The sequence below is a fragment of the Corapipo altera genome, unplaced genomic scaffold, assembly GCF_003945725.1.
Source record: "Corapipo altera isolate COAL_440 unplaced genomic scaffold, ASM394572v1 230, whole genome shotgun sequence".
Taxonomy (NCBI): domain Eukaryota; kingdom Metazoa; phylum Chordata; class Aves; order Passeriformes; family Pipridae; genus Corapipo; species Corapipo altera.
In genome coordinates, this window is record NW_020885002.1 from 893,350 (window position 1) to 1,132,236 (window position 238,887).

At 44.0% G+C, this 238,887-nt stretch overlaps 8 protein-coding genes, 1 long non-coding RNA gene and 1 other non-coding gene across 29 annotated transcripts; 6 read left to right on the forward strand and 4 right to left on the reverse strand.

The window, feature by feature from the left end:
* The first annotated feature begins 4,707 nt into the window (after positions 1-4,707).
* RNF103 (ring finger protein 103) lies at positions 4,708-20,867 on the forward strand. Of its 2 annotated transcripts, none has more exons than XM_027667195.1 (4): positions 4,708-5,032; positions 7,150-7,289; positions 10,685-10,740; positions 11,152-11,254. In XM_027667195.1, the coding sequence occupies exons 1-4, from the start codon at positions 4,807-4,809 to the stop codon at positions 11,237-11,239; spliced, it is 510 nt and encodes a 169-aa protein (XP_027522996.1). In that variant the 5' UTR covers positions 4,708-4,806; the 3' UTR covers positions 11,240-11,254. The 2 variants fall into 2 exon arrangements, with proteins under 2 accessions (XP_027522996.1, XP_027522995.1); XM_027667194.1 differs by lacking the exons at positions 10,685-10,740; positions 11,152-11,254 and adding exons at positions 16,913-17,028; positions 18,722-20,867 and having other exon boundaries at positions 4,710-5,032.
* A 1,176-nt stretch (positions 20,868-22,043) lies between these two features.
* On the forward strand, positions 22,044-37,237 carry CHMP3 (charged multivesicular body protein 3). Of its 3 annotated transcripts, none has more exons than XM_027667198.1 (6): positions 22,044-22,066; positions 28,468-28,528; positions 32,545-32,724; positions 34,774-34,895; positions 35,687-35,801; positions 36,696-36,904. In XM_027667198.1, the coding sequence occupies exons 2-6, from the start codon at positions 28,501-28,503 to the stop codon at positions 36,827-36,829; spliced, it is 579 nt and encodes a 192-aa protein (XP_027522999.1). In that variant the 5' UTR covers positions 22,044-22,066; positions 28,468-28,500; the 3' UTR covers positions 36,830-36,904. The 3 variants fall into 3 exon arrangements, with proteins under 3 accessions (XP_027522999.1, XP_027522997.1, XP_027522998.1); XM_027667196.1 differs by lacking the exon at positions 22,044-22,066 and adding an exon at positions 24,223-24,346 and having other exon boundaries at positions 36,696-37,237; XM_027667197.1 differs by lacking the exon at positions 22,044-22,066 and adding an exon at positions 24,297-24,402.
* Positions 37,238-39,140: 1,903 nt separating this feature from the next.
* Positions 39,141-70,101, reverse strand: KDM3A (lysine demethylase 3A). Of its 3 annotated transcripts, none has more exons than XM_027667192.1 (26): positions 69,907-70,101; positions 69,019-69,207; positions 66,371-66,520; positions 64,141-64,251; positions 62,561-62,663; positions 61,570-61,694; positions 61,032-61,104; positions 60,859-60,947; positions 58,509-58,660; positions 56,928-57,499; positions 55,519-55,720; positions 53,068-53,282; positions 49,868-50,020; positions 49,551-49,646; positions 49,094-49,221; positions 47,238-47,424; positions 46,573-46,742; positions 45,535-45,771; positions 44,958-45,129; positions 44,361-44,451; positions 43,658-43,788; positions 42,750-42,869; positions 42,522-42,661; positions 40,604-40,780; positions 40,367-40,501; positions 39,141-39,885 (listed from the first exon to the last, which is right to left on the reverse strand). In XM_027667192.1, the coding sequence occupies exons 2-26, from the start codon at positions 69,187-69,189 to the stop codon at positions 39,805-39,807; spliced, it is 3,981 nt and encodes a 1,326-aa protein (XP_027522993.1). In that variant the 5' UTR covers positions 69,190-69,207; positions 69,907-70,101; the 3' UTR covers positions 39,141-39,804. The 3 variants fall into 3 exon arrangements, with proteins under 3 accessions (XP_027522993.1, XP_027522994.1, XP_027522992.1); XM_027667193.1 differs by lacking the exon at positions 69,907-70,101 and adding an exon at positions 69,731-69,755; XM_027667191.1 differs by lacking the exon at positions 69,907-70,101 and adding an exon at positions 69,591-69,693.
* A 15,788-nt stretch (positions 70,102-85,889) lies between these two features.
* REEP1 (receptor accessory protein 1) lies at positions 85,890-153,759 on the forward strand. 11 transcript variants are annotated; one of them, XM_027667145.1, is made up of 10 exons: positions 85,896-86,016; positions 112,896-112,968; positions 115,818-115,894; positions 117,703-117,823; positions 119,412-119,525; positions 126,376-126,426; positions 131,992-132,160; positions 140,635-140,670; positions 148,379-148,518; positions 149,934-153,759. In XM_027667145.1, the coding sequence occupies exons 1-10, from the start codon at positions 85,985-85,987 to the stop codon at positions 150,003-150,005; spliced, it is 885 nt and encodes a 294-aa protein (XP_027522946.1). In that variant the 5' UTR covers positions 85,896-85,984; the 3' UTR covers positions 150,006-153,759. The 11 variants fall into 11 exon arrangements, with proteins under 11 accessions (XP_027522957.1, XP_027522947.1, XP_027522946.1 ...); XM_027667153.1 differs by lacking the exons at positions 148,379-148,518; positions 149,934-153,759 and adding exons at positions 144,274-144,282; positions 144,595-144,643 and having other exon boundaries at positions 85,897-86,016; XM_027667146.1 differs by lacking the exon at positions 126,376-126,426 and having other exon boundaries at positions 85,895-86,016; positions 119,412-119,531.
* A 799-nt stretch (positions 153,760-154,558) lies between these two features.
* On the reverse strand, positions 154,559-158,046 carry MRPL35 (mitochondrial ribosomal protein L35). 2 transcript variants are annotated; one of them, XM_027667161.1, is made up of 5 exons: positions 157,994-158,046; positions 157,545-157,612; positions 156,946-157,110; positions 155,173-155,317; positions 154,559-154,927 (listed from the first exon to the last, which is right to left on the reverse strand). In XM_027667161.1, the coding sequence occupies exons 1-5, from the start codon at positions 158,006-158,008 to the stop codon at positions 154,739-154,741; spliced, it is 582 nt and encodes a 193-aa protein (XP_027522962.1). In that variant the 5' UTR covers positions 158,009-158,046; the 3' UTR covers positions 154,559-154,738. The 2 variants fall into 2 exon arrangements, with proteins under 2 accessions (XP_027522962.1, XP_027522963.1); XM_027667162.1 differs by lacking the exons at positions 157,545-157,612; positions 157,994-158,046 and adding an exon at positions 157,189-157,231 and having other exon boundaries at positions 156,946-157,108.
* Positions 158,047-158,133: 87 nt separating this feature from the next.
* IMMT (inner membrane mitochondrial protein) lies at positions 158,134-179,007 on the forward strand. 3 transcript variants are annotated; one of them, XM_027667139.1, is made up of 15 exons: positions 158,134-158,227; positions 163,453-163,529; positions 163,635-163,824; positions 164,288-164,408; positions 167,050-167,127; positions 168,179-168,280; positions 168,828-168,964; positions 170,117-170,220; positions 172,085-172,220; positions 172,753-172,882; positions 174,704-174,718; positions 175,760-175,983; positions 177,249-177,380; positions 177,593-177,722; positions 178,047-179,007. In XM_027667139.1, exons 1-15 carry the CDS (start codon positions 158,183-158,185, stop codon positions 178,670-178,672), a joined length of 2,247 nt encoding a protein of 748 aa, XP_027522940.1. In that variant the 5' UTR covers positions 158,134-158,182; the 3' UTR covers positions 178,673-179,007. The 3 variants fall into 3 exon arrangements, with proteins under 3 accessions (XP_027522940.1, XP_027522941.1, XP_027522939.1); XM_027667138.1 differs by having other exon boundaries at positions 158,183-158,227; positions 167,047-167,127; XM_027667140.1 differs by lacking the exon at positions 167,050-167,127.
* Positions 172,890-174,695, forward strand: LOC113958678. The gene is made up of 2 exons (XR_003531574.1): positions 172,890-174,478; positions 174,581-174,695. It is a non-coding gene; the product is annotated as an uncharacterized LOC113958678 (long non-coding RNA).
* An 814-nt stretch (positions 179,008-179,821) lies between the features above and the next one.
* Positions 179,822-196,632, reverse strand: PTCD3 (pentatricopeptide repeat domain 3). Of its 2 annotated transcripts, none has more exons than XM_027667141.1 (24): positions 196,538-196,632; positions 195,120-195,169; positions 194,414-194,453; positions 193,711-193,756; positions 192,942-193,010; positions 192,393-192,497; positions 191,874-191,997; positions 191,079-191,197; positions 190,260-190,333; positions 189,868-189,955; positions 189,699-189,759; positions 189,331-189,413; positions 188,509-188,653; positions 187,848-187,898; positions 186,916-186,999; positions 186,100-186,128; positions 185,701-185,804; positions 184,928-185,006; positions 184,744-184,834; positions 183,996-184,081; positions 183,175-183,323; positions 182,278-182,319; positions 181,221-181,379; positions 179,822-180,504 (listed from the first exon to the last, which is right to left on the reverse strand). In XM_027667141.1, exons 1-24 carry the CDS (start codon positions 196,627-196,629, stop codon positions 180,426-180,428), a joined length of 2,049 nt encoding a protein of 682 aa, XP_027522942.1. In that variant the 5' UTR covers positions 196,630-196,632; the 3' UTR covers positions 179,822-180,425. The 2 variants fall into 2 exon arrangements, with proteins under 2 accessions (XP_027522942.1, XP_027522943.1); XM_027667142.1 differs by lacking the exon at positions 196,538-196,632 and adding an exon at positions 195,377-195,456.
* Positions 189,485-189,626, reverse strand: LOC113958708. The gene has a single exon (XR_003531578.1). It is a non-coding gene; the product is annotated as a small nucleolar RNA SNORD94 (small nucleolar RNA).
* A 105-nt stretch (positions 196,633-196,737) lies between the features above and the next one.
* On the forward strand, positions 196,738-229,255 carry POLR1A (RNA polymerase I subunit A). Its single transcript, XM_027667179.1, has 34 exons — positions 196,738-196,913; positions 197,548-197,752; positions 199,404-199,553; positions 199,641-199,748; positions 200,678-200,763; positions 200,873-200,982; positions 202,566-202,652; positions 203,303-203,405; positions 203,845-204,004; positions 205,208-205,381; positions 205,575-205,697; positions 206,406-206,633; positions 208,565-208,819; positions 209,166-209,357; positions 210,109-210,252; positions 210,720-210,903; positions 212,096-212,178; positions 212,287-212,445; positions 212,775-212,873; positions 213,771-213,923; positions 214,116-214,198; positions 214,956-215,121; positions 215,637-215,858; positions 217,070-217,284; positions 217,924-218,091; positions 218,763-218,898; positions 219,861-220,018; positions 220,977-221,091; positions 221,687-221,803; positions 222,507-222,788; positions 223,390-223,590; positions 224,332-224,449; positions 225,627-225,791; positions 228,255-229,255. The coding sequence occupies exons 1-34, from the start codon at positions 196,837-196,839 to the stop codon at positions 228,353-228,355; spliced, it is 5,127 nt and encodes a 1,708-aa protein (XP_027522980.1). The 5' UTR covers positions 196,738-196,836; the 3' UTR covers positions 228,356-229,255.
* Positions 229,256-238,887: the final 9,632 nt, after the last annotated feature.

The window sequence follows — 238,887 nt, forward strand, 5'->3', positions numbered from 1 at the left end:
CGTCGGGTTGTTAATTGGTCGGTAAACTTCCGGACAGTAAAGGTTTTGTGTTGAGTTAAAGGCTGAAGTCGCGTATCGGACTGATGGCGGCTTGTGAAAAAATGTGCTCAAGGAGATGTCTGAGCTCGGACTCCACCTGGTGAGCGCCAGCTCCAGAGGATGCCACCAAGTTGATTGGAAGGATCCTCCTATGAGGAAAGGCTGAGGGAACTGGGATTGTCCAGCCTGGAAACGAGAAGGCTCCAGAGAAAAATGTCACCCTTCCAGCACCTGAAGGGAACTTACAGCTAAAGATGGGGAAAGACTATTTACAAGGGCATGTAATGACAGGACAGGGAGCAATGGCTTCAAACTGAAAGGAGGTTTAGATTAGATATTAGGAAGGAATTCTTTCCTGTGAGGGTGGTGAGGCCCTGGCACAGGCTGCCCAGAGAAGCTATGCCTGCCCCATCCCTGGAAGTGTTGGTTAGAAGGCCAGGTTGGATGGAGCTTTGAGCAACCTGGGATAGTGGAAGGTGACCCTGCCCATGGCAGGGAGTTGGAACTGGATGGTTTTTAATCACAAATTATGTTTAAACACATCACGTGTCTTCTGGTTTCATAGGTCAGCACAGTGGTTTAGTTTGTGAAGTTCTGTGGGCTCCTTGTTCATCTCAGTACACTCAAGCAAGGTCTCCTTGTTTATTTATTTGTTAACATTAAACAGAGCTTTATATTCTCCAGGAGGCAACAAATCGTTTTTCCCTGTTACAAAAATAGAAAATTTCAACTGCCTGGGGAAAAAAATAAAAGTGTCTTTATTTGAAGCTTTAATTAATCTATTCTGCTCCTGAAAGTTGGTTAATCTGTGCAGTTAATCACTCCGTGTTTATGGGCAAATCAAATTGCCACAAGGGGTGACCACGAGGTGCAGCTGCGACTGTAAAAAGCCCCTGAGCACCTTCTCTGGTGTCGAAGCTGACCCTGAGCGAGGGGTTGGGCTTCAGAACCTCCCCGAATTCCTGCGTGAAGCACCGCCAGGTCCCCGGGATCGCCTCACCCCAGTGGCAGGGGTGGGTGGGCGTTAAGGTCCCGCCCAACCTTGATAAAGTCCCGCCCAACCCAAACTGCTCCATGATTGAACATCCAGCGCCTTGGGTGAGGTGTCGGTGCTGGTCACTGTGTCACAGAGTCACCCTCTGTGTTAAATCTGCTTCCCTTTGGCCACTTGTACATAGTAGGAAACATCTGATTTAAAATTCCTCTGCCTACAACACAGTAGTGTCTGGGCTGCTGCTGTCTTGCTTGGAGACTCTCACATAGGCTCGTTGGTTTATTTAATACCAGGCAATGACAGGGAGTCCCAGTTTCATATCACACATAAAAACGTGTTGGGATGTGCCCATGCTGATCAAGAGGCACCTCAAGAGATTCTGTGTCAGTGAGCTCCTATAAATTCATAGAATCAGGGTATCCTGAGTTGGAAGGGACCCACCAGGATCATCGATGTGCAAACCTTATCATTGAAGTAAACTGTATTTACAGAGTTGGCTCTTAGGAAAACTGGGTTTCAGGTCGTTTAAATGTTAGTTTGCTGAACTACATCTCGATAAACTCAAAAAAATTAAGACAAAAGGTATAATATTTTAACGTGGTAAAGGATTAAATTAATATTTTAAATCCTTGGTTTTACTGACTTCAAAATGTTCCCTATGGAATCTGGAAAGTAGATTATTGTCTGTATTCCCAGGCTGCACAGTCAGCAACTGCTCTTAGGAGAGGGTGGGGGAGGAGAGGGAATCCTTGCCATTTATCAAGGGGCAGCAGATAAAAAGACTACAGGTTTGGCTGTCTGACAAGGGAAGGTGGCTGTCCCAGTTCTCAGGATTTGGGCTCGTTTGCTTGTCATCACAGTAAAAATGCTTTTGCTGCCAAAACTATTTAAAACCAGATCCCTGTTTTGGGTTTTTGTTTAAAGGTGGAATTCATGTTCCACATTTGTAACATTTGCTCTGTGATCATAGAACTGACAGACTGATGACTGTTTAATGCTGTTAATTAGTAGTGTTAACCCTGGGGTCTTTAAAAATGTCACTGTGTGTCATCTTTGTGTTCAGCCCAAATGAATTTTAAGTCACTGTTAAAATATTTAGATTTTCCAGATAATTAAAACTCCCTGAAAGATTGTTTGCAGGTGACACGTCAAAGACGTTCTGAGTTGCAACTGGAAACTAAATGACAGGTATATCTAGAAAACAGCACATTTTCTGGTAGGGTCAGCTTAGAGCATCAGAGATGGAAAGGTGAGGAGGGAAAAGAGCACCAGACCACCTGGGAGAGGCACTGGATCCGTTTGGCTTTGCTCTGCCACACCTTTGGTGAACTCATCTGCAATTCTTGCTCCTCCTTTGCAGCTCTGCTCTGGCCCATCCTGTCACCCGGGTGCTTCTCTGTTGGCAGCTGCTTTGTTTTGGGTGGTTCTGGGGGGTTTCGAGTAGTGGCCTGAAACATCATTTTTACTTTCCTGAAACGACTCCAGGGTTTTGAGTTCTGGCAGATGATTGGCTTGGTGTCTGCAGGGGCCTCGTCAGCAGTTACCACTGGGGAATGTTGCTGATGGATTTAGCTCAGCCCGTGAGCGCTGGGAAGTGACACACCGGTGACAGCCTCCCCAGCAGGCGGTGCTGCAAATAGATCAGCTGTAATTGTTGTGAGGTACGTTCTTCCTGCCGGGGGAAGCGAGAGCATCCCCGAAGGACTTACAGCGGAGAGAAACACAGGGATCGGGTGGAGACGGGTCTGTGGGGCTCTTGAGAAACAAACCAACAAACGATGTTTTCTAACTAAAGTATACAAAGCTCCTTTTCAAATATGCAACTCCCACCCATCATTCACACGGGTGGGAGCCACTTTCCACTCGAGCCGCTCACTTGAAACAAAAGGTAGAGAAATCAGGCAACTTCTTGAAGGTGTGAGCAAAGCAATGGGCCTTCACAAAGCTTTTGAAAAAGAACCGTGTTCCTGGAGCAGCTCAGGGCTCAGAGCCTGCCTGGGTGTGTGGTTTTATGACTGTGCCCCGGCTCCACCAGCTGCAGGGACAAAGCCACTCCCTTGTGTTTTGCCACGAGGGAAGGATTCATCTTATTGATGCTTTGCCACCTGCTCAGCAGGGAATGGGCCCTGGATTTTGCAGGGAGAGCTTCTCAAAGCTGCAGTGGCTGTGGAGGAGAGAGCAGCACCTCACCTGGACTTGCCTCCAGTACCTTCCCTCCCAGCTGGACCTGCCACTTGAGGCTCGCTGCAACCCCAGCAGAGCTGCTGAAATCCCTTTGCATTTGCTCGAGCAGCGCCAGCAGGGACAGGGTTTGCAGCCCGCTTTTATCTTTTCCACATAAAAATGGTGAACAATGAAGTTGTATGTGACTCCCGGTGTGAGGCACAGCATTTACCAGCCCATAAGGGCTGTTTGTGAGGAACTATGTCTGCAATCCTTCCACTCTTCCCCTTTCAGGAGCCAAAATGAGCCCATTCCTGAAGAACATACAGTCGTGATTTTTCTTCTTGAAGACGCCGTGGTGGCTCCCTGACAAAACAGGCTAAAACTGGGTTGGGTTTTTTTTTTTTCCTTTTTAAATCACATCAGCACGATGAGAACCCTGTAAATGTGTTTTAAAGGCTCTGAGGGGCACAGTGGTTTAAATGCTTTTTCCAGATCAATATTAGTGTGCCTTTCTGAAAATTGATAGTACAGAATTACAGCGCGTACACTCTGGAGGGTTTGTCAGTATTTTTAAAATTAAGCTGTGCTATTTCTGCGCTCATCTCTATGAGCTGCCAATTTTCATGCAAATTATGGATTCTTAAAATAACTAAACATACAAAAGCAATGTTGAGTTTCCTTCAGAGGAGAGCCTTCATGTCAACGCAGCAGCTTGATTTTAGTATGCTTTTTGTAGCAGGCTAAATTGTATCTTTGCAGCCCAACGCTCCATGTACAGCCTGGGATGGTTCTTTCTGGATCCACTTAAACGGGGATCCAGACTGTGCCCAAAACGCTTCCGATGTGAGCACAGACCCAACTTAGAGACGTGTCAGAAGTCGCAGTGGTGCTCGCAGGTTGCATCTGGCTTTGGCACAAGTTCCCAGCGCCAATGCAAAGCTGCGGAGTCCGAGTTCCGACCCGTGCAGATGGAGCTCGCTGTGGAATTTGGTTTCGCGCCAGCCAAGGGCTGGGAGCAGGGCTGGGAGCAAGGCTAGCCTGCGGGAATGAGGAGTGGAGGGATCATCCCTACACCCAGCAGCCCGAATCCAAATAAACTGTGTCCACTAAGCTGTCCTAAAACTACCCGAACGAATCGTCCCCGTTCTGGCTCCGTAAATATTTTTCTTCTCGTGAGCCGCGTGGGTCGGGGTCGGATCCTGCCCCCTCCCTCCCCGATATCCGAGGTGTTTCTATATTATTTTCCTCGCAGGAGGCGCAGCCGCAGGGTCCAAAGTTGCCGCGGGGGGCAGGGACGCTGCCGCCCCCCGAGCGCGGCGATGCGGGGTCGGGCCGCGGTGCTGAATCACGGCGGGGGGGAGGAAGGGGAAGGGGAAAAGGGAAGAAGAGGAAGAAGGGGAAGGGGGAAAAAGGGGAAGGGGGAGAAGGGGAAGGGGGCGGTGCCGGCCGCTCACGTCATTGTTATGTCTCCGCGGCTCCGCCGGGGCGGGGACAGCGACAGCGGCGGGCTGGAGGCGGGGGGGCCGCGGCCCCGCTCCCCTGACAGCCCCCGCTCCCCTCCCTCCCTCCCTGCCCGGCCCGGCCTCCGGCTCGGCGCTCCCGGGAAGATGTGGGTGAAGCTGTGCTGTTTGCTTCTCTACTTCCTGGCGCTCTTCGTGCTCGCCCGGGTGTTCGAGGCCGTGGCGTGGTACGAGAGCGGCTTCCTCGCCACGCAGCTGGTGGACCCGGTGGCGCTGAGCTTCAGGAAGCTGCGGACCATCCTGGAGTGCCGCGGGCTGGGGCACTCGGGGCTGCCCGAGAAGAAGGATGTGCGGGAGCTGGTGGAGAAGTCAGGTACGCGAGGCTCCCCCGTGACCCGGAGGGACGGACGGAGGTCGGTCCCCGGCCACCCCCGCGGGGCTCGGGGCGCCCTTGGGATGGAGACCCGGGCGCTGCTTCCCTTCGCAGGGCGGGTATGGGGAGCGAGCTGGACCCCCCAGCTCGGGGATTAGTGGAGGGAGGCCGGGGAGCTCGGGGGGGGACGGTCAGACCCCGTTGGCGTTGTGAGCCCGGGCGGGCTGAGCGGAGGGAAAGGCCTGCGCTGGACGGGGCACCAGCAGTGGCCCTTCCCTTCCCTTCCCTTCCCTTCCCTTCCCTTCCCTTCCCTTCCCTTCCCTTCCCTTCCCTTCGGGTTCCGCTGCGGGCGGTCGGGTCACCGGGGGTGGCACAGATGGGAGCGAATGTCGCCTGCCGCGAAAAACGGAGGAAAGAACCCAAATAGCTGCAGTGGATCACTGTTTACAGCTGGGGCCACGTCCCTTCCCTGTATTCCTGCCCGATTCCTGGGGTTATTACAGGTACGGCTGTCAAGATGGGCCCCGAGGAAAGCGGTGGTTTCATAGATGAGGAGCAGAAGGGTTGGCTACCCAGGGATGAGGTGTTTTTATACAGGGGGAGCAGAACTAGATCTTACGTATAAAAAATAGCCTGGAAAAAAAAAAAAAGCAGGGAGGCGTTTCGGGAAGTAGGGAAAACCAGGTGAAGGAGGTGGACTTCGGGGGGGGGGGGTGAACAGCGGAGTGTGAAAAGCAGTGGAGATGCAAGGAATGGCAGAAGTGTCCTGAAAGTAAGGGTGCTGCCTGGAGCAGGGGGGAACTGGCCCCGAGGACTGGGAGATGGGGCTGATGTAATAGCTGTAGTGCCAGCCAAGCAGGAAAATGTGAGTAGCTGCTTTTAAATCAATGATCGAAGGGCTGCTGATCCAGAAGAGAGAGAAATCCCAGCAATCAGGGTAGGCAGTGAGGGTCTCTTAATGACTGGACAGAAGGGGAGAAGGATTTGGACGGATACAGTGAGTCCCATTTAACTTTAAAAACGCTAGTTTAAATAATTGATAATAATCCTGGGCATTTAAGTCCAGTTTGCTGTTATTGTTCATTGTTTATTTATGTTTTTATGTTGTTTACTGGCTTTGCTGCTACAACGGTAAAAAGCAAAAGTAAAAAAAAGCGGTAGGTGTTTCCAATCCCTTTCACTCCTTGGCTGTCAGGTACTTTCATGATGTTTGGGTTGCTTATGCTGCAGGGAAGTGTTTAACTCCAAACAAACTGTATTAACCAACTTCTTCAAATGTCATGGAGACACTTCTCATACCAGCAGGCTTTGCAGCATTTTTCCGTGGTTTTTTTTTTTCTTTCCTCTTTTGGAAGCCCCTCAAGGGTTTCAGCTGTTACACTTATTTTTATATTTTGAAAGAAACAGCATTTTTGGACAAGACTTCGTTTCTTAAAGCTTAATAGATTAGTTACTAGAATGCTGGTTGTCATTAACAGCGTTTGTAATGATTGTGAAACGAGACATGAGAAGGAAATGAGATTATGAAGGAAACATTATCAGATAATTTTACTGTGAGCTCTTTAGGTCGCTGCAATTGGAGTTCATGGGAACTTTTCCCAACTGTGCAAACAGAAGCCAACAGCTAAATTATTCTGCCTGAGATTCTTAATTGCAATAGGACGAGCAACACCGAGTTTTGGTACAAAATTATTGATTAAAATTTTGGAAGTCTGAACTATCGGTGTAGCTTGCTTCAAAACTGCTATCCAGTGAAACATAAGTGAAGATGCATCAACCTGAATTGCTCTCAGCCACTGAACGTTGTTATTTGCAGAGAACAAGGCTTAGAAAATGTTCTTTTATTCCTTTGTGTGCTCAGTTGCATGTGTGGTACCTCTGTGTAATCAGAAGCACAGCATTCGTGTCTTCTGCAGTCTGACAGATGAAGTCAGATTGTTCATAGTCATATCACTAGAGATGGAATTATAATAACTTTAAAGTTTAGCTGCCTTTGTACTGAAAAGGCTCTCTGAGCAACCACGCAAATACAGTTAGTTAAACTGTTACTAGAATTTATGAAATGATCTTTCTCGAGTGGCATTTTAACCAAATTTCTCCAATTGTCTCTTTTTCAGGAGACCTCATGGAAGGAGAGCTTTATTCAGCTCTCAAGGAGGAAGAGGCCTCTGAATCGGTTTCCAGTACAAACTTTAGTGGTGAAATGCACTTCTATGAGCTTGTAGAAGACACAAAAGATGGGATCTGGCTCGTACAGGTATAGAAATTTGATCGTTTCTTTTTATATGTTTATCACAATCCAAATGTGTTTCAAAGGAGGAGTTTATGAGGGTAGTTAACTAGCTGTAAAATTGTATAACAGAGAGATCTGGTGACAAAGATAAATTATATCCGGGAGATAAGGAACAGAGGAATAAATCTGTTTTAAAAAAACCTCAGGAGAGGCTGGAAGTGCCAGAATTCCTATACAATCAGGAAGAAAAATAAAACCTGTTATTCTGTGGATTGCTTTTTGAGAAGCAGGCACTTCAGAACCAGAAAACAAGCAAAGCAGCACACACTTAAGTACACAGAGTATGCAAGTCCTTGGCCCTGGTATTCTGAAAGCCTGTGTGATGTGAAGTAGGTGCATTAGCACAGATGCTCCCAGCTGGCACAGGAGAGGTGCTTCTGGTGCTGCTCTTCCTTTTGGCTGCCTGACACGCTCAGACCCAACCAGTTTAAGTTTCTGTTTATCTAAGGGGCTTAGAGCACTTGTAAAATCTCTTGTTGGCTTTTCACAAAGGCAAGAGCTCAGTGTGCTACTTCCCAGGCTTAGCAGGCTGCTTCTACAACATGCTCTAGGGGCTTAAAGTTAACCTTCTCCCAAACCTGGTGGGCTCACCAGTTATGGAGTGTGCTCCCCCAGGGCTGCATGAGAATAAGAGATCAATTAGTAAAAGAAAGAAAGACTTTTGCAGATAGGATTCTGAAACAATTCATCATCACTCCTGAGAACATAAGTAAACCAGACCAAAACGTAGAATTATTTTCTGCATCTACTTTTCTGTTAGTAAGAGGTTTGTTTTTTTTAAGGCATAAGTTTCCTGCTAACAGTCACATCAGGCAATCAGAATTTCCCACCAGGCAATTAATTGTTCAGTTGATAGCTCCCACCTGGTTTTTCTGGTCTCGCTTCATGTTTTCTACGTAACAGGAAGTCATTAAATCTTGATAATCCATTTATTAGACCTGCACTGTCACCACATCAGATCTCACTCCAAAATAGACAGTGAGAGGACAGATTACCTTCAGACTAGAAATGGCAGTTGTGTTTTGGAAAAGATGTATTTGCAGTTTATTGAATCCAAGCTTGAGGTTGAAATCATGCAGAAGGGCATTCTTGAAGCAGAGGGAGAGTGCTGAAAGGAAGTTTACATGTCTCCAAGCTAGTTGATAAGTACAGGCATGAATATGCTATGAAAAACCTTCCCTTCTCCCCATGGACCTCAAAAGGGTGAAATATGGTAGTTCTCTGTTGTCTGTTGCTTGCAGAATTTTACTTGTAATATATTTTCCACTGGCTTCCTAATAGCAGATCAGATAGGCTGTGCTTTGATATCTCTAGGGTGATGAATGTTGTCATCATTCTGGGAATATTTGCACAGCTATTCAGTTGGTCACAATAGCTGTGGAAAAAAAAATTAGTGGAATTTACTGAATAATTTACTGAACACTATTTGTCTGTTTCTCTACAATAAAAACCACAAGACATTTCAAATTCCTATTTTTCATTCTTGCTTTTCGAGTTTTCGTCACTTCTGAGTTTTCATTTGCTCCATTCCCCACCGTAACTCCTGTCTGGATAACTCCCATGCTGGGTTTCTTCATGTTCTTCCACGGGTTTTTTCCTTGCTTTTTCTTAACCCTTATCCCTGCAGAGCCAGTTTTTACCATCTCTTCCCTGTTCTAACCCTTGCCCATCCTCCTTTACCGTTAGGCATCCTGTGGAAACTTCACAGCTAATTAACCAGCTCGATGATTTAGGCAGGGAACAGTGGAGAGTGAGGATGTCTCGTGGATGGGCTTGGCAAGCACAGGCAAGGTCAGAGATTCCCCTGCTTTGTTGCTACTGGCTGGGAAGCAGAAGGGATCTCCAGATCCTTTTCAGGATCTGTGTCCCATGGGGGCTGCTGGAAGGGAGCAGAGGGAGAGGAGCAGTTCTGGCTCAGCTGGCATAGTGGCTGTTGGTTGAGTTGGTTTTGAACACTTCATAACTCTGTATGGGAGGACTGGGACTCTGAAGATGATTTTTATTTTGTAAATGAGATGTCTGGTGTGGCACAGGCTGGCAGTGTGATAGCCGTCACTGTCTGCAGAGAACCAAAGGGAAAAGAGGAAACAATTTCTACTTCTTGATGTGTTTGACACAAATTGAGATGTGAATTTGTCATCTAGAGTCAGCGAGATGAATTCCTTGAAGAAAGTCGAAGTCAGTACACAAGGAATCAGTGTTTGTGGGTTTGTTTCTTTATTTTCTGGAAATCCACATGCAAAGCATCCCCATTCAGTGGTAATTTGTTTACCAGTGTAGCTGTTCACAGCTCCTGTGTGGCGCTTCCGTAGAGCCACAGACAGCAGCATGTTCTTTCTCCTATTAGCTCATGATCTCATCACCTTTCCCTTTATGCCGTTCTTCTTGCTTGCCAGCTGCTGCTGTGCACTGCCCTGGCTGGCAGGGAGGGTGAGTGGTAGTTTGTGGAGCTGCTTCTCTTGTTGGTAGAGGAGTAACACGGAGTGTTCTTACTTTTCCAGACTCTGGTATGGCTCATGCTCTCTCATTAGTCTCTAGAAACCTGTCACATCCAACAGTATCATAGCCATTGTGACTTTTTAAAAACCTACAGTAAGTGATCTGCAAATAAAAATCCTCTTTGAATGAAGTTAAAATCTAAGTTAATGTATATTTTTATTTTAAAAGTCCCTACTGTAACGTAGTGGTAGAGAGAAGTAAAGGGAACTTTCTTCCTGGCATTGAATTACGGGAACAAACATTTTGATTGTGTCTAGTAGAAGCAAAAAGACCATTATTATGGATATAAAATGCTGCAGGCTATTCTGCATCTCAGCTCCTGGTTCAGGTGGTGTAGTCACAGAGCAAGGGATGTGCCTACAGCACTTTGGTAGTGGTGATCTGTTCGTTCTCTCTTTTGCTTGCAATTGTTATATTTGCCTTTTGGATTTTGCCAGGTGATCAGCAGTTCTTGCTAAAAGGAAATGAAGTAGAAACACTCTATTCATTTAAAAATACATCATTCAATATTTCTGTCTTTTCCAATAGCCCTTCAGGATCATTTACCACAGGATACCTGATTTTTAGCTTTCAGTTTCCTTCTTGAGAGGCTTCACATCCAGCCAAGGGTGCAGAATACCATCAGCTGGAATGTAATAGTTCTCATGCTGCCTGTTAATTCATTACAGAAGCTCATTTACTCTCAGCCTCTGACTTAACTGACAGCTTAACTGACCTGTTCAGATCAGGTGCATAGATCACCCCACCTCCCTTGAGAAACTCCACATAATTTTGAGGTGGTTAATTGTTGTGTGCTGTGATGGATGTCATCCTTTGTCTTTGCCTATTTTGATCTGATTTCTCAAAATCTCTTTTCTCAGAAAAGCAAGAGATATCCAGATATCTTCAATCCATATGGGTGGATTCTGAACCAGTTGTGAGTTCTTAGGAAAGAGCAACTATGCAGAAATTCAGTTCCATCAGCACAATGAAAGATAATAAACAGAGAGTGAGATGTCTCAGAGTTAATAAAAGTGCAGACAGTCATGTAGAAACTCATTGACATTCCCTGGAATAAGTGAGCTCTTTTCCAGGCTTTTAATAAGTAACTCACCAGTCCATTTATAATTAATTGTATTCCGAATGAGAATTTTCCAAGAACTTTTACTTCTCTTTTATCTACGGGAGCGCAGTTGGCAACATAGCTGTTGATCAGAAAGGGCTCTATGAAAAGCACATGAGAATTAATTAATTAATAGACTAGAGTTTTTGAATCTTTATGGAGCCCTAAAAATCTTCCAGTGTGTGCAGTGATATTGGGCTTTCTCTGCTCATTTACCCTCCGCAGGCACGAGGAGTTCGTGGGTGTCTCAAACTGGAAACCACTGAGCCAGACTGACAGTTCTCACGTACATACAACCTTACCTGTTCATTAAATCAGTTAGAAATCGGTTTTTTGACTTTGGCAAAGCCATAGTTTTTTTCCAATTCAAATGTCTGTATTGCTTCGTGCTGAGAGTGACTTGCTGAGGCTGGGTGAGGACTCACTGCGTCTGGGAGAACCCTCTGTGTGTGTGTGTGTGTGTGTGTGTGTGCAGCAGGGAATGGTGTCTCTTACTTCATAGGTTTTGTTCTTCCTGAAAGTTTAAAGCCTGTCACAGTGCCCTAGTGCCCAGAGTTGAGGAGCACTTGGAGTTGTTGTCTTTGTGGCTAAGCTGTAAACCCACATTTTGGCTAATCATGTGTATTCAAAATTGTGTGCTCTTGGTATGAGCAGGTGTTCCTGACACCTGGTATCTCAGCTAGAATTGGTTAAAATAATGAGAGCTGGAATACCATGAAGAGCTTGTTCTACATTTGCCCATCTCTGACTCATTCTCATGCTTTGTGATATTTTAGAATTTTTAGTTGTGAGGGAGGTTCAAAACTTACTGAGACCAAATCTTGTTACTGTGACCTGTTTTGAGTTCTCTGCATACCTGCCTGAAAGAGATTGAACAAGATCTGATTTAAGTGCACAGAAAGCAGCAGAATGCTCAAGTGAGGTCACTATCATGTCATGCTGAAGTCCTTCAGGGGTACCTGAAGAGGAGTCTGTCTTTGCATTTTGCATTGTTACAGCAAACTCTTAACGTAAGCTCTGTTTCCTTGAGCCAATTTCAGTCATATTTTTACTTTTATTTTAAAAATGTATGTTTCATAAAATAATCTTTAAAAATGCTTAATGATAACTGCAAATTAAGGAGCAGCTGGATTGGTGATGGTTCTGAAGTAGCTGTTGCAATACCGACGCACCTACACAATACACTTTGGTTTTAGATTAGGCAAGAGAGGCAGAGTGCCTTGCTGACTTTGTCCTATTTTTCCAAGTGTTTGTATTTTTCTGTGTCTAGGGTATTTGCTCTTCAAGTCTGTTTGCTTCTTTAAGGTCATAACTATGACTGCTTTAACATATAGATCAAAACGATTCTATTCATTACTTAATTAATGTCTTTTGGGATAATTCTGTGTAATTAAATGTCAGGAGAACTCTTCCAGTGCAAAAGCTCCCTATTCAAATGTCTGTTGAAATCAGGATTTCAGCAATTGCAGTATTCTATGTCCCTAGTCAAATTCTATTTGCATTTTGTTTTCTGTGGCACCTGGAAGCCATCTTCTTTGGGATTTGTGGAAGCTAAACAAGAAATCTCAATCAGAACATGTAGAAATAAAGGAGATTTCCAAACCCCCACCTTTCCATTTTTACTTTGCACATCTTAGTGGCATAACTTAGCCTGCAGAATTTCATAGCCATTGGTTGAGAATCTCCTGAGCTCTTGGGATATGGTGTGGTCCTCCCAAATTCACAGATGGAGTATGAAGAAACTCGTGTTTGAGACTTCAGAGGAAGTTTGTGGGTGGATGCTCAGTGAGAGCCTGTCCTTCTCTCCAGCATCTTCTTCTACTAAAGAAGTGAGGAATTCAAATACAGAGATGGGAGTTCAAACCCTGCAGTCAGAGCCAGTCCTCTGGCCTGTTTTAGGTGTAGTTTCAGGAGCAGATCTGTTCTGTTATGTCAAGTTGTTAAATGGCAGGGTTACTGTGATCCTGTTGGATTCTCTTAGCCCATTAAGATGATTAATGGATTAATTGAGTTACCCTCATTGTCTTACCTGTCACTCTGACATGTGATACGTTACAGATTGTGAGCATAGCTAATAATAAGAAAAGCTGGAAGGGTTTGGGTTTGTGTTCCTCCAGACGTGGTGTTTGTTTCCCAGCTGTGCTAGCCTGCTCCCATGAGCTTGGGCTTTATTTCTGTAACATTAAATAGTGTGTATGATTGAAAGGGACCTTGACGAGCTAGTTCAGCTCTCTGCTAGACTGTGGAATATGTACTGTCTCTCTTACATTGTAAGTTGTCCAAATACTCCTATCGACTGTTCTTTTCCTGGGAATGTGTGTCTGACTTCTGGCTTGGGTGTATTCATGGCTAATTTGTTCCTATCGGGCATAAATTGACATTGCCCTTTAGTTTCACTGACTCCTGATGTCAGCCTCACTCCTCCCATATGTGCAGTCAGTCAACCAGTGTGTTTTGTCGGGTATAATATATCCTGGGCTTTGCTTATTTTGCAGCCAGTTAATATTGATGGCTCATGTTTTCTTGTGGAGCAACTGATAGCCCCAGGCTTTTCCTCCCATCGCTGTTCCTGAGTGATGAACTCCCCAAGTGTCCTGTTCATTACTGAACTCAATTTCATGTGTGACACTCTGCATTACAAGATTTGTGCAGCTCTTCCTGCACGGTGTTATAATCCTCTTTCCTACACAGATGTGCCTTCCCAGTTTTATGTCGTGTACAAATGGCTTTGGGAGACTTCAGGCTCCCGCAGGAAGGGCATTAGTAGGAATATCTGCTGAACTGAGCTCTAAGGTAAATCTGTTAAGAAGCCTGTTAGCACCTTGCTGGCACTTTGATGTCTTCTTGCCATAGCCAATTTCTTGCTCACTTTAAAGCTTTTTTTTTTTTTTTTTTTTACTCAGTATAGAAGTTTATCTCTAGTTCTCATGTAAATTTTCCATGTGGCATAATTCATGATACTCTACCAAATAGGGTACCACATTTTCTTACACTTGAAATTTCTCCAGGAAAAGAGGGATGTTTAGCTCTCAGTCAGGAATGATACATCTTCAGTAATTGCATACTGGAATGGGGTGGAAAATGCAACCATCTCTGCAGCTTTAAAATTTGTTCTGTAGTTTTCCATCCTACTGAGATCAAACTGGTGGGATTTTTTTTTTTTCATTTGTTCTTAAATATAGCTACTAACTTGTTGTTCTGCTGTCAAAATGTGAATTAGCCTGACAGGGGGTTATAAAAAATCTTCACAGGTTCTCGTGTGATTTTGTGTGCTTGTGTTACAGTTCTGGGATGGAGGTTTCCTGCTTACTCTGGTGTGTTATTTGAGTTTTGTTTCCACCTTTGGGTGATAGTCTCTTCCCACGAAGTTGCTAACTGGTCCATGGCCAGCCATCTCCTCTTCATTGAAAGCTGAGTCACAGCAATAATTTAACTTTAAAAAGAAAATTATCTTACATTCCTGTCCTGTCTTCATTGTATGGTGATCCTGCTGCTTTTCCCCCAGGTCTGTTCCTATTCATATGACTGAAGAACCTTCTGGTACAGCTTGTAATAGTCTTTGTACAGTCTAACTTGAATTGCTCATTTCTCCTTACTCTTTTTTTCTTGCATATCTTGCTTTGATAGCTCTTCCTTTTGACCTTTTCTTTAAATCCTTGTAGATTGTCACACTACTTCTAACATCTCTTTGGAAGTGATTGCTAGGAAGAGGTACAGGACTTGACAACCCTTCTTTTTTTCCCCCTTATTTGAAACATAAAATCCTCATAGCTTTAACACCATGGACTTGAAGAACTTCCAGGCCTCTTCCACATTCAAATTCCCGGACTCCTCAGTCACAGCTTTTTAAGCTACATTTCTTTCTTATAAAAATTCACACTTCTTAAATAAAATCTGTTACAAGTGTCTGCAGGTTATTTTTAATTTAAACTGAATTGCATTGTGATTGCTTAACCTGCAGTATTTTCTTGGACTCCTTCATCCACAGAGGTGATGACTGCTTTCCAAAATTCCAAACCCTTGCCTCCATGTGGTGAACTCCCAGTGCTGTAAGTGGGTGTTGCCTGCGAGGAGCAGCTGTAGTGGATATGTTTATTTGGATTTTTTTTCCATAATGATATAAAAAAGCATGAGCCCAAGGAATTTTACAAAGCTTCAGTGTGCAAAACCCACAGTAGGGTTCCTCTGTGTAGTTACAAAATACAGACTGCTGGTTCTGTCATTGTCCTTCAGCATAAATAACTTTCTCCAGAAGGAAAGACTTTTTCTTAGAAAAGGAATTAAACTGGTGCTAAAAAATTCACCAGTAGAAACAGCCAGATGACAGTAAAACATAGTGATGACTCTATTTGCAATAAATCTCCTTCTCTTGACACTTTAAGGGAATATTTTAGTGTCAGACAGAAGAAACAGTGAGCAGGATCTGTCTTCCTGTACATAACATTAAAATGCTCTCAGTAGTAGCTCTGAGGATATTCTGGCTTTAAGGTGTCTTTATGAATTTGTTCTCTTTTAATTGAAGTGTATGAAAGGAAGAAGTTTAAAATATACGAAGTAATTGCTTCAGTTACATTGGGTGATGTAAAGAAGCCTCAGTAATACAACAGATTTCCCAGTTGGTTGTCTTGGTGCTTGAAGGTTACATTTAGCTAATCAAAAAGGCTTTTCTATGTGATATGTGTGTTTTGAGAATAACTTGAAGGATTCTTACCTAGATGTTCACCTCTGGTTTTATTTAAACATTCTGGGCTCAGTGGAATGGGAGTGTAATGTGTGACTTCGGTTTGTTTCCCTTTGTGAAGCGTTCTGCTTGGTGAATTATTTTAAGTTTCTGAGAGGATGTTACTTACCACAAAGCAGATAATATTTCTGAGTCTCAAAGGCCAGGCACACTTTCCAGGTCTGTACACAGAGAACTGTTAATCATGGTGACAGACGAACTTCCTGGGGGCAAGCTGACATTTGAGGTTATTAAGTCAGAAGACGACTGGGATAAGTTTAATGGCGGGTAAACAAATATCTAACAAATGGAACTTTCAAAATTTAATTTAAAAATATATTTTAAGTGGTTGCCATTAAGCCTGCAGAGGCATGTGAGGCGCTTCTAAAATAGATAACTCTACGGCTGATGGAATAGTGCGTGATCAGTCATGTCATTCAAAATTACCTGCCAACTGCAGGCACAGGCAGGGTTTTCTTTTTCTTGTGGGATTTTTTTTTTCCCTTCCCTGTGCAGTTATAGGTCGGAGGATGAGCGCTGCTTCTTTATCATCTGTGTCAGCAGAAGCTCGTGGCGAGGTAACCTGAAGTACGACTTTAATATACTGGGTTAGAACAAATTAAACCTTGGGATGTATCACGGCGAATTATCATCATGAAATGGCCAGATGGGGCACTGGAGTTGGTGGAACAGTCATATAAAGTTACAGAGTGACTCACTGGCAAAGCTGGAAGGAGTCAAGATTTTTAGGCATTATCTGGGAGTTTAATCACTGTTTTCCACCACTCAGGAGTGGCTGTTGGCAGTTTAATCTGGTACCAGGTACATGCATTATCCAACTCATTTAGTTGCTCTGAGACAACATTTCTTTGGTTGTAACTTTTGATGGAGAATTATAATAAAATTACGGTCTTTTTTATTGCAAAGAAGAGGAACTTGCTGCACCCTCTTCCTTTCTCACCTCCTATGAACTGGTTAATGATAGTTTTGTTATTTTCACAAGGTTTTTAGTAACTACCACTCCTTTTAAGTACTTAATATTTTGATGCACTTCTGTCTTTCTGCAGAAACTGCATTTCTGTCTTAGAGCTTCACTCTCCTAAGACATTTAGGGTGATTCCCAGTTGTACACATCTGTTCTATGTCCTGAGAGAAGGGGAAAGCAGTATCAAGTGTGACTAGCTCTCTTGTTTTCACTGAATTTGCTTTTTATTTCAGGAAGCAAACTGACTGTGATACTAAACTAATATTTCCTTTTGGCAACAGGTCATAGCAAACGACAGAAGCCCACTGGTGGGTAAAGTCCATTGGGAGAAAATGGTGAAGAAAGTATCAAGATTCGGAATACGTACCGGCACTTTTAACTGTTCCAGTGACCCCAGGTATATCCTTAAAGGATTATCTGAATCCCAAGAATATCTTAAGGCTCAGTTGTGCTCCCTTGTTGTTACAGCAAGGGCTCGCTGTGTTGTGAAAGTACCTGTGACAGAAGGTGGCTTTATTCATGTTTTTATCTCTACTAAAATCTGCTCAGAATTCTCCATTACATTATTTATCAGCCTCATAAACACAGCTCTGCAGCTTCCTAAAGCATCGTGTGGGAAATGCATGATTAGACCATGGAGAGCGTGACACAGCAATGGAAAAGAATGAACAGGAGAGTTTGGCCTTACAGTCCAGGCATTCAGGGACAGGAACTGTGCTTGCTCAGGACAAAGGGGAATATATCAGTTGTAGAGTTGTTGTATCACCATCTGGAAAGGGGGAGACACAGGTTAGCGTGAACCTTGCAAACAGTGCCTGCTTCCCAGAATTACTGACAAATCCTGTTCCCTGACAAATGTATGTTTATATGTAAACTGGCACACACCCTTGGACAACATACAGTGTGCTGTGCAGGAGTCACTGTGTTTACATGTGATTTCGAACAAGGAAGAAGAGCAAAGCCAGAGAAGCTATTAATAAATCTCTGCTGCTGTAAAAATAGGCTTTTTTTAAACATTTTGCTGGAGGCATTTGCTTTACATGACAGGAGACTTTGTCTAGAATTCCAGTGGCATGTATGGATACGCACATCTTACACAGCTTAAGTCCTAGATGTTTACAGAAATCTCAAAGTTAATCATAAGAGGAAATTCTTAGGCTTTGTAGTGCTTATGCAAAATAATCTTGTCTAATCAAAACGCTGGTATTTGAACATCTTAAAAATTTGGCAGTGTTTCTCTTTGCACAGCTTGTAAGTAGTCTTAATGTTCTGATCAAATACTATGTTTTAAATGAATTAGATTTTTTTTTAATACAAGAAGCGTTTTGCTGAGTAAACCCTCGTGAATAGTTTTAACCAGGTTGGAGCTGAAATTCAGCAGAACACTGCACACTGCAGTAGGCAGGATACCTTCATTAGCAGGGTAATATCTTACATCTCTTTCTAAAAATGTTACATTCAGATTCCTGAGGTGAGGAGTTGTAATTGTCTAAACACATGTTGACAGACCAAAACCAGAGAGGGTGTAGGTAAGATGGATGGTGAATGAGGCTGGTGGTTCCTATTTCCATGTGCAGGGTTCTCGGAACAGTCTGGGTGCCTGTTGGCTCTGTCACGCTTTGATTGTTGAAACTTGCCAGGCATTTCCTAAAAGGAGGACTACGTAAATTGGGTGTAGTGATCCTGGTAGGAGAGAAGGGATCTTCTGAGTAATCAGGTTCATCTCATAGTTAGGGAGGTCTGGACCATGACTTGGGGTTCAGCCGTGAAGATCCTCTTCTCTTAGGTGTGGATTTGGGGTTCATCCATCTGCCTTCCAGACAGTGTGGATATTCTTTTAGGCCAAATAATCCAGCAGAATGTGTCTGCTTCCTGCTATGCTGGTTTTGTGGCGAGCTCCCTCGCCCTTTAGCCTGTGTGCATCCTGCCAAAATGCCCCAGTAGGAAGTGGACATGTGTCAGCTTCATTAAAGCAACTGCAAACAGACCAGGTGCTCAGCAGGTCTCATTTTTGGGCTCAGAACACAGATTCAAGGACTCAGCTCCAGGCCTGTGAAACTCTGTGGTCTAACCTGCCGTTTTCTTTGTAGATACTGCAAGAGGAGGGGTTGGCTGAAATCCACCCTCATCATGTCGGTTCCACAAACCAGTACCTCCAAGGGAAAAGTCATGCTTAAGGAGTACAGCGGGCGCAGGATCGAAGTGGAGCACATTTTCAAGTGGATCACGGCCCACGCCGCTTCTCGGATCAAAACCATCTACAACTCCGAGCACTTGAAAGAAGAATGGAACAAAAGTGACCAGTACCGGGTGAAAATATACCTGTTTGCCAACCTGGACCAGCCCCCGGCGTTCTTCTCTGCACTAAGTGTAAAGTTTACTGGGAGAGTAGAGTTTATTTTTGTGAACGTGGAAAACTGGGACAACAAAAGCTACATGGCAGAAATTGGTGTCTACAAGACGCCATCGTACATACTTAGGACTCCTGAGGGGATTTACAGGTATGGAAATAACACTGGTGAATTTATATCACTACGTGCCATGGATTCCTTTTTGCGCTCGCTACAACCAGAAGTTAACGATTTATTTGTTTTAAGCTTAGTTTTGGTTAATCTGATGGCTTGGATGGACCTGTTTATTACCCAAGGAGCCACTATAAAGCGTTTTGTGGTTCTCATAAGCACTTTAGGGACGTATAATTCACTATTAATTATTTCCTGGCTACCAGTGTTAGGTTTTTTGCAACTACCCTACCTAGACAGCTTTTATGAGTACAGTTTAAAACTCTTCAGGTACTCTAACACAACTACTTTGGCTTCTTGGGTAAGAGCCGATTGGATGTTCTACTCCTCACATCCAGCCCTCTTCCTCAGCACATACCTTGGTCATGGTTTACTAATCGATTACTTTGAGAAGAAGAGAAGACGCAATAACAACACCGATGAAGTAAATGCTAATAATCTGGAGTGGCTGTCGAGCCTGTGGGACTGGTACACCAGCTACTTGTTTCATCCTATTGCTTCTTTTCAACACTTCCCTTTCGACTCGGATTGGGATGAAGACCCGGATTTGTTCTTGGAGCGGTTGGCTTTCCCCGATCTCTGGCTTCACCCTCTGATACCAACCGATTACATAAAAAACTTACCCATGTGGAGGTTTAAATGCCTCGGCACCCATTCCGACGAGGAGATGGTGGAAACCTTTCCGGACAGCGAGAGTGACTCTGACAGTGAAAACAAAGAGGTCTTCAGCAGCGACAGGGAGGCCTCGGAGGACGATGAGCTGAGCACGTTTCACAGGTGCAGCGAAGCAGAGCATCGGTGCGGCGCTGGGCCCTGCCCGTGTGCCAACAAATATTGTCATCCTGAGCCGTGCGGACGGAAAGCGAGGTCCTACGGCTCGTGCAGCTCCACAGGCGACATGGAGCCAGACTGGTCGGCCTGGCCCCCCGAGATGTTGCACTGTACAGAGTGTGTGGTGTGTCTAGAGAATTTCGCGAGCGGCTGCCTGCTCATGGGCCTGCCGTGCGGCCACGTGTTCCACCAGAATTGCATCGTGATGTGGCTGGCGGGGGGGCGGCACTGCTGCCCCGTCTGCAGGTGGGCTTCCTACAAGAAAAAGCAGCCATACACACACCCTCAGCCTTTGTCGAGCGACCCCCCATCTTAGCTGTGTGTCCTGCGTAAGCTTTCGGGGTATTACTGCTTGCCTTTTAAATGTTAGTCACTTAAGAGATTACGTGGTTTGAAGTTTTTAGTTTAAATGTTAGTGCAGTGAACTAAAATATACATGATGCTAACGTTAACGACAGAATCATTTGGTTGCCTTGTATGTTGAACTGAATGCAAACTTGCCGTACAATAACTTGTTCTTTTCAACATCTGGAAACTTGATGCTGTTTTTTTGTAAGCACAAAAAAAATCAAGCCTACAACAGAAGTGTATTCCAGCAAACGTTTACAAGTTTAGGATGTAGGTGAAATCAAAATTCTAATCGGAGACAATTGCTTAATTTAAGTGTTTCTTATTTTAGAGTCTGTTCAGCACATCTTCGTTGAATAATGTATGTTGTAAGACAGTACCATTTAAAAAAGAAATCAGTGAAATAAATTATTTTAAAAGGAGATTTGTAATGTTAATTGTTTTGATAAATATTTTGTGTGTATGGTTACGGATGTCTTGCTGGCCTGATTTATCTGTGAAGATAATAAAAATATAACACAACTTTTGTGACTAATAAATGGTCTCCTAGTGATACAGGAATTCATTGCTCCAGGGTTATCCACTGGCCAAGGAGAAGGCAATGGTGTTTCACTGGGAACTACTTCCTTCATGAGTCTGCTGCATTGAGGTGCTTCTCTGCTTGACCAGTGGTTTTCCAGTTGATTACAAACTGCTTTTCCACATGGAAACCTCTTCTACCAGCTGTCTCTGCAGCAGCCTCATTTGCAGATATGTAGGAAGCCTTTAGGGCAGCTCCTCTACAGCCTCAAAGTAGACTGTCGTGGGGGAGCAGAATATTGGCATACAGTGAGAAAAGTGGCTTGTAAAGGTAAAAATTTCCAGATTCCTACTGTGCTGGTATTTTGAAGTGATTTATGATTTCTTTGATAGTTCTTCGATGCCATAAAAAATTGACTCTGTTATTTTCTTTATACTTCAGCATGAAACTGTGGGTTTGATTGTACCTTTCAGAAATCATCTGGCTGAAAATAACAGAGGAAGTGTTGGTTGGAAAGAAAAATGTGTGGAAGGGAAGAGCAGATGATGATGTAAGCAGAGGAAAAGGCCCAACTAGAAAGGTGTTTTCAGTTGTTTCATTGTTTATTTCTTTCCTAGATCTTGCCCATGTGGTATGAAAGGAGGATAATGAAATAAAGATGATAACAGGAAATACAAGCACAGGTTCCTCTTGCAGTTACAACGCATCTCTCTGTGCCTTTTTAGAGTTGGGAAGGCTGTTCACAGAGCTGCTGGCACTGTTTTATCTGTCCAGGGTACCTGGGCTGTCTTGTTTTTATTAACAAATGTTTCGTGGCTCCTGTCACCAAGTGTGTTCCCCAAGAGGATATTCATGTAATGATCAGAAGAGCTGTTTTTAATTGTGAGTCCTTTTTCCTCTTCTTGTTTCCTTTTTCCCCGTGGCAGCACTGAAGGAGGGAGGTGGAAGGGGCATAATATCAGCAACTCTCCTGTGGTCCAGAAAGTCATTTTTATTCCACTTGAGGGCTGCCAGTACATGCCCTGTCTCTGTCATTACAGCCTTGGCACAGCATCGGAGAGGCATAATGAGGGCAAAGATCATTTCTGCTTCCAGTCTGTGCAGCAGTTTGGCGTATGTGCCTGTCATGAGTAGCTGAAATCCGCCTCGTTTCAGGACTGCTCTGAAACCTGCACTGAAATGAGGCCTTGCCAGGGGAAAGGGGGAGAAGTTCTGTGAGTATAAATAAATAAGGCTGCAGCCGAGGTGCTGACGAGCTGCTGTGTTACAGCCCTGCTGTAGCGTTTTGCTGGTATCTCGTCAATTTGCCAAACGCAGTGAGCGCAAGGCTCTGTCCTCGGGGCGCTGGGTGCTTGTGGAGTACAGCTCTGCTGCTGAAGGCTCCCCTCCTCACCCTCACACGCAGCCCCAGCAGCTCCACTCCTCTGCACAGGCTCAGCCTTGTTCGCAAACCTTCGTGCACACCTGCTTTTAGCTGAAGGCTTGTTTTAATGACCTCCGTTGCTTTACTCGCGAATTCTTTTGATGGATGACCCAAGCTGCTGTTTAATTAGCAGGAGAGCCACTGAGGGCACATCTGTACGAGCAGGTAATTATGACCATAGGTAGCTTTCGGTCCCCTTGTGTCTGGGTTATATAAATTGTTGTGATCCAGTTCATGGCGATGCATCTGTTTCAGAATCTACAGCAGCTGGTGTAGTGTATTGGGAGTCCCAGCAGGAAAGAAAAAGCAGTTGGATGTGTTTATTTTACGAAATGCTCATGTCAGTAGCAGCAGAAGCATCCAAGTAAGATTGTTTTCTACCGAGTGCAGGATCTCAGACGCCCCTCCCCAACAAGTTGACAGTTTCACATAAGGAGAAGGAAGCAAAGACTGTGCCTGTAACAAGGTCAGCACTTTCCCTGCTCGCCTGTTTTGTCTCGCAGGGCTGGGTTGTGCTGGTACTTGTGAAGAGTCTTAGAACTGAGATGCTAAACATTCCTGAAGTGGTGTTTTGTTCCCCGATGTCTCGTGCCTGGAAGCTGGAGACCAATTGTAAACAGAAAATGTCAGATGACTGAGATGAGGTTACCTATTTCAGAAGGTTTAATGAGGCTGATGGATGCTTTTGTGCTGCTGTTACAGAGGGTGGATTTAAATCATCTCTGAAGGTCTTTGCCAGTCTCAATTTCAGCAATTCCCGTTTTGTTAACACTGGCTTTCCCACTGATGGTGCCCAGCCTGAAACGAGAGCTCCCCTTTACAAAGCTTGTTTAGATCTTTGTTCTGCGTTAGACTTTTGGAAGGAAAAAAGGCAAAGGTGAGCTGTGCATTTTTGTAACTGTCATTAAAATATCGTTCTCTGGTAATTAAATTATGAGGGTTAGTATAATTGTGAGGTATCAAGAGTTATATTTAAGCTAATAGCACCTTTTTCTTCCTCAGCTTTTCCACTCAGTCTGTGCATCAGTGATTTATTTCTAGTCCTCTCTGCCTCAGCTTGTGCACCGGGGCGTGAGGAGATGGAATGACTCGCTGGAGCTCCAGCGGGGCGGCTCCAAGCTGTCCCTTCATTTCGGCCAGGTGACCCTGCGGAGTGGAGGGTGGAGATGAGCCAGGCCTGGCTGGTGGGATATCTCGGAAAGAGCAGCTGGGGGCGAGGTGGGCACTGGCTTCTGTGACCTTTCCCATCCGATCTCCCGTGGGACTGGAGCGTGGTGTGAGTGAGCCCTTGGACGAACAGGAGGTCACTGAGGTGCTGGAGCGAGTCCAGAGAGGGGCCATGGAGCTGGGGCGGGGTCTGGAGCCCGTGTGCTATCATGAGTGGCTGAGGGAGCTGGGGGTGTTTAGTCTGGAAAAAAGGAGGCTCAGGAGAGACCTTCTCGCTCTCTGCAACTCCCTGACAGGAGGTTGTGGCCAGGTGGGGGTCGGGCTCTGATCTCAGACAACCAGCGACAGGACGAGAGGACACAGCCTCAAAGCTGTGCCAAGGGAGGTTTAGATTAGTCAAGCTGCGCCAGGGGAGGTTCAGGTTGGACATTAAGAAGGCATTTCTTCACAGAAAGGGTGATCAGACATTGGAATGGGCTGCCCGGGGAGGGGCGGAGTCACTGCCCCCGGAGGTGTTAAGGAAAGACTGGACGTGGTGGTGTTGGGTTATAGGCTGGACTCGGTGATCTCAGAAGCCTTTTCCAACCGCACTGGTTCTGTGAATACGTTACAAATACCCTCAGCGTGCGAGGGGCCGACCCCGCTCTCTCAGCCCGTTCCCGCCCCTCACGCGCGGGGCGGGGCCGCGGGCACCGCCCCGTGATTGGACCGAGGGCACGCGGCAGTGGGTGGGGCGATGCCCTCCGGGCCCCGCCCCGCGTGCGGTGGAGGGGGCGGGGCCCTCAGTGGCTGCGGCGCAGGCGCAGTGCGGGGCCCCGCTCGTCAGCGGAACCCGGAAGCGCCGGGCGGGGCGGCCGCCATGGGGCTGTTCGGGAAGACCCCCGAGAAGCCGCCCAAGGAGCTGGTGAGGGACCGCACCCGCCCCGGGGGGATCGGAGGGGGCTGGGAGGTTGCCGGGAGGTGAGGCTTCGTGCGGAGGCCTGGGTGTGTGGCGTTGCCATGGCGGCGGGCGGGGGTGAAGAGCGGCCGGGCCCGGCCTAGGCCTGGGTACGCCCGGGGAGGCGGTGGGGGGAGACCGCACAGCACCGTCCAGTGTGTGAGGGGGCTCCAGGGGAGCCGGAGAGGGACTGTTCGTCGGGAACTGTAGTGACAGGACAAGGGGGAATGGGTGCAAATTGAAATAGGGGTAATTTAGGTTCGATATTAGGAAGAAATTCTTCCCTATGAGGGTGGTGAGGCCCTGGAACGGGTTATGCAGGGAAGCTGTGGCTGCCCCATCCCTGGAAGTGTTCGAAGCCAAGTTGGACAAGGCCTTGAGCAGCCTGGTCTGGTGGAAGGTGTCCCTGCCCATGGCAGAGGGTTGGAACTCGGTGGCCTTTCAGGTCCCTTCCAACCTCTTAACATCCCATGATTCTATAATTCTAGCTCCCCTTGCAGACACAATTAGGAACAGCTGCAGTATGGGGACTGCAGGGGGAAGGTGAGTCTGAAGACAAACTGAGTGAGCCTTGTTTCTGCCAACAGCTTTCTGATGTCACGGTGAGATGAAATAGTCAAGCCACGGATGGGTTTCATTGTTGCCTTTCATAAATCACTACTGATATGTTAATTTTAAAAAAATAGTGTGTTAATAAAAAAATGGTGTTAATAAAAAATGTCTGCTATAGGGTGAGGGGAAGATCACGTATGTTAGAGGTGCTGGAAAAGCAGCAGGATGGCAGGCACACGAGCTGAGGGCTCAGAAAAGCTGCAGTGTCACAGATCTTCCCTCGTCTCATTTCCCAGACCTCCCTGCTTTGCAGCAGCCAAGTCCCAGGAGAGCAGGTTGTGGTTGTTGCTTGTTGGGTGACAGAATTGGATGAGGAATGTTCCTTTGGGGATGTCTTTTCCCTTCCTCCCCTCCCTGTGTTGGAGCACCACATGGGCTGGGTCACAGTCTCCTCTGTTCCCGAGTGGTGGTACAAGATCCCACAGAGAGAGCTGGGGTTGGAGACTGATGTAACACATCACACAACCGAGCAGCCCACACCACGTGGTTGTGCTGCACTGATGAGTTCTTGGCTCAGGTCTGATGGCCACTCTTTTGCCTTTCCTGACTGATGAGCTTGTCGTGTTTCCCAGCAGCACAGCATGTCTGTGGGTCACCTTGGAGCTCTTGGAGGATGGTGCCAAACTCTTCTCAGTGGTGCCCAGTGACAGGATGAGGATTAGTGGCCGTAAACTAAAGCACGAGAAGTTCCACCTCAACATGAGGAAGAACTTCTTTACACTGAGGGTGGGAGCACTGGAACAGCTGCTAAGGGAGGTCTTACAGTTTCTCTCTTTGGAGATATTCCAAACCCACCTAGATGTGTTCCTGTGTCACCTGCTCTGGGTGACCCTGCCTTGGCAGAGGGCTTGGACTGGGTAATCTCCAGAGGTCCCTTCCAACCCTGACAATTCTGGGATTCTTTGCAGAAAACCCTGCAAAGGCACTGTGGGGCAGGTGTAGGGAGAGGTGACGTGGGTCCTCTTGCTGTCCTGAGCACTCCCTTGAGGTGCAGGCTGTGAGCACTTCACAGGCCCTAAGAGTGAGAGACCCATTAATAATAAGAAATGCCTTTCCTCCTGTGTGTAACAGCAGCTTTAGAAGGAAGAAGAAGTAGTTGTTTCTGCTCCCTAGCTGGTGGGGGAACAGCACCACTTACCTTGTGTCTGACTGCACAAGATGCAGTCCCTGGGTAGGGCTGGAGGGGGTGATCTGAGCACTGCAGGAGCTGGATGATGATGGGGAGGGGCTGAGATTTTTGGAGTGGCAGTGATTTGCCCTGGGTTCATTTGTGTGCCCACTCTGTTGAAGGGAGATAATTCGTTTAGGAACGATACAAGGCAAATGTCTTCATTCCTTGTGAGGGGCTGGTGCATTCTGGCCTGCCTAAAACTGGGGATCTACTATACAGTTAATGCCATGTTGGGATTGTTTGAGTATAAAGAGTGGTTTTCCCTCCACTGTAGTCCAAGTTGACTCTTTCCAGCCGAGTGTTCTGTTGGCTGACTCTGGTGTGGTGCAGTGCTGTGAGAATGATGGTTTTTTTTTAGGTCAGGAGTGGGAGCAGAACAGTGTCATCAGTGTGGAGTTGTGCTCAGGGCCCCTGTGTCCTGGGTGAGATGGGCAGTAATGGGTTTTTTACAGCTCAGCAAATTACTGTGTCTGATGTAATTGAAAGCATGGAGTAGCCTGGGTGAGAGACAATGGGATTTCCTCCTTCTCTTTCACACAAAACAGGAGATGAGTGTTGGGAGCACCAGGGAAGGCAAAAGCACCCAGCTCTGCCTTTAGGACAGTCGTGCCAAGCAGCTGATTGCTGGGCAGGGCTAGGAGTGAGCTGTCCAAGAGGTTTCTGCTGTCAGAGTCAGCAGGGATTGGTGACAGCACACAGCCAGTTGTGGTTTAATGGTGTCTTTGTGCTGGGTTGTGCATCCCAGAGACAGAGGCTGCGAGTCTTGCTGTGGTTCATGTGATTTGTATGTCAGACTTGCTGATTGTGCTCCTGCAGGAAGGCCTAATATGTGTTGGTTTGTTCTGGAATAAAAGTTGTAGAGCAAATCTCTGTTTTACCTCAGTCTCTTCCCCTTACTTTTTTCCTCCTTCATGTAGCCCATACTCAAAAGAAGGACCTTCTTAGCTTCCTGTCATGGTGAGGGATGACTCAACAGGACATTTTCTCCTCTGTTCTGAAGAACAAGAGGGGAGGCTGCAGGTGGTCCTGCAAGGGTTGGTTTTTTTGCCCCTGTAAAACCACAATTTAACTAAAAATGCAGGAGCTTTCTGAAACCCTTTGAAATTTCTGCACCTCTGTATATGCACAGAGCTCTGCAGGGCTTTGGGTTTGTTGAGTTTTTTTCCAGAAGATTTTGTGCTTGGGCACCTCAGATGGTGGTTGTTGTTCTGCAGTCAAAACATGGTCTCATTCATTGTGACCAAGAGCATTTCTGAGACTGGTAGAAGTCTAAATCTGTTGCCCTGCTGGGCTCATGCACTGAAGAGAACTTGTTTTACAGTTCTTTTGTACAGCTTATTCAGTTAGACAAAGCTTTTCATTTGAATTGAAAAAAAAATAATCACATAAAGATCAAGGTGGTTTTCGTAGGAAACTACTTATGCAGCCAACTAGACTGGTTGAGTGGCCTGGGCACAGGCAGGAACAGTGTGCCAGTGGATCCATCAGCTAGAGATCATTTAATACTTAAGGGGGTTGTTTAGATAATGGGCAAAATCTGTGCTGCAAAGAATAAAAGTAGCACCAAAGCTTCTACTCTGAAGGTCTAAAGCCTCTCAGTGCCTCCAGTGGGGTTGTAGTCAAGACAGAGAAGGTACTTCTGAGGTGTGCCCAGTGACAGGAGAGGGGCTACAGCCACAGGGGGCCAGAGGAGAATTTTGAATCAGACGTGAGGGAAGGTCTTCACTACAGGTGATATTCAGTGCTGGAACAGGTGCCCAGAGTGGCTGTGAAGTCTCTGCTCTCAAACAGTATCAAAACTCTGTGGAGGAGGCCCCAGACAGACAACCTTTCTGAACTTGATTGTGCTTTGAGGAGAGGGCTGGCTTGGAGACCTCCTGTGGATCCTCCTGACTGAAATAGGGAGTAGCACTCTTGGTGCTGTCAGGCTGTGCCAAAGTCTCTACCTTATGCTGAAATCCCCTGTGGCAAGTTCCCTCTGCACAGTGGCATGGGTGTGATGTGAGAAGTTAGCTTGGCAGGGAGTGTCTGATTCACAAATCACCTCATAGAATCATAGAAGCATTTCATTTGGAAGGGATCTATAAAGGGCCTCCTTAACTCCTTGTCTGAACATTCAAAGTGGTGCAGTCACTGGTGGTATCTCTGCAATGTTTTGGGGTTTTTTTATTTGAATAATGAAATCACTTAAAGCTTGGGCATTTTGAAGTACTGCTTTTGATACCAAATGTTTAGGTTACATGAAAGTATAAAAGCATAGTTTTAAAGCTGGAATTTCAAGTAACTCTCACTTTCTCTTTTTAAGGTCAATGAATGGTCCTTGAAGATAAGGAAAGAAATGAGAGTGATTGATAGACAGATCAGAGGTTTGTACTTGTGTCTCATTTTTTGGTTTTCCTCTCCTTGTCTGCCTCCAGGGTTTTGGGTTTTTTTTTTTTGCTTTAATTGGGGCAGGCTATGAAATTTAATAACCTGCTGTACTCTCTCTCGTCTGGAATAAAGATGACTGTGATCCTGGGACCAGGTTACCCTTGGTCTGGGTTACAAAATGGTGTCGCTGTGAGGTTCTCCAGGTAAAATTTTCAAAAGAACCTGAAACTGTATGCTCCCATTAAGACATAATGCTGTTAAATCCCTTTGGATAACATGAATCAGACTTATTGTCCAGAATTTCACCCACCTTGATTTAATGAGTAGTGTCAGTGTGGTATGTAATCCCACAGGTAGAAAGTTCCACTGCTATGTGCTGCTGTGAAGTGCACATGCCAAACAAAAGTAGCTTGCTGGCAGCTTGGGAAAATTACAAACAGAAGTGAGAGAGGGGAAAAAAGAGTATTTTCTCAGTGGGTGGGTGTTTTGCTCTTAAATTATGAGCATTGCACTGCTGAAGGTGTCCTGAAAAGCGGAGGAGTTGCTTATTATTACACTGCTGTTTGTTCAAAGTTTGTTCTCCCTTCTGCCTGCCTTTCCTGAACCTGAAAATGGGTTTGGGGCTAGGTTTTGTTTTCCCCTTTTTGTCTTCTACCCCACCTTCAGGCTTTGTCCATAGGATGTGCTGGTAAAGGATATTTTGTGTCAGCATCTGGTTACCAGGCACATGCCTGCTTTGAGGGACTCCTCAAGGAGTACATTCTCCCTTCCTAGTTCATCCCCAGCTGATGCCTCTGGAGTAGCCTGGCAGGGTTTGTGTCTTCCCCCACTTGTGGATTTATATGAATTGGTTGAAGAGAGATGCTTGTGCAGTACAAAGTCTGTCTTTTTCATCATCTGTAAAATGAGGAACAGAGTTTATGCCTTTTCCAGGAAAACCCGTGTACAGGGATGTTCATGATGCTTGTGAATTGTTTTCCATTCTCCAGGGCACTTTGTGTGGCTGTACCAGGCACAGAAGAACTGCAGAGTGGCTGATCTTATTAGCAAAATATGTTTCAGAAGTCACATCTTTCAAAGGAGCAAACTACCCACATGTTCACTATTGATGTTTTTTTAAATTTTGTTTTTTCTTAACTTTATCCATGCCATAATACTTGTAATGGCCCATATAGGTTTTGGGTTATGGGGTAATCTGTTATTTTGGTGTGGATGTAAATGTGATTATTGTAACAGCTTTAAACATGTCTGTATTTCAGAGTCTCACACTCAAAGAAATACAGTTCAGCACCAATCACCAACCACCTGCTCTTCTGATAATTCCCATTAAAGTACAGAACAGCTTTGTGCCAGGATTTCACATCTTACCAAGTGTCAGCTGTGGAAGTTTGTAGTTCTGCTGGACACTTCCCAGGCTAGCAGGCTGCTCCTGAAGGATGACAGGCACGTGCCACTGGAGGTTTTCTCAAAAATCACCCGCTGTAGTTGGATTCTGCTGTGCTTTGTCCTTTCAGCTGAGCCTTACACAGGAAATCCCTGCGGTCTTTGACTAAGGATGCTCAGCTGAGGCCTGTCTTAGTTTCCTTGGGGAAGGCTGTGCAAGATGTGTTTGGATATGGCAAAACTAGATCCACCTGGGATGAACTGAGTGGGCTTGGATCACTGGAGCACTTGGCTCGCCCAGTCAGCGCGGTTACTAAAATAGCAACACGATGCTTGAAACCATCTGTTGTTGGGCTCCTGTGTGTAGGCTGCTTTGGAGGGCTTAGAAGGTTTGGAGAAATGAAAGGTGTCCTTGTTACTTCAGAATGGAATTTTTTGAGTTGATGCAGTTGGAGTAGTGCAGGAACTTTGTGCTTTGCTGGGCTTGCAAGTCCCTCTGGCAGGTGCTTTGAGCTGCTTTGTCCCTCTGTGCTGCAGAGGGACTGGGGTGGTGACTTTGGCTCACTTGAGGGGCGTAGCTGGCATTGACCTTCAAAGATGGAGCTGATTGTTCTTACCTGCTTGTGCCTCTAATCTCATATTCAGCTGCTGGTCATGCCAGGGAAAGCACTCGAGTCTGGATGTAGTAACACAATACTTGTGGTCATTCTCAGCCTCACAGAGTGAATTTTGTAATTCCCCAGTACTGCTGGGGTTCTTCTGGTGCTTTCTGCTTCCTGCTGGGCCACTTCAGCTCTTTCCTACCTGCTCTGATGTTCTGGGACTTGGCTCAGTCCCGTGTCTGACATACAAATGTCATCAAGCTTGTGACATTACTGCAAATATTAGTGAGGAGGAAGCAAGGGTATGTTTTTCTAATTGTGATCCTACAGCTTTCTGCCAGTCCTTCAGGATAAAGGCCCCATTGATATGGAGAGAATGACTGGTCTTGAGTACAGGGTTCATTAACTCCAACATAAAAAGCTGCATCAAAGTCTCCAGGTTGGCCTGTGCCAAAAAGTGGGTGTTGATGCCTTTGTTTTTATAAAAGGGCAACTTCTGGTTCTTGCCAACGTGTAACTTGTCAGGCATAAACCAAGAAGACTCAAAACTAAATTTGAGCAGAGCCTTTTCTAGAAATAATTGTTCTTGTGGTCATTTCCATCAACTCTTTGCAGGAAGGTGAGCCTAACCCTTACTGTCTCAATTCTTTATTTACTCTGGGCTTTTTGGGCTACCTGGCTCCTGCTGTTCTCAGCCAGTGTTACCTGACAGGGCAGAATTGTGAACAGTCACATCAGATGTGCTAGAGAAACTGATGGTATTTAAGGAAGCCTATTTAGGGTCTAATAGTTCAAACCCACCTCTTTGGTGCTCATGCTTAGTTCAATATTCCTGCTCTAGCTCTCTCTTAAAAAAAGCTGTTGAACAAAGCTGGGTGCCAGGAGAATTTGAATAGGCTGTTTTGAATCAAATCTAATGATTCTCCAGCCAGACTAGTTTTTCCTGATAAATTATCCATAGCTTCAGCCCTGGCCAGCCTGTGATATGAGTGTGCCAGTTTATAGGAACACCTAATGCATGTGGGTTTAAAGTTTGAGCAGTAGAAACTCAGGACCTTGACTCCTTAAGTAGAGGTGTATTGGCTAGAATCCAGTTGGCTCAATAAGTTAGGCCTGACAGGGGAATAATTAAGTTTACCTGCAAGGATTAAGGCTTTTTTGGCAGTAATTAGCAAATCTGTGGTTCTAAGTAACTCCTGAATTTGTGGATACACCCTTATAAATTCACTATACAAGTGGTTATGCCTTATTTTTTTTTAAACCAGTGTATATGTAAAACTTTCTAGAGATCAGCCTCCTACAATCTTACTGAATGTGTGTGTTTTTTCAGAAAAACACGACTCAGGGATTTAGGAAAGTGTCAACAGTTTTGCCTACGACAGCCCTCACATTCACTTGAAGGTGGGCATGTGGGTGTGGGATTTGAATGTGGTCTGACATTTTTGCTAGTAAAATGCCTGTCTGTCTCCTGAGACTGATAGTTTGAACTCCTTGTGGCATCTTGGTTCCTTCCTGGTGAAGTGGGTTTATCTGTTGATGGACAGGGAAGAGAAAATCTTGTAAGCAGAAAATCAGTGCAGTGGTCTTAAACTGTGCATGTATATATTACATATGTGTGTATTGTTTTTATATATTTATATCAGACCAGTTTAGTAGTCAATAGGAAGTTATTTTGAAGTTGTAAGTCAAGTAGTCATCTCAGAGTGCTTTGTTCTTACTGGACCTTTTTTGCTTCTTAAGAATTCCTTTTAGTCAGCTAAGCATCATGCAGTAATATTCCCAGACAGTCCTTTAGGAAATTACAGAGCTGGATGTTCAGTAATGAGAATTTTCCTATTAATATTTGGTTGAATTCATCAGCTAACATGCAAATCAGCCTAGAACAAGGTCGTGGAGTAACAGAGAGAATCTGAAATCAAGCAGAAACAATTCTTTGTGGCGTTGAAAACACACCTCAACAAATGACTGATCTCTCTTCCAAATCCTTAGCAGTTTGTCACTACTTGCTGTGTTTTTCTGTGCTCCAGATATCCAGAGGGAAGAGGAGAAGGTGAAGAGGTCAGTAAAGGATGCTGCCAAAAAGGGTCAGAAGGACGTGTGTGTGATCTTGGCGAAGGAGCTGATCCGCTCCCGGAAGGCCGTAAGCAAACTCTATGCATCCAAAGCCCACATGAACTCTGTTCTCATGGGGATGAAGAACCAGCTGGGTAAGAACAAATTCTGAGCCCAAGCACAATGACTGTTTCAGTGTTAGGGGTGAGGTCTGAGGTTTCTGTGTTTAGGACTGAGGTCAAATGCAGGCAGAGGTAGTTCCCCTAAGGTTCGGTCACGTTCCTGTAATCCCCTTAAAATATCCATAATAAGTTTTTCCTGAGTCCAAACATGCTCTTTTCCTTTGCATCCCGTAATGAGTTGTGTATTCCCATAGGCAATAACCCCTGTCAGTTTGCAGGATGTTCTGGAGGCTGTTTCCCCACTCCCCTGCCTGGGTAGGTGTCCCACTCTGAAGTAGTCAGGGAGCTCCCAGTTCTAGTTTCCTGGGGTTTCTATCCCTCATTGTTCCCTAGATCCTTGCTGGCTCCCTGTTTCCTCTGATGAGCTGCTCAGCAGATCATCTCACACCTCTCCTCAGAGCCTGAGGGTCGCAGTGATGTGAGAATCACGTGCGCTGAAACTGAACTCCTTTACAATAATTTGGGGCACGTTTTTAGTGTGCATTCCTAAACAGTGTGAATGCATTCCTAATATTCCTTTATCCTTGTGGAGCCTGTGTCACTGATTTTGACAGAATCTGTAACAGGAGGTTAATTTACTTCCACAGAATTCCCTTTGTCTTGTTTCTCTAGCAAGAATCTGGGGACACTTGACACCTAAATGGAGATGGGTGAACAGTGTTTGATTTTCTTGGTGTGGATGAATCCATTTGCCCCTTACCTTAATACCTGTTCTCTGTAAACCCTCCTTGGTCCTCTGTGCACCTCCAGAACCATTGTATTTCCCTTATTCCTTACCCACATCAGAAATCTGTTGTAATAAGACTTCTTGCAGTGTTTTCCATAGTTGAAAACATTCCAGCCTGTAACAAGCAGAGCAGAAAGCTTTAAAGAGAGGGAAAGACTTGGTGGAGGTTAACATACAACTGAAATGTCTAAGTATTCTCCCACTCCAGCATTATGAAAGTAGATTTTAACACTGGATGAGTGATAAATCAGGAGTTGTAGCATGAACCTTCAGTGTAATCTTACAGTAGGTGAGATGTGACTCCCCATGTATTTCACTCAGGAAAGGGAAGCAGGACCATCCTTGCAGCTTTGAGGTGTCCCTTAAAGGGAAAATCTCAAAGCAGCCTCCTCCTTGTAACAACTGCCAGAATCTTCATCTTCCTGGAAATGTTCTGATACACTTAGAGAGGTAATAGGAAGGAATCTAGAATTCAGTCTGGGGTTTGTATTAACTTGGGAAATGACCACTCAAGGCAAAGTTTCTGTTAGTTTGTTAACATTACAAGTGTAAGGCTCTTAAAGACACTATTAAAATGAAAATAATATATGCTGTACCTTCATTTTGCTTTGTTAAGGAGTGACCATTTTGTATACAAACAGGTAAGTTCTCCATATCTAGGAAGCTGCAAAGTTAGGTGGCAGAATTAAAAAACCTCAAAGTTCCCTTAATTATTGCTTTTTGATCTTGGCATATCAACACATATGAGGAGATCCTATAAATTACATTATGAGAATAGCCTCTGGAAAGAGTATTGTTAAATTCAGTTTGAACTGCTTCAGTATTAATTTTCTAGCTTACTCCTTGCTGTGGAACTATTGCAGTAGAACTTCTGCCAGAGTTAGTTCCCAGTACCCAGTGTTGGGCAGGAGGTTCCAGCAGTCAAATGTGGGGCTGGACTGGAGCTCCAGTGGTGAAACCCTCAGCAAGGCCTCTGGCTGCTGAGGGGCCTGGGCAAGAGCAGCTTGGGGTTCTCTGTTTGAACTGGTGGGTTGAAATCTCTCTGCAGGTCATCTGGGTTGCTCCAGATAATCATACAGGACCAGCAGATTTGCTGTAAATGTGGCTTTTCCAGTGTGGGTACAAGCTGGGCTTTTCCAGGAAGATAGTGAAAAATGAAGAAGTGGGATGCCTGTTTCCTTTTTTAATGAAATTGGCTGAATGTAAACAAATTTCCATGCAGGAAGGATTGAAATTTCTCTGCTTTCAGCAGTGCAGAGGTTGTTTAAACTTTTTTCTATGCCTCTCCTTCACAGCTGTCCTCAGAGTAGCAGGTTCATTGCAGAAGAGCACAGAAGTCATGAAAGCTATGCAAAATCTAGTGAAAATCCCTGAAATCCAAGCAACGATGAGGGAGCTGTCCAAAGAGATGATGAAGGTGAGATCTAGCACATAAATCAGGCTTAGGGGAACAAGAGGTGGTCCCTTTCGGGTGGCCCCTTTGACAGAGGGCTTGTGTGAGCTCAGGGCATTCTGTGATTCTGTGGCCAGTCTGGGTTTAAAACATCTGGGTTTAAAACATCTACACATCAGTGTCTCCATGTGATGAAAGTGCTCCCATTTGAAAGGATACCAAGCCTCTGACATGACTGTTACATTTTCAGTTACCAAAATTGTTTTGCTTTTTCCCCTCTTACCACTGTAGACTGTTTAGTTCAAATCAGTTTATTTCTAAATAATTTCACCATTGTGCACCAGGCAGTTTGGCCAGCTCTGGGTTGCAGGCCCTGCAAAGGAATGTTTTCAAATGCAGATAGAAAAAAGGGTAAGCTGTGTCAAACAGCACTTTCACAGTGTGTTACACAGCTCATGCTGCATGACTGAGGTTTGCAGTTGTATTTCATATACTTGGAGAAAGCTGGTTGGTGGTGTTTGGATGTGCAATGACAATGAGGAACAGCTTGAGGGTTTCAAAGTGAGAACACATGTATTTAATCCTCAGTTTTCTTCCTGCTTTTCCTGTGCAGCAGTTGTAGAGATATGTGCTTACACTGAGGTGTGTTGGCCACCCTCCTGCAACAGGACAGCCTTGATCCAAAAAGCTGGAGGAGCGACCAGGGGGTTATGAAATACCTGGATAGGTGTAACTTGATCTCCAAAGCAGGAAGTGTGTCCTCTTACTATGATGTTTCTAAGGGCATCACATACTGCCTTGCTGTTTTCTGCTAGGCTGGAATTATAGAGGAAATGCTGGAGGACACCTTTGAAGGCCTGGAGGATCAGGAGGAGATGGAAGAGGAAGCTGAGATGGAAATCGACAAAATCCTTTTTGAAATTACAGCTGGTGAGTTTGGGGGTGTTGCTGAGAGCAGAGGCTCTGCTCTGTTCAGTAAGACACAGCAATTTAAATCTTCATCTGTTCTGCTCTCTCATCTCTGCCTTTGGTAATGGGCAGAGAGCTCTGACAAACTGGTTTCTCAGGGAATACTGGCTGAGGTGCCCTGTGAGGCTCAGTAAACCAGAACTAATATCCATCAGCTGCTGTCTGTGCTGTTCTGTAATTGAGGCTCTAACAGATCAGTGTTGGTTTGTGCAGTGAATCTTCTTAAGAAGGTGAAACTTGTATGATTGACTAGATACTGTTATTAATGAAGCCAAGAAATAAACTCAGCTGCACTGCCTTCAGCTGTAGGCTGTGGGGTGAGTCCTGGCAGTAAAATGCTGTGTCTTGAGTTGTTGGGGGAGAAAAAACAACAAAATAAACACACAAAAAAACCCTCCCAAAACCACACCTTCTGCCTTCCAGCCCATGAAGTAATGATCTGCTGGTTTAGTTATTTGACTTAGCTAATGCTTAGAATGCTGCTTACCCAAATTTCCTGTGACAAGCACAGGGCTGTGTTCAGCTGTACCACACTGAAGACGCAGCTCACCGGCTCTCGCCCTGCTGGCACCTCCTGCCCAGGGCCTGGCATGCTGCCCTCTCTTGTTTCTTGCATCCTCCTTTGCTTTTCCCACCCTGTTTCCTGGCTGGAGCAGCTCTCCTCTTGCTGGGCAGGCAGTGGGAGCTCCCAGGCAAGCAAGTGGGGCTGTGGGGGGAGCCGGGAGCGTCCTCCCGGCAGCTGTGGGAGCACAGAGGCTCCGAGGGCCTGGCAGGTCAGTGCTGCTGCTGTCCCTGAAAGCTGCTAATTATTAAATGGAGGTGTAGCACAACTAACAAGCCTCTTTGTTGTTGCAGGGGCCTTGGGTAAAGCACCCAGTAAAGTCACAGATGCTCTTCCAGAGCCTGAGCCCATGGGAGCAGCTGCTGCTGTGGATGAGGAGGAAGATATCGAAGCGATGCAGTCCCGGCTGGCCACACTCCGGAGTTAGGGACAGGAGGGATGTGTACAGCTGGCTTTGCCTGATTCTGTCCTACCCTCAAAATGCAAAACTTATGTGAGAATACTTTATGTAATATATTTTTTTTTTTTTTTCTTTCTGGGGATTGTGTTCTCCAAGAAACTACTGTAATATACTTCTTGGGGAGTGCAGTCTGTGAGATTTGCTTCCCATTTTCTGTTCAGCCCGTGTTCCCGGGAGGGGCTGTGGTGACATGGCACTGGTGGTGTAATGTTGCATATTTTTAGATATAAAGTCCTGAAATATATTCTCAGCTTCAAGCAGCATCTCTTCCTAAAAGGCACTTTGGCTTAATCTGTTACCAAAACCCTTCAGTGGTGTAAGATCTTTGTTTTCCTGAATCACTACAGATTTTATTAAAGCTGCTTTTAACGGTCACTGCCATGCATCAGTTTAGTTTGCATCACTTCAGCCTCTTTTAACAAACAATATCTACTTCCTACACCTCCCTTTTGGTTTTATAAGACCCTTCTTTTGTTTGTTTGAACACATTTAGGCCTTTCACTGCATAGGAAAAGAGAAGCTTTCAGTGAGAGCAGCTGTTACAGAGCTGCTCCATTCCAGCTCTGTATGATCAGAGCAGAGCCTGTCTGAGCCAAGGCAGTGTCACAGTGAGGGCAGGGCAGCTGGCAGTGCTGGGAAGGTTTCTCCAGACTCTGTGGCTATGGCCAGGCCTCTCTGCTGCTTAAATGACACAATTTGGAGTCAGAGAAGAGGTGTGTCTTCCCAAGGGAAAGCTTCAGGAAAAATGTATGTTGTGGCTCACAAAAGGCAGTTTGCAAAGCCAACCATGCCTTTCACCTGAATTTGTCACTGCCCCAGGCACCTCCCAGGCAAAGGACAGAGTTTCTAATTTTAAGGAAGACTTACGAAAAGAAAACTAAGTCTATAAATAATTGTATCACAACAACAAGGGTGGAGAAACAGATGAGGCAGAGATTCTCACATGGTGTCCAACTGCTCCCAGTTGCAGCCATAAAAAGCACCTTTGTGCCAGGGGGTGGCAAAACATCCCCAATGCTTCAGGGCTGTGCAACCCAGGTGTTCCATCTCCACCCCAAATGCAACAAGAATAGACAAGTAGGAGAGTTTACTTCCTGTGATCTTGAAAAATCCAGAAAGGACATATCAGGAACGAAAGCAGTTGAAGAGTGGGGTGGGTAACAGCTGCAATAAAACTTGACTGAACCAGCGCCTTGGTAAGAGCTCAAAATCCAGCTTCAACAATGAGTCTTTTCACAGACATGCACACAGGGTGTGATGTATCCTTCCTGATGTGACTCATCTCACTCTCTGGGCAGTACCTGTACTGCAGCTGCCCACAAAGCTCCAGCTGGCTCCAAGGAAAGCAATGAGCCTGCTTTATTTCATTTATTTCAACTTGGTACTGCAAGAGAATGTCCAGCTGAGGTGTTGCCTTTAAGGATACTCAACTAGTTCAAGCATGAGATGCCAAATCAAGCCAGCTGAAGGGACTAGGACAAGGTATTTACTGTCAGAGGCCTCAGCACATGGATGGGGGGAAGCTCCAGTGAGCACAGTGAGGAGGTGTTGCTGCAGACAAACCTCCTTCAAGTCCACTTCAGTTAACCCCTTTAAGAGATTCCTACTCCCTGTGTGTCAGTGGAGCCTGTCCCCATTTCAGAGGGACAGAGCAGAGTAAGTCTCTCTGAAAAAGAATCCTGTCACCTGAGACAGACTGAGATCAGTTAATGCTGATGATAATCAGCAAGTGAAGTACTAGAGAGTTCATCCATTTGTTGCATGAAACTCAGAAAAGTGACTTTTAGGTACCTAGGAGGAGGTTTCCTCTCCTGCCTGGCTCTTCCCAACAGCCATCCTTATCCTGCACATTTCAGTTCCAGGAAGGAACTGAAGAACAGAAAGGTTTGTTTTGTCTCAGGGTTGTCTTGGCAGATGAGAAATGCACTTTTCCACTCTTGTCCCCTGTGCCTGTTCTAAGTTTTGTGATGTTTTCGGTCTTTCTCCAAGTAATTCTGGAGTTCTGTTTGTGCCCTTTCCCACTGAAACTCGTTTGACACAGACCACACAGTGCTGGCAGCAGCCCAGAAGCAGCAGTCAGTCAGCTAAGTCATTCTTGGGTTAACCAAAAGTAGCTATAAACAGATCTGTCACTAAATTCAGTACCCTAAGCCTTCAAATACTTTAGAACACAGTGTGAACAGTTTATGATACACCATTTTCTTTTGCATTTCAAAGCACTGCATCAAATTAATTACACTTTAAAGAGTCAACTGAAAAGGGCAGGCAAGGAACAGTATCTGAAATAGAAGAATTTTTATGTAGACCATTCAGTGTTAAAAACCAGAGAATCAAACAGTTCAAATTAAAGAGCAGTTTCGAACAGAAGACATTTGATCAAAAATTTTTTAACATTTAGAAATTTAAATACATTTACCTAAAGATGGTTAACCCCCATCTCTATGTTACTATACAATAGCTTAAAGCTACTTTTAAATGCTAGTTCTATGTTAATGTGAAATTCCAGAACTGCATTCTTACTCTTTATGTAAATTGGTTATTGAATTCAGTGATTCCATTACTTCCTCCCACCCCAAAATAAATTTTGAAAATTGAAGCTTTACAATGCCTTGAGTAATATTTTTCAAACGAGTAATTTGGAATAGTTCCCAACAGTTCTATAGGAGGTATTTTGTACAGTTTGGAGAGCAACTCCGTATAAAGTTCTATTGCAACTGAGCATTCACAGTATGCCACAGTCCATACATATTACTACATATACATATCAGGTTTGTAAACATTGGAAGAATACACAGAACATAGTACCACAACCCTCTGGTACTGCTGAAAGGAAGATGAGGTAACATTCATATAATCTCAAAGTCCACAGAGGTCCTGACTGAGTAGGTAAAACAGCTGCCAACGCTTCTGTTTCATAGTGTGTGTGGTTAAGGCGCTCTACGTCACGGTCTGCTAAGGCTGGATTCGTTAGCTCTCAGTATCCCAACTGCATCTTTAACAGCGTGGTATATGACATTCTTCACCTGGCAGGAAAGGAAGAGGTGTTTGGTTATACAAGCAAACAGCACAGGTCACTTCCCAGCTTTCCCACCTCCCTCCCCACCCCCTGTGCAGCTCAGTTCAGACACAGCCTTCAAATAAATCACCAGCCTGTGAAAACAAGGTTCAAATTCTAACAGGACATCAAGTGAGCCCTGTGGCCTGAGGAGAGCATTGCAAGCTCAGCTGGGGGGAAAACAAGAAGTGACAGAAGGAAATTATTCAAAACAAGCTCAGGAGAAGCTTCAGGTGGCTTCCTCAAAACTACTAAAAAAGCCAACAGTTCAAAAACCATAGAAACTCCTCTCCAAGATCCCATGTGTTACAGCTGATCTGAACACAAAAGCATTTGGGTTGCGTGGCCACAGCCCTTCTAGGTTTGGTGGGGGCTGTCTGTTGGGTTTTGGTGGAGTTTTTTTTAAAGGGTCAAGAGGGACAGGGTTCTGTTGAGCACTGGGAAGTTACCTGCAGTTTATCTTCATGGTTCGTATGCGTATGCGACAGATACCTAAATTCCTGAGTGAGCCAGAAGCAGTGTTTGACATGCTCTGGGGATACAAAGTCTTCTGCAACTTTAATACAACTGTACAAATTATGAACCTAGAGAGAACAAACAAGCATTAGAGAGAACAAACAAGCATTAGCCACGTGCTCAAAGGGCTGCCCCCGAGCAGTCAGGCCATAAATGTCCCTGGTCCTTGCCTGGTGTGGAGCTCCTGCTGGGATGAAAACTACATCTCCTAGAAACTGTACAATAGCCCAGCCTTGAACTCCGTACTCCTGGTGAAGGCGTTTCCTCAGCGGTCGGTCCAGGTACCAGCTCTGGTCATGAATGGGATCGTGATCCACGGGGTTTTCTTGGCCTTGTTCTTCTGCAACCTGGAGTCACAAGACAACGGGCATTTTACCACACCAGTCTGACTGCACAGTCCAGTTGTATTCCACACACACGTGTGCCAGAGGGACTTGCACCGTGTGTTCAGGTAGGAGAGTTACACAGTGGAAGTGTGGATTCTTTGTTTGTCCAGGTTTCTACATTTGTCAGGTCCCTCTGGCTTCACAGAGATGTTGCAAATGTGGATACAGGAAATACAGGTAATCCCAATGGACATCGGAAAGGAACAGAAGGGTCAAGTAAATGATGTGTTCACAGTGGGAACCACTGTCACACACGGGACCAGTGCTCTGATGCTACTAAAGCTGCAGAGGGACTGTTTCCAAGGGCATGGAAAGACAGGACAAGGGGGGGGGATGGCTTTAAAACCAAAGAAGCACAGATTTAGATTAAAGTATTAGGAAAAAAATTAGTGATGAGACACTGGGCCAAGTTTCCCAGAGCTGTGGTTGCCCTATTCCTGGAAGTGTTCAAAGCCAGGTTGGATGGGGCTTGGAGCAACCTAGTCCACTGGAAGGTGTCCCTGCCTGTGGCAGGGGGGTTGGAACTGGATGATCTTGAAGCTTCTAACCCAAACCATTCTGATTCTATAGCCTGTAACTGGAAGAAACTCCCAAGTGTGGAATTCAGCAGGTGTCTGCCCGGAGGCCACAATCAGTCAGTGTACTCACTGACCCACATGATAAAAACCAGATTTTCAGGAGATACAAGGCTGGGAGGCACAAGGCAGAAATTTTAGGGCTTTGGGGAGAAAGTTTCTGCAGAAAGTTCCTGTATAAATCCAACCTGCTGCAGCAGTCATTTACACCCAGGAGCCTAGCCCAAAAACTCATTTGGGAGGAGAAAACCAGCTTGGTTCTACTCCATGACAAGATGCTGAGAGCCCCACACCTGCCACTGTGTGAGCTGCAAGGGACTGAGGTGTGAGACAGATGTCAAAACTCCAAGTGCTAATGCTTATCAAACTGACTATCCTTTTTTATCAACTCTAAGATTTGTTCTTTGTTAATACTGAACAGATCTGCTGCAGCCTCTCCAAGCTTCCACTAAGACAGCAGTAAGGCTGACCACACCAACAGTTGTTCAGATCATCCCATTTATCCTTTTAAACTCAATGTATTGTCCTTTTCCACTTTAGAGCACCAAAGAAGTTTCAAAATTAAGACCACAGAGAACTCTGGACTGTTGTGGTGAATTTAAACACTGAAACAAGCCCTTTGGATGTAGTAGCACATCTCTATTAAACCCTTAACTCCCATGAAAACATCACCCAAAATACCTCATTTTTCCTTTAACCCAAACCTCGTAAAGGTATGGGGAAAAAAAAAGGTAGGAAGAGGGACAGAACAAGGAAGAACTTTATGCAGCATATATTGCTCTGACATTTCTCAAGAACGTCTCACAGGCTGTTAAGGAGGGTCTACTTTAAAATTTAACTGTGGTTTTGTTTTAAAGAAAACAGTTCTTTATCATTACAGAACATCATTAACCATGATGTAAGAAGTGTGGGTAAAAGGAGTATATCTACATACAAGGTAACTTTAAGTTTCAACTCCTCACCCTCCTCAGACCCTACAAGACTCAGGGCACACAACAAGTTTTGTCTTGGATACAACTCGAGCGTATTTGTGTCCAGAACTGCTGGGATGGGAAGGGGGAAAGCCCAAGGATATAAATACTTGCAGGGCCACACAGAAGATCAGTCTCTAAGATGTAACAACTTACCTTTTTAAGGAATTCCCGGATCTTCTCTGTATCTTTAGCAGCATAAATGTGCCACAGAGCTCCGGGCTTTTCTCGGCTTTCAGTAAAACGTTTAATTGTCAGTTCATCAGAGTCACCATCTTGTATGGTTTTGAGCACTTCTGTTGAGAGTCAACATGAGCAGTTACACTAAAGGACCTTCCCTCCAACCACAAAAATACCCCCCTCAGAACACAGCAAAGACTTCACCTTCTTCCTGATCAGCCTGGCCTTTGGGGATCCCCACGTAAACCATGACATTGGCAGCATCAGACACATCCAAATGCAGGTTGGTTGTGCCATATTTTCTGTCCTCTGGTGTTATCAAGCCTGGGAGGTGGGAAAAAAAACAAAGAAAGAGAAGCACATCCATTAGTAAGACAGAGATAAACATTACACCACTCTCAGCAGCACTCTCTGAAGAGACCAGAGAGCTTTTACTTCTACCAACAAATGCTTCCAGAACAGCAGTACAGTTTCTGTCCAGGACCTTGCCCAATCTTGTGTCTTCCCAAGTGATCTGCTGACAAGCTGACAACATTGATCTGGATCTATATCTAGCCTGTATGATATATAGAAGTCATATTAAAGTCCTGCTAGAAAAGGGTTTCTATAGCAGTTTAGAATAAAGCAGTATCACTCTGAAAGGCAGCTGCTGCAGTATTTACCAGCCACAGTCTCTTTACTGGCCGTGATGATTTAGTTTCAAATGTCTTTCAAGTGACAGCAGAGGAACCAGCCACAGAAAACATTGCTGAAGAAGAGATTAAAAAGGAAATGACACAGCTCAAAAAGGAGAGTAACAAAAGCAATACAGCCAGAAGTAGAGAAACAACAAATACATGTGGCCAGCTACAGGAAAGAGAGACTGTGGAGCAAGTTGATTGGAAGACTGGGAATAACTGCTATTGGGCTTGAAACCAAGTGGACAAAAAGACATTTAATAAAACAAATCGTATCATGCTCTGGATATCACTAATACTTATACGTGAGCCAAAGTCAGGTTCTCAGATCCATGGGATTAATCAAATTACCTACAACAGCATGGATTCACACAATTTACAGTAAACTTCAATTTGAAATGTGTGGCCAACGTGACCTTTAGAAAGACTCCTTACCATAAGCATTGTACATCTTGGGACCCAAATCCGGTCGCACAAAATAGTTGGGAAGTCGAGAGGCAAGGTTGAGCTTCCCACCTCTCCTGGTGTATTCTGGCAATGGAATATTCTTCATCAAATCATCAAACCTAATGTAATACAGCAAAATATAACATTAGGAACTGATAAAAAAAAAAAAGAGTGCAACAAAAGCTGTCTGCAGTCAAGAGAGTGTACTCCTTCCCCCAGGGAGTTTACTGGACACCATGAAAAGGAATAAAAAAAGGCATAGGAATACAGCAGATAAACAACTTTAACCTCTCTGGACTAATGCTATTTCCTTATGTAATCATCTCAACTAATACCACACAGACTAAGTCAGAATACTTAAAAATGTTTGGAAAAAAAAAAATAAGCTTCAGCTGAACTCTGGACTTCAAAATGATCCAGGCTTTTAGGAAGCTTCCAAAACTTAAACCTCTCCTGAGAAATTTTACATGCTCACTTTACCTGGCAGTAAATACAACCAACTACATAAATTTTTAGGATGAAACTTTTTTAGGATTTCCATTTATGTCAGGCATCTCTGAGAAACAAAATGTGGCACACGTGGCCAACTGCTGCACAAAGTTGAAGCAGGTTTCCCAATGACACAGTATTCCTACATTCCATTATTTTGGGGGTATACCACACAATGAACAGTTCCTTTGGGAATTCATACCGAGAAGGCATCATATCTCTGAAGTCTTCTCCTGGAGGCCAGTCTTTGAGCTTCAACACCATCGGCTCTCCCTCTTCTGTTCTCAGGCGACCTAATTTCAAATATTAGTAAGACTTAGTTTTTAATACTAGTACTTCTCAAATTCCAAAGATTCAGGACAAAGAAACCCTTATCTTAGTTTAAAATCATGTTCTTTCCACAATTATTAATGCAGAACCAAAGACACAGAATTTTGTCACAACACTGATAAACTCTGTTGTCACATGAACTTGCCTTCTTGGCTCTTCTGCTTCACTCAACTAGGGAAAAAGCTGACAGATGAACCTACTTGCTGGGAAGATTCCAGACTTTCTCAGAATGCCTCCCCAAAAGACTAAAGGCAGCCAAACATACTCCTGAAGGAGAGTCCTCCATGGGAACAACAGTTTCTATCCAGTCCACAAGCATAAATTGTGAGAATACATTGCAGACAGTGTCCAAGGTGAAGAGGAAGCCTGGAACATCTTTTATGCTGCTTAAGGATCACAAATCTGTGCTAGGGCAACATTATTGCTGCTGAAAATTTTACCTACTGGAATGATGATTCATGGTACTTACTTGAAATATCTTCAAATCCATCCCAGAAGTCCCCCACAGTAGCTCCAGTGATGATCTCATTGGTCCTGCAGTTCACCAGATCTACTTCCTGTTGGCCAAACTCCTTTCTGAAGGACTCTGGTCTCCAGAGGTCTGCATTTAATTTGTGATGTACTCCTGACACCATTACAGGCTAGGAAGAAAAAGAACATATTCTGAAGAATTATTAAATGCCCAAAATTCTCACTACAACAGGGTAATGCATAAAATACACTGAACTGAATGCTGGCACTTCGAAAACATCTTTTCCAAACTAAGTGCTCAGCCTGCCTTACCAGAATTCTGCCATGCATCTGATCATTCTTTATTTCAAACAACGAGGCAGCTTTTTATATAGAGCCATAATTTCACCAATATGTTTAGAAACTGATTTAAATAGTGAACCACACATCCTTTTATCAAAGGCTCTACCAGTGCTCATGTTGCACTTTGATGAAGGCTTAACTGTTGCTTATCACCACAGCAAGCTGGTACCTGTGCTTCAACCACAGAGCAAAGCACACTAACCACAAATGGAAAAACACAAAGCTTAAAGTACCTGTCCCTGCTTCCAGCACTCCCTGAAGACATTCCAATTACTTTCGTTGTTGGGATCTTGAAGACACAGCAAGCGGTTATCACACAACCAGTAGTGAGGGGTGTCAAAGCCCATTATCGTGGGCTTTATAGTCAGTCCTTGAGGCTTCTTAGGCAGGTCTGTAATGGCTCTATTTTGCACCAGGGAAGCAAAAATGTCATCAAGGATTTTGGGTGTACTCTTGAGTCCATTGTCTGTCTGATAAAAAAAAAGGGAAAAGAGAAAGAACAACAAAAAAAAGTTGGTGCACTTTTCTTTTGCCTTGTCCTGGAGGCATTTAGGAAGGTATTTGCCACTTCCAAAATTTTTCACTTGAGCTCACATTTGTGCAGAGAAACAAACAAACAAAAAAAAGCAGAACTTTGTTGTCTAGAAAAGCACCATCATTAAATGCCAGTGCCATGTCTGACACTGTCTACAGAACTCTGGTATAACAAGTTCTGCTCTGATTTACATTTCAGCAACTCTGCAGAAACTCAGCAGATGCAGCACAGAACAGAAGTTGCTCTATATGAAAGAGGAAAAATGCAGTTCCAGCAAGGAACTCTCAAGGCCAGTATTTTACCCCACCATTTTCAAGTCACATCTGTAAGAGAAGACAAAGCCCAGAAACATCTGAAGTGAACCCGTCCGCAAATGACATGTGGAAGAGTCACCCACCACAGAATGTTCCTCCCTCCAGCTCCAAGTTCTTTTTTTGAGTCTAATGGACACCCCAATCAATGCACCTGCCAGATTCTAGCCTAAGGAAATTAATTTGCTTCATCACTTGGTTCCCAATCCCTTACCAAGCAAGACTTGCTGATAGTACCACTAAGCCACTACTCTGGAAAGCACTAAATGGAGCACTGAGACACAGAAACTGAACAAGTCCTTTTTCCAAACAAAGACAGAATTTCACCTGCTGTGACAGGTGCCTGTGGCAGTTGCTCACAAGTTTAGAACACTTGCCTAAGCCTGGAATGAACTCAAACCAGTAAAACAAAATTTTTCCTGTACCTTTCCTCCAGAAGAGTTCAAGAGATTCCGCAAGAAGCCCGTGTTGTTGTTGCTCACGGGGGTCAATATTGCACTGTTGAATGTCTGCAGGGCTGCAGCTGGCTTGGCTAAGCTGGGGAGTGTCTGCAGAGGTTTGTTTTCATTCTTTGAAATCGGTATGAGGAGTTTCTCTGAAGTGAAGGAAAGAAGACAACTGACAGTGAAGCAAGGCTTAATCCTCTGAAGGATGAAAAGTATATACTTTGGATTTTTGCCCCCTTTTTTTTTTTAAGACAAGATATTCCTATATGCATATACAGGTATGTATGCACATATATATAAATCTCCCCTCAATACATGCAGATGAAATACTCCTTTCACTTAACTTTCTTCAATACTCCAAAGTTTTTTAAAATCACACATTTAAAATAAATACATTTTCAAACCGAACTTTCAAGAATACTTGCATCAATGGGATTTTAATCCAGTTTTCAGAACAAAATATGATAACCCTGGCAGGTTTTACTCCCAGCCATTGCCATGGCCAGTTCTGCAGCACAGGCACTGAACATCCATCCCAGCAGGCAGATGACATCATTCTCAGCACAAGATGCTGCTGGGTCTGACCTATATTCTTCTGACAAACAGCCACAGAGGGTTTACTCTTCACATGGTTCTGCACATACCTTTGTTTTCTTTATTCACGTTTCCACTTGTTAGATTTGAAAACCAATTAAATGAAGGAGAAGAATTTACTGAAGCAGTTTGTTTGCTTCCAAGTGCTGACTTGAGAGGAGGATCGTGCGTAGTGACTTGTGGGCTCAGGACAAAACTGTTATGTTGAAGGCTGGGCCTGTCTCCAGATGCCAAGTGCTGAAAAAAACCCAAGTGAGAACTTGATCAGACACAGACACGCTCTACTCAGAAAGGGAAAGCAGCAATAAGATGTCCAAATACATTCTTTAAAAAAAGAAACATAGTTTGGCCCTTCAAAAAAATCTGATCTCCACAAGAGGTCAGCATTGCAGCTCAGTGTCACCCAGGGAGGACAGTTCAGCAGGATTTGGGATCTCCCAACTTCAGGAGCAGCCAAGAAGGCACAGAAGGCTGAGCTTCCCAACTGCATTTTCTGAGACTGCTTTGGGAACTAAATGCATTTTTAACAGCAGCACTTTCACAATTCTAGTGGTATCTGATGCTCAGCCAGGGCTAAGCTGGAGCTCCAGTTCAGTGGACTAAAACAGATATTTAGCTCTCCTAAACTTTTATCTTAAGGTGGCAGTAGAAGCCCACTCACCTGCCAGGTCTAAACAAGCACAGGATTGTACATCCCCTTTGCAGCTGATTTATGTGCTTGTTTGGAGATTCTAGTAACAGACTAACCAGAGCTACTGCTTTGCCCTGGGATTCCTGTGTGACTGGTGATGTTTCTTCTCTCTACTCAAAAGCTTTCAAGCCAAGAAATTATTCTGCTCCTTTGTCTGCTTATTGCTATGTTCTATATTTCATCTCTTATTGACTGCTGATCCTTGGTAAGAATTCCAAACATGACATAACAGGAAGTGTTTCAAACTTTAATGAACTTATCCTCACACAACTAGAGTAGTACCTAATTCTACAGAGAGATACCAGTAAATTCCAATACAGCTGTTTGCCCAGTCACAGGAAATCTCAATTCAGAAGACTGAAGCCAGGTCAGTCACAGGTTAACTTTTGAATCATATAACCATCTCCCTCACTTTTAACACTTCACAATATTTTTCATCTCTTCTGTTCATTACCAACACCAAAATCAAGTTCAGCCACTTCTTAGACTTAAGATAATACATTTCTTTTCAAAATAAGTTTACAAATAAGTACATAACTATTAAAATTTACTTAATTCATCTAGTTTCTTGCAAGATTCTGAAAAACTAAGCTATTAATTTGTGTTCTATTTTTAAAAGCAAAGAACACTACATCCATTTACAAATAAACATATGGTAGGGTTTTGTTGTTTGGGGTTTTTTTTTAATATAAGGAGCAGCACACTTTCTACCAGGACTCCCAGAGAAATCATTGCTTCTCCACACTGCTCTAGCCCTCACAATTTTATTCATATATAGCTCTTATGATTTCCAGTGTTCTTCCATCTTATTTATTCTTTTAGATGTTGCATGTTTTTTATCTCCAGGACCCAAGGAACAGTCTACACTTCCCAACCATTCCCACTGGTCTGTTCTTCAGACTCTTCTCTTATGGGTTCTCTCCATCTAATCCTACTTTTGCTCTAAAAATCCTCACTGAACATTTGTCAAGGACAGGTCACTACTGAGGCATCAGTGTGCCAAAGGGACACAAGGAGACCTTCCCCAAAACTTAAGGAAAGACTTAAAGAGCCAGAAAGATGAACAGTGAATACAAGCTGTCCCTACATGGTGGGGTTATCACAGAGGTCAGGGTTGGCACACCCACAAAGACAAATCAGCAGTGGCTTCAAGCCTATGCAGTAGACTGACACAAACATATACTGCACAGACATAGTGAGAGGCAGTAACAATACCTGTTTTGAGTCCTCCTTTAGAGTTGGCTTTGATAGTGCTTTGAACTGCTTATTTGCACAAGGACAATTTGCTTTTATTCCCCATTTTGTTCTCACAGAGTGAACGATATCACCAACATCATAGAGAGCTGGAGGAAGAGAGTCATTAGTGAGCTCACATGTAACCAGAACATCCAGCATTCACTGAGTTTTTAAGAAATTGTGTGTGCTTGCAAGTAAACAATAGTATGTGAATACAGTTCATCATTAAAACAAGAAGTTCTGCTATTTCTTGGTAAAGATCAAAGATAATAAAATAGTGTCAAACACACAGGCTGTTCCAGTCTTCAGATAATAAATACTAAGCTTTTATTAACTTTATTACTAAAATAAAACCTCACTCGGTACAACATCAACAACATACAAAAGATAGCAAAGCCTACAGAACGTTTTTATCCCAATCAATTATTCCAAATACCTTTTCCGGGAATTATTTGTGTAGGCATCAGATTCTCTGGTTCATGTGCCTGCCCCTTCACACATTTAAACCAGGAGAAAGTATCCGAGTCATCATCTGTAAAACAAACCATTACAATGTTTTATTAGTGCACCCTGCTCTGGAAAGCCACATATTTTACTACTATTGATACATTGAACCACAGGTCTACAACAAGCTCTTTTTGTTGGGAAGGTTTTTTGTCTTGTTTAAAGGTTGTTACTGACTCCCAAGTTCAAAACACAGATTTTTCTTTCCCCTCTTCCCTCTCTGTCTACAGTAGCAATAAGCATTCCTACCTTCATGTGAGCTTTTTTTCCTCATCCTGTAGCAATCCACACAGACCCCAAAGCCACACTTGGAGCAGACCCAGTGGAGGTTGAAGATCGTGGTGTCACAGACGTCGCACATCTCTCGGACGCCGCGGACCGCGCGCTTCCAGGCCACCTGCCCTGTGGTCAGAGACAGCTCAGTCACTGTCAGCTCAAACAACACTCAGCATTTGCATGTTAAACACAGTTGCTTAAAAACTACAGTGATATGACTTAGGTTTTTTTTTTTTTGCACTGGAACTCCGAAACAAAGCTTTTGCCCTTACAGACTCACAAAAGCAAGTCTGGAACAGAGTTTAAACAATCAAATCCACTTTGCTTCCTCCTGTGCAGAACCAACCACATCTCCTACTCCTGACATGTATTTGCCCGGGTTAACATGTCAACTGCTACCACCTTCCTAAGTGGAAATTCCACAGCTACTCTAGGAAATAAATTAAGGTACTATAGCAAGCTAAGCGTAGTGTCCAGCTTGCCACAACCAACTTGTCCTTGTTCTCTATTCAGCAGCACAGTGGGCAGGTAGTTCTCCTCCTTCTAGGAGGTTTTCTGTGTTTATAGGTGTATATTTGACCGTGTCAGAATGGTGAATTTTCCTCCCCAAAGCACTGCTCTTCAGGTTTCCTATTATACCCATTATATTCCACTTTCCTCACTCCAAGTCACTTTTTCAGCTCACTCCAAACATCCCAAACATGGACAGTATCCTCCAAAAAACCCACATGGCAATACAGGGCTGTATTATTTTTCTGTGATTATATACAGATTTTAGCTTGATCTCCATTTCATTATGTTGCCAGGCAGAAAAACAGACTAGACAAAAAGCACACACCTGCCTCCTCCTACCACCTTCCACACTTGCAATTTCTCTGAAACTTTCCTGCCCACAACATTTCTTAATTTTAAAAGAAAGTTATGAGAGACCATGTCCTAATGTGTGCTAAAAAAAACCACACCAGGATCCAAGACATCTGTTGCTTTTCTTCTGAATAATGCCTATTAACTATGTATGGAACAACACTGGAATAGCTTGGCACAATTTGTTCTTAAGTAGGAGGTAAAAATTGTTTAACTACTTGCTTCAAAATTCTTTCAGGAGACACAAGTCTAAATATCACCAGCTCCATTCTTCTCTGCCTTCTGAAAACATAGAGGATATTTACCATTTTAGAGGTCAACCCTCCAATTTCCCCAAAACAGGATGAAGTAATTTGTTATCTTTTGAATGTCACTTCATATTTCAGCTCTTGGAACCTTGTCCCTTTCTACTCCTCCTGTTTCCTTTGGTTCTCCTCTGTAGTTTGATACTGTCCCTCCTTTTGGCACTTGGTGGCCAAGGAGCAATGTGACCTAACAAGCTCTTCCTTCTACACTGGTCAATGTTTTACTGCACGGGGATAATCTCACTCCTGCTTTACTACCAATCTTTTAAGGAACTCTCTCTAAAGAAGTTCTCCCAAAAAATTTTCTCCCTCATACTTGTTTTGTCTTGTGGCTTTACCTACCAGTCACTGGTGTTTAAAAAAATTGTCTCTTGTAATTCTATCTGGTAAAAGAGAAGGGTTGGACTTGATACACACTGTGAAATGCAAAAATACTCAAACAAATGATTCCCTTAAAGCAGCTGAACAAAATATTGTCACATTTTTTTAAAAGGTCGGTTTGTGAGAGAGTTCTTATGAAAACATATTATTTCAAGTGAATTCTACCAAGAAAAATTTATCATAACTTCAAACCACACTGGCAGAAGAATCTCCCTTTTCCCTGTGCTGAGTGAGCACTTTTTAACTGAACTGTCAAAGAACAAAACATCTAGACTTCTAAATTATTTCTTTCCTATGCAGGGCATTACAAATAACCTCCATTTTAATGAACTGAGTTTCCTTACTCTCACCAGCCAGGGCAATAAACAATCAAAAAGGAATTAATGAGATTTTGCTCCTTTCACACCAACACCAGAACTCCCATGTGACTTTTTTTTAAGCAGAGGATGTTTCTGGTAGCTGTGCTAACAGGTGCATCCTCTGCTATTAAAGAGACCCCTCCCTGTTGTTGCATGAATTCCACCCAAAAATCCACCCTTCTGAAAGTGTTCCAGTATTCCAGTCTGCACCTCTCACTCTGTCACTGGATACTTTGGCTCCACAGGTCAGAGTATCCTCCAGTTCAAGGGAAGAGCAGAGCTCACAGATTTCAAGTAGTCCAGGATCAGACCCCACAGCAAGCATTTCTGGAATATCTCAAGTCTTCCCTCCCCTTCTGAAGGGCATTTAAGCCTGTTCAGCTTTTCTCCTCTTCTATTCAGGGCTGAGGAGTGACTGCCAAACTCATACAGTCTTTTTATCTAATGTCAACAGCACCCAAACCCAGCAGACAGTGGGCAGACAGTCTCCCAAACTGCTCTGCAACTCAGTCGTTCACTTATAATCCAGAACACAAATACAGTTTTAAGAGTCCTTCTACTTTGAGAAGTGATTATGCAAGATCACAGACTTCCCCCCCTTTGTCTGCTCACATTTGCTACACAAAAGTTTTGATGTGGCCAAACCCAGTGTTTGGGGATGCCAGGTTTGCCCTGTCTGCACTAATGAAGTTCCCAGTCAGTCACCCCATCACCAGCCCCTCTCTGGTCTGTGCCCAGTAGGACTGGACATGATCACTCCTAACAGTGCCACTGAAAACTTGCAGGTGGAGGAAAAATATCTCTTTGTTGTCCTGACAGGCAGCATTAGGCCCATGATGCATTAACAAAATAGGACCAAAGCAACTTAACAAAACCTGGTCAAAGTCAAAGCTGTATTTCATTTACATGCTAAGAACAGGTTTTATTGTCAGCTACCTCCCGGTTTCCTTAAATTCTGGGGTTTCTTTACACTTTGTTTCATAACAGAATTACACCCTCTTTAACAGGAAAAGTAATTTGAGAAATTGAGAAATGTCTTCTGACAAAGGGTAAAGTTACTTTTCCCCTTCCCTCTGCCTGCAAGCAAAGACTTGTTGACACAAGTTCACAGTGGCTCTCACCACTCCCTGTCTTTGAGAAGGAAACACTCAAGTCTTATGTGACATTTCCAAATACATGTAATGTATTTTCACACAAGTCAAAAGCTTAAAGCTTCACATAAAGCTGTGAAAACACCCATTACTTCAACACAAACTGATCTTACTGTGTGGTTCAATCGTTGCCATAACTTCCTTTTCAGATATCACCAGCTGACAGAAGTGGTCTCCAATGTTGGCAAGGATGTACTTGGCTGTGTCAAGATCCAGACCCACAACGTTTTTGGATAAAGGCAGCCACAAGCTAATAGCCTCAGGGTCATACTTATTTGGAGTTAAGAAGCCTTCCTCACGCAGTATTCCATGCTTATTAAACTGCAACCTGAGGAAAGAGGGGGAGAAGGAGAAAAACTCATAATCTGAAACGTTTTATTGGTTTAAATTCATTCCAATCAGTCAATGCTTGAACTGCAAACATGTGTACTGTATGCCAATGAGTTTACTCAGTGCTTACAACAGACATGGGTAAACATACTGGTCACTAAGATGAAGCATGCTTAATGTACTGCTTGTTTTAAACAAAAAAGACTGAAAATATCTAGTTTTTGTAGTAAGGTAGATTTCCTAACTAAAATGTTTGGGTTTGTCTTTTATTCACATAAAACCAAATCAGGTTAACAATTTTTAAAATGCACTGGCATTAAGGATCACATCTAGGAGGAGGCAACAGCAAGACTTTAATCTAGAACTATGTACAACACAAGAGAAGTGAGAATGCTTCAAATATAGAATATTTCACTAACAATTCATTTGGAAGTAGCTGTCAAAAAGCACCAAGCAAAATTTGAGTAAGAGATTCTTGAGTGATTCTGAGTAGGTGGAAAGAATGAGATCTGTACTGTTAGTAGTGTCTTAAATTAAAACATGAAAAGTTCTGCTCAGGACTTCAGGAACCTTTTTACTAAATGCTGTAAAGGAAACTTGATTCTGATGACAACACGTGCTCACTGAGGAGTGTTAAGTGTGGCATGAGAACATGTGCTGGCAACTGCCATCATCAGACAAATGCCATCTCCAGACTTGGGAGATTTCACATTCAATAAAAAGGGACAGTTCTACCAGCTTCAAGATCTAAACTGAAGGATTCAACTGCTTTGAACTGCACTGTAAGTCTGGATTGTTACCCTGAGAAGATGAATTAGCACAGACTGTTGTTACTTTGGTCTCACACATCAGGTTATCCCAAGACTTAATATGGTACAATCTCTAATCTGAGGTTAAATAACAGATTATTAATACATCTTCATTTTTTTAAAGCTTTAGCAACAAAACCTGGAAGGGAACAGTGATGCAGTGGTAAAATAAACCTCAATAAACAAATGAAAGAGTGGAAGAGTATTTTTTCATGATCTTTGTCATCTTTCTGCTTTCAATTTTTTCTCTTCAGAAGGTCTACAGGCCTACAAGTGTTTTATTCTATCCAGAGACCCAAAAGAAAGGAATTCCTCTGAAAAAAATATGGTAATAAGTAAGGTTCCCACCTCCCTTGAGATCACTAGTATTTTTGGTTTTCCTCTCTAATATCAGAATTAACTTCTTCCTATAAAACACAGTCCATGCCCCAGAGCTTAAATGTGTGTGGTGGGCAATGAAAAGCAGCATGCAAGGACATCTAAACATGAGATCAAGGAGTTCATGGAAATTATTTAGACAATTTGAAAACAAAGGAAGAACACGTTAAAAACCAGTCAGGCACTGCAGTTTGACAACAACCACCCTGGGCTTACAGGTGGGCTTCAAGCAACAATTTAACACCTTTCTGAAACTGTTGGTCATGGTGTCTTAAGAGCTAAAGAGATAAAACATCGAAAGATGGACTGTTAACTCAAGAATCAGGCCTGGAGGAGGGTTGGGGTGTAGGTGGAGAGGGTGTAAGGAAGTAGGTTGGGGAGTAAAGGAGTGAAGTTGCAGATTAGGTTTGGAAAAGCAACCACCATTCATCACTCACTGTTTTCCCTGATGTTGCCTTGCTGACCCCTCCCCATCTGCCCTCCTGAAATCTAGTGAGTGCTGTGATGAAATGTTTCTGTGGCAAGCTTAAATGCAGTTCAGACTCCAGTTGAGAAGACCCAGCCACTTACTGCAACTCTTCCACAGCTGTGGATACATGGCTAACATTTTATGTCCAACTACTAAACTTCAGGAGACATGCACAGTATCTACCTCCTCACTAGTATCTCCACTCAAACTCAACTCACATTATCCCGCTGGCACTCAGCCCAGAACAGCAAAATCAAGAGCTCAAAGTCCTGCCAAAATACTTTCTACTCAAATAAGGTAGTTGTAACATTTCTAAGGGCTAAAAAAACCACGGGCAACCACTCATTAGTTGGGTATATTGGCCTCATAGCTACACACCATATCAAGCAGCTTTGAACCAGAGACCTACAGGAGACCATTCTGACCAAATAACTGGAGTTTTAGTCTGTCCTGGAAGATTAGATCCATGTCATCCCTAACAGTGAGCACTCAACAGCCCCCCTTTCAGAAAAGGTCAGATGTCCAGCTCAGACACAGGCACGTTTTTCACGTTTAAGGAGTATCCAAATTGTTCTTACCTTCTGAAGTGAAAGAATCTACAGAAGACAGTGGAGTCTCTCTGGTCCTTGTTCTTCCTGTAGCTGTCCAGGCGGCACTCCCTGCACTTGTGCAGGTGAGGGGCGATGTTATTGCAGGAACCATCCTGCACAAAAGCCTCCCCACTCTGCTGCAGCTTCTTCACTTTGGCAGCATCGGATAAGATGGATTTGTGCGAAATTACTGTGGGGAAGAGCACAGATCAGAAAAGCTTCAGCTTCTCGCACACAGGTGCCAGCAAATGTTATTTTAGTGACAGATCCACATAAACTTTTCACATTACATTGAAACAAAGTTATGCTAAAAATATTTGCAGTCGGCAGAAGCCTCTTCTCCAGTCCCCACAGTCTCAAGTCATGGCTCCACTGGAGTCACACAGTCTGTGGACTCAAGTTTAACAGCTTCTTTTAGTCTTCCACAGAGGCATACTCTGAAAGATCATGGGCTTTTAAAGGAAGTTCTTCAGCCATTAGAGCTTGAGGCCTGAGCAGACCAGAGCACACAGCAACATTTCACAAGAAATGAGGACAGAAGTAAAACCTGGCTGTTTCTCAGTCCTGTTTTCACCCTTCATGATGCAACAGCTTTCACCATCTTTCTGTAACAGATGCCAAACATCTCCCTTCCTCCCACACTCCAGAGAGGCCTCACAGGGCACAACAGAGCCTGCCTGGCTGGCTATGTACATGTACTAATTATAGAACAGGACACAGTAATCTAAGACCAAGCAACATAAGATTGGAAAGAAAGGGACATTCCCAGAATCCTGAAGGATCAGCTACACCACCTGATACAAAGCAGGACACAGGACAGCAGGAGTGCAGCTCCTTAAACAACAACAGCCTTTCCCATTCTGTCCCACATGAAAAACTGAAGAGTTCACCAAGTGGAAAAGAGAAACAAGGTGGGTTGTTTTGGGGTGGGGTTTGATTTTTGATGGTGGTTATTGGATTTTTGTCTGTTTTGCTTTCAGGACAGTTTTTTTAAATGAAAGCTCTTCTTGAACACAGCTTTGAGAAAAACTCACCATGCTTGTAAAACTTAGGACCACTGCTAAGAAAAGGCAGTCTCATTATGCCATCACCATTTGTATTGCAAACAGAACCTTGATTTTGTAACCTCTTTTGCCATTCTGTCCCTGCATACATCTTGTAACAACTTATTTCTAATAAAATTAATGATCAGTCCTTTTCCTTTGTCAGAAAGGGACATTTTTCCCAAGTTTATTGCATTCCCCTTGTAAAAGAATGCACAAAATGACTTACATTCCAGATTCACTCAAACAACTTAAAGTACTGATTTTGCATATGCAACAAAGGACCCATCTCTATGTAGCTAGACAGAAAACACAAGGGTTTTCGAGTGACAGGAAATTTTAAAAAATACTTACTATTATCCTGGACCTTGGCACTTCCAGTCCAAAAGCTTTCACTTTCATTTCTGTCATAGAGAATCTCATTTGAATTTCTTCTAATAAAAAACTCCATGTCTGCAAGTTCATCGATCTTGTTTCCTTTGTGGCTGTTCTGGCCACTGCAGGTGCTCTGTGATTTAGCTCCAGATTCATTAAAGGAGAGAAGATGAGCATCTGAGGTCGAGGGTCTGCAGTCTAAAGTCCGCTGCAGCTCAACAGTGCCACTGCCTCTGGGGATTGCTATGGAAGAGTTGGGGTTCTGCAACTGTTTCACAGAAATGCATTCCTTGGGGAAGTTCGCTGTGGGCTTCGTGAGAGGTTCGTTTGCGTTTTTCAGGTTGGTTCCTTTCTCATTAGTTGGATCAGTCAAAGGTGAGGATCTTGAGGTTTTCAGAGAGGTGTATTTACCATTTTTACCGTTAGGATTTTGCATTTGTTCCTTAGACACGAACCCCACTTTAGGAAAGGCCGTCAGATCTCCCTTCAGTGGTTTAATTCCAGTACTAAGACAGGAAGGATGAGTTTCTGGTAAGCTCCGTCTACATGTGCTGAAACACACAACATGCAGTAAAATTAGGCAGAGAAAAAGGTGTCAAACAAATCAGGGCATCAGCTGCTCAATCGAGTCATACTTAAAGCTTGAAAGAGTAAATTCAGTTATTTAATTACGTGCTTTGAATTCTGATGGTCCAAGATTTTAAATTTTGTGTGAGGTCAAATAGGTTTGTGGTTAGAGGTGGGTTTTTTGGGGTTGATTTTTTTTTTCCAGAGTTAGACAGAATGATAAATCTCCATGCCTGTGTAGGTACACACAATTTTGGGTGCTGCACCTACTCCGCTACCTTTCCTCACAATTAAATAGTTGCTTTCTCATTTTCCCCATGCAACTGCTGAATAACCAAATTAATTTCATTTGCATGTCTGTGTGAAAAGATTCTCAAGGAACTTCTGGTTGACACCACAAGTCTATATCAGAGACAGCAAAACCTCTCAAACAAAAAGCTAAAAAGAAGAAAAATCATGTTTTCCACATTTAGCATGTGAGACAAGACACAAAACTAGTAGAACCAACCCTAAAGCACTTCAAATTTGAGTTCTCCTGTCACACTATTTCTACCATTATGCCCATTTTGTGACAGAACTGGGGGTACCTGTTCAAAGCCACTGGTGTTCAGCAGAAGTACAGCTGAGTACAAGTATTTGATCTGCAAGGAGGCAGACACCTGCCTGAATCTGTTCTGTTTTCCTGTGGGCAGGGGAGGAATGCATTTAACAAGCAGGGACCACACGTGTGCATCCATGTACAGATGGGTACAACGAGGCAGTGACACTGGCCTGGGACACTGAAAGGGCCACTACCTCCAAGATAAAGATGAACATGGCATCAGAAAGTAAATTATTTATCCAGGTCAACTAAGTTTAACACTTTTCTACATCAATTTTACAGAAGAGTAACCACTACAGCTATTTAAAATGACCTCTGAGTTTGTTGTGTTAAGAATTGGAGTTATTTCTGAAGGGAAAAAACATCAGCATAAGCACAAAGTCATTCCTTACCCCTGAGGAGTTTCTGCACCAAGGTTGGGTGGTGAGTTTGCTGGCAGGGGCAGCCCTGGGTGCCTTTGGTCTTTATTTGCAGGAGTACATCCCAGCAATGCTTCTCCCAGCACGGTTGGTACTGACTGCACATGTCCCTGGCTGGGAGAAACCTGCAAGGGAGATGTGGGCAGTTAGGAAAAATCAGGATAACAGAAATACTGTTTTGCAGGGTTCAGCTTAAAAAGAAAAATATATTAATGCTCTTCCTACCAAATTTAATAAAGCAAATTAAAGACTCACTCAGTTCCTAAGATGGAAAGACTTTAGGGTGTCCTTTTAAATCTCATAGGTTCCATGAAAGACTGTTTGTGTCAATTCATTTTCCCCCAATAAACAACAAACTTTTTTTGGGGGAAAGGAAGTATATTAAGCAAGCGGAAAGGAAGGCAGAAAGCTCTGCTCTTGGTAACTGCCAGTACAACGATGTTTCTAAACTAATTGCAGTAACTGTTATTCAGAAATAGATTTCTGAGCTCCTCTGAAAGCCCCAGAGAAAATGAAAACTCTGAAGTCAGCCTGACAGCATTACCAAAATCTAGATGTGAACTTCCTTGCAACAAAAAGATCTTTGTAACAGGATTCTAGAAAGTGTTAAGCAAAGAAATCCTGTCTTGATTAAATCACCAGCCTCACAAATCTATAATCCATTTAGGAACACAACAGGCCCACCAAGTTAGCAAGTGTCTTGAAAACAGTAGTTTTCTGTGGGGGTCCTTCCTCAGCTCCAACGTCCATATTTTACTCCCACATGCTCAACTTACTGCTGGAAGTTACACTACAGGCTTGTTAGAATCAACTCCAAAATATTTCCTCTCTGTTCTGGTATTACACAGCTGTCAAGCATCAAGTCAAGCTCTCAAAAACAAATGCTGGAGATAATTAACTCCACATCAGAAATCCCAGTACTATCACATACCAAGTAAAACAAAAAAACATTACTTCAGCTTATCACTCCCATATATTCACACCCACCAAAACAAGAGAAACCAACACAGCTCATGCTTCCCTTACTAGAAAGTACACACACTTGTAACCCTTTTGAGAAAACAGCTGCAAAACATCTCCCAAAGAGTACAAAAGTGATAAAGGCTCCAGTCCTTCAAAGGAATGCAGACTGGAAAATTAGATGTAACTAACTTTACTACTTCAGGGAAAAATTATGTTGAAACAAGCTCTGAACGGAGATCATGGCAAATCTTCTGCAGGGCATTTGTAATGTGAAATAAAGACCAGCTTTGTCTGTATCAAGCAGGCTGCTCAATGGCTGGATGTGCAGAAAGCTGAAGAAAGGCAAACTGAACACCCCCAAGCTGCTAAAGGTGCTCAAGAGCTGTAGAAACACAAGCAGAGTATGACTGCAATGCACTGCTACTCCATTCTGACTTGCTGGTGGCTCCTCCTCGGTGGTAAATACAGGACAGGACACTCTCTTCATTGAGAAATCTTATCCTGTACTTGCTGCCTGCTGCTGTATCTTTGTGAAGCCACTGAAGATTGCTAATAATTATATCCACTGATGAATGAAACACACAGAGTTGACTCTGCACAGAAGCAGAGAAATGCAACCCTCCCACACCCCCACCACTCCAGAGCTTTCAGAAGTCTGGCTACTCCTGCCCAAAGTGCAGTTTTTGGCCTGAAACACTGGGTCAAAATAAGAGGGTAAGTCTGATGTACTGTTCTTCAGCCAAGTCATCATTTTTCATTTGCATTTCTACACTTAGCAGCATTGTCTTTTGACCTTTGAGAGTTTATTTATCTCAGTGATACCTGGCAGGTCACTCACAAAAGAAATGAGAGTAGATATGGAAGTACCAGAGAAGCAGCCACACTCCCTTTCTCTACTGAAAAAACCTTCTTCCACACTGCTGCTTGTGTAGCTTGAATCCCCAAAGGATGCAAGTGTAGCTAAAGATTTTGGGTTCAAGTACAAAACAGTTTAAGAAGGAATATGAAAAGCAAAGGTTATAGACTTGAGAACTACTTTGTGTTTTCTCCCACTACAGAATAGATGACCAGGCAGGCCAACTCCTAAGCAGAAAGAGGGGCAAAAAGTGAAAAAAAAAATAAAAATAATAAAAAAAAAATAAACCAACCAAACAAAACCAACAAACCACCAACCTTCAAGGTTTAGTAACTTTTGCTTCTATTATCACAATGCAAGATGTTCTACTCATGCCCAGACAAGTCTGAAAGGACTCAACACACCCTCCAAGAGATTTATTATTCTACTTTCCAATCTAATCCTTGTTTTGAGAAGTGACATAACCATTACATAACAGTCATATATAACAGAGCAAGACATTACCTCAGGAGAAGATTTTGTGTGTTTAGCATCACCACTTCCACCATTCTCAGATGACTTCCTTTTCACACCCCCAATTCTTTTTGATTTATCTGGAAGAGAAGGTGATCAAGATTAGTCTATTCATCACAAATAACCTACTTGGTGTTTGAAGGACAAACAGTAATAGGTCTTACCACACTTCCCATTGTTGTCATATATGATTTCAACATGAATTAACTCCGGATCAAGAGTTTTTAAAGCTGGAATCTTGGAACAAGAAACAGAAGCAGTCATTTAGAAGGTGAAAGTTACTATTTGAATATATTTATCTCAGATATTGTGGTATGGACTTAAGACACTTCTAGGATCTTTGAATACCAAGCTGAGTTTAACAATATGCCATGTGACAGTGACTCTGCAGGAAAACACACCCAAACTGGTGTTTCAGGGCACTGTCTGCACAGCACAGAGAGCAAAGAAACCAGAGTCATGTTTGCTTCACTCTTCAAATACAAATTCCAGGTCTCCCTCATTTTGCATAGAAGGACATTTGTTACTTAACAATCTACCAGCAGCACACAGAAACACTCTGGGTAATTCTGCACTACACTGATCCCTGTGTTTTAAGATTACAGTAAAGACAGAAATAAAAATTGTGTTGGTGGGGATATAAATAGAAGTTCTTACCCATTCCCCATATCTGTTTGTAAACCCACAGCAACTGGTTCCTACCTCCTGGCAGTTGACTTCCAGAGTCCTGGTAGCTGGATTGCCATTGACAACAACTGCTGTAAACCACTGAGTAGATGGATCCAGGCTATAAATTCTAATTTTTGAACCAATGATATTTTTTCCACCTTAAAAATTGGGGGGGAAAAAAAAAAAGAGTTTGAGACAAAGGAGGCATGAAGATCATCATAGTTATCAATATGAATTTGCCAACAGTACTGCATGCAAAATGCAAGAAAACAAAACAAACTGAGAACCTTTAGACAACTTCCACATAAGCTGGAAGAAAAATTATACAACTGTGTTCCAGCTACCTCCTTCCTGGAATAGTTCAATGAAGCTGTGTGGAGGCTAAGACACAGCAGAGGCCAGACTAACCTCCAGGTTTCAGACTGTGAGGCAGATCAGTGGACACAGAAATGAAGATTCAATGACTAGATGTGAATTTTTCCTCTCTTTACAGTATTGGAAATGGCAACTCTTAAGCTGCAATATTTGCCTTTCCATAAAAGCAAGACATTCCTTGTACATGCAAGCACGTGACTACAAATATGCTCATATGAACCCAGTAATTAAGAACTGGAAGCTGGTAAACCTAAACCCAACAAATTTAATTTGACTAAAAAGGAAGTCTCTATTCAAAGCTTTGAAGATTTTTATAAACAAGCAGCAAACAAACAAAAAAAAATCAAGTTACTTGAAACAATAAACTACTCCAGCTAACTTCAGTTGAGAATTTCTAGAAGTTTGGTTTCTCTTTCACAAGTATCAGGCCCTCTGTGTGCACTTAAATTACACACTCACTCTTACAAGGGAAATACTTGAAACTTAAATCTCTACAATCCTTCACATTTTGCATTCACTGTCAAAGCAGAACCAGTATTATTAAAAAGCTTTTATCCCCTAGAACAGGTTACCAATGAATTAAACCATCACTGAAGAGATTTCCCTTTGGACTTGTTGTCAAGTTTTCTGCTCCAGAGTCTGCTCATACCTTGGACCAAGCGTGTTTCATCCAGGTGTTTCTTAACCAAAGCCTGGATTTCTTCATTTACATGTTGATCATCCTTAAGAGAAAGCCTGGAACTGTCCACATCCTATTTATGAAAAAAAGAGCGTAAGTTTGTATTAAGGATAATGATTTTGAGTAACAAAACCCCATAATATTTAGAAAGAAGATGGAAGCAACTGATACAAGTCCAACAAGTCTCTCATTACTGTGTTACTTCAGCTCCAGGATGCTGGATTTGAAGCAGACACCACTTTTTTACCACTAATTTGCATCAACCATCTGCAAGTCAGACTGAACTGAGCTCTCCAAGTCCACTTTAACACTGTTCTGAAAACAACCCAGTTTTGTTTTAGTAGATTGTTAAGAAATAGATGGTTCAATGTAAGATTTTAAGTTCTCAGAAGTAGCAACTTATTTGTCCTGAGCAGATGCAAATATTTAAGTTTTATGTTTCTATTCATGAGATTAATGCCAAGATCCAATCCATCTCAAGATACCATTATAAAATGTACATATGAATGAAAACAGAGTCAGCTACATCTAAATCATTCATAATTATTGGGCATCATGTATTTATATTACAGTTGAGGGGTTTTTTTCCCTTCTTTGGTATGTAAAACAAGCTGCTTGTTGAATTCTCGAATTAGAATTGATTCTGAAATGGAAAGTTCAGAGCAAATTTCCACCCAAGGCTCAAAGACTGCTATTAAGAAAAGAGTTTTAGGGTTTTTTTGGGGTTGGTGTTTTGTTTTCTTTTTGTCCCAGGTACTGCTCTGGTATTTGTAAGAGACAGAAGATTGAAGGGCCAGATGCCAGTAAAGCAACCTTCTCCTCTGCAGTGTTGAGATAAGGTTTCTACATAAAGACACCTCCACCCTGCTGTTGAGCCAACACAGGCAAGACAACCACATACAGCTCAAATTTAGCTTTTAGTGATTCTTTGGTTAGTTCCTCAAGAGAACTTGTGCATTTCCTGACTGTTAAGTCAAAGCAGAAACTAATGATGGGACTACTGGCAGTCTGGACCTGGGACATCTATTACTATTTTTATTTCAGCCTGTTTATAGGTCCTGAGAGTAGTTTCCTGAAAAGGCTAAATCCTTTATCCTTAGCAGATACTATTCTTGTAAACACCTGACCAGCCACTCACAAGGGGCAATCTTTCAACCCATCTGTACCTAATTTTCACTAATAAACTGTCCTCCTGGTGCTCAATGAAGGGACTGTAATTCAACCACCTCATTTACATTCTGCCCAATTCCTCATTTGTTTAGGATTAGCAGTGATGTGCTTCTGTTAAATAGCAAGATTAATTCCTGACTCCCCTGCAACTCCTTTCATGGTAATGACAGTCCTGTTCACAAGAACAAAGGGAAACTATTCCAGGTTATCCCCAAGATAAACATGAGGCAACTGCTGTCACCTGAGCTGAGTAACTGTCCCAGCACACTCCCCCAGCCAGCTCTCCTCAGTGACCACGTCCTGGATCAGCCTCAGAAGGTTTTTAATCGACACATTACATTCAGAACAGATATTTATGAGTTATGGCAATAAACACCTACCTGGATGGGTGTCAAAAGGTCCTTAGACAGAAAAATGCATCTCTCCTCGCCCAGATACCGCACTGAAACCAGTGATCCCATACCAGCTTTGTCCACCAAGGACTTGTAAGTCTAGAAAAGTGATAAACATGTTCTTAGAAACAGAGTTAAGAAGAGCTCATCGTTCATCATTTGCATTTAAAAGATTACTTTAGTTTTCCATCTATTTCGCTGTTAAGCTACTACATCTACATGCAGCTCTTGAAAGCAAATTTCTAATAAAACTTCTAATACATGCTTAATGAAGGAGTTACTGGACTACACTTGAAATTAATTTCATCTATTAGAATGAGTTTGGAATTCAGTGCAGGTGGCTGTCATTAGCATTCATTCATCTCAACGTGAACAATTTACTGATATAATAATTCTAATGGTGGATGTGTTACTAAAAACCCTCCTTTATAGCAGACTGAGGGAATAACCAGCAAATCAATAAATGGTTTACAATGAAGGTCTCATAACTTGTACATTGGCAATATACTGAAATCTTAATTTAGGCATGTGTGATGACTTGGACAGCCTCATAGTTATACCACTGCAGTGCAATGATGAAGCTGTGTTCAGGTACACCAGAGGCTTCAAGAGCAGACAAGGAAAAAAAATTTCCTTTAAAAGCTTCTGAACACTTCCTAATATGTTCAAAGTTAAATTTTGCCTAGCCCTGCAGTAACAGCTCTGAGTGGGAAGGCATCAGGAGCCTGGAACAACAGAGGTGCCAAGAATAAGATATATTTGTGCTCCATTTAAAAGAAAAAAAAGAGAATCATTCTGGTAGAACATATATTTGGGTTTTCTAAGGACTGATCAAAGAAAAACCTTCTTCCCTATTCTTGTTTTCACCTCAGTTAGGTCAGCATTGGCAGAGGGGCAGGATCACCCCAGGAGGGACAAGAGTCTCTCCAGGAGCAATTGGGCATTAACAAGAGTTCTACAGAGCTACTCCACTTGTCAGGAACACAAATCCACACACACCTCTTTTATGATCTTTTCTTTCCTGCCCTGCGTGGCAGTAAAGGGAGAAGAAGCATTTTTTGCTAAGGCAAGCTCCAGAATTGGCAATCACTTTATCCTACAGAGTCCCTCTGCTAAATGAGCTTTGGAATATGCACCCTGCATGAACTGGCATGTCAAACACACCAGGAAAAAAACCTTATGCACAAATTCTCCACTAAGAACTGTTCAGACACTTGGAAATGGACAATAGCTAAGTTTAAATAAGCAGGTTTTCACACCATCTTATCAGCAAAATCACCACTAGAACTGCTGATATTAATCCACAGCTCAGGAAATAAAATTAAGGATTCCTATTTCCACTTCCTCCCTCATCCCACTTGGCCCTACTTCTAATAAATATCTGCTTAGATTAGCTTTGCTTAAGAAAAAAAGATCAGCTAAAACACAGCAATATGAATTCCACTGCACAATTTACACCTAGCAAAAAGTATTAAAACATGAACATGAATTATGCTGGACTTGCAGTTCAGCAAGTTCACATGTTTGCATCTTCATTTATCTCACGACTACTTTCTTGAGTAGCAATACCCAAAGTAGTCAAGTAGAACTATACTGGCTGAATACATTAATAAGAAACATTCCCTGTTCACCTCTCCTGGGTAATTTGCCTATCCAGCCATGCATAGCAGTTACAGGAAGCTTAGTTCTCTGCCTTATACAGTGTATCTCATGTTTTTACATGCAGAAAACCCAAATCTCACAAATCACCTGTGCCAGGCAGACATCACATAAGAACCATCTGAATTATTTTTGTCTCAGGATCAAGAACCACTGTAGAATTAACACTACTTGAGGCAGAGTCAAACAAGAACTTTAAAGTAAAAATACAGGCTTATCCTTAAAAACCTATTATTTACCCTTTTTCTCTATTCTTATCTGCAATTTCATGCAAGAAGGAAAGAGCCATGAGACCAGAGGGAGAAGGAATTAACACTGTACAGAACAGTGGTTTGGGAGAGAAGCAAAGTCATAAAAATACATTCTTGTGTCCACAGGCAAAACACACCAACTTCAAGTGCTGAAAACCTCTGTCCAGTTCCAGCTGTACAGATGTTTAGTCTCCCTTCCCATGACACCTAAAAGTGAGGCTGTACTCGAGAAATCCACCCTTGTGACAGGATCATCCCCAGAAGGTGGAACTGCAGAACCAAAGTGAGTCAAGCCAATGTGTACTTGCCATTGCAGGCCACTGGACAGCAGGCATGGACTGGGATTTTCTTTCAGCCAGCACCAGCTTTTGCTCCACCAGGAATGCTATCATTGTATGGCTGTAGACTTCTATCCATCTTCGTTTTTCCCATGGCTCATCATCAAATTCCACACAAATCTACAGAAAGGAAGCAAAGCAAAGGAGTGACTAACCATAAAATTCAGGCACAGTCAACATGGAAAAGGAGAAACAAACACCAATTTACTCAAAAATGAAGAAATCATTGCCAGTACTACAATACTAGCATGATTACTGCCTTTCTGTCACACAATCAAGGAATTGCTAAAGCATCCCAAGACTGACCTGGTATTTTATAAGTGATAATCAATGTTAACTGGCTTATCATCATTACTGTCACATAAAACAGAAATATTCCCACTTAACTTTACAACTTCCCATCTCAGAAAGTCCAGTGCTGCCCAAGGACAGTTAAATGTGTTAACACTGTCACCACTGTTCACAAGCAGGGAAAAACACAGCCACAAAAACTAAAACCAACAGTAGTGACACACAGATTTTCCACAAATTCTAGAGCACTTGAATAAAAAAGTTGTTTTTTCCAGAAATATTTTAAGAATAACAGTCCCAAAGAATACCTTTAGCCAATTTATTGACAGCACAAATGACAGTAAACCAGTAAAGGTGATTAAATTATGTAATGGTTGCTTTTAACTGCTTTTTATCCTTACAAATCTCAGAAGCAACCATAGAAACTTTCCAAAGGGAAAACAACTGTCACTTCATGGCAAAAACATGGTGGTTTAACAAATTTCTTTGGGATGGCATTACCTTTCTTTCATAGGCAACACAGAGACATCAGCAAATGACTGGGAAAGACCACAAATAAAACTTTGCCTGAATACAGGAATCAGAACATGTGGGAGAGGACTCTACTCTTGGAAAAAAATAACCATTCCCTCTTTTCATAAAACATAACAATCCAGTCTAAATACATTTAAATAACAGCAGAGAAATCTCAACCCAGTGAATCTTAGAAACATTTCCTGGTGTTTACCTTCCTCTCAGGGGAGAGGCAAGTGAAAACCTGCACACAAAACAGCACTACCACAGCCAGGAGTCATCGAACTAATGGGTGCAGAAATGAACTTAGTCATTTTGAGGTGCACAGAAACAATGAAAGAGATAAGCAAATAACAAGTAACAGAACCAGAAGGGCTTGTTTTGTCTACAGCATCAGCACTGCACAAACAGGAAAATACAGTTGAGTCAATAATTTCAACAGCAGCTGACAGTCCTTCTACACAAAACCTAAAGTTTGAGAAGTAAGTACTTCTACTCCTTTACAGTACAAATACTTAATCCCCCCTCTCAATCCATTACTATTTTGGGTCTATCAATCATTCTTCCATAGACCCACGAGAGGAAACGAGATGGGACGTGCTTTGGTACAAAGCCCTCCACGCCTCCATTGTCCGCCCTGCAACTTCTTTCAACACTTGAACTGGAGAACTCATCAACTCAATCGCTTCTGGCAGAACCGTAACCAGTTACAAAGCTCACAATAGAGTCCCCAACAGCACCTGCTCCTTCTCCTTTCTGCAGAGAAAGTCCTTAAGGAGAGCTTTCTGCACCAACCTCCTCCTCTCTCCAGGCACAGCCCCGCGCCCAAAGATGGACAAAGCTCCACCCCCGCCGCAGATCCACAACAAGAAGCTCACAACAAAGTTTGCGCTTTCGAGAAAGAGTTAGAAACACCCACGGTTTCTTTTTCTTTGACGAGGAAGAGGTGCTTTTGCAGTTACTCAGAGGTCACCAAGTTCCTCTCATTGCAAAAAAGAGGCAAGGAAACAGTTTAAAATGGAAAGATGGTGCTGTTCTTGCCGTCACAGGACAGCCACGGAAGTCCCTTGGAGAAACCAGGACAATGTACAAGACGCCACTGCTACAATGGAGTCTTGTCCTTGGGGAGTAAGAACTCGCTCTATACTCACTGTATATCCAGACACGGCTGAATACTTTTACTGACTACAGCTGCCAAATAAAGCCTCTTAAGAACTTCACAGTCAAACTGCAAAACTTCCACACAAAATACACAGCTAACAAGTTACACCACACTTGCAAACCACTGACTCCGTGTTCAAAAACCCCCGTTGGTAATCATTAATAAGAAGTGGCCACCATGCAAGAGGAGTCCGAGAAACCTCCAACACCAGACACGAATTCAGCACGTCTTTCAAGACCTACGTACTTGTCCATGACCAGCTACTCCAAAGAGCAGGACAGGAAAGTCACCAAGCCCAACAACCCTGGAAGGTTTCGGTTTCATCTCTGGGGGGGAAAAGAAACCCGTTCCCAACTGGCAAGACCTTAAAACTACAGAAATAAAACCTAGGCACGGCGGGTGAGGCAAAAAAGCCTGGTTTTGAAAACGCTGGTGGAAGAAAAGCACATTTATAATTAGTTTCCGGCACGAGCAGGAGCACACCGGGGACTCCTTCGGCAGAGGTGCACATGATTCCAAGCGTGTTGGCCAAGCAGACCTTCCCCCCATCGGGAGCAGCGTGTGCTCACACGTGTACACACACCCACGGGGTTCCCAGGGCGCAGGTAAAGCGCTCTGCATTTAGCAGGTCGCCGTGAAAGTTCCCGGTTACCTTCAGGTCTGGTTTGGATATGTCCGTGTGTGACACCGCCCGGATCCTGCCCGACTTCCAGGGCCATTCCGAGATGCGGGTGGCGTCCCACGACCTGTCCTCCTCCTCCGACAGGCACAGGAACCTCTTCCCCACGAGCAGCGACCAGCTCCCCTCGAGCCTCAGCACCATTTTAACTCATCGGGAGGCCTTCGGGGAGGAAACCGAGGGGAGGAGGAGAGAAACACACAGAGCAGGGCGGTGAGCGCTTCCTCCTTCCCCTCCTGGCCCCTCCCGGTTCTCCAAGCGACTCCGGACGAGCCCCTGACACCCCCCTGCCCACCGTCCTGTTAACCACTGCCCGGCGGGGGTGGGTGGAAGGCAACACCAAGAACGTATTTCCAGAATGGCTGAAGCGCAGCTCCCGGCCATTCCCACCCCCGCCGCCTCTTTGTTCCCTCCTCCCAGCAGCCGGAGCGCCGGGCGGCAGCCCAAGGGGAGGAAGGCAGGCGACCGGGCCAAGCTCCTTCCACCTCACCAACACCCCGTCCTGCCTTGCCCGGGCAGCCCTCCAGCCCTGTCCTTGCCCTCACCTGCTCCCCCCCGGCCCCACTGCCGGTGCACCCCGCGGTCACTCCGGGCGCGGGTCCCACTCCCCTCCGCCCCCCCCGCCCCGATCGCCGCGGCGGCCGAACGACACTGTCGGCGCGGAGCCGCGCACACGCCCCCTCACCCGTGCGCGCGCCCCCGTCCCGCGCTCCTATTGGCTGCCCCGCACCGGCGGGGCGGGGCCCGTGGCGAGCCTCTCGCCGCGATTGGACCGTAGGGGCGGAGCCCGCGAGTCCGGTCACGCCCCCGAAACCGTTGCTCAGCAGATGGCGGATAAAAAAAATAAAAAAAGGATGTAACCTTCCGCGGGAGCTTCGAGGGAAGGAGTCCCTCAGGAGGGCAGCCCGCGGGGCGCCCACAGCCCGGCCCCAAGGGAAGCACGAACGCGCTTCGGGCCGCGGTGCCTCTCCAGGTCCGCGTTCCTTTCTCGGGCTTGCCGACCCTTCAGCTGTGGGGACGGCGGAGGAATCCGAGGGAGGCCAGAGGGTGTGAGACAACCACTTATACGTGCGGCTCGCGGCGTACTCAGATATAGCACAGGGGGCGGTGGCACCCGCGGGGCGCTGCCGCGCATGCGCGCGGGGGCGGGGCCGCCACCTGCGGGAGCGCCCCACTGGCCGCCATCTTGTTGGGCTGAGGGAAAATGGGGCCAGTTGGGCCCTCCGTGTTCAGGGAACGGTATAAGGCGAAATAGGACAAAAATAAGGCGTGCCTGAGGTTCCTGGGCAGGATGGCAGGCTGTGGAAGCACTCTGGATGTGGTTGGTGCGGCTTGTGTGGTTGTATCTGCAGGCAAATGGCTGCCACCAACTCATGCTTTTTAACACTAGATCTGTGTGTTCTTAAAAAAGACAAGCCAAGGTCACAGAATCACCGAATGGTTTGTGATGGAAGAAACCTTAAACACCACCCGGTTCCAACCCCTTGCCATGGGCAGGGATGCCTTCCACTACATCAGGCTGCTCTAAGCCCCGTGCAACCTCACTGTAAACACTTCCAGGGATGGGGCAGTCACAGCGTCTCTGGGCAACCTGTTCCAGGGCCTTACCACTGTCACAGCAAAGAATTTCTTCCTAATATCTAACCCTACTCTCTTTAAGCTATGAGAACCAAGTAGTTAGAATATGGCAGTGATTGGCTGATGGTGTTTAGCAGTGACCTAACAAGACCCACATACTCTTCATTACCACACGACTTTCCCACCAAAACGTGTCAGAGGAAGAAGACCAAAAATAAAGAAAGGACCCAAGGCCAAGAAGCTGTTGACTCATCCAGTTTGCTGGAAACCCTCAGTGCTCAACTTGTGCTTTCTCCATGGCTCCATCCATCATCAGAGATGTCTGAGCGCCAGAAATCCCCATCAGACAGCAGCGGGATATTCCTGTCTCACACTCCATTTTCTCCAAGAATCCAGCCCCACGTTTGCGTTAAATTAATTTTTAAAGCCTTTCCCACCAATTTGTGTCAAGACTCTCCACTGACCACTTGTCTACTACATTCAAACAAACACATTTACGTGTGAAATCAAAAGGCACAAAACCTTCCTCATGTGCCATGATGAAAGAAATGCTGTTCTTGTTCAGGCAGCCCAATTTTCATGATGACTGTAGGGAATCTTCAGTGATTTCTATCAGTCAGGTGAACCTAATAACTTTGCAGTATTTTCTGCAGGGAAAAACAAGGATATAAAATAAATAATAGAAAATTAATAGATGAGCAACTGCTTGTAGCCTGAAGAACTACCTGTTAGCAGGTACTGAAAGAAGAAACAGCTATGCTTGCTTCTCAGATTTAAATATTTACTGTATAGACCAGACCTACAAAGTGGAATTTGTGATAAGGTATTTTATGAAGCAAGCTGGATTTGAAAACACCAAATTACTTGTTTAATTGTAGGCATCAGACTCTTGTAACAGCAGCTGTACAACGTAAACATCACACAATATTGGTGTTGCATAACCTCCTCATTTAAAACCCTTGGCTTTTATGCATACAGAACTCCTTGCCTCAAAAAGGAGCTGATTAATACACGCAGGGAGAGGGATGTCAGGCAATAAGGAAGCAACATTAGTCAACCCAATAAATCAAGCTGTTGGTAGCACTCCAGTTGCCTCATTAGGCATTCCATTGAACTTTTTTCCCATTAGCACCAGAAAAAAAGGAAACCTTTAAGGAGAGATTTCAACAACAACAACATGAATTTTGTGAATGAGCAGCTCCCATGTGCGAAGAAGAGCATGAAGGTTGGTCAAACTTGTTTTAAAATTTAATGTTTTGGGTAGGTACTGACCTAAAAGGCTGAGAGTAAGTGAGCAAGCACGATATGACGTAGTCCATGAATGCCCTTGAAAATGAGCTTACACTTGGAGATCATGCAGTCAAAATGCAACATTTTGAATGTACATAAAGTGAAACAAATTGGCAGACACCAGAAGATGGTGAAGCAGACACAGCACAAGTTGACAGAAGCCTGGACAAAACTCAAGCATCCAGAGTAGAAACAAGTTTTCAGTCTTGAAAGAAGAGAGGTATTCAAAACCCAAGGGTGGAAGCCACATAATGTAAGATTTTTTTTTCTTCTGAAGCAGGGAAGATAATCAGCTACATGCTTCACTTCCCTAGGATTCCTCATTCCTTGAAATTAGATCAGGACCAAATATCCGTTTTTAATATCTGGCTTCTTCAAAAGTTATAAATTTGAGGTAACCAGTAAAGTCCTGAGTCAAAAACCAAAATATATCAAATTTAAAATTATGACTCTAAAGTCTCTTAATTTGTTGCATAGTTTATTTTTCCCAGGATTACAAACATACCATACAGAAAACTAAGTACTGTTGTTTTTCTTACCTGGTTCTTTTATCACCACTCGCAATAGTCTGCACAAAAAACTAATGTCTGCTGGGAATATTTTGTGTGCATGTGCCCACCCTCACTCTCACAGCGTGTCAATAGAAACATCAGCATGTTCAGAAATGACTTTCAAACCCACACTGTGGTAATGGCACAGCTGCATTTACCTCTGCAGAACACAATGTCTGTCGAGGTACCTGCAAAACAAAGCAGTGCTGTAAATGTGCAGAACTGATTAAACCTCAAAGCAGGAGATTTCAACCCTTTCTTCTGCCTGCAAGGAGAAGTCTTGAGCATATTTTTTTACCAGCTGGCTCTACCCTCTGGGTTGAACTGGTAATAGGTAAGCCTTTAGCTCCTACAGGGGAGAGGAGTAATCTCTGCAAACAGATGCTCTTTAAACAGTAACTTCAGAACACACTTGAATAAATTCGTCCTTTCAGCCACCAGTAAGTAACAGAAAATTTCTCTTGTGCTGTGTGCCACTAGGAAAAAGCAGAAGAGGCTTTGAGTTTTGAATTTAATTCTTTGAATTTAACAATTCAGTTTAAATTTGAATTCAGCAGTAAAACTCTATAGCCAATTTTATGCCTAAATAATTGCACATTCAGGCATTTACACCTACCTTTCTGCATACAAAATGGGAGTGTGCTATTCAAATATTTGTGCTTTAAAATTGGCCTCTCACTATCCAAGGTGTTTGATATCACCAATCACAGGCACTTTGCAAGAAATGGACATTTCAGTTGGAGTAGGGCCCATGGGTAACGTTAACTGTCATGGCATTACGTCCTCAGAAGTTGTTTTCCATGACAGGAGGGAGCAGATTGTTTTTCAGGGCTCTCCTGCATTTCCAGGATAAACCTCGAAGTTTGTGTGCAGCTACAGCAAACAATGATCAGGGCACTGGCTTTTAAAATCTCTACTGTAGCAACATTTTAAAGGTCTCCACTCTCAATCAAAGGCCCTTTGGACAGGAGGCTGTACAAGCAGAGAGGGAGAATATGGAGTCCTTTATCTTCTAGTGATTGGTGATGGAGGTGTAAGGACGTGTCATTAAAGTTGGAAGTGCTTATGGTCAGGCTACAAAAATACCAGCTGTGCTAACTAGGAACAGGGCTTTGGGAGATACCCAACAGTTCATTTCTCTGGTATGGCTTGAGATGTGATGCTAAAGAATGACTGAAAGCAGACCACCAGAAACTCTCCTCTTCACTAGCACCAAACTGATGGAGGTAAGTTACTCCTTAGGTAGCTAAAGTAGATCAGTTACTACTCATATCCAGCCGAGCTCTGGTTATGGCATGAAAAGATAAAAGCCTGTACGAGCTCTTTCCTCAGGTCCAGCTGTGTCACCTCAGCACACCTCACCTGGATCAGCTTTGCAAGACTGGCAGGGCTAGTTCTGGGTCTTTTTCTTCCACAATTACCTCTTTACCGTAAGTTAAAATGAAATATTTTCTGTCTCACATTAGTTAATATTGTCTCCCTGTCTGAAGCTGAAGGAAGCACGTATTTTAACACCAAGTACGTTATAATTTTATGCAATTAAGTTTACTTGCTGAAGGAAAAACTCCATAAGAAATGCTGAACTTCTACTCTTTTCCACTGCCATTCATACTCTGTAGTGGGGACCAACTTTCTTTTGCTAGTGATGAGTTAGCAGGACATAGATTTGCTATCCCAGCTGTAGAAACAGGAAATCATGAGAGGACTCTTGGGATGATAAATCAGGATCAATCGTTAAATTTTAATTGAATATTAATTTAACATTTAGTGATTTAATTATTTAATTGGATGGTAAGTATTGTCTGGGGATTGGGATTGGATATTAAATTTTGCAGATTCATTCTAAAGTCAAACAGATATTTATAGACAGAGTAATGCAATAACCTTTACAGAATAAACATTAGACATAAGGTGTGGTGAGTAATTCCATGCTGATTTTGTTTTTCCTTGGCTGCTTCAGAGGAAGAAGGCCTGTTTTGGAAAAAAAAAAGCCCTTTCCCCTCAGGTGTTAACAAATTATCAGTTAATAATTCAAAGGGTTTGAGTTATCATTCTTTAATAAAAGAATGCAAATCTATATAATCTTGATGGGTACAGCTGAACCAAGTCTTAGAAACCACCACCACAGGAATGTCTCTGTGATGTGCAGAAGGAGCCACTGAAAGTTAGGGAAAGCAACACGGTGAACTTTAAACAACATTGTTTAATGAACTGTGGAAAACCATTCTTTGTTAATTTGCTTTGTTTCCAAAAGCCTCACAACAAAACTGAAAGCACAACGTGTTGGTCATATTTTGATACTTAATAACCTCATCATTGAAACAACCTGGCTCAGGCAAAGACTCAGCCTTTGTACCATTCCCTGCCACTGCCAGAGAGGATCTTAAAGCTTGTTACAAGTGCATCCTGCTCTTCCTTTTAAACAAACCTGTCTTGTGATTGAGTGTCTTCCCTCCAGAGAAATCTTACACCTTTCTCTTGTGGATCAGGCAGGAGATTTCAGCAGCTCCTGGGCACGTGTAGGTGTCAGGTCAGCAAGTCCTAGAGTAGGTGATAGGAACTGCTCCAATATTGAACTGGCCTGCTACATACTTTTCTAAGATCATTGGGATGAAATTTGCAGTGCTGCTTTTGATTATTCAAAACCATGTGTTTTCTCTTGAAAGTTCTCTCAGCTTTGGTAATTTAATGTAGTTTTTGACTGAACATTGTTGTGAGTTATGTGCCATTGTGAGTATTTGCCATTTGGATAAGAATCTTGACTGTTCTTGAATGTGTATTCACTTAAAAAGAAGGGTTTTAAAATTCTGTATATTGTGCTGATATAATGTTAACAAAGCTGAAGTAATGTATCACTAAAGCTAAAAAAAAAAAAAAGTGAAATACTAAGATCTCAGATATTGGTGAATATAGAACTAGGAATATTTAAAAATTGTATGTTGCTAAGTGTGACCTAGTTGGTATAACACTGAACTGGGAGCCAAATCTGGAATCTAATACTGTGTCATTAGGCAGATAATTTAATTCACCTAATTTCTCTGTAAGATGGAGATAACAATAATCATTCTTATGAATTGCTTTGTGTTATGCACCTGAAAGATGATGAGTATTATAGGTACTAATTAAACATTAGTTTAATCTTCAAATTTCCTTTCCCTTTTAAACTTTTTAATAAGTGTTTATGCTCCCTTAATGCCAGAGAGGAAAAAAGCATTATTGTGAAGCAGCTGCTAAGAATTTTTCCCAGAAGATATTTAATATTAAATTGGGATTGAGTCATCAGTTTCAGATAAAGGGGCAATGCAAGAAACAATATGTGAGAGTTGAGATTTTGAGTAAAATATATTCAAAGCAGAATCAGAGCAGCTGACACACCTGTGCCATCAAACTGGCTCCCACCTTTCTTGTACTCTCAGTCCAGAAATTGGGAATGGGCACTGTAATTTCTCTTCAGCTTAGAGGAATGTAAGAGCATTGCTTTAGAACTGGGCAGTTGTGAGGCCACTGGGATGGCAGCTGGACTCCAGGCTGAGCCTGCACTACAGCTGGTAATTGTACTGGTAATTGTATCACTCACTGTATTTGTCACTGCAAACCACTCAGTAATTTTCTACTCTCTGTAAAGTTCCCCAAGTCAAGTACATGTCAGTGAAACTTAGGAGTGCCCTTTCCTTGCCCATCTCTCTTTGCAGCTGTCACAGACTAATGGCTGCTCTCCAAACCCCAGCAGAGGTTTGCCTAAAATTAAAACAGTGGTTCTGAAGCAGATTCCTGACTCCAGTGAAACTAGGAATTTCATCCACTGATTTTTTTAAGAGATCATATGTCAGCCTTGACTTCCTGTAGGAGAAAAATTGCAATCTGTACTGTCTCTCATCTCTTCTTAAAAGCACAAGAAGGCAAATTTGAACTTCTCCTGCTTCCCAATATCTACTGCCCTAAACAGCATAATTATCTAACTGCAGTTGTCCAAAAAATGGAAATCACATTTTCCAGTTTCCTTTGCAGAGGAACTTTTGCTGCAGCATAGGTTTCCAGTGCTGCTCCTTACTCTTATTTCCACATTATAACAGAATAAAATTTACAGCTGTGGTTTTCTAATGAGAATGTAAGAGACAGAGCCAAGTTACTCCAGGCTGTCTCTCTTGTCCAACAAACTTGGACTTATAAACAATGAGGAGTAGCTTAAAACCCATACAACTACCTTGGGATGGCTGGAAATGGATTTGTTTCAAAAACAAGCAGGGAAATATTTTAGGTAACTGAAATAATTGGCAAGGCCGAAAGGGATTTTGTAAATGCAGTGTTAGGAAAAAAAAAAGTCAGCAGCTCATTGGAGGGCTTTGAATTTTAGCAGGCATGGGTTGCATGTCAGGTGTTTGGTTCCCTGACTCACACCATGAGGTGATTAGCATTGTGCCTCTGGTTGCAGCAGAGGTAGGATGTGCCTCACTTTGTCTCACATGTAGGTCACAAACTGCCAGTACAGAAAATATGCATTTAATGAGCTTCATCCACCAGCAGGCATCTCGTTGTCTAGGCCTACTCTTCAGGGAGCAAAGAGAGGCATCTCCAGAAGGAGATTCATACTAAAATAGATGTCTAGAATAAGTGGGACAAATTATCAGAGATGTCTGATCTTCCTCATTTGCTGAAGAGGTCCCTGATTATTGCCTTTTGTTCCACACTTTCTGTAAGAGTAAATGCTGAACTAGATACAAACATAAAGTGGGATGGTATCTCTGCTTTTCTGGTTTACACATTGTTACCCAAATTAGGTAGGCATTGAAGTTTTGGGGTTTTTTTCTTTATTGAAAGCTACTGCAAGTGAATGCTGGTATGAGGCACTAATGAGATAACAAGGAGTATAGTGCATGCTCAGGGCTCACAGGTGTCCTGTGGTACATGTGACCTTCTGCTCATTAGAGTAATAATGTCTGTAGTCAGGAATCACAGGACTTGGTTGTGGGTGTAAAGGATCTTTTAAAGAGGGAGGAAAATGACAGCTTTACTCCTCAGGTTCATTATTTTATCAGATTCCTTTAAACACATCTGTTGTTTGTACATGAAGAATGCAAAATAATCACTTATGAGCACAGGCTAGAAAAGACCTCAGAGAAGTTCTAAGTGGTTCAGAATGTTTACATTTGGCTGTTCCCAAGCAGTGTGTTAGACATGCTACAGTGCAAAGGAGAGAATGAGCCCTTTTCTAGGTTTGCCACTGTAAACTATGTGCTTGCTCCCCAAAAACGTGTAGACTCTTACAAAGTTAGCAAAAAGCAAGTAGCGAAAATGGAGGTTTAACTGGCAATAGAAATGTTGCTGTCATTGTTAGGACTTTATGAGCAGGTCATACCAACTGATGGCTTAAGAAATGCTGTGTTAAAGGATGTGCCTGGGAATAGTGCTACTGGTTCACTGTGTGCAACTGGTGTTACTACTTAACCTCTTTCCACTTGCATTTTCCCCTCTGGGATTAACAAATATTTACCCACCTTTAAAAAGTCCCTTCTGTTCTTCAGAGAAGTGCTGAATAAATATAGGGTAGTATTACCCTCAACAGCAGGTAATCCTGTTAATCTAACATGCACCCTGTGTTTATGTTGAATATGTTCCATCCCACTTGATCATTGTAGTTAGATTAACAAAGGATATTACAGGGATTAACTCTTAAGTAGTGGCTGCAGCTGCCCACCATGTGTGTTTACTGTAGCCCAAAACCAGGGCTGGAAACCCTCTTGCCTATAGTGACTAGAAGGAATGCACTTGACTTCTGCAGAACCAATTTTCCATCCATAAGAACAATGTCTTGACCTAAGAGGTTTGTAGCACAACCTGTTGCACAGTGCTCTGATAGCTGCTCTGCTGCTGGCACCAGGGGAGACAACCTCAGTGCAAAGACAGCTTCAGGTCTCTGGTCACCACACCAGCTCTGCAGAGTTGTTGTAAGGTTAAAACTATCCCATTTCCCACTGCACTTTAAGTGCCACAGCTCACAAAGTCACGTGTAGGCTACTTTGTAAAATATTAGCTGGAGACGGGGTCCTCCCCACTGTAACAGCCCTGCTCTGAGCTGGAGGTTGGACCCAATGACCTCCATGGGCTACTTCCAACCTAAATTAGTTGTTGTACAGTCAGGTGTAGCCTCAGCATCATGGAGCTCGGCAGGAGTTGAAAATCACACCCTGGCTCCTGAGGACATTCCTGTGTCAGACTAAGCTCTGTGTTGCTACAGCAACACCTTTATCAGCGCCCTGACTGGTTTCTGGGTAGTTCTGGGGAGACCATATGATGTGCTGGCACACTTCCCATGGGATGTAGATACACCTTCCCAGTCCTGCTGTTGGCAGTGCTGTTCTGTGGCTGTATTTTGTCCATTTCATTTCAGTGGCATTTGGAGAGTCTCTGGGCTGTAATAGGTGTTAGAAGTATTTTCAACAGAGGATGGCCGAGCTGGGGTCTGAGGGAGGAGAGAGCACAGAAGACACTCCATCACCTTCATACAGTGCAATTGAGGGTCTCTTACTGGGGTGTGTAGGGAGCACATGTGCTTGCAAATGCAAATGTTTCTTTTAGCACCTCAAGAGGTTGGAATTTGCAGTTTTCTGGTTAGAGACTAGTATAGAAAATAGGGTTGAGCACAATATTATTTTTTTTTCCCAGCAGTTGGCTGTTGTCTTTTTTTCTCCTCATCAGAGTACCTTGTGGAATTGAAGTATAGACTGCTAGGAGTTCAGATTTACATTTTCAGCTGCAGCCTTTTCAAATCTTGTGCTAAGCAGATGGGCTGGATCACTATTTGTGGGGAGAAACTACTGCTGCTTTGCTCAGTCAGACACAAATGGTTCAGAAACATGTTGGAATATCTTCACTTCCCAAATCAAGTGTTGGGAGTGCTCTGTATGCAGTTGCCACGCCACTCACTGGCCTTTGTGAGCTGTAAGCAGGTACCAGCCAAGAAACTGTTATCTGATCTCATTAATAGTGGCATTAAAGTGAGATATTGTAAGGCTTCAAAAGGGAGCAACACTTACAGGGATGGGAGCCTCTGTAAATAGCCTGTAGAAGGTAAATTGAAAACTCTTATCACAATGTTTGTATTTTTACTTTGTCTTTTTTTTTTCTTCCCCTGAAGCCCTTAAGTTGTTTGTTTGGGTCCTGCTTCTTTTTCTGTTTCTATTTTGGAATGTAGCCTTTTTTATCCCTGGGAAGACAATTAATTTTTGTCCCTACTGCACCATAACGAGAGGCAGAGAAGCAGGATGATGCTGCAAGTTTTTTCACACACCCTGCCTGCAGAGAAAAATTTAGTTATATAACTTGTCCATATAAAGAGGCATCTTTTCCCTGACATCCCTTTTACTTTTTTTCCAGAATTAAATAGAACTGGAAGTAGCTTAGTGTGGTGGAATTTCATGTTCATGACTATGCATCATGTGAGAGTCGGTGTCTTTAATATGCTTTGACACTCAGCATTTCTCTTTGCATGTGTAACTGAGGAGAAGGCAGTTGTAAAGCAGTTGTAAAGCAGTGGGTGGTTTACACACCTTGAGAGGACACACATGGGAGACACAGGTATGTTGTGGCATATGGGAGGAGGAGGAAAGTCCTGGTAGAGGCATGGGAAAACCCCTGGAGAAATTAGTGCAGTCCCAGCGAGGTTGCTGCTCACCTGCAAGTACCTCTGAGCAGCTCCTGTGGGAAGGCATCTTTGCCAGGTGTGCCAGTGCAGCTCCTTTCCTTCTGCCCCCCTGGGGGCTCTGTGCAAAACTGAAACCACATCCCACTTTGTGCTGGGATATAAATTGATCCTGAAGGTCAATACCGGCTTTTTATTAAAACTTACCATGAAGTAGTATTTATACAGTTATTAAAATATGTTTTTACACAGCCATGTTAGCCTAGTAATTGCTCAGTCATTTCATCTGTGTACAGGATACTGCTAACTAGAGCAGTGCCCATGATTAGTTGGTTAAAGGTGATTCAACAAGGGATGGTGAAGAAGCCCACTGTGCTTTCCTCTCTTATTGCCTTCAGTTCTTTCATTTCACCACTCTGTGAAGTCAGCCTGTCTCTAGACACTGCTAAGACCAGCCTGCAGTTTGCAGCCAGTCCTCTGCCTTTCTCCTGACACAATTAGGGCTATCGATAGCCTCCTGCACATTCCTTCTCTGTTTCCTCAAAGGAAGCTTCCCTTCTGCTCATCAGAGGGGCCCCTTTCATTATTTACAGCTTCTTGTTATCGTCAGCATTTCCATGGCGCCTCAGTGAAACCTCAAGGCCGTGCACTGACCATATTTCTCTCAACATCCCTCCTTAGCAAATGTCACGTTCACACTGGCACTTAATTGCCTTCCTCCTTTCTCTCTGTGTCTGCTTTAAGGACAAGAACACGGTCGAGTCATCCTTCTCTACCTTTACTATTGTTGTCATCATTAAACACTACACAGTAATAAAATTCAAAACAGCCCATCCTTCCAGTGCAAGAAGATAAGAACTGACCCACTGGATCAGACCAAAGCTCTCTGCATCTCACTATGTCCTCCCTGGTGGTTGCTGATGATTAGGGCCCAGAGGGACACACATCAGCAAATTTAAAGAGTAACCCTGCCCTGGTCTTGATTCAGTGTGCATCATCCACAGAAACTTGCCATGGCCATGCAGTGTCCTGTTTTAAAGCTAAAATAGGATTGGTCTTGCTGCTGGTTTCCAGTTTTGACAGGATGCCTTATTATTCAAAGTCACTACTGTAATTATTTTTTTATTTTTTTTTTTAATTGAACTGTTTCCTTTTACATTTCAGTTGTACACTGTCCATAGCAGAGTGTCTTTAGGACATAAATGGTGACAGGCCATAAACTGGAGACATGAGATGAAAAGATGGTAGCACCTAACAAGGAAACTACTCTGAGTAACAGAAATACTGTAACAATAGTGGTAATTTATTAGTGTCTTTATTGACTTTTAAGGCTGAAAAAATAAGTCCCAGTCTAAGATACCGTCCTTTTTTTCATCAATTTATGTAATCCATGAATTTTTTTCAGTCCTTGCGGGTCCCTTCCAGCTCAGGACATTCTATGATTCTGAAATAGTAGAAAGGAAAACATGCTGAACTGGAATGATTTCCCATGGAACTGCAGATGCCTCAGAGCCACTAATGAATTAATCTAAGGCACATGGATTTATTCCAAGACAGAGGCATCTTGTCTCATGTAAGTTACATAAGAGGATATGGGAAGCAAAAAACAGGTGACTCAGAAGACACTTTTGATGCACAACTTCAGTTACTCAGAGCTTAATATTTGAGATATTGAGTACCAGTGACTAAGCTCTGTGCTGCAGAGTCTTGCATTAGGATATTTGGGGCTAAGCTGACCCATTTTGGTTACCTAAAGCCAAATGATACATTCAAACCCACTGGTTTCCATGTTTCCCCCAGGCTCTTGTAGTGAGTCATTGAGAATCAAGAGTGTTTCTCAGAAATCACAGTTCCAGACCAAATGCCAGACCACACCACTTTTGAGACAAAATAGGCATTTCTTAATCTTTCTTTGCTAATGGTCATAGCTCTGAAGCAAGTAATTCAATAATAAAGATGGAAATGGCAGCCAGGAAATGCTGACTGTCTCCTTGTGCTTTAACAATCCTGCCCATAGAGTAGGATTAACCTTTTCCTATCTGCTCTGTATTTGTTAGTAAAGTAGTTTTAGAGATGGGCATGACTGTGCTCAGGAGCTGCATTCTTCTTGGATTTTTGCTCTAATGTCCATGTTACCTCTTTAGGTTTTCATTTATTTGTTTCTTTTGTTTTGCTTCCCAAGTAGAAGTCAGAAGATAAGTGCAAGGAATCACCTATTCTGTCCCAGTGGGTGGAACACCAAATATTTATCTTTCAAGAGGGTGAGTATATGTATCTGTATATGTTTATATATATTTATGTATGTGTGTGTATTCCTTGATGGAATGCAGAATGTTTATTTCCTGATCAAACTATTTTTCTTCTCCTGATACTTTTTAGGTGCTGTAGCAATACTACACAATATATGTGTGCACCTTGTCTATCGCATGTGTATTTTATTTATTTTTATATTCATTTTGTTGTTTTGGTTTTGCCACATGAAGATCAGCACCCAAACATCACCACAAGTTTTCTGTCTGATATTTTTCTCTATCCCTGGGGGCATTTCCTGGCTAGGTTGTCAGTCCTTCAGCTGTTCTGAAATGCCTCTGGTGTAGGTTCAGTCCACTGGAGGACTTAAGAGGTGTCTGCACTTGCCACTTCTTGGCCTTTTTTAGATCTGGTAACTGTGCATATATGCCAGTGACTCTTCTTGTTCTAAGAAATCTTGGCTTGGCAGTTGTTCAGCTGTGAGTTCAACAGGAGAGCTGTTGGGGGGTCTGACATCTCCATGGCTGTGAACTGCTCAGGAAAAGTAGTTGCTAGGAGAAGGTTACGTGGTATTTAGGGTGAGGGTGGTGGCTCTGCCATCATTAACAAAGCTGATTTATTTTTTAATTTGGGGAACAGAGATCAAACCATCTAATGGTGTGATCTGTGTAGGATTTTTCACTGCCAGACCTTCTTCCGCTGCTAAAGCTGTTTCAAAATGTTCTGCTGACATTGGGTGGCATCTCTGCTGAGCTGGCTGTGTAAATTAATTCATAGCTCTTCCTACAGCTTTAACTCTTCTTGTGTCTCTCTGTTGTTTTTTATAGACTGGATAAGGTGGTTTAACAGCAAAGTTCCCTTTTCTTTCTTCAAGCAGAGCCTCCTTCCAGGATGCTTGGGGTGTCACAAGCCGAGCTCACAGTCACAGAGCTGTGAATTGTCCTAAGACACAGCTCATGAGGAGTAGATAGGGGGCATTGTCACCCTTCCACTGGTGACTCAGTAGAGCTAAATTTCTCCCATTCACCCTGTTTACCAAACAGCTGTCTCAGCAAAGCTCCCTGTATTCTCATGGTCGGGCTCCTTAGATTTTCCATCACCTTGTTAACTATCTGTGTGCATTTGAGGCTTAAGATCAGTCACCAGTCATGAGGTGATGTTTGCGTCAGTTGTGTACAAAGCGGCACAAGAGGGGTCCATGTCCTGCTTACCCAGAGAGAGATGCCAGGCAGAAAAATAATCAAGCCTTTCTGAGAGTTGCTGCTCAAAAAAGAGAGGGGGGTCAGTAGTGATGGCAACTGGGAGGAGCTGCAGGGAACATGGTGAGCTGGAAGAGGCTGGAAGGAGCCAAGAGGACATGAGGCTGTTATGATTTGAGCACTAAAACGTTTTGCTGTAGCTTTTGGTGTTGTCCCCTGTAGTATCTCCATGATCCAGTATCTTCTCCTGTTGGTCCATTTTTCTATGCTTGAAACATGCAGCAAGTACTAAGTGGCAAGTTCCGTGTACTGTGGTGATTACACAAATATTGGTGCAGAGAGATCTGTGCCTTGTAGTTGATAATATCTCACCATTAACTGCAGTAGTGTTATGGAGTGTCTGCCAACATGCAGTCTAAAAGCTCACATAAAATAGTCCTGATACAAGAAAAGTCTTGGATAACAGGCTTCCAAGTACTTATTTGGCTATGATACACAAAGCAAGACAGCCACAGGATGATTCACTGCCTTAGAGTTTGGGCTGGATGACCTAATGGCTTCTTTTGGAGAGAAGGCAGATCTTGCAGAGACAAAGACAGTTAATTTACACGTGCTTACTGCAGGAGACCACCCAGCCCTGCCTTGTGTGCCTGTACCGCAGTCAGAATGCCGGCTGGAGCGATGCTGCCGCTGCCGGCCCTTACAATCCCCGAGGCAGGAGTGTCTGGTGCTGGCCCCATACCTGCAGCTGTGGTTCCCAGCCCGTCTGTAACCCAAAATCCCGGTGTTTGGAGCAGAAGCGCTGCTGTACCCGGGATGTGGGTGCGGAGGTGGCGGGTTACGAGTCACAGCGCGGGGTGCAAGTTCCCCCTGGTGGAAGAACAGACCCACTGCGGCGAGGGGAGCAATGCAGCCGTGTAGATACTGCCCGAGAAATTAATTTTTAGAGGTGCGTCCATGCCTGCAGCGTTAGCTGAAGACTGTGAGTTGTTAGTTCTGCCTGTCCCCAGACGTGTTGGTTTTCTGGGGACCAGATCCAGAGAGCCTGCATAAGGAAAGGTGATTCCTGTTATGGAGGACTTCGAGCTGAACAGAAGAAAGGTGTCAGATAAGGTCAGGCTGGATGGGGTTCTGAGCAGCCTGGTCTAGTGGAAGGTGTTCCTGCCATGGAAGGGGGTTGGAACTCGATGATCTACATGGTCCCTTCCAACCCGAGCCATTCTGTGATTTTCTGATGGGGCTGGATATCGTGGGGAAACAGGACTGTGAGGGTATCTGTGGCCACCTGGGACCAGGAAGGTCTGTGATCAGCTCCTAGCTCTGCTACCTCTGTTTGAAATGTTCCATCTCCCCCTACAAGAGTTCCTCACAGGTTACTCATGATACATTAGGGATTTTCAGCCTCTTTCAACTGCGCTGTCTCAGAATAACAGGGAAAATTTACTGCAGATGCCAAGTACTCCAAAAGAACAATGTGTGAGGCATGGAGGCAGGGATCCTGCAGTGAGTGCAACCAGGGTGGCTGGAGCCCTGGTCCTAATACCAAAAACCAGGCCAGCTGCTCCATGGACCAGCCTCCAAGTGAAGCTTGGGCGTACACTGGTGGCAACCTTGAGATATCTCAGGATTGCCACAAGACTAAACCACATCATGAATTGCCATGGGCACTTGTGCTTCCAATAGAGGTGAAGAACCAAAGCAGGGAAAGGTGATTTCCGTCAATCTAACCACATTTGGCAAGTGCCAGCATAGTGAAGGAAAAGAAGAAGGACCCAAGGGAAACTTGGGGAAAAACAACCTGTAGGTCAAGCAACATCTGTTGTTTTGCATGTGGGCAGATGTTCCTCGTGGAGATCTGTCTTGACAGCCGTGAGACCCCCTAATGAAAAGTGATGTGGAGGAGAGATTGCTGGCAGTGATGGGAATTCACCTGGATTGTGTGGCTAATCCCTTGTCAGTTGTGCCTGGAAACCTTGGGGTGTGTGAGGAAATGAAGAAATCCGTCTCTTTCTATATATCGAAGAGCCGGCGCCTTAGCTTTGCCCTTACTTTGATATGAAGGGTTTCCCTCGTGCCCTCCTCGGCTGCGGTGGTGCTGAAGCTCACGCGTAACCCGCACGATGCCATGGGTGGGGCAGGGACTCCCTCCGCACCCCACAGCTCCCGCCCGCCCGGGGGTCGCCATCGGGGAGCTTGGGGGTCTCCTCCTCCTCCTCCCGCGGGGGGCGGCCGCGGGCCCTGCCCAGTGTGGGCGGCCGGGCCCGGCTGCGCGTTGGCTGCGGGCGGCGCCGCCAGTGAGGCTGCGCTGAGGCTGCGGGGCCGGATGGCCGAGCCGCCCGCCCCGCGCACTCGGGCGGCGGCCGGCGGCGGGCGAGCACACCGGGCGAGCCCTCCCAGCCGGGAGAGCCAGCCCCGCGGCACCCGGCAGCGCCATGGTCTCATGGATCATCTCCAGGCTAGTGGTGTGAGTAGCTGCCGCTCGGCACCTGCGGCTTGTGCCCCGCGTGTCCGCGCGTGTGTGTGCGCGGTGTCCGCGCCGCCCGCCCCGCTCGCCCCTGCCGGGGATACTGGGCTAAATTTAGCAGGTTGTTGTCGGGGCCGGGGCGCTCGGCTGCCCGGCTGGGGAGGCAGGTGGGCCAGGCGGGATTTTCCAGCGTGGGAAAACCACTGGATGGGTGGAGGGCAAAGCGCAAGGTGACAGCGGAGAAGGAGGGCGGGTGGCATCGCCTGGCGCTCGGCACTGGACGGGCTCGGGGTCGGGAGGGGGAATGGAGCATCCGCGGGTGGGAAAATGGACGTGGATTTGGGCATCGGCGCTTTGTTACCGGGCTCGGCGCGGCTGGGGGCTCGCGAGGGGGCGTGGGAGAGGCGGCCGCGGGGTCTCCCGGCCGCCGCCACCGCTTTCTTGCCTCTGTTTTGCAAAAGATACATCAAATATTCCTTTCCTCTTTGCGACCTGCCGCCCACCCTCTCAAAAGACGGTGTCGATTTCCCTTTAACCTGTCAGCCTGGGAGGAGAAGCGTGGGGCTCTTTGCACTCGTCCCACAGCTTTTCCATGGATGGAAGTGCTCTAGGTGGAAATACATGGTAGCAATTCCCTGAAAATTCTTCCCAGGCAACAGGGGAAAAGGGACCAAGCTCGAGGTATATGTTCATCTGCCCAACCTGAGAAGAAGTTTATTGAGAAAAGGGCGTTTTTGATGCCACTAGGAAAATTCTCGGGGAAGGGGGATTACAGGCTTAAGGTGGGGCAGCAGAATGGCTGATCTCCCTTCTGGAAATGTGGCAGGGCGAGGTTAGTACGCTGAATCAGATGAAACATTTGCCAGTTTTACATGTTTCATACCTATATCTGCAGACTCAGGAGATCATCTGTTGTGCTCTTAAGTTATTGTAGAGGGTCTGGGAGGGCCTGTCACTTTCTTTGTCTGAAAGAAACGTGCCATGATGTTGCACCATCAGCATAGTTCCAGCACTGAGAAAGCATTTTCAAGGTCTCTTTTGCCATATGAGATGAAACATCAAAAGGAAAACTCACCTTGATCTTAGCTAGCTCATTAACACATTGGGTGGCTGTCAGATATGGAGATTTCGGGGGCTCTAGAGTTGAATTTAGCTGCTGGAGGTCTGTCATCTGGATTCAGCTGCAGCTGTTGCTGGCCATTATTGGGCTTGCACTTCCTTCTGGGAAAGCGTGTTAAATAGTTAAGATTTAATTTGAACAGTATAACTTGTGCAGATATCTCTGCCAGCAATGTGAGATATAGCATGTATTGTCCAAGGCAGCTTTTCTTTCTTCTCTACTAGACTAATTCTCACTTTGAAAAAACCCTGTCATTGTGTTACCCAGCTAATGCTCAAGAACAAAGAATGTCTGCACAGAGATGGTAGTTTAACTTGTCTCAGCACATGCACACATACACGGGTCATTTCATCTAAGACACATGGACTGGGTGAAAATCTGATGGGGCAGGACAGGGAGCAGTTGACCAGTCAGGTAATTACCTGACCACACAGTCCTGCTGTCTGAATAACGTGTCACAGCGTGGAATCAGCTGTGTAGAGGGCAGTACCAATTATTTGTTATGCTACAATTTCAACAGCAAATAAGAATTTGAATATGCAGTGTAAATATTAATAATTTAGTAACCAGAATAATAATTAAAAAAGAATTTTGCCAAGAAACCTAGGGCAAGCCAAGCTTGGTCACCACTTTTGTTGCACTGCTTAATATGCCTCCATATATCCAAGTATTTCGCATCAGAAAGTGATGATTTGCTATGATCCCAGCAAGAAACTTGGGCTTCATAGAGTATTGCTTAAAATACCATTTGCTAGAGCTAACATTGCAAAGAAAAAGAGGAGAGTATAAATAATCTTACATTCCATCAGATGCTGGAAACCCCAGGCTGCCTGAGATGGAAAAGCCCTCCAGTCTGATGCAGCACACCATGCAGATCTGTCTGTGGAAAGGTTACCTTACATTTTTGTCTTTTCAGCTCTCAGAGCATTTTCTTTTTATTTCTAAAGGTATTTCCATTCATCACTTCTACTGCCAAATGAAAAGGATGTTCACAGGAGACACTTTTAGATGAAGGCAAACAAGGACAGGCAGGTGGTTTAATTTCAGGTGATGAATGAGTTGATCCTGCATCCAAGGGGTATGTACATCCCAACACTGGCCAGACATACAGGCCAGGATACACCTGCAGCACAGCACAGACCTCCACCCATTCAGGTTAGTTTAGGTGGATCACTGACTCCTTAGTGTACAGTGGTCTGCAGATTAGGATCATGACAAAGATTTAATCTATGTAATCTGGTTTTCCCTGTCTCATTATGAATCACTAGTTGATCCATCAGCACAGATAGCTGTGCTTTCAGTAGAATGGCCACCTGCTTCTGCTTTTTTCCCCCTGCTTTTGCCTATTTAGTTGGTTTTTTTCATTAAATCTTGTTAGCTGATAAGGATTATGAGGAATGTGCTGTGGTGTGGTTTAGTCACACTGTGAATATTGCTTTGTGCTCTTATGACTTCTGCTGATCTCCACAGGGGTTATGTCTGATATGACTCAGCTAACAGAAAGGGCTTTAAAAGAAAAGGCAAACCTTTGCTTTGGGTCTTGGGTGCTTTGCTGCTTCTGTTGTCTCTGATTTGTTTTTTACTGACTCTGTCCTAGCAATTTCTATTTCTACAATATTGCTGAAGGAGAAGAGCCTGTGAGCACTTCTCACCCATTTCAGTGGGAAGTCAGGCAGTTTACTGCAAACCTCATTTCACCTTTAGTGTCTGGGCTTGGTATCCAGAGTGCTGGCTGGTTCTGTTCTGCCTGCAGAGCTGTGTGTTGGGAACCCCCAGAAGAGAAACCATAACTTCAGAGCAGCATCTTATACTGCCATAGCTGTGTGTTAAAGCTGAAGACTTTATTATGTTCAGGATCTGCAATAGGTACTGTACAAATGCAAAACAAAAAGATAATCCTGTCCCTGGATATCTTTTTCCTTTAAGAGCTCAGTTCTCATTGTCTTGTGGTCCCAGGTAGGTTTTTTTTCACTGACCTCAGTGAGAACAAAATTGGAATTTTTTTTCCTCTAGGTAGTGGCTCACAGGCGACTTTTCCACCAAGGGGGGTCTGCAATCACTGTAATTGCAATTGTTGCATCTTGGAGTTAGTTTTTCCTGTGTCTCTCACAATAACTGAAATAGGATAACATTATTACTTGTGGATTAATTACAGCCCCTTTTTTATTCATCATCTCTGAGTACATCTCAAAGGACATCCTGGAGCACCTGTATCTTGGTTTCCTCATCTGTGGAGTGTAATGAACTGTGCTGAATTTATCTTCCCTGAGACCGACCAGAAGGGACGAGTGGCGTGTCCTACCATCTGCACTTTATTGTTATTCATTTCAAAGGAGGTTCTATTTGCTTCGAGTGGTGGAGGCCTCTCTAGGAGAAGGGTTTGGGATCTGTCTTCATTATTGCTGTCCAGTTCAGTTACAGTGCACAGCACTGGCAATCCTGGGTGGTTGCTGGTCTGCTCTACTTTTTGGCTGTTGTCTGCAGGCATTTTGGAGTTTAAAGTGGTATATGTAAATGCAGCCTGTTGTATTGGTGTGGAAATCCTGTCCTTTCTCAGAAACGCAGAACTTGGTTTTTTGTGCTTGGGGTCATGCAAAACAAATGTAGGTTTTGGCCGAGATTCTGAAAGTCAGGCACATCACACTGCTTGTTGAAAGCCTTCTGGAACACGTGGCAGAGGAAGGAGATGTCAGTAGAAATGAGGCTGGATCAGATAGATCATCAATAGTCGAGATGGTATTGTGTGACTTAAACACTTGAATTCTTGCTGTGAGAAGCTTAGAAGTGCATAGTAACTTATTATGAAACGGTTAAATATGTTCTTAATGGTGAAAACCCACAGCCTTAATTATGCTTTTTTTGCCTGCATTTGTTTCCTTTTAAATCAAAATATCAGTAGTGGCCTGGTTGATCTCTTATGGTTTGATGTGAAAGAGGATGGCATCCTTTCTTCCGGCTGTCCCTGGAAGTAGGTAGGTCTGAACAAAATCAAAGAGAAACCAAAGAATTCTTTAAACTGATAAGTGAAATTCCCTTCCCTGCCACAATTTGTCAGCTTTCTCTTTCTTGGTTACTGTGATGCTGTTTTAGCAAGGGTGTGTGAGATTGACCACCCCCATCCTCAGCTGGTGTCAATCCATAGTGCTACTGAGTCAGACACAGATTTAATCTTTACATCAGTAAGGAATTTCCATTTTAGAGAAACTTAGCAGATCTTTCCTCCTCCTGCTTTTCATGTGTATGGGAAGCCTGAAGAAATTTATGAATGAAACAGAACCTGAAAAGTCGTATCATAGATATTATCTGATGGTAGGAAATGGTAATTTGTGTCGTCTTTATGAGAGGCAGAGACAGGATCCACTCAAGCAGGTGAGGGATGCCCTCATGAAAGCACAGCACAGCCCCGAGCTGTTGGTTATTGATATGTCAGCATTAGTGTTTCAGTTGATATGTGTCATATATGTGAAGGTCCTTTCTTTACAGGCTGCTTTATTTATTTGGTGCTGGCAGGTGAGATGAAGGATTGAGGTATTTGCTGCTCTGTAAAGGCCTCATAGCAGCAATGTAAAATTATCTGAAAATACAGCAAAGGACCCAAAGTGTGGCTTGAGCTCTTGGCTAAGGCTGTGGGATAAGTTTGCAGTAGACTCAGGTGCTCTGGAGCTGGAAAGTGTGAAGGGCAGACCACTTGCCATACCTGCAGAGTTTGCTACAAAACTTTACTATACAAACGGTGATGTAACCCCTCCAAAATGTGCTGCAGCCTTGCACTGCTGCTGTCCTTCACGTGAAGAGCATGTGGTCTCTGTGGCTCCATCCACCACGTGCATCTCTGCTGCAGCCTCTGGCTCTGCTGAGGGGGCAGAACCTGTTGGTGACAGTAAGTGACAGAGCAGCGCCCAGCGCAGGTGCGACATTTGCCGTGCCCTTGGTGTGAAATGTGACCCTGTGATCACGCTGCAGGGGACAGCTCTGCCTCCTGCTCTGGCAGCCGTGACCCAGATTTTCCTGCCCAAGCACAGATGTGCTGGAAATGCTCCTGGCCCCAATGGGGGAGATTTGCTTGTGTGCATATCACAGGTCCTACTGGTCCTGGTGTGGTAAGGAAGGACGTTGTACCAAACTGGAAGCCATGGAATATAGCCAAGGGGCTTGATCTTCACAGCTGCCTTAGTACAGTATTTTGCCCTTGTGGGACCCCTTCCATTCACTGTATTAAAGCACTTAGAAGGATTAATTTAGTGTTGGATCATCAAAATGGGTTTTACTGCCATTGTACTGGTAAGTGCACTGCGGCACAGGGAGATCAAGTGATGTGTCCAATATTCCACAGAAAATCTGTGGTAACAAGGTAATATATTTCCTCCAGGCTCCTCGGTCAATAAATTAATAAAAGGGAGTCTGATGAAGGGAATTTGGAAACGTGTTTGTGATTCTTTTTATGGATTTGTGACGGGTGCGAGAGGGATAGAGCAAACCTACAGGCTTAAACACATGCTGCCTCAAGCAGTTAAACAACCAAAGGCTGAAGTATTTTGAATGATCACCTATTCCCTTCCAGATCCTCTGTGTCACAGACAGTAGGATACAACAGCCAGACTGCCTAATTCAGGCGACTAAGTCAGGCATTACACTGCCTAAAATAGGTTTCCTGGTCCCAGCAGCAAGATTTATATCCAAGGTACTCAACCTGCAGTCCACAAAACATCAGACAGTCCATGGAAACGTTTCAGCTCTGAAACAGAAACCCTTATACAGGCAATTATGTACTGACTGATGTAAAGAGAAGACACAATTTTTTACTTTATTTTTTTAGTTACAAGTTTTGTAATTATATCTACTGAAGTTTTGTAAAATATTAATATTTTGACATTTTACCAGTTCTGTGTGACTTCTTATTCATCATCTCTCCTTAAGCAACAGTGCAAAAAGAGCTTTGAGTTCCTTTTAGAGGTTTGGGTGGTCCAGTGATTAGGAAAGGTTGAGAAACATTCTTCCATGTTCTTACTGCAATTGAGAGGGAAACTGGCATCTCCAAGGAGCTTCCATTAGAAGAGGCAGTGTGTTGCACAGGGAGCTGTTGGGTCAAGAGGAGATGCTTGGTACAGATGGGACAAAGGAGGATGTACAATTGTGCCTCCTACTTGAGCAGTTGCTTCTGAGTACTGAGCACTGCATTCGCCTTTCTGCTTCTGTGTTCTCAGCAGACAGGGATGGTATCTTGGGAACTTTCAGGCTAATCATAAAGATGGATGAAGACCTGAGTGCTGCAGAAGTACTGGCCAGTTTGGGTTGCTGCAAAACCTTTGTATGACAAAATTCCTTCTATGTGCTCAGTAGGCAGCAAGGATCTGAGTCTAGAGTTCCTTCTGTTGACTTGTCCACTTGACTTGATCAGGGCCACTCAGATTTCAGGTAGGTCTTGTGAGGTGAAGTGGCTAATGGAGGGATGCATCCATGTCATCGGGCTCTCTGCAAGCAAAACACTGATGTGGCAAAATCTCACTTAAATCACCCGTGTTGTTGAAGTTAATCACATGCTGCTTTTTGCAGGGGAATGTACCACACACTTTTGTTATCACTGGTATGCTACTTAGATTGCAAACTCTTTGGGGAAGCAAGTCTCAGTATTTTTTATTTTACAGCACCTAGACAGTGGTGGTTAGCTGGTTCTCCTAAGTTCTTAGTAATAGAAAAATAAATAAGGTCTGAATACATATGACTCTGCCTTCTGGGTGAATCATTTATAAGGCTGATCCTGTGCTCCTTCATGATACCTCTGTGACACCATTACTGGTACAGTCTTCATGCTCTTTTCTGGCATTTCACATGCATGTAGTAAGACAAGATTCCTGCTCTGAGGAGCTCCAAATCTAAATGGATGAAATACAGGCAAAACAGATGGTGAGCAGAGTGGTGAGAAGGAGCTAGAAGAAGTGACAAAATGAAAATTGTGTTTTATCTTCCCATGACTTGTGTGCTTTTGAAGAGAATGACTGAGATAAATAACAGGACATGCCTGCTCATTCCACAGGCAGGACTTGGGAAGACACTCCAGACCTGGAATGCCATTCCAGAGCTAGAAACATGGGTGGTACTTTCCCAAACTTTGTACACAGAACCACTTCATCATTTGATATGAGCCTCGGAACAGGCGTAACTCCTTGGCAGAGTACCCTGCTTTTTGTTTGTTGTAGTCACACTTCGCAAGAGAAGGGGAGGACAGAGGATTTTTATTTGCACTGCATGGTAAAGCAGTGACCTGCAGGCTGATAAAAGCAGTGCAGAGCCAGAAGAAGGGCAAGGATGGTACCGAAGAAGGAGAGAAGCTGGTTGTACAGTAAGTAGAAATGAAGAGCAGGGATTATGTTTCAGAGGGGATGCACATTTATATGGAGGCAGAGGATTAGGTGTCAAGTTGGAGATTTACTCTTGGCAGTGACGGGGGGACAGCTGGTGTCACACTTAGGAAAGGCTTGTTCCTTCAAATGCTACTTGCTGTGTCCCTTACTGCTAATGCACTAATTGTTAATAAATAAACATCCAGTTTCAAAGAAGGAATCAATCAATAGGTCAATAAAGCTGCAGTCTCTCTTTCCCCTTTTTCTTTTACGGAGCCCATGGTAATATCTTGGTTTCCAAAATGGCAGATTTTACAGGACAACAAAACCAGTATTGAAGAACCTATTTGTGAGGAGCTACAAAGAATGCCCCTCATGTCTGGAATTTTGCGCCTTTTTGGATGGGTCCCAGGGATGCCAGAGCAATGTGTGTAGCCTGCCTGTGAGTCTACAGGCAATGCAGTGCTATCAGCATCAACAAACAGTTGCAGCTCCTACACAAGAAACACTTCTATTGAGTTCATACTGCTGCTTCCTTTCATTCAGCTCAGTTGAGCTCATTTATTCTATTTCTTGCTTCCAGCTTCCAAGTAAGTGTTTATAGAGGAAAGCCAAAAACTACCAGACATTTCTGGCCTCATGTTTTGGAGGGAGGCTTATGACCAATAACCAACCTCATAAGGAAAGGGCAGATTTTGTATGAGAACACTGGGTTCAGCAGTGCTGTAAATTCCCTGTGGGAAGAGGGCAAGTTATTTATTCTTTCTTAATTTGGTACCTGTAAAGTAGTCTTAGAGATAATCTCTGTCCATCTTAGCTACCAGTTCTGCTTTACATGTGATAGACCCTGATGTGGACATGAGGGACATTCTCTGGATCAGAAATGGAGGGGCAGGGTAAATATGAGTTTTGAACTGAAATTTGCAAGCGAAAGGTCAAAAGTCCAGGGATGCTCTGGGATGTTTTACGTAGATGAGCCTCTATTGTGGCAGAGCTCTCCTGACTGTCAGTCCCTGAGGAGCACTCATGGTGGAGTGAAAGCAGGAATCTTGGGTGGCATTTCTAGGACACCCTTCCGGAGGATAAAGGGGAAACACCTGATGAAGGCGAAGAGCAGAGCAATGATAGGAAGATGAGCTTCTCTGGTCATCACAATATTTCATGGTCACCTTTGTCTTGATGTCTTCAGCACCAGTGCTCTGATACTTTGCTGTGAGCACTGGGGAGAGCAGCTCCCCCAGGCTGCAGGGTACAGGAAACAGCCCTAGTGATGAGGTTGCTGTTCTGTTTCAGGCAGTTCCCACAGGATTGCTCTGGGCCATGCTCTGCCTTAGGCTCTTCTGTGGATAAGCAGCTTGAGGTTCTTGAGCCTCATCCTGCTTATGGAAGGGTTCTGCTCATCGTGCTGTCTCTTCTGGTGGGGACTTGGGAGAACATGTTCTGTGCATGATTAAACTTGGACCTGTGAGCCACCCATATTATTATGTGATCCACAAGAAACTATCCCCAGTGTTAAATCAGCCTGAATAACACCATCTGGCTCCTAAAACCTACCTCCAGAATTCACGGTGACATGTGAAGGAGAGAGTCAGATGCTGGAGCTGCCCTGAGGCTGAAAGGCTTTGGGTTTAGTCACATATTTCATGGGAGAAGATTGAGAGGTTAGACTGGAAAAGGAGCACAAGACAGGTGGTTCTAGGCAAGTAACTTGATGGTCAGTGTTTGGATTCCACCAAACATGTCCCTCTACAAAAAAAGCCCTCTATCCTAGCTGGTGTTTTTTGCTGGAGATCACAGCAGAGAGGCTGGGGCATGATGGACACAGGCACTGAATGAGACATTCCCCCAGCAGGTGATCCGTCTGGGTCTGAGTTGAAGCACCTTGACAGGGTAGCTTGGAGGCTGCTTGCTTTTTCCCTGGTTTAATTGTACCTGTTTTGCAGCTGAACAAAGGACGCTGCTTTCCAGGTTTATTGTTTTCATTCTGCTTATAAGGATTTCAGTCAAAGCAGAAGGATGTTGCTGTTTATAAAGAACATTAATAATTAAATTGAGATACTCCAGGGAATATACCTCATAAGGCTGGATTTGTTGAATTTAAGTAGATCATAATAATTTCCATGGCAACACACTCTGCTGTCCTATATACAGAAAGGGTCTTTCTCATAGGATCAGATGCAGAGAGGAAGCTGTTATTTAAAACATACCTTAAAAACCCAGACACTGAACTAAGAGTAAATGGTTTCCTGCATAAATGTTGTAGGAATTTTCTCATGCTTGTTACACTGTGCTCACCTCTTTTCATAGCTGTCAGAGTGCCATCAGTCAAACCAATCCCCTGCTGACTCTGATGATTTAGGGGGAAACTGAGGTCTAATGATCCTTTCTCAGGATATCATCTATCTCATACATATATCCATACCTAGGGATATATATAGCTATAACTGTCATGAGTCTGTAACACAGACTGCTGTGGTCACCTGAACACTTAGAGATAATTGAGAAACCACACATTCACTTAGAAGATTTGCAGATTCTTTGATCTATCAGGAATTGCACCAAGTCTTTTTCTTTAGTCTAGCAATCAAATTTAAGTGTATCATTTTATGTGCTCAAAAAAAGCCTTACAGGCACATGATCAGAGTTACAGAATCCTTGTGAAATGAAGTGTGATTATCCAAACAGAAAAGATGGAATTAAATAGAAAGCTTCTTGATTTAACCTTCTAACAAAAACCCCACAGTATATGAGGGGAAAAAAGTAAGTTCATCTCTGGAATAACCACAGCTTCTCTGTTTTGCCCATAGAAATAGGCTAAGTGGTCATTGCCCAATTTTAATGAGAACTGCCACAAAAATTCCAAGTCCTGGCTTGTGGTAAACCTGAAGGATCAAGGCTGGATATTTTGCAGGCAGACTGAATAAAGAGCTAAAAAATGCTGGTTCAGGACAAACCTCGGTTGTTTTCTCATCCCTGAGGCAATACCTGGGCTACAAGTTGTGTCAGTTGGTGCAGCTCTGCTGGAGTCAGTGAGCAGTGTAAATCCACTCAGGTCAGAAGGTAGCTTGGAGTGGTGAGGACCTTGCAGAGTGTGCCAGCTGGATCCTAGAAAATTGAATATTACAGGACAGAAGTTGGCTTGTTCAGTGGAGGACTTCTGTCCCTTATGAGCTTCAAGTTAAACTGCCTTTTGAGTGTTGACAGATCGAGGATAGAGGGCTCCTAAAAGCACAATTCTGTCAGGACAGTTACTTAATCCTTTCATTTTAGTATTGGAATTTCATCACTAGATAGGAGTAGGGGTTTACCTGCACTGTAGCAGCCAAAGCCAGTTGACTGGGTCATCCCAAAGCCTCTAACCAAGACACCTCTAAGCTCAGCTCTGGAGTTCTGCTGAGCTTCACTCTCGAGCTTTTCTCTACCAAGTGTTAATACCCACTGAAAGCTGAGGATGAAGAGCATGACCATCTCATATTTAAATTCAGTGCCTTATTGCACCCTATCACATGTGTTTTTAAAGCTACTTTAATCATATCAGACAGGGAGAAACTGTAATCTCTCATGCTTTGTGCAGGTGCCCTTATGTGAAGCTCTGTTACAGAGGGTGCTGGCTAACCATGGTCTACTCTTAACTTGCATCCCTGGTCCTGGCTGTCTTAAATCAGTGCTGCTTTGCAGCCTTTCCAGACCTGGGTATCCCAAGGGCTCACTGACAGCCATTTCCAGGGCCCGAGGGGATGTGACAGATGTGATTGATGATGCAGACCCTGTACATGTTTCCACAGATTATTCCTAGATCTCTGCAGAATGAGCAGAGCTGTTTGAGAGGCTGAACAGCCAGTGAAAGATCTTGCCTGCTGTCCATGAGGCAGGACATGCATTTTAAGGATATAAATACTATGCCAGATTTTACATGGTACTTGAAAGTGAACCACTTTGCTTTCTGTGTAGCTTGAGGTAATTCATAGTTAATCTCATGTAAACCCATTCTGTAAAACCACCATCCCACCCCCCACCCCCAAGGCTTTACTTATAAATTAGATATTTTTTTCTTCTTTGATATAATGTGTCCTGAGGTTTTTGCCCTCAGATGTGCAATAAAACCACTGGAATAGCTCAGCATTCTTTTTCAATTATTATTCTGCTGAGGTTTGCAGATACTTGGCTGTAACAAATCAAGTCCCTATTCAAACAGTATTATAATTTAGGTATATTCTTGAAACCAAGAAAACTCACTCTGGGCAGTCAGTCCATAAATGGCTGAAGTCTGTGTAGCCTCAGTTCTTCAGACACATTTTATACAGCTGTGTGTTGTGTTTGATGCAGTTTAACCATTAATTTCAAAATAGTGATGCTTTGTTTCTGAGAGTGGCACTTGCAACACTGTCATCCTTCCATATGAATCTTCTTGCCTGGGAAAGAGAACAAGCACTGGACTGTGGCATTTAAACCAGCAGTATTAATGAATAAGAAATGATGGAAAAGCATACATAAGATAGCAGGCAGTGTGGGCGTTCCCACAAAAAGTACAAGCTGCCTTCTCGAGCAGCTGCTTGCTTAGAAATCTCTGTACTGGTCCTAGAAGCATTGGCTGTCTTCCCCTTTGCTTTCCTCTCAAGTTATTTCTGTGAGGTCTCCACCTGGCTCCTGAGCCTCAGTTTATATTTTATTTTATCTTTTGAGTAGCTGCCAGCTGCAAGGTGTATGTGTGAGAGAGAAGGTGAGAATGGAAAAGAGGTGAAGTCACTAAGCCAAAAGAAAGAGGAGAGGCAAAGCCTTTACAGTTTGGAATTGTGCAATGCATTGACTTTCTATCCAAGCCTGAAACAAAGTGGTATTCCTCATGGTGTAGGAATGGAGCTGTGCCTGTGTCAGGCTTTGATCTGAACACATTTGTGTTTGGGGAAATGCAGAATAGAAGAGAGTGGCATGGCTTATTCCTTTTTCTCTGTAATGCTCTCAGCCAAAGCCTGAAATTCAGAGAGATATGAGAAGTCTGAGAGAGATCAAAATTGAATGCAAATGGGAACACGGCATCTTCTGACAGGAGGAGGATTGAGTATCTGGGCAGCAATACTGCTGTCTGGAGGCATTAAAAATAACTGAGTCAAACCCCTTCATCTCTTCACCAAATTGTGAAACTGGATTTCAAATCCCAGCTTTTATAATACGTGCATACATTGCACGTATCTGTGGGCATCAGGTTCTTTGATTTGTACTCTGAACCTGCGAGGTTGTTTGTGTGCTCTTTTCTGAGAAGCCATTGTCTGATACTTTATTCTGAACGGAGATGCTCCCCAAATAGCTTCCAAGAAATCACCTGATGAGATTAAATGAACAAATGTGGGGATTGGCAGTCCTGCCTTGCTAAGCTGTGCTCCCAGTGAGATCATGTCGGTGTAATGGTGGAGGTGGGAAAGGCTGGCACAGAAGCAGAGCCTGGAAAATGCAACTTCTCCCTCCAGCTCTCCCACTGGCTCTGCCCGGGCTCTGACCAAGCTGCTATTTACAGGGAAAACCATTTAATTCCCAGGTCAATGGAACCTGTAGATATTTACCATCTCAGGTTTCTCTAGAGATTTTTACCCTAAGAATCTCTCTGTCCCAAACCTATAATCTCCAGATGTCGTTGTGAAGCTCTCAGTGTGAAGTGCTGTGAGATGTTTCAGTAATATCCCTGTCCTTGCTCTTCAGTCCCTCCTGCACTTTAGGTAATAGCTGGTTGTTAAAAACTGTAACGCAGGTGAATAGTAGTTGTACTATGAAAATTGGTGGAAGTGGGAAAAAATCCGTTTCTCTGTCTTATCTTTAGTTAAAGACCCAAACTTCACTTACTAGGACACTACAGGGACTGAAATTTAGAGTATTTGGTGTAACAGGAAAGTGTTTAACCTGTTAAGCTTCAGGGAGAAGCTATGGTAAGATTGGAAAATAGCAGACATTGAAAAAGGAAATGAATGTTGGTCAAGAAATACAAAACCTGGAGATACTCAATGAGATAAAATTATTTCGGAGGAGCAGGGAAGGAATTGTCTTTTTGTAGCAGAATATATTCAGTTGTGGGATGAATCATTATGTAGGAAAGTTAAATAGATGTAAAGAGATTCCAAAGTTCAGAACAGAACCCTTGCATTTTAAGAAACATCCCAGAGTGGCTAAGGAAATGTGTCTAAATTCCAGTATTTCTGTCTTGAAATATACACTTGTACGTATATCTTCTTTGTTGAGCAAAGCCAAAGGTATTTTAGAATGCTCTGTACAAATTGCATGAGTTATATCTGTCACATGCACCTGCAAAGTGAATTGCAAGTCAGAAATGTTTGAACTTGGGCTGTGGTTCTGGGCAATATGCAAGTGTTACTCAGGGAATGGCATGAATTTTGGAGGCTGTGCAACTGCATCTCCTCCTGGCAGCGTGTTGGTCCACCCACACTGTGTGCTGGGATGGTCTGAGCCAGAAACAGCAATATCCTTCCCAACCCCAGCAAGTTAAAGGCACAACAGATGCAGCTGTTGTGTGTCAGCGGTGCATGATGAATGTCCAGCCAGGGGAACGCTCAGCTGGGCCCACGAGGAACCAAAATGTACAATGGGGGATCTGAGAACTCAACTATTTCCCAAAGTCTCGGAGAGAAGTAATCAAGGATGGTACAACTTACAGAGGTCCTGGTGTTTCTGTGCTTAGGGTCCTGCTATGCACTCAGTTATGGTCCTGAAAAACCTCTTTGAATTAGTAGGTCAGAGAAATTAAAGCGTCCTGAACCCTGGTGTGTGTATTTGTCCTGTTACTAACACAGCTCAACCTTTTGAAAGTGCTGAATATAACACTTCTTATGATCAATTTCATTTCATCTTTCTTCATTTAACCTGCAAATAGAATTCACCAACTTCTAAAGGATGAATTTAGGGGTCCTGATGGAGATTGTCATTTAAGAAAGCCCTTTAAATCAATTTTAGCTCGATCAAGGCTTTGCTGGACGTTGTAGCCTCTGATCCTTTTAAAAATGATTATAGCATGACTATTAGCCATGTATGGGTAATTTACTTTCCCAGCCCCAACAGAAGAAAGGAGGTGTCATTTTATCTCCAGATATGTACCGTGGGTTATGGTGTTTGGCATGGAAGTAACTAGTGGCTTTATGTAAGAAAAGATCGTGCAAGAGCATTACCATAAAACCATTATATTAAACTGCACACTTAATGACACAAAGCCTTACCCTGTGAGTATGTGGCTGTAGAGATGAGGGAAATCCAGCTGTTCTTCTAGCTCCCCCACAATGGCTGAGCAAGAGACTCAAAGCAGTGTTTGTAAATATTCATTTCATCTCCTTACCCTTCGTTTTGAAGCTCTTTGCTAACAGCAACCCAGTCTATGTTAAGTCACAGAGTTAGACCAGTGTGGTGTTTCCCTTAGCAGCCAAGTTTGGTATTCCCCAGCTTATCTCCTTGGGGACAGCACCACTTGCAAAGGAAAGGGGGTGATGTGGCTGAGCAAGAAGGTTCTCCAAGCAGCAAGGAAGAGTCTCCTCATCATTTGGGGAGTGGGTCCCTTGTGCTTCTGTACTTCTCATGATATGCATGGTGCAGTGGTGTTGTTCTCCAGATCTTGACACAGAATTGGTTCAATAAGAGGGTTATCCAGCAGGCTGAGGTAAGTGGTTGTTCCTTTCTGCTTGGAAAGTGTGAGGGAGTGTCTGTCTGGAGCAGTGTGTCCCATTTGGGTTTCCCAAATGGATGAAGGTGGCACTGGCCAAGTGCAGTGAATCCAGTGGAAGAGAACTGGAGCACATGGTGCTCCAGGAGAGGTGAGTGGGATGTTTGTTCAACCTGAACAAGAGATGGTGAAGGGGAAGTGTCATTGCTGTCTTCAAAAATGTGATGGGTTGGTACAGAGAAGACAGAGCCAGGCTTTTTGTGGAGGCACACAGCAAAACGGTGAGAGGCAATGGAAACAAGTTGCAGCAAAGAAAATTTTGTTTAAATGTAAAGAAAAAAATTCTCCAAAGGGGGTGAGCAAACACTGGAACAGGAGTCCAGAGATGGAGATACTGAGAATTTGACTGGGCAGGGCCTGTACCAACCTGATAGAAACTCAGAGTTAGTCCTATTTTGAATTAAAGACTTGCAGAGACCACTTCCTACCAAAATTACTGTGATTCCAGTCTAAAGGACACATTTGTATTTCTTACAGTACATTCACTGGACAGTTTCCAGTAGCACACTAAGTGATACCTGTCATGTAGTGTTTTGCTCTTTCTCTTCTCAGATGGGAGAGTGTGGGGAAGAAAGGTGTTTACAGTGGTTTGGTTTAGTGTTGATGTGCTTTTTAAATATCTCACCTGCTGCTCGATGATATGGGAGAAAATGGGCTCACAATTTATGTTTGGCAGGGGGTCAGTGCTGCTGCTTAGTTACCGGATGAGTCTGTTCCTCCAGAGTCAACCCTGGAGGAAGTGCTCTTACTCTCTGTTGAGCACTATCGGTGAAGCTCCTTGAAAGTCCAGAAGCCACAGTGCTGGCTGTCCCCTGTGTTCTTCAGGAGAACTCCAGGAGGTTCAGTAGGTATTTTAACGTGGTGACCATCATGGGTGAGTATGTGAAGGAGTAAGACATGGAACAAGAGTAAGCAGGGTGCCACTCCTGGTCATGTTGGTGTGCTTCTCCTTTCGTGTGTGAGCCCTAGTCCACTGTCTGCCCATGCATCCCATAACGAGTCTCACAGCCCTGTAGGTACAAAGCATCCCCAGTCTGTGAAGTGCTCTGGGAAGCCTCTCCCATTAACCTGTCGTGGTCGGTGTCACCCCCACAGGACCGATGCTGTCCTGGAACAGCCCTAAGAGGTGACTGGTCAGTGTATTGTTTAGGCTCCCCTACCTGCTGTTTTGTACCACTTATCCTAACACCATGGTTTACGATTAGCCACTAAATGGTCATTTTTCTTCTAATTAATTTTAATTGGAGACAAATAATTTTACTGTAATTGAAGCTGAATTCTGAGGTGTAGCCAGCAGCTCTGACTGATTATATGTTAGTGATCCATGGCTTCAGTACAGAGGCTTGTTTCCCTCTGATTTCCTCTCCTTCATGTCTGGGTTAGACTGGGGGCTGGTCTGTATCAGTTTAGCTCCAGCTGGAGATCTCTCCCTCCGTGTTTATCTCAGTTGCACCATGCATTTCATTACAATGCTGTTATTAGCCGTATAAAATGGAGGGATTAAAAAAGATGAATGAAATGAGAAAGGACTCTGGAGGAAAGAACTCTGTTAAATTCACACTAGAAATCCTTGTCAAATGCATGTGGGAAAAGACTAGAAGCCTTTCTTTTTCAAGCTGTGTGACAGTGTCTCATTTTCCTTCTTCTAAAAAAAAAATAGATTTAAAAATTATGCAAGTCCTAGTAAAAAAGCAGGTGCCCAGCCCCTCCCTGAAATGTTCATAGCACCCAGAAGAAATACCAATCTGTGTCTGTGGGCCAGAAAGAGAAGCGTGGTTTGCACGGCCCATGAACTCCCGGCAATGTCACAGCTGTTATATTTAGCATGTGGCATTCTGACACCCCTGCTAACCACAGCATGAGGATGGGCTGAATATTCTGAAATTACCTGTAGAATCATCTTGCCCTAGTTTTTCTACACTCTTGCTTTAAAACTGGAGTTGAAAACTGGGCACAGCTCATGTTCCTGACATGATCTTCCCGTGTCATTGTAATGTGTTTCACTTTCTTGTAATTTAAAATAGACACAAAACTCTGTGAAGTAGAAATAATCAGAAATCAGTAGTAGTGCCATCAGCTTTGGTGTTAAAGACAGTATTATCTTTACTTTGAAATGTGTTATCAAAATGAGAAGAAATGTTTTAAACGTGGATGTGGGAGTTTGTTTGTTTGTTTACTTAACTAGGAGGTAGATATTAGCTCTGGAACATAAAACTTACAACTGAGTTGGGTCCCACATGTTTCAGTGTGATTGGTCCCTCCAAATATTTGGTCTTCTGGTTTTTCTGGTTAATGTCCTGGAGTCCTCAGAGATATAAGCAAGTCATTTCCTGATGGAAGGAGTTAGGCTGTTTATTGTTAAGTTACCAGCATCCACCATATCCACCATACTAATGGAAGGTGTTTCTGCCCATGGCAGGGGGTTGGAACAAGATAATTGTTAAGGCCCCTTCCATTCTGTGACTCTGTGGTATTTACAGAAATGCCCTGACAGTAAGATTTTCTCCTGTTTTGCACCAAGCTGCCCATGACTGTGCCTGATAGCTGTTCCTGTGCTGAACTGCTTTCCTTGGCTAGTGTGGAGATCTGCCTGGGGTTTCTGTCCTCCTCCAAGAGCTTGTGGAGATTCCCAAAGCCTACTGCTACCTGAAGCAGCCTTGGGACTACTAGATTTGTTTTAGTGGATTGAATCATTTGACATCCATGGGAAGTCAACATTTTTCATGGCTTTAGCTGAATATTTGGGCCAAAGACGTCTTCTGGTTTGATTTTCAAATTACACTGGTGAGCTGAAATATTCCTTGCATTTAATTGAGAACTTCTAGTAATGTTCTGTCCCGGGGAAGCTGAGGTAACAATACTCTAAAGAGGTTATGTTGCAATTGATTTGGATGGGTTATAGTTTAATTTAATTTTTTTTCCTGTTTTCTATCCCATGAGTACACCACTGAAAGTCTAAACCTGTCTTTCAGTGAGGGGTTGACAAACAGGAGCTTTTGTGTTTCTCACCACTTCCTCAGACATCAAACCAATTATGGTTTGATGGTGGAAGTCTTCCATAACCTGAACTGAGTTTTCGGATACACAGAATGTAGTAGGATTATGCTCTAAATTCGTATTTCTCTATGTGGTTACGCTTCCTAAAAGGTGATTCACATAGTATCAGTCAAAATAATTCCAGAATAATACTTGCAGCATGATGGGGTATTCTGTGAAAATAACGCAGAGCTTCTTTGTTGATATGCAGTCCGTGTTTCATACCTTTTTTAGCCTAGAAATTAGTTTGGTTAGGTTATAAGTCTCTTTCTGTTCCTTTTCATATCATAAGCCTACCATAAATCTGTAGGCTAACTCACAATGCAGATTTTAGACCATCTGTCATTTCTGGAATATAATGTCAGTGCTGCTAAAAAAGCTTTTTCCCACATAAACATCCCCCTCTCCAGAGTCAGGAAAAGCAGCCCTTCCCATCTAAAACGTACCATTTAGTTTTCAAATTGCTATTTATTTGGCTTGGGAAAAGGCAGAGCTCTCGAAGCAGGAACCCCAGGTCAGTACTGGACAGGGAAACCATCGGGGCTCACAGGTGCTGAGCCCTGGCTCTTTGGAGCAGCGAAGCTGGGTGCAGATCTGACCCGGTCACACAGCAGAGAGTGTTTTCTCCTCTAGCAGGCACAGATTTTACTGCCCTCAGTGTCACACTTTGATGAATTATTTCTCCGTCCCCAGAAGGTCCTGTGCCAGCGCTGGGAGAAAGCTCAGAGCCGCGGGCTGCTTTCTCCTGCGGTGCTGCTGAGCTGGAGCACCGAGAGGGGAGGAGCAGCGACAGGGCAAATGCCTCCGGGGAGGCCCACGAAATATTATCTCTTGCAGGCAGCTGCTGGGAGCCTCGGGCGTGTGCCAGGCACAGTGTTCCTGTCAAACACAGCTTCTCTCCATGGGGCCGGGCCCCACACCAGCCCTGCACACCCTCCACGCAGACCCGCTTTAAAACATTGCCTCGGTGACAGACACATTCCCCTCGTTCGTCAGCGCTCTGGGCCTGGCAGCCCCGCTGAAGGCAGCGTGAAGTAGAACAGACCAGCTTAGTAAGCCTCTACCTGCGATGAATTTGCTTCCTAAAATAGCTGCAGAGCCGTGGGGTATTTTTATAGCAGCTACACGGGCCTTTTGTGTCCTGAAGGACTGCAAAGAAAACTTTGAAGCTTTGGCTTGTGCGTAAACTGATGCAGTTCTGCCTGAGTTTGAAGACAGCCTGGAACAGTAACCTTGGGGAGGGTTAAGTACCTGCCTAATCTTGACCGGGCTTTAAATATGATACTTAAGAGTGTCAGTGTAAACATAACCCTGTGAGACCTTTCACTGCTGGTAGTTTTAGTGGGAATGTCAGATTTTAATAGGCATCACGTGCATTATCATAATAAGCCCAATATTTTACCAGGTCTCTCCCTCAGTGGTAGTGTTATTTTAGCATTTCTGTCTTCCTGTAACAAGAAGTGGGGGAAAAGGGAAAAGTGGGGATAAGTTTATCTTCTTTAGACCTATCTGAACATAGGATCTCAACGTGAGTAAACATAATAGTTCACAGAATCATTAAGATTGGAAGAAACCTTCAAGATCATCTAGTCCACCTGTCAACCCAGCACCACCATAATCACCTCTAAACCATATCCCCAAGTGCCACATCTAGACACCTCTTGAAAACTTCCAGGGATGGTAACTCTGCCACCTCCCTGAGAAACTTACTCCAATGCCTGACCATTCTTTCAGTGAATTTTTTTTTCTAGTGTCCAATCTGAACCTCCCCTGGTGCAACTTAAGGCCATTTTCTGTCATCCTTTCACTTGAGACATGGCAGAAGAGACCTTTCAGGTAGTTGAAGAGAGCAATGAGGTCTCCCCTGAGCCTTCTCTTCTCCAGACTGGACAACCCAAGTTCCCTCAGCTGTTCCTTATAGGACATGTACTCCAGGCTCTTCACCACCTTTGTTGTCCTTCCCTGGACATGCTCCAGCACCTAAATGTCCTTTTTTGAATTGAGGGTCCCAAAACTGAACACAGGATTCAAGGTGTGGCCTCACCAGTGCCGAGTTCAGGGGGACAATCATTGCCCTGGTCCTGCTGGCCACACTATTGCTGATACAGACCAAGATGCCTTGGCCTTCTTGGCCACCTGGGCACACATTGGCTTCATGTTCAGCTGGCTCTCAATCAATACCCACAGGTCCCTTTCTGCTGAGCAGCTTTCAAGACACTCTGCCCCCAGCCTGGAGCGCTGTACGGGGTTGTTGTGACCCAAGTGCAGCTGTGTGACAGCTCCAGGCTGGCCAAGCCCACTTCCTCCACCCATCCCTGCTGCCACGTTGCTTCACCTGTTTGTGCCTGGCCATCTTCCAGCTCCCATGTGAGGAGTGCCCTGGATGGGGAAAACAAAAAAGGGCCTTGTCAACTGGAGAGCAGTATGTGCTGCTTTGGGAAGATCAAGACTGCTTAAATTAGAAGCACCAAGGACAGCCCTTGACTTGCTATTTCTGCTGGAAGGACAGTCAGGGTCCCTGTGCCCTGCAGTTACACCAGGAGGAGCGATTGGGTTTCCTCAGCCATTAGGTTACATTAACCAAGATGAGGTTTCAGTTTGCTCCTTAGTAGCCTGGCTGGGAAGTTAGAGGTGGATCTGGATGGAAAGCAGAGTGTCTTTGTGTTAGACACCAAGTTGTCCTTGGCCTGCCTTGGCACTGTGGGTGTGCATGGTGCTTTGGAAGTGCTGATGAGGACAAGGACTGAGCAGGTCACCCACCAAGGCGGTGCAGAGGAATGCTTCCTGAAGCAGAGGGGTGTGTGGGGTGACTGTTAAAGTGGAGCTTTACACCATATTGATACCTGTGGAGTCAGTGCACGACTGGCTGAGTGACATGGGCACATCTGCTCAGTTGTATTTGGGGACTGAACCAGCCCCACAGGGATATTTGATTCAGGCTGCAAATGAGTGAGCCTGATCTGTCTCAGGGGTGTGAGAACCCAGCGCTTTTCCTTGGGGGATATTTTTGTCACTGGTATTTTCAGAGTGTATCGGGATGTAGGTCTTGCATGGCCAGGTATCCACATCTCCTGGGGCCCAGGGTGGGGATGGCATCAGCTGTCACCCTGAGGGAGAATAGGTAAGTTCCTGACTTCCCTGGAGCCACCTTTCTGTTGCAAAATGACCACAAAGAAACTACAGGAGCCACCTCCCAGGGCATATCAGCCCAGAACCTCCTCTGCAGCTGGTGCTTCCTCCACCCCAGTCCCTTCTTGAATATCAGGCATTTGACCTGTCCAGGGGCTCACATTAACCCTTTCCCTGGCCTTGTGCACTGCTTATTTTCACATCCCCGGCTGCTGGATTTAAACTGGGAACCTGTGGTGCAAAGACAGTGACGTTTATTTTTAGTCTGTGGCACTGTGTGAACGTTAATTAGGACTGATAATAAGGAACACAAACCTATTGGCACCCTTCTTGGTGGCTTCAGCGAGGAATCCTGGTATGGTGACAGCTCAGCTGCTGCTCCATGTGTAAGAAGCTCACCCTAGCCAGTGAACATATTGAGGAAATAGGAAATATCTCAGTGATTCCCAACTGTGTCCATCTCTGGGAGCAGAAGTTTGTCATCTTGGCTGCTGTGTGCCAATGAAATGGAAACATTAGTTATTTATGGGCAAAATAAGGGCTGTTCTGTTTGTGTTGGGGTACTAAAATGTTTTAAGTGTTTGAACACCGCTGGTGGCATGGTAACCAGAGGAGCAAAACTTGGGTGGCTTGGGATGTAGACGGCACTGTGCTGGTATATTTGTAACAGGTTACAAATACACAAAGCCAGAAAATATCCCTGTGGTTAAAAATGCTCAAGGGAGTGAATGTGCAGGCGTTTCTGGAGGTAACCTGAGTCCTGGTAAGTACTCCTGAGACTCGCTGAGAGTCTTTCCACTTATTTAAGTGGCTGCTTTATGGAATGATAGAGTTAATTTTGCAGGTAAATAACTTTTCCTTGGGGAAAGCGGTATCACCAAATCATGAGAACTCATGGGGGCCCTCCCAGGCTGGGGTAGCAGCTCTGAGGCTGATCCCCAGGCTATAGCCTAGATGCTATTAGGAATATTGTCACATCTGGGATAGCCTGTGCTATGTGCTGGTCAGATCCCTGTGCCAGCAGATCAGGAGAAGGAATAGAAGGATATAATAGCCAGGGCTGGCTGTGGCTGTACTGGTACATGGAGACAGAAGGAGCTTTGGTACTGGTGCAGCTGCTTCCCTGGAATATGACATGCTTTGCTAAAGAGGAACCAACAGTCCAATTGCTTTACTATTCCCCTGATAATCAGGAAACCCCACAACATGGTAAGCTTCATCCTCTCCTGTCTTATTTAGTGATAAACTTGAATAATGAAAACCAAAACCAAACCACAAATCCTACCTAATATAATTATATAAACAAATACAGTTAGTCTGTTCCACAAATTACCTCCTGGGTTTCTCACCTTCTTTTGGCTTCATTGTCTTGACTGAGTTGAGCATCCCCTTCCATTGCTTCGGGAAAAGGAGAAAATAATTTCAATTATTTGTTTATGTTGTAAAAAACAATTACAGCCCAACAAATACGAAGATCCCTCATATGGATCTTCCCCAGTGCTCTTCCAGACACTTTCCTTGCCCTTCTCCTTTCCCCTCCTGCCTCCACTGTGTCCCTTTTGACAAAGAATGACCAGAAGCGCATGTAACGATCCAGACTGGGGATTGCTGCTGCTGAGGTACCTAATAGGATTATAAGATTTTCAGCATTAATCCTTATCCTATTCTTTAGGCAGACTAACCTTTTCCTTAGATTTTTGCCTTCTGTTGCACAATTATTTGACTCTTCAGTAATTTCTTTACAGCTGCTGTTTTGTCCTTTTTCAAGGCAGTTGTAATTGGTGTAGACCTCCAGCATGGAGCAGTGTAAGGGCTGTCAGGCTGCTGTGGTTATTTGTTTAGTGCTGCAAGTGAGCTTTTCCTACCTCACTGATGGATGTCACCACTTCCTTTGCCTTTCCCTGTACCCTCAGGGTATGTGTTTGCTTTAGCCCAGGCTGCAGAACATGTTTCTGTAGCTTGAAATGTGGCAATTACTACCTCGAGCTCTGGGAGGTTTGGTGATCAGGATATCTGCTTCTGCACAGAGGGTAAGGGGGCCAAGGCTTTCCTGGGTACATAGCTCATTCAAAGGAGCTTTGAAAGATGGAAGTGGGTGGGGAGTGGGTTGAACTCTGATTTCCTAAGGAAATGAGACTTAAGCAGTCTGTTTTTTCCACTGCTGCTAGTTTTTTTGGACCTGCAAAGTGGTTGTGGCCAAAATAGATGGGTCAGAGAGGTCTTGAATATTAAGTTTCTACATTATTTCTAAGAATTAGCTGCTGGATAAGAGATTGTCTCGTAGCAGTGTCCTCCAGGAGGTGAAAGCTGCAGTGTTGACTCCATGGGTAGGTCCCTGATTTGGCTGGCCAGGCAGACAGTCGGTGCAAGTAAAACCAGAGTCACAGCACATGTGGGTCCCAGGGCAGCTGGCAGCTGTGGGAGGGAACTGAGGGCCTGTGCTGCGATTTTGGGGATGTGTGAGGAAAGCTGAAGGTCCTGTGGTGTGGTTCAGAAAACACCAGGAGTGTTGCAGGAGATTATAGAGATGAGGAGGAACTAGGGAATGATACGGTTGGAATTTTTATGGCTGGGCCTCTCAAACTGTGGGCTGTCAGGATAACTGCCAGGGAACAGCTTGTTTTGGAGGTGATGGGCTGATTTGCAGTGGGGAGGGAGAGGAGCACAGGAGCCTCCAGGGTGTGGGAGAAGACACACAAGGAACAGCAGAGGAAGAAGCTGGTGGCACTGCAATCATTAAAGGACAGAAGGGCCTGAGCTGGGATGTGACAAAAGGCCAAACCAACTGCATTTAGGAACAGGCACAGAAAGCAAAGTGAAGTTACTTCAGCTTGGTAGGCCAAAAGGCTGGGGGAGGAGGGAGCAGGGGAGAAGTTTAAACACTGGTTCATCCCAATGGGGTAGAGACCACACAAGGGAGGTAGAAAAGAGACTTGGACAAGGAATGATTTCGTGGCCTGGGCAGAGGGACAAAAGATCAGCCTTGGGTTTGTGTATAGCGTGCAGGAGTGATTTGGCAACAGTCTGAGCACAGGGATGAAGGAAGGCAGGAATCAACCATAACTTGAATTACACAGGAAGCTTGGATGAGGGGGAAGCAAGAAGCATTGTCTTCAGCAAGGGAGAGGAACTGAGAAAAGAGATAGAGGATTGATGTGTGTGTTTGAATTAAATCAATTGTACTCAACCCTGATCCAAAGCCAAGTGAAGACAGTAAGTTCAAGAGACTGTTTGAAATATCTCTTTGTGCAAGTATTTGTCTTCAAAACTTTGAGTATGCTCTAGAGAAATGCCCAGACATCTTTCATCTTCCATTTGTAGGGTGTACCCAGAGGTTAAGTGATCCCAAGCCGCATAGTAAGCCACAGCAGTGACAAGACTGGCTTCCAACATTCCTTAAAACAGTTTTCAGTCTGGTAGACCATAGCAGCAATAAATGTCCATATATGCACACACACACCACAAGGCAAATCAGTGAAACTCTCAATCTCCAGTTTAGGAAGAGCACATCACCTTCTTAACTGTCCCTTGCTCTGCATATGCAAAATTATTGCACAGTTTCCTTCCCTCACAGCATTTTTTTCTCAGTTTTTTTTTTCCTCTATTTTTATTGTCTGCAACTAATTCTTTTCTAGTGATGCTGTAAACTGTTTTTTTCTTCAGGATCCAGGGACTTTCTGTTGCCAGCACAAACTGAGGAAATGAATATCAATCATTCAGTGATTATTTGCAGGAAATAAAAGCGTGAGATAGCAGCCAGCCCAGGCCAAGAAGGAAGGACAGCATTGCGGTGCTCTTTATAAGGAGAGCCAAAAATATTATCCATGTGCTCAGCTGTTTTCTGAATAATGTGAAGCTTTCTTCCTTTTGTGAGCTCTACTTTCTCTGGATTAGGTCCTGCTACGATTGAACTTGGAGTATTTGTTATTAGCCTCAGTGAGAACAGGATCAGGCCATTGTCTGTCTGTCTGTCTGTCCTTGCCTTAACCCCTGTTGCTGTTTGGTAAGATACTGCAAGGGACAAAACCACATTTGGTTTCCCAGATTGTCTCTGAGCGTTTGTGTCTGATCCTCGCAGATAGCACAGCCCCTGTGGGTGGAATAGGTTCAGAGCTGGCTGTTTGCTGCAAAGCTTTTTGAAGCCAGTGTGAAGCCTCTGTAAAATATCGGATCCCCTCACTCAGTAGCTGCTTTTCTGAAGTCTTCATTGCACTCCAGGTTCTGCTAAGCTATGCTACGGTGAGCATGATGAATAGCAGGCAAATTGCCTTTGGTCACTGCTTTGGAAATCAAGATGTGTGTTGGCTCACCCCATTCTTTCATAAATACCTTCTTGAGCTACGGGAAGTACCGTGGAACACCATATCCCAGAGTGTTAATTTTTAATGTGTTATGCACGTAATGGACTTGACTGTAATTGTGAGTCCCACGGCACACAGTCACTGCTGGCAGGAGGGAAAGGATGACTGCAGGTCTGTGTGCCTCCACAATTAGGGACTGAAACATTGATCATTTTTATTCCCAGCAGCAGTGGAAACAGTTGTACGAATTTAAAGCAAAAGCTTTAGTGGAAAAATGGGTACCTGCAAGCCAATAAACATCCCCCTGCAATCTATTAAATTTAGACTTTGCAGCATCATCCTCCTGGCACTGAATAAAACCGACTGAAACCTGGGCAGGGCAAAGTGGTTTTGACAAGCCTGTGCTTATGTCCAGAATAATCCAAGCGAATAAGCATGTAGGCAGTGATGCAGAGAGGAGTTAGTATAAAAAATTCTCAACCTTTTTTTCTCAGTAGTGCTATTTTTAACATACAGATCCTTATTTCTTTCTTACATGAAATCTTGAAGCTGACAGCATCCCTTTCAGACTTGCAAATGAAAGGAAACTGTCTGAAAGAACAGCAGAGCAGGGATTTTTAGGCCTGATTCTGTTGGTATGTCTTGGTTGGCAGATTCTTCCTCCTTTGATGAGCCCAAATTGACTTTAGTGAACAGTGCAGGATTCTTCCCTTTATCAGGTTTAATGTAGGATAAGGCCTCAGCATTCAAACCCTTGTGCCAGGAGAACTTGGATCCTTCTTTATTGTCTGCCAGCATTTCAGAGTATTGAACAGAGGTGGAAGGGATTTTAGACAAATTATTCTCATTTTGCCCTGCCTCTGAAAGCAATACTCCTACATTCCTGGTGTCACAGTAGGTTGTTTTGAAATCAGATTTTTAATTTCCTTTTTAAAGTGTGGTGGCCTTGGTTTGGTTGTTTTGTTTTGTGTGTAACTCATAGAGTATGACCTGTGGAGACCATTCTGAAAGGAAATTCATCCTGAATCTCTGCTCTTCATTCATGTCACTGGCAATAGTTTCTCTGAATTCAGTGATGCAAAATCACTCCTGTACTGTACTTAGTGCACTCAAGCTTAAATCAAATCCTAACACTTTTTACTAGTGCAAAAAACACATTTAAAACACAGGGGGAAAAAATAGTTCTCTGTGACAGGAAATCAATTTAATCCATTTATTGTTTATTTGTTTTTTTCCAGGCTTATATTTGGCACACTTTACCCCGCATATTATTCTTACAAAGCCGTGAAATCAAAGGACATCAAAGAATATGTGAGTAATGAGGTTTGTGGCTGTGCTGTGGGTTTGTTTTCCAAGATTGCTCCTCACCACATTGTGAAGGTGTTGCCCGTGTTCTGAGAAATCTCATAAACCAGTGCAAGGGGCAGACTGGCCTGAAGGTGAACTGGCTGATTGCTGGGCACAGATCTCAAATAAGGAGCCTTAGGTTTGTGCTTCTGGCTCCTCTGCTGAGTGGATGTGCTCCCTGACAAGTGTGTGCTGTTCCTCTGGTGGTGCGAGCTGAGCTATATACAGCCGACTTAAAAGGCATTTGGCATCCAGAGCTTTGTGTGCTCTCCTTTGTTTCTGAAGAGCAGCATAAATCAAAGCCTTTTCAAAAAGCCTTGAAGCTTTTAACTGCTCATTCAAAACAAGGATCAGAGGAGGCAACTCGAAGCACATAGGACTGAATCCTCAGACAGAAACATCCTGCCTTGCAGAGCGACCTATTTACAGGCAGGTCTGGCAGCTGGGTGTGCTCTCTTGTCCTTTTGCTGAGAAATCTTCCCTGGGCCCTGGTTTCTAAAGGCACATTGGGGCCATCAGGGAAAGTGATGTGTGGGAGAATCAAAAGCACTTGCATGCTGTTGGGGTCCTGTAGGATTTGTAGTGCCCTTCACAACCTGAGCTCTGTTGACTTCACTGAACCCAGCTCAGCCTCCAGATCTTGACTCTTCAATCCTCTCAAGATCCCAGAGATGACAAGCCCATTTTCTCCTCTGGGTAACAGCATAGATGGCTATCCCATTAAGTCCTTAGTGCAGGCTCAAGCTGGGACTCATTGTGGCTGCTGAGATTTTTTTTTTTATCATTCTCCTCTGTCAGAAAATGATTTTGGATAATTTGAGGTCATAAGTATAACAGAGCACAGCAGATACTTCAGGCAAAGTATCCCTGCAGCCCTTGCACAGCTAGGCTTGAAAATGCTCTTTGCTTGAAAATGCTGGAGACGTGCATGAGCATCCCCAAGTAGTGTCTGCTACTGGTACTTCATGTTTCCACAGTCCCTTTCCAGAAAGTATTTTGCTGAAGGGTCCAATTCCTGTTGGAAATTCAGTTGCGAAAGAGGAACTCATATCAGACGCATGAGGTCATGACCCAAGTGTGAGAACAGCTGATCTAAGACCTGGTCTGCACTTAACAATCGATTTTAGTTCAAGGCACCAGTTGTGGCAGTATGTCCATTAGGGTTCAGTTAAAAAAAATAATAGATGAAGTAGTAATTTACAGTGACAGAACCTTCGTTTATTAGTCAAAACTTATATCGCTTTAGGATATTTTGTTTTCTGCTGGTAATAGTCATTTTGATAAATGTTGTTCTGGGCTGATCCAAGGCCATCCACAGCAGGTCTTGGTTTATGTTTTAAAGTTTTGCTGGCAGTAATGTCTGAGAGAGCTGTGCTGGCACTGAGGCTCTGAGGAGTTGCAGTTATGTAAAAAGCCTGGCAGAAGCTACCCTGGGAAGAGAGTGCTCTCAGGCATTTGACAATGCCATTATTGCTGTAACACTAAATATGAATATACATATAAATATAAATCCCAGGAGAGCAGTTATGTAGCTGAGTGACTGGTGCTCAGGGAATAATTCGAGTATCTACAGGGAGATGGAGAGAGACTACAGGTACTGTTTCCACTGTACTGGGGAAAAGATGGAGAAGCTGTTTCTGAGCTGGTGAGATCCAGATTTGTTGACATGTCCATCCTCCCTTCCCCAGAGCAACATCTGGTGTAGGTATCCTGCTTGTACTGCCTTCTTTCCAGCCTTCCCTTGCTTTATTGCAATTATCTCAACCCTAGATAACACAGTCCAGTTCTTTAATTCATGGATTTTCATGGTTTTTGGTTCCTTAAGCTTTCCAACATTCCAGCAAAGCTGCGTGGGGAACTCTGTTTTCAAATATACCTAATTAAAAGACAATTTTCACTTAAATTAACAATCTTTGTCATACTATCTCTTTCCAATCCCAAGAAGAGCCAAAACTACATACATCAGAATAGTTGAGCTGTGCTTCTGAATGCCATTTAGTGCTCAGAGACAAAAATCCCCAGATTCCTGAATTCCTCGAGATATTACAGTTCACCTGACCAGGTCATGGTTCCCAGAGAGTCCCTCTGTTGTTGTCACCCCAAAGGACACCATCCATGCATCAACCCCACAGTGGAGTTTCCCTAGTTGAACACAGAGACAGCACAGCACGTGCTTGCACTGCCAGTGTGAGGTGAAACACTCTCACCTAAGCCCCAGGTAAGGGATTTGAGCTAATGCCCTTGCCCTTATCCTTGCCCTGTGCTCAGGGTGTGGATGGGAGCAGGCACAGCCACTCAAGTGCTGCACACTGGTTTAGGAATTGTAGTGAGTTGATTTTCTCCTGAGCCCTGGATCATGGGATAGGCACTCACCTCTTTACCTCTCCCGGGCTATAGATATTATGTAAGTAATTACATTTTATCTTAATTGTAGTTTGGCCAACACCCTAATATTAACATTTGCCATTAAGATGAGCCAAGTGAGACTTTTAATGCCCTATGATAGGGCTGTGGTGCTCTGCTGGTCAGTGGAGCTTCTGTAAGGACAGAGTCAGGCTGCTCTTCTTCTCCTCAGACCAGTCCTAAAAGCCACAATCACTTTCCCAAGGGCTGTGGAAATCTGATGTGGGTTATGTGCTGAAGTGAAGGACACTCTGGCACCTTCAAGTCCACAATGATTGCTAAATACATGAGGGAAAGGGAGGGGGGGTGGCTAAGAATTTCTGTGAGAGTTATTTTGTGCACTTGTGCCTCTAAGAGATAGTTTGAGGCCTTTGGGGAAAAATGAACCAGCTACTGTTTTTGTTTCCCAGGTCAAATGGATGATGTACTGGATCATATTCGCGCTCTTCACAACAGCAGAGACCTTCACAGATATCTTTCTTTGCTGGTGAGCACCAAAGGGGGGAGGATCTTTGGCATGAGAGAGAAAGAAAATGGAAATGCTTACAAGGGGGGAAAAAAGGGACACAAAGGTGCACTGACTCCTGAACACAGGGTTAGCAGCTTCAGGTGCATAGAGGTGTTCTGTCTGGAGGAGCCACACTTCCTTTCCCAGTGCTGTCATAGGAAGAACAAGAAAGTGGAAGTGCTCAGTGATATCTCATTAGTGAGAAATCATTACAAGGAGTCTCAGTCCCTTCCTGTCAGAGAAAGGCACAGCTGATTGCCCAGTTGGATGCTTGCAGAGGTTATCACATAAACAACAGTGGCTTCAGTTACAGGCATAGTTCTGGACTTGCCTGGCTGTATCCTACAGTAAATACACAGACTATGGGGGTCAAGCACAAACAGCCCTGCAACACAGGCTTTTTTATGTTGCTGTGTGGGTGTTGTTCCTGGGATGTTTTGCTGTTCCTGGCAAGGCTGGGTTTATGGTTTGATGGAGAGTAGTTAACAGTCCATAGTGATGTGGGCTTTCTGGTGCCAGTGAAAGGATTCCTGGTTATCTGTCAAGATGAGAGCACATAGATGCCCAGTTATCAGATTCAGTTCCTTAAATTTGGATGCTCAAGTTTGAAAGTGTTTGTTGCTTGCTTGCTCTTTTTAGCAAGGCCTTTCTCGTGGAAACCAGTGAGATCAATTAGACTTAAGGATAAAAATTTAACTGCAGAGCACGGCCCTCACTTACAGGCTGTTCCTGCATGCCTCCAGTGAGTCTTCCAGACAAAGGGAATCAGGGGTACTTGGCAACATGTCAGATCTGTTGAAAAGGAGATAAAAGACATTACTGTCTATCTAATTTGCATGCAGATCTACCTCCCCTGTGTTCATCTGGAACTGTTGTTTTTGGAGGATGTATTATGTGGGTCTCTCAGGAGTTGTGACAGAGGGCTTGTCCAGCCTGTGAAATCAAGTGTGCTGTGGAGATCCTCAGTGAGGTGGAAGGCCAACCTGGCACATCCATGCTCAGAGTGGAGCATCACAGAGGCCCATTGGATCAGACCAGTGACAGTGCTGTGTAGCACAGCAGGAGCCTGTCTGGGTCCAGCTGGGCTGGGCCACTGCCTTCACAGGTCTCTGTGCTGCTCTTGCTGGTCCCTGCCTACAAAGGGTAACAATTGTTCATAACACTGCTGGCAGCAACCTGCCTGCCCACATGAGGATGCTGCTGGCTGGCCACTCTTGAGCTCTGGGCTTTGTCCTCCAGGAAAGAGTCTGGATAGTTTAATCTCAGGATGTCCCTGACTTGTTGTGACAGCTAAAACATGACCTGTTGTTAGTTAGTGTCCTCTGTATTTTACAGTACTACCTAAAAGTCGTGTGGATCTGCACAACAAAAGTTCTTGTAGTTCAGTTTCAGTCAGATAAATGTTATCTTAAAAGGAGAAAGGCAGAGAGGTGAAATGTGCCTAAATATATCCATGAAATATTGATTTGCTGGTTTGGTCTTTGCTCCCTCACAATGACTGGGGATACTATGAAGGCAACACCAGTGCTTTTTGCATGTAGAAAGCTTCTCTTATCACACCTAGAGTCTCTTCCAGACCATTAAATAATGATCCTGATAACCAAGTAAAGATTCACCCACATTCTTAGTTGAGATGTGTGCAAAGGTGAGTGAATGTGTTCTTTGGAGTCCTTGGTAAGCAAAAGCTGCCCTGAGCTAGACTGGCCAGTCCTTTCCTATGCTGAGCATCTCTAATTAAGGGCAGTGGTTAAATTGGGAGTGGACAGTAACAGCTCTTTTTCTTCCAGGTTTCCATTCTACTATGAACTCAAAATAGCTTTTGTAGCTTGGCTGCTGTCTCCGTACACAAAAGGCTCCAGCCTCCTCTACAGGAAATTTGTCCATCCAACGCTGTCTTCAAAAGAAAAGGTAATCACAGGTGCCTTGGTCCTCTCTGGGTGGAGCAGAACTACAGTGTGTTTACTCCAGTCTCTGTATCACTCATTTTCCTGGAAGACTGAGAGTTACCGATTCTCTTCCTTCATCATTTGATCACCTCCTTTTGATTGGTGCTTCTGTTTTTCGTGGTTGTTGTGTTTTTAAATCCTGGCATCAGTTCAGTGCACTCACATGTATTAACTCATCTTTGTGCACTTGAAGTTGGGAGGGAGGGGGATAAAAATACCTCCTGAGCTGCTTTACATGTACTGGCTGAATATAGCTGGAGAACTATGTTGTGGCTGGATATGACAAATAGAGAAACAGGGTCTGGCAGCCAGGACTCCTCTACTTTGTTCCCAGCTCTACCTAAAACATTGTGCAGCAATGAGACAAACAACCCAGGCAGTCTAAAATGGGCTTAGCAAACACATGCCTGGCTGGGAGACATAATATGGTGAAGTAAGGCATGTAGTATGTTGAGGTCCTGGGTTAAAAAATGTCTTCCTCAAATTAGTGATGCTAATTATGGGAGGGGGATGTTACAGCTTGGATAATTTGCCTGCCTAGGAGATTCCTGTGGCTGTGAATGGGGCATTGTCAGGTAGATCCATTTGGCTCATGTGAATACATGGGCCAAGTATAGCTATTGGTCACATATCAACATGCAAATTATTGAGTTTCTGACATTGGCAGCTTTGGAAATGAAAGCTCTGTTTAGGCACAGGCAATGCATGAACACTTGTATCTTGGTATCCAAGAAGGACAGTGGGGGTCAGTCCCCTGTCTCTCTGCTTCCTGTGAACTTCTGCTTACTCTTCTCACAAGTTGTCTCATGCATTTTGGGTTGCCACCTCTTAGCTGCTGGGAATAGGAAGAGTAGAGAGACTCCTGACAGCCCCCAGTCCCCACTAACCCAGCAGTCCAGCAGCTGAGTACTGAAGTTGTTGTCATCGTTATCATCCAGACTCCTGTGTCTCGAGGGAGGGAGGGAGAGGGAAGGAACTTCTATGACCGTTTCACTGCATAATGAGCAGCATCAAAGTCCAGAAGCTCTGGGCCTACCAGTTCCATGGGCATCTGAAAGTGAGCATTACAGTGATTGCAGAGATGTCTTGGATACTTCTGAGACTACCAGTGCTGGACACAGGGCAATAGAGCTTCAGCTGCCCGGAGCCATCATATGATTATTTTTAACTATGGGACAATCCAATTTGTCTCTAGAGCCCATAGTTTTCAAGTAGCTCATGGTCCATGCTGCCCAGGTGGATCTCTTGCTTCTAGGACTTGGTGGTGGTGGTTTCACTGCGCAAGTTTATTACAATTTTGGGTCCCAAATTTCCATTCACAGAACAAAGAGTTCCCAAAGCCTGCAGTGGGAGTTACTGTTCCCCTGCAAACTTTCCTCTTTGCAAACACTGACTGTGAACTTCTCTCCAGCCACGGTGGAGGAGATGGAGGGTATCTACTCCTCCCTAGAAGATTACCTGGCTCTACCAAGAGCATGAGGCTGGGAGCATAGTCTGAACTTGTCCTTCTTGTACTTATTTTTTGTTTGTTTTGCTGTCTGCTGTGACAGGAGATCGATGACTGCCTCATCCAGGCAAAGGACCGGAGCTACGATGCCCTTGTGCACTTCGGGAAGCGGGGGCTGAACGTCGCGGCCACGGCAGCCGTCATGGCAGCTTCAAAGGTAAAGGTGCGGGCCAGGATGGTGACTCCTTAACATCTCATCTGCATCCACTGCCCACAGCAGCCACAGTGTGGAGGGGGAGAGGTGGTGGGCATAGGGATCCTCCCACTGGTTTTGTATAGTGACCTATAATTTGTGTGTAATTCTGAAGTTCGTGAAGGCTGACAGTTCACCTGCAAGGCGATGTACCCTGCAGCATACCTGGTGTATAATTGTCTGCAGACATGTTTGTGTAAGAGTGAATGGGAAGTGGCATTAGTTGCTTTTGGGGAATGGGTGTGTGAGTGCTGTCATCTGAAGGGCTGTATCATGTACTCTGTTCCTGGCTTAGAGCCAAACCCAGAAAATAGCTGTCATCTCTTGCTTGTTTGCTTGTATAAGAGCTGCCAGGACTTGATAACTGCATTTTGTGGTCCTGCCCTCTGGCCATGGGCTGTCATGGCTTAGGGTCGATGTGCACAGTGACTATATCCTTGTTTTTGGGGGTGAGACTTGTATAAAAGACATGGCTACAAGGCCTGTTGCAAAAGGATAGTAGAAACATATGAGCAAGGTGGGTACAGGCATTAGGAACAATGTGAGTTGGAGGAAATTATTTTGCTCTGCCAAGTGCTTTTCATATCACCTCAGACACATCATTTTAGTACGTCTTGGCCTCTTCTTCTGCAAAAATGCATAATACATCCTTAGGAGGCCAAATACCATGAAGTCTATAAAGCCTGTTCAATGCAAGGTATTATAGAGGTGGGGAGCCCAAGGGGTGTGCCACGTTCATGTGGCACATGTGCAATATAACAATACCACACGAGTCACAGGGTTGGCAAAACCAAAAATTAACTCCCTTTTCACTGCCAAGCATCGTGCAGACTGTGGTTGTCAGGCTTGGTACAGTTCTTCTCCTGAACTGTTGTTCTTCAGTGGGGAGGCTCTGCTGACCCAGGGGCTGCTGGATAACCCAAACTTGGACTGAAACCTGGGATAAGCATGGAGCTAAGGCAGAGCTGTGTATCGTATGCCCAATAAAACCACATTTGTGTGATGCCTCCATGGCACTTAACACTTTTGCTGCTGCCATGGAAGCCTGAAGAAGTCACACCATGGACATAAATAGGCTCTGGGAATGCCTGTTTTGCAGCACTGCCTTTGCTCTGAGCCCCTTCCTACAAGGAGCTGCAGAATCTCTGTGCTAGAGCTGTTTTTAGGACACAGTGAGAAACTATATGTGAATCCCAGTGGAATTCTGGCTTCTGTTTGGGTAGCTCCTGAATATGAGAAGCTCAACAGTAACCCAAACCCACAGCACCAACCTGTTTCTCCAGCAGGACTGCAACAGTGTTTTCATCAGCTGTGGAACTGGAATGAACAGTCAGCATCACAATTTTTCTTCCCACTGTTCTGTTTTTCTGGTGTTTTTTCTTAAGAATCTCCCTGCCCTGCAATGTGGCTCCAGTGGCAAGGGGGAAAAGGGGGAAGAGTCTCTATGGTATAAGGAAGCTGTTGTCTTGCATGAGTTGATGAAGCTCCCCATTCAGTGGTGGAAGAAAGCCTGTGACTCGTGTGGTATTGTTATATTGCACATCTGCCAGCCCAGCTGGAGAGAAAACTGTTAAGACACTGAAACCTGTAAATGGACCAGAAGAGTCTTTCCTGCACACTATTTTGGGGAGGGGGAAATGACATGTTAATAAGACTGAGAGGTTGTTATTGAATAGATTGATTGACTTTTACCCCAAAGCAAGGAATGTTCATGTATTTCCTTCAGTCTTGACATTTAAATTACTCTTGAGTGTCTGAGGGAAAATAGGACTCCTGGCTTCCTTCACTGCTTCAGCTTGTGGCCTCCAACAAGTTGCTGGTTTCTGTGTGCCTCAGGGTGCAGACCCAACAGAGGGAGTGAGCCACTCTGACAGCTTTCCTCCTCCAAAATGGAGTAATGCTCCTGCTCCCAGTGGCACCAGCACTTTGAACCTCCTCAGATTATCTCAAATATGTCTCAAGTGCCTGAGCCAGCATAAGGGAAGGGATGGAGCTGCATTGTGAGGAGTATGGCCACAGGAAAGGAAAGCAAGATCATCCCTTCCTGGCCATGGGAAGCAAACGGATTAACTGTGCTGCTCGTGGAACTACATCCTTGATACATTTACACAGGAATGGTTAAAGCAACTTCTGTCCCTTGCCCTTCTCAGATGGTATGTGCTGTCTTTCTGGCAGGGAGAACTGACTGGTGTGAGTTACAGCCTGATGTGTTGCAGTACAGAAGTGCTGAGCTGGCGTTCCTCAGGTATTCAGGATGTGATTGGGCAGGTGTGGACATGTCTCCACGTAGCTGTCCCTGCTGCTGTGGAGGGAGCTGTTTCCCAGAGAGGAGTGATACAACAGGCATGGGTGGGAACAGTTTCTGTTGCCCTGGTTTTCAGCTGCTGTCAAATATATGTCAACGCCCTCACTTGCTCACTTGAGGAGATGTAGCAGAGCCAGATCGTCCTGCGTGAGAGAAGTTTAAGTGACTAATTTTCTGGAAAACACTTTGAGCAGGCAGATGCCAGACCAGACTGAAGTTCTGTCCTTAGGGGGAAGTTTCCATGGAGGGAGGAAATAAAATACTATTTCTGAGGCTTATCGTGACTTTCCCAGTGCCAAGGTTTAAGGGTATGCACCTACTCTATGGTGAGTGTTGAGTGTAGATGGGAAATTGAGTCCTTCATTTGGGTTCAGCTTTTAAAGGACTGCGTTAAAACTGGAACCTCTAGAGATGACCATCTATTCAGAAGCACTGAGCTCCTGCAGCTCCCATGGAAAACGTGGCTTTTACCAGCAAGTGAATGTGAGGATTATTTCCTGCTTCACTTGGATTAATGGATGAGGAAAAGATGCTTTTATGTTCAGAAATGGACTCAGACTTTGCAAATCAGCATCTTCTAGTGGCAAAACACAGTGAGCTTCTGAGCTGAAAGGGTACTCTGTACAGACCTGTTTTCAGTAAATTAGCTTAAATCTAAAGGCTCCTGTGCCTGGACATGAGTTTCCCACTGTGCGTAGCCTGTCCTCTCCTTTCTGTCTGAGCTGTGGTAACTGATCTTCTTGTGCTCCCACAGGATCCATCATAATCTTTTGTCTTTCATGATAAGATCTTTGGGCAAGGCCCATCTCTTCATTCTTTTTATCAGTTATATTTTTTTAATCCATTCTGTTTATCTATCATTTTTATTCATGCAGCACAATGCATCTGGCTCTCTGCTTACCACTTGTGTGTGACATGCTACTACTTAGATATTTACTGCAGGCTGAAGTGCTGCAAAGCTGTGCACAGCCACACCTTCCCTATCTCCGATCCCCTGGCCCTTTCCCTTTTCTATCTTAAATAGCCTGTGGTTTTTGTTAGCCAACTGCAGGCTCGTCCTTCCCCTCCCCCTGCTCCCTTTCCCAACTCTGTTCTGTTTTGAAGCCACAGTTGTGCTAATGCTGGCACAAACCTCTGCCAGTTCGTTTTACAGGCTGAGGAGCTGCCAGTGTCCCGAGCACCCCGAGCCTGCCCGGCTGGCTCACTTGGGGGCTTTCTCTCTCTCCAGAGAGTCTATTTTTGATGCTCACTAAGCAGACAGAGCACTGGATATCTGGTCTTATTACCCGTGCTAGGGGCTCAGCAGAGATCTTTTCCCTGCCCCCAGCAGCTCATGTCCCCACCAAGGAGCATAATCTCATTTGGGACTCTAATCCTGTCCTCATCGCCTGGTGATTCTATCACATGTGGTGACTTCAAGTGGGTCAGTCCTAAGTGGTGGGATTAGATGACGAAGCAGTAAATCCTGCTGCACTTTTTTGTGTTTTCAGTTATTTCCAGCTAGTTCAGCCATTCCCACTCCCAAAGGGCCCTGGGCGCTGGCTGCCACCATCTTTCCAGCTCACTGCTGGGGAGGAGAGAAGCAGGAAAGGATCCTGCTTTTGGACCATGGTGGAAAGGGAGCAGCAGCAAGCTGTTACAGCCCAAGCAGTGGGGCAGCTACAAGGCCCTGGCCAGGCAGTGGATCCATCACATGGATCCTGGGCATAAGTGTGGTTTTCATTGGCACCAGTCAGGTTTCAATGTAAGCAGCTGGGACACGTCCGCAGCGAGGAGAGGTGCCGATGCCTTGATGGGAGCACCAGCCTTCTCCAACACACTTATATGTACTCCCTTGCAGCCACCATGCTCCCAGCACTTCCTTGTCCTCCACCTGTCACTCTGAGCTTCCTACAACCTGCTGCCTTGCCCTGTCCCCAGTCCCCAGTTCTTCTATCCCTGCTTGCCTTCCCTGCCCAACCCTGACATTGCCTCCTCTGCCTCTACAACCCATCCATCACCAGTTTTACACCCTCCCCCAGCTCTCTGACCCTCTCTTTCAAGCTCCTGGGATTCCAAGATCCTGTTTGAATGTATCCTTATTCCCCACCCTGAACAAACCAATTCTGCCAGTCAGGCCAGTGTGTTTCCTCACCCTGATTCCAACCACTTAACCATCCCCAAATTGCAACCCCAACTCTGCTTTTCAAAGGAGGTCCGCAAAAAACATCCCACTGCCAACAGATCAGTGTAACCCAGGGGTTTCTGGCAATGTTCCTTCCTCTGCCTTTCTCCTGCCCTTCTGTGGGCAGGGCAGGGACTGGTGCAGAGCAGCTGGTGCTGTGGCCCGTTGTGTGCGCCCTGTGCGCAGGGGAGCGGGACACAGCGTGGCACTGGCAGTGGGTGCAGTGCCTTGGCAGGAGAAGATAAATGAGGTGGAGGGAGCAGACACGCATGACTGGTGTCAGTGAAAAGCCCATTTGTGCCTAATAAGTCTGAGAAACAGTCCAGGAGCCTTTCATGCGTGGGGAAATATGGCTTGCGGTGCTGCCGGAGCCAGCAGTCACTCCGGGTATCGTTAAAAGGAGCAGGCACGCGGACAGGCGGGAGGGCTTCCCTGAGTGCATCCTCCTCCTTAGCTAATGCTCTGGAGTGCAGCCTCAGCACTTCACAAACCACCTGTCTGGGCTGGCATGTCACTCCTATTTTCACTTTTGGGCCTGGAGGGGTTGCAGCTCCACTGCTTTAGGGGCCCAAGAAATTTATCATGAAGTTTCCCAGTGTATTTGCTGGGGTTTTTTTAAACCAGGGCACTGGAAGGGAAATGCTGGTGATGATTTAAGTTTTTTCCTCTGTGGACAAACAGCATTTTTAATTAATTTCTAGTATCTGGTTGACGTAGCCAGTGCAACTGCCTGAAAGTCAGTATTTAGATCCCTAATTTTCCATGGGAATTGAGACTTTTTTACTGTGGGAGTTTGGAGCAAAAACTTGGGTGGGAGACACAGGCTGGCTTCTGTGGCATGGCAGTGGAGAACTGCACTTCTACTTGAATTGGGAAAGAGGGAGGCAGAGGGTGGGGAGCATCCTTTCCTTTAAGACGCTGGATAAAGCCTCTTTGTAATGATTAGATCCAACTGCTTAGAGGGAGAGTGTTCCTATGCTTACTGAACACATGGGAGCACAGTTCTGACCAGTATACTTAGTACTGTGCCTGTGATGGTCACACCATGTGCCCCAGTCAGTAACATGGCCAAGAGCTGCACAAGTCAGGAGTGATTTAGAGTTCACAGTTTGAGAAGCCTTTGGGGACACATTAGTGTTATCTCAGAGGGCCTGAGCTATGTTGCTTTTGAAAGCAGCTTCCTTTAAAGGATTTCTATTTGGGATCCAAAATCAAAGATCTCATGGCTGAGCTATGTTGCACCATTAAAGAGGAACTACAAATTGCTTTCTTGAAACGTATGGTAGTGTGCCACTGATCACAGTATTTAGTGAAGTATTCTTGTCAGGGTGCGATGTATCTTTCATTCCAAAGTCTTTAAGAATCTGTTTTTCACAGACCTATAAAATCCCAGTGCTGTTGGAGCTACAAACCAGGTAGGTGTTTCCAGTTTCCCTTTCTTTTTGGCTCCTTGGTTGGTGTCTCAGAGAAGCAGACAGCAGTCAGTGAATGCACAGGACAGCAGAACCAAACAATAAATTTGTACAGAGAGACCAGGCTGGGAGAAACAATAACAAACAGTTCCCAGGAGAGGAAATGAACTGCACAAACAAAAAGGGTGGATGAAAATAAGTTTCCACCATGAACATTAACGTCAGCTGGTTTCCCTTTGAGTCTCTAATACTGTCTGGCATCTCCAACCCAGGTGGTTGTTCCAGACTAGGCACAGCACGCAAGCCCTGGCCATAAATAAGGATGTTGGTTGTAGGATATTTGTGTTCATATGGTGGCAGAAGCAGTTTCCTTCTTCACTCAGGCCTTGTGCTGATGGTTTTGCTTGGGGCCTGCCTGCAGCCAGGCACAATAAAGCTTCTGTGTGCAAACTTCTGCTCACTGCCATGAGTAATTCCCCAGTGTTACCCTACTGCGGGGGAGACCTGTCAGTCACCAGGACTAAAGTGACTGCCATGTATCCCTCAGCTAATCCTTGTCTAAATTAGTCATTAGGCCAGACACTTAAGGGTTTCTCCAGTGGGAAGCATCAGTCAAGCACAAGGAGTAGAGCGGCAGCCCATTGTGTTTATAATCCACTTTACTCTTTAAACACACTTAGTGGGTAACACCTTGTCAGCCGGGGTTAGGGAGTGGTTTCTCCATCTCTGTGGGAAAGCTGAGGAAGGGAGAACCTGTGTTTAGAGGTGTAGTCCACAGGTGGGTGTCTCTGCTTTTTATGTGTATGTGAGTCCCTGCACATGGTGCCCAGTGTCATGCTCATGTCTCACCTTAATTACTTATGCTTCAAATAGACCTTATTCTCAAAGCTTTTATGTGTGTTGCCACAATGGCTCTCTTTTTTCCCTTGCTAGGTCTCTCAGCTACTTCATTTACCCTTCTATTTGGACCAGAAAAAAGGGCAGGTAATCTGCTGAGTGCTTGCACTAAACCCTAACTAATGTCTGCTCCCCGTTAGACTAGTTTGAACCGTGTTCAACTGAGGTTGGTCTGAGGCCACGTGCTGTCTCCTCCCTTCCAGTGGGTAGATCCTGCGTGCTGAGCTTTAAAAGCCTGTCCTTGATCTTATCAGCAAAATGCCTTCTAAGTCCTCTGCTGGCAATCAGAGAGAGTCCAGCAGCCAGGCAGGGAAAACACATCTAACTCAGGTGGTTGCTGCTGCTGCATTGGCCAAGCTGCTGTGTTTGCTGTTGTGTTCTCACTAATGGATGAAGGGAACCTGTCTCCCACTGCTCTGATCCCTATGAGGATGGTTGGGGTTGCAATGGAACTTGTGAGGCCAGGATGTCTTACAGGTCTGGTTGGGGCAGTCCTACTGACATCCTGGGAACATGAACTACACCTTGTAGTGGACATTGGCAGGATGGAGGCTGTAACATGCATGCAGACATGTCTGCTAGTGTGGAAGAGAACTACTAACCACAGCTACAGCAAAAACAGGGGAGAACATTAACAGGTTTAGTATTGTGCTGGAAGTGTGCTGAGCGTGACTTAGTGTTCCCTTGCTTGTCCATTAACTTCTGATCCTAAGATGCAAAAGGCCAGGAGGTGCCATCCTGCATTAACAGTGATTGTATTAAAAGCTTCTCTTTTGTGACTTGGCAGCTTTTGGTTCCTGGTTTGTTTCAATTCAACATGCTGTGTCATAGTTTCCACAGCTGCAAAATGGAATTTGTAGGTATTAGAGGTGTTGTGAAGCCTATAATAGTGTGTACAGAATTCTTTCATATTTTCAGGCTGAAGGAATGATAAAATCTTGACACTGTTATATGTTTATATTTAGATTATATTTAGTGGGACTGTTATATAAATGGCAAATTTTTAAATTATGTGCTTAAATTTATTTACTTTAGCTTTAGCTACCTGTGTATATGGAGTATTTATAACAAATAATTCCACTGGATGTAAACACAGTTTTTCCTATACTCCTAAATGCATCTCCCTCTAAAAAGCTTTACTTCATGTATGAATGCAGAGAGTAACAATAGAGAGGTAATGAAATTAAGACAGTTCCAGCTCTTTCTGATGGAGTACCTTTACAGTGCCTGTCACTATGCAGTGTCAGTTGTTTGAAAGGATCAAGATTTCTGGTCCAGGCAAGTACAGTTTACATCAGTGTTTGTGCTCTGGGCCCACAGAACTTGATGTTTGTTTCTGGAGATGATGGTGATGATGTCTACAATATGTAGAGGAAGGCAGTGTTCAGGTTGCTGGCTTTGGAAGCTCAGTGTTCTGTCCTACTCTTTAAACCAAAAGGAGAGAACGTGCTAGATTTGGGGCAGGAAGTAATGTCTGTACTACAGCTGTCATTTTGACTAAAGCAGGCAGATGTACTTAATTTAGTTTTAGATTAATTACTCTGCCACAGGGATGGGAGCTTTAACTTCCCTTAGAATCACAGATTAACTTCTGCAGCTCAAATGCCCATGTCTTGATGGGCAATGCCCCAATACCACTGGTGGTGTTATGCATCTAAATAAGGTTGATACCAAGTGATAGCAGTGACTGGGGAGTGATATTACTGGGCCCTTTTTAGTATTTGTTTTTTATCCTGTCCACTAGCACCGAGCTCTGGCCCTGGGAAAAAGAGCACTGTCCCTATATGGACCTTGTGAGGTTGGTAGATCCCGGGGGAAGAAGAGGCAAAGGAAGCCTGAAGAGCTCTGCTTTCAGTTTGAGCTGTATCTTCTCTTATGGGGGGGGCAAACATCCCTATGGGCAAGAAGATCAGATGAATTTGGAAAGAACAGGGAACCTCTTCTGACTTGTTGTCACCAGAGCCTCACGATCTAGCAAACTCACTGTCTACAAATCAGAAGTGCCGTGGGGACAGTCCTAGGAGAAGTTGGGTGAGGTAGAAGTTGAGTCTAGGCAGGGAGTCTTGTGCTCTGAGAGATGAAAGCTGGGTCTTGTAGAACCTCATCATGCTTGTGTCCTCTAAAGTCCCCAAAACACAGGTCCCACACTGCCAGCACAGTCATCCTGACAGGGTAGTTGGTGTTCAGTGAGGGGAGAGAGAGAGATGGTGTCATCCATAGTCCCACAGCCCTCCCAGTCCCCATTCTCAAAGGCTGTATAATAACATTTTGCTGTTTTGCTGTTGACACAGCTACTGTCCTGATATGGCTGCTGTCACACTCTCTGGGACAAAACTAGCCTGGATCTGTGTGGACATGCTGCAAACATGACTGTGGCCTGCAGCCTAGGCATAGCTTCAGGACCTGGATCCTCTCTCTGTGCAGACACACTGTACTGAAATTCCTGGGATATCTCTCATGTTTGTAGCAGTTGGAAGAACATTGGCATGATCACAGCCAAGACAGTAAACAAAAATCCCCCAAACAGCTGCTCTTCATCTTCCACGTGATTGTTTTAATGAAACACGGCCCGAGACGTGTGCTGTGTAAAAATGTGGTAACTGGGAGAGAATTGTGAGTGTTACATTGTGCCCTAGGAGCAATTAAATCAGGTGTATCCCTAAAAAGACTGAAGGTGCAGAAATTGGAAAAAAATTAAATGAAAGGGAAACCTGCAGGTTTTCACAGGTGTTCAGTGCCCTCACGAAGCCCAGGCATTTGCTGTTCCTGCCACTGCTGAGATTTGGATAAACTGTTTTGTGGAATGGTCGAAACAGTAACAGTAGTATTTTGCTATTATCTGTGTGGTGAGCAACAGATTTATTTTGGTAGAAACTCAGGTTAAATTATAGCAAAAATTAAGAAAAGACAATTTTAATTTTTTTTTCCTTGGAGGAAGTTGAAGTTGTTTAGCAGAGCTGCTGTGAGTGTGTGCTCAAGGCTCTGGTCGTGTATTATGTGCTGATGTAACAGACCCACAGATGACAGGCACGTATCAGGCCCTTGCTTCAAAGCTCTCTCTGGGGCGTTTGATGATTATGTACTGCTATATCACAAGTTGCAATGCAAGAATATTAACATATCTTCTTCATTTTCCATGCAAAAGGGTGTGTTGGTGTCGTCTTCCCTGCCAGGTTGGTCTGATGCATGAATCTGGTGTCTAACCTGACTCTTGTCCACATACATAAATCGCTGGCTGGAATGAAGTGGAATTTGGGTTAGCTGGCTGAGCAGAGCAGCTGGAGGAGGTTAAAAGCTTGAGCACTGCTGACACTTGAGCTGGGGGTGCAGGAGGAATGTAGCACTCGGGTTACAGCAGCTCATCAGTTGCTAACCCTCTGGCTTTGCTGGCCCAGCCATTCTGCAACAGCGGAATATTATTTGGTGATCTGATTGCTCTCAGTTTGCCCTCACTGGGCAAGTCATCAGACTTGCAGAGGTAGGATGTCTTGTGTTGGCTTTAAATCAGTCACTGAGAATAGAGTGGCTGTGCAGAAATCCAGTGCAAGCTCCAAAACCCATCCAGAACTGCACTGAGCTCTGGGCAGCTGAGATCACACCCAGCTGAGCAACCATGCAAGGCAACTTCATTTGAAGGATAAATGTACCTTACACTGACCTAAGAGGATTACCTTGAGATTCCTCTTGGAGTGAGAACATATCCCAAGTGTGTCTCAGCCACTGGCAGGAGTAGCCAAAATTCAGGTATCCACTCCTGTGGCAGGTTGGAGAATGCAATGGCAGAGGTGACAATTTAATGAAACATAAGTTCTCAGTACTCCACTGCCAAACATATAAAATCAGCAACATAAAATGTCTTGCTATACAAACAGAGAAGCCCCATCCATTTAAAGCACTTTCAAAAGCAAAATAGGCTAAATGAGAAAGAGCAAAGCAAGTCTGCTGCTTCTCTGTAACAGTCTGCAGGTAAGCAAAATGTAAAATCTCATCTCTGGAAGTGTGCAAGGCCAGGCTGGATGGAGCCCTGAGCAACCTGGCCTAGTGGAATGTGTCCCTGCCCATGGCAGGGCAGTTGGAACTAGATTAAGGTCCCTTCCAACCCAAAGCATTCTGTGATTCTGTGAAATGCTGCCAAACACAGCATACACAGAGAGATCTTAGGAAACCACAGGTTCAGTAAAATTAATTAAAAAGTCTGCTGCTGATGCTTTGGGACAGCACTGAGGAAGTTACCCTTGTGTGCTGGTTGCTTCTGCCGATGCAGAAAAGCGCTGTAGTCCAGAAGATGGATGTGCTTAAACTGATATGCTGTGGAGTTGAGAAGGGAGTTTCAACCCATTTTGCTTGTACAAAAAGCTTCAGGCTGAAAAGTTGGGAGTTTACTGGTCTGCCAGTTTCCTTGAACGTAGAAAGTGCAGACTGTCCCAGTGGCTCTAGTTGTAAGCACCTGGTGCTTTATCTACTTATGCTCCCTAGAAGTAAGGTGCTAAGGAGTTTATAAGGGATAGAGGCACTGATTTTCCATTACTGCATATGTGAAATTTCTGAAGTGGTGTTGGTAAATCAGTAGGTAAATTAATGCATTGCCTTCCCAGTGGATCAGTGCCAGTGCACTAGGGGACAGGCAGTGTTTCCTAACAGCTTTAGCAAGGAATGTGTCCAGTTTTGCCTTTGATTGTAGATGGTCAGGATGAGTCCTTTCTATGTGCCTTAGAATCAGGGTCTGTGTGGTAATTTTAGTATTTTTTTCAAGACTATATGCCGTGAGGTATCTTTCAGATCCTCCTCTCTCAACAACTTGTTACAACCTAAATGTATTTTTTATTAGTTATGCGATTTGTATTCTGAATGTCACTTGAGGTAGCTTAAAGGCCTTTTATAACCTTAACAATTCTATGATTCTGTATGGATTGAATTTTCTGGTGTTCCTACTTTATGGCAGTGGTGTAGTATGAGGGTCACAGAATACTTAAAGGCAACTTTTTGATGGGATGTAGTTTTAATGAAAGATGTCTTCTAACCATCCTGTCCTTTACAAAAAACAGTTACATTCCTTTCACCAAGGAATATGTTTGTTGCCTGATTGAGAACTAGTATAAAAAGAAAGAAAAGTATTGTGCTACTTCACTTCTTCCTTAAGCCGCATGGAAAAAAAGCACTGGAGTATTTCTTTGCATATAAAAATATCTTTTTATTGCTTTAAAATTTCAAATTTTTTGTGCCCTGGAAATATTGTGTATGGCTGAGAACAGCTGGGTGAATATAATTAGAGATGTTTAACTTTAAAAGAGAGTAATTTTGATGCAGACCATTTCATTGTGATTCTGAAGCAAAGCAGCTCTTTGACTCAGATTCTGATGAAGAAAAGATACAACAACATCCTGCTCCTTTGCACGTGGCCAAGGCTGCTCTAAGATCAAATGGCTGCACTGAAAAATCAGAGATGCTCACCACAGAATCACTCCAAAAGGAAGAGCAAAGAGAGGGAAATGATGTTTTTAACAACCCATTTTTGTCCTCTCTAGGTTACTGGACTGGGCAGTTTTATTGTCTTCCTGTTGTTCTGATGGGTTTCAATGAGCAAGGGAGAAAAAAGGCTCAAAGTATGCTGTTGGGTCTAACTTTCTGTTATTTGCTTGCTTGTTCAACCAGGGACAGGGAGCCCTGTCTGAGAGGCTACGGAGCTTTAGCATGCAGGATCTGTCGACGATCCGCGGAGACAGCAGCAGCACTGTTCCTGCCTCGGTCACCGTACGAACAAGTAGCAAACAGAGCCTCCCAAAACCATCTAGAAGTGCATCAGAAGGCACTGGCAGCTCAGGTAAGTGCCAGTGTTATTTTCAGTGTTGTTTTGTCTGGAATATCACACGGTTCAGTGAGGTCATGCCGTTGGCAGGAACAGATAGAAACAGACACTGCAGGCAGCACATACCAGAATTCACAGGACACAGACATGCTGTCGAGTCTCTTGGAACATAAGAGGGAAAACAGGATCATTGCTTGATGGTTACTATTCCTGGCTGGTACCAAGGATGGGACTTGGGCATGCAAGGGAGCCAGACTCAGTCCTTGCAAACTGAGCTGGAAAGTTGGATTCTGGGCTGGGGGCTGCAAGGTGTGCTGGGCTTTCCATGAGAGTGGCTAATGGAAGTGCAAAAAGAAGGGATAACAACATACAGTAGTGGACAAGGGTCATTATTATCATCAAAGACCCCATATGGTGATACAGTCTCTCTGCCCTACGTCATCTAAAGATAAATGTGAGTTCTAATGGATATCTGGTTTGAATGAGGCCCACTTGTACTCCTCCTAAACTGTACAGTAGCTGTTCCAACACTGAACAGTTGCGGTTCCAGAAATTTATCAGTGATGAAGCCTACTGAGAAATAAAACCCATACAGAGCACTCCTAGGAGCAGAGACCGAGATCTGACAGCTCTTTATGATACGAAGGCTGACTGCATAAGCACTGGTATGGAAAAATGTGTCTCTGAGGGACAATGGTTTGTTTTCAAATTCTGAAAGAACAAAGGGAAGAAACATCATGGTGTGAATAAGATCCATTCCTGAGGATTTAGTTATAAAAGCATATTTCAAGCTTGATTAAAGAAATCTTTGTGAGTCCAAATCCAAAACATTTGGTTGGAGATAGCTTTGCAGATTAGATCTCGAAAATTGAAACATGGAGCGTTATCTCAAGCAGGTGGTTCCGGGTGGCTTCTGGGATTCCCACACACCACCAAAGATCACACAACTTGACTGCTGTGATAAGAAGCCATGGAAAGTTGCACTTGGTTGCTTGTGAAACATATGTTGGCAATTCAGCAGTTTCAGCTTGTGTGTGTTGAGGTCTGTGCAAACATTCAAGTCCGTGTAGTTGCTGCCCCTTCTAGTTTGCTTTAGTTTTGGAACCTATTAGAAATGTCTTGTCTTATCCTTCTTAAAGAGTATCCATGAAGCCCTCTCCAAATTCTGAGAATTATAACTCACAGACTTCTCTATTTTTTTTTAACATTATCTGTTGAATAGATTTTCTTTACAGGTAAACTGAAATAGCTAATGTTGTTGCCAAGTGGTTTTATTCTCATCTTTATTGTAAGGTCTTGTATGTGCTTCTCTTGAAGTAATGAATCCAAAAATAAAGTGTTCACACACAGAATATAAAACTCTTAGAAGAGTCACATATTTAGAACAAAATAAGTGGTGTCATAAAGAAAGCATAATTTAGTTATCTTAATTCCATGTTGTGTAGAACAGCCTTTGTAGTTTTGCTCTTAAGACAGCTCACCTGGTCAGCTCACCTAGCCACAAACCCTTGTCTCAACACACTAAAGTACTTTATTTTGGTCTGGTTTCATATCAACACTGTACAAGGATCTCTCAGAATTAATCTCTGAAAAATTGTTCATGAACTTTTCAAACTGAGCGTAGTGTTGATCACGTATTTTGGATCCAAGTAATTCGAGATTTTGGTTTTAATTTTTCTTCTAATGAAGACTGCACAAATTTGCAAAATCTTCCAAGACCTCTATCTGTCCCATCTCACTTAGTGATTTCGTTGAGGTCCCTAATTCTCTACCTGCAAAGATAGGGACAGACACCTCTGGAGGGTGATTCCACTTGCATGTGGTAGTATCGTGCTGTGTGGAAGACTCCAGCTTTTCTCTCACTTCGAATCATATTAAGTCAAAGATATGGTCCTGATCTCTCCAGTCCTTCTGCTGTTTCATGGATACAATTTTGTGTATAATCAGAATGTCCAGAGGGGTGAATTGATCAGAGTCACAGCTATTGTGTGTGTGTGTATAAGAATGTGATCTATCAGCCAAACTGTCACATCTTGAGGGCTGTGTTCGTGTGAGATGACACTGCTCTAGGCACACCAAGCCCAGACACAGTTCCATCACTGCACCTTTCATATTTGTTTAGTTGGAGAGTTGCACATAAGCAAGGGGCAGGCAGAATTTGCCTCTACCTATTAAGTGTGCTATATGTATATGTGTAACATATACATATATGAGCGTGTGCATGAGCTGTCTCTACAGAACAGCTGCCACACAGCTCTTTCTCCTGTCTCAAAGCCTTCAGATGCCACAAATGTTCCTGTCAGTAGTCCCCACTCCCTCACAGAAACATCAGACTCTTTTTTTCCTGCTTTAGAGACAGTGGGACATAGTCAGTCTGACATCAGATGGAGTCAGCAAAAATACCCCAGACTGTGTGTTTGACATGAGGGTGACTCAGCCAAAGACGTCACCTTTCTTGTAAAAGGTCTTTCTAACCAGCTGTTGGAAAGCCCAGCAGCAGTAGCTGTGATACAAAAATCAACTTTAGAAACATTAATAGAGAGCCTGTCTGGGGCTGCAGACATTGCAGCCTTGATCAGAGTAGAAATCCTGCTTTATGGAGACTTTTGGGGAAGGCTTGAAGGAGCGGGTCCTGTGTCTGCAGAAGCAGTGTGGTGGTTAGGAGGCAAGACTGAGTTAGGACATGTAAATCCACAACCTGCTGTATTGCAAAACACTGATATCTCACTGGTATCTTTGCTCCTTGGTTTGTAAAAGAGAAGGAATTGTATTTTCCATGCCCAGGTCTTGAAAGCCATATGTGATGGTAGATGTTTGTGTATTTTAAGGTCAACACCTTACAAGATTTATGTGGCTTTCCTGTACTTGGAAGGGTCCCTGCCCATGGCAGGGGGTTGGAATGAGGTGATACTTAAGGTGCCTTCCAACCCAAACCAGTCTATGATTCTATGATAAAGGCAGGGTCACCTAAAGCAGGTTACACAGGAGCACATCCAGGTGAGTTTTGAATGTCTCCAGAGAGGGAGACTCCACAGCTGCCCAGCCTGTTCCAGTGCTCTGCCACCCTGAACATAAAGAAGTTCTTTCTCATGTTAAACAAAAATGAGCTACATGCCCCTGGGAACAGGCAAAACTGCTGCTCCCTTTTCTCTTAGTTTCTTTTTGCTCTTACCCTGGGAGAAGAGACTGATCCCCCACCTGGCTACAACCTTTCAGGTAGTTGTAGAGAGCAATAACATTCCCCCTGAGCCTCCTTTTTCTCCAGGCTAAACACCCCCAGCTCCCTCAGCTGCTCCAGCCCCTCTTCCCCCAGCCTGTACTACTGCAGGGCGTTGTGACCCAAGTGCAGGACACAGCACTTGACCTTTTTGAACCTCAGTCCGTCGGTCTCAACCCATCAATCCAGCCTGTCCAGATCCCTCTGCAGAGCCTTCCTGCTGCCCAGCAGACCAATACTGCCACCCAGCTTGGTGTCATCTGCAAACTGACTTGGTCTCCTTGTCCAGGTCATCAATAAAGATCCTGAACAGGACTGGCCCCAGTACCAAGCCCTGGGGAACACTAGTTGTGACCGACTGCCAGCAGGAGAGTTCCATCCACGCACTGTAGTTACCCGGGAGCAGGGTATCAGTAGTGCATTCCAGAAATAGGGCATTTTATCTGCAGTTTCTGCCAATTAGTGTTGATAAGGAGAAGTTTTCACTCTGCACTCACTGTATCAGTTTAAATAACCAACTTGTCCTAAGAATAACAGAACCTGTGCTGCACCTCTGTTCTCCTGATGCTCAATTACCTCTTACATCAGCAACCTGGCACCCAAAGCCAACTTAGAGTAGATTTTTTTTTTGAGGTTTTTTTGCTGGTTAGAGGTGTTTCCCTCTCTTTTTTCCTTCTGTCCTACTTCCACGGCAAATCCACAAATTATGTTAGCAGCATTAAAAAAAAATCTGACAAAAAAGGAAACGTCCTTGCCTTTTGCGAGTCTTTTATTCCCAGTGTTGCCAAGAGAAACCTTAAAATAGGAGATTAATGATTCCCAAAACAAAAACTAAAGTTTTATATGATTCAAAGAAGGCTTATGTTAATTGTCCTTGGCTGCTGCCAGCTAGAATTGTGCCTGCTCGTTGATCTCTTTGTGACCACACTAATTAAGAGAATTAGCTGAGGGCTTGAGTTAAAGGTTATGGTTATAATGAAGAACACAGAGCTCTGTTCTTACCCAGTGTGTTTTCTTTGACTGACAAGACAGCATAGCTCAATTTCTAAGGGGTAACAGCCCCTGCTATTATGGAATTTTGAGATGAAGTACTCGGGAAGGAAAAGCAGGTGGAAACCACCAACCCTTTCTGATCAGAGCTCCTCAAGGCTGTGGAGGTGCTTATGGTTAGAATTAAGGTATAGCTGGAACAATAATGTCTCAACATAAAAATGCATATTAACTAAATCAGTCAATAAAAGCTAAAACCCTGTCATCATGTGGGACCTGTCGTGGAGGATGCTGAGAGCTGACCCCACTTGGGTCACCACCTGGAAGTGGTGGCTTTGCACTGTGGTGGTCCCTTTCTTCAGGCACTCTTTTGGGCTGAAGAAGGTTTCTTTGGATCTTATATTATTATTGTTATTACTGTATTTATCATTGTATTATCAGAGGGGCTTCAGGTTGCACCTGATGCCCAGTATCCCTGGAAGTGTCCAAAGCCAGCTTGGATGAGGCTTTGAGCAACCTGGTGTAGTGGAAGGTGTCCCTGCCCATGGCAGGGAGGTGGAGGTAGATGATCTTTAAGGTCCCTTCCAACCCACACCATGCTGTGATTCTATGATTCTGTGATCTGTCTTGGTGATAAGGATGTTTTCCAACATCTGCAAGTGCAGCTCTCAAGGTCACTGCCTGAATTTACAACTGATCAGTAACTGTGGCAGGAACAGGAACCCAAAAATGTTATTTTGACTGAATGTGTTGAGGAATGTTGCTGCACATGGAATTTTCCTGAGGAAGGGGCATTGCTAGACCACAGCCAACCTTACAGATGGAAAACCCAAGCACTGCTGTAGCAGTTGTAACCCTTTTTGCTTTGGGACTGGCATTCCTGTGCCCAGGAGTGTGCGTGAGCATCACTCATTCCTACAGGAGTCAGTGTTTGGTGGGAGGGTACAAACACAAATTGCATAAGGGACTGCTTGTATAACTCCCTTTTGTTATGTTTTGATTATCTGTCAGGGATGTAAAAGGCTTAATTTTCTCAACAGTCACATCAGAGAGAGAACAGCAACCTTGTGATAAGGTGAAGGAACAGCCCAGCTCTGACCACTCAAGCTGTCCAGTAGTGGAGAGCTGTGAACTGAGGAAGAAATCCTGAGTTTGATCCAGATTAAAAGTACTTCTTGTACTATTTTTGAGGGATTATTTTTAGCTCAGGCCAATTTGCTAATCTGCCTTATTGGGAGCCTCCAAGATGTCTGTTTTGGGAGACCATGAGATCAAGAGGCCAGGAACTGGAAGCTCCTCAAGCCAGCTTTGCCGCTGAAAAAATGGTGTGTGGAAGCACACCCTCCCATGCAGTAGTGAGGTAAAGACAAGAGAGGGCTCCTTAGAATGAGGTTGCAGGAGTTTAGATGGGTCCCGTTTCCTGAGACATGGAAACACAGCCAGATCTGGTGTGGAATTTGGTGTTGCTGGTTCCAATCCTGTTGCGTGACTGTGTTTAAGAGCAGATGTGATATCTGAAAGAAAGTGAGTTGGAAAGATGGAGGACAGAGAGAGGTCTGTTGTCTTCCCTGCATAGAGAAGGCTTATGAAACTCAGGTCTGTTGGTGTGTAATTCCCCAGTCCTCCTGTGAGCACCAGGAGCAGTTCAGGTTCTGTTTTCACATCTCTTGGACGTGTTTCCAAGCCCACCAAAACACATGAAAAGGCTCTGCTGTCACGGGTGGGCTTTGGCCAAAAGCTGGCAGCAGGACCATGCTGCACTCTGCATTAAATAACTGCTCGGCTTGTTTCATTTTCATTATTGTTATTTTTATAAGGTGAATGGTGCTGGTTTAGATGGATTTGTGACACTATGAATCTCTTGAAACAAAGTACCATGTGAAGAGCTTGACACTCAGTAACCACCTCATGCAGACACAGCAGCAGGTTTATTTTTGCCTGTGTCTTATGTGAGGCCAAGAAATAAAATATGCAAGAGCTGCCTTTGAGACAAGGGGAATTGTTCCTTTTCCTCTACCTTTTCCTGCTTTTTTTTACCTTTACCTTTTGCTGTCTTTGGTGCCTTGCAGTGGTGCCTGTACACTGAGCAGTCCTGCTGTGAGGATAGTCCTTCCACAGGCGTGGATCTGCTCAGCACATAGTGGGCTCCAGCTGCTCCAGGTGCATTCACACCCATTCCACAGAAAGACCCTTCTCCTCCTCATCACACCTGGATGACACAAAGGGGCAGAGGCTGCTTTTGCCATGATTTGGAAGTGGCTGCTGACCCCCCTAAAAGTACATTCCATGAGTCATCACCACTGCTCCCGGGAAGTGTGTGCACATCTTCCTTTGACACACACCAAGGAAACACAGTGATCCCCTCCCTCCACAAAGCAGGCCCACCACCTCTTCATCTGATCGTTGCTTTACTCTTAGTTCAGCATTTCTTGACTTAGTGTCCTGGCACCCTGATGATAGAATGTGATATTTTAGCTTCAGTGCCTGTTCCAACCTGTGCTTTTTCCACAGGCAGAACTGCCCCTTTCCTCTGGGGACTGTAAATGTCGTGTGGCTACTCATTGTTATGGAAAACTGGAAACTCCAGAACAATATTTCCATATATTTTTCAAGGCAATTCTGTTGTTCTGGCGAATGTCCAGTAACAATCACAGACAAGACATGTCCTTATTAACAGCGAGGGGCTTTTGCATTTCTTAATCCTACAGTATTACCTTAATTTGTGTTGCATCACAGGACCATCAGTGTCCAGAGGTGATGCTGCCTGGGCCAGAGGATCACAAGCAATGGAACTACCCTCTGTATTGCCCAGACTGAGTGTCCTTTCTGCTTAAGCTCTCTCCAGGCTGAGATCATTCTCATCTGGAATGATTTCAAAGCAGAAAGGGGCAGTGTGCTTTCTGACACTCTCCATTCCTCTGTGCAGGAGACAGTCAAGGCTGTTTCTTGATTTTGCACTGAAGAACCAAAGGCTTTCCAGGACAGAACAAAGGTGGGGGAACATCAGCAGTCAAGATGAGTCTTGTTAGTTCAGTCACCACAAAATAGAAAGGTGTGTGAGAACAACCCCTATGCATGTCTTGTCTGAGCTCTCACAGAATGAACTGTCATAAAACTGTGATCAACTCCCTTCTGTCTAAAATCAGAGGCTGAACCCACAGCAGATCTCATAAGGCTGGTTGAGGAAGCCCATAGTTTCACAGTAGCATCCAGCCAGTGTGAGGCAGCTGTCTCATTGAAAGGGTGTGACCCATCTATTTGCTTTTGGCCCATACTGGCCTTTCCTGTGGACATGTTCAAATTTTATTTTTACATGCTGGCCCCAGTCAGGGAGCTGGTTCGAGTTAAATGCTGTTCCTTCCTTCCAGGTTGCTCTTGACCTGGGTCAGATCCTCAAGCCAGGAGAGAGCAGCAGCTCAGACATCAGTAAAGGGACAAGGAAGGTGGAGGCCAGAGTGTGAGGTGCAGTAGGATGTCTCTTCTCAACAGCAGCTCTGGTTTGTGCTGGTTTAAAATGACTGTGAAACTATGGAAAAACTTCCAGTGTCTACAATGCAGTATAATCAAAACAAAAAAATCACACAGGGCTCAACCCTTTTTCTTCTTCAAAAGCTTTTTTTTATGGAGTCACTGATGCCAGTGTGAGCATTAAATTGAAAGGCTCCAACTGGAAATTATTTCTAGACTGTTTCCTGGAACATAAGGTGTCCACAAGATGAAGTTGTAAAGTTCACACTTTTATGAACAGCTATGAATCACCTGCATTTGCACTGAAGGGTGCAGTGCAATTCCCTTGGTTATTTTCACTCTTATGGCAATTCCACCAAGATGTTAACTGCTGCAGGACCCTCCTGATTTAGGAAGATCAGGGTCTGTGGATGGTTTCCCTTAGAAGCTGTGTGAATGGCTGCAGCAGCCAGACTTGTACCAGAAGTCTAAATCTACTGAAAAAAAATCCAGGCACATAGCAAAACAAGCCCACCCCATGTTTATTATCATACAGCCTTTTGCACTGTGTTATCCATTGCTTACCCACACTCCCAGGTCCCTCCAGTCAGGAGTTATTTCTGCTCAGTGGTCTGAGAGCACAGCCAGGGAGCTGTACTTCATCCCATCCTTAACATCCATGAGGGACACAGCCTGGGATGAGTCTGTGCTCCATGTTATCAGTGGAGACAGTGCACGTGAGGGCCTTGAAGTCCCACTTCCAGATGATGCCAAGTGTTTTCTGGGAGTCAGTGGCTTAGCCCGATGAGTTCCTAACGTTCAGCTCCTCTTTCAGTGTGCACGTGTTGCTCGGTGTGCCGACTTCTCAGAGGTGAGTGCTGGATTTCCTGTGCCCTGGTATCCATGCATCCCTTTTGGGCATGGCTGTGTTACCCAGCCTGGCTTGCTCCCACCGCTCTTGCTCACTGGGTTTCCTAACACCAGGGAAACAAACACCGGGGAAGGCCAGGGTTTGGCAGCTGTGTGTGTGCTGATGGCAAGTGCTGCAGTGCTTCTCACCGTACTGACCTCTGTTACCCAAGGCTGGGGAATGTTTCTCTGGAGAAAAACTTCATTCCTTTCTCTTCTAGAGGATGTGCCATGTCCTTGCTGTGCAGTGTAACTCCTCTGCCATGTGTCTCCCAGTGCTAGTGTAAACCCACTGGGAAAGCAGCAAGAGCAAACCCTCCTCAGTCCCAGCCCTATTTTGCTCTGTTCTCTAGGGATTGGCAGGTGTTTCTCTTGGTGGAGGGGACATTTGTATTTGGGATAAGCAGAGTATGTAGCAAAGCCCAGTAGCAGACTCGGGTATGACAAGATAGGGTTGAACAGACTCTCCCTGTTCCAGTCTGCACTACAGCCGTTTTTGAAAAATGTCCCCACTGTCCCCAGCGTTTATTGTGTTTACAAACATAGGAATGCAGTGAATGGTTTAGCTGCTGATGGTCCTTTCAGTGCTGTGCCAGTTAGTTTGGTTGCTAAGAGCCGAGACGTGTCACTTCTGCGTTTTGTCCCTGTGGCAGATGAAAGGAGTGGGAGACCTCCAATTTGGGCATGCCAGAGGATGGTGCTGCCAAGCAGCTTGTCTGAGAGAAAAAAGAAATCCAGACTGGTAGTGTCTCATGTTGGTGGAGGCAAAAGACCTTTGTAACTCCTTTTCTTCTCATCTCATGTGCTTTTTGTTAATTTTGCACACCAATCAACCTGGGGACGGCAGCAGAGGGACTAGAGGATCACAGTGCTGCCACCGTGCTGCAGCCATCTGTGCCATCCCACTGCCTTGCACCTGGTGCCACAGCCCTGTGCAGCACCAGTGCTTGGGGGCTGGTGATCCCAGTCTCCTTGCACCCTGCATAGGTGGCAAACCACCCTCATGTTTGATTTGTCACCCTCCCTGTTGTCCTTTTCTGTGCAAGTGTGCCACTGTGCAGGACAACGAGGCCTGTTTAGGGTGGTGTCTGTTTAAGGAATTGTGAAACACTCATATTCACAGGGCATTTTATTAGTACTCTTCTAATTTTAGCCTAAACCAATTTTATGGATTTGACTTAGAAGTGTTATTTATAAAAAAATCACTAAATCCTTATGGGCTTAATAGTCATGAGTTAATCTTAGGAAAGTCATTTAATGATGCTAAAGCAGTGATCAGTCCAATATGTTTACAAATTGGACCCAAAGTCGTGCTGATCTGGTTGAAATTGCGTGCCCCGTCTTTCAGACTGGCTTGTCTTACTATTCCCACCCCCTCTCCAACATAATCCAGTCCCTTAGACCGTGTCAATAGGGATGTGCTGAGGCTCTATCTCATAGAGGGTTCATTCTGTCTCCACAGGCCGCCCTTTCTCCGTCTCCAAGGCAATAGATGCATTAATGCACTCTCAGACAGTGGCCTGCCGTTAAAGTGCTCCTTTGTAAGTGCAGCTTTGGTAGCTTGGAGAGCTGACTACGTCATGTGAGCATTTTTCAATGCCACGAAAAGCTGGGAGAAGAAAGAATCTGAATTTGTTTAGCTAGAGCTAAGTTGCCCTGAGCTATTGGCACTCATCTTTCCTTGGCACAAACTTTTTTGTAGCCAGTCTCAGAGTCTCAGTTCTCAACAGTTCTCATTTCCAAAGAGTTTATAATCTAAATGGGCAGACAGTCAAGCCTTACCTCAAGGAGGAGTATTAAAGGCTGGTTTAGAGCCTTTTTGGCAGGAGCAGTTGCCTTAATGCTCTGGCAGGTGGAACTCAATTGTTTTTGACTCACAGAAACCCCCACAGCTCTTACGAGAGCACAGGCTGGTGGAGCGAAAGTCTGATTGTTCCACTCCCTAGATGACATCCTGAGAGGAGGTTTTGTGAGGATGTGACCTGCAGGTGCCATGGAGTGTGCATTTCTGTGGAGCCTGAAGGCCAGGCTGAGCACAGCCTGAGCGCCCCTGAGCTGGAGCAGGTCTGTCCCTGTCAGCAGTGGTGGCTTCTCTGTGCTGGAGCTGTTTTCCTCACAGGAGATCCCTTTCCAGCCCAGTTGGATCATTCCCACCGGCCTCACAGTCCGCACATGACAGAGCATTGACGCAATTCAGGATGTTCCTCCTCCTTTGCCCTGGGCAGCTTCACCAAATACAAGTGTGTTCCACCAGATGTACTCAAGCACATCTTCCTGACAGCTCCTGTGCCAGCTCCTCTTGCTCCAGTTCAGTGACAGGACTTTGCTGGTGAAACTCCTTCCAGGTCTTTACACAAGTTTCTGATTTATCTCCTCTGTGTTCTGTGGAAAGTCAGGCTGCAGCATTCAGAAGCAACAGTACAATTATGTGAGAGCTCTTTTTCCCCTTCAGAGAGGACAGAGTGAAAATCTCCAGGGATATCTGTTTATCTTTTGACAGTGCCTGGCGAATGCTTAATGCTGGTCAATATTAAACAATCTTGCTTGGGACTGGCATTTAAGAAGTAACAAATATTATGTGTGGTGGTATTCTCTCAACTAACGTCTCTTAGGTGCTGTTGTGAAGACCTGGGGCATGGTGAGAGGGAGGAACAATTTTAATCCTTGCAGACAATAAATATATCTAGCAGGAATTGAAGAATGAGCTGTATATCAGGAGAACTTTTCGGGTGGCAAGTATTTGAGGAGGCATTTAATACTCAAATGCTGGTCAGGAGCCTTAGGCAGGGTAAGAGATGTGCAAGGGCATTAATGATGAACGGGACTGGTTTTGGGTGTGCACTGCAGGGTTGTGCTCCACGAGGTGACAGATCACACACAACCAGGAGCACAGCTCAGTGAGCACCTTAATGGACATTGGTGTTTTAAACAAATCACCTTATGGGTCTATTAGCTGTATCCAACCCCTTTGTGGTAGGCTGCAAACATGAGTTATTACAGTGGAAAGTGCTCTAAAAACACTAATTGGCTTTGTGTCAAGGGGGCTGATCATACATCTCTAAACTAATTCAATTAAATGCTGTGGGTGGTTTAATTTTTGTTCTTAGCCAGTTTTGCTTCCAGCTCTCATTAGGGGGATTTTTTTCTTTAACCTTATTGAACTTAAAGAACAAACAACAACTTTCTGTTGCTGTAGATATTTTCTCCTTAAAACTTCCCTTTACTAAATACTGAATCAAATTTTTACAGGGCTGATTTGCATCACTGGTACTTCTGAATGGCAATTTAGGAGTTTCTCTTTAAAAGGAGTTTAATACTTATTTTAGTTATTTCAGGGAAGAAAAAAATTTCATAGAAAATCAGTAGGTTCTTTAAGTATGTTTGCATTTTACCAACAGAAAGTTAAAATATTAATTGTTGTTTAATAAGCTCCAGCTGAGCCACAGATATGATAAAAGCAAAGATGAATGTTTCTGTGTTCTGAAACAATGTTCCTTCCCCCTCTGCACCCAAATGTTTTCCTCTAACAGTTTATTCTTTCCTTTTCTCTATGTAAATATTATGGGACTCTGATGTAAGTGTTACAGATTGCATGAATTTTCTTCTGAGGTGTTTGGAATAGACTAACATTTAACAACTTACTCATTTGTGGGATGTGTTTTCATTAACGGATGACTTTGTTGATGTGATTAGACTTGTTTGCTTTGGTTGCATTTGACTCCAGCTTTGGAAAGGATGTCTGCCTCTGTTTTGTGGCTCTTGGGCAGTGTGTGCTAGTGGAGTTGCCTGCTCCTAACTTCTTGGTTTGGCAATGAAAACTGCTGGGGAAGTACAGGACTTGAGTCAATGTCTTTTGGAAATGATGGTGAATTTATCTTTGTTGCAGGGGAAAGAAGCTGATGGCCATCGTATAATAAATATCTGTTTTCCCGGGCTTTTTACTTGGTGTGCAAACCTCTTTATGTGAATTATCCCCTGGAAAGGCTTAACTTTGCAGTGACCTTACCTTCCATTACAATAATACAATACCTTGCTCCTGTCTTGTGTAGTCTGTGACTGTGGTTTTCCCCGTTGCTCCTGAGGAATTACAGTGATGGGAGGAAGAAGTATTGTGCCCAGCAAAATAAGGGGAGGTCCAATTTCTCTCAAAGTTGCCTGTAACTGTATTTAAGTATCCAGATTTTTCAGTGTCTAGATCCAATTAATTTGGTCACCTGTAGTTAGAGTGGGCCAGGTCCTGATCTCTGTTGTACCCATGAAAATCCATAGGAGTTACTCGGGATTTTCACAGCAGCACGGACCAGAGTCTGAATCAAAGTGATTGCTGAATCCCACTACTGAATCCCAGTAGTTACTGTAGAAAGAGCGTTGCAAGTGAGATTTCTTAGCCCTTGTTTAATCACAAGATTAAAGATGATGATGACCTGGCCCTACATTCACCTATCTGTGCTTGGTTGTTCCCTGTGATGCATTTAACAGCTTAGATCCCAATTCTCAGAGCACTCGAATTTCTCCTTTAACTTGAGATGTACCCAGTTTCAGGACTTCCCACACAATGTGGCAAATACTGTGCTGTATCAGTGCCCTTTGGAAGAATTAAGATATAATGATAGGAACTAGAATTAAGGGGTCCATTTCCTTAGACTGTTTATAGTCAGATTCTGTCTTGCCTTAGTGGAGAGAGGAGTGTAGTCTGGTCTGGGTGCTGAAAAGGTGTTTGCCAGAGGCAGCAGCAGCTTTAGTCCTGGCACACCAGCCCATTTCCCATTTCTGCAGCAATCCATCCCCTCCACACAAAGGTGTGGAGCCACAAATGTAACAGGTAGAGATACCTGAAGCACAGCCTGCCCTGAGATGGGAGAGAGTGTCTCCCAGAGAGATGCAGGTCAAAGGTCTGGTGTGTGATCCATGTTTTTACACAGCCACCTCCTGGCTGTGGCACAGTCCCTGGGGCTGTTGGCTGCTTCCCTGGAGCAGCATGCACTGCTGGCTCTGCTACTTTCTTTGTGGACATCTGATAGTGACCTGAGACCCCACAGTCTCAGATCCTAAAGGTGTTTCTTAGAAACACTCAGGAGGTCACCCAAGGCCAAGTGCTGTCCTCAAGAAGCACGTGCCAGCCCTGACAACACATTTTGCTGCTCAGTCTTTACCTTCTCCAGTAACAAATTTTGGTGTCCCAGAACCCATCCATTCACTTTACATCTCCATCTCCTTTCTCAATGGTCAGAAATGAAGTGGAAAGGCCTGGGATTGTCCTGCTTCTTCCCTTTTCCAGTTCAGTGAGGCTGAAGCAGAACTGGTTCCCATTTGGCTGGTTTGCAGTGCCTCATTCACAGTGAGATGGAGCAGGGAAGAGGGTGTCAGACCTCTCAGGTGCAGGGATCAAAGCAATATGTGCCAGCTTGGAGGCTGAGCTCTCCTCTTGGTCTTCACGGAAGCAGCTCCATGACATGGATGTGACACTCAGGCTGATGGGGAGAATGAAAGAGATGAAAGAGCCTGCAGGAGGCTGTGCCTGCAGTGGATACAGGTGACACGGATGGCAGAGCTGCCTGGAAATTTTTTTGACCAGCACCCAAATCAAGAGAGAGAACAATAAGTAAGGAAGTAATGTATGCTGAAAAAACATGGGAGTGTTATCAGGGCTGACAGCTGCTTCTGTCTCCTCTTGCAGCACAGTGGCTGCAAGAAAAGGGAAGCAGGGCACATTTTCCTGATCCCATCTGCTCTCAGCCTCAGCTGCCAGTGTCTCATCACTCTAGTCCCTGAACACTCTGACTGGTTCTCCAACACATCTCCATCCTGTTCCATTCAAAGTCCTTTTTCCCTGGGGAAAGCCCTGGTCCCCTCACAATGGCACGTGGCTGAAGGTGTGGTGGTGTGCCACTGTGCAAACCTCAGTGAGGTCGTTGAAAGAAATTCTGAACCACTAAACTTGTCTCCTTTTTTTCACATAGAGAGGCAACAATGACCAGCTTCCACATCCAAGATGGCCTAAGCTAGGCTGCTCCCGAATAGCTCACTTCCCAAGTGGAGAGATAAAATAGTAAAATAAAACATTCCTGTACCTTTTTGCCCTGTGGTCTAGGGAGCATTTAATTCTCCCCACAGTGTAATCTTCACACAGCAGTCACATATAGAAGAAAAACAATTCAGCATTATCCCTGGCCTCTCTGCAACGTGACTGTCAACATCTTAAGTACAGCTGGGAAAAAAATCAACTTCCAGCTCTTCCTGGAGACCTCTGTTGGTCTCCAGAGCCTGCCCATGCACATGGTGATAAAGGGGGAGAAACACAGGGTCAGTGGGCAGAGGATGGTGTGCACAGACCACTCTCTCCAGCAGCAGCTGCATCCTGTGGGCTGAGAACGATTAATTGCTGACTTCAGTTTGGCACTGGAGGGAGCCCCAGTGACCTGCTTGTGACTGGTGGTGTTGCTGTAGCCAAATCACTTTCCTCTGTCTCTCTGTTACCCAACTGAAAGAGCAGTTGGGGAATTCAGTTCTTTTGGGCTTTAAGAATCAAAATGGATTAATAAGTATTTGATGTTTAAGAATCCTCTTTGGTTTCAGTCTTTGGGCTTTAGTCTTTGGAAAAGCAGACTCTTGCAGTCAGGGTGAGACAAGAAGCACAGAACATTATATCTACATGTGTTCATGCAACAGTCAAAGTATAGACCCAGTAATTGTGATTAGTGCCATCTACACAGCAAACACTTCCAGTCCTGACATGTTTTGGAATGAAAAAAGCCGCCTCGGAAAGCTCCAGCCCTGCTGGTAAGAAACTGTGGAGATGCAGGAAGCTTGGTCATGTTGGGTTTCCTCTTATTCTCTTGCTTTGGATTGTTCATTAAAAATGCTGTCTCATTCCACTGTCTGGATTTAAAGCAGCAGATTAATTTGGTTGTGGAGTGTGACCAGTCCCACAAAGATCATGCCTGTAAGGTACAAGGATAAGAACCACCAACTCGGTGTGTAGTCATGGGGCAATAATCTGCCTTCAGATCTATCAGTGGAGTTAATGCTCCATCACATTTACATTTACTTCAGAGTGACAGAAGAGAGACTTTTCCCTGCTCTGATCTTGCAGCAACACACCCACTTGCTGAGGGTCCATTCCATGCCTGGTGAAGCTTCTGGTGAATCTCAGACTGGGTGCTTGCCTTGAGATCTCTCAGCTTCAAGTGTGTTAGTGCTTCTGTGCTTCGTGTTTCTGCATCCCAGGCAGCTTTCTGTGCCAACTGGAGGGCTTCAACACCCATTTGGAGTCTTCTAGAGGATACTCCTCCTGGAAGCAGTAAATGTGCAGAAGCTATGGATGGAGTCGGCAATTCAAGAAATCAGCTATTTTGTTTATCCCTGAGCCAAACAAAAAAGCCTCTCTTTCTAGAATCAACCTCCCAAACATCAGGGACTGTGAATTTAGTCTCAATTCTATGTACAATAATAAAAATAGAGCTTATAGTGGGTTTGTAAACAAGAATGTTTTGGTTTCTAACCCCAGAGCTGCTATTACTAGAGTGTGTGTGTGAACCTTCTGCCAATTAATCCCTGGGAGATGCATGGCTTTGCAGTGAGGTGACATTTGGCAGCCTGTGAATCAAACCATCACTGATCTCTCCATCCTTTGTCTTCACATTTAGACTGTAAATGGCCATGTTAAATAGGTGAAATAGGTGTGGACAATAGGTATGAGAAGCCGCCTGAGACAAACTGTGAAACAAAAGGCTCAGTGTTCTCAGATGACGAAGAGAACGATTTTGCATCCATGAACAAAAGGCCCAAAAAGAAGGATCAACCCCTTGAGGTACTTCCATATTGTCTAGGCTTCTCCTTCTGTGACATTCCTTGAACCTTCAACTGAACAAATATCTCTGTTTGGTCTAAAACCACACAGTCCAAGCAATACATTTCTGGTTTTTTGAGAGTGGGTCTTGCTGTGGGTTTGCTCAATTTTTTTCCATGTGTGGATTTCCTTAAAGGAGTCTGAATTTGTGCCTGTAGAAAAATTAGTTATACAGGATTTGGTCAGCAGTTACAATCCCTTCTAATGGACTGTCCTACCTCTGGGGGCCAGAAACTACTTTGTTTTATGGTCAAGCTAGAAAAAAAGGAGATTTAGGGGGGGTCTAAATAAAACCTCACAGTGCTTGCAGTTCCTTATCTGTATGAATATTTATACCTTGCTGCATTGTGGGAAGGCAGAAACATGGCACAGTCTTGGGTTTGAAAGTCCTATAAAATAGAAATGACAAAGTCCTCGCTTTTGAATGGTAAGATCCTTTCAGAGCCTTACAGGTAAATAGATTGATGCTGTTAAAGAAAACAAGGCTTTGGATATTTATGTAAATGGAGTAGAAGAGCCTTCCAGGCCTTGCAGTGTTACCTGGTGCTGTGACAGAGCTCCACGCTGAGAATTCGTGCTCCTTTACAACATCTGGTAACTGTTTCTTCTTGTGAAGCTTGCAAGAAACACTCTTTTGAGAGAAGTAGGCACTGCAGATTAGGGTTTTTCTTTTGTTTGTTTGCTAGTCTAACTATTTTCTGTCTCAGTGTGGAGAACAGGGTTAATTACAGTAAACAATTCCATGGAGTTAGTCTGCCTCCTCCTGGGCATTCAGAGCTCCTTCTTGTTAAAGCTCTCTTTGTCAGCTGACTGCAAGGCAGAATTCCAGTAGCTGATTTCTAAAATAATTTCTGTGGATTGTGTCTGGCCTCTCTCCCAAGCAAGAGGCTGATTTTTAAGAATTCTGCTTTGAGAGAATTACAGGTGTTTCACCTTGGGGACCCCTTCAGCTTTGTAATGCCCATGAGCTGTGCCCTCTGAGGTGCTGCAGATGGGTTGGACAGTGCAGGATGCACTGTGAGACACCAGAGCTGGCTCCCTGCCACCAGTTTGATATCCTGACCCATGAGCTGCTGTACATGGCACCACTTTGACCTGGCTCTTTCAACTGTTGTGTTATTAGCAATCCTTAGCCACACCTCTTACCCAGTGCCAGAGGGGAAGGTGTCGGTGTAACCTGAGTAAGGGGCTACAACAGTGGTTAGTCCACAGCTGGTTGTTCATTAATGATCCTCAGGGCCAAGATCTGCTTCTCCATTGCTTCATGCCTGGAATGGGATCCTTGCTGCAGGGGTCCCTCAAAGATGGGTGAGTTGTAAGGAAAGAAAATACGTTTTCCTATTATGCCACTGAAGTTTTGTCTTGCTTTTCCACAGGCACCGCCTAGGACCCTTAGACCTCGCTTCAGGAAGAAAAGTACCTCATCCTCTGCCACTGAAACAATGTGAGTGCAATGAGCCAATAGCACCAAGATCCACAGAATGTCTCTCTTCTGCCTTAAAGAGCTACTCGTTAATAATGTAGGAAACAGCAGTGGGATGGATGTGCTTTGATGTCCAGCGTTGTAGACATGGCCTTTCTCTCTCCCCTCTCCATATCCCTCTGTGCCACGCTGCTCCTGTGGGTCTGTGACGTGGGTAGGACAGTCTGGCACACACCTGCAGGTGAGGGGTCCTGGTTTGGTTTGCAGAGTGTGCACCCACCCACGCTGTACCTTCGTGATTTCATTTGTGTCTGCATAACTCTTGCTCTGTGAATGCACAGCAGAAACAACAATAATCAGTTACTCACGATGATACATTGACGGTGTATTTATTTATGGCTTTATCATTGATGGAGTGGATTTGCAGAACCCGTGGATTTCTCTTTCCTCCCTTCCTCCTCAAGACTGTGAATGATGTAACAAATGTCAAAGTACTTTGACTGTACAAAATGTCCAAGATTCGTTAGCGAAAGCTGAGCTGCAACTGCAGTTCTGTTTCTGCAAGTAAATCACGTGTTCTGAGAAAAATCATTGTGCTAAACCCATAGAGACAGAACCACCTACAGAGGATGAGGAAGAGACATGCAAGAGAAAATAAATAGTTTCAACGATGTAATGAAGGAGGAGTCTTAATTTTGATCAGCCTGAGCCAGGAGAGTATTTTGTGGAAAACAATGGCGGGTAGAAGAACTAGATCCCACTGCTTGTGGCCAATGTTCTACTGCCAGTTTTAAAGTGTGAGCAAGCCAGGCATGTGCCAGCTGCAGCCACAGAAGTTAGAATTGCTTTAGTGATGCATTTCCAGGGGAAAACAAACCTTTCTCCGCTGCTGCAACAGTGCCATTCCCAGCACTCTGCTCTCATGGTGAGGGGCTGCTGTTCTGCTTGCACGAGCAGAGGAGGGCGCTGGGTCTGAGCTGGTTTTTAAAGCCTGGAGTTTCTCCTGTAGCATGGAGTTTGGTTAGAACCACAAGAACCAGATGGAGTGGTGTATTTGTATCCATATATAAATGAGACATATAAAAGGAAGAGGAAGACGTGGTAGGGTTTGTGTATTTGTGCTTCAAGTTGGTGTCTCTTGTGAGTGTTTAAGCATGTGAGATTCACACATAATTTAATTACGTGGCCCTTTGTGTTTGCTCTTGAACCTGTCACATAGACTAGAAAAACATTTAGCATTATGTTAGGATGTGCCATCACCAGTGGATCAGCACACGGGCTCTGTGGTGAACACTGCTCATGTAGGTCAGGTGTTGCAGCCCAGGATGGAGTGTGTCAGGCTCAGAGAGAACTCTGAAGTGGCCTTTGAAACCTTTCCTGTCCAATGGGTCCCTGAGGTCTCCCCCACAGCTTCCTACACATGTGGGGAAGAAAGGAAGAAATTAATTACGTGCACACACAAATGTGTGACCTGGCTGGGAAATGGAAAAAGCAAGCAGGTATTTCCTGTGTCTGCCACAGTATTTGGCCTCATTACCTGAGAATTTTATTTCCTTTACATGTGCTGATTCAGTCATATTTTGCAATGTGCAAGAAGGAAAAATTCTTCAAAAAGTAAACCAACAAAGCTGTCTAAATAGCAGTTATAGAAGAGTCAGTCCTTGGAAGATACTCGGCAAAAGCTTTGAGGAGCTAAGCTTGTGTATTTTGTTTTTAAGCGGCTTTAGAGTTTATTTGATTTCTTTTGGCAAACATTAAAAATAAATAGAAAAACTGCCTGCACTGTTAGCAGAAAATAAAATCCTGTTGCAAGCAAGCCATGTTTCCCTGCTATGCAATGGGCTGCTGTAAGATAAAAAAAGAAGCTGACAAGTTTGCACTCAATTATGCCAAATAACCCCAACAACATAGAGCTGCAAAACATCTGACAGCATCTCAGACACACCGTATTAACATTGATTCTCACTAAAACTATTAAATGTGCGTCTAATCTGCTGTTTTACTGTAAACATGACTGTTTAGCATTTCTTAAGTGCTGAGGTGAAATGTTGACAAGGGAGTTGCCTTATACCTCTCAAAACATTCACTGTATAAATGAGAAAAATAAACCTTTTCATATCTCTGGCAAAAATGTATCAGTTTATCAGCGGAGCTGTATATTTGTGTATAGACAGACAGACAGACATGTCAATGCCTGACCACGTGCACTCGTGCTCTAGTGTTCTGTACAGACGAGAACGGCCACTCGCTTTTGATTCCTCACCTTCCTCACACAGGTTGTTTACAGGTCTTTCCCCAACTCTGTCATTTCACCCATTGGCTACGAGAATAAACGACACCGGTGAAGTCTTTTGTTCCAGTTTTTCTCTGGATCCTCTGCCAAGGAACAAGCCCGATTCCGGCGAGTCGCCTTCCTGCGCTGCTGCTGACCCCTCCTGGCACACCGGGGTGTGCAGGACCCGGCAAGGAGAGGACGCAGGGATGGATGGATGCCTGGATGGATGGATGGGAAGGGGGCAGCAGTTCTTAGCTCCCTCCCAGCTCCAGCTCTGAGGGTGCAGGCCAGCTGACAACTTCCAGATCTCTCCTCCTAAAATCAAGCAATCTTTCATCAGATGGTTTAAAAGAGCAACAGATCTGGGTTAGGTAAAACCAGCCCAGTTCTGGGACCTTTCAGGCAGCTGGCCCCTACCATCAGTCCTGTAGGGCAGGGAGGCACCTCCTGATGTCTCAGGGAGGGCCGAGAGAGTGGAACCCTGAAGGGAAGAGGCCAGCCCATGGAAACAGCCTTTGCCCAGCTCAAGGCTCCAGTGAAATGTGCATTATTTTGAGCACGTAAAATCGAGGCTGAGGGGAAGGAAAGTGCAGCTGAAGATGGTCTGTGGTAAACAGGCCTGTGAATTACCTCACCAATTTACCATAAATCCACTCAGTTATGAAGAGAATAAGCTCGGAGCAGCCCAGTGCAGCCCTCAGTACCTCCTCTCCTGCCACGGGGGCCAGTGTCAGCGCAGCTCCAGCGGTCGCCAGCTGCTGAATCGGGATCACATCTAACACAAGGCACACTTCTCGTGTGTTCCTGTCACCCTGGAATGAATCCCACACTAACCTAAATTATAGAAGTGCAAACCCAGCACAGAAGGAATCAGGTAATTTACTCCTGCCAGGAGGGGAAAAAGCTGCTTGGAGAGAGATGATGCTCCTCCTGTAAACAACCTGCACCCTCTGGCTGCTCTCTGACGCGTCCCCATGTCGTGATGAACCCTCGTGACCGAATGCTCGTTACCCACAGTCTCCTTTTTGCTGTTAGTTTTGGGTCCCCTTTTTGCATCCAGCACCGTATTTGAACTAGCAGAGAACACTACGTTGGGATTTGCATTTAGACAAACTATTTAAGGCTCATTAATTGTGCACTTGGTGTGATTTTCTTTCCTGTGATGGGTAGAAAAGGTCTGTGATGCAGTGGTACACACTTGATGCCTCACAAGGACAAAAGTATTTCCAAAGGTTGATGTTTTGCTGGTTTTGTTATACTGCTTGATATACATCTTGAATAAAGTCTTAATCTTTTCTTTATTAAAAAAAAAAACAAAAACAAAACATCTTTAGTCTGTTCAATGTATCTGGCAGGCCAGAATAATTCCTCTGATCGCTGTATTATTTTTATCTCAATTCTGGCTGACTGTATATAGATGTATTCACTAAGTGCTGCATGTCCTCCAGAACTTTCTGTATTATGAACTGGAAAAAGAACAAAATACAGCTACTGAACACTCTGAGTAATTAGTGAATTCATTGAAATGCTACAGCCTTGTACAGCAAACCACCTCTTGCTACACAGGCAGCTCTGGGGCTGATAACCAGGGACTGTCTGCTCAATAATGGTTTAATTATCAGTCAGTGTTTTGAAGCAAATGCTTTTCATACACTTTCTGCAAGTAAATCTCTGATGCATCCTGTAGCAAAACCAGTCTAGTTTCTCTGCACACTCCAAAAGGACCCTCTAATAAACCCTTGGGTTTGTTCCATTTATGTGTGACCAGGAATACGAAGTCTGAGGTGTAGTTAGGCTTAAAGAAAGAATAAACAAGAAAATACTCATATTTGCCTGCTTGAGGATGTCGTGCAGGACCCAAAGAATATATTCTACTACTCAAAAGCCTACACAGGACACAAAATGTGAGTCCTGTAATGAAATTTGGTGGCCAGTGCATTTTAAAATCAGTTACAAAAACTGCATGTAGCCATGGAACTCTGGCGTTTGGTCTTTTCTTTCTACGCTCTTCTAGTAGCATGGACACATGGCAAGTTTTATCTAGTATCATGACAGGCAACAGTGCTGAGATGGACCCTGCTCTCCTTTCGCCTCTTCCCCCAGGAGACTCCATTTAGTGAGACACCATCCGGTATGGACACAGCAAAAAAGATCCTGGGATTGTTTAAAAATATTTCTTAAAAAAAATTTAAATATGTTGACTTACTCACTTTTAATGTTACACACAATCACAGGAAACCACCAAAAATCAGAACACGCAGGTGACCAGCCTGACCTTTGCTAAGTAAAACACAAACCACAGCTGAAGAGAATATTGGATATTCCTTTATTTTGGGCATTGATTCCCATAATTCCGCTCAGATGATATGCACATGTTTATTTAGAAAAGTTACAGGCATTGGACATTTATGTTCCAACATTCTGACCGTGGCACACGACCACCCCCTCCTTCCTAGAGAGGTGCAAAAACCAACCTGAGGTTCCTACACCTGAAGATTCGTGCGATCATGATACTTCTGGTAGGGATCATCAACGTACCAGTTCCTCCTTTTCCAGAAGGAAGTGGTCATTTTATCCAGGAGTTTACACTGTGTTCTGTTGCACAGCACGAACTCCCTCAGACGCTTCTTCTGGGAAGCCGACTTCTTCCACAGTTTCTTCTTGTAACCAGCCTGTCAGAAGAAAACCCACATGTAGAGAAAAAACCAACTTTTTAAGTAGGTCACTGCGAAGACACACACACAGAGCCACACTGCTCAGCACAGCAGGATAAATCCCTCACTTTCGGGCAAATGGGAGTCTCTCTACAGAGCTTTTTTTAACTTCCACACCAGCCACTGCCCTCCAAGGGAAGGAAAACAATCAGACTTTACACTGACTGTAAAGAGCAGGCTCATACTACCCAAAAAAGTCTCACCTTTCTCCTAACCCAGAGGCCGTTGTGCAGCCGGAGGAACCTTTTGACAACGGCTTTCACGCTTTTCCTCTTCCCCTTCCGTAGCCCGTAGTAGGTGAGAGTCCTCGCTGGCTGCTGGAGTATACTTGGAAGTAGAGGAGTGACACTAAAGAAAAAACAACCCCAGAACAGGGGAAAAATAAAACAGGAATGAAACATCTTTTTCTAAAAGTAATCACTGCGCTTTTCACATAAAGAGAGATCAGAAGGGGCTGTAGCTTGTGTGAAGGTTAACAAGGACTCATCTGACATTACAGCACAGCACCTGATGACTGAGGAACAGCAACTGCAGGGCTGGAGTCTTGCTGAAATTCAACTCAAAGTTATTGTTCCACACAGAACACCTTTTCTGTTAACTGGGATTCAGAAATGACTTTCAGAACATTAATCACAGAACGGTTCGGGTTGGAAGGGGCCTCTGGAGATCATCCAGTCCAGCCCCTCAGCAGCAGCAGAAGAAACAGCAGCGATTACGAGACGACTAATTGTAAATTGGGGTGCAGAGTATGTCCCATTTTACCTCCTGCTTCAAGCATTAATGGTACAGGAGGGGGAAGCTTGGGGCTAACCCAGACCTGCTGCTGAGTGCAAAGGTGCCCGAGTGGCTCAGACAGAAGTATGTATATGTAGGTTGGGGTCAGTCCCTTCTCCCAAGTAACAAGAAGTAAGACAAGAGAAAATAGCCCCAATTTGTGCCAGGAGAGGTTCAGGTTGGATATCAGGGAAAATTTCTTCATGTAAAGGGTTGTTGAGCATTGGAAGAGGCTGCCCAGGGCAGTGGTGGAGTCTCCATCCCTGGAGACATTTAAAAGACGTGGCACCTGGGGACATGGGTTAGTGGCAGTGCTGGGTTAATGGCTGGACTTCATGATCTTAAAGGTCTTTTCGAACCTAAATCTTCTATGATTTCATTATATTTATATATAGAGAGGTGTTTCAATATAATATATATGTAATATATATATTACACACTATTATTTATTATATAATTATATATAACATAGAATATATTAATACTAAAATAAAATATACAAGAGGAAATATTAATACATTAAAAGAATACAACGTCTATTATATATAATACACATTAATATATCGCATTATATTTTTATATAAAATATATTGTACATAAGTATATATAATATATATACAAATATATATATTTAAACATATTTTTACCTATCCTTTTAAAATAACAGGTCATAGATACATTTAAAATAGTTCATATGCAAATAGGTAAAACATTTTAAATTCATAAATATGTAACTTATATATATTAAAATAGGTAAGTAAAATATTTTATATATATATTAAAATATAGAAATAAAAATATTTTCTATTTAAAAATAGATGTTGAAATGCATAAAGACAATAAAAATACACAAAAGCATACATAAATGTATAAAAGTATATATAAATATGTGAAATGTATATATATACATACATATGTACACATATATTGGTTGGTTGGTTGGATGGTATACACACATATACATATGCATACATATATACACATACATATAAAAATATAAAAGCATATATAAAAATATAAAAGTATATATAAATATGTAGAAGTGTGTATATACACATACATATACACACACACACACATATATATACATATGTATATATGTATGTGTATATATATACACATATATAAGCTGCCCCAGATACACACACAGAACTCATTTTAAGTGGATATTTTGCAGGAGGGACAACCCGCGCAGCCGGTACCTGCTGAGCACCGAGGGTGCCGCTGTCTGGGGCCGGTTCCCTCCGAGCGGCCGCGGTGCCCAGAGCGGGGCCCGGAGCGGGGCCGGGGCCGGTCCGTGCCCGACACACCGGGCGGGGAGGGCGGAGAGCGGGAGCGCCCGGGGCGCCCAGCGCCGCAGGATCCCTGGGGGGACACGGAGAGACCCTCAGCACGAACTGTGACAAGACACACACACCCCGAACCCGACACCGCCCTGCACCGACCCGACACCGCGCTCCGAGCCGCCGCCGCCGCCATGGCCGCGCTGCGCCGGGCGGGGCCGCGCCGGGACCGCCCACAGGCAGTGCCGGGGGTGCTGAGGGACCGCGCCGGGCTCCTCCAGCCCCCCAGGGCCCCGCACAGCCGCGGGGGTCTAAAGTGTCCCCACCACACTCTTAAATTAATCGCGAGCAGTGGCGGAGGTTGACGTTGTTCTGGCCTGGCCCCCTCTCCCCTCCCCTGTTTTTAAGCCTGTAAAAACTCTCGTAAAAGTCTCTGCTAAAATGTCTCGTCCACTAAAAAGTGGATTTAGCGTATTATTTCTGAACGTCACTGATGTATTCTGTTTGGTTTTGTTTTGTTTTTTTTTCCGTTCAGAAATCTGGCTGGGCCCGCTGGAGGATGTGATGGAAATGGCTCCTGAGGGCTCTGAGGGACAGGTGCGACCTGTGAAAGATTACACCAGTAAACTGTGAATAAATGCTGTAAAATTTACTGCGGTGCATCTGTGTTACGTTCAGATTTGGCTTTTTATTTTCTTTCTTTCTTTCTTTTTTTTGGAAAGTTTCTTTTTTTCTGTTACAACGCAGAAAATAAAGCCGTCTGGACACAATCCCGTGCAACGTGTTCTGCGATGACCCTGCGCGAGCAGGGAGGTGGGACCAGGTGACCCACTGTGGTCCCTTTCCAACCTGACTCATCCTGTGGTTCTGCGATTTTTATTTTTTATTTTTATTTCACTCTGTCCCTCACGGGGACGGTCGCGGGGGCGCCCGAATCCGGCGCGCGCCCCGCCCCGCCCCACCCCACCTCGCGCGACGGCATCTCGCGACCCCTTCCCCGCGCTCCGATTGGCGGCGCGCGGCTCGTCACGCGGGACCGCTCGCGCAGGCGCGGTGCGCTCTGAGGGGCGGGGCAGGGAGGGGGGGCGGAGGCGGCGCCGGCAGGACCCGCGCACGGCGCCTTCCCCGTGGGCCGCGCCGGCCGCCGCTCCGAGCCATGCTGCGGGCCTGCCGCCGGGCGGGGCTCGCCGTGGCCAAGCAGGTGAGCGTCGGCGGCGGGAGCCCCGCGAGCCGCCCCCCGCTGTCACCGCTGAGGCCGCGCCGGGCCTGCGGAGCGGGGTTGGGGCGGGGTGGGAGTGTGGGGGGGGTCCTGTGACCGCGGCGCGCCGCGCGCTGAATGACTCGGCACGCGCGTGCCGCGATAGGCTGCGCGGCTTTTGACTGGCGGGCGCGACCGCCAATGGGCGTGGGGGGCGGGGATTGGTGGGTGGGGCGGACTGCGAGTCCCGGCGTGCCTTGTGGCGCCGGGCTGTTCCGTACAGCGCTGCCCCGCCGCGGTGCGCGCCGGGACTCGTAGTCTGCGACGGGGGCTGCGGGGCGCGCCGCGGTGCATGCCGGGGGCTGTAGTCCCGCCGCCATGGCCGCGCCGGGCCCGCCGCCCCGCTCCGCCGGGCCGGACTAGGGTAGCGCCGGGGCCCGCGGGCAGGGCCTCGGGGGCGGCGGAGGCTCAGCGGGGCCGCGCACGGAGCGCTGGCTCCGCGGGGCGGGGTGGCGGGCGCGCTCCTCCGCGGGGAAGGACGTGACCTTGCGTTCCCTGGCGCGGCCTCCCGCCCGCACACGGCGGCACCGCAGGGTCGGGGCCGGCTCGGGAGTCCCGGTGCCCGGGGCGGGGAATGAGTAATTTGAGCGCTCGGGTGTGAGGGCATCCTTCTGAGCTCACGGTGGGACACCGGGAGGGCACAGCACGCCGGGGGGAAAGTGCCCGTGGGACTCGTGCGTTGTGTCCCGGACCTTTGCCTCTCCTTATCAGCAGAGATAAGGATGGTGATGTGCTGCAGAGGCCTTTTTAAAGCAGTCGGCCAACTTTAGGAAGCCACGGGTGTCTGTGGCGAGGGTGACTCCTCTACCAAGGCCACAACTTTTGTTTCAGGTGTCTTCATGACTAATAAAAAGTGAGCTGATCAGATCATTTTTATACCCTGCTCTCCATCTCATATTCTTTAGCCTCTATTCATGCCGTTCAGCAAAGGAGAAGCTGTGCATGCTCCCCTCCAGCACTGCAGCTGCCTTTCCTCTGCTGCTCCATAAGGCTGGAGAGTCCTCGGGCCAGGTCACCTGATGCCCACTGGAATAAGGCTCCGGATTTGCCAGGCTGTGGAAAGTTTTAGCTGGGAGTTGAGAAGACAGAAACCAGGCTTTGGCAGATGTTTATCACTTGGGGCTATTTGCATGTGCTCAGCCTTTAACAGGATCCAGAACAGCCAGGGTGGTGCTTTGTGGCTGGAAGTGGGTCATCAGGCTATGAGTGAGTGGTGGAAGAATCACAGAATGGTTTGGCTTGGAAGGGACCTTAAAGATCATCTTGTTCCACCCCCTTGTCATGGGCAGGGACACCTTCCACTAGCCCAGGTTGCTCCAAGCCCCATCCAACCTGGCCTTGGACACTTCCAGGGATGGGGCAGCCACAGCTTCTCTGGGCAACCTGTGCCAGGGCCTCACCACCCTCACAGGGAAGAACTTCTTCCAGAGAACTGTGCAAACACAGAGATGCCACAGCACTCCATGAACTTTGTTATCTATACCTTTATTGATTGTTTCCTTACTTAAAAACCCCCAACTTTTCCTTTATCCCTACTCATATTTCCTGATGAGATCGAGTACAATGGAGGTCTAGTTTGGACAGCGAAAGTGGACATGCAGTGACATAATTTTTATACATTTTTGCTTCTTTTTATTCATGTTGAAGGGAAGTTTTTTTCCAGACTGTAGCACATGCACATGGAGACTGTTTCAGGTCGTGCAGACTTTCTGCAACTAAAACTTGTTTCTTTTTGGGTAGCAAAAAGAGAGAAAAACTGCAAATGAGAAACCAGTGTTTAATTATAGTGCTTGTGTTGCAAGAGGTGCAGAGCTGGGGACTCTAATCAAGAAGGGCTTGCCTGATCTGAGATGGTAATATGTAGATTTTTCACAGAAGTGAAAACTCCTGCCGTGGAATTAAGACCCTCTGGCTGTTGGCATCTCTGTTATGTAGAAGCTGACAGTGAGGCAGGTCTGCCTGTCTTTTGGGATGTTCAGATACTTTTTTACAGGTTAAAAAACCTAGTTGTCTGAGGAGAGCTGGACCTGGTCAGGACTCTGAGGTAACAGATCCCTGAATAATGCTTGGTGGCTTGAGCAGCCTGAGACAGCTGAGCAGCAGAGTGTGGCTGGATGGGAATAGCAGAGCAGCTGCTGCTCCCCAGGGCCAGAGCAGCATGAGGGTAAGTGTGAAAAATCCCAGTAGAGAACTCATGGTGGAAAGCAGGAAAACTTCTCTCTTACTGTGAGCTCTGTGTGTCAAGGATCACTAAGCTTGTTAACAAGTAAATTAAAGTTGTGGCTTTGAGGAAAGTTGTTCTTCATACCTTGATTTCCTAAATGTTTGATGCCACGTGTGCAGTGCTGCAGAGGGAGTCTTCTCTTATTTGAAGTATTTTTGTAGTTCTCTTTGAAAGGAAACAGGGCTTTTAGTAAAAGTGTGTGATATACAGCAGAAGTCTTGAATGATGGGAAATCAGAGTTCTGTGGTCAGATGTCCTTGTTACACCTCACTTCTGTCATAACAAAACCAAACTTCCTCTGAAGTTTCTGGTTTGGTGATTAAATAGTAGATAATGAGTGTAAAATAATAAGCATTTCAGAAGTTGGGTGAAACAAATACAATGTAGAACTGCTGGAGGAGGAAGGAATAGAAACAGCTGCCCCTGCAGTGCCCTTGATGTGGGGATCTGTGCTGTCTCCGTGCTGCCTCATCCAAAGGGTTTTCTCCATCCTCTACATGACAGGAAATGGTTTATTTCTGCCTTTTACACAGCATAGCAAAGCATGTGTGGTGTATTTCTTCCAAATCCTTTGAGGCATTATTACTAAATAAATAACAGAGTTCTAAAAAATTACAAACTCCTAGGAATTATGCAAAGGGGAGATTAGAAACTACCTATAAGTTTCCGAATTATGGTGATACAGCAAATAAAACCAATATTATTATGATGGCCAAAAGGGAGCAAGGCTTCTTTAAAAAAAAAAAATTTTTAAAAAATCGGGGATTTTTTGAGGCAGTAGTGTACTTGGATGTATTTGGATGTGAGGGAGGACAATCAAACTTGTGTTTCTCTTCATAAAACCGATACCTACAGACTTTTGGTTGTTGTTGCACTGGCCAGCTGTGGGAATTTGTTGCAAAATCTTGAAATAAAGTTGGTGGGGGCTTGGTTTGGGTTTAGTTGTCACTGCCATTGCTACACGTGTGAGAGTCCAATGCCATACATTGAGGGCCTGTGTTTTAGTTCCTCTCATCTTGACAAAAAAACAAATAAAAATGAGGATTTGTCTAATCCTAGAACAGCTTGGCTTGGAAGGGACCTCAAAAGGTCATCTGGTCCAAAGAGCATCTGGACTAAAATCAATAATCCCACTGAAAAAACCCTCCTGGTGTACAAAGCGTAAATGTTGAGCTACGAGAAGCAAATGTTCTCCTGGCTCCCTGAGCACAGCCCGGTCCCAGGAGCAGGAACAGATGTGTTTACTGAGGGTGTAGAACCAAGTGTTGTTTGCCATCACTCGGTGTGAGTAGGGGTTTAGCCAACATGGACGTGGCTGAGCTGGCCCTGGCACCAGGGTTGTGGTTGTGGGAGCCTCCAGGATCACCAAGAAGGCAGGTCCAGCCTGAGCAGGGAGGTGAGAGTGACAGTGGTGCAGGGTGGGATAACCTCCAGAAAGCCTGACCGGGAGCTTGGGAGTGATGGCTTTTATCCAGGTGAGCACTAGGCAAAATAGGGTAATCCCAAAGTGTTGGAAGGGACTGGAAATTCAGTCTGAACTGATCAATAGAAAATCACTTTATTTTTCCCTTCTCATTTCACTGGGTTGAGCTTTATGCATGATGCTGAAATACTCATGGTGAAATAGGGATGTACTGAGAGTCAGCAGCATGTTCAGCAGTTGATAACAAAATTATTTACAGGGCTTTTCTTGGTGAAATTCCCCTTGAAAGTACCAGTGACGCCTCAGCAAATGCTTCTGGGGCAATCAAGTCAGATAATCAAAAACATTACAGAAGTTATTTATTATTTTGTCACCTGTTTTATCCATCACAAACCAGAAAACCAACCATGGAGTACAGAGGAGGCTCCTGAAGGTCTCAGGGGTAAGAGGAGCACATTTCCTCTTGCTGTACACGTGCTCCTGCTACTAATTAAAAATGTTTTGGCTGCCTTTCTGGAAAGAATAAGAATTCAGTGTTCCTGCCCTTTCCTGTCTACACTTTTGGACAAGGATGGGACCTAAACCACAAAGTTGTGCCTGTTGTTGCCATGTGCAAAAGCAAATAGAGAAACTTGGCTTCTGGGGTTATGTTGTGGTGAAGGATCTCCCATTTTTTTTCTTTTTTAAAGAGAAAATTCCTAGTTGGGCGAAATATCTCAACTGTGGGAAAAATTCTTTCTGTGCCTTGTACTTTGATTTCTCATGAATCCCGTATTTCTCTGTTAGTAATTCCCATGTGGGGAAAAAAACCTCTGAGGGGGACAGCTTGTTTCCTTCTGAAGGCTTAGAGTAGCTTAACCAGTCCTTCTGGTAAATCCTAATTTCCACTTAAAATACAAAGATAAAAATCTTGGATAATGTGGTTTTTGTAAAGTAGAATTTAATGAAATATCACTCTTCATATACTAATTTAATTTCTGTTATAATCTGATGCCTGTCTGGAAAGTGTGCATGTTGTTAATTCTTTTAAAGGAGAAGTCTTGGTGTGGAAGCTCAGGGAGAATTGCTTGTGTGTCTTCAGAATTAAAAATAGTTTAAATAAGTGTCAAATATAGTTTTTAATATTTTTAAGTATCTAAACAGCTGCTGTTGTCTCCTGCACTGCTCACACTGAGCTGTTCTAGTGCAGGAGGTTGTCAAAGAGAACCTGAACTAACTGGGGGCAGGGAGCATAAATAAGCAAAATAAATGCAGAAATAAGCTTGGATAGGGTTTTTTTTTTCCCATATCATTTCCCAAAATGCCTAATTACTTCTTACAAAGCCCTTTCCCTGGAAGCTGCCCATGAGGAAGCTCTCCTCTCTGTTTAGGGAAGAGAGTCCAATGTCACTGTTCTGGCGCCGGTTGTGCTTTCCCTCAGACACGTGTGGTGATGGGGCAAATCAGTCCAACGCTGCTGTTGAGGTGGAGAGATGTTTGAATGTGCTCACTGCTAACTCTTGCCTCCTCCCCCCCTTGCAGAATAAGCAGTGTGTGAGAGTGTCCCTCCGTCCGTCACGGCTGTGCCGCGGATATGCCACCCACTCGGGAGAGTCCGGGTACGTTCCAGGGCTTGGAGGGTGGGACTGGTGGCGACTCACAGGCTGTTTGATGTTTGCCATGTAATACAGGGAACATGGCTTTGACTCCTCTTCCCTCCTCAGTGTGTCTGCAGGCAAAGTCATTGGTGCAGGTGTCCTGTTTGTGGCTGGAGGAATAGGTGGAACCGTCCTGTATGCCAGCTATGACAGACAATTCCGGGAGAGCGTGGAGAAGGCCATTCCCTACTCCGACAAACTCTTCGAGATGGCTCTTGGCCCTGCATCTTCCAGCACACCAATGCCAAAGAAACCAGTGAGTGTTTCCCATTCACCCCCACCCGTTCATTTTTCTGGTTTTTAGAGAAGGTGTCAGCTCTTAGGTTTCAAATTCTGGTTAATTTTGGTGTGTGCTAAGAATTTAAAAAACATAAGAATCTTTCAGATTTCTGAAATTAAGAAGGTTTAAGAATTGTGAACTGAGGCACTACTTTGTGCTGCGTAAGTGGTGCTTGTGCATTTCCCCAAATCATCTCCTGATTGTGGTCTGTGAGTTGTGAAACTGTTATTTTTATTTACAGTAAAATGATGTAGTAAAATCCCAACTGAATAGCTGCTCTGCTTACACCCAGAAATAAACTGGGGAGAGACAGAGCCAGGTGATGGGCTGCAATTTAACTATTTTACTAGAGGTTTAGTGTAGTTAGTGGTGTTGCAAGATTAGAAAACTCTTATTAGTTTGGAAAATTGATGATATTTCTTATTTTTTATTTTTCAAGATACAGCAAGGTCCACTGAAGATCTCATCTGTAGCAGAAGTAATGAAAGAGTCTAAACAGCCTGCTCCCAAATCCCCAGTAAGCAAACCAGAAGCTGCTGCTCCTTCAGAGGAAAAGGAAGGTAAATTTACAGAATGTCATGTACAAAGAAGCAAATGACCTAATGATCTCCTGTATCATACATGCTAGAGTAGATTTAAATAGTCCTTTGAATGGTTGAAGATAAACGTTATTATTTCTTAGAATTAATGTTATTTTCTCTTTGAGCCATAAAATTCGCTTAAAATAGCTTTAGCTCTTTTTTTCTTTCCCTATTTTTTTTAGGAAATGTGTTTACTATATAGAATATTTGAAATCTAAGATAAACACTGACTAACCTGCATAGTTTAGATATGAGACTCAGCAGGAGGAGAACTTTGGCAGCTGGACTCTGAGGCTGTTTGCCCTCTCTTCTTTCAAGCACAAGAAACTTAATTTTGGATAATTGCTGAGCTGCTGTAGAGCCAGGTCAGGTGGAAGTGGCTTAGAGAGGAGCAGTTGCCATGTCTTTTTACGTTTACCTCTCATGGCTGTGTGTTTGTGTAACTAATATCTTGTTGCTGTTTGTCCAGGAAATCCTCTTTTTCTGGAAATAACAACATCAGTGTCCAATTAATGTGTTTCTACAGAGGAAAACAATTAAGTCTTACAACCCTGATTCTACGTTATAGAAAATACCATAGAATCACGGAATGGTGAGGGTTGGAAGGGAACCTTAAAGATCATCCAGTTCCATGGGCAGGGACACCTTCCACTAGACCAGGTTGCTCAAAGCTCCATCCAGCCTTGCCTTGAACACTTCCAGGGCAGAATCCCCTCCCTGGGCTTGCTGCCCACCCTACTGGGGATGCAGCCAAGCACATGGGGGGTGTCTGGGCTGCAAGTACACATTGCTGGGTCGTGTTGAGCTTCTTGTCCACCAGCACCCCCAAGTCCTTCTCCCCAGGGCTGCTCTCAATCTGTTCTCCACCCAGCCTGGATTTGTACTCGAGGTTGCCCCAACCCAGGTGCAGGACCTTGCACTTGGCCTTGTGGAACTTCCATGAGGTTCACATGCACCCACCCCTCAAGCCTGTCCAGGTCCCTCTGGATGCCATTCCTTTTCTCCAGCGTATTGACCACATCACACAGCTCAGTGTCATCCCCAGACTTGCTGAGGGTGCATCAATCCCACTGTGTGTGTCACTGACAGAGATGCCAAACAGCACCAGTCCCAACACTGACCCCTGAGGGACACCACCCTTCACTGGTGTCCACTTGGACATTGAGCCATTGACCACAACTCTGAGAGCAGCCATCCAGGCAATTCCTTATCCACCAAGTGGTCCATCCATCAAGTCCATGTCTCTCCAGTTTGGAGACAAGGATGTTGTTCAGGCCAGTGTCATAAGCTTTGCACCAGTCCAGGTAGATGGTGGCAGTTGCTCTTCCTCATCCACCAACACTGTAACCCTGTCTTAGAAGGTCACCAGATTTGTCAGGCACAGTTTGCCCCTGGTGAAGCCATCAGTCTGTCATCAGTCACTTCCTTATTTTCCATCTACCATAGCATGGTTTCCAAGAGAATCTGCCCTATGATCTTGCTTACTTATGGTTTTAAAAATTGGAGTTATATTTCCCCTTTTCCAGTCAGTGGCAACTTCACGAGGCTGCCATGACTTCTCAAATATGATAGGTAGTGGCTTAGCCACTTCCCTCAGGACCCACAGAGGAATCTTATCAGGAGCCATGGATTTCTGCATCTGTGCACCTTCAGGTTCCTTAAATGGTCTCAGGTGGTGTGACTGGAGCACTTGACAGTGAACACTGAGGCAAAAAAGTTATTGAGTACTCAGCCTTCTCCATATCCCAGATAATGAAATCTCCTGTTTCCTTCTGGAGAGGGCCCAGATCTTCCCTGAGTTTGGAGGAGGTGATCCTTGAATATCAACCAGCTTCCTTGGCCTCCTCTTCTATCCAGGGCTTTATCCTGTGGTACTCTACCAAGCAGATCCCTGAAGAACCCAAGGTCTGCTCTCCTGAAGTCCAGGGCACTGAGCTTGCTGTGCACCCTCCTCACTGTCCTGAGGATCTGGAACTCCACCATTTCATGGTCCCTGCAGCCAAGGCTGCTCTTGAGCTTCACATTCCCCACCAGCCCCTCCCAGCTGGTGAGAACAAGGTCCAGCATAGCACCTCTCCTCATTGGCTCCCCTATTACTTGGAGAAGGAAGCTGTCACAAATGCATTCCAGGAACCTGGATTGTTTATACCCTACCGTGCTGCCCCTCCAGTAGATATCAGTGGTTGAAATTCCTCATGAGGACCAGAGCTTGTGAACATGGGGCTGCTTCTGTTTATCTCTGGAGAGCCCCTTCCACATGGCCTTCCTGCTTGGGTGGCCTGTGGCAGACCCCCACTGTAGTGTCCTCTGTAATCCTGACCCTTAAACTCTCAGCCAGCTCCTCATCCATCCCCAGGCAGAGCTCCACGAACTCCCATCTGGTCACTGACATAGAGGGTGATCCCCCTCCTCATCTTCCCTGCCTGTCCTTCCTAAAGAGCCTCATCCTTCCATTCCATCACTCTGGTCATGGGAGCCATCCCACCATGTCCCCTGGCAGCTTTGGTGTAAAGCCCTCTTCACCAGCATGGCAGGCCCTGGACCTCTCCCTGTGTGACAGATGGACCCGTGAGCCCCTCCTGTACTAACTGGTTTGTTCTGTAACTGTATTTGACAGCAGGCAAGGCTGCAGCACAGATCATCTCTGCAACAGGTGTGGCCATGTCGGTGCCAGCTCCGGGGATACAGACTGAAGAAGGTGAAAAAGATCACATGAATGCAATGAAGGAAACCCAAATCCAAATTTCAAGTGCACAAATTCTTGCTTCTGTGTTGGTATTTGTCAGTGTTTAAAGGTGTGAGTCTCTGTGGCTTTTGCAGAAGAAAATTTCCTTCATCACAGATTTTTAATGTAGTAAGAATCTGAGATTGATGCCTGGGGCAGATGTAGGTGTGAGCATCAGAGGGAATCCTGCCTTTATGCTGAACTGAACTTGTCCAGTCCAGTTTGCCTCTGCTCTTGGGGGCTCTCTGATTGCTGTTCAGAAAAGTGTCTCTGCCCAGGGCCAGGTGAAGAAACAGCATTTATTGTTAAACTCAGCAAGAGACACTGGCTTCCAGATGATAGTCTCTTTCAGATGAGATTATATGATACTGATTTCTTCCTGTATGAACACATTTCATAAAAAGTAGGCCAAGGGTAAGTAAGTACATGCTGCAGAGTAGCATCAGTGTTGCTCAGAGGTGACCTGGTGGGTTTTGCAACGTGGGCTCCCTCCTCAGTTTAGATGCATCTTGCTGTTGGTCTTGAGAGCTTTAGTTAAGCCAGTGCTCGCTCTTAGAGGCATTTTAAGGAGCTGTAGGCAAGGGAATAGAGGATAGTTGTGATTCACCATTGTGAGTCACCACAACCCTCTCATTAATCCTTTGTTATTTTGGTTGGGCTCTCTAAGCATGCCAAAGGGGAACTGAAAAAAAAAAAAAGAATGGAGATTGACTTAAAATTTAAACTTGGCTCCATAAGTGTTTCTCACTTCTTGCTTTGCCTTTTACTTCTGAATCTTGTGTAATTTTGTGACTAGGCAACATAAAATCTCCAGGTGCATGTGAGGTGTCCATCTTTGGTTTTCAGATGTGAGGCTGACCTTTGTAATTAAAGATTCTCGAGGCAGTTTCGGAAGTCAGATCTACGAAGCGACACTGACTATAAAAATCAGTTTTGATAAGAAAGTTATTTCCCTGCAAGTAATCTGTGTAATAATTTGGACTAAGCAGTTTAAACAGTTTAACTCCTTTTTACTTCTGAATAGGCAAAGAACAGGAAGGTTCCCACGCTATAAAGGAACGGTCACCAGAAGAAGTTGCGGCCCGTCTTGCCCAGCAAGACAAAGAGGAGCAAGAGAAAATAAAAGGTGAGTCCTTACTGTCAGTGTCCCTGTTTGTGTTCTGTGGGACAGAAGAACTGTGGGACTGCACTGGCTTTAGAGTTCCAAGCTGCTTCCACACCCCTTTGTTGTTGTCCCCTGTTGAAGGGGCAGAGTGGTGTTCAAAGCTTCTTCCACCCACTCAGAAGTAACTGAGAGTTGAAGAATAATAGAAAATCTGAGGTTGGAATGGACCAACCAATTGAATGGTTCAAGGAAGATAGGAAAATTTACTTGTTTTCTCTTAAGAATCATTATAAGAAGTGAACATGGAATATACCTGCACACCCCTGCAAAATCGTGGGAAAGGTCTCCCACTGAGTAGAGTATTGCTTTTAGTGCAGACTTGCACCTTAATACTCCTGCTCTAAATGAGGAGCATGTTTTGTGACCTTCTGTAGGCTGCTGTGCAGTTCCAAACTGACCAGCTCTTCTGGGTCATAGAAAACAATGTAAAGAGATGCAGTAACATGTCATTCTACTAATTATAAAGTTCTTTTCTTTATTGTCTAATTGACTTTATTATTTTTTCCAGCTCTTGCAGCAACTCTAGAAGGAGCCCTAAACACAACTGCCCGTGTAACCCTTCAGGCTATCACTGCCCAGGAGTCAGCTGTGCAAGCAGTGAATGCTCATTCCCAGATCCTGAAGGAGGCCATGGATAATTCTGAGGTAAACGGGACAAATGGGGACAATTTTTTCTTTTTTATTGTGTTCAACAAAGTTTAATCTCACAATTAAACTTGGAAGCTTTTCTTGTAAGGTCCTTCCATTTATCACAGTTTTACTTAATCTTCCCTCTTGTGAAATATGGTGTAGTCAAATAATACAGTGGTTTTGACTGGTTTTGGTTTTTTTCCTGAACTCCTTTATTTCTTTTTTGCAGGAAGAAAAGTTCAAGTTAGTACATTAATAGTTTTCACATTGTATTTTAATTAATTGTATTTTAATTCCCAAGACCTTTTTTTTAACCTAGTTTAGGGTATCACACTGTCCACCCCAATAATTCCATTGAACTTATTCCCTTTGCCAAAATCTTCTTGCTTGATTGTTAATTTCTTGCCTGGAAATGGGATGGGGATGTACAAGTGATACCTTTTGTGGTCCTGCTGTGCTCACACTGGGGTTTGTCTGGAACTACTGCTGCTCATTCAGTTCTGGAGCAGAGGATATAATTCAGTTGTTAATCAATTAGGGACATGTGGGCAACTAACCAAGCACCCGAGACTTAATCTAGTAGTTAGTAAAATAACTGTCTTAAAGAGTTCCCTTTTAATTATTAATTATTAAGCTTGCTTGAAAAATAAAGCAACTTCAGTGTATTATAGTACTTTAATACATGTAGAGATTTCCCCTCAGAATTGTTGTGCACCATACAGTGATCCTCATGTGAGCTCTTCTGCGTGGACAAAGGTTGTGTGGCTCTGGAAAAAAAACATTAAGAATCAAACAAAACCAAAACAGGCATTGGAATGGGCTGCCCAGAGAGGTGGTGGATTCACCATCCCTGAAGATTTTTAAGCGCAGATTGGACGTGGCACTGAGTGCCATGATCTAGTAAATGGACTGGATTTGGACCAAGGGTTGGCCTCGATGATCTCGGAGGTCTTTTCCAACCCAATCGATTCTATGATTCTATGAAAACATGGGAAGAGAAACCTGACTTGTAAAGCTTCCAGCTGTGCTGTTGAAAATCACGAGAACGTTGCTCAGTTTGAGTGAATTGTTCAGCAACACATGAATCTCTGCAGGCTTTCATTTTTTCAGTATCTCTGACTCAGTGGTTGTAACGACCCTAATGAGGAATCTGTGCTTCCTTCTTAGGAGGCCGGGGAGAAGAAATCCTCCCAGTGGCGCACGCTGGAGGACGCGCTGAAGGACCGGAGGAGAGCGGTGGACGAAGCTGCTGACGCCCTGCTGAAAGCCAAGTGAGTTGCTTGGTTTAAGTCTTGGAGTAATAAGTCAGTATTGCTCATGTGAGGGCTGGCAAACACCAGAGGAGTTTCTACAAAGTGAGGACTCACCCGTGTTCGTACTGAACTGAGGGGTTTGTGCCAACCCAAAAAATAGTTTTATACGCTAATGAGTATTTTAATTTGATGTGTGTAAATCTTGGGTGCCTGTGCATGTGGTCCTCACTGTACCAAAGAGTCTGAAACAGCCCTGCTCTTCTTTTAAAGAACTTGTTTATCTTCTTAGTACTTCCACATAGTTTTGGTAAGTTCAAGTTAGATTAAAAAAAAACAATCCACAGTCCTTTTAGTATTATATTGGTTCATTTTGCCAGTATGAAACCTATTGTATGAGAAAGCTCTGGGGAGACCTTCGAGCACCTTCCAGCACCAAAAGGGGCTACAAGAGAGCTGGAGAGGGACTTTGGGCAAGCTCATGGAGAGATAGGACAAGGGGAATGGCTTCAAACTGACAGAGGGCAGGGTTAGCTGGGATATTGGGAAGAAATTCTTTACTGTGAGGGTGGTGAGACAAGGTTGTCCAGAGAAGCTGTGGCAGCCCCATCCCTGGAAGTGTTGAAGGTCAGCTTGGATGGTGCTTGCAGCAACCTGGGATAGTGGAAGATGTCCCTGCCCCTTGCAGGGATTTGGAACTGGGTGATTTTTAAGGTCCCTTCCAACCCAAACCCTTCTGTAATGACTCCACAGCTGCACTCCCTGTGTATTGAGTCAGTAACATCACCAGCTTCTTTTAGTTGTAACAAAAAATTAAACCTTCCAGCATCCCTTGGCAGTTCCATTTGCCCACAGGTTTGCTTTTAAGGTTAGATTTTTACTAAGTACCTGTCAAAGAAAAACTTAAATTCTGAAAGGGAGCTCTGCTCGTGCCCAGTCTCTGTATGAACCACGCTGATGTGCATTGAGGGTGCAGGGTCATTGCAGCAGAAAAAGGTTGACAGACAGCATCTCCAAGATGCCCTTGTAATGAGATTAGAAATAAATTTGGAAACCCTTTGATACTTCTGAGGCTGAGAGTGTTAACATCATCCTTGAAGTTGCATGGTTGCTGTTACATTATAAACTTATTTTTGAAGTTGCTGTTCTGACTAAAATTAGTGGGAGGTGTAACCGAGGTTCCACTTAGTAAAACAAAGCTAATGCAAACCCCACATGCACCACCTTTCATTCTCTATTGCTCTACTAGATATCTTTGCTTTTATTTATTTTCTTAATTTATTTATTTTCTTAATGTATTTATTTTAAAGCCTGTTCCTTATTCCAGTGAGATCACTGGAAACCTCCATTGGTTTGAATGGATTTGGAAAAGGAGCACTTTTTCCTTTATTTCCAGTTGTGCTGGAGGAAAGCAGTTCTTTCCTAATTACAAAAACCCATAATCTGTCTTTGCAGAGCCCTATAAATTTTCTCTCATCCTCATTAATCTCCACCAGTCACCATGTCCAAAACACTTCTGCAAGCGTAAGCCATCTATATTAAAAATGTTTCTTTGCTGGAAATGTCTGCTGTCTGATTCTAACTTAGTTTTACTAATCCTAACTCCTTTCAGTGAACTTTCATCCTCCCTCCAGTTAAATCTTAAATACTAATTCCAGTATAAATAATTCTCATTTTACATGGCATAGCCACAGTGGCATCTTTAGGTTTCAGGATGTGGAAAAAAAAAATAAAATTTAATCACAGCATCTTAGAGCTGATAGATGGGAAGCAGCAGTAGAGTTACCCAGTAGTTCTTCCTGTAAATACCAACAGCATAAAGTAAATTTTCTTTGGGGTGATAAGCCCTGCATATGTTACATTCAGCAGCTGCTTCTCTTTCCAGAGAGGAGTTAGAGACGATGAAAGGTGTCATCGAGAAGGCCAAGAAATCTCAGCTTGCAGGAGCCAAACCTCACATTGTTGCTGCAGAAGAAAATCTCCATCATATGATCATTGACTTGGACAATGTGGTGAAAAAGGTAAAATTTCCTCACAGTGTTTGTAATTGCCATTAGTGTAGGGAATCCTTGGCAGCTTGCACAGAGCTCCCATTCCCAAATCCTCTGTAGGAGGTATAAATCAGTCCTTTTGTAGCTGTACTCAGCCTCTGAGCTGGTTGTATTGCCAGTGATCAGACACCTCTCTTTGTGAGAACTTGAACTCTGTCCTGAAAGAGCCTCCAGGCAGCTTGATTGGTGTCAGTCCTTTCTGCTAGAGACTTATAATTCTTTCAGTTTGATTCCAAGAGGAATTTAGCATGAGGTTAGGGAAGAGTTGGAACAATGTATGCTAATGACTTGGGGGGGTAAATCACTTTGCAATTCAAAAGACTGGGGAAGAAACATAAAGGTGGAATTTATCTCCCTTTGCAGGACAGCACAGGGTGGGTTTTTGTGCTCCCCCAAGTGAGTAACAATATCTGCCAGTAACACAGGGCCTGTTTTTAAATTATGTGTGTCTTCAATTTCAGTACTTGCCTTGAAAAACAAACCGGTGTCATTTTTGTTACAGGTTCAGGCAGCACAATCTGAGGCCAAGATAGTTGCTCAGTACCATGAGCTGGTGGCTAAAGCCAGAGAGGAGTTCCAGAGGGAGCTTGACAGCATCACCCCCGATGTGAAGCCTGGCTGGAAGGGCATGAGTAAGTCTCCCACTGTGGGGTTACATCCTGCTTGTTGCACTTTGGTTTGTAGTGCTTCTGTAACTACAGCCACCCAATGTCCAGCATCCCAATTTCCACATTGGTTGGTTGGTTTGAAGTGAAAATTAGTTCAGAATTGAAGTTATGAAGAGGATTAGTTCTGGGAACTGCCTGTGCTGTATTGGAAGTGTCACAAACTGTAGGTCCTGTATGATAAATATCATAGGGTTTTATGAACATCTCTTCCCTCCCCTGGTACTCCAGGAAGGGAGCCAGGTCACTGCAGATTTGAGTCAAATCTGCTAGTCACTGATAAGTCTGGCTGACTCTGTGACTATAGGTATTGTAAAACACCATTATTACAGAGTGATAAAGAACTCCCTGAGTTTCTCTACATCATCACTGAAACCGAGAGATTTCATTGCTCATAACCCTGCCTGCCCCAGGACATGTCATTTCTGAATTAAACTGACACTGTGACTTACCTGTAACAACAGCCAGTGCTGCACAAAGCAGTGAACAGGCATCTTCACAGTCAGCTCACCCACAGGTTCCCTCTGCCCACAGGTTCCCTTACTCACCTTAACTGCTTTGATTTTAAAGACAGAGTTGCAGAAAGTGGAGTGTGTGCGTTCACCATTACTGTGGATGAGCTACTGCAAGAACCCATGTGTGGTATATCCTTGGAGAAATTACTGCCTGTGGTGTTTAAAAACTAATTCCCTGAAAAAAAAACCAAAAACAAACCCATTCTCAGATACTTCCAGTCAGGGTTTAACATAAATGCACTAAGTAATCTCAGACTTTTCTAACCTCAGTGTTGAGAGGCAGCTGTCATGGCTTTATTTATGAGTTACAGGGATTTTAATAGAAGTGATAACTGCCATTTGAAAAAAAAAATGTGGTGTTAATATTGCCTAAATGTTTTTTCTTGAAGTATGCAATGAAGAATTAAACACTCTTTCTTAATGCTACTTTATGCTTTAGAAAAGTGGACCTTAGCCCCCAGATCATTTTCCTGGCTAAATGAACACACCAGGTCTCTGGAATGGTCAGTTTTCTTTTAAAAAACAGCCAACCACACACCCAGTATATGTGGGGAAAACATTTTAAATTAACAAATCGTTTGTGGAGTTTGCTTTTGGGATGTTAGTTTTGAAGAAAACAACTTATTTACACACCCTGGAGGTGGAGCTGCCTTTCCTTGCAAAGGATAAAAGGAGAACATCTTGGGTTTTGTCATCACTGCCCTTCTGTGGAAGGAAAGGGAAGCTCCTGGTGGCTTCCATGTGCTCCACTTCTTACTGGTGTGACCTACTGATGCACATGGGACTGACTTTTGGGGGTCCCTGGCTCTCACTGCCACTTGGGAATTTGGGTTTTTTACCATCTGCTTCTGTTTGTAAGAACCTAGAAACGTCAGACTGAAATTTCCAGTGTCCTGTAGTACTTTCCTACTTTGGACTTGTATCCTTGCTTTGGCTGAACTTAAAACATCCATCTGTGGGTTTCTGAGGGTGATTTTAGTGTTTGGGGTATTTGGGGCTACATCAGAGACTTTTATACTTGACATCCTGTTCTTCCTGAATTCCTGAAGTTTTGGGCTCATGTTTAAGTCACTGTAGATAAGCTCTTGGGCTCATGTTTAAGTCACTGTAGATAAGCTCTTGGGCTCATGTTTAAGTCACTGTAGATAAGCTCTTGGGCTCATGTTTAAGTCACTGTAGATAAGCTCTTAGTTTTCTGTTTTACTTTTGCATGACTGCCTTGCTGTAGTGAACGTGCATTAACTTTTCCAACCTCTCTCCTTTTCTATTGCAGAGATAACTGACTTAGGTGAGTTACTGTCACTTGTTCTTGTCCTGTAAATGCCATCTCTTCTCTTTGTCCTGTTCATGTTTATGTGGTGCATGACTCTAAATTACAGGCAGTATCAACAAAGGGCTGAAACGTGGCATTCCTAGAACATTTCTGCACATTTGGCACAATTAAACCACAAACTCTGTTCTGTTTTAAGTGTTAAGTCCAACAGCTGAGCTTAGTGCTGCTGGTCACTTGCCCACTGGACACAAGCACTGCTGCTCCCAGTCCTCCCTGTGCCAGTCCTTTTCCCAGCACCCAGCAGCAGGATAACTGAAGCACTGTGGAATTTCACTTGCTTTAGACCCTGCAGGAATGCTTTCCCAAGTAGTCCTGGTTTTCCATACAGGCAATTTAGCTGGCAGCCAGTGCAAAATGAGCCTCAGCATTTTACAGAGCCCTTTCAGGTCACCAAATGCTGCAAGCATATCTTGGGCCCTCCTGTCCCAGCAGGAAAAGAGTAAATACCTGGCAGATACAATGTGGCTGTGATTCCTGCTGCTCTTTGAGCAGCCAAATCTGAAAGGTACAAACTCAGGGGTAAGAAATCTGAGGAGATAATTGAGGCTGTCTCACACTGACTGCAGTGTTTTCAGGCACCCACTTCTATGAGCTTGTACCCGCTGGAGGTGTCAGTGCTCGGGGTTTTACATCCCCTGCTGCTCTCTCTGCTGGCACAGGGGAAAATACGTGGTGGTGTAAAGACCAAGAAACGAACAGAGTTGTCATCAGTCCCCTCTAATCGAGTTTGACCTGGATATGGGAGTGTAAATAGCTGGGAATAATTTGGAAGGAAGTAAGGTAATTCCTCTCCCAGAATGAAAGCGCTTCCCTGTAGGTGTGATTCAGAAAGTGGTCTCGGGTGGGCATTGGCACCGGGCAAGGGCTTGAAGCGCTCAGAAGGTTTTCGTAGAACAAGCTCACTGGTCACAACCCCAGGGAGCCTCAGAGCACTCGGGTGGGAGGCGGGTGAGCCCCGTGGCAGCAGATTCCCTGACTCCCTGTGCTTCCCTTCAGCTGGGCAGTTGTCCCCGGACGACCTGAACTCCCTGATCGCACACGCCCACCGGCGCATCGACCAGCTGAACAGGGAGCTGGCGGAGCAGCGCGTGAGGGAGCAGCAGCACATCGAGACAGCCCTGGAGAAGCAGAAACTTGAAGACAAAAAAGCATTTGAGGCAGCTGTGGCCAAAGCGCTGGAGCGTCACAAAAGCGAGATCGAGCTAGAACAGGAGAAGAAGGTAAAGTGGCCTGACACACCTGGTTGAATCTCTGGCTCAAAAAAAGAGGTAGAAAAGGGAGGGGAAGTGCACAGAGGAGCAGCTGGGGTGTTCTGAGTGGTGGGAGACTTCAGATGAGTGACCCCCAGGCTAAGCATGGAGAGGAGGTGTTGAGCAAGGAAACTTCTGCTGAGTTAGAATGGTAAAATCACACAGTGAAACAGGGAATGACTGTCATGTGACTTGTCTGCTGTTGGAGATAGGATCACTGGGTCAGAATAAATCACAGAATGGTTTGGGTTGGAAGGGACCTTAAGAATCATCTTGTTCCAACCCCCTGCTATGGGCAGGGGCACCTTCCACTAGACCAGGTTGCTCCAAGTGCCATCCAGGCCTGGTCTTTAAGACTCCCAGGGATGGAGCATCCACAGCTTCTCTGGGCAGCCTGTGCCAGGGCCTCACCACCCTCACAGTAAAGAACTTCAGTGTTGCATCTGACCCAGTATGGCCACCATGGGGCTATCAGTCCCTCCGTCCTGCCTCCAGGAGGTATCTCCATGTTCTTCCACTCTTTATTTGATTTCTTTCCAAAGGACTGTGGAACCTCAGAATTTTAATACTGCTTTGGAAGTGAGGCAATTGCAACTTAAAAAATGTAGGAATTTGGGCACTGGAGGTTTTATCTTTTGAGATCCCATGTTGCAGGCTGACACTTTTGCCAAATACTCCTGTTTTTGAAAATGGGGTTAAACGCTGGCCCTTACTTGAAAAATTTGCATTCACATGAGGGAAACTAAGGATTTCACCTGTAGCCTGTCATTGTAAAGACTGCAATACTTTACAGATTAGAGAAAAGAGCTCTACTGATTTAGGTTGGAAATGAAACAATCCTTTAAAAAAAGCCAAAAACCAACAGAAAAAACTATTCAACTGCTCCTAGATAAACCTATACCACCTCTCTTCTGCAGTCTCAAGTGGCTGTGTAGGGAAAAGGTAACGTGTTTTGTTTGGAAGCTGGTTTATAAACACCCAAGTGTTTCATTTGACAAGTTACTGTATTTTTTACATGCCGTTGTGATAGCTGCACTAAGGGCCTCCTGTGAAGCTATTCCTTAACAGCTTTAGGGAAAAGCTCAACTATAAAACTGGACCTCAGCAGCTTTTTAGGATGAAACATGGGCCTTGTCAATGCCACTGCTGTAAATGTACCCTCAGCAATCCCTGGTGTGTGGTGCAGTCACAGTGTGGGACAAGCAGGGCTGTTGTAACATCTCATGTGTGTCCAGATCGAGGAGGTGCGGGAGGTGATGGAGAGCGAGATGCGGACCCAGCTCCGGCGCCAGGCTGCTGCCCACACTGACCACCTCCGGGACGTGCTGAAGATCCAGGAGCAGGATCTGAAGGTGGAATTTGAGCAGGTAAGGGAGAAGAGTCCACAGAGGAATTAAAGGGATAAGCGCAGTAACTGTTAAATTCACCTCAGTAAGGTTTCTCACTGGTTTCTCACTGGTATATTGTATTTTCTGTCCCTAGCAAGAACAACAGATTTAAAGAAACATGTCTTAAAAGTAAGGTAGATATAATTAACCCTCTGTTTCTGGTCTGATACATGTATCTCCCTCTGTTTCAGAACCTAACGGAGAAGCTCAGTGAGCAGGAGATGCAGTTCAGACGCCTTACTCAGGAACAGCTCGACAACTTCACCTTGGACATAAACACTGCCTATGCCAGGCTGAAGGGAATTGAGCAAGCAGTCGAGAGTGAGCACTGAAATCCCAGTTTTTTAAAGACTTGATCCCCAAAGGCCCATTACCCAAACCTGGGTGTCTAAACCCATGTAGCTCATGGGCCTGGGTTTGCCACACTGCTGAGCACCCAGCAAAAACCAGATGAGCGAATCTAAAGGGGTTCTCCCAAAACGTGTTGTTTTGTTCTGGTTCTGAATTGTGGGGCAGACTTGCTTTAGAGCAGGTGCTGAGGGGGTGGCTGCTTTGGAAAGCAGAGTGTGGAGAGGAATAGCTTTTGCTGCTTGTGCTCAAAACCACGTGCCCCAACTGAGAGTCCCTTCTTGGCTCACCTTGCAGGTCACGCAGTAGCAGAGGAGGCAGCCAGGAAGGCCCACCAGCTGTGGCTCTCCGTGGAAGCGCTCAAATACTGCATGAGAACAGCCACAGGGGACAGTCCCACGGAGCCCCTGGGCAGCGCAGTGAAGGCCATCCAAGCCAGCTGCTCCGACAACGCCTTCACGGAAGCCTTAACAGCGGCGCTCCCCGAGGAGTCCCTGACGCGGGGGGTGTACAGCGAGGAGGCCCTCAGAGCACGGTTCCACACAGTCCAAAAACTGGCAAAGCGAGTGGCCATGATCGATGAGACGAGGAACAGCCTCTATCAGTACTTCCTGTCCTACCTGCAGTCGCTGCTGCTGTTCCACCCCCAGCAGCAGAAGCCGCCGGCCGAGCTCAGCCCCGACGACCTCGACACGTTTAAGTTACTGTCTTACGCCTCCTATTGCATCGAACACGGAGACCTGGAGCTGGCGGCCAAGTTTGTCAACCAGCTGAGAGGGGAGTCCAGGAGGGTGGCAACCGACTGGCTGAACGAGGCAAGGATGACCCTGGAAACCAAACAGATTGTGGATATCTTGACAGCTTATGCCAGTGCTGTGGGGTTGGGAACAACTCAAGTGCAGAGTCAAGAGCCAGGATTGTAGCTTTGGAGGCAGCTCAGCAATTCTGTGCAGGAAAGAAATCCCATGAGCTCCCGAGGGTTCAGGCCGAGCTGTTGGCAGGGGCTGGAAGTGTTAAATCAAAGCACGGGTACCGTCTTGTTTCCTTGCACTGTATTTAACTTCACCATCTGTTGTATTTTTATTGGGTTTGAGTTGTCATGACAACCAACTTCAGGAAGCTTCCCTACAATTTGTGTAAGAATTAATGTTTCCCCATCTTACCAAGTGGGCTTGTGATCCAACCAAAATAATGTTTGTAACCTGCCATTAATCATTTGCCACTTTGTCAGCTGAATAAAACAAGACTTCAACCACTTGCTGCTGTGCTGCTGTTTAGTCTCCTGTTTAAACATAAACTACAGCTGGAGCAGTACAAGCTCAGCCTTTTTCCATGACCAGAAGAGTTAAAACTTCAGTTTACTCCTTTCAAGGAGCAAGAATTCACTGATGTGATTCATCAATTTGTACAGCTTTAACAAACAAACAAAAAAATTAAAAAAAAAAAATCCATGTTTGAGGACAGGATCCATAGACAGAAGCTGGAGTCAGAGCACATACTGAGGTGAATTTCTACCCTGGAATGTTTCCTGTCAGACCTGCTGTGATGTAGTTTCAGAACACCAGCTATTTCTACCAGGAAGCCAGACTTGGTTCAACCATGAGAGCTCAGATAAAAACCAAGCTCCTTCCTTCCTTCTCTTACTTTTCCCCTAATTCTTACCATCAGTGAAGAGAGACTGATCAATTTAGGAACTGGGGCTTTGTCTACTTGTTCCCAGTTTTAAATTGTTGGTAGGATAAAGCACAAAGCATTATCACCACCCTTGGAAGCCCTTTCTCTTGACCTGCAGCATCATCCCCATCATGGTTTTATATTTCACAAACAGAATTAAATGTTAATTACTTTTCACCAGAATATGGTGTAATTCTCTCAGGAGCAATCCTTTGCTTTATTCACAATAATTACCTTAAAAAAACCCTTCAAGCTGAGCAGCACAATGCTGTGAGGGCCAGTTAATGGCACAGCACTGCCATATTTCTTCCCAGTCACCTCCTTGGCTTTAGTTCTCTGTTCTGCATAAACTTCACTTTCACCAGTTTTGCTCAAGGGATTATCAGAACATGGCCAGCTTTAATGTCAGCCATTTATTACACAGAGGCTCCAGCTGTACAAAGTGTAGTTCAACATCTACAGTCCAAAGCCTGTCCCAAAACACCGAAATGATGAGGAATAACACCACAAGTGATGAGTATTGCATTAACTGCAGTGTTCACATACAGAATAAACTCCATATTGAAGAAGTTCATTTAAGTTAGATGGAAATGAATTAAATCTGGTGCAGGGTCAAGTCATAAGAGGCCCAGAGGAAGTCTTGCACCTGCTGAGCAGCCTCCAGGATGCACAGCACCCTGTTCCTGCAGCCCCTGGTACCTCAGTGATGCTGTTCTCACAGGCAGGAGCCAGCCCGTGCAGGTGTGCTGTGGAGGAGACTCTGGGTGCAGCCCACGCTGCGTCCCAAGTGACCATGAAGATTTAACAGGACAGTTCCTCGCTTGCTCCAACAAGGACAATGTGTCTTTCCAAGCAGGTCCCATATCAGAACACTCCCAGTGCTCAGCAGTGCTGCAGCACTTTCCAGAAGCCATTCCTTCAGGAATTCCACTCTTCACAGAAGCCTCCTGGCGTCACAGCAGTGGTTGCTCCCAGTTTTCCCAAGGAAGGCAAGAGGGACAGCTACTCATGGTCACTGTCACTGTCGCTGCTGTCACTGTCACTGCTGTCACTGTCCCACTTGATGCTCTCCAAGGTCTTCCTGTGATATAAAACATTCAGTAAACAGTTGTGACTTTTGCTTGAAAAGAGAAATCCAAAACACAGGGCAAACACCCTCCAAGGAGAACATGAGGGGCTGTCTGATGCCTACTGTCCTCAAAGGACAGGTCCACCCAGCGTTTGGTGGAAGCACATCCACATTCTCTTGGAAAAGCAGACTACTTCAGTTACCTCCAAAGTTCTGGGCCAGCTGCTGGGCTTCTCTTTACTTATTCCCTTGGACCAGAACAGGCTCCAAACTGTGGTCCCTCAAGGCTCAGCCCACCATCTGAGCTTGGCTGCAGCAGCTCAGCACTGAGCAGTGGTGCTTGGCCAGAGGTGACCATGACCCTCAGAACCTGGGGGCCAGTGCAGGGCCCTCCTGTACCACCCCCCTGCCTTTACTAGGCTGCAGCAGCATCTCTGAGCTGGACAGACCCAGGCAGGAAAAGATTCTGGGAAAGAAAGGTAATAGCAAGTCTGAGCAGTGGACAAGGCTAACTCCCAATCATGGAAAGTTCCCTTCCCACCTGGGTGGGTGGATACAGCATGGAATCAAAAACTGAGGAGCAGTTTCAGTCCCCTCAACACACCAGCACATCATCCTGAAGGCAGTTCTCTGCTCCCTTGTCAGAGAAATCTTTCCACAGGAATTACCCCCCAACATGCTGTCTCTGCTGTACCCCTTCAGCAGTAACATGAAGTGCTCCAACTCACTTCTGTGCTTCAGAGAGTTCAAACTCCTCCTCTGTTCTGCTTTTGAGCCTTTGGGATGAAGGCAGGCCAAGGGAAGCCGCCAGTTTTACCAGCTTAATGGCCTCATCTGGGCAATTGGTTTGTTTAGCACAGCTCAGGAACTCGTCCATCACATTGTCACTGCAAAAGCAAAGGCACAGGTGACTGTTCATGGGGTCACAGGTGAGGTGGCCATTAATTTACAGCCTGTGCTTTAGACAGGGAGAGGAGGTGACATTTTCAGATCACTCAACCAGCCCAATTCAGCTCCTGCCTGGAATTTCACCTCAGCCTTCACCCTGTACCAATGTGGTGAGTTTGGGAACTCCTGTCCTAGCAGGACAGGGAAGGCACTGAGTGACAGTGTGTTTGGCCCTTGGTACCACACACACTCGTGGTGTTCACTTGGGCAAGCTCCAATTTTATATTTTTATGTTAAAAACCCCACCCATACAAAACACATTACTATTCCTTAGAAATTGTGTTCTACTTCAAACAGATTTTCCCCCCTCAAAATCTTGAGACAAGCAAACTGTTGAAGCCTAACAGGAAACCACCTAAGATTTAGGATTTGACTTGATAAACTTGTCTTCAGGAACCCAGGCACCTCTGAAGCACCTGTGCTTGGTTAAGAGCACAGTGGATTTTTTTTGAGCACATGGGAAACCAGATGTTCTCAAGAGTCCTGCTCAGACTGATCTGTTCTGCTGAGTTCATCAGCTCTGCATGGCCCAGAGCTTCATTCTCTGACATCTCAATGGCCAACCACTTAACCCCCTCCCACTTTACTTTTCAACATGTTTTGAGACAGAAAGGTCTTGGAATATAACTGTTGGATAAACAGCCATGCTCACAGAGACAGACACTCATGTTTTGGAAGCAAATGGACCACTATTGTCATGTCAGTTATTACTGGGGGTTGGACTACCTGACCTTTACGGGTCCCTTCCAACCCAAACTGTTCCATGATTCTCTAACAGAAATGCAGGATCTCAGCCAAATGGGACACTCAGTACCTGAAGAACCCAAAGGTACTTACGTGGGAATCCTATTGGCTTGCTGGAAATGCTCCATCATGTTCCTATTCAAAAGAAAATGAAATAATAATTAAAAAAACCCACATAACACAGGAACAGACAGGTATCAAATCTCTTGGATGAGCCTCCATCTAAACACAAGTAAGCTTAAATTCATGAAATATTCCCCACAGATCTGAAAGGAGCCCATGCCATATTCTTGCAGGTGCAATCTGTACCAGCTAACTTCATTGATTATTTCAACACAGAATATCTAAAACTAGTGCAGAATACATAGAAAATGCAGCTGGTGGCAAGTTTCCTTTAAAATATTACATATTTTTAGAAGGGTACTTGCCACTTCTTTGTTTTAAATGAATCAGTGCAAAGGGAACATCTCTATTTAACAAAAATAGCTCAAACCTTAAATTGGAGGCTGGGTATTTTTATCTCCATTCCAAGTTCAGAGCATGTAGGACAGTAAATTCTAGGTACTGGAGAGCTCTAAAAAACAGTCTCTTTAGAGTTTAATTAGGGTTAATTCTAATTAAACTAATTAATCTCTTTAGCAGTTTGAAATCCAAAGTGTTCCAAAAAATCAGAGAATGGGAAGCTGTGGGCAATCAGCAGCACTCAGGGAAGTGATAAACAAACCCCACTTTGCCATAAGCAGCTGTATGAAGCTCTACACCAGCTACTACATTAACTTCTAAACCATTTCTGAGACAGACAACTGTAACCTGGTGCCAAGAATGAACAATACCATTAAAAAAACCCCCATCACATTCCCAGCAGGATTTATCCCCTCCCCTTTGCCTGCACTAGCATTCCAAGGCAATCAGTCTTCAGCTTTTGATTTTTGTGATCAAGCCTTGAGTCACAGTGTCAGCAGGCCAAGAGCTCACACAGCCCACACCTACCAAGCATCCTGGGTCCTCCCAGCCCTGGAGAACAGCACCACCACATTTCCCAGAGCGCTGCCTGTCCATTCCAATGGGAGCTGCTCCCTCCCAGCAGGCTCATGGGCAGCTTTGATGTCTTCAGCACACTTGGCAAACACCATTTGAATCTGGGGAAACATTGTGCTGTTAATCCCCAAACCTCTAGAATTAGTGTAACCCTTTCAGTGCAATTTCTCCTACAGGTTTGCTCCGTGTGTGATTTAAATTCGGGAATTAGCACCTGTGAGAACAATCTTTCACTTCTGTCAGGGCAACTGTCCCCACTAGGCAAGATCCAAGGTGGCTTTGCAGGGACAGCTGGTACTTAGAGGATTCTGCAGTACACATCTGCCTGCCTTTAACACTCTGCAGCTTGAGAAGCCAGTTACTGCAATGAAATCCTTGGCAAAAATCCCTGAATTCTGCCAAGTGCTTCCCCGGAGATTTGGCTGGTTGGGCTGGGATTACTTCCCAAACCTTGTTAAGGAAGTGATCCTCCTCTGTGTTAATTTGAAGTTTCTCTATAGGTAAATTTCTTCACAGTAGCTTCTATGGGGCTGTGTTTTGGATTTGGGATGACAAGTATGTTGGTAACACAGGGTTATTACACCTGAGCTTTCCAGGAGCCCGGCTGTTCTGGGGATGGTTGAACACCTCCCTGCAGTGGGAAGTGGTGAATGAGCTCCTTGAGTTTTTGTACTTTTACAGTCCAGTTCCTTCCACCATCCATCCCACTGGAGAGGAGTGAGCTGTGTGGTGCTCAGCTGTTCACAGGGGTTAAACCACATCAGCTTCCTTACCTCATCTGGGTGCTGGTCCCTGCTCATCAAAGACAAGAACTCTTCCAACAGCTCTTGTTTCCTGGTAAACCCCAACTGTTTCACATCTGTTTAGAGAAAGGCAGCAGTTGGTAGGATTAAGATTTGACCTGATCTGCAGAGGGTCCAGGTGATTAGATACCCCAGGCCAAGGGCTGTTATATAATTTTGTCCTTTACTACCTGTAAAATTGCACTGCACTGATTTTGCTTATAGAAATCCTGTGCTGTTCTGATTATAGATTCTGTGCTATGTTTATCAAAAAATCCTTTTAAGAAAATAAAGCTTTAATTGTAACTACAAATTAGTGCTGTCATCATTCCGCCAAGGATCCCTAAAAGAACCATCTGTCCCCTCAGTGTTGGTGACAGTTGGATATTTTCTGTGTGCTAAACCTGTATCTGCTTTATTGTCTCCTCTTTTTAAGGGGCAAAAAACAGGAAAATAATTTAGACAAGATAAACCTGGGCTGCTGGTTGAAGTACTACTCTCTGTAAGCACTCAGTTTCCCAGGACACTGACACTGCACTGACACAGCCATGATCTCTAGGACAGTCTATTGGTTCTGCCTTTAATACAACAGCCTCACCACTGCACTAAGGAATAACATCCCTCGTTCCAGTGCACCTTATCATGGCTACTCTGAGCAATGGGAAGTTCCCAAACCCAATCCCACTTTGCACTGCTCCTGACATTTGTCAAACAAACTGTCCATGTGGCCATCACTAACCTTCCCAGACTGAAGGGATCAATTCCAGCTGGTTGGCTGCATCCAGTGCTTGAAGGAGGTCCAATATATTTTTAGGAGTTGGATAGAAGAGCTGATGAAGGAAGAGAATCATTTCAGTCACCTGTAACTGCTCCATTTCTCCAGACTAAAGCTCTGAAGCTCATTCAGCCCAGCACACACTTACCGAGGGTGACATTTCCTTGTACCACTTCAACACAACCTCAATTTGTTCCATCATGCACAACAACGAAAAGAACTTTGACCTAGAGGAGAGACAGAATGTCCTAATTCAGTAATGATTAGAGAAACACTAGCAAATGATGGTGTGCTGATCAGACTTGTATTGCAAACCAGGGAAGTTTCACTGTGTGATTTCAACACTCCACACAATCAGAAAAGCAGCAGCGTTTTTTATGAGAGAACTTAATGCTGACACTATATAACTAGCAGAACTAATCAGAAGTTAGACCACTCCATTTTAAGATCTTAAAAAAAAAAAGCCATCTCCCTGCCTGATGCCAGGTTTGAGCTATGTGAGTCTGTCAAATACAACCTCTGGTTAAGAAGCACTTTAAGAACTGAACTAAATTAACCTTGTTACTTGTCAAGGTCACAACACAAGCCTTGGTCCTTGATCCGCTGCACTGAGTAGGAAAATGTCCCCACACTAAGAAATTATGCTATTTTGGTGTTACCTCCTAAGCTGCCATCCTAACTGCACAAAAGGACTGTAGAAAATACAACTGCTTGTTCTAACTGCTGGATGGGTATTGAGATAAACTGATGCTCCAAGACAAGTTTGAAAACCGAAAATAAATCCTAAGGAATCACTGTTCTTAAGAGGGACCCGATTCCCAAGCTGCACATGCAATAACCACCTGGTGTTCCATGTTCAAATCCTAGTTTGTACTCAAGCTGACAATACAAGATGCTGAACATAAGCTGCACTTCACTCACCAGTAGCCATTTATCCGGTCCACATCCAAGAATTTCCAGTTGTCTCCCTTTGCCATTGTCTCATTTAACTGATAGGCAAGCTTGATATCCTTAAGATCACAGCACTGCAACAAACCAGTTGGATTTTAAAGATAAAAATATAACACTCCATACAGCCCTCTGAGACTCACTTTCACAAAGGTACACACATTCATCACAGGTGTGCAAGTTACCAATTTGGAAGGGATCAGGCCGAGAACTGCAGAATTGTGGGGGAAAGTTACGAGAAATGATGAAAACAGATGAAAATGGGAGATACTGAGAGCTCAGCCTTGTATGACAGGGTGGAAAAACTCACAGGCAATTCTTAAACAGCTGGAGAGCTCTAAGGAATTCTGATGGCAGGGAAGAGGCACTTACCACTTGCATGGCAGTGGAAAAAAAGTTGGCTGAAAAGGAGAAAACAGTCTGTTAGCTTCAAACTTCCAAGGAGACATACGGCAGCTCATTAACCCACCCCCTCAGAGGACAGACATGTTCAATTAGAAAGCTCAATTTGTAACTCAGTTTGGCACTGTAGCAGAGGTTTTCACTTTCTAGGCAGAAACTTTGTTGTGGCAGGAATTGGGTGGCTTTTATATCCTTCTGGAAACAGCTTAGAGCAAGAGGAAGAAACTGTGTAACACACATAGCAGAGAGAAGCAAACAAAGGTGTACAACATTCTGCCTATTTCCATGATTCTTTCCAAAGACCAAAAAAGAAAAAAAAGCTGGTAGAATTATCTAATACCCATTCTACAGACCCATGCTTCAGTTTTCCATGAAGTTTTATTTCCTGACATTTTCTGAAAAGGATTAGGAAGAACTAGAATAGGAAAACTCACACCACACTACAACAAAAACCTGCCATTCACCAGATGTGTATCATGAAGCTGTTACCTAATTAGCTGTTAAACTAATCTTGTAGATAGCCTTGGGGTTTTTTTAATTCTATGGAGCTCAAATGCTCATTCACATGGATTACACTCCTACTTCCACACAGAAGCTAGTGCACCAATGCACAGCACCATTTCTGGCACTGGAATTTGTCCTTCTTTGTCTCCAAAGGGTATCAGAAGGGACTGAGAAGCAAGGTGCATGCATTTTTCCTAGCTGAGTAAAGCTACCTGAAATTCATAGGTATCTTTTCACACAAGCTTACCCAATGCAGATTGTCAGATACATGGAAGATCTTACCATCATCAGGGTCCTGGGGAGTGAAACTTCTCTTTTCAACCTCATCTAACACCTCAGAGATGATGCCTGATTGGGGAAGATCAACTGTGGGACAAAGAGACAAAGCAACACATCTCAGTTGTGCCAATCACTTCCTTAGTAAAGAGCATCAGCCTGCAAATACAACATGGAAATGGAAACAAGTAACATGATTTAAAACAAGTGTCATGATTCCCGTGGTGCTCCACACCAGCTGCAGCTTTGTGTGCTCTGAGATTTGCCCTACTATTGCCAGATTTCCAGAGCTGAATAGGGCAGATTTAGAAAGAGAAAAGTGCTTTCTAGCAAGGAATTAAATAGGTCTGGAAGTTTGTCTCTTAGAAGGTTGCACTGGGAGAAGCAAAGCATTTAATGAACAAACAAAAAAAATTTAAAAGGGGAAAAAACAAAACCAAAAAACCCCACAACCAAACCCAGAGAGACTCTAGAGCAGTTCCTTCATGTTTCTTAAAACACAAGGACTGCAGTTACACTACTGTTTCTATTCTCTTCCTATAGCCAAAATTCTGTGGGCATGGAGTCTTTAACAGTTGGGCTCCTGCTTTCTAACACAGCGATTTTTCACTACAGCTCCAGTGCCCAGAACTGTCGCAGAAAGAGAATCCTGGTGCAATTTCATCCCTGTGTGTAGCACAGTCCATGAAATCACACACACTGGGGTCAGATCCAGCCCCCACTGAGACTGGGTAGCGTTTCCTCCCTGTACGAGCTCATCATCCTCTGTAGCTTTTTTTTTTTCATCCAAGCAGAATCAGGCTGCACAGGTAACACTAAGACCACACATGTAAGAGCTTGTCTTTTAATCCATAAATCAATCACCCATGACATTTGGAAAGCATTTAAAGCAGATGCTGGGCAAGACACATCCCTGGACAAGCCGGTGTCGCACGTACCGCCTCTGTAAAATAGCGAGAGGAGATGATCGTACGTCGCAAGGCTGGGCTCTGAAAAGCAAAAACACTGAAGTTACTTCATCACTCCTGGCTCAGCTTTGTGCCTGACTCTAATTCAGCCTCTTCCCTCACAGTCAGGCATGCATAAATTTACTCAAGTATCTCTCCCCGTCCACCCTAATGCTGGAGCAGAGACCTCATGTACACCCAACTGGGAGAGATGGTATCTGAGTGGATCACCAGTTACAACATCCCATTTCTATGGGGGGAGCAGCCAGGCTTCCCTGCTCTAAATTAAAACAAAAAATACTTCTTTAGCTACTTCCCCTTCTGCTCATGAATGTGTCTTTAGCCTACCAGGAAGCACATTTACTGTGCACTTGTTAGGCACAGTACACTCCACAGGACATCAAATCAGTTGTGCAGATATTTCCTTGGTTTTTGCAGTATGTATTTGAAATCAAAAAACATTATCTAGATCAAAAGCTTTTTTTCTGTAGAGATGCAGATATATAGACCTGAACTGGCTTGGGTGGCTTGTGAAGTACATCTTCCCTCCAACCAGGAATTCCTGTGTTGCGTGCTACTTAACTATTCCATCCTGCAGTTGGCACTGGAATACAATAACCACTGAATATAATAAATATTCTGGTTCTCTTACCTATATCAAGTGCTTCCATTTCCTTCAATACCATTAAACACATATTTCTGCCCACACCACCACATCTTCTCAGAGTCTTCAGCACAGCATTAAAAGTTAGCAGATTTGGTTGCACTTCCTGTTGGGCCATGTGAGTCAGGAATTCCTTAAAAAAACCCCCAACAAATCCTTAGAGCTTCACATGTTACAGACTGCAGTTCAGCTTTCAGACAGGTTATACATATTTCCTCAACCTAGTCCTTCTCATCCCCTTCAGGTGACCAACTTTGCTTTAACTGATCATTTACTGAGGGAGTACTGTCTCATTTTTAGTTACTTTGACCAAAACCCAAGGCTACAACATTACAGAGGATCAGATCTTGGAGAATCGTGTCTCGAACATCAAGGAAATTTTTATAGCTACATACTACTTCTCCTTACTGATCTTATGTCATTAAAACTGGAGTCCCATATGTTATCCCTCAAAATTCCATTTCCATCACAACACCATGAATTACAATTCAAAGAGTTTTCACCTGAAACTGTTTGTTTATTTTATCTCCCAGCATAATTTCCTCAGCTACTTTCTGTCCAAGCAGTTCTTGGATCAGGTATGTTCTCACAGGGCAAACCACTCTGCAAGGGCAAGGCTGGATTTTGTACATTTGCCACTCCTCCACGGTTGGCTTTTATATTTAAATTAGAGAACTTCCTTTACAGCAGAAATTAGTATTTTGGGACAAAGCTCTTGCTTTTCTGACAACTGCAAAATTATAATGGTAAAGCAGACCCAGATCCTACACTCTTGCCCCTTCCCCACCTCTTTTGCTCTACTCTCCTTACCTTGGCTAATTCCCATCTTTCTATGAACCTCTCCTTTAGATATGGGACTGCCCTGATCAGCGCGTTGAAGGTGTGCACATCAGCTGGAAAAATGTAAGATAATCCACTTTAACTGACAATTTATTAAGTCTACAAGAAAACAGCTTGTTCCAACATGGCTCAGCTTCTGGCAAAGTCTCGTGCAGACCTGTTTGCAGTAAGCCAGCCACACGCCAGCTGCACTGAAACCACCAGTCTGCACTCAGCTCCCATGATCCAGCTGAGGTCCGTACCCCTGCGCCAATCATCACTGCCATGGGACGAACACTCACGGAACCAACACGGGGTTCTGGTACTTGGGAGATCACAAAGAACCAGGAGACACTCACCCTTGTGCCTTTCATTCAGCATGTCTATGTACATGTCATAGGCTTTAGAAGCAGCCCCATGCTGAAAAAGACAATAAAAATAAAGAATGAGATTTAAATGAGATTAAAAATAAATGACTGAGATTTCACGAGCTGAAAAAAATCCCTCAGCACTGAAGAATAACTTTACCTTCACCATCCCACGGATCATTGTGCAATAGGAGTGTGCATTCCTCTCTGGCATTATTTTAAATATCCTCTCAGCGTGGTTGTTCTCCCTAGAATCAAGGAATAAGCCGAATGTTGAAGAATGAAATAAAGGATAACTTTACAAAAAAGGATTCAACATGCAGAGCAAAACAAGGGGCTGTACCCCCAGTGGCTGACAGTCAAATACCAAATTACTTGTGATACTTTGAGCTGTTCTACAATCATCAGATTTCCATCAACACTTTAACACAGATGTATTTAACAAGTAACACCTGTGAGTATGGGCTGCTGAAGACCTGAACTCTGTTTTAGTAACAACGATGCATGTGCACGACCCACTGAATACAGGAACATTGGCAACATTTTCTATACCTCCATCTAGGGCCAGATGACTGTGAACCTCTTTGGAATTGTCTCTTTGGAGCCTTCTGCTCTGAAGCATTCACCTGGAAAGATGTTTGTAGAAATAAGTTTCTCAGAGCTCAAAATTGTGATTAAACATCAAATGACTAGATTTGGCAACAACACAGAAGTTCACCAGCAATTTATATTACCAAAAGTGATTTTTTAATGGGTTACATAGAAATAACTTCTATTATATTTTCTATTAGAATGTTCAGGAAACGGTAACTAGATTAAGAACATTTATGTTATTAAACATAATAACATGATAAATTACATGTGTTTGTGGAGTTGGTGGGAATCCTTAGACTATAGCATATACTCTGTAGAACCCTTTCTTCCCAGGGACAGCACATCTACTACTGTCCCCTGCAACCTGATACTCTGATGTCACACAAGGAGCCCTAGACTTCATTAAAATCCAGTCAACATGGTTCAGACTGGAAGAAAATTACCCAGGTGATCTACACAAGAGTTACTAGATGTCTTCTTTGCAGGCAACTGTAAAAACAAGGCTGTCAGGGAGAAACAGTTATTTAAGCACAGCTCAGAAGAACGAAGCCAAGACAAGGTTTCATCTACTTAGTTCAGCTTCACATCAGCTACTGTTGTTACTAGGTCAGACACTGGACTTTTATAACACTTATCTTCTGGGAATGCTGACTGCATCTGACCCACCTCAAACCACCTACCAGGCAAGCTGTCAAAGTACAAAAAACTTGACATCATTTTGATACGCTCCCACTGCTTATGGAAACAAATTATTAGAGATCAAGAGGTTTTTCATACCTCTGGTTCTTCCAAATCCTCTTTTGCTTCTTCCTCCTTTTCAGAAGTAGATTCTTCATCTCCATAGAAGGATAACAAATCTAAAAGGTTGTTTGTGGTCTCCAGAGATACAAGGGTACCTTTAGAAAACGAGGATTTACGACAGTCACAGAGAAAGTAAAGAGCACATTCTGCAGCCATACCAGAAAAAATGTGGGCACCCAGTTACACCACTTTGCTCTCTTTCAACACAAGGACATTCTCTAGCAAGTCTGTAAACACTGGGTGTGACAACAGTACTGTCATGAACCCACTCATCACAGGAGACAATTTTAACCCTGACTTAAGAGTATCTGTTTTTCTGCTGAAGCCACTGAAAGGGTAGAGTTTTCCTGATCAGGTGGGAAAGTGGCAGCTGGTAGCCAGAACTGAGGCAGCACAAGACCAAAACAACATCTGAAATTTCTAGTGCTTTACATAACTTCTCCTGGGATACACTTTGCTGTGAGGACCATTTCATGCACTTCACTTTCTATGAAACAGATTTAAAACCAACATAGGAAAACGATTTCATCTGCTTCCTGTTGAAGAAATCAGTTGTTCTTCCTATCACCAAAGTGACACACAAGAGAAGCAGTGGCTAAGATTGGATTATTCTCCAATAAATCTAGAGAACCACTTCGCCAGACCAGAGTTGGTTGTGAAAGGCAGAAACACAGTCACAAAACTGTCCCCACAGCCTGTGACAGCTACTGAAATATTTTTGGCACAGTTTAAGCAGAGCTCCACTGCAGAATCTGGCAGGTGACCACATACCTGCTTGTACAAGCTGATCAAACATGTCCACAGACTCTTTCACCCTTCTGAGGCGGATACGCTCCTTCAGAGCTTCCTCACTCACTCCTTCAATCTGAGGTGTAAGAGTCTCAGGCATCAAGCACTGAAAGCAAAGAGTGAAAGTCAGTCATGAGCTCAAACCTTGCCTGAACTATCACTTGAACACTAATCAAATATCCTTAGTCTTCACCCAGTACACTGCTTGCAGCCTAACAACAGCAGTCCTTTTGCTGATGAAGGACCACACACATCCTCATCCCTCACTTTTGTGCCATCTAAACAACACTGCTCTTCTTACTTTTGTCTCAAGAACCTGATATGATATTGAACTCCCAAGGAAAAACGTTCACTTCATAATAGAAACACAGTGTTGCTTTCATAGCAGTCTGCAAAACAGTTTACAAAATCATCCTTTTATGTTAGCTTTGGACCAGTCTGTGACACCTGAATTCACTGACAAAGCACAAATACAATGAAAATTAAAAGCAAAAAGCTTACTGGCACATTGGGCTCTGCAAAAGTCTTGTCAAAATACTGAGGGAAGTTCTTAATGATGTATTTTGCAGCATTTCTCCCGGACTCCTTTGACAACGAATACAGACGCTGCAGAGAAATTAGAGACAATGACATAAATAAACACAAATTACAAGGCCAAGAGTGAGGAGAAACATTTTGTGTAACTCTGAATATTCTGATGGGATCAAATTAAACTCATGCTTTGTTTTCAGCTTATTAAAATCACAGGTATGAGACAGCATTCCAGTTAACATTCTGGTATTCATGACAGTCTGTCTGTTCCTTAAATGTCACTGTACTTCTTTGTTGCTTAGTCAAGAAACACAGTTCTATATCACACATCTCCAATCCTGTACTACTACCTCAAGCTCAAAAGCATCTCTCATTTTAGAGAGAAAATTCTGAAGAAAAAATCTGACACTTCCATTTTCTTTTGTAATCAAACCCAGGCTCCAATTACATAAGAGTCTTCATAGCCTAGACAAAGGTGGAGGGGGGGAAGTTATCAAGGATCTGAAAGGAAATACTTACAGAATTGGCTGCATTTCTTGGCATAAGGAAAGGGTCATCTTGGAATATATAATGAGCAGCAGTGGGGTCCTGTAGGAAGAAGAACCCAGGATTGAAAGACTTCCAGTTATGTTCACAGGCCTCATGGAATTTAAGGCACAATAAATACTTCCACCATAGCCACCACCAGATGCACATCTTACAGAAGTTCCCCTTATTCAAAAAGGCCTAATCTGTTTGGAAATAGTTTTAAACCATTTTACACACACATGCAGGCTAACATGGTGACAACAAAAGCATAACATGGCAAGCATCAAGTGCTCTGCAAATCAAGTAGGACCCCAACTGTAACAGCCTTGGGAAGCTGAGGAGACCTGCACGTTTTGACTGAATTCCCAGAAGACAGACAGGATTAAAGAATGGCATCACAGCATTTCCAGTTGTTGCCCAGCAAGAGCAGACACTCACTGCACTTTGCACGGTTTGCTTTCTGGATTGAGATTGGGAAGAGGCATTCTGGATTGGGAAGCTGAACTAGTAAAGGAACTTGTTCCTGATGTTAACAAAAGTCTTATTAAAGTACTGCAGCTTCCACTGGTAACTGCAGCTCTCCACATGAGGCTTTAAAGACATAGGAAAACATGTGGAGCAAAAGTGAAAATCCCATAAAAACCAGATGGAAAAGTCCCTTCTATCATTTATGGTCAGAGTAGAAATTAAGAGCCTCCTCAGCATAAAGCTATTGCATGAGATGGACAACCTGAACCTATTTCCATGACCAACTACTCACCCTGTTCACGGTGGAAGCCAAGGTCTGGAGCACTGCCAGCTTATCCCTAAACACAGAGGAGCTTGGGTTAATTCTCAGCTGCAGACTTTGAATGCTGTGGGTTACACTGTATGGAGAATGAGCACAGGACTGTCCTGACCCATAACGATTTTCAGTTCTAGGAAATAATGCTTTTGCTGCACTTAGAAAATAACACTTCTTAAAAAGGGACGGAAAATTCAACTGCAAAAATGGTCTCAGTTCTGGAACCACCCCAGGAAGAAGAAAAGATTTCAAGGAAAACCAGAAGAGCATCTGTGTTTCCTGCTATGATTCCTGCCCTTGTAATACATTATCAAAAAAAGAACATAGGGAAGAGACACACGAAGAATTCCCCAGAATGCTCCCCTCAAGAGCCCTCTCCAAGATACATCTTTGCAATAAAAATAAAACACAAAACTGTAGATCCTTAAGACTTTGGTTCTTTTAAGCAAATAAGGAAAGGCCAATGGAAGTGTTTAGGTGAGGAAGGGAGCACACACAGTCTGCACAGAGAGTAAGAATCAAGAATATTCCTAGAGCTTCCAGTCAGCAGGAAAACCACTGGTGGGACTTTGCACTGAGGAACACAGAAATCTGAATTTTCTGGTTTTTAAATTTACACTTAGTTGTCTAACAATGATTTGCTTCCAAGTCAAGAGATATTCCAAAAGTAAAGACTCACCATGTTTTCCTTCGGGGGAGCACAATTTCTTCTTGAGTTACTATGAGAAACAATATTAAAATGCTCATTAGAAACAAACAGATGCCCAAGGGAAATCCTGACCTCATTTGCTGTGGGTGTCAATCTCTTCTCCCAAGTAACAAGTGACAGGACAAGAGGAAATGGCCTCAAGTTGGACATGGGGAAGTTTATGTTGGATATTAGAAAAAATTTCTTCAGTGAAAGGCTTGCCAGGCACTGGAACAGGCTGCCCAGGGCAGTGGTGGAGTCACTGCCCCCAGAGGGATTTAAAAGATGTGCAGATGTGGCACCTGGGGACATGGTTTAGTGGTGGCCTCAGCAGTGCTGGGTTAAACGTTGGGCTCAATGATCTCACAGGTCTTTTCCAACTTAAATGATTCTATGAGAATCAATGATTTCAGCTGATCCAGCTGGAAACCTCAGTCTCATGTAGGCCACAGTTTATTGCAATGGCAGTAGCAGAGGCTGGCAGGCAGCTTAAGGGTCTTGTGTTCATGCTCTTGGAGCAGAGAGCTGCCTGGTGATGAGGTGAGGAACCAAATTACTCAAATCACAGTGAAGACAGGGAGAAAGGAAATCCAAGCAGAGGAAGGAGGGTGTTCCCATCCTCTTTATCTCCTCCCACTGTGTTGTTTTGGAGATTAAAAAAAACATAGGCAAGGAACCAGCAATGAAGACATCTCACCTTCTGAATTGTCCACAGCCTTCCCAAGAGCTGTGCTGCTCGAAGAGCACCTAGAAAACAATCAGAGTTTTGAATTTATGGCAATCACAATAATAGGACAAAAGCAGATTAATGGAATTCTGTACAACGAGTGCACCTTAGAAAGAAAATCCTGAACATCAATCAGGAAAGACACTTTGTGTTTCAGAGGCAGGATCTAACTGAAAGTAGATTCAAAGTATTTTTTAAAAAATACTTTAGACCTGGGTACTATTCACACAAGCAGAAGGCCCTGAGTTGTGATGCAGAGTAACCAGCCCTGTTCAGCTCTACAGAGCTGCATAACCACACAAACCCCAACGGCATGAGGCACATTAATATAAACTCAGTTCTGTCTATCACAAAGCACTGCTCAGTCTTACTCACATTCAACTGCTTTTAACATAAACTAAGGCTTTTATTAAAATACTTTTACTCTTTTTCCTCATGAAGCAACCCAACACCAAAGCCTTGCTGCACCTCTGGCACTCAGTGCCTCCACTCTGACCTTGGCCCAGGGAGGTGCTGTTAAGGTGCATTCACAGTTCTGTGCTGCACAGTGGCATAATTCCAGCTGCTCCTGGAAGTCCCATAAACTGATTAGGTGTGATTTTGCCACCCCAGATGTGAGTTATATTTTGCCTACAGAGCACCCAGTGGAGCGGGGCCTTTTCATTTAAGGCACACCCTGAACAAAACCTCCCAATTTCACAGAACCATGGGATGTTAAGGGTTGGAATGGATCTTAAAGCTCATCCAGTTCCAATCCCCCTGCCATGGGCAGGGACACCTTCCAAAGACCAAGTTGCTCCCTGGCCTTGGACACTTTCAGGGATGGGGCATCCACAACTTCTCTGTGGAACCTGTTCCAGTGCCTCACCACCCTCACAGCGAAGAATTTCTTATAATATCTAATCTAAATTTCCCCTCTTTCAATTTATACAGTCCCCGACAAAGAGTGCCCTCTCCAGCTTCTCCAGGTACTGAAAGGTTGCTACGAGGTCTCCAGTCAACATTCTTTTCTCCAAGCTGAACAGTCCAAATTTCCTCAGCCTGACTCCGCAGGGGAGGTGTTCACCTGCTTTTTCATGGGACTCAGCTCTAGGAAACGCTTATCAGTTAAAACTCTCTGCCAGACCGGCTCCGAGCCGTCCAAAGGTAGGGAAGACTCCCAGGAAAGGCGACTGAAGGCAGGGAAGAGCCCCAGGGAAGGCGCTCCCCTCACGCCGCCCCGGCCGTGCCGGCCCCAGTCGCCACCGCGCATGCGGACTGCGAACGCCGGCACTGCGCCTGCGCAGCCTTTCCCGCCTCACTCCCCATACCCCCCTCACCCTCCGCCTCTCGATTCCTCCCCGGTGCCGCTGCCGCCGCCCGGCCGTTCCCTCCCGGCGAACCCTCACCGGTAGCTCTCCCGCCCGCCCGGGAGGCGGCCCCGCCGGCTCAGCCACAGCACCCGCTGCCAGCAGCCGACCCCGACCCGCTGCGCCGCCATGCTGCCTCCCGCGCGCTGCCCTCTGGGAGCGGGGCGGTACCACTCCCGCGCCGAGGGGGGTGTGGGCGGTACCGCCCCTGCACGGCAGTGGTGCCGCCCGGCCCCGCCTCCCCCGCCGCTCGGACCGCGTGGTGCTGCCGGTGGCGCGGCACCCCCGGCGGGAGAGCGGGACCAGGTGTCGGCCGGGGAAAGAGTCGCTGTTAAGCCATGAAGCCGCCCAAAGTGGTGCCGTGGCGGCGGCTGGTTGGGGTGTCCTTCGGGATGTACACGGCCGAGGAGATCAGGTGAGGCGCCATGTGTGTGCGTCCCTTGCCGTGCGGATGTGCTGAGAACTACAAGTCCCAGCGTGCCCCGCGGCGAGGCGCTGGTGGGCCGCGGCGGGCTTTGGCGCGGGGCGTGCTGGGACATGTGGTCCGGCTGAACCGTGGCCCGCACGGGCCGCCGGGGTGGAGGCAGCTGAGTTTTGTACAAACTCTCCCGCAGCTCGAGGGGACACACACAGACAAAATTACGTTACTTTTTAATAGAATGGCTAAAGATGTGAAAGAAATATTTACTGCAGTGTGAATGATTGTGCTCAGACGATGGAATCAGTGATACAGAAATACCCGTTGCATGCACACCTCAAAAAGATGTTTTCATCAACGAAAAAAATCATACAGCTGCTAAATGTGTGACTTCTTAATAGAACGGTTAAAGATTTAAAAGAAATATTTGCTGCAGTATGAGTTAAGTGTGCCCAGACGATGGAATCAGTGATGCAGAAACTCCTTGTGCACAAAGTGCCCTCAAAAAGATGTTTGCATCAATTAAAAAATATCACACGAATACTAAGTGCCAATGGCAGCTGTACCATTAAAGTGCACATCGTGTGGCCGTTTGCTGCTGCTGATTTTTACTCTTTGCTTTCAACTTCAGGAAACTGAGTGTAAAACCCATAACGAACCCTCAGTACCTGGATAACTTGGGGAATCCGGCTGCCAACGGACTGTACGACTTGGCTCTGGGACCTCCAGACTCCAAGGAAGTGTGTGCAACTTGCATGCAGAACTTCAGCAACTGCCCTGGTCATTTTGGCCACATAGAGCTGCCTCTGACTGTCTACAACCCCCTGTTCTTCGATGTACGTACGATTAATTGTTGTCTTGTCCTGCCCAAGCTGTCACAGACTTGTAGTCCTTGAGAACAGTAAAGGTGCCAAGATCTGTTTTCTCTCCCAAGTGTAATAACAGCAAATGTAGTAGAAAAGGTTTGTTGTGTCATAGTAGTTAAATACAAATAGACCTTTTGGAAAATACACACTTTGGAGTAACTATTATTTTACTCAGTATTGAGTGAGGGGGAATGTTGATCACTGACTGCAGGGTCTCATGCCTTAATTAAATGGATGGCACAGTAAAAATTACCATTTCCTTCAAACAACTACTACACATGGACTACTTCTAGCTTAGGTTCTCCAAGTGCTTCCTGGGCATTCAGGGCTCGTTTTTGCTCCAAATAGCTGTGCTGTACATTCTGCCCAGTAGGTCCTCTTAATTCAGATGATTTATTGTAGAAAAAATGGATCAATGTGGGTAGAACCCAACAACCTGTCCAGTAATATGCTGAGTGACACAACAGTGTGCCAAGTAAAGGAAAGAAAACAGCATTGTAAGTTTGGGGCAGCAGATAGTTGAAAAATACTGAGCTGTGTAGAAATCCACCAGTATTTTTAATTAAAAATAAAGGCTGTCAGGAAGGTATTTCTTATAGTTTTACAGGTGTTGCATTTACCTGGTGTGTGGGATGCCTGTTGTAGAGCAGAGGTTTGACTTGGTGTGCATCTCTGGGAACAGGTGTTAGAAGCTTTTTTTGAAAGCTACAGGGAATGATCAAACTGCACTTTCTCATGAGTGCTTCATGTAGGTGTTTTTCCAAAAGGTCATCTCTTAAATATAAAAGAAATCCTGGGCTGTAAGGGTAGGATTTGCCTTATTTTGGTCTTCTGAAAGTTAGATGCATAATCTGATTGTGCTTTTTAGCTCTTTCTGGACTCTGAGGAGTGGGGCTATTTGCAGAGGGAGATTCATCCAGTCTGTAACAAACCTGAGCTGGGATGAATTTCCTGAAGTCCTGATCTCACCATTTACTGGCTTCTGCACAGGCTGTTAATTGAGAGTAAAAAACCACACTTTAAAGTTAGATTACGTACATCCCATTTCTAGTCTTGTTCCAGCTTGTGAATAAAATACTTGTATTTGACCAAGGATTTGACCTGCAGCAGTAATTCCAAGCCTTGAGGCCACTGGGGCTGTGTGCTGAGCTATGTTAAATAATAAAAAACACTGATAATTCCCCAGAGCTTGAGAAGATTGTGATTGTGTGAAGAATCTTGAAGGATACTGACAGTACTTGTGACCATAATGTTTCATTTTACTAGTGTGGGGTTCTGGGTACCACGTTGTCCTTTTTGGTATGAGCTGTGAAGGGCTGTAGTCACTGTGCTGTGTAAGAGCAGCCTTGGTCCCAGAGCTGCTGTAGAAATGACAGGTGTTTCATGTATCTGTTATGTAGATGGCCTGCAAGTAGTTTATCTACAGATCATGCTTTGCATATCAGTTTGTGTGGTTGAAAGATTTTTTTTTTTCCCCAGTCTGATTCTTTATGATTAACAATTAGTCTAATTTCTCAGTTATAGTAGCACTGTCTTTAATTCCAAACAAATCTATCAACTTGCTTACTGTGCTAGCTAGTAAATCTACCAGGATAACCTTTTGTTCCCCTATTCTTTCCAGAAATTATACCTTCTGATCCGAGGTTCTTGTTTGAACTGTCACATGCTGACATGTACTCGAGCCGTGGTTCACTTACTGCTGAGTCAGCTGAAGGTGCTGGAGAAGGGGTTGCTTCATGCTGTCTATGATCTTGAAGTCATTCTGAACAGGGCAAGTACTGTATATTGCTGCATCCCTCTTGGAGTTCCTGGTACCATAACTATAAAACTGTGCCCATTTCTGTTCTGTTCCTTTTAGTTTTTAGAGCAATGTGCAGATGCAACAGGTTCAGAAATCGAAGAGGAGCTAAATCACCACGTTCAGGAAATATTACAGAGCTCTCAAACAAGAGATCAGTGTTCAAATGTAAGTACAGTCAGTGCTTCTCCTGAGATCTCAGGGTTTGTGCTCTTAGAATAGTAATGTGCAGAAGAGAGCCTGTCTTTGACTGTGTAGGTGCTGGATCTTGTCCTGGAGTTCTGAACTGTGTTATGTTTAGATGGCTTTTTGAGTGAAATGTCTGAAATTAAACTTTAAAAAGATTTTATTTCCCGTTAGCATAACTGTTAGGTTTGTGGAAAACAGTATTTTTGTAGGGAAATATGTTGATGGTGTAAATACTACATAAAAGACTGATGCTGCTGTCAGTACATTACTTACACTTTTGATACTTCTCTGTATGATGCTCCAGCTATTTTGAGCTGCAGAACATATTTTGAGAACTCATGCATCCAGCAAACTTGCAGAATTACTTACAGTGAAATTTTTAGAAAGACTTTAGAATTTAGAAAGAATCTAGAATTCTAATTTCCATTTAAATGTAGTTTAATGTACGTTGTTAGTAAAGGCAAATATGAGTGAAGAATATATTTAAAGTTTTAAGATCTTTGAGCAGATTTGTTTATAAGCCAAGTTTAATTCCTAATCGCTTGTTCCAAATCTAAGCTTAAGCACTTGGTAGATCACACATTCATGAGCAGTCAAAAGAAGTGATTTTTATCATTCTTCTACCTTCTTAAGTCATCATTAGAGAAAAGCTTTGAATTATAGACTATGAAATAAATTTAAAAAGGAGGGTGGTGAGCACTGAGGGGTGTATATTTCCAGCAAATATGGGAAGATGATGAACACAGGGCATGAATCAAATCAGTACAAAGGTGTGTGTGCATTGATACTAATAACATCCCTGTTGATAGTAAATGTAAATTGTATAATTTTTAATGAATAATTTTATTACTTTCATTTAATTTTACTGTTTTCATTATCTTTATGTTGGTTTTTTTTTTCTTTATCAGGTCAAAAATGTATGTGACTGTCGAAATAATCTGATAGCACAGTTCTGGAAGGCACATATGAGTTCAAAGAAATGCCCAAACTGCAAGTAAGTTCTAACTACATGAGGAAGTAAATAGCCAGTGTGAAGTTAAATATTGTATTTCTATTAACTTTTGTCTGCCTTTCCTGTTTGATTTTTTTTTTTTACCTTTAAGATCCAGGAGATCACTGGTGAGAAAGGAGCATAACAGCAAGCTGACAGTTACCTATCCTTCTACAGTGTACCATAAGTCAGGAGAGGGAGGCATTCTGGATGAACCAGCAGGTAAAATGTTTGTCTCCTGCTTAAATGTGTTTGCACTTTTTTTCCTACATTAAAGGGGAACAGGTTCTTAGCAGTGACTCTGCACTTGTGACTCATTTATAAAAAACATAAATAAAAGAGTAAGCTCAGAAGCTGGGGGAGTACCTTATAACATTAAATTTCCCTTGGCAAGTCTTCTATGCTTTGCACCTGCAGGTGTCTGTGTGTCAGGAAAAGAAGGACAAAAGCAAAAGCTGTGTCAGTTTTAGGGTGGTTTTGGGGCACCTCATTTTTGGCAGATAGAGGATTTTCTGCTAGATTTTTGGAACAGAGACACTAGATAAAAAATTACCTAGGAGGAAGATGACCAATCTTACTTCAGAAAGAAAATCAGACAATACTAACTCTTATGAAAGAATATCCTCTTAAAGAGGAAAAGACAGAAAAGAAAGTAGGTGACACTTTTCAGGTTTATTTGTTTAGTGTTGAATCAATTTAAACTTACTTTTTTCCTCTTGTATCCTTGATCGTTTACACAATGAGATAGAATTGAAGCAGATTTTTGTGTGTCATTCAGCCCTTGGAAAAGGTCTACATAGAGAGTTTATTTTGTTTGCTACTCTGTGCTTTAAATACTAGATTAAATCTCTGGAGTTGTGGCTGAAGAAGCACAATCTGAAGTGTCTTATCTTCTGGAATGGGATGGATCACACAGTTATGTGCATTCTCCATAGCCTGTGTCACAGTTTGATCTCAGAGGGAGTGCTTTTAACCTTGACATTGATGCATTTCTGTCTAAGGGATGGAAGGTTTTTCTAGGTGAATGGGGAATTGAAGTTTCAGTGTGGAAAAATCTGCTTTTCTGGACCATAGCCAAAAGAAGAATAGGAAACCTTTATCTGAGGTCATGAGAGAATTACCTTTCATCAAGTTGTGTACTCTGACTTCCCTGGGACACAAGGGGCTGGCCTGCAAGAGGAGTGGAAGTTGAGATCTAAAATCTCTGGCTTTGTTTTTGAAAAAATGATCTTTTTGCTTTTCAGTAGCAAAACCATGTGCTTTCTTTCCTTTCCAAAGTGCAGCCAGCCAGACTCTCACTTCCAGTGTGGATGGATTGCTGACTGGTGCTATTGTCTCCTGCAGCTATTTCATGGGAACCTCGATCTCACTGGTAGTACCTGAAGCCCACTTAAATGTTCCCCAGCTGCAGGCTGACTCCTGGTTTGAGTTTTGGGCAGTGGATGAGATCATCAGGAGAAAGGGTGCAGCTCACCAGTAGTCAAATAAAACATACACTTTAGATGTTAAAGATGAGTCTTGTTTCAGTTGCTTATGTAGATAGATATCCATTTATCACAAAAAAAATGGCTCCTTTTTTTTTCCATTATGAGAAGGCTCTTTCTTTAGTTAATTTCACATTCCCAAAGCAAACATTTAAATGATAATTTTAATGTAAATGTCAGCCAGTATACTTTGTATGTATTTCCATTCCTTCTCTTAGCTAGAAGCACTTACCATCGTAAGCAAAAAAACCCTTTCAGAGTAACCTCTTGGGATTTTTTTTAAATAAATGTTTTATTTTTACTTCTTTTTTTATTTTTCAGTTATTGATGAAAGCCAGTTAGGGAAGAGAGGATACCTGACACCAATGACTGCTAAGGAATACATCCTGGCTCTGTGGAAGAATGAAGGTAATGATTGTTAATAGCAATGTTACTTTGTTTTCTGTACCATTTGGTGGACAATGTCTGCAAATGTTCCAGTATTAATTCCTTGTCAAATCTTTGCCTTTTGCCTTAAGGGCTCATGGCTGCAAGATAGGTTTTATGACAGGAGGACTGGTAGCTGGTCAATGCAGGGACCTGGATTTAAGAAGTGGTTTGATCCACTGTTCTCAAGTTGTGGCTCCCCACGAATCATGACTGTTGTTTACAGAGAGTGTGATTTTTCATGTGGTGCTGCAATTCCCCACAGTTAAAGACCAGGAATGTGTTTATCAGTCTCTTGAGTTGACTGTACTCTTCATCTGTCTGCAGTTGCCAGGAAAAAATAAAGCAGTTTCATGAATCACTTGCAGTTAGTTGCTGGAAGCTTTCCTCCTGCTGTTTTCCTTTTTCCTTTTGCTACAATCTATATTTCTGTTTAGAGTTGTTTCTAAAATACCATGTACGTAACCAAAAAGAGAGTGGCAATTCTTTCTAAAGCCTGAAAGTTTTTATTTTAAACAAACTCAGTAGTGTTTAACTTAGCAGATTCCTTTGACTTGATTGACCAAGTGTGTCTGGGAATTTGGATTCCCAAACAATGAGAATGAGTTTATATTTCTGTTGTGTCTTCTTAGGTTTCTTTTTGCGTTATCTCTTCCCTGGGATGGATCCCCATGAGAGTTCAGGATTCAGTCCAGACATGTTTTTTTTAGATCTACTTGTGGTTCCACCTTCAAGGTAAAATATTCCCCCAAAAGCTTTTGTAGAAATCACAGGGTTTAGCACATATGCCTTTTTCAGGAGTTAGCAAACAATTACAGTACAGACACTGATCTGCTGAAGTGTCAGTGGAGTGTTAAAAAAAAAAAGTTGTATCAGTAACTGATCATAACTTTTATGAGTTTGTTAGAAGATTGAAATACTAATTATGGAAAAAACAGTATTAGTATTTTAAATTATTTTAGAATATTATAACTGTAGTACTGGTAGAATTTCTTGTTAAGGATCACTCCTCTTTTATGACTGTCGCAGTAGAATGTGTGAATTTTTAAATGCTCACCGTTAGTTTACAGGGATTATTTTTCATGCACTGAAGACTTAGCTTAGAATGTTTGAGGTTTTATTCTGCTGCTGTTCAGTGGCTTTAATCTTCTAAAGTGATTTTGGCCTGCTGCAGGTACCGTCCCGTGAATCGCCTTGGAGATCGACTGTTCACGAACGGCCAGACTGTGAACCTGCAGGCTGTGATGAAAGATGCCCAAACGATACGGAAACTCTTGGTTTTCATGGCAAAAGAACAATGCCAGCCAATAAAATTTGCAGAAGAAATTCAAACAGTAAGAGCTGCTGGCTGTCTTATTCTTTGCTTTTTGGATGTGTACGTCGCATTCAGGTTGGCTCCTGTTTAAACTGTCCCAGTAGTAGTTTTTGCCTGAGCTGTTGGAGGATGTGCTGGTGGAGATGTTCTCCATGGCTGTTTTATTTTTCTCCCCTCCCCTCTTTCCTCTCATCTACCTGGTGCAAAGGAAACAAACCATTCTGCTCATATTCTTTTAGTTGTGGGTTTTGGTGCTGGATTACTGTACGTGAGACATAACAGGCTCCTGTTTCTGGAGAAGGAAATATGTACAGCACAAACAGCTCATGATAAAACTTTGCCAGTACCTCATCACATGAAAAATGAATGGTGGTTGAAAAAAAGCTCCTTTAGCTTCTGAACCTAGTAGATCCAGTTGTGATTGTGGTTATTTTTGACCATTGATGTCTAAATAGAACCAGATAACATTAGTTAGTAACAATGCTTGTCTGCTGCTGACCAGTTCACATGGTTGTATAATGGCAAATCATAATGTAGGTCCATTTGCCTTATTTGTTCATCCGTTGTATCACTGAGAGTTCTTTGATACTGGACTTCATTTCAGCTGAATTTGATTTCTATTTTAAGTGTAAAACATTTTGAAAACATTCTTAGTTACTCAGAATGTAGCCACTAGGTGGAGATCCATTCTTAAGTGTGTGACTCACAGGAGGTTAATCCATTTCGATGTGACTGCTATACAGACATTTAGACTGAAAACAAAGTGATGTAGGTGATAAAAGCACTTGGATTTACATTATTTTTATCTAAGAACAGAATTTTCTAGTTACAGTGATTCATAGCACTGACTGACTAACCAGTAACATCTAATTTAGAAAGAGGACTGTCACCTAACAGCAGATGATCAATTAACAATCATCTTTTAAAATCCCACTGATATATGTAGCTGTGGTTTTTGGAGATCTCCCATCCAAGTCAGTTTTTAAAGCCTGACAGCAGACCTGTCTGAGACTCTTGGTTGCAATAACTTGAAAGTTAAGTTTACACTGTTAATTCTTTGTTGTGGTTTTTTTTTTTTTAAAGTAGTTTCTTTAAGGAGGTGCAAAATAATGGTGAATGTTTCGTTTGCTATATATAACTCTCTAATTAATACTATAATTTCAGCCTAGTAAATAGAAGATATTTTTTGTTAAGTCCAAGTTTCTAATTTCTGTTTCTTCAGGAGATAGGAGGGGATAATGAACCTCTGGACCGTTCTGTGCTGACAGCGATTCCAGGACAGAGCATTGCAGATAAGCTGTACAACAGTTGGATACGACTTCAGAGCCATGTCAACATTGTATTTGACAGTGACATGGACAAACTGATAACAGAAAAATACCCTGGTATTCGTCAGGTGGGTAGCAGGCAGAACCTTAAAAACTCTGGGCTTCGTGTGTCCCAGACAGTTAAATTAAGAGAAGCTGATGGAGTGAGGAAAAAAGTGAATTACTTGTGGGCATTTTCATGATATTCATTACTGTAGTATCTGGAGGATCTGTCTGATGTGCATACTGTCACATTTTAATTGTTACCTCCTGTTTTCAAAGCTGTTGGAGAAGAAGGAGGGGCTGTTCCGGAAGCACATGATGGGCAAGCGCGTGGATTTTGCTGCTCGATCAGTCATTTGCCCTGATATGTACATTGGTACCAATGAGATTGGCATTCCCATGGTGAGAACAGATAAAAGTGTGTTTCTTTCTGCTGCAGCTGGGGACTCTACTGTATGTTGCTACTGTGTGTTAATAAGGAGCAGTTACACTGAACACCACATCTGAGAAAGAGCATTAAAAAAAAAAATGGAAAAAGCTTCATGGGATTAAGAATTTGCTTCATGGGGTTAAGAATTGTTGCAAACTTTATAAGTAGATTCTGTTTCTCCTGTGGTCTTTGTTCAGTGTATTTTGCACAGCTGTGGCCTTTAAGAAAGGCTATAATAACAACACTGGCTTCATCCATCCTTAATGATTTTTAACCACATAGAGCCTGAATTTGATCTTTTCATTTTATCATCTCATCTGGTTTTCTATTGGCAAATAGCAGAACTGGTGATACTGTGCTTTTTCACTATATTTGTGGGTTTGTTTGCGGAATTGAAAATCCTGCTTTTTTATTAATTGCTAATTGAGTTTTCCTTTTCACTTGCAGTAGCAAATTGTAAAAACAACATCCTTTCTATTCTAATGGTAGAGGATTTTAAAACAGAAATGTATTTGTCTGGCAGTAGAGTAGACTGAGGAGGAGATGCCTCCAGGAGCTTAAAGTAATTCATGTTTGCATTGTGTGAATTAACACCTGACACTGTTTTATCAGTGGCTTTTACAGTTTCAAGCTGAAGTTGAACAACATGTTATTTCTCATCTCTTTTCCCTCCTGTCCAGGTATTTGCTACCAAACTGACTTACCCTCAGCCAGTCACTCCCTGGAATGTCAAAGAGCTGAGGCAGGCTGTCATAAATGGCCCAAAGGTTCACCCTGGGGCCTCCATGGTCATTAACGAGGACGGGTCTCGCACGGTACTGAGCGCGACCAGCCTGACCCAGAGGGAGGCCATCGCCAAGCAGCTCCTCACTCCTTCTTCTGGAGCCCCCCAGTCAGGACTGAAGATTGTGAGTATGACAGAGGGTTTGTCAGAGCCCTCCTGCACCTGTGGTGCTATTTTTTTTTACATAATAATACTTACTGTCCCGCTCACCAAGACTGCCAGGGCAGGGTTGTCTCGTCTTGTTGAGACAGCTTGTTCTCATGGCTGAGAAAAAGTTGTGGGGTGGGAAGAAAAACATGATATTTTTTCAAATTCTAAACCCCATTTTTCCATTCTGAATTTTACTCTTAATATGCACCTTGCTAAGATGCAGAGTAGTCTTTTGCAGCTAACTGTTCTTGGGAAGTTTAGTAGTATGGAAGATAAAATATTGCTTTCATTTCATGCTTTTAAATCCTCCTTCTTCCCTGTCCTTCTCAGCAAGTTCTCAGCAATTGGAAGTGCAGCCTCAGTCAGTTTTTGCAGGGGGATCTGGACAGGCTGGAGAGATGGGCTGAGACCACTGGAATGAGGTTCAACAAGGCCAAGTGTGGGTCCTGCACTTGGGTCACAACAACCCCATGCAGAGCTCCAGGCTAGGGGCAGAAAGCTGCCCAGAGGGAAAGGACCTGGGGGTGCTGGTTGACAGGGGCTGAACATGAGCCAGGAGTGTGCCCAGGTGGCCAAAAATGCCAGTGGCATCCTGACCTGTATTAGAAATAGTGTTGACAGTGATACCAGGGCAATGATCTCCCCCCTGTTGGGCACTGGTGAAGCCACACTTTGAATCCTGTGTTCAGTTTTGGGCTCCTTACTACAGGAAAGACACTGAGGTGCTGGAGCATGTCCAGAGAAGGGCAACGGAGCTGTGGAAGAGTCTGGAGCACAAGTCTGATGAGGAGCAGCTGAGGGAGCTGGGGGTGTTTAACCTGCAGAAAAGGAGGCTCAGGGCAGAGCCTCAACTACCTGAGGAGGTTGTAGCGAGGTGTGGGTTGGTCTCTTTTCCCAAGTAAAAAGCGACAGGACAAGAGTTGTGCCAGGGGAGATTTGAATTGGATTTAGGAACAACTTCTTCATCAAAAGGGTGGTGAAGCATTGGAATAGGCTGCCCAGGGCAGTGGTGGAATCATCATCCCTGGAGATTTGTACAAGATGTGTAGATGTGACATTTAGGGACATGTTTTAGTGGCGGCCTTGGCAGTGCTGGGTTAAGAGTTGGACTAGATGATCTTAGAGGTTTTTTCCAACCTAATTGATGCTATGGCAGTTGTTTCTTCTCTTTGCTACAGCTTAATCAACCTTTGAAACTTCTTAACTCTTATTTCCCTCCATTTCAAGAGTTAGGAACTTACTATTTAGCTGCTAGGGCAGAGGTTTTGGTGTTGAATAATCTTTTCACATTGTCTGCTATGTATTATCCTGTCTGTAAGAGAGGTATAGTAGATTTGATATTTAAGACTTGAGTATTGCTGTGATGTCAGTCCTCTCAGAACGTGTCACAGAGGTAAAAATGACAATATTTAGATTGTACAAACAACTTGTCATACTCCTGTTGATAATCACTTTGGTGGATATATGAGTGTTACTGACAGAAAAATTAAAATGAGATTGTTTTGATAGACCCTGTTCTAAATAAGAATATATTGTGTTGTACTCAAACTTGAAATTATAACTCAGAAATCCTCTGCTCCACCTACTGAGTGGTATTATTACCTTATTCTAGGATGTCCAGGGCTGGGTGTATTGTGGCAGGTATCAATTTAGCCCAGTGGGCTTTGGATAAATAGCTTATTGATTTGATCACTGTGGTTTGGAAGAGTTAATGTGTGATTTGCCAGAGAGCAGAGGGTGTTCAGTGGCAAGCAGTCTCGATTCTCTCTGAGTTTTGTGCAGAACTGCACAGTTTTGTGCATACTAGAAATAAAGTGGTTTGGGTGTGGGTATCTTTAAAGGTGCAGTCCTTTTTGAGCCATGCATGGAAATGCCATGTAGGCAGCAACCAAATTTCCCTCGCAGGTGTGTCGACATATTAAAAATGGAGATGTCCTGTTACTGAACCGCCAGCCCACCCTTCACAGACCTTCCATCCAAGCTCACCGGGCCCGAATCCTGCCTGGAGAAAAAGTGCTGAGGCTTCACTATGCCAACTGCAAGGCTTACAATGCTGATTTTGATGGAGATGAGATGAATGCCCATTTTCCACAGAGCGAGCTGGGTAGGGCAGAAGCCTACACCTTAGCCTTTACTGATGAACAGTATCTGGTGCCAAAGGCAAGTGAAACTGTCAGATAAATGTACTCCTACCTGAAAGCACTTTGGTTTGTTTGTTTTTTCTAATGATAAATGAGAGAATATTGAAAAAAAATCTATTTATTCACTTTTGAGATTTATTCCTGGTTTCTCTTCTTTCTCCACCTGTGGTTCTGTTCGTCTGAAGAAGGTCCAGCATGTCCAGTCTTGTTCCTTTGAATGTCAGTGTCCAGAAGAGCTTTAGTGGAGCTGTGCTGTAATGATGAGTTCTTTACAAATTACTTTAGTGCTTTTATCCAGGGGGGAATAATTTTGGGAGCTGGAGGCTTATTAACACCCCCAACCCTTTTTCATGTTATCTCTTTAGGATGGGAAGCCACTTCCTGGCTTGATCCAGGATCACATGGTTTCTGGAGTCAGCATGACAATCCGGGGCTGCTTTTTCACCAGAGAGCAATATATGGAGCTCGTTTACCGAGGACTGACAGACAAGAAAGGAAGAATTAAAACCTTTCCTCCTGCCATTATGAAACCACAGCGATTATGGACAGGAAAGCAGGTGGTTTATAATTTACTGGGTTGAATGCTGGTGGTTCCACAGTAAGCAGAATGCTGATGCTAAAACCAGGGCTGCTCTGAAAAGCCAGATCCCGTCATCTGGTCCACACCACATAGATCCTGGTGTATGTTCTTGAGCTGGGAGAGTCATCTTTCATTTAAAATGGCAGAATTAGAATAGTACTTTTAGGTGTTGCAGATAAAAGTGTAGTGGTGCAGGTGACAGGCATGGGAGCAGGGAAGGAATTTGTTGGTCATAATAAACTAGGTTATGCCTGAACTTAAAGGCTGTAGGTAAATATTCTGGTATTTTTTGAGATCATCATTAGATTGATGTAATATCTGGGAAACCCAAGTGAGTGCTCCATTTTGTGCTGTTTAAGAGAGCTTAACATTCAGTTCAAGTATCATGTTTTACAGCAGAGTAGAGGAAATTCTCTGCCAGTTTTTCATGTAAAACCCAGCAGACAGCTCTTTTTTGTTGTTGTTAATTTTAATCTATCTAGTTATTGGAAAAGTCTTTGCTTCCATATGTTTCTAAATAATTATGTGTCTCAGCTCATTGATCTTTCAAAGGCTGGAGTAGCATGAGGATATTTCTGTCTTGTCAGATTTCCAGGCTTTTAAAACTTTGCTGTCAGTGGAGAAAATACATACAGGATGTTGCTTGTCTCCTCCATGCCAAATTCTTTATGTTGAGAAGGGAATATAGGAAATAAATAGTTCCTGCCACTCTTCCTGTTTCTTTATAGGTTGTTTCTACGTTGTTAATAAATGTCATCCCAGACAACCACATTCCACTGAATTTGACTGGGAAAGCCAAGATTGGTGGGAGAGCCTGGGTGAAGGGACCTGCAAGCAGATGTCTAAATCTTGATTCAATGTGTGAATCTCAGGTATGCAGCAAGTCTGGGACAGCAGAGAAGGGGGCAGTTCTGGAGGTTGGGGTGGGCTTTGTTGTACTAAAATTGTGTATACAGTAGGGGAATGGGAAAGGGAGTGGACAGATGACAAAGTTAAAAGCAGGTATTTAGCAAAAGTTACTGCCAGAAGCGGGTGATTAAAGGATAGGCCTGGGGGTCAGGAAAAACTCTCATCTGGTCCTGACTGATGCAGATTCCATCTGTTTTTGTTAGGCCATGTGTCTTCATTTTTGGACTTTATAGGTGGAAAAATACAGATGGTGTTAGAAGTTTTATTTCTGCTGTAAATTCTGGAAGTACAGATAATCTGACCATATTTAACTGTATGTGAACTTTTTAAACTTAAACCTATTTTCACAGGGATTACACAGAAAAACCTGTAGAGGTCATAGTAAGATCAAAATTTCCATTTTCCTGAATGGCTGTGTTTGATTTTTCAGGTTATTATTAGAAACGGGGAGTTACTGTGTGGAGTCTTGGACAAAGCTCATTTTGGCAGCTCTGCCTATGGCCTGGTCCACTGTTGCTATGAAATCTATGGGGGTGAAACCAGTGGGAAAGTGCTGACGTGCCTGGGACGCCTCTTCACTGCTTACCTGCAGTTGTACAGGGGCTTTACAATGGGTGAGTAAGTGCAGCACCTCCTCAGATATAAAACAGACATTGTTGGGCATAATACATGCTAATTCTGTAAAGAAAATTTAGCAAGATCGCCCTAGAGTGGGATAGCTGCTTGCCAGCCTTTTTTTGATCTTTTTCTTTCCTCTTCCTGGTCGGTGCATAAGCATAAAGTACAATGTTGAGTATGTCCAACAAGTTCTCTCTTCTGTCCATCCTAGTCAAAGTGTACACAGTCTAAATGCCCTGTGTTGAAATTTTGTTTAGATCAAAACCTCCTATGAATCTCTGTCGTCTTTTTTGAAAAAGAATTGTTGCACAGAAAGCAGAACAACTGATGAAGCGAGATGGAAGAACTTTGAGGGGTTGTTAATCAGGTCTTGCACCACTCTACTGTAAAACTTTTGGTAAATGTCTGACTTTTGTTACAGCTTTGCAAACTCATGCAAGAGTTGTGGAGGCACAGTCAACTATTAGACAGCATTAGTGAGGAACCAAGAGGCTACTGTGAGCCAAGGAAAAGGGAAGGATATCTTCTGGAGTGAGGAAGGTGATTTGTTGACTGTAAGACACAGAACACGTGTCAGGAGAGCCAGGGTGCAAAAACTAGTTAGGAAAAGGTAACAAGCCTGGGATCACTAGGTAGTTAAAACAACAGAAAACGAGAAGTGAGACTGGAGCAGGAGTGACCATTTTAGTGACTCCTTACAAACAGCTTAGAGGAGTTAGGACTCCAGTCTTTAATTTGTCCTGTTGTTCCCTCGTCCTGTCATCACAAGGGTCTGTGGTTTTAATTTACCCTTTTTTTAAAAAAGCTAGGAAATGCCCGATTGAGCGACGTTCAGCTGACAGGAATTTTGGTGTGGATGGAAGAGGAAAACCACATTGATGTGGCCCATAAAACATTTGTTTGCGCAAGTGCACCAATTAAAAATTTTTAGAGACTGATGAATTAAGACTTCTGAAGTTGATTTTGCACCCTTAATGCTTAGTTGATGTTGCATGTTTTTTTTTTGATGACCTACACCTCCATCAAAAAACCACTCAATTTTTTTTCTTGTCAAGCTGCAGAATTATAACTTTAATTGTGACTTTCTTTTCCAGCTCTTTGCTCTCAGAATCCCTGACAGCAAATGTGGTTCCTTCCTCAATTCTCTTTCAGTTTAGATCATTGTGTTCTGGGTCTCTTCTTTAACAGGGATTGAAGATATTTTGGTTAAACCCGACGCAGACCACAAAAGAAAAAAAATCATTGAAAAGTCAAAGCAGAGTGGTATTGAAGTAAGTCTGTTTTGCAGATTTTTTTTTCCATAATTAAAAATTTTTGAAATCCTGCCCTGTTTAATCATGACTGCTTAACACCTATAAACCCCCATATTTTACTTTCAGGCTGTTAGAGCTGCTCTTAATTTGCCAGAAACAGCATCATGTGAAGAGGTCCAAGGGAAATGGCAGGATGCCCATCTCTGCAAAGACCAGAGGGATTTTAACATGGTTGATATGAAATTCAAGGAGGAAGTAAACAATTACAACAACGAAGTTAACAAGGTTGGCATCGAGGCATCTATGCATACTAATCTTGTTTGGAGACTTTCTTATTAAGTTGGTGAGGGATTCCTGACTCTTCTGAAGGCTGAAGCTTTCCATCTGTCCCAGCATGCAGCTTCACACACTGCCTCTCCACCTCAGCCTTGTCCTCCCTGAGTGAGAAGATGGCCTAATGTTCAAGATGCTTTTAAAATTATAAATAGAAATATTTGTGATTGGTTTTTGGCTTCGTTAAAGCCTTCAACAGGAATTGCTTTGGTTCATTATATTATTATTAATTTATTATTAATATTTGTTTTCATTCCCTTCCCTCCACCACAACTCTTTAGGTCTGTATGCCCCTTGGTCTCCACAGGAGCTTTCCAGAGAACAATTTGCAGTTGATGGTACAGTCAGGAGCCAAAGGATCCACTGTAAACACAATGCAGGTAATCACAGCCAGGATACTCATCACTGTGTTGAAGTGATTTGAACTGGAATGTGAGCTCTTGGGAAGCTCTTGTGGGGATATCTAATACCAAAGCAAGATTTTTATTCTGGACTTTGGCATGGAAAAATTTTAGAAGAATGTAATAAAGACCTCAGTGGGTGATGGAGGAGAGTCAGTGTTTATTATAATCTATTTTTGAATCACTTCTCAGTACATGAGGATTTATTGCAGCAGCAGATCTGCCTTTCAGAAGAAATGCTGCAGTTCATGCAAACAAATTTACTGTAGGAGAAAGGATTTTTCCTGGCCTCTGTTGGAGACTGACCCTTTTATCCTTCTTTCACTACTGAATAGGAACAACTAAATCTTTGATTTTGGTGGAAATGGCAAGGATGCTTCTTCATTTTACTTTCTGCAACACAGATACCGAGCAAAAAACACTATATAAAAATGCCATCTAAAATTCTGCCTCTGATGAGAGAGAATGACCAAAGCTCAAGAGAGGAAGTGTTTTGGTTTGAGATCTTTGTTCTCTTTTTGGTACACTGCTGAGAGGTGGTGAGGATCATGTAGGAACCCTCAAAAAAATATTTACGATATTTTTAGTTTCACATCTCTTTTTATTAAAATAAACATACAGAATAAGAATGAAAATGTTGAGGGTAAGTCAGAGGGCTGGAGTAACTAAAAAGACCAGATTAAATCTTCATGCCTTTTCTGCCTCTCAGTAGCAAGAACATTTCATGAAAAAGTCAACATTTAGACACTGAGCATTTAGTGAACATTTTACTTTTTTTTTTTTTTTACTGTATTTTTCAAGAAAATTTATTAAGCTTATGTGAGCATAAAGTTGGATGGAAAAGTTATGTTTCCCTTTTTTCCTGTCCACGTTTAGATTTCGTGTTTGCTGGGCCAGATCGAGTTGGAAGGTCGGAGACCCCCACTGATGGCATCTGGCAAATCACTGCCCTGTTTCCAGCCTTATGATTTTTCCCCCAGCTCAGGAGGATTTGTGACTGGCAGATTTCTCACTGGGATCAAACCTTCTGTAAGTTTAATACTGCTTGTATTGATACTGAAGTTTATTTAAGTCTTGGTATTTTAATACCGAGTATCTGCAATTATAGATAAATTAACTTTGTTCACCCTACTTTCATATGTAGCTTTTGAGGAATAGCTTAAATTTCCAGTCTTGGTGTACTTCTCAGGAGAATGATGATGGTATTGTGCTTGTATTTAGGAATTCTTCTTTCACTGCATGGCTGGCAGGGAAGGTCTTGTGGATACAGCTGTCAAAACCAGCCGTTCTGGGTACCTGCAAAGGTAAGAGGCTTGGTTAAGAACTGGAGCCCTTAAAAGGAGGTCCTTTTGTTTGGTTGGTTGATTTTTCTCTTTTTGTTTTTTTTGGGGGGTTATTTTTTGAAGAGTGCTGTAGACCAGAATTGCCTGTAGTGCTTAGACTAGCTTCACTGTACTTGACTTTTACAAAATTGTTTAATGTCTGAATGTTGAATGTGTGTTCTAAGTCCAATTTTCTACAGGACTAGATCAAGTGGAACTTTATTATCTCTAACTTATCTCTGGCACATAGCAGCAGCAGCTTCTCCTTTTGGAGAAATCTCTCTGCTGGTACAAGTACAGATGTAGAAACTGCAGGCAACTCTAGGTTTTCTTGGCCACGTTGAGTGACCCTCATCTTTAGTCAAGCAACACCTCCAGTATATGGAAGAAGATGGAAGCTCGTAATTTTTCAGAGGGATATCCCCTTCTTTCAGACAACTGTTAAAGAGTGACAGCAGAAATAGTAATTTACTATTTCATTTTAAGTCAGATCAGTCCAAGGAAACTGGAGGGAGCAACAAGCTGAAATCTTTGCCAATATCATTATGCATTTCACTTGGTTGTTGTGTCTGTATGATTTTTGGCTTCCAGAATTCCCATTCAGCCCTTAAGTACACTTAAGAGGTTAATGAAAACAGTATTTTTTGTGTTAGAGTTATATCATCAGTGTTCCTTTGTAGCCTCTTAATAACATTTTTCTTTTTTTTTTTTTTTTAATTTCTTTTTTCCTCTGCAATAGGTGTATCATAAAACACTTGGAAGGATTGGTGGTTCAGTATGATCTGACTGTACGAGACAGCGATGGCAGTGTGGTGCAGTTTCTGTATGGAGAAGATGGGCTTGATATCCCTAAAACTCAGTTCTTACAGCCAGAGCAGTTTCCTTTCATTGCAGAAAACTATGAGGTAGAACACCTAAATCTTAAGTGTTTATCTGGGGTAAAGGGGAGACTGAAATCCATGGTTAACATCTGGCCTATCTGTCAGGGATCCAGTGGCAACAGTTGTTTCTCTCAGTCATTCTCAGACTAATCTACATTTTTTTTTGCCACTGTATCATTGTATTCAAAAGATGGAAGCAGATCTTAAGTCTGCAGCATGATTTAAGTCTCAATTTCAGGAGAGCACCAAGCACTGTCTGTTTCAACTCTGCACTTGAATTCAGCAAAAATTACTTTACAGTCTGTCAAGTTTGATTAACTTCCTTTTACCAATGTCATCACTGCTTATTACAGAATGGTGATAATAACATAAAGTTATGAGGAGTTTTGTCTCAGTTGAGTTGAAAACCAGTTTTGTAAGTTGTTTTACAGCAGCTGAGCATTTTGGGTAGCAGCAGATGACCTTTTCAGTTTGCTTTGCCTTTTTTTGCCACAGTGAGCATAGAGACAAGAATAATCACACACACAACTTGCTTATAGGTAATCCAGAAGACAAACCATCTGGATGAAGCTTTAGCAAGGATGGAGTCTCACCAAGCTAACCGGCAGTTCAAAGCCATCAAAAAGTGGCGAGCCAGGCACCAAAGCTCTGTGCAAAGAGAAGGAGGTTTTCTGTTGTTTTCCCAAAAGAAAATGGGAAGTGTGAAAGCACAGATTCCAGCAGGTGAAATAAAAAATGGAAGAGATCCTGCTACTTTACAGGTAACACAGAAGCAGCTGAAATGACCAAACCATTCAAAAAAAGTTTCAGAATCCAGTATTTTTTTTAAATTTCTTTGTATGTCCTGAAGTGTTTCACAGTCTACTTAAACAAGTTACCTTTTGAAGGAATCGTATCAGCTGTGGGTGATGAAGCTGAGAATTATTTATTAAAGTCTGTGGGCCCTAGTGCTGGGGCAGGAGCTAAAAACTCTGAGGTAAATTTGGTTTTAGAAAACAGCTCATGTTCGTGGATGGTTTGGGGGGATTGTTCTTGTTTGATTGGTTTTTTGCTGGTGGGTTATATAGGGTTTTTTTCATATACAAAGAGTAAGTCTCCCTTACATGGACAGATATCTGCTAGCTGGATGAGAGCCTGTTTAAATACCAAAGATCAGAGGGCTGAGACAGCCCTGCCTAGCGTTTCCAAAAAATACCGTGGCTTAAGCCTCTTGTACATCATGGCACTGATCTATATGGTGTGGCTTCTAATGAAGATTGTATGTATGGACACAAAATGCAAACAGGTCCTGCTTTTTTTCTTTCAGTAGATAGGTAGATGCAGATACTTGTCTGTCCCAATATATTAGAAGGCTCAGTGGACAGATCTCCATGTCACAAGCCAATTCCTCCTTCATGAAACAGCAAGGCTTGTAAAAGATCAGTTTAGCTCATTTTCTGAATTGATTTTTTTTTTAAGTTGGTACTAGCTATTTCTTTTATCAAATGTGACAGTTGAAATGTTACTTTAAAAGCTAACAGACTGAAGAAGAGAAATAAAACCTATCAACATGCGTAATAAGAGCTCTGCTGGACCATTGGACTTGAATGTTGAGAAGTGAAAATCAGAGAGGCTCCTTTTTTGTGCCAACTTCAGACAGGCAAGGTGATAGTGAGCTAGAAGTAAAGACTGAAGTATGTTGAGAGGGTTCACTCCCAAGTTAAAATCATTCCTAGAGGCTCCATTTCATTGGTTTCTGGAGTAGTTACTGTGGTTATGTGTCGGACTATTTCAGGCTTGAAAAGAATCTTGAAATCATTTAGCTTCAAAAGTGTTAAGTATCAGATAAAGGAGAACACCGTTATTTGGAGCTGAGCTGTTTGCTGTGTTATGTTCACCCTTATATTTTACACAGGTTATATTTTTCTCCTTCACTGCTGCTCCTGGAAGCAGTGTTTAGGTAGTCTGCTTAAAAATCTCCTCTCCTTTTCAGTTATTGAAGATGTGGTATGAGCTAGATGAGAAGAAACGAAGAAAGTATCTGAAGAAGACAAATAAGTGTCCTGACCCAAGCCTTGGTGTTTGGCGTCCAGATACTCATTTTGCATCTGTTTCAGAAACATTTGAAAATGGAGTCGAAGGTTATATCAATAAATGGGAATCTGAGAACAGCCAAAGTTATATGCACCCAGCACTTTCTTCTGATAGGTAAAAACTTCTGTCTCTGCTTCTCTGAACTGAGCCAAAAATCAAAATACATTTTTCAACTGAGTTTGCTAAAACTGAAAAGCCTTTACCACATGTTGTTTTTGTTGTGGCCTTTGTGAAATAAAGCAGTGGGTTTCAGAATGGTTCCTGAAAGCCAACTGTGCTTAGCGTGCAGTGGGAGGCCCTGGTTATCTGTTTCTTCCAAACCTGAATTTTCCATGCTGCTGAGGGCTTTGGCAAAGGCCTTCTGGAACAACAGCAGTGTATTACTGTCCGTGTACATATAAAATAATACTTTACAGTAACCTTAAAACCCAAAATATGCTCTTGACACACCTTGGAGTTATCAAGGCAGTTAAGAAGAGCAAGTGGGAGTAAATGGACTCTCTTCTGACATTCTGGGAATTGGCAGCAGAAATAAAATATGGTTTGGCCAAGGCCCCAGTTCTGGGTTAATGGTCTGTGTTTGTCAGATCCAATTGGGATAGAGAATTTTACAGTTTCTGGAGCTTATTTATGCATAAGTTACCAGGAGAAATTGGCTGAAAGATGTAACTTTATTGAACTGAGCAGTGTTTCAGTCTTGTCTGAGTTCTTCATTTTGTACATTGAGCTAAACCTCTTATTTCCTGTCTTCAGATTAAAGGATTTGTTGTATTTAAAGTGGCAGCGATCTCTTTGTGACCCAGGAGAAGCTGTGGGTCTTCTTGCAGCTCAGAGTATTGGGGAACCTTCCACACAGATGACTCTGAACACCTTTCACTTTGCTGGCAGAGGTGAAATGAATGTCACATTGGGTATTCCAAGGTGAGAAAACTGTGTCCTCAATGGGTCCTTTATTTCAGGCACTTAGATATATAATTGTGCTTAATCTCACTGGCAGGTATATGTGTAATCTTGAGGGTGAATGATCCTTCAGTTAATAGAAAATTGTGCCTGTTAAGAAGTAGTTTAATGTTTTCAAGTTTTTCAGTTACTTTTTATCTGGAAAATGAACCAAAATATCTGTGAAGGCCCCCTTACTTTTATCTGATATATAGCAAATCATCAGTTTGTTCTGAATAAAGTGGGTGCTGACCTGGCCTTGTGTGTGATGCCTTAGGTGGGATGTGATTGTGTTACTTCAGAGAAGCAGGGAAGGGGAAGAACATGAGGAACATGAGGGGGAGAACATTATGCATCTGTAGGGAACAGACTTCATTAGTTCTTCTGTTCTTGGAACCATTTATTATAATTTCTATTCTTTTCCCACAACTGGGGGGGAATAATCTCATTGAGGCGGTGGAGCTGCTGTTGTGCTGTGCCTGGTGGGGAACCAGAACAGTGAAAAGGAGCAGTGCAGTGGTAACCACAGCTCTTGGTGCACACAGCTTTGGCAGAACTGCCAGTTGCATGCTGCCTAATGGAATGAACTAGGCGTTCATCTGATTGCAAACTGCTTTTTTGGCTTAATTTGAAAGATCATTCTTTGTTTAAAGGTTGCGGGAAATACTGATGGTGGCCAGTGCAAATATTAAAACACCAATGATGAGTGTTCCTGTGTTCAATACCAAGAAAGCCCTCAAGAAGGTGAAACATCTTAAGAAACAGCTCACAAGAGTCTGCTTAGCTGAGGTGAGCCTCCTGTCCAGTGCATCCTTTGAAAACTGGCAAAACAAAATCTCCTGTTTGAGCTCATCAGTAGGTCTGACTTAGTAGGTGTTTCCACTTTTGAAGGTTTAACTGTGAATGCAAGATGAGAGGGTCCTTTCTCTTTACCTGCTGAACCTGTAATACCTGCTAGGAAGTGGAGTGTTGGAAGGAATTGCAGTGACTCTGGCTGTGTAAGACTTAAATTCAGTTTAACCTGTAGAACCCTGTCACAGGCTGCAAACTCTGAAATGTAAAGGAAGGGAAATAGTTCAGAGAAAGCAGTAGTATAACGGCAGAGAGGATTTATGTTTGCTGCCATAGTCTTGCCTGGCTTTTTGTCAAGCTCATTTTTGACAGTCTCTAGAATTGGAGGGGTTCTGTTTTGTCTTTAAAACAAGCTAACCTGGCTGTGTGACTGGCAGAATAGAGACCTTTCTGTTTGCCCCCCCACCCCTTCCCAGTCTCAGACAAGTGGCTGTGCTCAAAATGTGTGGCTCCCTGGAGACTCCATATACTGAAGTGTGATGTGTTCTGTGTTCCCTCTCTTCCTGGGAGTGCAGTCCTGTGCTGTCCTACATGCTGCACCCAATTCTGTCTTACTCTTGCAAGTTGAAAGCAGCAAGGATCAAGTTAAGACTCAGCTGTGTGCTGAAATACTGTCCTGTTCAATGAGCTGGGGTCATAAAATGCAGCTGTTGACCCACTAAGAAGGGTAGTGTCTTGTGAAGAAGTCAGGTGGGAGGTGAGGCTCTTGTCTTAACCTAATTTTTGGGAAGAGTTTAAGCCAAAAACAATGCAATAGGGTAGAGTCCTGTTCCTCGGGAGCTGCCACAAAACCTCCAGAAGAGTTTGCCCGTTAGCCTTGTATAATTCTGGTCTCCTCTGGAAAATAGTGGAATTGCAGGGAGTGAATGAAGTAACATTTTCACTTGGGGCTTTTGTAGGTCCTGCAGAAAGTGGACATAGAGGAATCCCTGCATGTGAAGCACAAGCAGAACAAGCATCGCCTCTACAAAATCAAATTCCAATTCTTGCCCCATGAATATTACCGAGAGGAGAAGTGTGTGAGGCCCAGGCAGATCTTGCACTTCATGGAAACAAGGTGGGTTTGCTTTCAGATATTTTAATATTTGCTCTTCTTTTGCCTTTTTATGAGCTCTGTATGTTGTTTATTACAGCTGGTATGGCTTTCAGAGCACCAGCTTCCTGTGGATGTGCTACCAGGAGGATTTACACAGTTGTATTTATGTCTTGAATAAAACTGTGGATCTGTGGCATAGTGACAGTGTAGAATTGTATCAGGGCAGACCTTTCACATGTCTCTGATATAGTCAGAGAAGAGCCAAATAAGCAACATCTCATTCTTTGTCTTTGGATGCTTAAGCACTTATTACCAGCAGAAATGTCTGAATACTTTAGGTATCCCTTGGTGCTTTCATTGAACAGAAGTAAACATTTTAATTTTTTTTCTTTTTTTCTTTTTTTTTTTTTTTTTAGTATTTTAAAAATAAATCAATCAGAAAATGCTGGGTTATTTTTCCCCCTTTGTTTTTAGCCCCTGCTTCTATTCCCATGTCTGACCAAATTTGTCTAGTTAAAAGTAGAACATTTAATAAGTGTCTATTGAAAGCTATTTTTGTTTTGTAGAAAGCCTTTATTGATTTCTTCCTCCTTCAGGCCACACGAGTTCAAGCTGGGTTACTTTATTTTGTATGTGCTTGTTGGTCTAAAAAAGAAAAAAGTCCAGTAATGAACCATCTCTTCTGAAGGTCAATTTAATGTGCAGATTTTATATCCAGATGAGCATATCATTTTAAGCTTTGGATTCGTGGCTACATCTGTGATAGTAAAAGAGCTGATACCAACCTTTGTTTCCTAAAGGAATGGGAAAGGGATAAGAAGAAAAATTATTTGCCTTATCCTAGAAGTACTTTTGCATCCAGCAGAGAATTTGTCCTGTTATCACTGGCTTTTTAACCAAAATAAATTATTTTTCTGACAACTTCAGATTGACTGTGGTGCTGCTGAACTTTGACATTCTGGGTTGCTTCTTCTGTCAGGTTCTTCAAAATTTTTCTGGAAGCAATTAAAAGGAAGAATGCAAAGATGGCATCTTTTAGTGAAGTCAGCACTCGGAAGACAACTCGGAAGGATTTAGATGATGACCAGGACAAGGTACAGAAACACACTTCCTGAAAAAAAGCCTCCCTTCCTTTACCTGTTTTTCAGAACCAGCATTTGGAAAAGTGTAGCATGTTTTGGTGTACACAAAGTATGTGAATACTAAATTGCTGCTTAAATATTTTCTTCATGCATAAACTGTCTTTGCATTCTCATAAAATTAACAAGGAAATTAAAATTTTTGTGTATTAAATCCTAATTCACTGTACTCTGAAAATGCCAGTTTATTTTAGCTTCGCTGAGACAAAAGCATATTACTCTGTTTGCTCCCAGATCAATGTCCTGTTGTAGCAGTGCTTGTCAAAACTTTTCTGTTTGTTCTTTTGCATGTTCCTTCTGCCACTCCTCTCCCATCAAGGACTGTCATAAGCAGTCTGATAGTTATCCATCTTGTAGATACTCATCTATTTTAGTGCTGAAGTTATTGTAAGTTCATTTCTGTATAGTAGTTGGCTTATAGAAATTAATTTGTCTATAAAGGTAGAACACTGAACGAGGGATTGTTAAATTCCAGATAATGATATAAAGCCTTTTGATGCTCTTGATACTTCCTAATGGCCTCATTATCTGATCTGTCATGGTTTTCTAGACACAGAATAGTCAGGAAGCTGTAGCAGAGGAAGAAGAGAACATTGTTGATGCAGAAGCTGATGAAGGTGATGGTGATGCTACAGAAAGTAAACGGAGGAAGAACCAGGAAGAAGAGGTAATGACTTTATAGGTGCTCAGCACTGCTCTTTAATTGCCTCTTTCTTCTACCTGAGTTTGAGTTGGGAAGGAAAACTTCGATTGAAGCAAAATGCTGAAAAAGCTCAAACCCCTCTTGAGAGGAGATAGGAAAGTCTCTGCTTTGTGCTGATCAGTTTTCATTTGGACCTCTTTGGAAGCCTTGTTCTTCAAGCATTGGGTAGATGTGTCTTAACTTCACCTCTTGCTAATTTCATGCCATTAATTGTTTTTAAAACTTTACAGTTCTTAATAAATATTCTCCCTGGCTCTGCATGTTTCTCTGGGTTCAGTACTTTATAATTACTGCTTAAAAGATGGGTTGCTTTAATTTCAGCAAGAGGGTGGAGTAATTGAAAATCCTGAGGGAATCCCATCTTCAGAGTTGAATTCTGGGAAGAGATGAGACTTTTGCGGGGGGAGAAAACTAAATTCTGTTACAGTTCCAATAGCTTGTAGCATCCCAGACTGTGCTGAGGAATAATGGCAAGATTATAAAGAAATAGAGACTGAACTGAATCTGTTGTATTATTTTCTTTACAACAGAATTGCGTTTTCATTGTGCCATAGGTGAGGTACTTGCAAATCAGCAATGAAGAGTATTCCTGAATTAAACTGTTCATGGTCTGCTTTGTTTCTGTGCACGTTCTGGCTCAAATAAATACAACTTTGTTTCTTTGCAGGTCGACTATGAGAGCGAAGAAGAGAATGGGGAAGAAAATGTTGATGAGACTCCAGAAGATGAAGAGGCTGAATCAGAAAAAGAAGAAAAGACTCCTGGTGCTGAAGAAGATCAGATTAGAGCAGAGGGTGAAGAATCTCAACCTCTTTCCTTCGTGTCTCAGACTAAAAAAGGGAAAGATCGATTACTTCAGGCAGCAGAGGTGCGAGTAAATGCTGTTCTGGACAGCCACCCATCCATACAGGATTACACATTTGACACCGAAAATGAACTTTGGTGTGAGGTAAGGTGCCTGGATCATCTGTGGGTGGTTGCATGCAGCTCCCATAACAAATGGATCTTTTCAGTGCAGTGCTGCTGTTTTGTCTCAGCATTCCCATATGAATGCAGAAAGTGGCACTACAAACACGCTTCTCGACACCATTTTCAGTAATTTCTAATTTTCAGAATGCCTGATGAAACTTCTTTTTAAAAGCAAGTTTTTGACAGGTTTATCGTGTTTTTAATCTTTAAATATGCAATGGGCTGCTGTGCAGCTCTTGATGAACAGAAGTGATGGCTGGACTGTTGAAAAAAATCTCAGCACCTTAAAAAACCAAATAAACCCCCTAACAAACAGATACCCATCCTCTCTCCCCAAAGAAAGCCACCCCAAATAAACAGTGAGTGTAAGTTCAGAGATCTTGAAAGCAATGTGGATGACTGATCTTGGCATGGGGAGTTCGTACTGGCATCGTTCAGCTCAGATTCCAGTCAGATGTTTATGTTCCTAAACACACAACTCGGGTGATTCCAGTTGTCTGCTTTTTGCCTCAAAAGAAGTAGGTTGTTTATTGAGCCTGGTATTCAAACTTCCTCACACTGTGTTGGTTTTTTCCTGCCAGGTTTCGCTGGCGCTGCCGCTGACGAAGGTGTACTTTGATCTCTCCTCCTTGCTCACCTCCCTGGCACGCAGCACAGTGATCCATGAGGTGAAGGGGATCACAAGGTGCCTGTTGAATGAAAGCACCAATAAAGAAGGAGAGAAGGAATTTGTTCTGCACACTGAAGGGATAAACATGGCGGAGCTGTTCAGATACTCTGACGTGTGTAATCTATTTATAATCCCAGGCTTGAATGATCTTTTGTGCTCTAGGGGATGATGGATGCCATTTCAGTTTATCAGGGGTGATCTGTAGCCTTTTCAGCTCTTAAACTCTCTTACTCCTCCTTTTTACCCCCAGATCTGTTCAGAGCTCAGCAGAGCCTTTTCTCAAGGGCAGCTCACAAATCAGTGTTTGTGCAGCAGCCAGTGCCTAATGACAGATGATTTCACACCATGCTGCTTACTATGTCTCTAAATGTTACTCGAGGGAGTTCTTCCATCTAAATGAATTGCAGTGCTTGGAGATGAATAGTTCTGTTACCCCATCTGGCCCATAACTCTACAAATACAGGATTGGTTTAAGATATATTTTCTCTTTTGCTAAAAGTTCTGGCTGTCTGAGACACTGGGTGTTGCATTGTGTTGTTTGGAAGACTAACACATTCCTCTGCTGCTTGGGATGGTTTGTTAGTTTGCTTTTTGTAATTTAGTTAATTTTCTCCTGTGGTGAGTTTGGATTCCAGTACTCCTGTTCATGTGTAATACTGCTTAAACATAAATCCCTGGAATCATTTTTGTCTGTGTTTGACTCTGAGCTGCTTCATAGTTGTTCTGTAACTGTTGGTGCTGCTTAAGCTCATGAAAAATGGAGGAAAAAAGCTATCTTAGCTTGGCTTAAGTTATTTGGAAATACAGAGCAACCGTTGTCCTAATTTGCATCTCTATTTTTTTCCACTTTTAGATTTTGGACCTGAACAGACTTTATTCCAATGATATCCATGCCATGGCTAAGAATTATGGAATTGAATCAGCCCTGAGGGTGATTATAAAGGAAATAAAAGATGTATTTGCTGTATATGGTAAGATTTCTTTGTATTTTTAAAGGTGGTCTTTAATACCATTAGATAGGAAAATGCAGCCACAGTGCTTACAGTTACAGTTTTGCATGATCATTACATTTATGTGCATATTTTTAAATTGCAGGTTTTCATCATTTTAATCATTCCAGTGTCTTCTGCAAAGACCTTGTTAGTTAATTATTAGGTTTCTTTTAATCAATAGAAAATACTCTAGATGAGGTTGAATTTATCCCCCTTCCTATTCTGGTATATTTTTTGCAAGCTGTAAGATCCAAACAAATTAAATATTGATGTCTGAGGAAGCTAACTGTTAGACTTGTAGAGTGGCCCTGAGAACAGGATCAATCTTGCCTCAGTCTGGCTTTTTAATGATGGGAATCTAGGCACCAGAGATTTTATATCTTCCTTATATCTTCCTTAAAATAGCTGCACTGCATTGTCTGAATATTCTTCTCTCTGCATAGATTATTCAGAGAGTTCAGCCTGGGGAGGCTGCCTGACTTAGGCTGCTCAGGTTAGGCATGTTGAATTACCCTTCAGTGAGCTGAGTCTTGCTGTGAATTATACTATTGAAAAGAGGGAAGATTAATATAGGGGGAAATTTTAGCAAGCAGTTACATCAAACGGATTTGCCAGCTGGCAGCCCAGAACTGTCTCACCTTCAAGTTGTTCAAGAACTGCTTGGTAAATGTTGACAGAGCTGTTAATGATCCCCCATTACACAGTTATTTAGAAATCAGTGCTATTTCTTTTTAGCCTAAACAGGATTTTTTTCTGTGGATGCACAGAGAACGTCAGAACCTTTCTGACTCCAGAGCCCAGGCCTCGGGTGAGGGGATAGAGCTCTGTCCATCCCAGATGGATGGATGTGTGATCCCCCTCTGCATAAACAGAGATGGTCCAGGCCCTACTGATTTTATATAGAGAAACTCTGCTGCCTTACAGCATTCTTGACATTTCAGTTTCCCTGGAGAGATATTGTTTTGTATTATAGGTCTACCTCTCCTGGATATTTGAGGGGAGCAGTTAAGGCAAACACACACTGCCAGAAGAATGTTAATGGAGATGTTCTCCATGTTGATTGGTTCAAGGGGTTTAATTTAGATCTGATTTATTTAAAAAACCCACACACTTAGCCCTTGAATGCTCTGATGATTGCTCTCTCTTGTGTTCTAAGGGATTGTGGTAGACCCTCGGCACCTTTCACTTGTGGCAGATTACATGTGTTTTGAAGGAATTTATAAACCACTGAATCGTTTTGGAATTCAGTCCAACTCCTCCCCTCTGCAGCAGATGACATTTGAAACCAGCTACAAGTTCTTGAAGGAAGCAACAATGATGGGTAGGTGGTTTAGTTCGAGATCTCTTGCTGCAGCGTTTCACATGTGCTTGGTTTTCGTCGTAACTTTCCACTATTTTGAGTAAAGCACAATTGCATTAGAAAAAAATGCCAGAGGCTAAAATTTTAATTAAGCCCTTGCCCAGGAAAATGTTCCAGGTGTTTTTAATAAAATTCTGTCAGCTTAAATGAAGTCAGCTCCCACATGTAATTTGTGGGGTCTGCGACTCCTTTCTTTAAGAATTAGATGGGCATTTTTATAACAAACCTTAAGGTTGTTAAGATTTGTTATAGCAAAGCTTTATAACAAGCTACTAAATCTGCCTTATTCTGTCTCTGCTATTAAAATTATCTTCTCTACTCTGTTTCTGTGCCTCTCTTATAACTTCCATATCTTCTCCAGACTTGCTATTCAGCATTTTATTGTGAGAACAGACCTCTTGGTTGTTACTTTGATTCACCACTTTACTATCTTTGCAATTTTCCTCAAACACAGACAAAGGGTCGGGCTCCTTTGTCTAATAGTAGGTTTCTGGTGCCATTTGAGATTCCCAAGAGTATCCTTCTGCCCTCTAGGTGCCTCTCTGAACGTGCAGATATCACATGGCTGTGTGGATCATTTAGGACATTTGGAACACCACTAGCCATCCACATTTAAGGCCTTCTATCAAAATAAAACTTCTGCTTTAAGTCTGTCATTAGATTATGTGATCTCATGCTTTGGATGCTAATTACATCTCCCTTTTGCAAATAGACTTGGTGTCTGTCACTTGCCAGTCGGATGCTCCCCTTGGATGCTGCTGCACTGCCTCCTTTCCTCCCAGTTACAGATGGGGAAAGCCCTCATCTCCTCAGCTTGTGCCTTAAACTGCCTTGCACAGGTGTCAGAGATGCTTTTATCACTGAATTCCTTTTGGTTAATGCTGCTTTATACCTTTTCTGGGAAGGTAATTTGGGTTTTAATGAACAGTGTTGGTTACAATTGACTTAATTCATCTGAAAATCATAAAAGGAAAGTGTAAATCCAGGGTGAAATTGAGGAGAAGAGGATGTTCTTGTGGAGTTGCACTACCTGGATTTATGTCATATCACACACTGACTTGGAAATAAAATCCCATGAGCTTTTTTGCCAAGTGAAATGTAGTTTATGGGTAATATTACAAATAAAGACATGCAGTGCATACTGACAGCAGGGCACGGTGACTTGGCAGGAATGCTGCACTGATTACAAAGCAGAGGTAGTTAATGATTTCACCACGCTGGAAATCAGTGTCATAATGGGGATTGCAGCAGCCTGGATCTAATCTGCTGTAATGTAACTGATAACTTGACTGGACAGTTAAAGAGACACTGCAAGGGAGCCTCAGAGCTGATGGCCCTGAGCAGTAAGAAGGAAAGAGGAAGGTTTGTGGCTGCCGTGCACAGGTTGCTGATCCCAGGTTGCTGATCCCGGCTTGGTGTGCAGGGAGCATCTCTTGTGGGCATCACAAGCGAGATCCCTTGGGCTGTTTGCTTGGAGAACGACTCTTTGTTTAAGATCGTTAAACAGGACAGTCGTAACTGTCCTGTTTAACGATCTTACAAAGGAGTTGTTCTTCCTTCAGCTGACACACATTTAGGAGCTGCCATTTGGTTATCCAGCTGTGGCTGAGATCATAGCAGCAAGCACACTGTGCTGTGGTGCAGCTCCTCCCCACATCCTCTGCGTGATAGAAAGTTCAGCACATTTTGCTCAGTAGAATAAAAAGAACCAAACTTATTAAAAGTTTAACAGTTTTATTTCCAATAGTCTAACTGCTCTAATGATAAAATTCCAGCTTGCTGTAGTCAGGATGAGTGAAAAACAGCCTGGTTGCTTAGAAAAACAGTGGAAGCAAAACAATCCCAGCCAGACATGTCATCTGGAGTGCTTCCAAATTTCTGTGACATTATTTCGCTGCAGTGAGCAACCACAAAATTGAAGGAATTCATGGAATGTCTCTCCAGTGAAAAGTTCTCTTCCTATCTGGCCAGAAGGATTTAAAATCCACATCAAAACGATTCACTCTAACAAAGGGAAAAGGCAGCAATGACAAGAGAATCTTTTTGGTTTTGCCTCACATGTATTTTTTTTTTAGTGATCTATTTAATCAGCAAAATGTGTTCACTGGAAAGTCAAATCTCTGTTCTCTTAGAACTCAGAACGTGTTGTCTTTCCATGCTGAATAGGGAGAATTTAGTAATGTGTGGCCTAATTCTTTGCTTGGACAAAAAAGATCGGGATGAGATAATAGTTGTTGTAGGAGGGGTAGGAAGAGTTTTGGACTCTTGCTCCCAGAAATCCCAAGTCAGTGTGAACAGCAGGTGGCAGAGCCTCTCTGGACCAGATGGCTTCTTGCATGTAAACGAAAATGCTTTCTTTCCAGCACTGACCTTTGAGAAACCTTTGGGCACCTCCTAACAGATTTTGTCTGAATTCCATTGCAGGTGCCCACGATGAGCTGCGCTCCCCTTCGGCATGCCTGGTGGTTGGAAAAGTTGTCAAAGGAGGGACTGGCTTGTTTGACCTCAAGCAGCCCCTGACATAGTGTTTTGGTGATAACTCAAGGATTCTGACTGAAATGTTCATAAGAGCTATGTGTGCTCTACAGCTACACAGTGAGGGCACGTGGCTGTGTCCCCAGTCATCTTCCCTGTGCCAGAAGGCTTCTCAGTCCGGATACCCAGTGAGCCTTATCTATTTAATGAGAATAGGAGCTACCCTTTGATCCAAAGAAACATTTATTTACTGTTCATCAATGTAAAAAATGAGATTATTGGTTTACATAGAAAAGAATAAAATGCAGGAGTCTGCCTGGGCCTCAGAGAGGCCGTGCAGCAGCTGTGGCAGAAGTCAAAGCAGAATCTGTTCAGGCTGTCTTAATTTTTGTGGGGCAGAATCCCATCAGGGTGGGTGGTGCCAGCTGCCTCATGGTCATTAACAGGACAAATTTCCAGCACTGGAAATAGCATTCCAGACTGGCAGGTGTAGCTGGGCAGTGCTGTGCTTCACCTGCTACACTGTATTGAAGCATCTATGCTTGAGTGTTGATTTCCTCATCTTTTGCTGCACTGGGGTGCACTGCCATGACTTGTATAAGCTTTGGAGGATACATTTTCCTATTCTGCTACTTCATTTAGTAAGAATAATGTGTCCGTGACAAAGTTGTTAAATTTCTGTATTACCTGAACACTGGAATTCAGAGTTTTCCTGGTTTCTATAGGCATTTTCCAGTGCCTACTCTTATAACTTCTTTGTGTGGAACAGATCTCACACAGTGAGACCTGACTTTTGCTAAGGATTAATTCCTTAAATGCCAACATGAGCTGCTGTGGCAGTGGTTACACAGAAGACTCCTGTAAGAAGTACCAAAACAGAGATTGTAAACTATTTTTGCTTACATCTTCTGTATCAAAGAGAATATTTAATAAAGGACATTACAAAGAAATATCCTGAATGCCCTGTTATGTGGCTGTGTTACAAGGGGAGTTCCCTATGTGGCCAACAGCCACCACTTGGACTCTGGTGGCTGTTAAAATCATGTAGCCCAGAGCTGTTAGCCACTCCTTGGAAATCAGACTTGTTTATGCATTCAACTTTAATCAGAATGCACTGTGCACAAGTAGATAAATTCTTGAGAGTCTGATCACTACCATCTAGGCAAGTTCTCTTAAGAGTTTTCAATGCCTGATCATTCCCACTGGTACCTCAGTGGGAAAGTGCCAGAGCTCCCTTAGCCAGCTGTGAAGGGCCGCTTCCAGAGGGGCTGCACCAGAGGGGATCAGAACAGAGAGTGGGAGGCGTTGGCTTGGGATTGTGAAAGAGCCTCTGTGGAGACTCTTGATGAACTGTTCTGCTTCAGCCCCTTAAAACTGTGTCACATGTCCTGCCAGTTGCACTGAAGCTGAACAAATGCGTTGGCTCATCAGAGGTCCAGTTTCACTTTGCAAATCTTAATAAAAGATTTCCTTGTGTCTTTCTCCAGTCTTAGCACCTGCTATGTATTTCTCAAAAACAGGTCGTTCTGCAAACGATCATGAGAGAATTAGTTGGATACAGTTTGGCAAATGGTTAGATGGGGATGAACAAACATTGTACAGAAAAACTTCTACTTTCAGGCTGCCAGTCTGTACTGGTGAGTCCAGTACAGACCTTCTGGTGAGAAAGATCCCCAAGAGGTGTTCACAGTCCTCCAGTGAAGAGCATCAGTGCTACATTTCCTATCTGGAGATGTGGCATCCTTTAGTTCTCGGAAGAGTTAGGCCTAAATAACTCATTCATCCAAGTAGGTGGTTAGTCACTCCTGCCCCCAGGTTCTCTAATACTGATGATTCTTTAAGTAGAGCCGTTTGGAAAATGTGCTCATGCTGCGGCAGGATGAGTCAATCTACCCTTTCTGTGTTGAGTTGCCTTTAAAATTTTGGCACAGGTCAGGATCCAAAACCCGGTTCTGATTGTACTGAAAGAACTGGCATGGTAGGAAAGTTCTGAGCACAATTCAGATCTTAGCCAGGAAAAAGAAGTAGGTGGCTTCTGTTCGTGGACAAAAGTGATAGAGGAGAGACACAGCCTCAGATGAAAGTCCATGCCTTTAAGGCTGGAGAAAGGCAGGTGTTTTGGCATATAAATGGGCTTAGTTTATACTGTGAAGGAGAAGCAGCTGAGGTAGTAGTTGCTCTTAATCTGTGGTGTGAGCAGGTTGGCTTGGGAATCTAGATCTAAACTGCCCTTTCTGAGGCAGAAGTTTTGATTTGCTTAAAATTCACTTGTGTGCAGAAAATTGAAGTAGAAAAAAGTCCTGCTCCCTGTGTTTAGAAAACTTCTCTTTATTTTCATGTACCATGAACCTCTCTGCATCTAGGTCTTCTATTTTAAAGTGAATTTCTTCTCCTTGCACTGATTGCTGTCACTGTACAGTGCTTGATGAGGACATGTGAGCTACCTACCCTCAAGCAGGATCTGGGAGAAGTCTACAGTAATGGATGGGGCTCTTGCTGCTTTGTCATTATGTAAAAATGACAAATGGGAGTCAGTTTTGGCATAAAGGCCCCCAAAGAGTGGGCAGTAATGTGATTTTGTAGAGAGGAGGAGATAATAATTGAAAGGTTGGAAGAATGGGCTAGAAAGCCCCTTTGGATGGTGAGAATGGAGCTCTGCAAATATTTTAAGGTGGAAATTAATAACTGAGGCTTCCTTTTTTTTTTTCCTTTTTTTTTTTCCTAGTAAGTATTTTACTGCTTTGAATAAAGATTTCAGTGTAGTTTTTTTGCTGCTGAGGAAACCTCCTGGTTCTCTCTGGTGGCAGACCAAGCTCAGCTAGTCAGAAGTGAAGAAACACATCAGATGCCCCTGAAAACTCTTCATGGCTCTTTTTGGCTGCTTACTGCAGGTTCATTTTGATTCCACACTATTTACAAGTCTTTCTACAAATACTTTTGATGCTATTTTGAAAACTGTCAGAAATAATGCAAAACTAACACCAAACAGTCAAATCTTGAGGTGGTTTCCTCTAGTTTGTGTATGTCTGCAGCATTTCCATTTGCAGGTGGTTTAGAAGTCAGGTGCTGTGCTGGCACTGGCCACGCTCTTAATGCTTCTTCCCTGGTAACCTTCCCTTCTCTTAACTGTGCTGCACTTTCTTTATCTCTATTAATAACAGCAATCTGTCTGTTACTTAAAGGGGACTTATAAAAGAGGGACAGTGACTTTTTACACAAGGCAAATAGTGATAGGACAAGGGGAAAAAGTTTTGAATTAAAAGAGAAGAGATTTAGATTAGATGTTAGGAATAAATTCTTTACTGTGAGGGTGATGAGACACTGGACCAAGTTACTCAGAGAGGCTGCCCCATCCCTGGAAGTATTCAAGGCCAGGTTGGATGGGACTTTGAGCAACCTGGTCTAGTGGAAGGTGTCCCTGCCCATGGCAGGGGGTTGGAACTAGATAATTTTTAAGGTTCCTTCCAACCCAAACCATTCTATGATTCTACAGTACAAAACACCCACTTCTGACCCAGATTTGTTATCTGTAAGACAGGGATAGCAAATATTTTCAGTGTGTTGATAATGGTGAATCACATTTTATTCGCACAGCAGTTGGAATGTGAGCTATGTTCAAGCTAAATAGATCTTAAGGGAAGGCTTGTTTTTGTCAGTAAATGATAAAAAAAATCTGAAATTGGGCAATGAGAATGGATACAAGTAGGAATTAGTTCCTCTTTCACCTCCAAAGCAAAGCTAAATATTAAAAGTCAGGGAGCAGAAATGTTTGTTTTCCCAGATTGCTGGTTTCCATGTTGCTATGCTTGTGTAGGTCAATAACCAGGCAGTGGCTACAACACAGGTCCAAGAGACCTTTAATCATTTGGAGCCTTTCTGGACAAACCACTTGAAGTTTGCCAGTAAGTACTGAAATCTGGAAGCGACCTCATCTGCTGAGGAATTTGGCAAGTGGGAGGGCATGTGAGACCTCAGTGACACTTCCCACAAAGTCAGATTGTGGTGACCAGATCATGCTCCTGGATCTGTCTGGCAGCAGGCGGATCAAGCCAAAACAAAAACCTTTCTCTGGGGTTAGGTCAGATGGGAGAACTTGTGAGCATCACCCATGAGGGCTGAGATCCAAAACGTAATCTGGAAGTTTCGGTGCTGAATGTGGCAGTCTTCATCTTTGAGGTGCACATGAAGGCTGGGGTCTGGGAGTGTGTAGATGACTGGTATGAGGTGAGGGAGAATAAGATCTGCATCCCACAGTTTCCTGCGTGGCAACCAGCTACCTCAGCCTGAAGGGAACAGCAGGAACTTTGTACATCCTCAGACCCTGCTTTACCTTGCTGTTTACATTGCATGGATGATGCTTCACCCTGAAGACCCCTGAGTTTTGTTTTGTTTTGTTTTGTAGATAATGTAATAAAAGAGAGCAAATGTGACTTCTTTGACAGTGCACTCAGGGAAGAGGCAGTGACCCATGGCCGGTCGAGCCCGTGAGCCCAGTGCTGAGGGCAGTCACTGAGGGCACAGGAGACCTGCTTTGGGCTCTCTGCAGTGCCTTGAGGGTCTTCAAACACACCTCCTGAGTGCACTAACTGCCAGCCCAGGAGAGGAAAGCTTCAGTTTTCCTGCTCTGAAACTCCTTACTGCTGCTGAAGTAACATGCTGTTCACAGGGACAAGAGCAGGAGGAGGTCGGCTCTGATCCCAGGGGAAGGGAGGGGAAACTAGGGCTTACTTGGAAGACCAGAGAAACCTTTCTCCTAGTGTTTGTGCAGCCTTATCCAGCAGGGCAGAGAGAAATCCTGCCTCAAAACAGTATTTCATCCAGCTCTTCTTCAGAATTTAAGGCATTTTCCTGTGATGAGAAAGACAAGTGTTCTAAGTCCTCAGGGAAAAGAGGGTTATGAAGCTCTGAGAGCACTGTGACCCCCTAGTGAAGCAACCACCCAGCTCCTTCAGCCTTGCCTTTCTATATCCATTCTGATTTACAGTGCAGTACAGGTTTGCTGAGGCCTGAGGATGCTCCCAGTGGGAAGTGGACACCAGTACTGCAACGTCCAAGCCTGGATGCTGAGCTGGAGGCATACAGGGGTATAATGGGGTGCTCAGAGGGCTGTAGGGTGGGAAATGAAGGTACTTATAGAGCTCTGCTGCAGGGTCAAGGGGCAGCTCAGCAGCTGTTTTCAGAATGCAAAGTTGATCAGGGAGTGCAGAGTTGATCAGGGAGGCATCCTTAGCACATCCTCCATGGAGGTCTGAGCTGAGCTGTCAGCCAGGGCCAGCCCAACAGTCTGTTCCTGCTTCTGTTACAGAGGGTGCCACAGAGCCAGGATTAAGCAAGCTGCTCAGTAATGATGTTTTACAGTTTTCTGGCATAGATCCCTCAAAAGAGCTGACTGTCCAAATTGCCCTGGAAAAGTTTTAGGTCTGATTTATTGATGGAGAGGATGTAGAGGTGTTCCTGTTTTCCTAGGTGCAGTGTGCCCTGCCAGCTCTGGGAAGATAAATGATTCTCCTCAGTGGAGCTGCCTTGAGTCTGGTGGGACTGTGGTTTGGTCTGTAGTAACACTGCTGCCGGTGTTTGGGTTTTGGAGCCTTGCCTGGCACTACAGAGAGAATAACTAGTGGTCAAGAGGTGACAGTGAAACAGTAACACAAACTGCAGTAAATACAAGGTGTATTATTAATGGGACATTAAAACCAAAAGGGCAAGTAGAGCAAATCATATGCTGGCAGTACAACAGCTCTGCAGAAAAATCTGAGGGCTGTCACTTGGAAAAAAAGTAAATCAATGCTCTGTAAAACAGTTCATTGGAAGGTTCTTCTGCTTTTTGTTATACCATGTTTGCTCTGCCTGGGAACCTGGGTTACTTGTGGAAGATGCAGAATTTGAGATGTCTTTTAGCCCCAGTAGCCTCCTGAATGTAAATAATGCTAGAAACCAGGGCAGTGTCCTCAGCCTGCCATGGGAATCAGCTGCGACTTAATGGATCTTCATTAATTTTGGGTAAAGCTATAAAATTGAATTTTTACAGGAGTAGAAAGACAGCAGAATCTGAATTTCTGCTTTTGCAAAGCACAGGCAGGAGTTTGAGGCTGGACCCAGACTGGTGCCCAGTGAGGGGCAGCATCAGGGAGGGCCCATTTCATCCCCTCTTTGCATAAACATCAGCACTAGGGACAAAGTTGTGTAATTCTGCAGTAACTGAAGCTCAGGCAGCAGCTTTTGTGCTTTGCCTCAGGTTTGGGGGCTGGTCCAGGGCTCTGGACAGGAAAGAGTTGCTGAAAAAGCTCTTTTAAGATGCATCCACTCCTCCACCTACTGGGCTGTGGGTTTACTCAGTTATCTCTGGTACAGCCAGATCACTACAAGCTCATCTTCCTCCATCAGACATAATGCCCACACATGGTCCAGGTGAGTAGGCCAGCAGCAATTGGGTGACACAAAGCATGTGGTGGGAGCATGGACAGGATCTACCCCTTTACCTTGACCCAATGGGCTCTCATTGACCCAACTCTTTGCCACTGAGTGGCTTCAAGTCTCTGTGTTGGCCCCTTGAAGCCAAGTCCTTCCCAGGCAGTGCTTTTACAGGCTCTCAGCTTTACCTTTCACTTGCAAAGGTTTCGTAGGTGTTACACAAACAGCTCTTGCACAAACAAGTCTTGCAGCTGAAGCTCCAGCCAACTCAAGCCTAACTGTGTCCAGCTTAACTGTGTTCCCCCACTGTGTCCCCATTCCCAGCACCCCAAGAGCCTCCCCCTTGCTTAGTAATGATCATCCTCTCCAGAAGCCCACGATGGAGCTGCCACTTCTCTTCCCTACGGTTCATGTTGGAATACCCAGGTTGCTGGTGGGGCTGGTGCTCTGGGGAGGGGGCACCAGACAGGCAGGGGATGGGCCTGGGTCACTGCTGCCTCTCCCTTGTGCAGTGGCAGGGTGTGACCCCTCTGCCCAACAGTCTCCCCCTCTCTATCTGTGCTGAAACCAGCTTCTCCCTTCCTGTGCTTCAAATTCAAGGAACTGAAATTAATTTGGTTTGTTTGGGGCTTTTTTTTCCTCTTTCTTGCCAACATCTGTCATACCAAACTGTTTCCACACTAAGCTATTTAAGGTAAATGAGTCTGCTGGTTTGGGGATGGGATGGGATGGGATGGGATGGGATGGGATGGGATGGGATGGGATGGGAGACCTCCATGGAGGGTGTATGACTGACGGCATATCCACCTGGTCAGGCCACAGCGTGTGAAGCCAGGCTGGGATTCATTGCAGCTAATCCCAACATTACAGCCCAGGGGTTATGCTGCAGGGATCTGCATTTCCCAGAGCCTCTCTGACTGTGACTATAAGTTGGCAGCTGGGGTTTTGTTCTGTGCAGTCCTACAAAGCCATGTGAGGCAAATGTTTTATCCTCCTGGGATTCATGGATATCTTTTTAAAGGAAATGTTTAAAATGAGATTGAAATTTCTTCCTGGAAACGCTGAGTTGTTCCAGGGAAGCAAAGCATTCTTAATTGCAGTGAAAGGATTATGCAATAGGACTTGGACTCCTGAGTACTGCACTGTCTGTGCCAGAAGAATCGATCCGTTAAAATAAGGTTTTGTGGATGAGAAAGTGGAAATGTTGATACAAGGAACACAGATGTCCTGAAGAGTTGGTTTCAGTTCAGCTTTGCACCTTGCTGGGTCACCAGAAAGACCCCAAAAAAACCCCAGAGCATGATACATCAAACCAAGAGACAGTAGTTTTCCTGGTATAACAAAACCCAGCATTTCAGCTGGCCTCAGATTTCATCTGAGCTTCTGCTTCAGGGAGATATTTCAGATGTCCACAAGTTTTGAAGTGATTTTAGATGTGAAAAAGTTTGTGCCAGTATAAAATAAACCAGCCAGGTTTCAACATATGCAGTTCTCTATGATTTTTTTGGTCCTAATCTTTCTTGAATTAGGGGGGAGGGGTCTTATGGATAAGAGAGGGTTTATTTACTGCCTCACAAACCACTCGAGAAATGCCCATCTACAATTCAATAAATAAAGAAAACTCACTACAGGTGTGTGCTCTTACGGCTTAAGTTGCTTTCAAAGATTAACTTGCCTTTCTCAACACTGCCAGTTCCTCCTAGCAAATTGATAAAAACCATCTTTGTCAGGATCAGTCAGAAATCCTGTGCTAGGGCCAAACACCTGAGAGTTGGAAGCACTGTCTGAGAGTCACCAAGGTACCCAACAAACACAAAGCATTCACTCTGCGATATGTCTTCCCTGTCTCCTAGGAAAACCTCCCACAGCTTAAAAATAGAGTTGTCAGACCTGATATGCTTGAAACAGCTATGAGTATAGATGGATGTCTGTCAAAGAGTGTATTTACAGTGGCTGTTTGGGACAAGAGACTGAGAAATCCTGGATAAACACACCAAGTTAAGCAGTAGAGAAACAGAGAAGGGGAAAGGACCAGTGAAGTCCTGCCATTCCCATTTGAGCCAATTTTGCTGGTTTTAATATCTTTAAGGCAGGGTGAAGGTTACTGTGTCACTGACAAGCTATTTACACCATGCCACAAAAATACCTCGGCAGTTAACCCTAATGTGTACTGGGGAAAAAAATAACCCCTTAATGTGCACTGGGGAAGACAATTACTCCTGAACTATGCATTTTTGCAATGATACATCTACCTGCCAGCCCACTAGTAATTAATTACCTTGGTACAGCCCGAAAATGGAACACAGCCTGCAGCATCCAGCTGTGTTAGACTGCACAGGGGGGCAGTGCAGCAGCAAGCTTTAAGCCCTGATGGCCATTCTCATGCTATGGTTTGTGTTGTCTTTTTTCTGGCTCAGTAGCAGAAATGTGCCTATCTTCCTTGCTGCCTTATTTCGTGGCTGCTTCTCATTTTCTGAAGACCTGACATCACCTCAACAGTGCCACAACATTAGGTCAGGGCAGAGCATCTCAGCCTTCACTTCCATGGAATGGTTTGGGTTGGAAGGGACCTTTAAAGGCTATCTAGTCCAGCCCCCCCAATGAGCAGGGACATCTTCAGCTAGATCAGGTTGCTCAGTGACCCTTCCAACCTGCCCTTGAATGTGTCCAGGAATGGGAAATCTGCAACCTCTGCAACCTGTTTCTTCTCTGGTCTTGTGACAGATTGATTTAATGCAATGATGCTGGAGCAACTCAAAGCTTCCACTAAGTGAAAGGGAAAAGCTACAGGGTTAAAGCAAATGTTTTTAACGCTCACAAGACCTGGGCTCTGTTCCCATCTCAAATGCAGATGTCTAATGGTCTCAGACAAATCACATCACTCCTCCATGCACAGAGGGGGCCTAACTGGCGTTGGGACTTCAACAGACACAGCTGAGACTTCTTTACTACAGGTTCTTGACAGCACCCTGTGACATTTTCCAGCAGAAGCTGTTGCTACTAAATAAAGGTTTATAAACCTGTTTCCTGACTGCATTTGCTGACAATTTCTGCTCCAAATCTGATCACCCCAAAGACATGTGATGCTATTTTCATTAGCTCTGAAAGCCCCATGCAGAGCTTGCTGGCACTTAGGAGTCAGTCCTTGTTTTAGCACCCTGCAAACTACAGGCATCCTTTTTATTTTTTTGCTCAGCATGGCAAGAAAAGAATTTTGGTTAGGAATCAGGCTGTCCAAACTGTACTTACTATATTGTCCTATTAAAGACAGATTAGAGGATGAGTGTGTTCATCATGCACAAGTCCTCTGCTGTGTTGGTCCAAGGAAGAGAGAACATCTCCTAGCACAGAAGCTCTTTAGCCAGCTGTAAGCACGGCCTGTGCTTTTAGCATGAGGATTCCCAGTCCAATTTTCTACCTTCTGTCCACAAGGAAGTGTCAAAAACCATCCAGACCCCAAGATGATGGATCCTCCTGCTTGTGGGTCCTCCTACCTTTTTGCTGCTTGCATTTGCCATTCAATTTTGGGTCAGCTCAGAAAGCCTCCAGGATTTGTGATGCTCTTTCTGCAAATCTTGGGAGCATGGCAATTTTTTGGCACTACATATATCAGTATCCTGCAGACACCCTGCAACCCTCTTCTGCTCTGCTCTGCTGAGAAAAACAGTGTGTTTGGGAAGCAAGCAGTCCATCCAACTGCAGTTTCCATCTGCCAGATAATCCTCTTCCGGGAGAGAGAGGTGCAGTGATGCACTGAAGAGGTTTGACTCAATTCCCAGGCATCAATTACACTTGGTTTCATTAGTGTTTTACAGTCAATTACTCCTCACATTTAATCTTTCAAAAGGCAAAATACCTGGGAAGCGACCAGGCCCTGGAAGGAGAGGACCAAGGGAATGTTTTTAGCTTTCATCAGTACCTGCTCTATCTAAATCCACCACTGCATCACTGAAAGCTTGACAGCATTGCCTTGTAAGATGTGGGCTTAGATCATAGAATCATAGAATAATTATGTTGGAAAAGATCTCCAAGATCACTGACTCCAAAGTTTGACCTTCTCTATTTCTCAGCTTTAGCTGCCCCTCCTCTTCCCCTCAGGAGGAAGCTGGAACTGCAAGGAGGTGTCCCCTGAGTCTCCTCTTCTCCAGGCTGAACAGACCAAGTGCCCTGG

Bases quoted from the DNA above. Each gene is read 5' to 3' on its own strand.
- CHMP3 (XM_027667196.1), top strand. From the start codon at position 24,302: ATGGGGCTGTTCGGGAAGACCCCCGAGAAGCCGCCCAAGGAGCTG. The intron at 24,347-28,467 runs GTGAGGGACCGC...TCTCTTTTTAAG, and splicing joins AGAAGCCGCCCAAGGAGCTG to GTCAATGAATGGTCCTTGAA. The intron at 32,725-34,773 runs GTAAGAACAAAT...TCTCCTTCACAG, and splicing joins GGGGATGAAGAACCAGCTGG to CTGTCCTCAGAGTAGCAGGT.
- REEP1 (XM_027667145.1), top strand. From the start codon at position 85,985: ATGGTCTCATGGATCATCTCCAGGCTAGTGGT. The intron at 126,427-131,991 runs GTAATCTGCTGA...TTGTTCAACCAG, and splicing joins TGGACCAGAAAAAAGGGCAG to GGACAGGGAGCCCTGTCTGA. The intron at 132,161-140,634 runs GTAAGTGCCAGT...CTCCTCTTTCAG, and splicing joins AGAAGGCACTGGCAGCTCAG to TGTGCACGTGTTGCTCGGTG.
- PTCD3 (XM_027667141.1), bottom strand. From the start codon at position 196,629: ATGGCGGCGCAGCGGGTCGGGGTCGGCTGCTGGCAGCGGGTGCTGTGG. The intron at 187,899-188,508 runs GTAAGAGAACCA...TTTGCTTTTCAG, and splicing joins AATGGAAGCACTTGATATAG to AGCCCAGCCTTGCGACGTAC. The intron at 185,805-186,099 runs GTAAGTGCCTCT...GGTTTGTTGCAG, and splicing joins TTTCCACTGCCATGCAAGTG to TGCTGTGATCTTAAGGATAT.
- RNF103 (XM_027667194.1), top strand. From the start codon at position 4,807: ATGTGGGTGAAGCTGTGCTGTTTGCTTCTCTACTTCCTGGCGCTCTTC. The intron at 5,033-7,149 runs GTACGCGAGGCT...TCTCTTTTTCAG, and splicing joins GGAGCTGGTGGAGAAGTCAG to GAGACCTCATGGAAGGAGAG. The intron at 17,029-18,721 runs GTATATCCTTAA...TTTTCTTTGTAG, and splicing joins AACTGTTCCAGTGACCCCAG to ATACTGCAAGAGGAGGGGTT.
- KDM3A (XM_027667192.1), bottom strand. From the start codon at position 69,189: ATGGTGCTGAGGCTCGAGGGGAGCTGGTCGCTGCTCGTGGGGAAGAGG. The intron at 61,695-62,560 runs GTATGAGCAGAC...CCAATTTTTAAG, and splicing joins TGAAACACGCTTGGTCCAAG to GTGGAAAAAATATCATTGGT. The intron at 49,647-49,867 runs GTAGGAATGCTT...TTTGTTTTACAG, and splicing joins GAAAAAAAGCTCACATGAAG to ATGATGACTCGGATACTTTC.
- IMMT (XM_027667138.1), top strand. From the start codon at position 158,183: ATGCTGCGGGCCTGCCGCCGGGCGGGGCTCGCCGTGGCCAAGCAG. The intron at 163,825-164,287 runs GTGAGTGTTTCC...TTATTTTTCAAG, and splicing joins CACCAATGCCAAAGAAACCA to ATACAGCAAGGTCCACTGAA. The intron at 177,381-177,592 runs GTAAGGGAGAAG...CCTCTGTTTCAG, and splicing joins TGAAGGTGGAATTTGAGCAG to AACCTAACGGAGAAGCTCAG.
- MRPL35 (XM_027667161.1), bottom strand. The intron at 157,111-157,544 runs CAAAACAAAACC...CCGTGTCCCCCC, and splicing joins TTTCTGAACGGAAAAAAAAA to AGGGATCCTGCGGCGCTGGG. The intron at 155,318-156,945 runs GTACCGGCTGCG...TTTTTTCTTTAG, and splicing joins GCACCCTCGGTGCTCAGCAG to TGTCACTCCTCTACTTCCAA.
- POLR1A (XM_027667179.1), top strand. From the start codon at position 196,837: ATGAAGCCGCCCAAAGTGGTGCCGTGGCGGCGGCTGGTTGGGGTGTCC. The intron at 200,983-202,565 runs GTAAAATGTTTG...TTTATTTTTCAG, and splicing joins CATTCTGGATGAACCAGCAG to TTATTGATGAAAGCCAGTTA. The intron at 202,653-203,302 runs GTAATGATTGTT...GTGTCTTCTTAG, and splicing joins GGCTCTGTGGAAGAATGAAG to GTTTCTTTTTGCGTTATCTC.